Below are 262,881 nucleotides of genomic sequence, written 5' to 3' on the forward strand. Positions count from 1 at the left end.
ACTCAACCATTGGCTATTTATTCCTAAACACCCCACTTTTAGCTTTAGACTAGAGAGCTTTGCATCACATTGTCATGTATTTGGATATATATATATATATATATAGATGTGAAGTTGGGTCCACATTTTGGGTGCTTGTAAAGTGGTCTAGTGGTGGAACCTGAAAAAAGTACTATCTATCCTACCTACAATGGATGATGAGTACTACAAGGAAAAAAAACAAAAAATGAATGATTATATATATATATATATAATTAATTAAAAAAACTTAAACATGAAATTAACAATATATATATATATATTCTTCATCAACCAAGAATGAAATGGGCACAATCATAGAGTGACAGTAACTATGTAAAAGGTGCCAGCACACTTTGGAGATGATTACCCGGGACAAGTTATCTGCTGTTAAGTAGCATTGGAGTAGGTAAGTGATTAGACACTTTGGTTTTGAGTGTTGTTTAGGTTCACCAGAGTCAGTGATAATATAGAAATTGAGGCCATGTTTGATTAAATTTTATTTAATCAGTAATTAAAAAAAAAATAAACCATTAATTTATTAAAGAAGAAAAAGACAAGAACCAGACAAACAACCGGAAAAAAAAAAAAGACTAAAACAAAAATAAGACTAAACCAAAATAAACTCAATCATATGATGTGATATATTTCACAACAACAATCACAAAAAAAAAGAAGAAAAAAAAACAACAACGAGAGAATATATAGTTGTGGCGGCGGTGCAATCGTCTGATCTCAGACTCAAGAAATCAAAGAAGAGTATTTTTGTTAAGATTTTTTTATAAATCATTAGTGTATCATTATTCCACATTTCAAGAGTGCAAAGAAACTTGAGAGAAGTCTAAGTCATATTTCCAAATAAAAAAAAAAATTAGTTCAAAAGGTAATTGAAGTACCAAAAAAAAGCACACAATTCATGCTTTCAAAGCAAGCACTGGTCATCCCTTCAAACATTAGCATCTTATTCTTAAAGACATACTTGAAGTCTGGTGACCTTCAAAGTGCACGTCAACTGCTTGATAAAATTCCCCAACCAGACCTCCGTTCACTTTCTCTCTTGATTTCAGCTTACACTGATCATGGACGTCCTAGAGAAGCCATCAGTATCTATTCCAAGTTGCATAGTGAGAAAAATCTCAAGCCAGATGGATTTGTGTTGCTCTCTCTTGCCAAAGCTTGTGCTGCTTCTGAGGACCTAGTTAAGGCAATGGAAATACACAGGGATGTCATTAGATATGGGTTTTCATTGGACCTGCCATTGGCTAACTGTTTGATTGACATGTATGGTAAATGTGGATGTGTCGAAGGATCGTGGAAAGTGTTCGATGAAATGCCTGATAAGGATGTTGTGTCTTGGACTACAGTGATTTCATCTTATTTGAATTGTGGGATGACAAGTAGTGCACTTGGACTGTTTAATGATATGGTGTTTGTGGGAGCGAAGCCGAATTCAGTGACTTTGTCGAAGGTACTTCCCGCTTGTTCAGAACTTAGAGCTCTTAATCCTGGCAGGGAAATACATTGTTTTGCTATGAGAAAAGGATTAGATGACAATGTGTTTGTGAGTAGTGGTCTTGTGGATATGTATGCTAAATGCTCGAGTGTCAGCAAAGCGAGGATTATATTCAATAGGATCCCGGAAAAGGATGTGGTTTCATGGAATGTGATTTTGGCTGCTTATTTTCTCAATGGAGAACATCAAGAAGGCATGAATCTATTCAAGCAAATGAAAGATGAAGGTGCGAGAGTGAACTCATCCTCATGGAATTGCATGATTAGTGGCTGTGTAAACACGGGGAATTTTAAGCTTGCATTTGATATCTTATCTCAAATGCAACATTTTGGTCTCAAATGCAACAAAGTAACATTAGCATCAATATTACCGGCATTCACTGGTCCGGAGAGTTTGATGTTTGGTAGAGAATCACATGGCTACATTATTAGACACGACTTTGAGAAAGACGTAATGCTAATGACTGCAATTCTACTTATGTATGCGAAATGCGGGGATTTGGAGAAGTCTAGGAAGGTATTTGACGCAATGACTACAAAAGATACGGTGACTTGGAACACTATGATATTTGCAAATTCGATGCATGGTTGCGGTGATGAAGTATTATCGCTTTTCAAGAGAATGATACAACTTGATGTGAGACCAACCCCTGTTACATTCATGGCTGTTTTATCAGGTTGCAGTCACTCACATCTTGTTGATGAAAGCCGGGAAATCTTCAATTCAATGAGCAGAGATTACGGGATTGAGCCCGATACCAATCATTATGCTTGCATTGTCGATGTCTTGAGCCGTTCCGGTTACCTGAAAGAAGCATATGAGTTCATCCAAAGCATGCCAATGCAGCCTACAGTTGGTGTGTGGGGAGCTTTGCTTAGTGGCTGTAGAGAGTATAAGAATGTCGAGTTCGGTAAGATTGCTGCTGAGAAATTGTTTGAAATTGAACCGGAGAATTCAGGTAATTATATATTACTGTTGAACATATTCATTTCGATGAGAATGTGGGAGAATGCATCAAAAATTTGTATGTTGATGAAGGAGAAAAGAATGCCTAAAGTAGCAGGATGTAGTTGGATTCAGATATGAAGCACAATATTGATTTGGTTCTGTAGCATTTTGAAGGTGGTAGTTTGGTATATTGGGTTTTTATTTAACATCACTTAGTTTGAATCTAATCCATAAGAAACTATCAGTAATTTTGAATGTGTGTGTATATATATATATATGACAATATATTTTCTGGGGACGTCCCCAAAAAACGAATTTAGGATCATCCCCACAGTAGCCGTTGGATCACTCATCTAACAGTTATTATTTCATCACTAACCTCAGAGATGAGGTTAATGATGCTAATCTCACCTCCGGAGTTATATTTATATAATAAAACAACAATCATTAGATAATGATCTACCGGTACTTTCAAATTCAAATCTAGAGACATCCCTAGATTACTGTCCTCTATATATATATATATATTGAAAGTTTTGGACTTTCTTTCTTTTATATATATTGAAAGTTTTGGACTTTCTTTTTTGAGGTTTGAAAGTCATTAACAAGTTTTGCTGGTGAAGAGTCTAGCTATTGCATTTGTAGTAGCTGCCTTTTAGAGTTAAGTATTTTATTTGTTTGTTGTTCTAATTTATGATGTAAATCTCTTGCTATCAAATTTTTATTAAAAAATGAGGCCTTACACAGTTACTTATACATCTTGAAATCTTTTATGGAAAAATTTATGCCTGAATACAAATGAACAAAATTGGATGAAATGATAACAAGCTACATGTTTCTTTTCTATTTTTTTTTTTTTTAATGGTAATTTATATAATTATGTATATAAATTTCAATTTTGGTATTCAAGGTAACACATAGGACGCTATAAAATGTCTTTGATCTCAAGAAGCTTAATAGAAAAAGGTTCTGAAGGTGAAAATCATCACTTCATAAAAATGTATTTATGATTATAGGATACAATTATGAAGTTTTCTTCTTTGAATTTTGAAGCTTGCATTGGAAATTTAAGTTAAAATATATACATAGATTCAATACTCAATACTGATTTGAACTAGTTGGAATTTCTCAAAATATCAGTACAAATTCATATTAGTATTAACATATTCCAATATATAGTTTGTGAATTTCTAAAATGTAAATATAAGAACACTGCAAATGCAACAGATAAAATTAAGTTTCTAATCCAAATAACCTCCAAAATAACCAACAATAATGAACTACTTGTCCCATTTTGAAACTTTTTTTTATTTATTTTTTTTTTTTTTTAAAGGCGACAAACACACCAGAGAGATATACACATGTGAGAAGCAAGACTCAAGTCATCATCTACGTAAGACATAAGGTTCGATCTCGGATCCTCTTCGAAGCCAACACAAGACAGAGAGCGGGTCTTCTTCGAAGCGTGCCCTCAGACATGAAGGTCAATCTCGGGTTCTCCAAGACACCCAATAACAATTAACCCAAAAATCATTAGTTCTTTTAATCTTTTTAGTTATCCATTTAAATATTTTCCAAAACAATATATATTATTTTTTCAAATTTACCCCTTATATTTAATATATTTCTATAATTTCTAATAAACATATTCAGGTATACATTTTATTAAGTCATATTTTAAATAAAAATATTTTTTAAAAATTAATATATTTTTTTATAAATTTTAAATTTCCAAAATTAACAAGAGTCGTTTTGAAGGGATGGGGGGTAATCATCACTTAATAATCACATTTTCCAAAAGTTATCATCCTGGTTGTTCATCACAATGTCATCCAATTTCTCCATCCAAACACCATTTCCACCCATGCTCTATGATTATCAACAATTTGTGATCAAATATCTATTTTTTTTTTAATTAAAAAAAGGGAAACTTTCAAACACCTTAAAATCAATAGTAGCATTTGATACTTAAAAAAATAATAATAATAATAATAAATTCATTATATAAAAATAGTGATTTAAAAACAATAAAAAACCCAGTTTGACGATCTCAAAAGGATCTAATTAGAGATTACTCGTTCAAATGAACCAAACCCACAAAAAAAAAAAGAGAAGAATGAAATTAGAGAGGAGAAAGTTGGCATTCAGAATGAGTAGGAGGATTTGAATCTCTCAGAGACACAGAGATCTCAGAAAAAAATTTAATTCATCATCATCATGCCACCATCTTCAAATTTTCATCTAAGAAAAGCAATAAAAAACAAACTTTTCACTTAAAAACCTAGAAAAAAAAACTTTTTTTTAAAAATATAAAACAAGGTAATTAGGGATGGAATCCTCTCAGACAAATGCCTCGATTGTCCTCACGATGAATGGAATGGATATTATAGGACTCGTCATCTATTTCCATTATCTCATCATCGAGGAAACCCTAAACCCCCAAATCCAATATATATATATATATATATATATATATATATATATATATATATATTAAAAATTAACAAAAAAGAAAACAATAAGAACGATCAGAAGAGATGAACAAGATAAACAAACCCAGATGAATGAAAAATCAAAAAAAAAAAAAGAGAAAGGAATCGATGAAGGATCGAAGAGGAACGCAGTACGCCGCCATGGCTTCAAGCTCGGTGATGGAGATTTGGAGCTCTAGGCTTGGTTTTATAGAGAGTAGAGAAGGACGGGTTTAGGGTTTAGAGACTTTAATGGGCCTCGGCCCAATTATTTAGAGATTTAATAATCCGGCCCACGGTCAGAAGGCACATTTAGTTTGTTTTATTTTTTTAAAAGTATAATATTCGAATTAGTCCCTTTTACTTTTTATGTCATGCGCTCACTATTCACACTACTTTTGAAAATTACCCAATTTAATCCCTCTATTATTAATCTCTTCTCATCTAGTCCCTCTACTCTTAAAAATACAACCAAATAATTAACCTATTTAAGAGTAGAAGAGATTAAATAGAATTATTTTAAAGAGTAGAGAAACTATTATAGAGCATTTCTGAGTAGAGAGACAAAAAAAAAGAGAGAAAAATAGAAGACCAATTCGGATATTATACTTTTTTTTAAAAAATAAAAATAAAATTTACGAAGATAACTTGAAGTTTTGGCTCTCAGATAACAAGATTAAATTAACTTTTAAATTTTTGGTAAAAATTAATTAGATAAATAGATGGATGTAAATATTAATTTCATGTACGAAAACATGATAAAATGCATCATTTTGCATCTAAATATTTCAAAAATTACATAAATAAAAGAAAGAAAAAAAAGGAACAAACAAGCAAACTTCTCACACTGATATTCAAGAACACAAAGTTTATACATCAAAGAATAAACAAACCCAGTCCAAAATTATATATATATAAAAGGAACAAACAAACAAATTTCTCACACTGGCATTCAACAACACAAAGTTTAGACATCAAAGAATAAACAAACTAGTCTCACAAACAAATAGCTGGACAAGAAGACTAATTATTATTTTCAACATATTTTTTCAAAGGATCATATGGTATAATTATAGCTACAGAAAATGCAGAACCAGTGCCCAGACTGGGTAGACGAAGAGAAGAATTATTCCGATCGAGTTTGACACACCATGGCTTTTTGTGAAAGAGTTCCTGAAGCCACCCGATGCTCGGATGTGCTCTTGTAGAAGGTAACAGCCTATAAGCAAGCAAATGATAGTACCAGCAATGCTATCCCTGATGGTGTCCGCAAAGAAGCTTGGTGCAACAACCAGAAGAAGGATCAGTGCTCCAGGCAACTCCAACCAGTCTGCATCCAACAAAATAGCAATCAATATAAACAACTTTATTGTATGGAAACAGAGAAAATCCGTAATTGATTCCTTTCCTCATGAAGCATAAAAACATGTTTATCATTAAGGAGAACATATATAATAGTTGACAGAAGCATGATTACAAATTTTTAACATTCCCTCAACAAGATAGAAGGCATATGTGCATGATGCTAAAAATTGGCTTGTGCAGGAGGTGGTGTGTTTCCATTGTGAAAACACTCAAGATGATTAAGAAAGCACTAAGAAAAATTCCTGAGAATAAGAAGGGTAGATTGTCTGGATTACTCATGCGTCATGAGGGCAAATTGGTGTGTCCAAAGATATCAATTAAGAATTGGACAGTCAAACTTCATAATAAAGCTTGCACAAATCATGCATTATAGATGTATACATTCTTGTCATTGACACATAATGACTACTGGAACTGCATGACAGAGTCTGGCCTAGGGCAAGTTCAATCAATCAATCAATTTTATCTAGGATACTTTTGTTGGCAAGTTTGTAACTCACAGCAAGTCCAAAAGCCACTGAAAAGTAAGCAACTAATCTAATCAAGATCCAGCTACTACACAGACTTATACATCATACAACCACTAACATCACTGATGCACATGTATGAATCACAAGTTAAAGGATGTTCCATCAGGTTATATGCATTGCATTCTTTGATTGGAGAAACAAATGCTCTGGATAAGTTTGGCAACAATGAAAGAAGAATTTATGTGCAAACATGGTTAATTAGAGGATAGATTGGACCTGGGAAGCGTCGAGGAAAGAAGAGTCGCAGCACAACAGCGATAAATGCAATCCATTTGCCAAACTCACCTCTGCAGCTCATAAGAACAATACAGTCATGGTCACAAAAGAAAACCAACAAAATTAAAAAAAAATTTAAAAAATAGAAAGAAAAAAAAGACTTCTCACATCAATGTGCAAGATTTAGTATTGTCATGCAGTGATAGTTCATTAATGCAAAGAAGAAAAGTCATAATAATAACTACATAAACATTAATAATAAAGAGGGGAAAAAAGAAGACACAATATTGTAGGAAACCTTTGGCTGAAGTCAATTTTAGCCTTAGTTGGCCAAACAAAAACCAGTTCTCTTTCCAAGGTCACCCCTGACAATTTACACAAGTTACCCATTGTTGTTAAACTAAACTACCTTTTTCTGCAAATTACGTGCAAAATATCAAAAAGAGCAAGTGAGCGAGCCAGATATACACACACACACACACACACACACACACACACAGAGGGGAAAAGTTCTTTACTTCAACTCCTTGATCATTCACTTCAACTAATGAAAATTTCAGTCTATAGGTGATTTGTGTAGTTGACTCTTACTGAAGTTTAAACAGACCTCTTATGGGTCAACATCAATTGTTTATCATGAACTTCGAGCAGAGGAATTGCATACCATGAATAACACTCACCTTAACAAAGAGAATAATACAGAAGGAAGACTCAAGAAAATGTAAGGAATTAAGAGGGATGTCAGGATGTTGGTCTTCCAGTTTGTGCGATCCAGTATCAACAGGTATCTGCAGGAGGAAACAACAGTAAAGAAACAAATGAATTAAATTAAACCTTTTTCCAAGAAAGATACAAGCAATAACCACCTACTCTTTTTGTTACTAGTAAATAATTCATTGTCTAATTGAACAACAAATGCCCTAAATAATCATATAAAACATGAAGAAGCCAAAAATAACAAAGGTGTCCATTTCATACAAAGTCAAATGGCCACCTTCTGACACAAGTTTCTGAACAATATCTACATTTTTCTTTTGTGATGAGCAATTAGATAATTATAATAATAACACACACAAAAACACATCAAGATAATTAGAAGAAGAAATTGAAATTTCTTCCTACATGTTTCGTATATCTAGATTCTTACATGAATTTCTTCTAATATTATTTGTTCATTATACACCAGTTATTGGCTTAACCAAATAATACTGTATAATGCAAAATCCAAAATACATTTAGGAATGTATTAAAACAAAAACATTTGCAGCGGAGGATCAAATAAATCATTAATACGCATGAATTGCAACAATTAAATATACAAATGAACCACATGCTGGATACCAATTCCATCAAATCCACAAACAAGTAGTTCACAACCAAGCAGAAGAGCAAAAAAACAAAAAAGGGCCCACCAACTGTTAAGCAACAAAGTCGGAACAAAAAGGCGCATCACGAAAAAAAAAAAAAAATTTAACTTTAAAAAAAGCTCTTTTTTCTTTATCTATTGTTCCGTTTTCCCTTATTACTCAAAACACAACGTGATATACTTTTCCAAAGGCGATATTCAATACATGAGAAGTCTTAATGTCGAATTTTATACAAATCTTTGAATCCGATGCCTTTTACAACATTTCATCATATAAAAAACACTCATTTTCATGAAAAGAAATAAGAACAAAGAAAAATTCACAGCTAACAAACAAGATAATCAAATTAAACACAAAAAATAAAAATAAAAAACAAAAAGATAAAGTGAATAGAGAGCTCACATAGCAGCAAAGGAAGCGAGGAACTTGAAGAAAGTAGTACCAAACCCAAGCCCACTCCCCAGCATAAACGCATGGTTAGCTAGCTTCTTCGCAGCAACACCGAGCTCCTTAAGATCCGATTCAATGAGATCACTACTCAACCGATCTGTCTTCATCGCCAAATACCCAAATTTCCCCATTTCCAACCTCGATCTATCAAACAAGAACCCTAATTCTCAAGATCCAGCTCCAAATCGATCCAAATCAAGAGAGAAAGAAAGAGAGTGAGAGTGAGAGGTCTTTGATTTGGGGAAGATAGAGATCTTTTGGGGGTCTGGATGCTTCGACGATGAGAGGACACGTGGCAAGCTTGGAGACGTCCGATTTCATCATGTCGATGAATTCAACGCGTGTGTTATAACGCGGTTGAGCCATTAAACGGTAACTCGCTGCCACGTGTGAGTGTGTCATCCATCATATGGAATTTTTAATTTAATAAAAAATTAATTTCATTTTTAAAATGTTTTTATATTTAACACGTATCCGGTAATTAGTCAAAGAGATTTTTATTTTTATTTTTTGGTATTTAATATTTATATTTTATATGTGTACTGTGAAATTTTTATTCAAATATTTTTTGGCTTTTTCTTACATGTTATAAATATTTAAAATAAATTTGTTGTCTAATTGAAATGGAAATCCAATTAAATCATGCCACAAGTATTGTAAAGTATTTGCACATTGAATTTGTTGTTTTAAAATATTATTTATTTATTGTATACTAAATTTTAGTGTAAATTTCATATAAAAAGAGGCATATTTTTTCTTCTAAAATTATATAGTAAATTTTTTTTATTATAAAATTATAATCCTTAATATATGATTTTGTGTATACATAACAAGTTTTAATTGTCAGGTATATTAATTTGCTCTACAATAAATTTTAAAAATTATTAAATCACAATAAATAGTGCATTTTTGTACCATTTTTGTATTTTTGTGAAGCTTGTGGCCTTTGGTCAAAGAAAAAAAAAACAAATCACATCAAATGTTTCATTTTGAAAACAACCACATATATATACACAAATATATCTTTATCAAATGATGGATTTAGGCTTCATTTGAATTTAAACTAATGAGAACTCCAAATCAACAAACAAAACTCACCCAAATCATACTATACAGTGAAATGCATAAACAATATAAGTTTAAATATATTAATTATTTAATAATCATCAAACAACTATAATTACAAACTAAACTAAAAAAAAAAGTCTATGAATACATTTATTTTTATCATGTAAAGCACTTAGCAATCACATCATATTTGCAAAGTCATCTCGTTTGATTCCAAAACCAGATTTATTTTGTGTGTCTCTCAATTACAACATAAAAAAAAATAACATTATACGTGTCCAGATCTGATAGACGAGAATCATGGAATACCTTGTTTCTGGAACCAAACAAGATTAACACTATATTTGCGAACTAGATTTTTTTTTTTTTTCAATTAAATGAGATTAATATCTAACAATCCCACCCTTTAAAAATAAAACTACTTGGTTTTTCTTTTTCTTTTTTTAAATTAAAAAAAAAACTAATTCTAATTCAACCTAAAATACAACAACACACCAAAACCCGACCAAAAACCAGACCCCGGGCCCACAAACAAAATCTACGGCGTACGAGGCGTCCCAGGTTTCCTCTCAGACGCCACAACCGTCAGATCACGCGAATCACAAGCCTGAGCCCCAAACCGACACCCAAACCTCTTCGTGATCAAACCCAACCCTTTCACTCGAGCTCCCCGGCCCATCCTCTCGAGCGCGCGCTTCATCCGCGCGCACTCACGCTCGAGCTCACGCACTCGCGCGCGCATGCTATCCATGTCCAACTTCAACACTTGGTTCTCTCTCACCGTCTCGCGCCACGCCACTCCGCCCTCTCGAGCAACAGCGCTGTCTTCGGGCTGCGCGCTCGATGATGCGCCGGCGCGCTCGGGTGTGCGGAGCACGATCGTGTCCGAGGCGAGCACTGTGCCGGCCACTGCGCGGCGGAGTTGGAGTTGTTCGAAGAAAAGCACTTGGACTACTGCGCGCAGTGGAAGCCTTTCGTTTTGTGCCGCGTGCGTGCACGCTTCGAGTGTGAGCTTGTGGTAGTCTAACACCGCGCATACCTTTTCCCTCTCGGCCTCTGTTAGCATTGGGTGCGCCTACAGCCAAAATGATTTTTTTTTTTAATTTAAATATTAATTATAAAAATAATTATATATGATTTTTTTAACAAATATAAACATGTTACAATCAGGAGGCGTGCACAAATGTGAAATTATTACCTTCAATACATCTCTATACACTCACTTGTGTGAACTGAGGTTTAAACTAGTTTTTTTAACAGAATATGAATATTTTATATAAAAAACTAAGTGTCGATAGACTGAGTTTGTTTGTCAATTACGTCAATGACCTCTACAATGTCAGAGAATTTTCATTCGAACTGCACTGTGCATATAAGTGGTACAATAAAAAAAATTAGGATGTGCAGAATTTTGATCAAACTATCAATTTCTAATCATACCAGCTAATCACTTAACTTCTTGTTTTTTTTAGCAAGTACAAAAATTCGACATTGTTGTTATCACTGTTTATGAGTTTATCAACTCATTTATGGATGTCTCCTTCGATCACTTGCTTTTCTCGTATTCGCAATAAATATTATTATAAAAATTAAGTGGACTACTAAGTTTAATCTGTTTAGTCCTTTGAAAGTTTGTAAAATCATCACTTAGCATAGTACATGAATCATTAGTGAAAGGACATAAATATAAATAAGAAATCCACCGTACGTGTCGGCACGTACCAATTATTAAATTATTTTTCTAAAATATAAATTTTTTAAATAGTGCTAGTGATGTAATAAATAAAGGTGTTCACATATTTAGTCCTTGCACCAAATGATTGGAAAGGTACACCCTCCATTCTCGAAATCATAACTAAAAAAATAATTCAAACATTAATTTAATAAATATTTAAACAAATTTCAGATGAAATTAGCGAAAAACTAATCTATTTATGGTATTTCATGAAAAATTATATACAAAAATAAGAGATTAAATCAGAGCCGTTGATGTGTGTACCTTCAGATAGAGATCAACGGCGCGATAAAGGCCATCATCGTAAACTCTAGCGTTGTCCGGCAGCACCAACGCCAGATCACAGAACTTCTCAACTTTAAGATTCGCGTCGGATGCGATCTCGGCGAGATAACCGTCCACGAGTCTCCCCACCGTCATGACCGCGGTATCATTACCGGCCGGTGACTCAATTCCGGCACGATCATCCTCGACCGTCGATCTTTCCACGTGGCGCTCGACGAAGTGCCTCACGATCCTCTCCACGCACTCCACGTCATACAGCGTGTCAACCAGGTAAGAATAACTCGGTATCAAAAGATCATCCAGCGTTGCCTTCTCGAGCTGTGAACCGATCATCATCTCGATCGCTGATCTCGAGGCGTCCGAAGCGCGAAGGATGTTCACCGTCCTCAGAAGCCCGAACAAAAACCTTGGAGTGACCCGACCCGATACCAGGCCCGAGCCCTTATCCAGGGGCAAATTCGTAATTACGGTCTCTAGAAGCTCACGCTGCTCCGTCTCCGATGTCAATGGCGCCGACGAGGGTTTCCGGTTGGAGCGCGAGAGACCGGGAATGGAGCTCTTCGCGTAGGAGATCAATGAGCTTTCGATGGCGCTAGGGTTTGGATCTCGAGATTTCATGGCGGCGATCACGCGCTTGTAGATCGGGAGGCTGAGGATGGTGAGGTCTTCGAACCAGGAGTCGGCCGCTGCGGCGGCGGCGGAGCGGCTGCTGATCTTGCGGCGGGCGCCTGTGTCGATCCCGTTCCAGAGGACACTGGCGGTTTCTGGGTCTTTGGGATCGGAGCCGTTGGAAATCGGCCAGCCGAAGAGAGAGGTGGGATCGGAGGAGCAGGCGCGGGCGGCGATGGCATCCACACAGCGCTGGGGGATCCCGAGATCCTCAGCGAGCGGCATGAGATCCTCGCAGGACTTCAGCGCCCTGATCGATTCCTTGATGTTCCGGAGCACGGATTGGGTGAGATATCGCTCCGTCCGGGAGATGAGGTTCTCCTCCATCATTTCCTCTGTCATCTCGAGGTACTCCGCCGCACAGCGCAGCGGCGCGACGGTCCAAGCGTTGAGCTCCACCTTGACGCCGTAGCAGAACTTGGCGGCCACCTCGAAGGTCTCGGCGCTGCCGGGGAAGTCCGGCAAGGTAATTCGGTGAAGCTCCTCCTCCCTAATCTCCTCCTCGTTCTCTTCTCCTCCATTTTCTTGCTTCTGCTCTCTTTGCGCTATCAGTAGGTGAAGCTTCTTGCTTTTCGACATCAATGGAAACTAATGAAATCAAAATCAAGAAAAATTGTCAGACAATTAGCACTGAGTAGGATTGATAATTGTGATCAATGTGGATTACCTTGTGGAGATGAAAGCTCATCTCGTCAACTTCGATAACGACATCGCTGGCCAGTCCAGTTGTGCAGAACCATGCCTGGCCTCCTCTGGCACTAAGCTTCTCGGTCGCCATTTTTCCTCTTGCTACCTTCCAAACTTTTAGTTCATTCTCTCAACAGCTCTAATTCCCTAGATCCCACTACAAAGGATTCTGAAAGGGAGAGAAGGGACAAACAGAACGTGAACAAGATAGTTCAACCTAAAAAGCACTCACAGTCACAGAGCCACAACTTTTCTCATTATCCATTACTTTATTTTCTCATTAGTTTAACTGTTTGATTGCAGGCTTATGGCTTTATTTAATTACCAGAGAATCTCACTCAGGGAGCTGCTGTGCTGCTGGCTGGTTGGGAGTAGAGAGGAAAATGGTGCATCTTTTTGTTTATGCTAACACTCTCTTCTCATGATTGTCCCATTCCTACCTGCCTACTGGCTTATTGCTTTTTTTTTTCTTTTTCTCTCTTTTTTTTTTCTCCTATTCTTTTGGCTTGTTTATTTTTCTTTTCCTGTATTGGATTCCACTCTCTGTTTTGGGGCTTTACTGTTTCAGGAATTAAAGTCATGAGACTTTTGCAGGGCATTCAGAGCTCTTCAATTTTCCATCCACCATGATGTGGTGCATTGAAAGGTGACGGAAGGGTTGGGCAGGGGAATAAGGGTGGGTCACTGCAGCCTTTGCTCAGAAACTAGTATTTTCTAGCATGTTTTGGTTGTAACTGTTGCTCTTGTTTCTAGTCCAATTCATGGCTGGTTTGTGAATCTCTACATTCTATGGTTTTTTATTGCATTCTTGAAAAGACTGTTGCTAGTAGACTATATCCTGATTAGTGTCAATATATCATAGGCGGCCACAGAAATAAACATTTGCAAAACAGATTATTTAATTATATCAAAGTTAAAAATTATGCCTTCCATGTAGGGTACAATGCAGTTCCATCGATGCCACTCATTATTTTACTAGAGCTAGGTTGTCCTGATTATATTAACTATAATCCAAAAACTTGGCCAAATCTATTTGATGTTTTGATATTAGTTTGCTTTGATTATTGATCTAAGCCAGAAAGATGGGCTTATAGCAGTAAAATCCTGGAAGTTACATATACATATACTTGTAGTACACACAAGATTTCTGTTATTTGTTCATGCTGACATTTAATTATCTTGTACAAAATTGGGTGTATTTGGATTATGTAAGTAGAGGAAGATTAAATGAAAAACAAGAAAGAAATCTTTTTCCTGTGTTTGGTTGCATGAACAAAATGAGATGGAAAAGCAAATGCAATGAAATTTAGTGAGTAGACTTTCTTTATATTTCCTTTCATCATTACATTCTTTATTTTCTTTTTCTGTCTTATTCTTCCCTCAACCCAAAAGCACACCAACCGAAGCATGTCTCTTCCTTTGTGACATAGTTTACAGCATTTCTATAATGGCAAAGTCAGTTAAGAGTGTATCATCTATTGTTTTTGGAGAAAAAGAAAAGGCTGCACTATCTAATGCTGCTGAGTGGAGCATCTTGTTAGGTGTTACTCTTCTTTCGGATGGGGTTAAACAACATCCCATGAATGAAAGTAAAGCCATATAATAAAAGCAGCCATGAAATTTTCTTAGCTTGCGTAAACTATGAACCATGCTGGTTTGGCCCACATTCAAAACAATAAGAGAAAGCAGGTAGCAGGACCAAATCAAGTTTGGACCCTTATCACTACTTCTGGAATTGTTGGCGCTTTGAACAGGTTTGAACTACTACCACTTACTGTTCTCCTCTTGTTTCATTCCTAGTTTGTTTCCTTCTAAATCAACTGGCAGCACTCCAGTGTGCAGAGGTTGGAGACTCTGGGGTCCAGCTTTTTGTTCATAAGTACCCTGCCCTAATTGTTGTTTTACAATGATAACAAGGCATACAACACGAGAAGCATGTTCTATTGGCCATACCTCTTTGTCTCTCTGAACTAACACTCTTGCTTTGGTGATTCCCAATAATTCCGTGTGTATTTTAGTCTACATGCCATTATGGTCTGTGATGTTCTCCAGGCTTATCACTTGGATTATATTCCATCATGGACCTTGTTCATGATATTAGCATTGGCAATGATGCTTGATGGCCCACTTCATGGAACATGTATGGTCATGTGGACTTGTGTGATTTGGGTATGCTTATTAGTGGTCTTAATCCCACACTTTACAGGAGTGAGCTGTGCGGTTATGGTCTTAAATACTCTATTGGGTTTTTTTAGTTAATTAACAGGTAACAAAATACACTTATTGCCTTGTCCTTAAGCAGCGGTGTGTATATAATATTAGAATTATTAGTTATCATGAAATCTTGATGTCAGCACTAAGGTTGCTGGAAGATGAAGCAATGTCATCTCTTATATACTATTAATTCGGTAGGTTAGTGGGGGTTAGTGTGATATACTACCTGTTCACTCAAATAAAGTGAGGTTTGGCAATTATTTTAGTTTAATTTACACTTCATTATATATGTGGCAAGCACAATTGTCTTGTTTAGGGCATGATCATCTGTGTTTTTTTATTCATCCTCTGGAATTTTAAAAATTTTGGAGTTTAAGTGTGGTTGATTTGCAGATGGCAAAAGTTATTTTTTAGCGATCACTTTGAATCTATAACTAGAATATAAAAGGTAAGTGTACAATTTGAGAATATCTTAGAGAGACAAATGTAGGAGACATTAGAAACATATATTGGCACTTTAAACATGTCATAGTTTAGACAACACAAAAGAGTATTTATTCATTAATCCTTAAATATTGGCTCAAACATTAACGAAGACATTAGGTCAGACCAAGGCCAACAAGGATTGGCCTGTTATAAACATCTAGTTATCACATATTCAAGGGACACATGTACTTTATTGCGGACACAGTGGATGCTTCAGATGAAGTAGCATCATAAGGTTTGTTTCTCAGCATAATTTCCTTGAAACTTGTCTCAATTCCTCATTGAGATCAATACCTGTGATTTTTTTTTTATCTGCAAGTTTTCATAGAAGAGAAATCAGTGCTACGCCAAATAAAAAAAAAAATCATTATTATTCTATCACTGGTCGATTGGGTTAACAGTCAAATAATGTATTTCAGGATACTCAAGTCCACCTTGAAAGTTCACTTCTTGAGCATATGGTCAAGTCAAGACAGGTATTAAGACTGTGGCAGTGTTCAACTTTCGAGGAAAAAGATAAAAGAAAGAAATCATGACATTGTTGTCAAATCATTGACTATGTGCCAAGTTTTTTAACTGTAAGCACTCACTACTTTGTTTAACAGCATTTAGTATCATTTACAGCTACACTGTTACCGGGAAACTAGTGATTGGTCGGGAGGTTAAACATGGAATTGAAGTGTAGCCAATCACATATTGAAAGTTTAGTCAAAATGAAATTTCTTAGCTATCAATGATACATGAAAAGATGGAACTTTTATTACTCAGAATTTTAGCACCAATGAAGTCTCATACCTGGCGCTGGAGCTGGAGCTGGTGGAGTTCTTGGAGGATGCGGTGTCGGAAGGCAAGGAGACCCCAGGCCAAGAGCGACACATGCAGTGTTTCCCTTTCTCAACACCATTGTAAACAGATAGGACGTGCTTTCCACATCCTCCCCAGGTAACCTTCCCACACTGCTTACAATCCACCTTGTAACACATCCTTGCTTTTGTGTCTCTTTGTATCTTTGTCTTCTGCTGTTTGTGATGAGATTTATAGCTCAGGGCCATTAGTTTCATCGCTTTGTTCTTATCCTATTGGTTTTGAAAGCTTTTAATTAATGTTGTTGTTGTTGGGCGTTGTTATTGGTGTTATTAACTAGGCTGGGTCCAAAGGTTTGTGGCGAGGAAACCGCCTCTGTTGTCCTTTTCTGTCACTTTGTTGACAAAAAAGTTGTTACCTTGCTTAAGCGAGAGATATTTCCTTGTTGATACAGCCATGATTTGGGTCAGAGGGGAAAATTCTGTCTGAATCCTGTGCAATGGTTTGGGTCTAGTTGGATTGGGTCTAGTCCAACACTAAATTACAATTTTTCTATATGCAGTTTGGGTCTAGTCCAGCACTATATGTGTGCATCTTCTGAAATAAAAATTTAGCTTCATGGTGATTTACCTTAGATAGTTGAAAATTAGTTCCGGATGTGTCAGTTAGAAATATTTTTTGGATGTGCACATAGAAAGACTTTAATCATCTCATATGACGTCTGATCAAGTTAATAAATTTCTGTGGGTCGTTAAGCCATTGTAAATGACTATACTTGCCTGTTCCTTGACAGGCAGCGCTTGCTTTGTCAAAAAAAAAAAAAACATTAAAAACTACAAATATTAATTTTTTAACTTACTGGTTTTAACTGTAAATGTTTGAAATGGGCGGTTTAATCCTAAAATAGTTTCTCAAATTAGGTTATAATAATAATACTGAAGAGTACTGTGTTTTATGGAGAAATTTCATTGGTAGGCGTATAATGTATTGTATCCAGTTTTATGCATATGTATTCCCTTCAATGTACATTTTTCACAAGCTACAAAGCATGTTATATCTCTGGTTCTACATGTGATTTGGGATATTACTTTGATTTAAATAATAGATTTGAGGGATAGAGTTGTTTTTTTTTATAATTATTATTAAAACAAGGTAGGGTTATTGTTGCTTTTGTTTTTTTCTTAATAAAATAGATACGGTTATTGTTGTCTTTTAAATAAAAGGAGTAGCCGGATAGGGTTGCTCTATACATTAAAAAACTAGTAAAAAATTAGCACATGCGACACACTTATTAATGTTTGGGATTGATCCTTCGTTGGAATGTTGGATATTGAGTAGATAGAAAAAGGGTAAAAATATAGAAAGGGAAAAATATTATATGATCATAACCATCATTATAATTATATATATTAATATAATTAAATATTATATTTGATGTTATTTTTATTATCTGTGCTAGTATTATGATTGGTATCCTTATTATCATCGTTATTATTGTTTTAATTCTAAATATTATTATTAATTGTTGTTGTTATTATTATTATTATTCTAACTTTTAAATTATTATTAAAATATATATCATCAGACACACACACGTCTACCTATATGCTTGGCACATCTACTAGACTACTACACACTTTCTATGCATTATACATGTATTTCATATCATGTATATATGTAAATACATACATATGCATACATATGCATACATATACAAATATATATATAGATATACGCATATATATATATATATATATATATATATCTAAGATATAATTGTAACTTTTAATCTATGTTTTAATCCGGAATTAGTTACTCTTGGGATGTGTGAGAGTGGCTTCTTTCTGACTAAGATCTTTTATTCCTTGTAGGAAGGATTAGAGGGGGTGTTTTGGGTTGTTTGGTAAAAATTTGAGGAATATTGCCTAATGTAATGCATATCACCTACAACTCTTTTATGCAAAACTTGACTATAAAGTTAAGACATTTGTTTTGTTAAATTAATTGAAAACAAAGGTAGATTGATAAGTTGCTTAATGTAATGCATATCACCTACAACTCTTTTATGCAAAACTTGATTATAAAGGTTCGACATTTGTTTTATTAAATTAATTGAAAACAAAGGTTGATTATTATCATTTAACATTTTATAATGGTTTGCTAAGAAACACATAAACACAACTTTCATTAGTGTATGGATTATGGTTTTCATCTTAAAGTTTTTGAGTTACAATTACAGAATTGCGGCCAAGTGAAGAGAACACTTCATCAGATATCAGTCTTCTTTATCCTTCTTCTCCAGTGAGCACTGAGGGGCTTATACTTGAGGTAAATTTGCCTTGTCACTCCACTCTCCACAGCTTGTAGTTATTGTTTTTAGCGGGGTACAACACACAGAACAGTTGAAAATAAAATAAATATGAGACACCTAGTGTTGCTCCAGTGGATGATTGCAGTGGTGATGGGCATAATGTGGGACTCATGGTTGGGAATACAACTAGGAAGCGCAAAAGATAGCTATAGGATGGAATGAATCAATAAGCTGGGGTGTTTTTTTTTTTGAACATTTATACTGAAGAAAAGTAGATAGATGTAAAAAAGATTTTGTATGTTATCACCGCCGCAATAATCGAGCGGGAAGACACTTAAGTCTTATGCTGGAGGTTAAGGGTTTGACTCTTTCCTGTGATTGAAATCTAATAATAAAAGGGTGTGTATATGCAAAATGTTAAAATTGGTGGTGGAGGATAGAAATGCATGATTGCTTGGGAGAAAATAATCAGTAATACTTAAAGAAAGTTTCTAGTGGAGTTAAAGGTTATATATAACTTTCCTGCTTATGAGTGGGATTGGAAATGAGTTGCAACTCATAAGTTTTACTGTGTTTACTTGCCTAAACAAAGGTAGTTTATGGTGCTTTTATGCTTATTATTTAATCTTATCATAGTAAGTAAAAGTGGATGAATGAAAAGATAATTTGATATGTATGTATGTATATATATATATATATATATATATTATAAAAACTAGGTGGAAGAATATAAAAGATGGGTTTTAATAGTAGCTTTGGGTTTACCATTTTTATCTTACTTTTTTTTTAGAACTTTTTGGAATTAAGATGAAAAATATAGTTATAAGTAGTGGGTACACAATTGCATGACTGAATTGGAGAATCATTTTAGTCTTTATTGCCTGCCGGCTTATGGTTTAACTAATTTTGGGTAGAATTGGAATGTGATTACAGGTCACTCTTTTCTATTTTGTTAACTTGGACTAGTAAAGGAAATGTGTGAGCTGTTCAATGAGCTCTAATTAGTAATTAGTGTGGAGATGCATGCATTGCAACCACATAGGTGATGACCCCTCAATCACTTCAAAAATATAAATCAATTGAAAGTGCTACTTCAAAAGATATAGTATAACCATCCTTTCTTGGTCCCTAGAATTTATCCATGTCAGTCAATTAGTGGCATTTATACTTGGCATGATTTATAATATTCTTAATTAAAAGAGTTTTAATATTCTTGAACTTGTTTTTCACACTCACACCCTGCACTCGCATGCACGCACGTTTTTGTAATTTTGTTTTCATTTGCATTTTTATGAAAAGTCAAGATGCTTGTGTGGGTTAAGATTTTTTTTTTTTTACCCTATAAATAAAGTAGTCATAATTGAGTAGATAGTGGATATTAGTACTCATAAATTTAGAGAACTTTAGCTTTGAATGTGGAGAGCTGTTTTTATTTTACTCAAAGGATTTGAATTAGCCTCTCCTGATTGCATTTCTTCGGAAATGAAAGAAAAGATGAGAAATCTGTCTTTTTAAAATTATTATTTTAATAAAAAAATATTTTTGTGATAGATCCCGTTCCGGGTCAAAAATATAGTGAAATCGTTTTCCTATTTAAATTTAAATTTTAAAATTGATATTAATTTTTGTAATTTTTGTTCACATATAATTTTGTCAAGTTAGGATGCTTATTATTATTATTATTATTATTATGAAAATTGAGATGCTTATGTGCTTGCATGATGTATGTGTATATCCTAAAGTTCAAGATAACTATGGGAATAAATTGAAGTTAATGTTGTTAATGCTAGAGTTTTAGTAGGGTATAATTAATAGATAGAATAGTTGTAAATAAATTAATTAGAGGAGACCTAGTGTTGTTCTAGTGGATGATTGCACTGGATGGTTGGGAATAAAAATGACAAGGATGAAAAGACAAATTTACATTTGCAAAAATGTTATACTTGGTAGTGGAGAATAGAAATACATGACTTCGTAGGAGAATATAATTAGTAATACATAAAAGAAAGTTTCTAGTGAATGTAAAGGTTATATATAACTTTTTTTTTTTGCTTGTGATCATGATCTAATTAATTTCAGGTGTATTTAGAATTGGTATTGAATCACAGCTAATTAGTGTGTTTACTCACTAAAACCATTTGGTTCAAATGATTAATAGTATTATTTTAGGTCTTTTGAGAGGGAAAAAATTGCGAGAATTCAAATTCTATATAGAAGAATTAATTCTCCAAGAGTTTAGACTCTTCATATGAATCTCAATAAACCAAAATGAGGGCATATGTGGCACACATCATTTATAGCATATTCGTTTATCATTTTTAAAAAAAATAAATAGTAATGGATGAATGAAAAGTAAATTTAATATTTTTATTTTTAATAAATGTGATGATTAATGTGGTTGATATACTTACACGACTGAGTGGAAGAATATAATTAGTATAATATTTTTTATAAACCAGGTTCTAGTGGAGGTTTATGTGGGTGAAGCCTTTGCATGATATATATATATATATATATATATAAGCTCTGGTTTAAACTAATGGTGGATAGAGCAAGAATTGGATCACAGCTCATTAGTTTGATTTTATTCACTTGGATAAATAAAAGGGGGTTTTAATACTAGCTTTGCATTTACCATTTTGACTCAAATTATTTAAAATTAAGCTGAAAATAGTTATAAGTAGTGGATGACACAATTGCATGACTAATAAGTGGGAGATTGCCTGTCAGCTTATGGTTTAATTAATTTAGAACAGAATTGGAATGGGATTACAGGTCACTAATTTCTATTTTGTTAACTTGAACTAATAAAGGAGCTATGTGAGGTGTTCAATAAGCTCTAATTAACTTTGAGATGCATGCATTGCATTGTAGCCACACAAGTGATGACCCTTCAATCACTTGAATAAATATAAAGTGATTGAAAGTTTTTGATGAAGAGTTGGACCCCATGCTATGATGAGTCACTGTTACAATTTTAATTGGTCCCTTGAATTTATGCTTGTTAGTAAATTTGTGGCATTTATACTTGGCATGAGTCATATTATTGTTAATTAGAGTTATAATATTCTTACACTTCCACTTTTTAAGCTTTTGTGGGTTTAAGATTTTTTTTTATATTTTTTTATTTATTTTTTTGTTTTTTATAAATTCCAACAGCCAAAAGAGTTATATTGAAATGGAGTGGATACTGGATATTATATTACTACTCATAAATTGCATATGTATACTTAAATTTTAAAATTAAATATTTATTTTTCTATTTTTTTCAGATGTATTATTGTAAAGTTGAGATGCTAAAGAAAAAAAGAAAAATTGAGATGCTTATGTGCGTGTATATCTCCAATGAATCCAATCACATATCATCACTTTGAGACTTGATTCTTTTATATATTCCTTTTTATTTTTTTATTTTTCATTTATCTATATATATATATATATATATATATATATATATATATATATATATATATCTTGTGAGATTATCATTTGTAAATTTTACATCTTTACACATGCTCAAAGTGGTAAAATTCAATAACTATTGTCAATATATATTTTTCCGTCAATATTTCTTGCATGCCCTGCCAAAGTGTGTAACAAAAATTAACACTATATATATATATTGCTTTAAATTACAATCAAAATTAACTTTCATTAAGAGTCCGGACCTTGAAAATCATGTGAAAAACTTTTGACCAATACCTTGCAAATATTTTATCCAAACTTTTCCCTCTGCAAGCAGTATATATATATATATATATTATTTAATGACATATATGTAAATGTATACATTGCACTAAGCCACAACAGTACCTTTTACAATAACCCCAAGACCAAATAGATAGATGATAACTATAAGTCACCATAAGGTAATTATTTTCCAAAGCCCAAAAAAACAAAGAGATCAAGGGGAAGAGAAGACATCATGAGCAAGCCAAGAATGGACATGATGATCATCAGTAAAAGTAGCATCCTTGTTATTTTCCGGCAAGACACGGATGAAGGATTGGAAGACGTTTTTCAACCGGTTGATACGTTTGCGGTGGCGCAGACGGCGGAGAACCACATCTTTGTCCAGTGATCTCTGTGACTGATCAGCAGACCTAAGAAACAGTTGTGTGGTCACTGCTCTTCTTGTACTTATTAGCCTCTCTGCATCATCCTCTTCTTCTTCCTTAACTTCCTTGTGCTCATGAGACTCATGAATTATTGGAATATTAGTATTATTATTAGTAATAGAAGAAGAAGAAGAAGAAGAAGAAGAAGAAGAAGAAGAAGAGGTTGTGTTTTCAGGGATGAAGAAAGACATGGAAGGGTGAAAATGACTAAATGAGGTGAGACTGTGAGAGGGAGAAGGAGGTGAAGGAGAGGAGGGGTCCGGGGTTTTATATATATATATAGTATAGGGTTTTAAGAGTCTAAAACAAGGTTCTAAGAGGACGTGGTTTCTGCTTTTTCTGGGGTTGTGTTTATGTTATTATATTTATATTTATTATATTTTATCTTTTGTTTATTTTTATTATTATTAATGGATGTTTAGGCCGGTGTTTGTTTGAACTTTGAAGTGGGAGAATGGAGAAGATTTGTCTTGGTGTGACCGTGTGATGAGTGAATTTGATTTTGATCACATATAAAAAAACAAATATTGTGACGTGAGGAATCAACACGAATACTAAGAAAATCACACGAATATTAAGATCTAAGGTTGTTAATCTCGGAGTTGGTGAGTATTTGTATTGGATTATGAATAGCATTTCACCAAATCAATCGTTACTGAAACAATGGAATGTTGTTTGTTTTTCTGATTATAATACCAAAAAAATTGACAAAATTAATGTTATGGCCACAAGGATGGGATGTACATCTCAAAAAAAAAAAACAGCTTTGATATAAGATTGATGAGGGCCCAACTCTGGGCTTGACTCTGGAGCCTGACTTTGGGACCCACATGGGTTAGCCAGCTCGGCGCCTCCATTCAACACACTTGCTCGGCATCAAATGTTGACCCTAGCCCGATCAAATCACACACCGACCACTCTCAACGAAAGCATCATTGTTATATACAATGAGGTAGGATCCACATCCTCAAGAGATTGGTTTAAAGGTGAGAGTTAACCTCACTCTTATATGCATATGGTACTCTCTCAATTAGTCAATGTGGGACTAAAAGGTTTATTACAATTACACTCTTCCCAATAATAGTGTATTTCTCAATAAATAAATAAATAAATAAATAAAACATACTCTAAAGTTTTGATGTTTTTATCAATTTTACATTTTATAATAATAAATTTTACGTTGCAATAAAATTTTAACTGGAGAATTTTGTTGTAAAATAAAGTAATATATTTAGGTATTTATTTTGAACATAAAGAAAAACATGGAGAGGTTTTCTAAAATAAAAATAGATGTCAACCATTGCTTGTTCTATTAGCAATAAATCTTATGTATAAGGTATTTATATTTTTGTTAAAGACGCAGAAGACAGATTTAAATCTCCGTAGATAGATAGAAAGTGAGAGTACAATTGAATTGAGGTGTCAGTTTTCTCAGTAAAAACACAAATGAATTAAAATATTAATTTTAACAAAAATAAAAAAAATAAAAAAACAAAAGTATCAAATTTCCTTTTTCTTATTCCCCTCCTTTCAGATGAGAGATTTTTTTTAAAAAAATTTGTGGTTTATTTATTTTTATAAAAAAAAATGTCAATTTTTATGCATGTTGGTCACGAGAGATGCTACTGAACTTCTTTTCAGGAATTTCTTTCTTCCTTTATTTTTTTTTTATTTGTTTTCATAACCTTTAAAGAAAGAGACAAAGGTAAATAAATAAGAGAAAGAATCAATGTAAAGAAAGAGACAAAAGGTAAATAAATAAGAGAAAGAATCAATGCTGGTGATGTGAAACCATTAACCATTATCCACCAACCATATGATTCGCTCAAATCTAAGGACATCGAATAAACTCAACCAAAAGTTGTTCAATATGATTCGAATCATCAAAAATACATGGCCCCTCCTTCAACAAATTTCTCAATTCCAAGTATAGTTTCACACAAACACACTCACACTTTAAATTAGTTGTGAACCCTTCAATCATGCTTAGTGATTTAGACATATTACTATATATATTTCCTGTGAAAGTACCTGCAGTTAAACTAGTAGAATTTGAAGCCATTTAAAGATGTTTATCAGGAAATGGTTTCCAAATGCAGCATAGCCAAGACATGCATACCTACCTTAAGAATGTAGAATGTAGTGGTTGTCAACACACTGATAAAGCTTTTTTTATTATTATTATTATTATTATTATTATTATTATTATTATTATCATGACTTTTGTTCTCTGTTGGAGGGGACTTCAAAGTGTCACAGATAAAATCTTGTCTACATCCAGTGAAGAAGTAGAACATAGACCAAAATGGAAGAAATTATATTGAAGTTTTGCCATAGTTGCCACCAAGAATTTGGAAAATTAATCAATGTGTTTGCTCTTTCTTCTATGTTTTTAGTTATGTTAAGTTCTTTAATTATTAGTTGCTGTTTTTTTGGGAAGATCATGGAAATATGCTCCATTTAGTTGCTTATTTCTTGGTTTTGTTAGTTGGAATTTTCTGTATTTAAACACATTCACTAATCAATGAAATTCAAGAGATATCTATATCAAACTCCTATTTATATTTCAATTGGTTTGGCCACTCGTTCAAGAAGTAAGCAATTCAAGAAGATTTTAAATGATTGATTAGAAAAGTTTAGACTCAAGTTAATCTATGAACGCTCACTCATTGAAAGTGATGACAGTGTGTCACAATTGAAAAATCTATCATTCAAATTCAAATTTGTAATAATTGAATCTTCAAGCATGCAACATAAAAAGTACAAATCAAAATTAATAATTACTTACCATTTTGGCTTTATTAGAGAATCAAATTTAGCTAATCAATCGTTAACACACATCAAGACAAATTCCAGACTCTATAGCATGCATATATACCTTCCTAAGCAACATCATAACCAGAAGTGAGTTTTGCAAACTTATGTACTACTATTCTTGTCAAGGAAACTCAACAAAAAACCACTGGCAATCCTCCTCAAAATAAGACTGGGTAAATGACGGCACAACCAACCATTCACATAAGCGAACATGCTCGACAAAACAAACTTACCAAGAGCCCGTGTCCAAGCATGCCTTTTCCGGCCTTCTTTGGAAGGCTCGTCTTTGTCTCCATCCTTCTTGGTTTTTGATCTGATGTCAACCAAGAATTTATTTGCTTCTTCATGCAATTTGTGGATTGTGTAATGAACAAACAGGTGTTCACACAGAGTCCGCACCGTTGGCCAAACTCTCCATTCCTGCAATTCAATCGGCAAAAAAAGCTCAAAAACAATTTTAGCTATGTTCTGAAGCCCGCATATATGGTACATATTCAGATTACAATTATAGTGATGAAAGAAATTTGCATTCTCAGTTCGTACATGACGGAAAGGATGAGAAGCAGTAGAACTATTTCCTTCTAACAAATTTTTGCTCACAAGAACGGATTTCACATTTTCCATGATTTCGTTAATGATAGAAGTGTTAGCGGGTAGGTTCTCGAGACAAACCTGTTAGGTATAAATGGGAATTATCAATGCACTTTTCCCCGGCAATCAATTCTAACGAGGCTTCTTAACATTTAGCTGATACAAATCAATGTTGGCAGTTGGCACAAGATCAATGCTTACTCAAATCCTTACCTGGTCCTCTGCCACACTCACACGAAGGCGTGCTATTTGGTACCTAGTATCCAGCATGGCCTGCAGGTACCCTTCGATATATCGTCGTTGCTACATTAATATTTAAACGGCACAGATTAAGATTTTCTCAACCGGCTTTTCAGCATATAATAGATCAGCTATTTCTTAAACATTGTGAGCTTTTCTTCTAGTTGTGGATGAATGTCATTCATATTTGAACAAGTTAATTATGTAGCCATAAGTTTACCTCATCATCTCTTGGACCACAAACAAGTTCAATTTTTCTATCTGAACCTCCTTCCATAAGAGCAGCACCCAATAATAAGGTTGGCTCCATGGCTAATCTAAGTATACCCTGGTGGAAACCAGTCACCTGAAAAACAATGGGAAATCCATCACAAGCATTAGAAATGATGATTAATCCTATATTTAAGGTTAAATGTCTCAAATATATTTGCTTTCAAAACACTATGATAACCCAACAAGCAACAAGTATTTATTTCTTAAACTAACTTCACCATTACCATGCCATTCAAACCATTTGTCTCTGCCCCACTTAAAACATTATCTGAAATCTCCGTGAGAGCAGCAAACAGAGCATTTGAACCTGCTGTTCTAACCTGCCACGAGCACAAAGAACTGCATTTGAAAAGGACACATGATATGTATGTAATATCCCCAAAGTTCTCATATATTGAAGCATACAGTTTTCCCAAAATCCCGTTTTGCCCCTGAAAGGCTTTTAGCTTTGGCATACATGCCGATAAATTTGAACATACCTGTCCAGAAATTCAGGTCATAAATAATTAGTCCTATCAGGTACATTAGAAAATGGGAACACATAGTAATAAATTGTTCTGATTCCTTACGGCTACCCAAGCCGAATACTCAACTGACAATCAGATGATAGATGTATGTAGCACTGATGCCAATGTGTCACTCCTATATAACAAATTCATAATAAATACATCAGCAAAATATTCAAGGAGAAATGTGCTTGATGTATAAAACTGAAGAGTCAAGGTTGAGTGAGGAAGCTGTCTTGGTAAGTGTCAACTACCCCAATTTTCTAGGAATAAATTTAATCATGCAACAAATTATTCAAACACCATACAAGTATGCAAGTGAAAATATTCACTTTGAATCTTTTCTTTGGACCTCAACAAATTATGCAGAGGCTGAAACTGTGCCAATATTCTTGGTGATTGAGAAGATTAAAATCACTGAAGTTAGTTTAAATAAACTGTTGATCTAAACATGACTAAAACTTGAAGTCAAGAATTACGCCTGCCATTTTTCTCAAACTAGTTTGAAACACTGTATGTAGTGGAAAGGAACTTTTAACATGCATTTATGTATGGGAAGGTCAATTGACTTTTCCAAGGCATTATACAAGACATCATAACCGGCCAAACAATAATTTTAAAAACATTAAAAGGAATAAAAAAAAAAACCAACAAAAACTATTGAAAGAATTTTACCTAGAGTAATTCCAAGAAGAAGGATCGAGCCATATGAAGGATCAATGAGAACATATAGAGAAGACAAGGCCGTGTCATCTAAAATTGAAGCGAAGGCTGGAAGAAGCAGTTGACTTCTTTTGAAAATATATACCTCTTACTACATACCTTGGATGACATGTTTAACAATTTCTTCTTAAGAAAAGGAAAAAAAGGACTCACTGCCAAAATCGACAATAAATATAATATATTTATTGAGCAAGTATACAGATTAAATTTCACGAAGCCTGCCAAGAATAATGCTTTGCACACTACACAAGCAACTTGCTGGGGATTACTAAAGCATGGGTTAGGAGGACATTATTCAGCTCCACAACTGCATGCTTTATAGTTGGGACCTACAAAAAAGAAAGGACTCCATTATCATGTTAATGTGCAGCATGTGGAAAACATAAAGCTAATGGCAAGTTTTGCAGGCAAATCAAAGGGTTTTATACAGTGAAAAAATGACCTTAAGGCTTAACGTCTCTTGGGTGGAGATATAACTTAAATCTGGATTCCCTGGTAGAAATCTTGCCTTGATCTTGAACAGATCATAAGCACAAGCCAAACAGGAAAATATGAAGAATGAAAGAAAACATTGAGCATGCAAAACGATACCCTTGCATTTGATAAAATCAATAGAGAAGTAAACCAAACCTTAATAGGTGGGTCTCAAAGTGATTAAAATAGAATAGCTGAGTCTGTGCCATAGGACCATTAAGTGATGTTCTCCAGAATGGAACACGCCTCATCAAAGTCTCCTCATCAGCATTTAAATCAATTGGCTGAAACAATGTAACATCTCAGATAACAACCAAAGCACGTACTTGAAAATGCATGGTCTCAAATAGTTTTGACAATGGGAAGCAACAATTTGTGAAATAACAATAATATGGATCGTACACTATGTAATGCAAGAGTTCAAAACAACATTGTGATTTATGGGAGGTACCCTAAAAGCTTCAATAGCAACTTGGTATGTACCTGTATAACAATAGAGGAGCATTTAACTTGTTTAACTTTACAATTAATTGAATGCAGAACAAAGACTACACAAAGAAAATCCTCACTCAATAAAACAGCAACAAGCAGTAAGATCATCAAAATAGATGTAGAAGTGACTGCTTTCAGTATGTAGAAATTTCATGAAACCCAGATGGCCGAATAATAGTATAGCTACATTTTATGAAAGTAATTAGAATTATCAAGAATGAAAACATGCTATTTTATAAGTTCATTAACAGCAAACTACAACAAAACAGTGAACATATAGCTACTTTTTTTTCAATGCAAGGGTCAAGAATAACCATGCAACAGTAACATACTACATTTCCCATCTGGAATAGTATATCTTGTTGTAATTCCTCTCACAAGGGAATGTAGCAACAAAAGTTACAATTATAGCCCCTACTTTAGACTTTCTTTAATTAGTTCAAATATTCTTTTTTACTATTACAACCCTAGTATAGTGTTCATACCAAAATAACAAAAATGGAGATGTTTGGTTATTATACCAATAAGCAAGGGTAGTTCGCTCATTCCGCTATATAGAGATATGGAGATGTATAATAAAGTTATTTAAGTAATTCATAATTTAATATTATCATATTCCTAATCTCTACACATTTCACCACTCCATAGGAAATTCCCTCTGCCTCTACCATATTCTGACTTGGTAGTTTCCACTGCCTAGCCAAGGTTGAGCTATGAGATTTGACGGCGGAGTTGAAAAGCCACCCATTGGCGCTTTATGCCTAATCATTCCAGATAATACTTACATCCTATCTCACCACGGGTGCTTGCACAGAGTCAACTGATGCTTATTCCTCAAATACCATCATTGCTTCTTCTCCGGAAACAGAAGAAGTTCACAACCAGTGGGCTTCTACCTCCATACGGCATTGCCCCGTCAAACTTCTGTTCATTGCTAAAAATTCCTCAATGCTGCCTCTCGTAGGAGTTTAAGCCATGTCTCACTACTAACAAGCCAAACAAATCAATATAGCAATGTGAACCAAACAAATTAAGATAGCATACCTATCAAAGTGATCCCCATCGTTTACCTTCCCAGGCATCTAAATTTATGATAAAATATCACATTCTATGAATCAAACAACCCAGAGTAACCCATCAAAAAGAAGTTGATTTCAGACAGCTGCAGCCCTTTGGTAAGAAACCAGATGATAACTATGTGCAAATTTTACAGCAAACATGGACAGTCACACAAGACTCATTATAGAAATTTCTGGTAATATTTTGATGTGATTTTTCAGGGAAGTTCAACAAGTCGAAATTTGAATAATAAACTAATTTTGCGCCTGCTTCTAAGATAGTCAAAATGTTGTGCTAAGATGTACTGCTTAAATGAATATTTCTAGCAAACTGTTAAACAACATATGCATAAAATCTGCATCACAAAGCATGATTATATATATAGCAATTTAACTAGGCTAATACAAGCTAATAAAACAACAATATTTTGTCCACTAATTTTTAACAGCGTACGTTTCCAGGTGATGAGGTCTGCTGCAGAAAACAAATTGAAATTTAACAAATGCTGCTTAATAAATTGATACTTCCACTTGAAGCTCTGCAAAAATTACAGCTGAGCTTTGCACATCAGTTTTCAAAATCAAGAAAGATGAGCAAATTGTTATTAATCAACGGGTTTTCTTGGGAAGGTTAAATTTTAAATTTAAGATTAAATATAGAAAGCAAAATCATGATTAAATTTCTTTCACAAAATTAACAAAAAATAATTAGAAGATTCTGGGGTTGATTGATTCAAAAAGTGATTGATTTTTTATTTCAAGTCTAAATATAGGAAGTAATTATGATTAAATTTGATTTTCCAAATTTAAAAATGAAATTAGAAGATTCAGAAGTTTATTGATTTAAGAGAGAGTATAATCATAACGAGTTCCTATTGTTTATATATATATATATATATATATTCTTGGGGTGCTATTATTGATACAGATGCTACCATTTTTCTACATACATGACTGTAACTTTCCACTTGCTTGGCTAGGAAATCATATTCAATTTAGTCTGATAAGTTCACACACGATGCCGAATTTCACATGCAGAAAGTGAAATCAGATGAAAGAAAAAGTTGCAATCACAGTGATATAAAAATCACAATCTGAAGTTTGTGCACATCAACCACGATTAATCATTGCTCAGAAATTTCACAGTTGATGTCAGAGATACAAAATGACTTGACTTGCCAAGACTAGCATGTCCAATTAGCAAAAGCTTGAACAGGTAAATGACTGGGGGCGAGAGGAAATTATAAAATAAATTTCTTGAGTCAGTGTAAACGAAACATGTAAAACAAAATTACGAGGAACATAATTTTTTTTTCAACATTCAATTTCTTCAAAGTAAATAGTACATCAGGCAATGAGGACTATGATTCTGATAAATCATGTAAATAATAATGTTATGCTTCATTATATTCAGATGCACATGATCAACAAAATCCTGACATGTTTAACAAGACACCAATATTATTGACATACACCTACAGAACAATAAAACAGAACAAGGTCAGTTAATTGCTCTGTTTACTGCATCACTTGTCAGGAAAAAGAATTAGAGGAGATATTGATCAGCATATAAAACAGGTGGAAACCTCCATAAATTTCGAAAAGAAAAAGAGCAAAGACATGATCCAATCAAATAACTCTTTCTATACATTTCACTTTCTGCATGTGTTATCACCAAATGTGGCAATACCTGGACGGAGAATGGCCATTGCTTGTTGCTCTCAAGCACAGCCTCACCTACCAATCAAATGATTCACAAAATGAGAAACATGTGTGAATAATAGAAAATGAGGTGATAGCACGATAGTTGCCTGATATCCAATCTGTGCATGTAATCATTTGTAGTTACCAGTTTTGTATCCTTAGTTACAGATCAATATGTTGATAAAAGAATTGAAGTTATGCCGCAAATTATTGAAATACAAAATTAAATACATTTTAATGAATGATTCCTTAGCTGTCCTCATCAACTACCTTATGTTAAGGAACAAATTACTGTGTAGACCAATCTCATATAACACAGTAGAGGTCCAAGAGGAGATGGTATGCTCGACTATAAGGATCTTTGATTACATAACTAAAAGTCTAAAACCATAGCACTTATATCCATCCAAATGCATCTAATGCAGTAATTCTTATTGTGAACGGTGCACGTGCACAATTGTGCGTGTTGTTGTCAGTCTTGTGACTTTCATATTACACATAATTGTGAAAGAAAATGTATGAAGTAATGCTTATGAAACTAAAATTCTTGGTAGTTCTGAAATTTGGCATATTGCATAACCAAAATGAAGAAAAAATAATGATCCATAACCAAAGAAGAGCAGTTCCACGACCACTGTAAATTACATATTAACATTGGAGACACTATATTTATTGCTGCGAAGGTCACAATAATCAATAATAAGATGAATATGTTTAGGCAATATATGCTACAAATACAACATGTAGTTCCCTAAGGAACACACTTATGTTGTTGAAACCTATTCTGCTTGTAAGAAATGACAATCCTGTGGCACAGAGAGGCTTCTCAACAGCAATTTGGCAAATATAACACTTTTTCTAGTAAGATGAATCGAACAAATATCACATTGACACAATGTAATTAAAACCTCTTGTAAGCAGTTTAGTTTGGTGTAACCAGCAACAAACATGCACCAACTTTTGTGCTTCTGGCAAATGAGATTATTTGGAAAAAAAAATTTCAACAAATAACAAGAAGCAGAATCAGATCAAGCCATTAACTTCAAACTCTAGTTACAGCAATGTGAGATAAAAGCTAACTGAATTGAGTAATTTTTGAACTTTTACCAGCCTAGCAAACATCAAGTATAGCATTACAAATCATTTTTAGTATATTCACCTCTACATCAGCTATTATTAGGAATAGATTTCAATAAGTAACAATAAGCAAGCCAAGCCATTAATTTCAAAAATCTAGTTACAGCAATGTGAGATTACAGCTAATTGCATTAAGTCTTTAACTTTCATCACAAGTATACCAGTACAAATCATTTTTAGCATGCTTACCACCCCACATCAATAACAGTATCCTTCCCATTGATAAACCAGAAGTTTTCAGAAATAATTTTTCTCGTGAGGATGCTTTAGCAAATTATCAAATACATGGCAATTTTGTATGTATATACATATATATATACTTTATATAATTAAATTTAGTTATCATAAATTTTTGCATATAACACCATAATTTTTTTTAAAGTAATATGTATTGCTTATGAGGGTGTTTTCATTAAAAAAATCATATGTATTTAAAAAAATTGCAAAACATACAATAATTTTAAAAAAGGGAAACCCTTTCATATGATTTAAAAAAGGTACATGATATTTTGCAAGGAAAACCCTAGAAACAGACATCATGGAGCAGAAGAACCATTTTATTACATTCAACCCTTTCATCCAAGAATTTTCTGAGAGCAAAACGTGGAGTTTGCTTTCCCAACAGAAAAGAAAGAAACGCAAGAAAAGAAATTCTAATCCCATAAAAGATTCAAGCATATACACAAGCATCATCAACTATTAGAATTATGAATAACATAAAACTTTCTCATTACCGATTATTAAATAAAACCATACAACCATTAAAGTAAGACGTTTGGCAACAAAGTGCGAATATCTATACAAAAAGTAAATGCATCTGGAATTTTTGGAAGCTAATTGTAATGCAAACCCTATTCACTCTGAGAATCTAGGAAAACAGATTCAAGAACTTCTTTCGAACGGAACAACCACCTAAACACGGATACACATTGACAAATAATAAACCTAAAACCTAACATAAAACACTCAGGTCCAAAAACTGACATCCATAGTTTCAAGAAACTTTCTTTAAATTTGATCAAACACTGGAAAATATTAATCAAACCCAAGGCATTAGCAGCAAAATCATGGATATCCATTAGAGAAAAAAAAAAATGAGACTAGGGAGTGGGGATGACAATCTGAGGAATCACATGCAAAGAGACCATTGAAATTTTGAAACAAACCCTCATAATAATATGAGAGAATATACAGAAACTCATTCCTCATGCACTCAACTGTGTGGAAATCTGAAGCAATTCTAAAACACAAAAGACAGAAGGACATACCTAAAGTTCTAAACCCTAGCACCAATCATAAAAAAATAATAATAATAATAATAAAAATAAAAAATAAAAAAAAATAAAAAAATATTCTCTCCACTTGATCAAACACTGCTAAACATCCATGAAGCTAATAAAATTATCACTAAATCTTGAGTTTAGAATGATAAACCGCTGGAAATCTCCTAACGTAAAGAGAGTAGATCAGAATTTCTAGTTGCAAACTTGAAATTCTCAATACTAAGAAGTCTAGTAGAGTTTGCTCATGCAAGAAATTCTTCAGGATAGGACAAACCCATGAAAATCTTGAATCATTTAAGCAAGGAAAAAGACCAAAACCCTAAACCTCAACTCTGTAGATTCAAGAAAAATATCTCTCGACTTTTATTAAACACTACTAAATATCGATGGAACTAAGAAACTTATAAACAAATATAGTGTTTGGAAATGGTAAACAGTAGAATCATTACGAGTAAGTATTAGAATTTTGAAGCAATTACTAAAGCATAAAACTAGAGTTGTTCCAAGACATACCTAAATATAATACAAAAGGTGTGTGTGTGTGTGTAGAGAGAGAGAGAGAGAGCAATAGTATTATAGATTACTAATACATCAACTCATCATCAATAATAAGAAAGGGTTCACATCAAAACCTGACTAAACTTCATGGAGATGATCTGATTAAATTGCGCTTACACAAAATGAGGCCCAAATAGACAATGTAGTCAGTAAGTTTTACTGCTAAGCTTCTTGGTGCACCTCAAATTTAACACACTTCTTGAATGTGATGCTGATATAAACTATAATCCATTTTCTAGTATACATACCTCACTAAGAGATAACATAAGCGGAAGTGAGTTTTGCAAACTCATTTACTGCTTTTCTGATCAAGGAAGCTCAACAAAAATCCACTAACAATCCTTCTTGCAATAGGATTGGGTATATGACGGCACAACCTCCCATCCATATAAGCAACTATACCTGATAAAACAAACTTAACAACAGCTTGTTTCCGAGTATGTTTTTCTGGGCCTGCTTCTGGAGACTCGCCTTCATCTCCATCTTTTTTGGTTTTCGATCTGATGCCAACAAGGAATTTACTTGCTTCTTGATGCAATATGTGGATTGCGTAATGGACAAACAGGTGTTCACACAGAGTCAGCACTGCTGGCCCAAGTCTCCAATCCTACAATTCAACCCAAAGGTCAAAGGTACAATACGATGCAAACCTTAGTTTTTGAGTTTATGATGGGATATAGACGAGACAATTATACTTCTTGTTAGTGACTCTTGATGCAAATACACAACATTGAGGAAAGATGCACCAAGTAAACAAAGAAAACCAAGAGCTTATAGTTATCCAACATTAAACAATTAACATTTTTAGCTATGGAGCACGAACTCGGTCTACCTCACATTTCAAGCTTACACACTTTAGGCATGAAGTCAGTCTACCTTACTTTTCAAGCTTACGCATTTCAAAGAAAACTCTAGGCTAGAAATTCCAATTACAATCACAGTGAAAGAAACTTACATGTTCAGCGCGCAAATGACGGAAAGGATGAGAAGTGGTAGAACCATCTCCTTCTAACAAATTCTTGCTCACAAGAAAGCTTTTCACATTTTCCACAATTTCATTAATGACAGAAGTGTTTGGAGGTAGGTTCTTGAGATAAACCTGTTAGGTAAATGGTAAATATCAATGCAATTTTCTGGCAATCAATGCTATTGAGCTTCCCTAACATTTAGCTAATCTCATATCCAATTGCTGCTAAACAACCAACATCCAATGCGAAAGAGGGAAGAAAGAAATCAACATCTGCACAAGATGAAAATGCTTTCTCAAATCCTTACCAGGTCATCTACCACCCTCACACGAAGGAATTCTAGCTGGTACCTAGTATCCAGCATAGCCTGCAGGTACCCTTCGATATATTGCTGCATCATTATTTATAAAGGACACAGATTATAATTTCTTCAAATTTGAGTTTCTTCTAGTTGCGGGTGGAGGTCATCCACATATGAACAAGTTAATTATATAGCCATAAGTTAAACTTGGGTCATAATTTAAAGTTTTAAACTATACTTGGAGCAAAATTACCTCATCAACCCCTGGACTACGAACAAGTTCAATTTTTCTGTCTGGACCTCCTTCCATTATAGCAGCACCCAATAAAGTTGGCTCCATAGCCAATCTAAGTATACCTTGGTGGAAACCAGTCACCTGAAAAAATTTGTGACATCAATTAAAAGAGTAAGAAATGACGATTAATCCTATACTATACTTAAGGTTAAATATCCCAAATACATTTGTTTTCAGAACAGTACAAGGATTCAACAAGCTATAATTATTTATTTCATAAACTAACTTGACCATTACCATGCCATTGAAACCATTTGTTTCTGCCCCACTTAAAACATTGTCTGAAATTTCCGTGAGAGCAGCAAATAGAGCATTTGAACCTGCCATTTTCATCTGTGGGGAACACAAAATAAGATAGTGACTGCATTTGATAGGACACATAATATGTATATATAATCTCTAAAGATTTCAGATGATGAAGTGTACAGTTTTCCCCAAATCACCAAAGTACCGCTTTGTCCCTGAAAGGCCCTTTGCTTTGGCATACATGCTGATAAATTTGAACATACCTATCCAGCAATTCAGACCATAGATGGTTAGTTCTACCTGATACAATAGATAATGGGAGTGCATGGTAATAAATTGTTCTGATTCCTTACATCTACCCAAGATGAACGCTCAACTAACAATCAAATGATAGATGTGTGTAGCAAAGAAGCAAATTTGCCACTCCTATTTAACTTGTTCACAATGATTAGTCCTACAATGCACAATATACAGAAAATATACAACAGGAAAAAGTGCTAAGATTCATGTGCATGTGGCTTCAGTCTTCAGGTGTCTGATGTTGTAAAGTTGAAGAATCAAGGTTGAGTGAGGAAGCTATCTTATTAAGTGTCACCTATTCAGACTATCTGGCAATAAATTTAAGTATTCAACCAATTATTCAAGCACCATGCAAATATTCACTTTGAAACTTTTCTTTGGCCCTGGGCAGGTCATGTAGAGGCTGAAGCTGTGGCAATATTCTAGGTGATTAAGGAGATTCAAATCACTCAAGATAGTTCAACTAAACTAATGACCTAAACCTATCTTAAAATTTAAGACAAAAGTTATACTTTTCCAAAACTAGTTTGAAACACGGTATGCAGATAGTGGGTAGAAATGAACTGTTAACATGCATTTACATGTAGGAAGGTCAATTGACTTTCTAAAGGCACAAGTCGATACAAAACATCATAACAGGCCAAATGACAATTAAAACATTAAAAGGGAAAAAGAATTTGAAAATCCAACTAAAAGGATTGAAAGAATTTTACCTAAAGTAATTCCAGGAAGATTGATTGAGCCATCAGAAGGATCAAAGAAAACATCTAGAGAAGATGAGGCTGTGTCATCAAAAATTGAAGCAAAGGCTGGTGGAAGCAGTTGACTTCCTTTGGCCATATATACACCTCTTATCACATACCTTTGATGGCAAGTATGACAATTTTTTTTCCAAAATAATAGAAAAAAGAAAAAAAAATGACTCAATGGAAAAATCAAAAAGAGAAATGTAATGTATTTGCTGACCAAGTATACAAATCAAATTTCATGAAGCCTACCAAGAGTAATGCTTTGCACACTTTATAAGCAACTCACGAGAGGTCACTAAAGCATGCGTCAGGAGGATGCCATTCAGCTGCACAACTGTATTCTTTATTGTTGGCACCTAAAGGAGAGAAAGAAGAGACAAAGACCCTCCTCTATCAGGTTAACATGCAGCGTGTGTAAAACATAAAGCTAAATGGCAGGTTTTGCAAACAAATCAAAAGGCTTCAGACGATACCTTAACCACACTGTGCAAAAATGACCTTAGTGTTTCTTGGGTGGAGCTATAATTCAAATCTGGATTCCCCGGTAGAAAACTTGCTTTGATCTTGAAAAGTCAATAAGCACAATGTGAACAAAAAAAAATGGAAGATAAAAGAAAATATTGAGCATCCAATATGATATCCTTGCAATTGATAAAATCAACAGAGAACTAAACCAAACCATAATAGGGTGGATCTCAAAATGCTTAAAATAGAACTGCTGACTCCGTGTTGTAGGATCACTGACAGAAGTTCTCCAGAATGGAACAAGCCTCATCAAAGTCTCCTCATCAACATTTAGATCAATTGGCTGAAATGATATAATGTCTTAGCCAACCACTAAAGTACATACTTGAAAATGCATGGTCTCAGATAGTTTTGACAATTGGAAGTAAGAATTTGTGAAATAACAGTTATATGGATCATACACATGGAACTACGAAATGCAAGAGTACAAAACAACTTGAATAGCAGCTTTATATGTACCTGTAGAACAATAGAGGAGTATTTAACTTGTTTAACTTTAGAATTGGTCGACTGCAGGACAAAGACCACACGAAGAATATCCTCATTCAAGCCAGGATCACTGTGACTTCCTCGAATCATTGATGCAAATGGCGCTCCTTCCCATTTTTCATCCACACTAATTACCTAAAGTGACAAGAAATGAAGCACCAATGAACTTCACAATAGTAATTATTGCCTTTCATAACAGTCACCAACATGCCAAAACATAAGGATGTTTTTCCTAGATTTAAAAGTGTCAAGCATTACCTGAACTCTTAAATGGTTGTATTTATAGTCATCTGCAATCAAGGAATCCAAAGCTATGTTTTCAAATCTTAAAAGTATAAGAGTGGACCGATCTGGCAGCTCAGTTCCACGAGCATCCTTCAGCAAGTATAATCAACAATTATGTCAGGGTGAAGAGTGATATAACATCTTGCAGAGAAAAACAGTATACAATCCAATGATTATAGTGAAGCCACATATGAATTTCTAGACATTATACTTTCAACTAATGCACCAAGTTTCACTTGTACATGGTTCCCAAACTGAAAAACTCATTTGAGATATTCCCACACTATCTTTTCACCCATAGGATAAGATTAGCTTATCAACGCAACAGACCCAAAATTATAAAATTGGAAAGAATTAGTCGTAGTTATAATTTTCAATTTCCATTATCTCCATCTTGCCCTCATCACCCAGCTAACTTGGTTTACCAACTAAAAGTTCAAATAAATATTGTGATTTAAATTCCATGATTATACATGAGATCAAACCCAAGGCACAGTCTAGAACCATGACATCAAACAAAAATAGCATTCCTTTATAAACTGAGTGAAGTAGGACCAGGATTTACTCAGCAAACTAGTGAATCAAAATAAGTTATTAAATGATATACAAACATTGCAATTAATAAAAATCTCCAAAGGCAAAACTTGGCATATCCATCTCAAATGTAGTCTATACAGATGCATAGCGAGCATCATAAGAAATTCAAATAGGTTGTTACTACTTTTATTTAGTTTCTCCTAAATTCTTGAACTTCTAGATCAGTAATTTCCATGAAATCTAGAAAATCCATTTAGATTTTTCAGTAATTAATTTACCAAATAAAAATCATACAAAACATAATAATTTTGAATCATAAACAAGGCCGCTCAATATAGAAGCTGGTATAAAAGGTACCAAGGGCATCTAGATGAAATAGAATGACTAGAGAAGAGTCTGACCTGCCTGCCATTCTCAAGCAAGTGAATTGCAAAATACGAAACTCTAAATTGCATATTTGAGCTGGGCAGAAGCAACTTCTCCTTTTTATAACCATCAGGACGCTCACAAATTCTTAATACTCTGGTAAACCCATCTGTAAACACTTCATAACCCACCATGAAAAGTTCTAATCCACGAGTGCCATCAATGGTTCTTTTTCCAACTTCTGATCTCTTCTCAGATACCAAAGGTATAACTGGACCTTTATTTTGCATGATCTTGAAAAATGGCTTCCATGTGCACACCTTGTCAATATTAATTTCTCGTGATACATTCATATCTACAACAGAAAAGCAGCAGCTCAGCATAAGTTCACAAATCTTCATAAAGCCTATTACAGATGTTATTCAAACCAGGATGAATTCTGCCTCATTACAAATGAAAGGAAAAACAGTTTAAACATAAAACATACAGACAATGTTGGTTTAACTGGAAATTAAGCAAAATTGGAGAAAGAAGATTTTAGGATGCTTTTTTAGTCATGAGAACACAAACATACATTTGAGCACCATAGCAACTAACTGGCTATGGTTTTGGTTTCAAAAATACTCTTCGCTAATTAACCTGCATCATTTCTTCCATTATTATAAACTGCTGTGAAATCCTTCACAATATCATAAGTTTATGTTATAATCTGCAATAAAGTTCTTGAACTCACCATTTCAGGATACAGGGGATAATCATGAAGGACAAATCAGCTCTTAAATCAAGGCAAAAGTGATGATTAAAGCATAAATACAATATACACACTGAAATAATTGTTCATCATGAGTTTGAAATAATTTATAAATAAATAAATAAATCAAACATACCAACAATTTGAACCACTAGCTTATGTGGCAAGTTCAAGTCATCCCAAGCATACTCAACTGAATCTCCAGAAAGTAACAAGTCTGATTCCATAAAATCCTGAAAACGCCAGATAATGAAAACATGTTCAACAGCTGTAAGATTAAATTCTCTTATTCAAGAGGATCAATTATTTTGTGTTTTCCTCTGAGGGCGCAATTATTACTACCTTTTGATGATACATGATAGATGTACCAGACATGCAATTTTCAATTCGGTAAGGTAATGGAAAATTTGGAGGTCTATAGAAGTGTAAATATAAACTGGAGCTTTCTTCCACAATATGGACAGCAGCAAACTGCACTTTCTGATTGTCCTTCCAAGCAGATGAATCTGACTGAGTACCAAGACCAGCTGACGTTCTTCTGAATTTCAAGAAAAACCTACCAAGTGAGGAAACACAAATTGGACCAGACCAGCCATATTCTATTTCTTTTAAGGAAAACTGGACAAAGATCAGCGAATCTCCATCCTTGCTTTTGTGCTTTTCAAGAATTGATTGAAAGAAATTAATTTTTCTCCTTTCCGAGTAAATTTTCTTCATCCAAAATGTAGCTTTGTGTTTGGACTGAACAAGGACGACCCCACTCAACTCATCCTTAAGATATGAACAATCATGGAAGACGGTCAGAATTATAAAATAGCATTTTAAAAAAACAAAGAAAGGAAGAAAGAAAGAAAAAATCATATGTATCCTCCATAAAAAAAATTATGCAAAAAAAAGATCCTGACCTCTAGATGGCATTGACGAACCATCACTGGTTCCTTTGATTCATTAGATATCAGATATCTAGGGGCAATGCATACTAACTGAGATGGCAAACCTGCTTTGTCAACTTTAGGGTGTAATGAAACACCGAGCTTCAATATGTGATTGTTATTCCCAGCATCCAAACCTTCCAAGGAAAGCTCAGTAAAGCCAGATAATATATCCAGGTTCAATAATGCTTCTGATGTCTTCTTCTCTCCCAAACATTTGATATTCACTTTGTTTGATCTGATTACAAAATACATATCATGCTACAAATTGAAGAGATGCCTATATCACTTAGAGAAAATCAAAGACATTTGATTAAAAACAAAGCGTGAATATCAAACGTCAACAAATGATGAGCATTAGAGTAACTAACAGTCCCATATCAGTTAATCTAGTACATTTGGACTTGAATATATAAATTGGGATTTTTCATCCCATTAGCTTAAGCTTTGAGATGGAATTGAACCCAAATAATACATTCAGTTTAGTAACATAGTAGTAGAGTTAAGTTCATTAGTTTGTTTTACAACATAACTAACAAAAAGGACAACATGTGTGAAAGGGACATGTAAATGGAGGGATAAAACTAATCGCTTAAATGGAGGGATTTGGTTAGAAAGTTTTCAGGTTTAGGAGTGATTTACTTTTCTATTTTTCCTATTATAAATTACTATATAATACAGTGGAGTGTCAATTCATAGGAGATGAAGAATTCAGAAGTCTTTTTCCTTCTCATATTTTTGCTTCATTTTACTTCACGGTTTACAAACATGGTAGTAGAGCTTAGTTAATCAGTTTGTTTACAACATGACTAACAAAAAAGGTAACACATATGGAAAGGGGCATATTACAGTAACTAATAATCCCACATCAATTAATATAGAAAATTTGGACTTGCATATGCCAGTTTGGACCTCTCATATGTTAGCTTAAGCTTTTTGGTTGAAGTGAACTACCTCTAACAGTGAGAACCTAAAATACGCATGCAATTAAACATATATATATCTCATACTTACTTCAGGAACCATGATCCACAAGACATAGGTTGTAAAAGACAACCTAGATGAGGAGGAAAGTTGGAGCTATCCTTTTTAGCTTCAATCTCAGTCCTGCATAAATTTAAAGTTGTAAAACAAGACAACAAAATCACATGAACATCATTGGCAAACATTACCAAGGGAGAAACTTCTGACTGGAAGCATAGCAGAACAAAGGGAGATCAGTGTTGTTCTGCAGAACATAACAACTAAAAATGGTTGCCTGGAAACAAAACAAGGAAGTCAATGACCAAGACAGTAGGTTTTGGGGAAAAAATTCATATTTATGTGTACTCTTTGCCCATCACGCTCTACTTATATATTTAGGTGATGTTGATAAAGACTACAATTTAAGGAAAGAAAATGAAGTAGGATCTCGCATTGGGATTTCACATTACCTCTAAGATCCCTCTCTCTCCACAAGACAATCTTAGAGAAGCAAAGTACTTCCCCCCACCAAAATCCAACTCTATGTCAATAAACTGGGCCTCATTTTTTTGTTTATGCAATTTTTTAACACAGTCACCACTGTTTACTGGCCTGCACTTGGAACAATGTTCAATCAAAGTTACTGTGAAGTAGACAGCATCAGGATTTGCGTAAAAGTAAGCATTTGAACCACATGGAATGATTGCTTGCTTTCCAAAGTTGCTAAAAGCACTAGCCATGTCAATATCTGCAAAACTCGGACACAGTTTCAACTTGAAATTTTCTGAATAATGTTAGTCAAGAATAAAGATGTATAGTTTTACCTGGTTGATTTTCAGTCATAAGAACCTGAATATCTGATTGCAAGAAATTATAGACCTGAATTGTGGGGTATATAAAAATTTCCTTCTGCATTTGCAATGCAACTGGTGAAACGATAGTCTCTGATTTGTTCACGCTGTTTTCAGGTTGTATCACAGGCACCTCTCTTCTAAGTGTCTCAATAAGAAAATGTACATTGGAGACATGCTGACCTTCAACTTTAAGGGGACAACTAACAATGCTGAAGAATGATTTTGTTGCCTCAATACCAAAAGTTTTTCTCAGCTTGTAGTTTAATTTATCCAAAATTCCGGATACACGAACAGATTTTTCACCCGTCAATTCTTCAGACCAACTTGTTGAAACTGATGTCATGTCTTCCTTGAGATATTCTGTGACATCAGGTCTAATGGATAGTAGAAAATTTCCTGCGTTTACAAACCAAACATTTCCACAAGTCATCAGAAGCAATATTAATGTTAATGCAATCCAAGCAAGCAAACTATTGAAAAAGGAAACATCAAATTCATTGATAGATCTCATAACCAAAAGGATAGTTTTTCTCTCTGGTTTGCAATTGAGGCACAGCTCTCATTAAATAAAAGAAGGATTAGTTCCAAAATTACAAAAAGACGTTATTACCCTTAAACTCTCTAAATGTATAATACCACTCTAACAATTACGACAATATGTAAATGGGCAAAAATTTGTGCAAAAAAGACAACCACAATTTTATACCAGGGTAATTCCAGCTTGAAAGAGTAGATAACCTAATACTGCCTATGTAACAAACAAAATCACAAACGCATCCACATTTACAGCAAACTAAAAAAAAAATCAACTTAATATTTGATCAAAAACTACATGGTAAAGAAGATAGTGTCTTATCTAAATTAGCTTGGCAGACCTTGTAAGGCACAACATACATAAACATAAATATATATATATATATATATATACCTAACAAAGGCAGACTTTGAGAGCTAGCTTAGATAGATGCAGTCTTATTTGGCAAGTCAGCCACCGGATAAGGAAATGGAATTGTCTTTGCCTCTCTGGAGATAAAATATCACCTGCCCTAATAAGTAGTCTTCATAGAAACCAAACCTCACTATGCACAGATAAAGCTACCCTTAACTCCACCATTAGAATGGTTCCTAATAGAGTCCCACCAAATATGAGGTTAATGCAAAAGATTTACAGATTATAATTGAGAACTCAATTGTGTTATATCACTAAATACCCACAAGAGATGGCATATTTGATATAGAGTACCACATAAAGTACTGCTTGTGTCTCAAAATTCAGAAACTAGCGATTAGAAGAGACACAAAGAAACTACTTATGTCCTGCAAAGGCCCACTATCTTTAATTGAAATAAAGTTTGTGAAAGCTCTATGCCACATGTCAATTGTTAGATCAAAAGGCATAAAGCTTCTCGTGAAATTTATATAAATTTTGATGATTCAGTCATTTTAGCAGCCTTCTTGCGTAGAATTTGACCTTGAAGCAATGGCGGACAACAATGCTAGACTAAAAGACCATTTTGGATGCACTTAACCATCCTCTACCTCGAGAATGGAATAAATACTTATGTTTCTTTATGATACTTAGCAGTCAGTACCATGAAAGCTATTAAAACATGAAAAGCAGGCAAGAATGAAAGAATATGGTAATTGCAGCGGGTGAAGCAAATTAGAGATACTAGTTTTGAGGATTACTTATGTTCGCATATGCTCTGGAAAGTGACCATAATACCACATTTACTTTATGTTATTCTTATCACTATTATTAGAATCGTACGATTCGTGATCCGAATCATGCTATTCAAGCCCATTCTTACATATAACGATATGAATCTTATATATGAATCGGAAATATCATCGAATCGTTACCAGATCAAACGGATCATTAGTGAATCGTAGGAATCGAAGTGAATTTAACAACTATAATTCAATGATATATATTGTCTATGGATGTTATAACAACCTGCTTCATTGAAAGCTAACAACAAAAGTTAGAGCTCAAAGGAAACAATGTTACAGTCTTAATAATCTCCTACTGTTTGAAGATTAGAGTGTTATACTCACCAAAGGATAAATTTACATCTTACCCAAGAACAGGCTACAATCTAAAGGTTTAGATAGGTTTCTCAAAATTTTCAAGCCTAAACATTTAGACCAATGGAGTGTGTGTGCGCGTGCACGCGCATACATGAAAGCTTGATAATGAAAAATGAAAACAACGAAGAGAATCCTACTATATATACAAATAAGAAGAACATTACAAAAGGATAATAGAAGGCAATTATTAGTTCTTTAATATATTCTTGTAACAACAATGCTTTTTACAAACATGTCAACTAGATATCATGATTACAATGAATTATTCACAGTCAGCAAAAATTTCAGCCATTTTTGTACTTACTTGATAATGCTAATAATTTCCAATTAAGAACACACAGAAGGATGCAAAACTTAAAAATGTGTGCTCACTTAGTGTATATATATATGACCCTCTAGACAAATCAAATGAAAGAAACCAACAAGGTCTGGTTTAAGTTACCAAGAGTTAAAGACATCAAAGCCCTTTTCGAGCCCCCTGACAACTTTAAAGCATCAAATGATGCCATACAGTCATCAATTGTATCCCCAGTTCTCAGCATAACAGACGCAGCTTCAGCCTCATCCTCTTGAGGCCTCCGGAAGCGTAATTCGGTAGGAAATCCACTTTCATTGTGAATCCTTAACAAAGGAGTAACAACTAGTGATAGACCTTCCTGAAAATTACGCCAAAAAAAAAATGAATGAAAAAAAAAGTACTATATAACTAGTAGAAGCCTATCAAAACTACAGGCACAGTGACAGAGACCTCAGTATTTTTGGAAACCTCAAGCACAATAAATGGCCCAGGGAATTTTCCTGCATCTGTTCAACAAATATCAGAACTATGAGGAGAAGAAGAAAGCTAAAAATATAAAAATAAATAAATAAATAAAATATTTTTGTAAAGAGCAAAATCACCAAAACTAGATACCATCATATGTGCTTCAAATAAAAGTAACAAAGTTACCCCTTTGGTTGTGTTTCTCCAAAAATAATCTGGAGAATAAAGACATAACTAAATAAAATAGTTTGATTCAAAATTGGATCAGTTACCATGATGAGATAAAATTCTTGTCCGCCATGCCAAAAAGGCAGGTTTGGAAAGTGACAGAGTAATAGGACTAGTAGTAAAAGCATTGTCTCCAACAAGAGAAACTGACACCAAGTTTTGACTTTCAGAAAGCTGACCACTCGACGCTATGTAACTTGGGGACATGCAAAAGCAAAGAGTAAACATTTTCAATATTAACAGAAATCAGTAAAATAAAAAATTGTAGCAACAATGCATCTACAGAAGAGTAATTCCTCTTATAAGTAAGATGATTATGCATATGAAGGAAGAAGCTTTCATAGTATGAAACACATCCAAATCTGGTACTCCACTTCTTACCATAATTTAAAAAAAAAAAAAACACAGATTGTAGAAAAGCTTCAAGATAAAAGAATCCATCCACATCCTTCTAAGAACTATTAGCATTGATGTAGCATAAGTTTGTATCCAAAACTGCTCTCAGGGCTTAAGTATTTCACATGATGATCGAATTCCTAACAAAGTAGGAGTGAACAGAGTTTAAATCTTTAGTGAACATGATTGATGAGTGACTCAAATTCTCAGAACATCAACTCTCAAAACTCTCCACAATATGTTAAGTAAGATGGCATTATATATGCAAATGCACCAACTCTCTCTCTCTCTCTCAATCACTAATATGCAAGTGAATCATCCGGTATGAACTTCAATCTCTCTCTTTCTCTCTCTAACAACCACTAATATGCAATTGAATCATCCGGTATGAACTTCAATCACAACTGATGAAATTAGTTTTACCACAAATTACACAATACTAAAAGAACAGAAAAACTTATGAAAATTGAACACCTTGGATTCCAGCCATTTATTCTTTACCCATGTCATCTTGAGATGTATCTTTCATTGTATTTATCAGGAAGTTACTAATAACTCTAATATAATAATATGACACAAGGAAGCATGGGATCATTCCAAAGCTTATAAGAGAAATATTTGATATAATCACTACCTTAACAATACCGAACTTGATTGTTTTCCAGGGATTATCGCTTCTTGATTATCAGCAAAATGGCAAATGAGTCTCAAAACTGACTGATTTTCTAGCTGCAACAGTTAACAATATGTCCATTGAATAACCAGAATAAATCAGCGTCATATCAAAAACATGTATGATCTGAATTATCTCCGGGTAGAAATAGTTAGCAACATTCACCTAAAACAACAAAAATTCCATTTGCAAGGATGGTCATTAATTCAAAGAAACTCAGGATCAACAGCTTCAGCTGATTGAGAATTTACTGCTTTATTTATAATTGAGTATTTCAAACCTGCTAGTGAATGATAAAAGTCTACAGTATATTCATAATTAGGAAAGACTGAAGACTCTGAACTAAAGGTAGATCATGCTTTATAAAAATTTAAAAAAAATTAAAAAAAAATAAATTTTTTGTTTTTTTTAAAAAAAAAAGACATCATTCAGGGGTGTTTTCCTGGATTGTAGTAAAATTGGGCAAACATGCAAATATATTCATGTTAGCAAAATCAACAACCTTACAGCAATTGCCAAAGATGATTGAGCTTCTTATTGCATATGGACCAGCTAGATTCAACTTCCCCGCAATATAAAGAAGTATATCAAGGGAAAGTGTTGTCAGATGTATCGCTACCTGCCAAAACAATAACAAGGTTGCAATTAAGAAATTCATGATCTTAACAGGGCTGGCACCAACTATCATTGAATTAAATGTAAATTAAGGACCACGCCTTCTGACCTGCTTCATCCTAAAATAGAAATGAACAGGAACTTTTTGATGCAGAGACCTTTCAGGTGTAAATCTAGAATGGTATAGCAAACACATATGAATGGGAGAAATGAGTTCCCTCCTGCATGCTCAATTTATATTATGAGAAGTTAGATCCTATTCAACAACTCAACAAATTTAAGGAAGCTAGATCTTATTTGACAACTTAACAAATTCCGTAAGAGTAATTTGAAAGAAATAGAAAAAACTAAATAAAGATAGTGTGTGCTCTGCAGTCTAGACACTGACCATAGATCTTTTTGTGCATCAAAATATTGGGTTGCAAAATTTAATAAGCTGATAATTCTGAACTTTGATGGCAACACCTGACCAATTACATTCATATCATTGATGCAGCTCTGAAGAAGTGGCATTTTGTGATTTTTGTCTGAAACTTCATGAAGAATGGTCAAACTAATACTGTCAATGGTAATATTTATATGTGGGGGATTGTTTTCCAGCACTGACTCCTCCCCACTTCCAGAAAATGACCCTCCCTGAACATTGGTTTCAGAAGTTCTAGAAGAGAATTTGTTAGAAACATCCTGTTTCTCAATATCAATTGTTTGAGAAGTTCTCTTGATCACCTTTGCCTTTAGTGGGTTCCCAGGTTTCTTAACAAATTCTGGACGGCCATCAACAAAAGCGACGGCAGAATTATTCTTCTTGTTCACAAGGTACAAAGCATTCTTAACAGATATGCCATATGATTTCACAACATTATCATCCTCATAATTATCTGACATGTATGGATAGAATTGCCACTGGGCCCAGCTCTTATCGTCACTGCTAGAGATTTCAACAAAGTCAGATCCTGGGCAGAAGTTCAGACGCAATGGTTCACCTTCATCATTCTTTGCATACAATGATAACAAAGAAAATGATGAAGCCCTTGACCCCCATCTCTTATAGTAACTCACCTAGAAAAGAGACCAGTTCAATGTAGAAGATATGATTACAAATACTCCACAATGACATAATATGAGATTGGAACATTAAATCAACATAAACAAGGAAAGGGCTTAAAAATTACAACAGAACTTCAGTGAGAAGTTAATCAAGACCACAAATTTACTTGGAAGTTTCAGCATGGAAAAATGAAAATCAGTTCATGGATTTGACAAGTACAGGAATACTGTCCAAAAAAAGAAAGATACTGTTCTTAAATTCCCAATCCAAAGTAAGGATGGTACTGCTATAGATTTCAAACATCATAGGAAAAAATTTTCTAGAAGTAAAATCTTAGTAAATAATGATTGCATTTAAATCCCTAGTGATGTTTTGACTCCCCAACTAAGTTGGTGTTTTAGATAGCATCCGACCTTCCTCATGTGATATTTGATGCATTGCTAACCATTTCCAATAGAAAAAAGCATTTTTATGTCAGATAGAAGGATATTTGGAAATAAATAGACAGACCACACACATGCACTCCAGCGCATGCTACGCACCATAACAACAACAAAAAAACCTAGCATTGCCCAATGCTATGGTATGCCCAAATATCCATGCTCGGTTTGGGAAATATATCAAACAGGTTAAAATACTAGGCACAATTATCTTAGAGAATACAAAATATCTAGTTAAGACAAAGACAACATAGTTTGAGAACTTAAAATGACAGTAAATGAATTGAAGCATAAAAATTAAGGCCTTTTTCCTTGAAGATAAGGGAGAAATAAGATGGGAACTAGATACTAGCATACCCTGAAGAGAGCCCGCTCTCCAACAAGAGAATAATGAAGTGTTCCAACCAAACGATACTTTCTACCGACAGCTTCAACGGCAAAATACAAGTGTTGGTGAAGATCCTTGATCGTCACAATTGCTCCTAATAAACAATGTTGCCCAACTCAGCCCAATATTTTTTTGAGAATATTAATGTGTTTGATGTGATAAAGGAGATCTTTAAGCATTGATACCATCAGGAACCACATAATCTGGGTTATTGATCTGGCCTTGATTCCTAAAAGCAATGTTCTGTTTCTGTTTCTCATTTGCCATTCCACTGGATACCCCAGACAACAACACAGCCAGATCCAAAAGCATCTGAGGAAAATACATACTGAGTTAACCAACAGAAAAGGCTAACAAGATACCATTAAAATTACCAACAAGGGCATCATACTAATTGGATATGGATACTAAAATGAAAAACAAATAAAAACTATCAAGCTTGTGGATGGCAAGCAATTGATTCATGTCTACACTTGCAAACAAACAAAAAAATAAACAAACAACAACTACAACAAAAATCTACGATATGAGCAGCAATTTGGTTTCAGCTTGACCGCGTAAAAGGAGCTGGCAACAGTTTACACTAAGCATTTTACTCAGCTTTTTACTAGAATAGATGGCACAGGTTTTCTTTGGATCATAGCAGTGGAATGTTTTCTAATGCAAAGTAAATCTAGGCCTCATTTTTGAAGATGAAAAATACAATTAAATGAAAGGAACACTGCAAAAGGACTGCCTAGGGGTAGGAAAAAGTCCGATTTCTAGCTCCTTATGAAAACAAATATGCAAAAGTATTACTGTCCAGCAAGAAATGAAACTGACTACATAACCATCTTTATATCACGAACCAACATAGGCATGCATCTTTCACCTTCATCGAATGGGAAGACTACAAAAAATTTTGCGGTAAGCAGATTACAATCATGGTATGGTGGTTTGCCTATATTGATTGGCCATGCCTGAAGGTTACTGATCAACATATTTACTTGGAAACACAATAGAGACCAACTATCCATGCCAAGATATCTTTATGCAGATCAGGTCCCTTAGTGGATGATCTCATAACCAAATTAATTCATTTGGAGCGGTTATTAATCATAATACTTTGCCATATAAACCATTATGGCAGCTGCAGACAAATCCAAATTTATAATTAAGGAAATCCAAATTAAAGAAGTGATGATCAGCGAGAACCGATCCAGAACTTCTCCAAGTGGATCACATCATTGACAACTAGATTAGCATGATAAACAGCCCCCCCAAAAAAAAAAAGACAGACCAGATGGCAACAAGCTGATAAATCACAAAAAATATGAAGGTTAAAATATTACAATAGTCATTAATCAAGACCAGGCCTGTAAGAAGTGCAAAAAAAAAAGAGAACCAATTTTAGTTTGATCTATAATTATAGATGCAATAACTAAACTAACATGGCTTAAAGTGGACAAAATATTCAAGAAGAACTAAAGTTATAACCATTGCCAATGGCAGAAATGCCGCCAAGTTTCTCAGGGAGAAGTGAGAATATAACTTAAATTTCCAGTCTGACTATCAGGCAGCAACCCATTAGCAGTTCCACCAGTCATGCATGATTTCTATTTGTTATCTCAGCCACAGATTAGATACTCGCGGCATTATTTCATCTCTCATCATGTGAATATTGTTATTTTTAATTTCTCAAACATAAAACCAAATGTGGAAGCATGGACAATAAAGAAAACCATATGCAAAAAGACAAAAAAATAAATACCAATTCCATATTATACAACTCAGATAAAAATAAGACTCCGAATGTTGGAAACAAGATAAGTTGCCATTATGCAAAGCACATAATATAGATTGGCAAATGCTTCCAAAGTTCAGAACCACCAGCCATATTACTCGTCAGAACACAAATTTGGTTTTCTTGAATTAACTGGTAATGTTGTAATCAAAGAAATAAGTAAATTTAAATGTTGAATTAAAATAGAACATCATTGACCTGAATCTCAGATAATGTGATTGTCATGTCAAACCCAGACACAGAACCTTTGCCTGCCCAATAGCTCGTTGCTGGAAGAAAGTCTTGTCTATCCCCAGAGTCCAGATTCTCAATTAAAGCAGAAGCAGCCAAATGTTTTAAGATATAACTATGATTACCAGAATGAGAAGACTCAAAAACATCATCTTCTGTCAAAATTTCTCCCAGAGAAGTTGTAGCATGTTCGGAGTGAATTCCTCCAAGAGCAGGAGGCTCATCTCTGACAATTTGAGAAGGAAGAGTACAATTAACTGTAATTTGCAATAGAAAACCAACCAAAGAATGGGCATCGATTAATACCTTGCTCCATGTAACATATCACTATAAAGATACCCAGTGAAAATCGTCAAGCGATATAAGTCAAATAAGACTTTTCTCCCAAAGTTCATAAGGTTAAAAGTGGCGCCAACCTCTACAGAAGAAGTTTGAAACCCACCTACAACAGAAAATACAAATGACGATTAACATAACACATCATCAAGCAGGATGATAATTGCAACATAATAATTAGAGATCATCATCACCAGATCCATCTTGAACTGCAAGAATAAAAGAAAATTGTGATATATCTACAGCAAGGTCCTCTAAGAAGTTCAATTTGGACTGAAGGAACCCTTTTTGTGATGTTGAATACAAAGGTGTTGTAGCATGCACCAAATCACAGTGGTCAGTAGGGCCACCAAGACTTTCTTGAAAGACAGGTTTTTCAGCTTGTCTAGATGATTTTTGAGGCACATTAAATATCCACTGTGAAAAAGTACTGATCAGCAGAGAGTAAGCTTCCAAGCACTCAACAAATGTAGTCAATGCCAATGTTTCAAGAAATATATAGCCACCCTGTCCAACACAATTATTATACCTCAGAAAACAAGCATTTGAATACTTCTGTTTCATTAACAGATAAAGGAAGATTCATAAAGACCAGTACTACAGATTTCATCATCAGATTTTTAGAAAAGATACAGGCATAAAATAGCTACAATCAGCACCTGGATTTTGCAATTGACTGTAGTATGTTCTTCACTGACACGGACAGAGAACTTTAGCTTCATGGCTCGATCCAATTTTGTTTGAAGGATTTTCATGGAGTATTCGACCATCAGCATGTCTCCAAGCCTGATGTCAACTAAAACTCCACAACCTGAATATAGCATAAGATTGTTTGCAGCAAGCAATTCAATTGTTTCCAGTTTGAGATTAGGGCGATGAAATATGTGACTGGGTCCTTCATCCAAACGAGGCTCCTCCACTGTATACAATGTCCTAGGGCTGCAGAGGTCAGAACCATCTACTGAACTACAGGCATCTGAAGAAGGCATAACACTGCCTTGGGAGCCAGCATATAATGAAAATATAAAATGAGAAAGAGAAAATTCATAAAAATGGTTAAGGGATTGATAGATTGATCCTTTAATGTGTGGTACATTAGTGTGGAATTCCTTCAGAATTTGATGCCTGAAAATGACTGACTGAACCCCAGACAAATCCATCACCATTCTCAAAAACTTTTCTTCCCAAGAAATTTTAATACAAGGTTTCTGAATAAAAACTCCAAGACCATAATCAGGAAGATCAAACATGTCTGTAATAGGCATGCTATGATTAATCATGCCACTGCTAGAAGCTGCATCAGACGTCAGTTGAGTCCCAGTAACATGTCTTTGTGAGTCAATGAAAATGACATCTATTGACTCAAACTCAATAATGGTATCAACCTGAACCTGTGCAGTATTCTTACTGATCATTGTTTTCTCAAGACCCCTGGATTGAATTATTTTCTTTTTTTTTACTTTCTTGGAATAGCTAATTAACTTGCCAAGAAAATCTTCAGCATACAAAATACCAAAATCATTGGAATCAATATGGAGACGCGATGCCAATGAAAGAAAGTTTTCAGCAACCTGAAATAAGAAAGTTTGAAAATATAGGATTGATAAGCAATGAAATGAATAAATGAAGGAAAAATGTTATGCGCACTGCCCACTCAGCCCATTTTATATGTACGAAGGAATACCAAAAACAGGACATCAGTATAACCCCAGCCTGGAGGTTGAAGCGACCTAGACAGTGTGTCCAGACAACTTTACCAGGAGATGTGTAAAAATACTTGTATAGATAGCAAGGGTCAAGAGTTTTACTGAAAAATAATATTTAGAATGTTAAGAACAGTAGTCATGAACCTCTTGTATCTGTAATCACCACCATAGCTCTGTTGATTTTCACATTCATATAAAGATCATCAATGTGGGATAACCTTTGATTTGGATCTACTGTTGTTAGGAATGCAAGCCATAGGCTCAATGTTTTTATACGAATGTTGCTTCACTTTTGTTTTGGTAAGAATTAGCCTATGCTACAAACGGAATCTGATTCCACCTTTTAGATAACTATATCTCTCTATTAATAAATAAAAACTCAGAAGCCCAAATTTTCATTGTTAAGGTTCTGTAAGAAAGCATCAGGCCCTTATTCCAAGATTTTCTGCATAGTTGTGTTCTACTTTCTTCTTGATAATGTCACATATTGAAGATAAGCAGATTTCATAGGGCAGATTTTAATCCTCTTTGAATAGAACAGGAAACATCACCATAGGCTCTCCAGCTTACACATACATGCCTATGTAATAAACAGCAAACCTTGCCCTCAAAAAGTGCATCAACACATAATTAACTCCAAGCAACAATTTAATCAGCACTCCATAACTTGTGTAGATAAATTCTAAGATCAGAGCATCTGCAGCCTATAAACACAGGTAAACTAATGGCTATACAACACTAGCACAATAAATGGAAACAAAATTTTAGCATTATTCAGCAACATGAAAAAAAGGCATGTTGATTGATGTGTTACAATATTAAATTATTTGGAAAAACATGATAAAGTTTCCTAGCAGATAATTCAAGAATGTCTTTGATTAACATCCATGTTCAACTGTAGAAATAGGAAAAGTATGGCCCAATTGACTGAAAAGTCAAGTACTTTACCTTAATGAATTCCCATAAATAATTTGTGCATATTAAAGCAGCAGCTCCAGTGGTTAGTCCACTGACAACCAATGATAGGACATTTTCTGTTGTGAATAATGAACAAATATAATCTCTGCAAAAAAATATGATTTATCAGTCAGCCACTTAAAGAAGAAACTTGGAGTCTTGGCATCATAAAATATGCATGCAAGAACATCCATACTTCTCAATACTAAAAGGAGAACCATGCAAGTTTCTGCACAGTAATGTCAAAATATCAAGTGAACCAATACAAGCACGTAACACTAACATTAACAAATGAAAAACGTTAAAAAGGTTCTCCTAGTGCATATCTTTTAGAATTAAATAGCAACAGTACTGGCATTGTAACCAAGACAGAAATGATCTGGTTGGCATGATGCACATAAACCATATTCTGATATCCTATACTTAAGTTAGTGGAATGGCACATTTTGGTGCCCAAAAATTCCATGTTTAAGAAAAGAAAGCTTAATTAAATATAATAGGTGGTAACAACTTGCACCAAATTTAATACACATGACCAGGTTGCTATCTATTCATTCCATCTAACCTTGTATTTGTCCTTTGACATCTTCAAAAGCTTAAAAGCCTTAAATAATTCCAACATTAAAAAAATAAAAATCTAAATTGACAGAAAGCCATTTATAAAATTTTGAATTTATTCTAAGCTATATTTGACAAGTTTTGAATTCCCAACATACACCTTAACAAGGTCTTGGCTATTCAGTAGTACACCACAAAAAAGTTTGGATTCCAGAAATGTGCTTCTAAACTAACAAAATTTTATCAATTCAATTTTTAAATTCATGATTTCTTACAATACAACATACAAAGAGGTTAGGATTCAAATAATGAAAAACATGAATTCCTACCCAGTATGTTTGTTCCCTTTTTCCATATATTGCATCCAAAAAAGTTACGAAGTTAAACAAGGCTACCATGAGATCTACGTTTCCCAAAGGGGGAAAGCGATATAAGGACCACATTTTCTGATCTTAAACCAAACCTTAATTGAATACTAAGAGTGCAATTTTCGTAACATACACTGAAGAGTAATGCAATCAGTTGCCTAGCAGACTACCTTAAGCTCTGATGATAGCATTTCTTATGGTAGAAGACTACTGATTAGCACAAGGAGGCTTTCCAGGTATAGCATGCTTCAAGCAAGCAAGAAAGGACAATGTGAAATGAATTCACTAATTGAGTCCCTGATGTCGCGAATCCCAATATAAAGATTCTTCCATGTACAATATGTTCTTAGAGCATATATGCAAGTAATCATATTCAAAGTAAAAGGACTTCACAAAATAATAAAAGATGGCACACAAGGTGCAATGAATTCAAAGAATATTCAAGTGAAGTAAAAATATGATCCGAAGTAAGAAGAGTTATTATACAACAGAACCTGCGCATTGATGAATGGGAAGTAATTGACATGGGTCCAACAGAGAGAGATTGTTGGTCTTGTTTTAAATCAGAAACAAAGGCAGTAATTTCATATAACTTTAGGCAGACATTAAGTGCAATACAGCCATGAGATACAAAACTTTCATCTCCATGTGCCTTTGGGGTTTCTACCAACTGAAGTTCTCTTAACCAAATAAAATCAGCCCCTGCTTCAGCCACACCTGATTTCCCCATCAACTTTGATAAAATGACTTTAGAAGTTGGCCATATAACAAAGTCAATATCCCCCACATCAACTCCTACACAATAGCCACCATTCCCCTTATCAATGTTAACAACATGATCTACGGTAATAGGAAAATTTTCTCTTTGAGATGACATTCTAATACAAGTCCCTGCTATATGTGCCCCAACTTGAATGTTCTTATTAGGAATTATACCAAATATGGCCACTTTCATTCTGTTAGTGTAGAATTCTAATGAATCCTCCAATCTGATTTCTGTCGTCATATCAGCATAGCTTGAAGAGGGTGAAAGGCTCCATATCCCAATCACATCAGTCCGATGAACAAAGTGCTGCACCTGCCTAAACAGCAGAGTAGCATCGAAAACAAACCCATGATCCAATTCTAAATTCAATTTTCCAAGTACCAAACTACATTTCAAAAGTCCAATATCCCCCATGCTACAACTTGAATCAACAAGAAAGCTTTTAATCTCACATAAAAAAAAGGGCTGCCTGACGTGCATAATACCACTCTCTTCATACTCCCCATGAATTTTCATCCAATTTGACCACAGGGACCTTAGGTTATTTTTCAAAATATAGATGCCATCGCTGGTATAATTAGAAGAATTCATAATATCTGATCTTCCAGGATGATGCATTGGAGCAGGATCACTCCACAATATGACCTTTTTTGTACTTTTAGCATTGGGAAGCTTTTTAGGAGATTGATTTCTCTGGTGCATCAGATCACTCCCTGTATGAGAAACAATTAATGAAGAGGAATGGCTAACTTTGAGTTCTTCAAAAGCTATGAACACTGATTTTCCAGCAGATCCAGATACACCAACTATGCACAAAAGGTTCACCAGAACACAAAATGAAGGAAAGATTTTATCGTCAGGCTTATAGCCAGTACCTGCTTTGTCATTTAGAATAGATTGGCCAGAAAATGCAGGACATAGAGTGATATTAAGTTTCCCAAGATTTAGACTGAAGGGGAGCTCCTCATCAACATCACCTGAAATACGAGGATGAAAAGGTGAGGATGCTCTGCTGGTTTTACACCACTTTCTTGAAAAACTCAGCATGTCGACAAAGCGACCAACAAACTGCATGACGGCTATGATAGCTTTCCAACAAAGTACAGCCAGAAGAAGAACTTTATGTGAGAAAGTAGTAGTGGCCCTGGCATGTGATTCCATGTTCTTAGCGTGCAATTGCAACAAAGTCCTCTTACGTGCTATTCGACGTGCTCGTCCAACAGCATCAGCAGGCAGTCTCTTCTCTAGTTCACAAACTGCTCTCCACTGATGGTCAACAAGGTTCAATTTTTTTCTATCACTGAATGCACCAGCTAAATTTGACTTAAACATCTTTCCAGCAGAGTAGCCAACCAATAATAGCAATGACTCATAAGCATGAACATAGCGAAGCTGGAGGATAACCGTTTCAACTGCCTTCTGCAAAGAAAACCTACCCAGAGTCAAACAGCCAGCTTTATGCAGTGCTATTCTCCACAGATCCTGGCCATTCCTAGTATCCTCTCTTTCATCTGGAGTTATTAGATTCAAGACTATCTGAATAATAAGAATGTCTATTAGAGAAAATTTGGAGTCTAAATGTTCAGCTTGAACAACATAGCCAGCAGGTTGAAGTTTATACAACTTGATATTTGTAGTTAAACCCCCCAACGACGCCATACAAGTTGGATGGGCATTCTCCTTCAATCCTAGCTCCAAAGTATGACAATTAATCTCCATAGTGTTTTCCCTTTTGGCAAACGGTAGCAAGTGCATAAATCCTCTTAAAAGAGAGGCTTTCTCAGAAAAATGGGGTTCAACAGTAAATTTGTCAACCTTCAAAAAGCCCGCATGGGGATCAAAAAGCAGTAACTGCAAGTGTATATCTTCGAGAAGTACCTGACAGCTCCTTAGGAAAACCATGGACAACATTGTCATAAGCCCGTTTTCAGAAGACATCCCAAGTATCAACTTTTCGATCATTTCATGAAGAGATGCACCCTGAATTTCATGTGAAAACACAATTAAACCCTGACTAGTTGTCATGCACGTATTACATGATAAAAAGATACTTCATGCTTGCTATAACATCATCAGTAATTCACTTCTATACTTTGAAATTAGTTTATGAATCCAGATGAAATTAACTTACTTTAATTTGAATTTTCTGTAAAACAAGGAACCTTCAGTCAACACAATGGAGCTCAAGAATTTACATGGAACTTCCATTGGAATGATAATTATTAATAATTTCCGTGATATTTCTAAACTTAGTATACATTCTAGATTAAAAAATTAGAAGACAAAGTTCATGTTAGTACCTCAGGATCAATGGAAGCAATCACCTCCTTCCTTTCTCTATGCCTTCTCTCCCTGAATGCCAAATCTTTCCTGATCAACCGTTCCTCCTCTGCCGTCTCCCTTCAAAAAAACACTAAAATCTTTCATTCACCTCCAGAATAATAATAAAAACAAGAATTAGCATCAAACAAACCTCAGAGCAAGCGTTACATCAACGCCCCGAACTTCAACAACAATCGAAGGGCTCGACCAAGGACAAACCCGAACAGAGAACTCCCTGACTCTAACCCGCCTGAAAACCAACCGAGCAGAATCACCAAGAAAAGAATCCAGAGCCGAAGCTTTAAATACAATGTTCTTGGCGATTCCATGGGATTTGAGAAACCCTAGCTGTAGGTCAATCTCCGGCTCGTCTTCCACCCACGGCCGAAGCCACGAGACGAGCTTCGATCGAAGAGACGCCGCCAAGAACGACGCCATGGATGAGGGATCAAAGGAATTCTATGGATCTATGGGATTGCGCCATTGAATGATCGCCATGAAAACCAGGGTTTCAAGAACTCTGGATGAAATCCATGGCGGGGGTTCAGACTGGTATATATAATGGAGCTCTGGAGTTCTAACTTTTGGGTTTGAAGACGAAAATGCCCCTGCTATTTGGTGAAAATTACATGAACTTTTTGCAGCTACACCCTTGTGAAATCATAAAATTAAGTATTAATAAATATTTTAATGATTTTAATGTTTGATTTGAAGATTATGTAGAGATACTTTATTGTTTCTAATGATTATATATATATATATATATTTATATATTTGGAAATAATTTGAGTTTTTTAATTGATATTTGTAATGAATTTCCTTTTATTTTCCTTGATTGACTAGTTTAATAGAGTTATTTATGTATCTTAAATTTAAATTACAGATATTAATTATTTCAAATATTAATTTCAAGATTGTGGCATCATTGGGTATATATATTTTATATGTTTGATTATTTTTATATCTAGACCTGTTTGGCTGCAAAATAAAAAAATATGGCATAATTTTATTATGTAGGAAGTGTAAGTGATTATTACAGAAATTATAACATATTTTATTCCTACAGAATGAGTGTTTGGTTACCGAAATAAAAAAAATACGGAAATCGATCGGTATGCAACTAGACCACCGGTGGATCGCCGGTGTGTCCTGGAGGCCAGTCGGCCGGACCACTAGTGGATCGTCGGTGTATCATCAGAGGCCGGTGGACTGGCGGTTGGACCGGTGACCAGTCGCCGGAAGCCTGCCGGATCACCGGTGGATCGCCGACGTGTCACCGGAGCCCGATGGACCGGTGATCGGACTGTCGGTAGACCGATGACCAGTCGCCGGAGGCCGGTTGGACCGCCGGTCGGACTGGTGGCCGGTCGCCGGAGGCTGGCCGAGCCACCGGTGGACTGGTGACCGGTTGCTAGATCAAAAAAGAAAGAGAGACTTTTTACAATAAAAAAATATTCTACTAAGAGTGGAATATTTTTTTATGCCATAATGCGTATATTATACTATAATTTTATAGTTTAAAATAAGTACCCAAACAGGCAATATGGCATAATTCTCAGAAAATATTAAATTATGGCATATTGTACAGATTATGCCATAATTTTGGCCTATCCAAACAGGCTTTTTGTTTGCATATTTGGAAATATGTTGTCTATTTTATTTGAATTTCAAAATATTAATTTTATTATTGGTAATATATTTCCTTTTATTTTTCCTTTCCAAATAAATGATTATTTTTTTAAGTCAAAGTTTTGCAAATATGCGCACGTGAAATATGTGAAGTTTTGCATGAGATGGAAATCTTATTATTCAAATTAAGAAAAATAAAATATTAACTTTATTATAATTCAGAAAAAATAACTATAAATAAAACTTCTTTTATTCTTTCAAAAAAAAAAATTATCAAATTTGATTTCAAATTTAGCATCGTTGCTAGTGATATTTTATATTTTTGTAATGATTTGATATTTAAATTTTTGTTTGTATACATTGGAAATATCTTGAGTTTCCTGTTTGACTTTTCAAAATAGTACTGTTATTATTTATATTATATATATATATATATATATATCACACCAAATTGTGTACCTATCCAAAATATACCCAATAATAATTATTATATATTCAAATATTGATAAATATTAATATTTTTGTATGACCTCATTTTAAAACTAATGACTTTTTTTTTTCTAATGACATCGAATCACTCCATTGCATATTCGTGTCATTATCAAAAAGAAGGTATATTCAAATCTCATATTACCAAATGAGAGCACAAATAAGTTGTCCCTTTTAAAAAAAAATAATATATATATAAAAATTTAAGTTTATAGCACTAAAAAAATATTATATTATTATTTATAATATATTATTAAAATAACATTAATGAAGTAAAAACATACTCTAATATCAAAGTGTTTATAGCTCAATAATATTAAGAAGTCTCACGTGTTATCGAATGAGACCATGTTATCAATAATATTAGAAACAATAGCTGTAATAAATCATCCGATTGTAAATACAAACTTGCTACCTAAATCACGTGTTATCGAATGAGACCATACGGATTAAATGATCAATGGGTATATAACGCTTTCTAAAAATAAATCTAAATAACTCATTTGAATTAGTTAATTTAATTAATTAATTAATTAATTAATTAAAGGATCTCATCCATTCTCTCCCTATCAAATTCATCACCCAAAGCACAACCACACAAACCCAATTATGTAAAATCAAACAAAACTTCAACCAAATCCATCTTCTTCCACTCTTAATTCAAAACCAAATCAACAAAACTCAACACATTAAACCCTCCAAACAAAAGAAATATATAATACAAAAAAAAAACCACAACCTATAAACAATATAAACATCACCAAACCAAGCTTAGTTAACATGGAGCAAAACGATCAAGAAGAAGAACCAAAGTAGTTTCAGAGATCTCTTCCCTTTTCTCCTTCTTTCCTTCTCCTTTTCCGGCCATCACAAACAAATCCATCTTCTCTTTCTCTTCTTCAACCTAAACAATTTAATTACACAACATTACCATAATATTCACATACAATAAGATTATATATATATATATATATATATATATATATATTCTCATAAGTTATATATAAATAATAAATAATAAAAACACTTACATGTAATGAAGTATCATTCTTCTTCTTCTCCTTCTTCCCCAACTTCATCATCTCCTCTAAAAACACATTCACTAAACCAGGCATCCTTCTCTTATTTATCTTTTCTATATATATATCAATATGAAGATATATATATATAATGATATGAAAACTCACTCTCCAAAGATAAAGGAAAAGAGAAAAGGGAAAAGGTATGTGAATATAACAAGAAAGGATATGGGGATGAATATAAATAGAGGAGAAGATAAGCAAAGAAATAAACTTTTTTAAGTTATAAGTAATCTTGGATTAGTGTTTGTTTAAGTACTTAATTAAATCTTGTGCCGCGGTTATCTGAAACTGTGGATTGTATTGCCAATACGTGTTCAAGTTGAATAGTGTTTCATAATGGACCGGGTTATGGGGATGGGCAAGCCCGGCCCGTTTTAATATATGAGATATATATATGAAAATTATCTAAGATATTAGAGGAAATTACTTACCCGTATATGTTTTTAAAAAGAAAAAACCAATTCTTTCAATTTCACAATTTTTTCTTTAAATTTATGAAACCCTCGAAATATCCACAAGTTACAGAATTTTTTACTCTTTTAAATATAAATTAAATTAAAATTATAAAATTATCTTTACTTTATAATCTAGTTGACACTTTTGTGCTAGTGTAAAGATGTGAGAAAGCTAGTTTGCTCCCTTTGCATCTACATTGTCACACTCTTTACAAACATTAATATAAATACAAAGAATCATGGTTCATTTGACAAAAAATTTAAAATAATAAAGATTAAAAACTAAATAAAAAATTTTAAAAATATACAATCGTAATAAAAATACACAAGCTATTTTTTTTAATATTCCCTAAAAAATTGAGTCCTCACCACCTCGAGCTTAATTTTCCCATTAATTTAAATATTAACATTTTTTTATTATTCTAAAATCTACAAAGTGATTTAGAGAAGTTAAATTAATTTAAAATATATTTAAAAAAAATCTCTTCATTACTATTGATAGCCATCCTAGCTAATTTGAAGACTTTTTTATAATTTACATGAAATAAATAATAATAATAATAATAATAATAATAAGCTTTGTAAATTATGCCATGTTTTTTAAGTGAATTTATTTCCAATTTCGCCGGCACGACCCGGCCCGGAAAGGCCCGGTTTGAAAATGTCAAGGTGGATGATTTGAAGCACATATTTGAATAGGAATATAAAGGATATACTTGTGATGTCTTGAATTATTCATAAAATGATAATGACAAGGCATGCATGTATATCCTCTTGAATTAATTTGTTTTTATTTGTTTATTTATTTATTTATTTCTATTTGTATTGATATTTTTAGCAGCTTTGGTAGGATCTCAGGATCTTTATCTTTTTTTCCCATGGGATGATATTTAATTTGACATATTTAATTTATAAATTTTTATTCTATTCACTCAATTCCAATTCCAAGTTTATATCTCTCTTTTTTTTCTAGATATTTATGACTCATTCAATGCATGGAATATTTTGGATATTTACTTGTGTGCGCACACAGATTACAAACATTAATAAAAAGCAAATATCATAATTATTAGTTAATTATCACACAAAAATACTGGTCCAGGATATGGCAAACTAAATATGCTATTGAACAAAATATTTTTATTTATTTTTGTCGGGTGATAAATTAATTTTAGACTTGGTTTAAAAATTATTCACTGCAATGGTTAAAAATAAATTAAACATAGTGATACTCTAGGTCCTTTGCTATGAGTGCGGTTTGCAGCTTAATCTCTTTGTTAGGTGGGCGAGGGCATCTCAATGGATCATCATTATCTTTTGTATACACACGCTAATTGTATATGTGTTTGGTGCATTTTGAAGAAATTTTTTTTTCACTCTTTGGAAGATGGATCATTTGTTGATATTTTGTTATATATATATATATATAGAGAGAGAGAGAGAGAGAGAGAGAGAGAGAGAGAAATTTACATATTATATGATATTTATTTATATACCCATCTTAAGATTTTAATTACATACATATCCCTCAAACTACATATGCTTATAGGGGCGAGCGACGGGGAGGCGGGGGGCAGCCCGCCTGCCTGCAGGGTCCTGCTGACCCACGCTTGCTTCTTCCCTCCCTTTCGCCCTATCTCGCCCAGTCGCCCCCTTCTTCCCCTCGCCTCTCCCCTTCCCCTTCGGGGTGTAATCGATCGAGTTTGAGCCGAGCAGTAGCGAGCTCGAGCTCGAGCTCAGCTGAAAATTCGGTACTCGATACTCGGCTTGAGCTCGATCGAGTATTTATTTTATAGCTCGAGCTCGACTCGGTACACAAATTGAGCTACTCGAGCTCGCTTGATTAAGCTCGAAAAAGCTGAAAATAACCATAAACATTATACTCGAGCTCGATTTTTCCCCTTGATTTTTATCAAATAAATCTAATGTTATATATATACATACATGCTCGATTAAGCTCACAAGCACTCGAGCCAAGTATCACAATACTTGAACTCAACTCGATCGACTACTTGAGCTACTCCAACTCGAGCTCGGCTCGACTGTGACCGAGTCGAGTTCGAGTTTTCACCGAGTCTAGCTCAAGTAACTTGCAAGTAGAGGTGTATCATTTACACCCCTACTTCCCCTCCATCCTCCCCTTTCTGCCCGCTTTTATTTATTTATTTATTTTTATTTTTTAAGTATATATATATTATAATTTTAAATTTTTTATCTTTATATATTTTATATTTTCATTATTTTCTATTTTTTTATTTTTCATTTGAATAATTTGATTTATTTATTGTTTTTCTTTCTCATTCTTTTGTTGAGTTTGCTTATTTTAAACATTTTGAGAAATTTGTCAAAATATGTATGATTGATTAATGTGCATTGATTTAGGGATTTGAGAAATATTAAACCTTTGATTTAGTAATAAATAATTTTATTTTAAATTATGGTTAATTTATATAGAAGTTTAAATGAAAGTTATTATTTTTAAAAAATATTTAAACATCTGTTTATTTTGTATTTACTAAGATCTTAAATGTAAATAATTTAAAAAATTATTCAAATGAATTTAGATAAATTATTAAAATACATGTCTTGTAAATGACATTTTTTTTTAATTTAAAATATTATCTATATTTTTACAATTATAAATCAGAACAATATCAACGGCGAATGAAGGAATTAGTTTAGATCATTTTTTTTAAATCCTCAACTTTAGAAATAATTTAAATAAAATCAAAATTTGAAAGATTACCAATAATTATCATAATACAAAAAAAAATTTTAATTTAATATTTAATCAATGTAATTTAATATTATTTATTTTTTAGATTTTAAAATAATATATTAAGATATTAAATATTTTATTTTAATGCTTAATCAGTCATATCTTCTATAACTAACTTTTTAAAATTCTATTGTGATCCTATATACAGGCTTTTCATGCATTTATTTCTCCAAAATTAATATAATATTTATTTCTTTTAATTATAAATAAGGCCTTTTATAGTTTTTATATTTTTACAACTTTCTTGTTAGATTTTTATTTTGTTGAGTTTTATTCACAAATTTTAAATATATCATTTTATCATGAGTATAAATTTTAGGGTTTATTCTAAATTTTGATAAAAATATATATTTTTTGATACATTAATTAATTTTAATTATTTCTCTTTAATTTAACTTGTTAAAAAAAATGTATTTTTATAATTTTAAATTTTAATTTAAAAGTTTTATTAATTAATAATTTTAAAATTTATAGTTCCCCCTTCCCCCTCCTTATATGATTTCTGGCTCCGCCCTTGATATATGCATGCAAAATACTGTTGTTCATGATTTTTTCGTGGACAAATACACCGTATATATATACACGTGAGTCCTGTCGGTATTTGACTCTTATTTTTTAGGTTGTTTGTTACCATTGTTAAATAATAATAATAATAATAAAATAAAAACATTCTATAACTTAATAATTTGAAAAACATGAATATGATTAAAATTTGGGTGTTATTCAATTGATTTAAAAAAAATGATTTATTTCACCTATTAAAAAAATTCATTTATTCTAACATTAACTATATATTATTAATTTTTGGCATAAAAAAAATAATAAAAACCCAACCAAAAATAAAAAATAAAAAAAATCAGCCCCATGAATTCATTTTTTTTTTAAAAAAAAAATTCAGCCCCATGAATCTCAAATTTTCAATAGTGAACATTTAAAAGAGCATCCTCACCGTGCACATGCCTCGAGATTCGTGTCCAAGATCAACTATATAATTCAAAACCCTAAACCCCCAAATCGAGATCCTCTCTCTCTCTCGCTCCCATTTCCTCCTCGCATCTCCTTCAATGGCGTGGCGCGGTTCCTTCTCGAGGTCACTGCTTGCGGCCGCGCGATCCTCTTCGGGTGTCCCTCGCCTCCGTCCCATCGCTGGCCCTCGTCTCCTCCGCCGCCGCCTTTTGGCCTCCCCTCCCAGGCAAAAACCCTAACTTTGTGAAGCCTTCTCTTTGACCTCTTTGGCATTGCTAATTTTTTTCTTGTTGGGTTGTTCTGCAGGACGTTTGGGGAGCTCGGGTGCGTGCAGTCGCTGTTGCCGTTGCACAGTGCGGTGGCCGGGGCGAGGCTGACGTCCCACCTTTCTATCAGCGCGAGAGCCTGCTGCGAGCTCTCTCAGGGTACCTTCTGCCGCACTTGTCAGGATCGCTAAGTTGGCTCCTTTGTGAGTCTTATTAATTGTTATAACTAGCTTTGATATCGTAGGATTTGAAGCTAATGGGTGCTTTCAATTGATGATGGTTATGAGGGGTTTGGGTTTTCTTGGTTTTTAGAGGCTGGAAATGTGTTTTATATACTCTCTTTGTTTGAAAGTCGGCTTTTTGGTTGATTATGATATGAGAAAATTGGGACTGGGATTTGATAGGGAGGAGTGGAAAGGATGGTTGATGCAAAGAAGAATGCGCGAGGATGAAGGGTGCTGTTTCCTAGGCCCTGTAGGTTTCCTCTTTTTCTTAAACTGTTGTTAGGAGAGTTTACATTCAGATAAACGGGAACATTGGAACACTGAAAGAAATCTTTTTAGTAGCTTATTTAGTCGCAAATGTTTTATATTTAATTGTTTTCATTTTTAATACATTTGATGTGTATTCACTTTCTTTGGTGTTTCTTGGCATTGCCTAAATCTTTATTTTGTCAGCCTGTGTATTTATAGGGACTGCAGTTAATTTAATTACCAGGTAAAAAGTACACAAAAATATGTATTTACAGTTACAGAACATGCCTCAGTTGCTTGGTGTTCTAATTGCATGGTTTTAATTCCTGATATAGTTAGGTGTCTTGGAAATTATTACTCCTTGGTTAATACAAAGAATTTGGGATTGAGTTTTGATAGGAAGGAATGGAAAAGATGGGTGATTCAAGAGAAGACAACATTTTGGTGGGAAGGAGGTTCTGCATCTTTAAGGTTGTGGGTTTCCTATATATTCCTTCCTTAAATATTTAATCAAAACTGCTTAGAGGAATACTGTTAAAAAATATATTTCAAAGCTAGCAAAATGGGCATTGATTGCGAGTATTGTTAGTGGATCTTGTATATACTATTTTACTCCTATTATTAAATGCTTACTAGGACATAGATCGAGTCAAGTCCTCTTGTAGAGTGAGTATTTCTTTTAAATGGTTATGTTGATTTATATGTTTTCTTGTCTTTTACATTTTATAGGTTTATAGAGCTTGATATGCATTCTCAACTTCTCTTATGGCTTCTCATGTATCATAACCAACTAGCATATAAGTATGTCGGTTTCCATCCTTCCGGTGGGAGTTTGAGAAAGTCCTTTTTATTTAGTGTAAGCACTGGCCGAATTAATTGTACCAATATACAAAATTATTAGCCCCATGGAGTTCAACTCATTATGAAGGTAGTAAACAGATACAAGTCGAAATCATGTTTTGAATACTGGATCAAGAACAATCATGGTTTATTCTCCTTTTGTTGATTTAGTTCCAGCTAAGATTAGTGGGTGCACTTGACATAGTGCGACTAGAGCATCAAAGACACCATGTTTGAGAATAGTTGTGTATTACCTTGACAAAAAAGAAAGGGATAGTTGTATTGCATTCAAACCTTATTAGCTTGAGCAGAACTTGTGGGAAAAAGATGTGTTTGGAGTTCTTAATAAGTTGACCTTACATTTGATAATGCAACTTGACTAAAGTTATTTTGAAATTCCATGCAACATCTATTAATTTGGGAATTCAATATATCTTGTTTGATTGTGTTTTAAGTTTTGAAAAAGTGTGTAATTGGCTAACAATTCTTTTCACAGATTGTGGCTGCCATTTCTACCTACAATTAACTTTAGCTATAAATAAAGTCTTTCGGATGATTAGATTCATAGATCACATCATGCATTGTTTGGTCTAGTTTAGTATTAAATGTTCCTTCTCATAAATTTTGTGGTTTGTGGTTAGCAATGTGAAGTCTTTCCAAGAGTTCAGGATTTAATGGAAATGTGTGATGGTTAACCATAAGTTGCTGGAGAAGTTTGCTGAACTATGGAAGAAAGGTTCCTTTTGATTTAATGTTGAGAGAGAAATAGGGAAGCTAACAAGGCCTTTGCTATTCAGTCTTCTTTGTTGTTAATGTGAAAGTCTATCAAGTTTTCCATCTGCTTTGCTGATACATCCATGTGCAAGTGTAGCACAAACAAATATTAGTTAATATGATGATGATGAGGAGGAGGATTGAATAGAGGAACTCCCGAGCATTTGTTGATCTGAGATGTGTCCATATCAATAGAACGTGTGACTCATTATTTCGATAAATCATTTCTTCAGACAGAAGAAGAAGGATGATGATGATGATATATTTTGTGCTATTTGAGTGAAAGGATGTAGAAATCATCAATTGCGTATATTATGTAACCTAGTCCAGGTCCACGCCTGTACTATAGAATTATAGACTCATCGGGATATTCATTATTTATTTAATGCCTATCTGGCACAACACTAGCAGTGGGTTTCAATTTTGCTGCATCTTTTACCATACTTTTGTTCTATCATTATGCGCCTTAGTAAAAATAATGGGAACCCTCTAAAATTCTCTAACTGTACTGTCCATTCTTTTATTATGTCACATACAACTGTTACATGGCTGCAGAACTTTTGGTCCGTTTATTTGTTGCTATTTACATTGACCGTGTTTATATCATAATGAGGCTGATCATGATCATATAATTTCGCTTATGCCTAAAGTCGTGTTCATTTGATATGATTATTAGATCATACAAATACTGTTCTGATACATTTTCTTTGCCATTTATGTGCAGGTACTTGAGCACATTCAGATTAATGAAGCTCTTGGAAGTCATCTTAGGTTTTTGTGGGACCCTATTATCGGTTAATCTAGCTGGACGATAGGATTATCCCACTAGTCCTTCAGTTATTTGAAAGAGTTAGGGTGTTCTTCTTGGATAAAAATAAATCAGACCTTGTATAGGAAAAAAGTATAATCATTTCCTAAATGGATTTAGTTGGTATTTTTGAGCTAATTGGATTGTGCAATGCAAATTCATGTTCCTTTTGTGCTTCCTACTTTTTTACATGAGCTTCTTATTGACATCAGAAACTCAATTCTGAGTACAATTTGCATTTCTGTCAATGTTGAAAATTTTCCTTCTATGTGCCCAAATTCATTATAATGATGTTTTTTAAACAAAGTTTATGGTTTTCTCTTGCCTGATAATGCAATGAGAGGAGTGAGAAATTTTATATATTTCTTGTATGTCCTGCACTTCCAACCATGAAATATCCTATGAAGGTGTGGGTCTGCCTATGTTTTTATTAATTTAGTTTTATCGTTGTCATGAAAAAGATTGATTAAAATGCAGCCTTAAAGTGCATATTTACGCCTAATGGTCTTTTGGTCTATTTGGCATTAGAGTTTTTAACTTAGGTTATTTGTATTTGGTATAGGAAGGGCTTGCACCCCAAAGTTCATGTAAAAAAGATTGTATATGTGTAAAAATTGTATATTATGTCAAAACTCTATACTTACGTGGAGGGCTCGTGTTAGTGTAGATTTTTTTATTTATGTGAAAAATGGGATGTACAGTATTTTAATTTAATCGTTTCATCAAATATGTATAATAATTGAATTAATTATAATAGTTGAATTTTATTTATGCTACACTTATAATTAGGTTAAAAAAATAAAAATATATTTTATTATTTTGTATTTTGGATATGTTCATGAGTAAAAAATTTTTTGCATCTTTTGAATAATAAGAATAGGATTCCTTGTAAAAAAGATATTTATAATGGTGTTAAAAAAAAAAAAATGTGAACTTGTAAGGGTATACATGCAAATTTCCCTGAAACTCTTCTCTTTACTCAAAAGCTTAAGCCCAAACCCTAAACCCTATTCCGTCTTCGATGCTCTGTTCCCGAGCTCCAGTTCCATCGAAGCGCATTTTCTCGGCGGTGCTTCGCCGCCTTTACCGGCGATCGGCGCCACGCCCTCCTCCTCCTCCTCCACCGCCTCCAACGCCGCCGAAAGCTCCACGAAAGCCAGTGTCTTTCACCGTCCATGGTGTCACCTGGGAGGACTCCTACAGTTGGATGGCGAACCTCTCTGATGCGACTGCAATGCGGCACATGGATATGTGCATGGAGCAAGAGGAGAAGTATGCCGAAGCGGCTATGGCTGCCGCTGGCGCTGACCGTCTCCAACGCAAGCTTCAGCTTGAGATGGCCTCCCGCATGGCCTCTGACCCTTGTTCTCCGCCTGTAAAATGGGGCCCCTGGCTCTATTACCGCCGCATTGAGGAAGGGAAACAATACCCGGTTCTTTGCCGGCGATCGGTGAAGCTTCATGAGGAGTTTGTTTCGTTTAGTGAGCCATCCGCTGGGTTTGATTTTATGGCTGGTAGGAGGATCGAGCAGAAGATTTTGGATTATAATCAAGAGGCCGAGCGGTTTGGAGGTACCAAAAGGATCAAACTTTCCTCTTCTACACTCTGTTTCTTGCGTTTGATGAGATATTAACAAAAGTTTGATTTTTAAACTTCTTCTTATGGTATGAGGCTGATTTTTCTGTCAGGGGGTTTGATTTTGGGAAATGAAGTTCTTTTGCAGATAATAAGGATTGATGTCTCATTGCTTTTCTTCGTTATTCCTGGCTTTTGCCATTGTTATCAATTGATTGAAAGAAATCAAGCTGACTGCCCCTTTCTAAAGAATCTGAATTGAAGATTTGTGTGTGTTTGTGTGGTTAAATGCAAATAATTCTTGTGAAATATTTGTTCATGTCAAATGAATGATGATTGTTTTGTTTTATTTGCTGTTGATTTCTAGGATATGCTTATGAAGAACTGTCAGAAATTTCTCCAGACCAACGATATCTTGCATATACTATGTATGACAAAGATAAAGACTCTTTTACTCTATCTGTGAGGGATTTAGCTACAGGCTCACTATGTAGCAAACCTCAAGTTGATAGGGTTGCGAATTTGTCCTGGGCGATGAATGGGCAAGCGTTGCTTTATACTGTTACAAACAAAGACAAGAGACCACACAAGTGAGTAGATTTGCAGCTTGGCTTTCCTGTTAGTTTAGCTTTTTTTTACTGCTCCAAAATTAAGCATCTCTTCTGTATAGGATATTTTGTAACATGCTTGGGTCAAGTAAGGATGATGTTTTGATTCTGGAAGAGTTCGATGATTCTGTATTTGTTAACATTAGAAATACCAAGGATTTTCGGTTTGTTTCTGTAAATACATTTTCAAACACTTCTTCAAAGGTAGTCTCATGTCAAGAACCTTTTTTTTTTCTTTTGGTTCTTCAATTTATTGAGTTCAACCAAAATTTGGTTTTGCAGGTTTACTTGATAAATGCAGCAGACCCTTTGTCTGGCCTGACTTTGATATGGGAGTGTGAACCTCATGCTCATTGCATTGTTGAACACCATCGAGGTTTTTTCTATTTATTTACAAATGCTGCAAGAAGTGGTACACCGGTAGATTCACATTACCTGCTCTGTTGTGCTGCTGGTGATATTAAGTCACGAAATTGGGAGGTTGGTGAGATTTGTGCATCACTTTAATCCTCCATAGAAATTATTATAGCTGTGTGGAATCTATCACTTTTGCGTCAAGGAACTGATCTTTGTGATGTAAACATTTGTAATTTTTAAATCATATTAAGTTAAAACTAATAAAACTAAGATCATGTAAACTGACATGTTGGAATGTAGAAAACTCTGCAGATATTACATAACCTTGATAGGTCAGGTTTCATTCCTGTCAATGAGAGTAACTTAACTTAAAAAGGTGCTATATCATGAAAAACCATGTGCACATAAATAGGTACATGCTTGCAGACATCCATAATGAACATTATGTAATGTATGGATGTTGGATGCATTCATGAGTGATACATGCATGCAGGCATACAATCATACATGCGAATTTAAATGCATGTGCACGCCCACCTTTCATACATGGATGCATGTGTGCATGCATGATAAGTCCAATTTTCTTAGGCATGAATGCTATAAGCATATCTGTCTTGAATGATGAAATGATATGAATACCCTATAGAAAAGTCATTTGCTTTATTCTTGTTTAACATTCTCGATTATATTTTTATTTTGTCTTACTCAGGTTGATGAATAATGGGATTTCTTGTTTACTTGTTAATTGATTATATCTGCTTTCTTCTGTGATTTTCCTGTGAATGAACAACTTTCGTTTCTGTTTTCTCTTTCAGAGTTTACTTGTTGAGGAGCCTGGTGTAAGCATTGAGGATATTGATTTTTGTGATACTCATATGGTGCTTATCATAAAAGAAGGGATGAAGTACCGCCTTTGCTCTATTCCTCTGCCTTTGAATGGAAATGTAAGTTATGAGTTGCTTTTGGTATCATATATTTCTAAGGTTGCAAGTCAAACACTTTGAAGCCTTAGAAGCACCGAACTTCATGTTTTCTTTTTCTATATAGTTATATTGATTGGCATAGCTAGGCAGTTTTTGGTGTATTATTGCTTGGTAATTTGATATTCAATTATCTTTGAATAAACATAGACAATTGGCAATGATATGTTTTGTGATATGATGACATAACGAAAGGGTTGATGGTTATTTTTATTGCTTGGTGTATTTTGCCTCTTATACGTGGTAATTTTTTTTTCAACTGTCTTTAGGGAGTACAATATTCATTGCTCACAGCTTATTGACTCTGTATGTGAAAAATTCATAAATGATGTATTTGGGATGTATCTGACCTCACCTTGTACATCTTCATCTTCTCTTTTCTGTAAGATATGTCATCTGCTTTCATGCTTATTTTGGGGCATGTGTTTAAATTCCTTGCTTGCTTGTGTTTGTGGTATCAAATTATTTCAAATTTTGATAATATTATTGTGTACATCTCAATTATGTACTCTTTGGCATTTTACCTGGCAGGGACTTACGCATCTAGCAGCTCTTCATCCGTGCTTCTTACCTCTTCCAAGCCATGTTTGTCAGATTTCACCAGGTCCTAATTATGACTACTACTCTTCAACGATGCGGTTCACAATTTCTTCTCCTGTGGTATAGTGAGCTTTGAAGTTAGATGCTTCTTTACGCTCCCAAAGAAATGTTGTTATTTCTTCCTGACAATCTTTTGAATACTCCTGTATTTGGGTACATATCAAAGGTTCACTTCCACCTGGGCACACATGACAGATGGTTCTTACTCATTCTGTCGTGTATGCTTTTTCACTTGGTTGGCATAATAATAATGTGGAAAATTTTATGCGTGCATACAAACTAGCACATTTGAGCTGTAATGATACCCATGATTTGATGCTATATTTAATTATTTACATGACTGGCTTCTCAAAGCTTCGTTATCTCACCTAATTATGACAATAAGACACATATTTTGTAGCTCGCCAACTTTTTTCCTCTTCATGATATAGATGACCTTGGAGACTAGCTTGATAAGAATTAGTTGCTAAACATATTGCTCACTTTACTTCTCAGCTTTCGTAAGTCACAGCTCAGACCTTACCACTTCACTAAAAGGGCCTTTTATCTGTCAAATTATGCAAATGTCTTTCTTCCCCACTGGTTGGATGAACATTCTTTCACCTATTCTTACTCAAATCCTGAAGAAGTTTATCCTCTGATTTGACTGCACATGCTATTCCTTAATTTATACCTGAGTCCAACTTTTCTTTGGATAATATTTCGCAGTCTCACCATTTGATTATTTCTCAACTTAGTAGAAGTATAGCATTTCTGTGAGTTAATTTTGAAGTACCAATGCAGATATATTGTTCTTGATAATTAAACGAGCAATGTTTACAGATGCCGGATGCTGTGGTTGATTATGACTTATCAAATGCTAAATGGATCATAGTGCAACAACAAAATGTGTTGAGTGATCGTACAAGGACTTTGTATGGGTCTTCTGCTGTTAATGATATTAAAAAGTTGTCTAGTTTGAAGAAACATGATCAAATGCATGATTTCAATGATTCTGATGGGGTTTGGAATGAGCTCACTGAGTTTTATGCTTGTGAGTATCATGATGTTCCTTCAAATGATGAAGTTCTTGTCCCCCTGACTATTGTTTACTCACGAAAACAAAAGCAAGAGGGAAGTCCTGGTCCTGGATTACTTCATGGGCATGGTGCTTACGGTGAGTTACTGGACAAGCGATGGCGAAGTGAACTGAAAAGTCTTCTTGATCGGGGCTGGGTTGTTGCCTATGCTGATGTCAGGTATTCTATTATGCGTATATCGCATGCTTCACATTTTTCCTTTCTTCATCTCCTTTGACATGAGTTATTGTGCTGTCATAACCTTCTCAATCTCATCATGAATATTATATCAGCATAACAATGAAGTTGGCCCAATCAACTGAAGTTTATTCACATTATAATTGATGAAATCTTTTTTGTTTTTAGAGGTGGTGGGGGGTTTGGTAGGAAGTGGCACTATGATGGCCGACGCACCAAAAAGCAAAATTCTATCATCGACTATATTTCCTGCGCTGAATTTCTGATAGCCGAAGGGTTCGTGATGGAAAATAAGCTTGCTGGTTGGGGATATAGTGCCGGTGGGCTTCTGGTTGCCTCGGCTATCAATAAACATCCAGATTTATTTCGAGCTGCTGTTTTGAAGGTAGGAATCATGCCATATATCACCTCTCGCCTTTTCTTCCCCTCTGCATTATGTGTGGATGTGATTTTATTCCCAGTCCTCATTTTTGTTTTCCGTATCGTTGTAGGTTCCCTTCTTAGATACCTGCAATACTCTTCTTTATCCCGTTCTGCCTCTTGACGCTGCCGATTACGAAGAATTTGGATATCCAGTGGAAGTAGAAGATTTTCTTGCCATGAAGAAATGCTCACCATATGATAACATCCCAAAGAATGTCAAGTTTCCATCTGTTATGGTTACATCATCTTTCAATACAAGGTACACAATCATATAATTTACAGTTTCTACAATCAAATTGGTCCACTCATTGCCAAGTATTTACTAAAAAGAACTTAATGATACAGTATTAATAATCGTTAACCTTGTTATGAATTCTAGGCCAACTCTGCAATGCCGAAATTTTCTTTACGGCTTCTGTATTGTCGTTATGTAGGTTTGGTGTGTGGGAAGCGGCTAAATGGGTCGCGAGAGTCCGTGAGAACACAATCTATGATCCAAAGCATCCCGTCGTACTGAATCTAACGACGGACCTTGTTGAAGATAACAAGTACTTACAAATCAAGGAATTGGCATTAGAGACTGCGTTCCTCATCAAAATGGTCTCAGATTCTTAGACATTTCTTGCAGCAAAAACTTACAGTTAGTCCGTAACATCAACCGTATCAACCGTATCGACATTTGGAATCAAAGCCGGCGTATGATCTCACTCAAGATGAGCTTACAAATGCTTCAAGCTACCGATAACTTTTCCGCGTTCTGGTGAGCAATCGATGAAACTTGTCTTGCATTGCATCTGTGAAATGTCACTACTGATAATTACAGCAAACAAAATTTAGATGTGTAGTAGGTTACAGAACAAGACCTGTGCAATTATAAAAGAATAAAACAATTGTAGGTCCCTCTTTTAACAAAATTGTTGACAAAGTTCATGGTCCATGTTTTTAATTAATATTCATTATATCATGCTTGATGATCATGACTAATAAACTCACAAATTTGAATGATTTTTTAGTGTTTTGAATTATATATATTTTTTTAAATATAATAAAGTTTCTTTCTCTAGACGTGCTGTTATAATCATATACATGAGAATATATATTAACTTAATATATTTTTTGAGTGCATTTGTGGGTGGTGGCATGAAAAGCATAATTAAACCAATGCCATAAGTTTAAGGTCTTAAGGTATGTGTTATAACTATAATGCCATTTAACAAATTTTCTTAGAAATTTACGTATCTACCCTTATAAAAATGTTAATTTTTTCTTCATATATATACTGTAGTCAAAAGTATACTTTTATAATAAAGTGTTTTATGAAAGTACATGTGTGAATATGATTTTTATGGGGTGTAATGCATAATTATAGACCTTTGTAGGTGGTATATATAAAATTTTTTCCAAATTCTTTTCTTAAAAATCAGGAATAAGAACTGCTTTGGCTTTTTGGACAAAATTGCCCTTCCTCCACTTTGCCTAAGAATACCACTAATTGATGTTCATAAAGAAGCCAATACTCTTTTATAGCTTTATTAAGGCTAAATAATAAATGCTATTATCATCATGCAAAAGTAGAGGAAATATATACATATATATATATATATTATTGTAATTATTTTATTAACGGTTATATCCTTTTCTTTTCATATATATATATATATATATATATAAACTTTTCTAAAGCTTGTAATTGCATGGAAGACCTTGAAAAAACTGATTAAAATGCATATAATTTCTTCTTCAAGGATGAGAATGACCGAAGAATTAAATTATTTGAAATATCAAAGAGTGAGGAATGATTAAAAGTCATATATTCCAAAGAAGAAAAATCTCACCATTAATTTTTAAAATTCAATAAGACCTTTCTCAGTTAATATATATATGTAGAAAGTCAATGTGTATCCAAATCAAAGTATAAAAAAATTTAAAAAATAAAAGGAATGAAGTATTAAAAATTCACAAAAATGTGGGTCACACGCCACTTCACCCAAAATATAAAAAAAGAAAAAAAAAAGTTTGATTTATTTATTAATTATTATATCATAAAAGCTCCTCCCACCAAACTATTAATGGACATACATGGCAAAAGATGAAAGCTAGATAAGCTTTTTTTCATGCCCTAATAAAATAAACTCTATATATGAAGACCTTTTTAAAGAAGACAACAAGTTTTTTTATTTTTTTGACAAGAGGAACAGACAGCCCGAAGGCCATGCTAAATCGTAAGGGGCATGCACAAGTCTCGGTGGAGCAAGTGGGGGTGAGGCCGTGTATACATGGGTGCTGGGATCACCCGCACACAACCACCGCTCACATCTCCTAAAAATATACCCTCAGCCGAGAATTGAACTCTCACCATCCGGTGAAAAGCTCTATCGGCAACCCGTATATCAATAGACTATTTGATCATTGGCAAAGAAGACAAGAAGTTGAACACCCAATAAGACTTATTGATTGAGATTTTGAAGAGTATACAGTATACTATGATTTTTGTCTTGGTCAAAGTTTCTTAACTTTAACCCTAAGCCATCTTTTTCTTTGAATATGTTTTGAGTTTGAAACTTGAGAAGAAAACTATATATTTATGTTTAGAGAGTCAATTGAGTGCTCCATAGAATAGTTTATAAGAAAACAAAGTCTTGAGTTGTAAGTGATAATAATATTATTATATTCTTAGACTTAGCTAGAAATGCACAACTCACTATGTATGTGGCAATTGAAGATAAGAATTGTGACTAGTTTTGTTCCATGACTTCTATTTTTCTATAAAATTAAAATTGGTTTATTGACTTAGAGGTTCTTATGAACATTCAAAACTACCTACAAATCCATGGGAATTTCCCTCTGTCAAATAATTTCTTATTTTTAAATTTGTACCTTAAATTTTTTTCTTTTAAGTAAAAGATTATTATGATTTTATTTTTTCTATTTTTTCGTAATTTTTATCTATTAAATTTTTAGTGGCTGACCAAAGTCATTTTGTCTTTGTAAACTCTTCAAAATTTATCCGGCCATAAATAAGTCTTCAGTGATCAAAATAGTTATTTTATTAGAATAAAAACATTAGAGTCATATTTAAATAAATTATAATATTTAAAAATCAAGAGCATAAAGTAAATCCAAATTATCTAAGACAAGTAATTTAAATATTTTTTATTTATATGGAAATGAATAAAGTAATTATCTTTGTTTTCATTCATAGAAAGAGTAAGCTTAAAGGATAGTCTAAACTTAAGAAAGTTATCAACATCAATGAAAGTTCTAGGGTTGCACTAACAACAAACAAGGTGAATAGAATAATTAATGTCTCATTCACAAACACACACAATATATATATATATATATATATATTTCTTAACAGACTTTGATGTTAGTTTTCTGTTATATAAGACATTAGAAGCTATATACATCTTATCAAAGGAAGTCAACAATTAACTATCAAGATTGACTTTTGTTTAACCACATTCCCTTTATCAATGTAAGTGCTTTTTCTTATTTTTTATATTTTTTAATAAAAAAATAAAATTATATTTTAAAATATTTTCTTATCATGCTTTTCCTCTATTCTAAAATAAATAAAAACATGCCAACAAAATTAACTTTCATGGTAAAGACTCAAGTTATTTAAATAAATGATTTTAAATTTAAATTCTTAATGTAAAAAAACACACAAAAAGATTTATCAACCTTATAGTAGCTCATCCTCTTGGAATATTAAGTCAAAAATTAAAAACCTAAAAGTAAAAAATGAATAAATAATAATAATAAAAATATTTTTAGTTCCTCATAATTTTCAACTTTACTGTTTAGTTCCTCTCACAATTATTTAAAAAGATATGTAATAATGATTATTACATTACTTATTTTATTTTGATTACAATTCTTTTTTTAATCAAGATTTAAATTAATAATAATAATAATAATAATAATAATAATAATAAATATATCAAACACAAAAATAGAAGATATTAAGCAAATCTATGTATATATATAGAAATTCAGTTTGGGAGATGTATATCCTGTATAGAGTTTGTAGTACTTTGTTCAAATTGGTTTAAATTAATATAGACTTTGTAACTATTATGAAACTGGTGGATGAGAGAAAAAAAATCATATAAAGTATACTAAATATAATTAATTAATTAATTAATTATTATTATTATTATTATTTTGTGATTGTGGGTGTGTTATACTAACCTAGAAATTTATTAGAATAGATTATTTTAATTAAATTTGGACAAAATACAATTTAGTGAATGGGTCCGTTTGGATTGCGGAATAGAAATGAGAAGAGGGGTAATGAGAAGAAAGGAGGAGTGTGAATGAGAATAGGGGGAAAGGGGAGGATAATGATAAAGGTGTTTGGTTGGAGGATTGAGAGTTAGGAATAAAAAAAAGTAGGAGAGAGAAATATAGTATAATTACACCTATGCCCTTTTATACAAATGAGATGATATTTTACAAAACAATGTTTATATTTAATAGTAAATAATTATTATAATTATCATTAAATATTTTTTTAATATATTTAACTATTTTTAATTTATTGTTATTAAATATTTCATCTAATTAATATAACTTAAAAATAAATTGTTATTTTTAAATAATAAATAATTAGCATGATTTATAATTATTAAGTATTTATAATATATTTAATTATTTATTTTAATTAATTAAAATGAAATATTATAAGTAATTAATATAATGTAACAAATGTTTGTTATATTAATTAATAAATAAATAACATGTTTTATTGTTATTTAATATTTTTAATATGTTATTTATTTGTTTAATTGTAATTAACTATTTCAACTAATTAATATAATTTAACAATTATTTATTTATTAAATAAATAAATAACTAATATAAATTTATTATTATATATGAGGGGTATAAAAGTTATTTCATTACCAAGGAGTCCAAATCCCCCCAATTTTGGGAGGATTGGAAATGCCCCACATGCATGCTTCTTATTCCCATGCCAACCCACTATTCACTCCTTTCCTTGTTGCCAAACATGGGTTTAAATATCATGAGTGTATGTCATTCCCACTCTCAAGGCATGAATCCATGAACCAAACGCCCCCTTAATTCTTTAGAGGTGATGTGCGTAGTTATTTTTAGTTGTGATTATAATTAAATTTGGATCATGATTTAATAGTTAGTATTTGTAGGGGATGATGTGTAGAATTATTTTTATTTGTTATGCTTTAGCATTGTTAAATTATGTTAGCTATTGTTTAATATTGTATATAAATTGATAGTGGGGGTTAGATTTAGGAAATCTGTGAATGATATGATATATATATATATATATATATATATATATATATATATATATATATATCAGGATGCATCCTCTGTCAACGTTCACAGATTACGAATCTGTGAACGTTGATATGGGCCGTTGGATTTCAATCCAACGGCTGCACACCGTTTTATGAACGGTAATACTATGCACTATTTATAAGCACAGTAAAAAGTGAGATGCACAGTGTTTTAATCTGAACCATCCAATCAATCTCAGCACAGTAACTAAATCAATCACGGTTGTCCAATTCTATTAAAGTTACTGTACATCATCTGCGGACGCTCTACGAACGTCCGCAGATGATGTTTAGCCTATATATATATCAGTATTTGTGGGGGTGATGTGCAGAGTTATTTTTAATTGTTATATTTTGATATTGTTAAAAACTGTTAGGTGCTATTTGATATTGTATATAAATGAATAGTAGTCATCAGATTTAGGACATTTGTGAATGATGTGATGTAATATATATATATCATCAATGATGATACATATTTTAGGAAAAAAAATTATATCTATAAACTAAGTATATATCCTTAAACCCAAACTAATGTTATCAAAATTGAAAAGATTGAGTACTTAATGCATGTACAGTGTGGCTTATATTCTTGATTGAAATATATTGGCATAAATTTTCTTTATAAATTAAAAAATATACATATATTCTTAAACATTAATTTTGGTTTGGACTCGGGTCAAATGACATTAACTTAGGTTCAGAAAATTTAGGTCATGTTTTGGTACAATAATTTAATGATTAAAAGTACAATTTTTACTGTATAAAAGTACACATTTGTGAAATAAATGATATTCCTGCAAATTAAATTTATCAAATCAATATTCTACACAATTATTATTTTTTAAAATAATATTTATAAAAAGAAATTTCCATTAATTAATAATTAAAATTACACTCCATATATGAGTCAATCCTGGTATAACCACCATCCTTGCAGCATAAGTAGTCATATTGCATTCCTTTTTCAATGCAAACAGTGAAGGGTTTGGTCTAGCATTTTATTTATTTATTTATTTTAGGACAGAAACAATAATTATATATAAATAAAAATATACGTCTATCAAAAAAACATGACTCGGTGAATCCTCATCTGATTAACACAAAATTACTCATAACCAGAGATATGTTATTATCACTATATTCAGTATATTTTGAACCGAAATAATTAAATTTTTACACAATATTTTTCATAATAAAAGTCAATATCATTAGAGCAAAAGCACTTTTAACTTGGTCCAGCATTATTCAAACAAATTCTGTTCATTTTATATTTTATTTTAATTTATTCATTAATAAAATAAGCTTGATCTAAGTTGAACCTCATATGCTAAGATTAAGATATATATATATATATATATATATATAACATTGACCTAAAAAGAGCAACATGAGGGCAAGGGCCCCACAGATACAACCAAATCCACAAGAAGCCACAACCATCCCTCCAAAGCAAAGCATTCATTTGTTCATTCACAAACTTGTACGTGCTTCAAGACATTCATCTCTCTCTCTCTCTCTCTCTCAATATAAATATATATGGAGTAAATATTTAAGTTTGATTTTTTTTACAATCTTACCCTTCCAAAACAAGTCTTTTTATATATTAGTTTTTACACGTAACGATAAACGTCACTGGCCTCCCCATCGGGAAAAGTCGACGACGACGCCGGGAAGATCACTCTACAAGATCCCTCACCCGAAAGACAAAAGTCGTGGAGCAAGGCTCGAACGCACGACCTCCATAAAATTCTTGGGGACTCAGTACCACTAGGCTATTAGGCCGGTGGTTAGTTTTTGAATTTCAATCTAATGATTGCTCAATAAACATTCTTAGATTTATTATTTACGGACATTTATAAATTGTGAATCTCCATGTGTGTATATATCTAAAGGCTTTAAATTAAAGCTTTTGTAAACTCCATCGTTTCTAAATTAGTCCAAATAAAATAGTCAAAATCATGTAAAAAAAATATTTTCCATACACAAAAATTTAAACTTAAAACATATTCAAACTTGTACTGTTTGTAGTTGTATCAACTTAGTTGGTTCATTATATTGCTTGTTTTGAAACCATGAAATTGTTAAAGAAATATTTTTAAATTCATTTTTTAATTTATTTTATACCTTTGCAAAATCAATAAAATTTATTATACTATTACAAATATATAATTATTTTTTGAAAATATAAAAACATATTTTAGATGTAGTATAGTCATACTAGAACTCTACAATAAGAAACAATTATATATTTTTCTGTTAAAAACTAAACTAAAATTTACAGCAGAGATACTGTGTAATTTCAAAGATATATTTGTTTTTTCAAATTTTAATTTTTTAAAATAAATTTTTACTTTTAAAGTGAAGCAAGCAAAAAAAAAGTAAAAAAGTGGTTTGACTTCTCTTTTTAGAAATTTTAACTTTAATAAATAAATATCCTTTAAAACAATGAAGGTCATAAATGTAAATAAGAACATACAAGGGTATAAATGTAAAATGCAAACAACCACTAATTAAAAATAAAAAAAACATAATTTTCCTAAAGTCAATGGCCATGTTGCTTTCTTTTTAATAGTATTTAAAAAAAAACCATTTTAAATTAATCCCTATCCTATTAATAATTAATTAATTGTTTATTTAATTAATTATTGTTAGTTAATTATTATTAGTAATATTTATCAATTATAAAAATCAGAAGAAAAAAAAAAAAAATATTTGTTGAGAGAGAGAGAGAGTGGGTGGAGGTGGAGCTCTCCTGGGAACAATCAATGCATGCATGCTCTGATTGTCCAGTGGAGTAATGGAGGTGCCCTCAATCCTCTCTTGCTTTTAATCCCTTCATCTCTTGGTTGTTGATGCTTTCTCTCGCTCTCGTTCTCTATATATCTCAAATTTTTTTTGGGGGTCCAAGATCTGAGCTTTTAGATCTATCGATTGATGTATGTATGTATGTATTTGGTGTTCTTTTAATTCGTCTTTTTTTCTTTCATGTTTTTTGTTTTGATTTCTTTGGAGTTTGAGATTTTTATTATGGTTTTGTGTGTTTGTGTTTGAATCCAGGAAAGTGAGGGAGTTGTGGAGTGTTTGTGAATTGCGATATGGGAATGGTTGTGATTCTTTAGGGTTTTTTCTTTTTTTTCTCTTTTTTGGGGGTTTTGATCCGTGTTGTAAAGCAAAAGGTTGGGTTTTGAGGTTGGTTTAGAGATTCTAGGGCTTTTCTTGCTGGCATTTCTTTTGGGAATTTTGATAAACAGAGAGGAGGGAAGGCCATTTGTTAGGGTTAGGGTTTGAAGAGGAGAAGAGAGCGCCATAAGAGTTCAAAAGAGTGTTTTGCTAACTTCTAGGGTTTTGATTTCATTCTGGTCTCCTTGTTTTCCTTTGGAATTTTTGCAGGCAAATTGGCCATTGGTGTCAGTGTTTCTTGGGTTAGGGTTAGGGTTTGACTAATTTTTCTCGGAGAATAGAAGAGAAGAGAGCGCCATAAGGGTTCAAAAATTGTTTGTGAATATCTAGGGTTTTGATTTCATTTCTGGTTCTCTTCTCTCTCTTTGGAATTTTTGCAAACAGAGTGTTGGCGGTGTTTCTGGTGTTGTTGTTAGGGTTAGGGTTTCATTCATGCATCTATCGCTATGGAAGCCGATATCCCACTGCGCCGCCATGATCCTGGATAAGAAGCACCGTAAATCGGGGCTCAGTGAGGACGGGAAGAAGAAGCCCTCGGTTCTCCGGCAGCTTCAGGAGCACAAGCTCCGAGAAGCCCTAGAAGAGGCCTCCGAGGATGGCTCCCTCTTCAAGTCCCAAGAAGCTGATCCTGACTCCGACCCCGGCGCCAACGCCGACGGCGGTTCCATCGGCCGGTCCCGGTCCTTGGCCCGCCTCCATGCCCAGCGTGAGTTCCTCCGTGCCACTGCCCTTGCCGCTGACCGCACCTTCTCCTCCGCAGAGTCCATTCCTGAGCTTGCGGAGTCCTTCTCCAAGTTTCTCACCATGTACCCTAGGTACCAATCGTCAGAGCAGATTGACGCTTTGCGTTCCAATGAGTATGCTCACCTCTCTGAGTCCGGGGCCAAGGTATGCCTTGACTACTGTGGTTTTGGCCTCTTTTCATATCTTCAGAGCTTCCATTGTTGGGAGTCTTCGGCTTTTAGCCTTTCAGAGATCACTGCTAACCTTAGCAACCATGCTCTTTATGGCGGCCCTGAGAGAGGCACTGGTGAACATGATATCAAGCACAGGATAATGGACTACTTGAATATCCCTGAGAATGAATATGGTTTGGTGTTTACTGTTAGTAGAGGTTCTGCTTTTAAATTGCTTGCTGACTCGTATCCTTTCCATACAAACAAGAAGCTGTTGACAATGTTTGATCATGAGAGCCAGTCGGTGAATTGGATGGCTCAGAGCGCAAAGGAGAAGGGGGCAAAGATTCAGAGTGCTTGGTTTAAGTGGCCGACTTTGAGAATTTGCTCCACTGAGCTGAGGAAGCAGATATCTTCAAACAAGAAGAGGCGGAAGAAGGATTCGGCTGTTGGGCTTTTTGTGTTCCCGGTGCAGTCTAGAGTCAGCGGAGCCAAGTATTCATATCAGTGGATGGCATTGGCACAGCAGAATAACTGGCATGTCTTGCTGGATGCAGGGTCTCTGGGACCGAAGGACATGGATTCGCTCGGGCTGTCACTCTTCAGGCCTGATTTCATTATAACATCGTTCTACCGTGTGTTTGGTTCTGATCCTACTGGTTTTGGATGCCTTCTCATCAAGAAATCAGTTATGGCAAGCTTGCAAAACCAAAATGGGGGCACCGGATCAGGGATGGTGAGGATTGTGCCAGTTTTTCCCCAATACTTGAGTGATTCTGTGGATGGTCTGGATGGATTAATTGGAATTGAAGATGAGGAAATTATTGAAACTGAAGATTCATTGATGCCTGATACGCATAGAGGGTCTCAGCTGCCTGCTTTCTCAGGCGCTTTTACATCAGCACAGGTCAGGGATGTTTTTGATACTGAGATGGATCAGGATAACAGCTCTGACAGGGATGGTGCGAGCACCATTTTTGAGGAGACAGAGAGTATTTCTGTTGGAGAGGTGATGAAGAGCCCGGTTTTCAGTGAGGATGAGTCATCGGACAATTCATTCTGGATTGACTTGGGTCAGAGTCCCATTGGATCTGACAATTCAGGGCAGTTGAAGAGGGGGAAGTTAGGCTCTCCGATACCACCATCATGGTTTTCTGGAAAAAAGAATCAGAAAAAACTGTCACCTAAAGTTTCATCCAAGATTGCAACGAGCCCAATATATGATGATCACACTATTTCTTTTGATGCAGCACTAAAATCTGTCTCCCAAGATCTAGAGAGGGTCAAGGGAATACCTGAAGAAGAAACAGCTGAATGTAGTGGGGATGTGGATCTTCATCAGAATAGGGAAATTGAAGAAGAGCCTGAATTTCAAGTCACAAATGCATGCAATGTGAAGTTTTCTGCTGCCAATGGAACAAGAACTGGAAGTTCTGTTTATATGCCACAGCGTAGGCGAGAGAACGGGTCAACATCTGAGATATGTGAAGAAGGCTTCCAGGAGATGAAAGAAAGTGCAATAAGAAGGGAGACTGAAGGTGACTTTAGGCTTTTGGGAAGGAGAGAAGGAAATAACAATAGGTATGCTGGGTCCAGATTCTTTGGTGTGGAAGAAAATGAGCGTGTTGTAAGCATGGGTCGTCGGGTCTCCTTCAGCATGGAGGACAACAAACATGGTGAAAGGCAGTGTCAAAATTCAGATGCCGGTGAGCCGTCTGCACAGACTCTTGGTGATGATGATAGTGATGGTGATGATGATGAGGATGCTCAAGAGTGGAGCAGGAGAGAGCCTGAAATAGTTTGCAGGCATCTTGATCATGTGAACATGCTGGGCCTCAACAAAACCACCTTGAGGCAACGTTATCTGATAAATTGGCTTGTGACCTCTTTATTGCAATTGCGCCTACCAGATTCGGATGGAGGAGTTGGATCTCATCTCGTCCACATTTATGGTCCAAAGATCAAATACGAGAGGGGTGCAGCTGTGGCTTTCAATGTGAAGTCTAGTTCTGGGGCATTTTTGAAACCTGATGTTGTTCTGAAGCTTGCTGAGAAAAATGGAATTTCTTTGGGTATTGGTTTCCTAAGTCACATAAAAGTCCTTGAAAGCCAAAAACATCTCCATGGGGCGGTGGATTTGGGTGATGCTTCATTGTGTAAGCCTGTATCAAATGGGCGCCATGACAGTAAGAACACCATGATCAGAGTGGAAGTTGTTACTGCCTCTCTTGGCTTCCTTACAAATTTTGAAGATGTTTATAGGATGTGGGCTTTTGTGGCAAAGTTTCTAGATCCAACATTTGCTGAAGATGATAGGCCATCCATTGTTGTGGAGGCTTCAGAAACATGACAGCTTGGATCAAATTTTCAAATCCTGTTCATCTTTAAGTGACCTGCTGCCCTCGGTGCCTCTGAAACACACACAATTGCAATCAGTGGTGCCATAGACCAGTGTGTTGATGTGATTGAGCTGAAGAGAAGTTTCATCTGTATATTTCTCTGCGTTTCATATCTCAAGAGTTCTTCGTCATTAAAGGGCGCAGCACTTTGTTGGCTTCTCATGTGATTATTTTATTGGCCTTGCTAGGTATGCGTCATTTTGTTTCTTGTAGATTTTGCTTGGAAAATTTCTATTTTCTGACCACCGGTGCTGCTCTTTTTCGATCAAATGTGGTTTGTAAAGAAGTTGAATGGGCATGATGTCGCTTCTGCCATACTGTAAGATTATCCATTCTATGATAGGAAGAGTGAAGCTGGCATTTCCCTGCTATTTTATTCTCTTTGGTTGGTTATCTGTTATAAATGCAATTTTTACTTTATTGACTATATGCAACTGATGGTGAACACCCATATCTTTCAAGGTTAATGTGATTCTTTTCTCAGTTTGGTGATGCTGTCTTTAACACAAACCATATAGACTCGTGAGCAAATAGAACATCTGATTTAATCCATTAGTTTCCTGGAAGTGGGATGTACTTTGTCAAGATAATAGGTGCTTCCTTTTTCTCATATGGAGTTAGAATATATATATATATATATATATATTTATGTATATTGTGTTTTGACAAGAAAGCTTACAATCATGATGAATTAACTTCATCCATGCAGATTGAGGAATCTTGCTTATTTCTTGAATAATTTATTTCAGTGTGTATTTATTTTTTATGTCCAGAGACCTTTTGACACGAAATCTTATGCTGATGGGTTTGAAGGATATGTTTGTTGATACTTCTTGATAAATTAGCAGCTTGATCAATTATCTCATAGTTAGGCATCATTATATTAGTTTGATCAATCATCTCTGCAATAGCTTGAGGGAGCATTTCTAAATTGTCTATGGCTGCATAAGCAAAGTACTTTTTAGTCATGGACTGCTTTGTGTACATACATCTGGTAAACAGATTGTCAATTTTACAGTATCTCTACAATTTACTATCTACTCCCAGGGATATCACTGTTGATTTTATTCTGGAAGGGATTTGTAATCGGGAACTTTTATGTTTTAATAAGCTTGTCCAGTCAGGGAGGGGGCTGTCTTGGTTTTTGATTTTTTCACTGCATTGCTTTCTTTGATTTTATCCAAAGACAGTAGATGTCGTTCTCTTTTTGATGTCATCAGCGATATATATTTGACATTAATCTGCATAAGGCTTCTTCTCTAGGAACTTGAAAAGAAGAACTTGAATTATATTCTTATAGAATCTTGTTGCTTTAATCTCCAATTTATGAATTAATGGATTTTTTTTTGTATGTATTACTGTTCCATAGCATATACTGTCTATTGTTTGCACAAAAATTGCACCTGGTTGAATGTGGTCTTTTGTCTTCTTATTCATGCGTTTTATATTTTCTCTAGCTTAGACATGAGTTTATTATCAGACATTTGAACTCATCTATTTGATACAATGTTTTCATTGTGTCATCACAACCAACATGGTACTTGATCACCAATGCTATTGTTTTATCGCAAACAACATTATACATATTTGTCACTGCTGTCCTGCTATTTTGTTATTGTGTCACCAGAAACAGTATAGTACGTGATCGGTGCCGGTCCGTTATTCTCGTATTGTTTTATCAGGAACAACATGATACATGATGTTGGCCTGTTATTCTTCTAATGTGTTATCAGGAACAAAATGATACATGATTAATGCTGTTGCCCAGTTGCTTTGCTATTATTGTGTTATGACTTCTGAGGAACTGTATGATACCTGGTCTGTGTTTTCATCCTGTTACTCTGCCATTGTTTTATCGGCATCAGCATGATACATGATCAGAGCTGTTGTCTTGTTATTCGGGGTTTTTTTTTCGTCGTCGGGAAAAACATGATACATGATCATCGTTGTTATTGTTTTATCATCTACATGATGAATACACATGAATTTATTACCATTCATTTGAATACCTTGATTTGATACAGCAGTAAATACTGATCTTTTCCTTTTTGTGCTATTAATTATATGTAATGCTTTTCATATTGAATTTTTGGGCTCTATCTTGCAATTTTCATCTATTATCATCATCTTTGAAACTGAAATCTGTGTCATCATTAAATGTTTTCACTTCATTATGTACTTTGGAATTCTGCTTTGAGAGTTCAGGTATGGTAACTTGCTTGTTTGGTGAAATTTTCCGGTGAGTATTTAACTTCGGTTTTATTTCAGTTTGAACATTAAGTTTTAATTTCATTTCTTTGAGCAGGATAATTGAGGATTTTCAATAGATTTTTGATTACGTCAAGGTTTTCGGCGTCCACATCACTAAAAATCCACCGGAAATCCTCAATTATCTCGTCAGAGGAAAAAAAAAATAAAATTTAATGTTCATTTTGATACAAGATTCTCACTCAAAAAATTTACTTTATTTTATACTTTTATTCCTTATGCATCATGCTCCTATATATATTAGTTTTTTTTTAAAATTTTTTTTTTTTTATCTGGCCCTTTATCCTACGTGAGCAATCCCTTGGGAATTTTGCACATATTCATGATGAATCCCTCAATCTTCTGAAATGCTGAAAATTTTTAAAATTTTGTAGGGTTGACTAAGTGGTTCTTGAACAGCCGAAACTCAAGAAAAATAATAATGATAAAATTATTTTTATACCCCTAAAAACATAGCCAAATATAGAGTGAAAAGAGAAAAATCTAGGGTAACTATATATTTATTTAGTCATTAGGTTTATATGTTTAATTTACATTAATTATGTGGGTGTTGGTGTGTCATGCCCTGATTTCATGGAAATTATAACTAGATAATTAGTGAGATACCTTATTGATTTTTTAATAATTATTGTTTTTAGATAAAAATAATGAGAAAGATTACCCCCTGATTAGTTGGTTCTTTTTGGTTCCAAATTCTCAACGTAAAAACATCAAATGTCATACAATGTATGATATAAAATATTTGAGAACATTGGATAATCAAGCAAGCATCATATTAAATTGGTTGATTAGGTTTAGTTTTGTTCTTGTAAATCTAGTGGAAATAGGATCGAATGGTCGTGATTGATTATAATACTATGCAAATATGATTGAACGACTTAGTTTTGTACTGTGCAAATAGGATTCAATGGTTGTAATTGGTTAGAATACTGTACAAATATGATTGAATGATTCAAATCTAAAATATTGTGTATCTCACTTTTCACTATATTACTATTTATAAGCACAATAATACTGTTCATGACATAATGTAAAACCGTTTGATTGAAATCTAACCATTTAGATGATGTTTGTAGATAATTATTGCCCATATACAAAAACGTTTATGCTATATATATATATATATAAATTGAAAAAAAAAAATATTACAAGATATGCATCAATCAGTAAAATGAATGATTTTGTTTAGTTACAAATGAACAATTATTGCAAAATCAGTTAACTGCAAAAATCAAATTTGATTGGTAGATCAGAAAGTTTGATTCATTCGTATAAACAAATTTTATTATGTTCATTAAAAAAATATTAATGTAGTTGAAAGACTAATATTAAAGTAGTTATTTGTTCCTGGTTTTCTAATAAATTCGTGATTTATCCATTTTATTAAAAAAATTAATAATAAATTCTGATAAAAAAATAATATTAATTTATCTTTTGAAATATGTGACTGCATAAAGATAAATTCTCCACTGAACTTCCTTTTAACAAATTCAGTAACTTGTTGTAATGAATCACTTTCAAATAATTCAATAACTGTGAAATCAATTAGCTGAAACAAACTATACATTTATACTCATTTTATTTCTTAAACCCCTAACCACCAATAAATAAATAAATAAATAAAATAAAATAAAATATTATGTTGAAAATGAAATGAAGAATTTAAGAATAATTTATTTTGGTTCTTATTCTTGAATGAAAATTGAAAAAAAAAATGTAGCTTCAGAAGGTAAATTTTTTTTTTCAAAAAGAAAAAAAAAAATGATTTTGGGTGCAAGAAGAAGGGGGTGATTTGTATTTTATAATCTTGACTTTTTTTTTTTAATCTTTACAATAAAATGAGCGTAAAAATGTGTGTAATTTTTCAACCTTTATCTATTTCTTTATTTTTTGGTCTTGATAATACTAACCATTTTTTATAATTAAGCACTGTTTTTTATTTATGTTGACTGAACTTTAGAGAAAAGAAAAGCTCATAACTTATTCTTAATTTTGGATGGGGTTTTTTAGTTGATTCAGACAAAACTAATCTAAATCTTAAATTAGTATTGCTAATATATTATAAGTATAAGATTAGAAATTAAGAAAAAATGCATTATTTTTATTTTTGTTTATTTTGTGAACAATAACAAATATATTAGAGATATATTAGAGATGTATAATTTTCCGACCTCATGTTAGAGGAAAGTTCACTCATTGTTGTAACGGCTACTTTAAAAATGGACCAATCTACTTAACGGTGATTTTTTTATTTTTTTGATAAATATGACAGGCATGGTCAGAGGTGTGCTCATAGGGTGGGAATTGATCATCTATTTATGCCCTCTCATCTTGTGACATAGGATTTGGATTATAAGACTGCACTCACAATTAAAGATTTTTTACCACCACTTTATCGATTTGAACTTCTAATATAAATGCCTTTTACAATAAGACCAGTGCTAGTGGGCGATGAACTCTTTCGCTATTTAACTATGTTTGGAACCCAACTCATGTATTGCTTTAAGAGGAATTAGTTTAGGTTCCAAAAATTTGTGTTTTTTTGGGCTTAAATTAAATGAGAAGACAATTTCACTGTTATTAGAAAAAAGGTGCTAAGTAGGAATATTTGTAGACAGAAAAAAGATAATAAATTAAGGCTTACAATAATTTAGTCTAGTTTTATTTTAACATCCCAAAGGTCAAGATTTTGTCTAAACTGGATTAAAATGGGCTAGAGATAATCTATCCTATATTAGAGGAGGGATGAAATAGAAATTTACTATTTCAATATACACAATTAAAGTATGAATATTTAATATGTGAACATGTGCATTAGTATATATTGTAACCTCAAGATTTTTGTTCTTGCTTTTTTTTAACATAACATGATTTTGTTAGGAATTAAATTGAGTAAAAAAGAAACAATATCTCATGTACCAAAATGGATATATTAATCAATTAAGTGCCATTCGTAGGATTTATGAGAGTCAAAGGTTCATTTCAGGTTCAGCCAAGGAGTTCATCACTTATACCAAATTATTTTTTTTTAATGAATATCAACAAGTTAAATCAAAAACATGCATTGACAAAAGAGTTAATATTTGAACTTATTTGTGCCTCCCGACTGAGCTAAGATAATTAGAATCCACTTATTTAGTAAGGACATGAATACTGGTTTCCTAAGATTTAAAATTTTGGGGAGACTTGGATTAAATAGATAAGAAATAAGATACTTAAAAGCGACAAAAGGAATATATATATATAGGGCTGTTCAAAAAAACCGGTTAAACCGTAAACCGGACCGGACCGGTTTTTTTTTAACCGCCGGTCCGGTTCCAACCGGTTTCATTATTAACCGGTCCGGTCCGGTTTTGAAACCGGTTCTAGACCGGTCCGGTCCGGTTCCAGGTTTTGGAACCGCGGTCCAAACTGGACCGGACCGGTTTACCCTGTTTAGTTATTTTTACCTTAAACTCTCTCTCTCTATATATATATATATGTAAATTTTCTATTGCTAATGAAGCTGATTGTTTGTTTTTAACTCTATATATTAAATGACCATTCTATTAATTTAATTTTAATTCATAAAAACCGGGATCGAACCGGATTGGACCAAATTGGTCCAAAACGGTCCAAACCGGACCGGACCGGTCCAAAACGGTTTGGACCGGTCCGGTTTTCTCTGTTATTTGGTCCGGTCCGGTTCCAATAATAAAAAAACCGTTTAACCGGTCCGGTCCGGTTTTGGACCGTGCACAGCCATATATATATATATATATATATATAAGAAAATATTACATATACTACATAACAAATATTTATATGAAGGAGGGCTCATGGCCTACCGTTATTTAATCTTATTATGGAAAACGAGAGTAAAATATTTAAAAAGTCTCGAGTTTAAGACTCATTGAACACAATAATAATAACGGGTGGCCGGTTATGGTTGCGGGTTAACAATCCAAACTCTTCCTTCCCATTTCAGGGTGCGAAGATTAGATGGTTAATTCTCAATCCGTGCACATGCCCCTAATGTATATAGGAATTGTGACTTCAGTTAAAATATTTATATATATATATATATATATTAACAATAAAGTAGTTTTTTATAAATATATTTTGTCATCTATTATTAGTAGGTGAAGAATTAGGCCTTGTGCTGAAATTTTGTTGTAGTTAATTTTTATAATTCACTTAAAAAGTATATAATTTACATTATTTCTTAATAATCATGTGAATTCAGTCGCCACATTTATGAATTTCACATGCATTTATTGCTACTAATAAAACTTTAAATCGAATGTAAATCTTAAATTCAATCCAAATTAAGCAAGAAATTATAGCATAGAAGAACCAAAAACAAATATAATAAAATATAGGGACTGAAGTGAAAATGTGCTATGAGGTTTCTATATATATATATAACGCTCAAAGGTGGCGTCTCTGGACATTCCTCGTTGAAATCTCAGTGCTTTTCCGGAGCCGGAGAATGGAGCATGAGCCACCGCGACCGTTCCTTGGTCTCTTCCGGTCCGACGGCTCGCCGGCGACGCAGGAGACCAGGCTCTGAGAGCTGGACACGGCGTCGAGGATTTTCCTGAGGTCTTTGCCGACGTTCCAGTGAGTTTTTCGCTTCAGTCTTTGATGGATCGCAATGTTCTCGCTTCTCGTTTGATTTCTCGATTTTTAGGGTTTCCTTCTTGTTCGATCTAAGTCTGTCTGGTTTTCCTAGTGTTTTGTTGTTCGCTTTCTGATTTCCAGCTGGGGGTTCGTGATTATTGTTTAGATCGAAGGATCTGAAAGGGAGAGGTTTTTCCCCATTTGTTTTCCCGATTATTCTCTTGAAAACCCTAGGAATCGATTTTCATCCTTGCTGAAGAATAATCTCGAAATAACGAAAAAATCTAATTTTTTTCTTTAATATCATTGTTTCTTTCTCAGGATCTCCTCCGATTTAGAAATTTCATTTCTGAAGTTGTTGACATGAAAACATTGCAATACAGGAGGTTTCATGGTTTCTTTTTCGTGTGCCAAGTGGCTGCAATGCTTGGGCGCTTTGTGTCAGATACTTGCACTTACTTCCAGGTTTGTCCCAAATTTAGAGTTTTGTAACCTTTCCTTTGATTCCTAAGACTAGAATTTGCAACTCTGTTTTAATGTTAACCTAATTGAAATACTTATTATGTTCTTCACTTTCCAGCAATACGGAGGACTCCTCAATGCCCTGCATTTCTCAGCAGAGCCAAGAAATACTGTGGAGCGTTTGTGGGACATTTTGCTTTGGGCAATCCAGTGGGAGGTTTGGCATCTATTGCACATCACACCCAGAACCAATCCTAATGAAGGCCGTGATAATCCTATTCCTCCTCGGCCAGTTTTAGCCACTCACACCACAATTATGATTTTACAAGAACACTTGAACCAGGCTTGGAGATGGATTGAAGAGCTTGAACGTCTTGTGGTCTCGCACAGTCACGGGGTATTAGATGAATTAATTGCTCTATTATGTGAATGCACACATATGATGCTATGCAGTGTTTTCTTTGATTTCTTCCACTCTCTGTTCAATTCATGTGCTCTTCTTATTGTTTGAAGCTCGAGTTCTTTAATGTTCATATGGAGAATATGAGGATCTCTTATCTTGGTGCTGCTTATGGCCATGTTCCTAATGTGCCTACTGCAATCCCTCTGTTTGGTCCTCCATTGTGCCCTGAAAATTCTCACTCAGACCTCGAGCCTCCCTCAGGTGAGCCATAATTTTTTAACTTAATTGATAAGGTTTTTTATGTATACATAATAGTTTTTATTATGTCACACTCATTGGCATTGGTACTTACTCAAAAAGGAAAACTTTATATTTGTTCTTTATAGTTACATTTATTACTTGATCTTTTGAAACACTGATACACTTTGTTTGTGTTCTTTAGCTGATTATGGTGATGAAGCAGCTTCGGACTTCTTCATTGCTGGTAATGTCTTCTTGAATAACTTTTGCTTCTTAATTTTGTTTTTTTTTTTTATGGATGAAAAGTTGCTTTCTTGCTTATTGTTCTTGCTGTTGCATAGATTTATAGTTTCTCACTTGTATAAATATTTGCACAAGTCGAAATGGTTGTGTCAACGATAAATGCAGAAATATCTTGTCAATTATGTGAAACCACATGGAGAGCTTATGTCCATGCACAAGGAACGTATACATTCCTCTACTGCTATGTGTCGAAAAGCTCTTTGTGATATAAGTTATACATTTAGTATTACTGAAAGACACTATTCTAATTCATATGTTTAGCTTTTGTCAATAAGTTTCGAAAAGCTCTTTCTAATATAAGTTATATATTTAGTTTTACTGAATGATGCTATTCTAATTCATTTGTTTAGCTTTTGCTTTCTGGAAATCCTATTCAAACACGTCTTTATGCAAGTAAATATAGTTTTCATCGTCGGAAAATTAAGTTTTTCTAGTGATTTGAAAAAGCAATGAATTTGCAAGCTATTATATTCATACTTCTAAATCTCAAATATGTAAACATTCTGCAATTTTTAGCTTAGTTATATCTCAAAGATCAATAAACATTACATTCATCTTGTTTTCTTTGTATGTCAAATCTTCATTTGAGAATTTTGAATTGAAATCTCATGAATACTTTATGTTAACCTTTAACTTTCTAAATATATGCAGATGTTTGATCAAATATCAATGTTCAGGGAGAGTAATATTTAGGTGTTGTAGTATCCTGCATGTGACTGCAGAAATTATATATATATATATATATATATATATATATATATATGCAATGAAAAACTGTGAAACAAAGTGCAAAGTGGATATCATGTTGAAATATGTTTATTTTTCCAATGAGCAATATCCATTATCTTATAAGTTAAGTTTAACAGTAGATTGGCTTGTGGATTCAATTGAATTCTATTATCAACAGTTCAAAATTAAAGAAATCATTCACAATCTGATCAGAGAAAATGATTCAAGTACTGAAGTCATGAATAGTAAAGATGCAACACTTGAACTTAAGCCCTAAACAGTCAAGATATATTCTCTGCTTTTTTCACAGTAAGCATATTGATCTTTGAAATTTTTAATTTTCATATGGACTATCACTTATGTCTTTTGAGGAATACTTGTTTATTGTTGTATGAATGGCACATGTTATTAGGTATTTACCTTTTTAGTTTTAATTTGTGTTGTTCTGTTTTTCCTTTTTTTTTTTAATTTTATATATTTTCACTTCAGGTTGCTTTGTTGTTTTGTTTTCTATTAGTTTTTCTGGTTTTTTTATTAAATTAATGATTTATCTATTTTATTAAAAAAATTGTAAAATATATGTCGTTCTTCTTAATGCATGAGCTACTACTAATTATAAACATTAGGTTACATCATTAACATCCATTTATTGTCTGTCAAAAATCAAGTTAAATGGAAACATTTGAAAGTCGGAACAGAACTCTCCAAATAATAATAATAATAATAATAATAATAATAATAATAATAATAATAATGACAAATGTTTATATAAAGCCTCAAAAAATTATTTTATTTGTTGATAGTATATGATACTCTAGATGATCCACTCTAAATATTGTAGTTAAAATATTAAAAAAAGATACAATAAATCTAAAAAAAAAGAGAAACTAAATAATAGGAGAGAAAACTAAATTTATTTATTTTTTATCATATCTTAAATGTTTCTATCTTGATTCAAAAAATTTAATTTTTTTTTTTATAAAAATTAAGATAAAATTAAGATTAGATAAAATAAGCTATTTATTAACTTTAAAAATATATTATTTTAAAAATAATTTTATTATATATTGAAAAAATATTATCCATAATTTTATATAAAGGATTCGAATAATTTTTAATATATATCGGGAATTAAAAATCTCACGTATTATTTTAGGGAACATCCCAACATCATTAAATTAAGGATGGCTTATTTATTATAATCAATTAAAATAAATACTTTAAAATTTTAATTTACAACATTATTTAACAATTAGTTAAAAAGCTCATAATTAAAGTTTTTACTCGCTGAATTTGGTCAGCTACAGGTTTTTAATTTCTCACTCAAAGATTATGGATTTGGTTCAATTCTGTATCAAATGGTCCAAATACATCAATTCTTTGAAAAAACCAATTTAGATCATTCATTATATAAAATTCATAGTTCTCATCTCATGGGATTAAAATTATTTATTATGGTTGATTTTAAAATACTAAGTAAAGTTTTACATGATGGTAGAATTATAAATATTTATAAAATCATAATCTATATGTTTAGATACATGTCTATAAATTCATATATTCTTTTATATATTTAAAAAAGATTATTTATAATCTTTATGGATTAAAAGTTTTTTATAATTTTTTTAAAATAATTATGAATAAAATATAAATTTAAAAAAGGAATTGAATTTGTTACTAAATTTAAAAATAGATTTCAATTTCATTTCTAAAATTAAAAAATAATTATTTCCGTTTCTAATTACATTCTTTTGAAACCACAGTAAGTTAAATAATTTTATATAATTTTAACATTATAAATGTTTATGAAATCATATTTTATATATTAGACTTGTAATTATGCATAAAGCTACTTTCACTGTTTCCTAAACTTTTATATTAAATATCTATAAATTTTTTAAAAAAATTGTAAACTTTTAAAATAACTTTAAATTAAAATAAATTTCCTTAAAATATAACACAATGCAATTTCTAATTATTAAATATGAAAATAGTTAAAAGAGAACTAGTATAATTTTAAATATTTGTAAAATATTATATAATGATAATATTTAATATTAATTTATTGATAGTATTATAAAAGTAGAATACCCTATTTAGTCCCTTTAATATAGTCAATCTATCTATTTGATTCCTCTAATATGATCTGTCCTTAAAAGATCCATGTATTTTAATTTTTAGAAAATATAAGTCCTCTAATATGATTTGTCCTTACATGATCCATGTATTTTAATTTTTAGAAAATATAAATTCATTTATTTAATATAATTTGTCCTAAAAAGTTCTATGTGGACTTATATTTTTTAAAAATTAAAATACAGGGACCTCTTAAGAACAAATTATATTAGAGAACCAAAAAGACAAATTGACTATATATTAGAGAGACTAAATAGTGTATTCTATTAATTATTAACATTATCTTCCATTAATAGGCAACAATTAATATTGGACGAGGTTTAGAGAAGCCAAAGTTTCTAATGAAAAGCAATAACAAATGGGAACTAGAGGAAACTAAGAAAAATATATATAATAATTGAAGAAGAAGATCAACAAGAAGATGAATTTGAAGATGATGATGATGACGATGAAGAAGAAGAAGAAGGGAAAATGGAAGCCAGTTTCGCTGAAGTAAGATATGGACAAAAGCATATATATGATAGCCAACTTGATATTAGAAGGTTATGCTAAAGATATAAGATAAGAAAGAATTTTAAAAACTTGGTATTCACACGGATATATGAAGCAGATGAACCGTTGAAAATTGAGATGAAGGGTAGGTCTAGCTACATGATCAGTATGTGTGTATATATATATATATATATATGAGTTAATTAAATTAAATTGGATTATGAAACTTTAGTGTTTTTTTTTGTCAACTTTATTTATTTATTTTTGTTTAGTGATTCTTAATTATAATAAAATTTTTGGCCATATGTACTTTGGATTGTGTTTGGGAAAATAACATTGATAATTTAATCTACAAGTTTTAAGTGGTTTTTAATTTAAATATTTTTCACAATAAATTAATTATTTTAATAATAATAATAATAATTATTATTATTATTATTATCTTACCAATTTATGCATATACAATTTATTTATATACCATAGTCACTTGGTTCAAGTGGTTAGTGGCATCAAAATAAGCCTTTCATGTGGCGTGCGGAGTGACGAGAGTCATGTGGCGTACGAAGTGGTGAGGGTTTGAATTTTTCTTGAAAAAAATTAATTCACAGGGGCGCTTGTCGTTTTTTTCAAAAGAAAAAAAAAATCAATTTATTTTATTGAAAGAACAAATTTTTTAAATATATATACAACATATCTATAAATACACACAAACAATATAAAATGTATATTTATAAACATCATATATACTAATATACCCTTCTAACTAACATATATAATTAAAATATATGATTACATGCTAAATGACTTAGAAAAAAGTAGTATGATATAATTTGCATATATACTACAAAAACTTTATTTAATTGGTTTTACTCATTGTTTCATCTAAATAAAAATTAATATTCATATGGACATATTATAAATTTCTATTTATTTTTAGTATTATAAAAAATGAATTTATATAACTTATAATGTATTTGAATGATGTATATAGAGTAGACGGCCAAACATATAAATGCAAATGAATTACATTTCAATAGTTACATTTAACATGTGATTTTATTAAGGAACATTGTGCACATGCAATGTGGTGAATTTTCAAAGGTATACTAAGGGAAAAAAAAAAATTTATTTATTACAGTAACAAAGTTTAAGAACCAACTATTTCAAAGTCACAAATTATATATATAAAAAAAATAATTGGCATTATAATTAAGCATGTTGTTGGTTATTGAACACCTACTCATGGGAAAGTTTGCCAAGGATCCCTACACTCTTGTATTTTTTAACCTGATTTATTTAAAAGGGTAAATTAAGCAAAGAATATACATAAAAAATATGAAGTCTCTCTATTTATAATTATGTATTCAGTCCAATTTCAACAACAACTAATATGCAATATAATACAACACATTAATAAGTTCTACTTATTCCAAATTATTTGTCGACTGAACTAATGTAAAGACTAAATTTTCAAATTTAATTTTACCCTCTTATTTAAATGTACTATTTTTCACTAGTCACTTTACAAACATAAAGAAAATGAGCTAAATTTTATAAAATTTTTAACTCTAACTACTCTATTTGTTTCATTTCAATTATCACATATATAATCTGTACATAAATATTAAAATTATTATAAAAGTTTTTAAAATTAAAAAATATTTTATGATGAGACACTTTTATCTGGAGTAAAATTATTTATTCCCAATAATTCACATTTTTTTTTAAATAAGAAATTGGATAAAAGTAAAAATTATTTTTTATAAAAATTGTTTATATCATCCCTTTAACTTTATCACTTGATCAAAAAATCCTTAAATTATTTCGTATCCTCAAAAAACCTTTTTTTTTTCCGATACCCTCTGATAACTTACTTTTCAATAGTTTTATCAAAAATACCCTTCAGCGATTTTAAACAGAAACACAAAATACTAAACAACAAACTAAGATATTAAATATCAAAAACAAATATTAAACAGAAACATTACATATTTAATGAAAATTTATGATATTTTTCAAACAAGGTAAAATTAGATTTTTAAATAAAATAAACTGATGCAAAGATCGAGAAATAAGTAAATTGAAAAAGAAAGGACAATAAGAAAAATTGAAATGTCAGAGGGATTACAATAAAAATTTGAAAAATTACAAAGATTAATAAATAATTTTCCCTTATGTTTTTTCCACATGTGATAGTTAATATAAACCGGAGGGAGTATCTTGTAATAACTGTAAATGGTATTGAATTTAGAAATTAAAATAAAATATGATAAAATTATAGGGACTAAAGTGAAAAAAAGAGTTTTCATTCCCATAAATAGCACCTCAAAGTGAGAGTGTTCGGGCATTCCTCGTGGAAATCTCGAGACTTTGGTGTCGCCGGAGATGGAGACGGAGCAACGGGGAACGGCGTATTTAGGGCTTTTTAGTGCCGATGGATCGCCGGCGACGCCTGATACAAAGCTCGAGGACCTCCATCATTCGTCGAAGACTATGCTGAGTAATCTTCCCGAGTATAGGTTCGGTTTTTCTCTTGATCAGTACTCTTTGATGGTTGACGATGTTCTAGTTTTCCTTTCTGGTTTTTATTGTTTGATTTCTTGATTTTAGGGTTTTTTTGTTGCTCTAGCTTGCTTGTTTTGGTTTTGTCCAATTCTATGTTAATTAAAAATGTCTTTTTTTTTTCTTGATAATTTCTCTTGGTCTGTTCGATTTCATAGCGCTTGTAAACCCTAGAAATCGATTTTCATCTTTGATGAAGAATAATGAATATTGAATACTAGAGAATGAACTATCAAAAGATTTTGTTTTTCTTTTCTTTCTGAATAAATGAGCTCAATTTTGTGGATGTTTAAATGTTGCACATTGGATTTTACTAACATGAAATTGTTATACAATTCAGGGCATTGTATATCTCCTTTGAATTATGCAGAAGAATTGAGATTCTTGAGCAGTTTGTGCGCAAGGCTTGTGATTATTTCAAGGTTTCTCAAAAAAAGTTTGGATTTTTATCCTTTTCTTTAGTTGAAAATAGAGTTTAGAACTCTGTTTGAATGTTAATATGAGGCATTATTACTTGTTCTACTCTTTTCAGAGATATGGCGGACTTCTTAGTGCTCTGCAAATTTCTGAAGATCCAAATGATGCTGTGCAGAAGCTGTGGGAAAATCTCCTTTGGGCCATCCACACTGAAGTTGGGTATTTGATGAGGATTAAAACCAGGGCAGGCATTTGTGATAACAATTATTCTATCCCAAACAGACCAGTTATAGGACCTCAACCAACACCATCAATGATGAAAGAACATTTGAAGGAAGTTTGCAAATGGATTAAAGATGTAGAACAGCTTGTTATGTCCAACACTATTTGGGTAATTATAACTTGCTCATCACCAATTTCTTTGATTTAATTTGTTGTCCTCTGTTAATTTCTAAAGTTCAATTTTGTTTTTGTTCTTACTCTTTTCTTTCCTTGAAGATCATGTATTTTAGTAGTCGTATGGAGTCTCTGAGGACTGCTTATTATGGTGCTTCCCATGGTTCTTCAAGTCATAACTCTCCTGCTCTCTATGACCCTGCAATGTGCTCAGGGAGCATCTCCATCCCTGAGCCTCCCTCATGTGAGCAACAACTCTAATCTTTATTTATAATATTTTTCCTTTTCTGTGTAGTTGGTTTTACAGTTTCATTTGCTTGTTAATCATTAATTTTAAGATGGGAACTCTTAACTCTTTGTTTGTGTTATTGTTATTCTCAGTTACAGAACTAGAAGATGACTGAGGCAATCTGAGACAGCTTTCTTCTCTCTGGTAATGTTTTCTTGAATAACTTTTGCTTTCTTTCTAATTACAGTTAAAAAGTTGGGAAAATAATGATTAAGTTCTGATTGTCTTGCATGTATATTTGCATACGTTGGCGTGGTTTGTGTTCATAATGCATGCAGAAATATCCAAATCTTTGTAGCATGCACGTCGCCATTTTGTTCTTGTAACCCATGCATGAGTGACACGTATTCAATTAACGCTATCTTTGACTTTTGTAAACGCTCTTTCTGAAAGTCGTTTTGTAAAATTATTCCAGGACTTTTGGTCAAGACCTTATAGCAAAAGCTATATTTGATTTTACCTAACGTTCTTATTCATTTTTTTTACTTTTAATCCGTTAACACATCTTTGTGTAATCAAATATATAGCTTTTGGTGTTGGAAAATTCTTTTCCACTGATTTTGACAAAACAGTGAAACTGCATGCTTCATATTCCCTGTCTGAGTGACATATATTCAAAACTTGGTTGAGGACAATATTTATTCCTTTACTGTGAGCATTCACTGGGTTAATTGATGCTTGAGTCCACACAAGACTATTTCACAGTAGATGAGAGATCTTATTTTATCGTAGATGAGGGATCGATTCCGTAAAGTGAAGGCGTATGTCTGAGAGCTATGAACATGAACTATGAATAATTCTTTTGCTTACATGTGTGTTGGTCCTACAAGCCGCAGTCGAGGCATGTGCACACTCCTGTCTTTTTAGCGGCTAGCTGCTCATCTTGACCATATATATATATATATATATATTCTTTTGCTCCGTTGTATGAATATGTATAAGATGTAAATTAACTTTCTGCATCTTTACTCACGTCTCAGTCTCAAAGATTTACTGTGTATTGAGATTATTTACTTTGGATAACTAATCTTGACTGGACTGAGATCTCATTAATATGTTGAATTTTTCATTCAAAATACATGCAGATATATATATGTGTAAGCGAGATGGTCCAGGATACAAGTTCAGTTGTCAGAGAAGAAGAAGAAGAAGAAGAAGGAAAGCATTTCCAAGTGAAATTTGCTGGGCATTCTCTTTACCCTTTTTTTTCATGTTGTTGTCGCTCTTTTATGTTTCCTGATCGAACTGTAACAGTAGTAATTTGCAGGTTGTACCTTTTTTTGTATAAACTGTTTGATTTTCACCCTTATGGGTAATGTAACTGTTTTTGTTTTAATGTAAAAAAACTCTCTTAGATTTAATTATAAAAATATTTTTATAATCTCATTTTAAAAAATACGTTTTAATTCATAAAATAAAAATAAATATTAAATATTTTAAAATTTAATAAATAATTTATTAAATTAATTATTTTTTATCTAAATTAATTTTATAAAAAATATTAAGTAATTAATACTAATAATAGATAATTTAAGTAATCTCACTATTCACTATTCCACTTACATAGTGATTAAATCTCTCAACTTACATAAAAACAATTATTAAATAATAATATTAAATATAACATTTTTAATTATAACAAATTAAACAATAATAATGCAATTTAAAATGCAATATTTATTATATTTGGTGGTAACCAAACAGCCCCTAGATTTGACATGGCTTCAACCAAATCTTATTCAATTCAGAAACCAGTAAATCTGAAAATTTCCAAAGCTTCTGAAAAATAAAATTGACAAATTTCCATACAAATTTATCTGTGATCTCAGTCAAATGTTTTACTACAGAGTGTATGCTTAGTCAAATGTTTTACTGCTGAGTGATTTCTCTAAGATACAAATCAATGAATTTTTATTATCACTGGGCTTCAAAAAAGTTCTAGTGATGGATTACATGTATATTTACATAGACCAATTCAAGTGTTTTCAGATGTAGTTGTCAGTATATGAGTCCAAGAACTAGAGTAAAACACACACACACACACACACACACACACACACACACACACTACTACAGCTTAGAGTGTATGATTATACCCAAGTATTTGCAGCTTTTCCAAAAAATGTGAAGTTAGTTAAGAGTTCTTGAAGCAGCTTGTCAGTAATCATCCATGGTGAACTGGTTCATTTTCATCGCCTCAAGACGGCACCAGTAGCACGGTAGTCATTCATTTCATTCAAATGCTGATGAAGTTTCTCCACCTAAAATCAATCAGCCAGATGTGTATCATTCCACAAAACATAAGCATACAATTTGTAATATATCGGTACAAAATATTCTTTATAATAGTAATAGGTATAGTATTATAACAACAACAAAATTGCAGTGCAAAATCAAGGAAAACTTATCACTAATACAATGGAGATATCTGCAGTTTGTGTGTGGTTGTGTAAATTACCTTGGCAGCAACATGGATGAAGAAATCATGCACATTTGACATAATGCGTGGTATTGATTGTAACGATGACACGCTTGAGCTTGAAAATTCACTGGTTGGCTGAACAAGTTGTTCCAGTTCTACAATCTGCTGACTAATTTTAGTGAGATATTGATCAAACCTGGCCAGTGTTTTCAGCATGAATGAAGACGGTCTCGCAATCATGAAGGGGAAACCAGAAGCTGCGGGGAAAGGCATGGATGGCTGATCGGCAGCACTATAAATTCCGGCCAACCCAGCCATCTGGGTTGAAGTATGTACACTTGAAGCTCTGATGGAACTGGGCAAATGGAATTTATTTCTAAGCTCTGTATACGAACGGACAGCATCATCTGTGGCCCGCAGAATTTTCATAGAAACATCCCTGAGTTCTTCCGCAAGAATATGTTCCTTTTGGTGAGCAATACACAGCCCTCTGATTTGCTGACAAACAGAAACAAAACTTGATCACATTGTAAACCATAAAGATGCAACAGTAATCATCTGAGTTCCTGGCAAACAAACAGGACATCTATTTAACATTTGAAACCACTAAAATGCAATATATATTGCAACATTTATTGGAGGTTCAGATGCATGTAATAGGAGGAAATTTTCTATACCAAAGACCATTTTAAATTTATTTTTGATGCAAATATAAATGGGGATGTATTCTAAAACAGAAAGGAAAAAAAAGAGTGTTGTTAGAATGATAGAACAGGAATAGGGCTGAAATATTGTGGCCTAAAAAGATGACATTCATGCACATATACCATGAGAAACTCGTGGTTCAGAAAAAATTCCCAAACAAAACATGCATTCATATACAAATATAAAGCACTCAACTTTAAGAATGTGCAAGATAAAACATTGGTAACAATATCAAGAGAACCTCATGCACTCAAAGCATTCCGAACAATTAAAAACCAAAAGAATTCAATGATAAGGTAAGGTTATTCTTATGCCAAACCTGGTTGAAGTAACGAGCATCATCCTCAAAGCAACGGCCTGAACCCAATGAATCATAAAGACAGCTGAATTCATCTAAGCTTCGACTTTCATCCTTGTATTCCCTAATTCGTTTCCTGAGTTGCATTTTCAATCAGTGTTCATCTGAACATATATGATATTCACTGAAAATAAATGTCAGCACTTTCATACAACTTTCTAATATTCACATATTTATTGAATGAATACCCACAACACAAGACACTAAAAAGAAAAGAAAAGTAAAAAGGAGATAGATAGTTTCATAGAATAATCTTAAAAAGAGAACCCCATGAATTTTTCTCCATAAAAAGAACACATTTTTAATGCAACAAATCAATGCATGCCCAATTTTAGGCTAACAATACCATGAATTTGAGTTCGCAAAACAGAAGAACAAGAAGGCATTCAAAAATCTCATTTTTTTTTTCTTTTCAATTCATCTGCTTTCCTTCAATTCAACACAAACCCTAGCAAGAAAGATTTCAAGAACCAAAAGAAACATTTATAGAACCAAATTCTCAGCAAACCCTAGCCAAAAAGAAAATGATTCAAAAATAAAAAAGAAACAATCAATAAGGAAAAGCAAACCCTACTGGATCTCAAGCACCAGCTGCTGCGATATCGGATGGAGCTTCTCGAACTTTGTTTGATATTCCGCCGGAGATCCGTCCAACTTATAGAGATATTTCGGCTCGATCACCACCTGCCGCTGCGGCCGCTGCTTATTCTCCTTCTGCTGCTTCTTATCTGAGGTCCTAGAGCTCTCCTCCATTGGCACTGAGGTCCCAGAGCTCTCCTCCATTGGCACATCGCCTCCATGAGCCCCCCGATTCTCCGGCGGCGCAGCGCCGGAGCCATGGCCCGACGTCGTCGGAGAAGAAGCAAAAGTAACCCTGCGTTTTCTACGAGCTTGTTGCATTTTTGCAATAGAACCCTCAATTTAGTTCGAAATTCTTGGAAGAGTTAATTGACTTTAATACCCTTCGGTAATGGAAATTGACGATAGAGTCCCTTGTTTCTTGGTTGGGGGTTTTGGTCTTTTCATGGGGGTTTTATTTATTTTAAGGAAGTGTTTTTTTTTTGTCCTTGGTTGAAATACCATCTCATAAGCTAGGTTTAATTGCTGTGATGTCAGTATAATTGTGTACTTTCTGTCTTTTTAGTCCTTCTAATATTTTGAGATACAATTAAATTTTTATATTTAGTTGAGTGGGTCGTTCTAGTCTACGGTAATATTTTTAGATACAATCAAGTCCTTGCAATTTACACTTGCCCATTTACACTGCAGACTAGAATGATCCAATTCAACTAAATATGAGGATTTAAGTATACCTAAAAATATTGTAAGGACTAAAAAGACAGAAAATATATAATTACAGGGACATGTACAACAATTAAATCCATAAGCTACTTTAATTTTGTTTTACTTACTAATAATTTTAGATTTTTAATTTGGGTTGAGTTATGTAATAACTTTTTTATCATATTTTTAATGTATTATTAAATATTTTTACTATCTTTTGTTTTTAATTATAGATAGTTTCGATTTTCTATACATTTCTTGTGGCACTGAGGCATGCCCAAGGTTGTCAGACCCGGCCTGGACAATGACCCGGCTAAGCCTAGGGGTCAGGGGTCAATGTGTTACTTTTTATCTCCTATGCAACAATTTAAGAAAGAAGTTCTATACAATTAGGACTGTAAACGAGCCAAGCTGAGCCGAGCTTTGCCTTGTTCAAGCTTGGCTCGTTACTATTTAATCGAGCTTGAACTCGAGCCGAGCTTTCTTCGAGCTTCATTTTTTATGTTCAAACTTGGCTCGTTACTATTTTAACCGAGCTCGAGCTCTAATCGAGCTTCTTTCGAGCTTCATGCTCGAGCTCAACTTTTTAAGAAAATTCGAAGCTTAGACTTAGCTAGCTAACTTGATTAAGGCTTGACTATTTTTTTTATATTTTATTTTTTTATTTAGTAAACTTATTTAATGAATCATTATCAAGTGTGACTCAACTCTATTTGAGTTTGATTATATTAATGATTGTTACAAATAAAATTGTAAATGATACTATAAACGAGCTTTTAATTATACAATAAACGAGTTCTTCACAAGATTTAATGAGCCGAGTTTGGTGGTGTTCAAGCTTGACTCGTTTATCTTATGAGCTCATTTAACTTAATGAACTAGTTGACCTGAGCTTTTAATGAGCTTAGCCTTCGAATAGTAGTTTATAGCCCTATATGTGTAACTCAAATTGACAACAATGACATAGTCACATATACACCTTAATATTCATATACATATACATATATATAATGTAATATATATATATATATATATATAAAACGAGCTCACAATCGAGTTTATAAACGAGTTTGTTCATGAGTTTGGTCACGAGCTGTGTTAGCGAGCCAAAACGAGCCGAGCTTTTGGCTGCTCAAGCTTGGCTCGTTTATTAATCGAGCTTGAAAATGATGTTCAAGCTTGGCTCGTTTACAATATGAGCTAAACACGAACGAGCTTTTATCGAGCCGAACACCGAGCTACTCACGAACGACTCTGCTCAAATACACCCCTATATACAACACATAATCTATCACAAAAATCTTTTGAATTATTACATAACATATTTGGACTATAGCATACATATTTTAAACAGCTACATATAAAATTTGTACTATTTTATAGTAAATGTGGACTATTATATAAAAGATTTAACCTACTGCTTATAAACCTTAAGTTGCTATGTATAACTCTTGGATGATTGATTAGGACTTTGAAAATGTTAGTCTGGTTGCAAATTTTTTAATACATAAATAATATGATTTTCACAAGCATTAATTTTTAGAAAAGTTTTTTCTTTTTTTTATTGCATAAAAGAAGTAAATTAACAAAAATATAGAAATCTATCTTTCTCTTTAAATGAATCACACTTTCTCTTTAAATTAACAAAAATACATAAATCACATGTTTTTATTTGACACAAATAAAAAAGGAAAAAGAAAAATGACAAACACAATATTTCATGTGAAAACCAAAAAGCCTTGGAACAAATCAATTAAATGTTTCACAATCTCAATATCAAAAACAATCAATTTTCATGTATTCCATGCTATCGTTGGACACTTCCGCTTGGATACTATATTATGAACAAATAAAATTTTTTTCTCTTCAAATGAATTAAGATAAAAAAAATTATATAGAAATCAAAGTATTATATAGAGAATAACATTAATATGTTTTTCATTGATACACATTGCAAGAACATCAAGTATTCAAATTCTGTAATAATAATAATAATAATAATAATAATAAAGAGATAAAAAGATGATTGTCCCCGGTTAATATCACACTAAAGAGATAAAAAGAGATAAAATAATAATAATAATAATAATAATAATAATAATAATAATAATAATAATAATAAATGACATAATTATGAATAAAACTTTATCTTTTTAGTTTTTTCTAATAGTGTTATCTAATAATAATAATATAATAGTTTTATTGATAATTATCTAATTATGTCATTTATTTTACATTTTTTAAATATTTATAAATTTAATATATTAATATATAATTATCGAACTTCGGGTCATTTATTTATTTATTTATTTGTTTATTAGTTGATTTTGTTAAAATAGATAAAAAATTTAATTCCCTAATTCTTTTATCTCAATTGAGTTTTTATTTTGTTTTATATTTTCTTATATTTTTTATTTAATTAGAATACTTTATTTTTATATTTTTTATAATAAAATTACACTCATTTATTGTTTTATTTTTTTAATAAATTAAATTTTTAGAAAGCATTTACATAACACATTTATAGATTTTATTTTTAAATGTTAATTTTGGTTGATATGTTTATGATATATATATATATATATTGTAATTCTATTTATTGATTATAAATTATAAATTAATATTAATAAATATACACGATTTTTGTGGTTTCTAATGAAAAAATAATAATAAATTATTAAATATTGTAAAAAAAATTTAAACATTATAATCCGATTGACCTGGCCGGGTCAACCGGTTCCCGATTGAATCGCCCGGGTCACCGGATTTTTTAATACTTGGTTCAATGGGGTATACTCGGGCCGGCCACATGGCCAGCTCCTGATTTTTACAGTTGAACCGGTTGGGCCGATCCGGGTCTGATAATCTTGGGCAGGCCCATGTATTTACAGAGTTGTCCAATATATTTCAAAATCAAGTTTAATAGTGTGATAATAAAAAAATGATTCTAAATAATTCTTATTATTTGAAAGCTCTGTTTATCTTTTTTGTGTAGCTCTCGTACTTTGTACAAACTTTACTCCTGTTACATCCTAATTTTATTATCAATATTTAATCACAATTTTTTGTCTATAACCATCTTTATATCTGTTCTTATTTATTTAATTTAATATATTTTAGATGACTAGTTCATTTTTCTTTAACAAAAATAAAGATATATTTAAAAATAAAAAATTTCTCACAATGAAAAATTAAGCTTTACGAACGATATTTTTAAAACAAAAATAAATTAATTAATAAATACTAGAGTTCTATTGCATAATGTCAATTATCCAAACAAATTTTCAAATAGAATAAAATCAAATCAAATAAACTATGAGGCGGAACGAGATTACCATTGTGACTTGTAAGTGGTAATTTGATATAATCATATTGTTTGGTTGTAAACTCTTATTACCGGTAATAATTCATTACTGTATTTGGTTCATGGTAATCAATTTAATAAAATATAAAAAAGTTATGAGATTACCACGGTAATTCAAGATAGATACTAAATTTGGTGATAATAAAATTACTAATTTTTTTTAGTAATATTTTTATGTCGGTAATGTGATATTACCATCAGATTACCATAATGCAATGTCAAATATGGTAATATTTTCAGATTACCGCACCTAACAAATAGTAATTTTTCTACATTACAAAAGTTCACGGAGAACATATTGCTTGTGAATTCTAAGTTTTCAGGGGTTTTTAATGAAAAAACAAAGATCACGAGGTTATATTGTAAAAACCTCACTGTCGTCCCTGCAGAGCAAATCCATGGCTGCGAATTGCTCTCATTCGCACCTTTGCCTTCTCTTTGATTCCTCTCTCCTTCCCTTCATCGTTAGCTCTCTCTCTCTCTCTCTCTCTCTCTCTCTCTCTCTCTCTCTCTCTCTCTCTCTCTCTCTCTCTGATGATGATGATGATGATGATCTCTATTTCATTGTCTTGCCCTTCTTTTTCTTGTTTGCAGGGATCCAAGAAGTCATATGGAAGCATCACAAAGGAAGCAGAGAAGGAGTTGCTATTGTCTCTCTCCAAGGTCTTTCAACCACTAAAACTTTTATCTTTGATTCCTTTCTCACCTCTTTGTGAATTGTGTCTCTTGGTGTTGCATCATTGTGGTTTGATTTTTGTTTCATTGATAATAGGTTTTCAGGGAAATTCAGAAATTGGAAGAGGAATCTGACTCTGATTCTGATCAAGTATGTCTCTTTGAACTTCTTGTTTGATTACTTCTTTGTTAAGCATTGAAATTAAGCAGAATGTTTAATTGATAGGATTGTGGAGGCTTTTTTGTTGTTTGTAGGTTGCTAATCATGTGAATGTTAAGTAGAAGATTTATTGCATGAAAACTTTATAAAGTTTTCATTTTTAATTTGTGCACATTACATATTAGTGCCATGGTTGTTCCATGTTTTGTTTAGGAGAAATTAATCAACAAAACAGAAGGTTTTTTTCTCTCTCTTCTCTTGCCTTTTGTTATGCTTCTTCAATTTTGAAGGTCTTATGTTGCATTGCTAATAAATTTGTTTGGATTAGACAAACATTAGTGGTAACAAATGTGGTTGGATTCCTCAGCCATGGGGATTTTTACACCTTGTATCATCTTCTTTTAATACAATCGTTAAATTAAGGTTTTGTTATTATGCAAATTATGTTTAGTTTTGGATCACTCCAATTCAAATCCAATGGCCGAAGAGTTAAATGAAAAACATGTTCATCAATTGTGTGCACTTTATTGTTATAGCTATTTCCTTTTTATCTGTCAAAAACCCATATTTTTTTTATCTGTCATTTTTAAACATCAGGAAACATTTATTATTTTTTTTTCCAAAATTACCCTAACACTCTATTCAATTCTTTTCTTGAAATTTAATATGAGAGAGAAATTTGAAGATATAAATTAGGGGTAATTTTGGGAAGATAACTAATTTTTTATTAAATTATGTGAAATAATCAACTTTCTTGGTATGTGAGATTCGGTTATTCATGACTGATAAAAAGAAACGGAAGGAGTATTTCGCCGGTTTATTCAATCCTTTATGAACCATTATTTTCCTTGTTGGAATATGCAGGACAGTGTGGTGAGTCCAATTTTCAGTCACAGGACCTCTCTTACCTCAGAAAAACCTTCAGAAAACAGCCACGATTGCTTGGCTAATGTGGTTTCTTTGTCAGTAAGTTTTTTTAAAACTAGAGTTTCACAACTATATTGTGAAAAAAATTGTGCTTGTGTGATTTGTTTTGAATGTACCACATGGTGGTCCGTCAGAAGTCTAGCATACTTGTTATTTTTCTACATATTAATTTTATTTGTTCTTGTTGTTTTGATACACAGTGAAAATGATTGAAATGTTAGAAACTTTTTTGGTAGAAGAGCAGGATACATCTTCTTTCATATGCCATACCAGCTAAGGCAATTATTTGATTATTTTTTTTTATTGACAACAGAGTACTTCAACTGTTAAAGAATGTAGCATTGTGATCCATCTTGAAATGGACCAGATCATGATTTTCTTTTGGCTTTCTCGTATTGATCGCAAATGCTCATCTTAATGACTTTGTAACCATTCCGACACATACTAGCACATGTGGCTCAAAAAAATCTCCTCTTTACATTGATTGTTGACATAATATTTTCTTACTATGGGTGTCTTTAAGGGTTCCAGGCTGGATTTTGTATCTCCTATATCTGGATCTCATGCAAACACTGCTTTTATACAGTTTTGTGATACATTTACACAACACAGCAAGCATGTAACATATAAACTAGATTTTAATTTTTGCAGGTGGCTTTCTTAACTTTTGACAATCAATTTGTTCAACATGTGGCCGGAAACATACTTGTAGTCATCTCCACGTATCTTTCTCAATTTGTATGTACCTAGGAAAACCAATATTTTTTCATGTGTTTCGGTTCTTCTTTACATCTGTTTGACATGGGAGTTATTCTACGCTAGGAATCTAAATCTAAATGGCTGCAGTATCTTTGTATGTTATGGCTTAGTGTTCAAGCGGCCATGCCAAGCATCTTTTTGCACACATCAATTTCAGAAGTTGGATCTGTTGCTCTTACTGATGATTTTATCCAGACCTATTTTCTAGCAACCGATGAATTGCCTGCTACACTAGATTTAGATCTTGATATCAGAAGTTTCATTACTCTTTCACAGTCAAGATTACTAGGTGCTACTTGGGTTACAGTTGGAAGTCTTTTTCAAGTCTTACAGAAGATCCTGAAAAGTTTGAAACAAGACCATGATGATCTACATGAACTGTATGTGCATATTGCTGTCTCTGCTCTTTTAAAAATGCCCTGGGACTTGTTGGGTGGGATTCATGCAAGAGACCCAGTCACAAAAGAAGTGTGCTCTTGCAAAGATAATGTACTCAATATAAAGAATAGTTGTGCATATTCAAAAGATATTGTTTTAGGATCTCTATTTCAACTCATGTGCTCTCTGGTTGGGCAAAATAATTCAGATGAAATTGAGGATGGCTTATTAAAAGATATCACTATATACTCCAAAGTCACCAACCTGGTTCCTAAGCTCCTTTCATTTTGTTTCTCAGAGCATCTAAGGTGTGCCAACAATTGTTTGTCTCAGTACTTGCGACACAAAGCTTTGGTGAGTGTTAATTTCACTTCTTGGATTTGTTTTATGAAAGATAGTGTCACATTAAATCTTTATATTATGATTTCAATGTGCCCATCATCAAGCACACACAAATTGAAGATGCAAGCATGCATGGTAAACATGAATAGTCATTCTATCAAATGAAAATAGGGATATTCCTATTTTCCTTTCCTTCCCAAAATTATGGGTGAACTTATATCCAACTTAGCAGTCAAGCTTTTGTTGTTTCTGCAGATGCTAATGATCAGGCTTAGTTTTCATATCCACTGGCAAAGGAATCATGCTCTTTTATGGATTGAACTTCTCAAAAAATATTTTGAAAATCTCACTTACAAGTCCATCTTAGAATACGATATTGGTCGTGAAAATTGTCTGGAAGGATCCCCATTCTTGCCTGGTATCACTGATGGAGAAAATTTCGATAATTTATGCACCAGACATTTGCAGAGGCAGGCTATTTTTCTTCTTTTCAAATGTTTCTTCACTGTAGCCTGCATCAATGAAGAAAGTGCTGAGAAATGTTCGTGTTCAATCAAAGCTCTTTCCATCACTTGCAAGCTGCAAGTCTGTTGTGACCAGTGCTGCCTTCTGGGTTTATCAGAGCTTTCTGAGTGGCTTCAAAAGTGTGTGTTCTTGGGAAAATTCAAGGACCATGATAATTACTCAACATCATGCTGCACCTTTGCATTATCCTTTTTACAACTGTTTATTGAGGAAGTATGGTCTTTTCCGCATTTGTGCTAAAACATTATTTCTTTACCTATCAACTATATATTTAACTTTTTGTTGTTAAGATTATGTCTCATTTTTATTCTTCTCTGAAACAATTCATGCAATCTTTTATCTGCCATTACTGAACCTGTTTGCTTATGGACTTGTAATTAGGTTTTGATGGCTACTTGTTTGATATGTTTTATTAGTTTTAGGCTTTCATTTTCTTCATTCCTGCTGGATGATATGAGGGTGGTAGTAGCTTTTTCAATATTTATTTAATGTAGATATATTAATTGCTTTGCTCCCTATAATTTTTTTTATGTTTTGCTTTCAGCAGTTAAGATTCTTTTCTTAAAGTTTCTGCTTAATTTCAAATTTGTAGAGATGTACATATGACTGTTGAGATTGACTGTTCTTAGAAAGATTTATGCCTGATCCCTCGTTAGCTTGTCAAGAAACAAGATTGATCAGAAATTTAGAGTTCACAACAAGAATTATTGTTTCACTTAGGAGATAATTACTGTTTTGATCTCTGACAGTGATCAATTTATTTAAAATGGTCACAATGTTCAAATTGTTGCAGGCTCAAAACTATTCTTATCTACATAGTCATTGTAACTCTTTTGTTCTACTTCAAATGTTTTGCCATCTTCAGTCTTTGGATTGTCATAAGAGTTCCATGAAAGATTTCCATTATATCTTCATATTATCGCTGATGTTCTATTTTATCGATCGCTTTGAAATGACAGGATGATATGCTATTTGAAATGCTACTGCAGCTATCGGATGCTAAGTTCATTTCCTTGCAAAAGTGAGATACCAGTTTTTATAACCTCAATTTTAATTTTACTACAACTTAGGTCTTATGGTTTTTTTTCGAAAAGCTGGCAGTCAGAACAATGTAGAACATAGATCATTTGAGGAGAAGAATGGAAACATCATCTTCCACATTTCCAGGATCTTCGACCCCATTGGCATTTTTCATATATTTCTTCAATTGGTTAGTAAGCTTATTTCTTTTATTTTAATTATTATAGACAATGTCTCTGGCATTTTAGATGATGGATGCATATTTTGGTCATCGTATTATGTATTTATGTTGGTAATAACCACTCGAGAAGAGTTGAGCCGAATCTGTTTAGCTACTGGTCTATTCATGCACTTCCCCTTTTCCTTAGATTGGTAGTAGTTAGTAAATTTTGCCGATTTAACTTATCTATTCAGTGCTTTTTACATACTGTTCTTTTTGTTTCTGCAGTTACACTATGACCACTTGATCATCATCGATTATCTTATTTCAAAAGATATAGGGGTCCATTGCTTGCAATATCTACTAAGGTATTACTCCGACTTAAGAAAGAATACTTTATTAGTTAGCATATCAATGAGTTTATCATTGTAACAATGAACTGCACATGGAATGAATTGTTAATTACTAGCACAAGCTGCTCTTTAGAATCTCATTCAGAAATAACTGTTATAACATGCTTGATAATGAAACGATGAAACAACCGACACTTTATTATGTAACAACCTATGTGAACTCTATGACAATTGAATCTATTGTCATTGCTTTGACATCTTAAATAAGTTTTACTTCAGTTCTGTAAATCTGACACATATTTCATTGTTGTTAAATTTTTTGAATCTGGTGTCCTAATTAAGGTATTTTTCAGGAGCTTGCACAAGATTTGCAAATCATGGCATCACTTTGCGAAATACTCGATATGTGAAAGCGAGATCGATCAGCAATACAAAAAGAGGAAAATATTCATGGACAATTCATCTAATATGATCGACGGACAAAATGCAAGAAAGCAAGAAAACAGAGGTTCACATGAGAAAAATAGATCACATACTTTTAAAAATGCCAAAGAATGTTTGCTTTCTGTGAAAAGATCAGTGGAGGAACTTCATCAGAAAAACTTGTTCCCTTACAACCCAATGCCTCTTATCAAAAGGTAACAACATAATCCAATACTCAAATTTGGTTCTTATGAAATTATTTCATCAATGTCTCAAGTGCCCTAAGTTATATATGTGAAAATTGCTTTCTATGCAGTTTCACAATATTTCAGAAGCTATGTGAAGAGGAACAATAAATAAGCTGCAGATAACCAACCTGCAATATCTGAGTTCATTTGAAGAATGTTTCCATGATTCCATTGTTCACAAGCCAAATTACTGATAGACAATGTACTCATATTCAATGATGAATAAAACTTCACAATTTTCACAAGGATTAACAAGATCCAGAAACCAACATTATTCCTGAAATCAATTTCAAGTGCAAATGCTGAGAAAAAGCAAGGTTTTATTTACAGTACAACTCATCAGTGGTGTTCGATATTTACACCGGCAAGAGATTGATCCTTTTTTTTTCTTGCATATTATACAATCTATATTCATATTATAAACTTGATAAATGAATGATAAAACACTGCTACCACTTCACATCTAATGTCAAGGCCTCTGAAGGTACAACAAAGGAAAACAACTCTGCGAATGAAATATTGGACATCAGATTACTCCAGGACATGGAATCGTATGCGACTAGAGGTCTCTTAAGTTTTCTAACAGTCACAGGTTTTAGCCGTTTTCCTTCAACTCTAGCCACTACCTCAAACCGCCGCCGTTCCACTGTAGGCTTTGTTCTCCACTTCTCTACCTTCTGCCATTTCTCGTCGTTCTCAGTAATGTCTCTTTCCAGTTCGAACTGGAACTTAACTAGAGTAGATGTCATGACCTTGATTTTCAAGATTTTCATAGATCTACTCTGAAATATTCGACTTCCTAGAAAGCTTCTCAAGGTTTTCTCCGCATGCGCTAACCTTGAACTAAGACCTGGAATATAGAATGATGCCACCTGTTTGAAATTCTCATGGTTGTAACACTTATCAGATAACAATTCAACAATGTCATGAGATTGGAAAGCGGCTTTAACAGAAACTTTGTGGTTATGGGTCCTGAATGCATGCAAGGAAGTTGATCCCATAACCTGAATTGAAAGTAATGGGGCGCATGAGGTATAACCAAGAGGCCAAAAATGATGCTTGGTTTCACTCTGTGTCACTAAGCTTCCATTTAGTGATAAAAAAATACCACTGGGGTGAACAAGGGAGATTTCTTGAGCACCTTCAAGCCTTATTGTAATGCCATCACCAACAAGCACCCGGTTTAAAGCTTTGTATGTGACATTCTGCTACAAAGCAAAGCATGTTCTTCAACTAGTGTTCATGGCAGCAAAAGTTTGTTGTAACTAGTTTAGCGCAAGATAGAGTAAGCACTGGGCAAAGAATCAATTAAGGGGAAAAAAAAACACAGGAATCACCAAAACTGTCTGAATTGACTTTGATTTCCATTTAGAACTGTTACGAATGTCGATTATGCACCAAGCTATGATGTTTTAAGTTTGGAATGGCCTAAACTTGCGGAAAGTAGTTCTTACAAAACCAAAGAGAATAAAGTATGTTTTCAAAAAATCATTATGGTCAATAGATCGGGTAAAAAAAAAATTCCTAAGTCTATAAAACCTAAAATTTAGTTTCTCAGAAGATTTCTTTGAACGTGGCTATTACAATGGAGAAAAGTAATAAATGTGCCCAACTGCTCATGAATAGTCATTATCAAGAGAACTAATTTACATAGCAGAGAACTTCCTCCAAGGGCTTTATATCATCAGAGGTTACATATGTCTTAGAAACTTCAACACTAAGAATGTTCCAATCTACAAATAGGGGAAAAACTTAAGGGATTTTTATATGTATACCCTGAGGAAAAACAGTTTTCTTGTGTGCTCTTATGAAAATTTAATTCTTTTCCATATGTACCTATGGCCACATTCACTCATTAAAATATAATATTAAAATGTGAAATGATCAAAAAGACGTAGGTCCTAAACTCCTAGGATTATATCAAATAAATAAAACACTAGCAAAACGGGTATATTTTTTCGCAAAGATAAAAATTCATTTCTTAGTATGAACCAATATCAACACTAAATATGAATATAAGTTATTGAAAACCTATGATTTCTCTGGTCAATTCACATTTTAAAACAATATTGGCATACAGGAAAGAATCCATGAGTTTTTTTTAGAGGCTATAAGGAAAACAAAGCAATTTTTTGTAGGTTAAAACCCTTTTTCTAATTATAACAAGAGAATAACAAAAAGGAGATCAATTTTCTTCAAAAGTTCAAAGCTTCTACTTTCTGGAAAAACATACCAATGCATCAACCAAATCTCACATTCTAATGTCTAATTCCAATCAGTATCTAAACACATCTAAAGTTTGAACAAACACTCAAACAAGTGAAACAGTAAAAGATCCACTACTCAACCAAAGACAAATTTTTTGAGTTGATTAAAACCCTTTTTTTTCCTGGTTAAAACAAGAGAATAATAAAAACGAGATTAATTTTTTTCAAAACTACAAAGCTTTTACTTCACAGAAAACATACCAATGCATCAACCAAATCTCACATTCTAATGTCTAATTGCAATCAATATCTAGACACATCAAAAGCTTGAACAAACACTCAAACAAGTGAAACAGTAAAAGGTCCACTACTCTACCAAAGACAACTTTTTTGAGTGAATTAAAACCCTTTTTCCAATTAAAACAAGAGAATAATAAAAAGGACATCAAGTTTCTTCAAAAGTACAAAGCTTCTACTTCACAGAAGAACATACCAATGCATCAACCAAATCTCACACTCTAATGTCTAATTGCAATCAATATCTAAACACATCTAAAGTTTGAATAAACACTCAAACAAGTGAAACACTAAAAGATCCACAACTCAACTAAAACCATGCCGGAGATGAGGATTTACTCATTTAACCATCAAATTTATACTAAGAAAAACTCACATTGGGTAAGAGAAGCACAATTCCATCATCCCCACCATTCCCAGCACGCAATTCAACCGGCCCTTCGAGCTCCAAATCTCCAACACTCGCCCTCCGACCATCCTCACCATTCATCAAATCCACCCCGAACTCCCCTTCCCATCTCCTCCACTTCACATCCTCCAACTCGTCCCCAAACTTCAGCGCGAACACCGACTGCATCCGAACCTCATACCTCCGAGAATCCCCAATCCTAGTACTCGCACGATCAAGCTCCGAAACCCTAACATCCGCATCAGGATCCCACTTCTCCTTCGCCGCAATCGCCTTCACAACGTCCTAAAATCAAGAAATCACAGAGTTTGAATAGGAGCTGGATTAGGGTTCCAACAAGAGCAAATGATGATGAAGCGTACCTGCAGGAAACCCAGGGCAGAGGAAGAGAAGCGAGAGGGCTGGCGAGTAAGCTCAGAGAGGTTGAATTGGAGCAAGGATTGGGATGCGGAGACGAAGAGGACGCCATTGAAGGGCGAGAAGAAGAAGAAGAAGAAGAGAACGAGAACGAAGCTCATCTCGGAACTCTGTCTGATGCTCTGGATTTCGGTTTTCGTTCTAGAGTTCTGGTTTTTACTATTTAACCCTTCTACATTTCATAATTTCTTATTACCCCTCCCTCGTTTAGGGAAATTACCTTCCAATCCCATATATATATTTATATATACAGTAAATGGGTCTGTAAATGAGCCGAGCTTGATCGGGCTGTGCCCAGCTCGAAATTGGCTAGAAATAGGCTAGCTCGAGCTCGAGCTCGAAAATAGCTTAAAAGTGTTGGCTCGAGCTCGGCTCGATTTTATTTTTTAAAGCTCGAGTTCAGCTCGATTTTATTTCCGAAAGCTCGAGCTTTGCTTAACTCGATTAGGTCAAAATTAAAATTTTATTTATAAATTATAATTTATAACACATGACAAGGAAAAGGAGACGGATGTTGATTTTATATATTGTAATAAATTATTATTATTATATATATATAATTTTGAGCTATCGAGCCGAGCCGATCGAGCTCGACTCGGCTCGAAATTAATTTCGAGCTCAAAACTCAAACTCAAGCTCGGCTCGAAAACTTGAAATTCCGAGCTGAATTCGAGCTTTTACCGAGTCGAGCTCGATGCTCACGAACAACTTGATCGTTTCACAACTCTATATACATATATATGAGTCCTACTTAGATAAGATATCTAAGGGTGTAAATAAGCCATTAAATTCAAATCTAACCGTTGTATAATATTGGCATGTGTTTTATATAATACTCATATGATAAATAATGTCACCACAGTGATACTTTTTACAATCATTTGATTGATATTTAAATATTACATAATCAATACATTGAATTAATCTTTTTGCATGAAAAAAACATTATTCCAGCAAAAGTACAATGGGACGAGCACTGATTATGTGATAAGCATGTGTATTCGATGTGATGAACAATATCGGCGTAATAATACATTTATGACCATTAACTCAACATTCAAACTGTAACTACTCAATCGCCACCATTTGAATCTCATTTGCATCCCTGACCCCCTTTCTTTCTTCTACTTTTCTCTTGGGATGTTCATCACTGTGCCAACATTGTTCATCACATAATATTGTACAAATTATGTAGATATCTTATCTAAAAACTATTTAAAGACGTGCCTCGATGATTATATATATATATATGAGCATGTGTCATCTACGAAAGTTCGTAAAATCAAAACATACCCAAATAACATCTTTGTGTTTGTCTCCCTCTACTAGTTTCACTGTATTCAGCTACTAACATTTGCAATTGAGGTTTGCTCTTTCTATATATGTATACATATAATATTTTACGTAATTATATCCTCGTAATTTCAAAATATTCCGTATGATTACTTATTTTAAAATAAAAAATTAAATATTTCAAATTTAGGAGTAATTAAAACAATTAATAATGTTTAGTTATTTATTTTATTGACAGTTTGATAAAATATTATAAATAAAACATATTTTAAAATATAAAATAAAATGTTTACATCATACCATAAATAACCAGGAATTTTTTTGTAGGCTCTTTACATGTTACCCCTTTGAAAATGGCTAAATTATCTGGCATAGTCTCTTACATACATAAAGTCTTGGCATTGAATGTTTAACATATCTACAGAGAAGCTGATGATTCAATTCATTAGAAATTCAAAAAATATATATTTTTTAATTTTAAAAAAAAATGTGAATGTTTTTTTTTCCTACAAAGTTTCTGATCAAGAAATGCTCAGTTGAGCAAATTAGGATGACCTGTTTGCAGCATTCTCTTAAACACATCAGCACTCCATCCAAACGAAAAATCCGACAAACTGATGAAGCACAAAAAGAAACACATTCAGTTGGCAATTAACATAATTAACATATCAATACAGATGAAAGAACCATTAACCAAAAGACGATCAAACCTTGGAATTGTGATGTCGAATGGAAACGATACACTGTCATGACTCGATGGTACTGAAGGTACATGATTGCTCTTTTCGTTTGCAAATCTTACGATCTGAAACATCACTTCACGAAGTGCAGATTCTAATGCAGCATGTTTTGAGCTTGCCTCTGTTGATGAGACAATTTAAGAGCGGTTATAATTTAGAGTTTCATTTACTATACACTTTTACTTGGAAAAATAGCCATTTGGTTCTACCTTCGAGTTTTGTAGTTTGTTCAATTAAATGAAATGTTGTAATGGTTCTTGACTTCACTAATTGCAAATTAATGTACCAGTGCTCCCAATACACACGGTCAGTTTTGTTGAACCACTTTGTCTGTTTGTTCTTGATCTCGAAGAAAGACAAGCATACCTGTCAATCATTGTAATATCATTTTTGTTAGAGCAACAAAAGCAAATGCCTATAAAATCAACCAAGAATGAGTAAACATCACTAATGAAAAATTAAAAAATTATTTAAGTTTTTGCTGCAAAACATCATTTCTGAAAGATACACAATGCTTTGGCTTAGATGACACTTGGTTTTTCTGATACACAGATAGAGAGAAAGTTTATGGATGGGAAATCATTGAAAATTGAGCAAATCTTGCATCTATAAGATGTTAATATCTAGAAATAATGACTTGTAGAATGTTGGAATCGCAAATTATCATTTCTGCCATATTCCTCATTTGTTGAACATTCAAAAGGTGCAAATAATATCCGGTACAGTAAAGGAACACGCAAATATAAAAACTTCAAAAGTAAGGAAAAAAATGGAGTTGTTGAAGAGGCTAATGGTAGTTACTACCGAGATTTTTTTGTTCGGGTGTTTTTCAATCCAAACAATAAGTTGGTCGATCTTTTCCTCTATCTTCCTCTCTAACTCTTCATCACCACATTTTACCTGTAAAATTTTAAAGAAAGAAGGTCTTAGGCGTTAAAAATGAAGAAACAGATTTCCAACACTTCTTCAATCAAAATATACATAACCATATAATCATGAGATCCTTGTAAAATCAATTAATAGTACACTTTTACGCATAAACCCAGAACCATATAATCACGAGATCAACTTGAATCTATCATCAAGAAGCCAAGGCATGCGAATACTTCAGTGCAAAGCTTGGGCCAAAAGTTTACAAATATCTACTTTAGTAATAAGTTGGAGTAAATCAGGTTGAATTAGAAATCACATTCAAGAACATCAAAGTCTTCTGCTTAAAAGGATTATAATTCTAACAAAACCATGCACAACTTCAAAAGCAGAGATTAATATCACAAAATGCAGCAGCTTCTATCATTAAACAAGTTCAAGATAACAATAATACAACAATTGTTAAATGGAAATTCAGGTTGAGAGTTTCTTACATATGTTATTTCAAAAAGCTCAGAATCCGTATCTTTTGGTCGAACAAGCCCTAAAACTCTGTGAAACATGATTGTATGGACTATGCCTGCAAGTGTAGTCAGACATTTAGTAAGAAGAAAGATTAAGAGAAGATCAACAAGACATTGGATACAAATTCTCTGACCAGAAAATTCAGATTTTAGAAAATGCACAAGCGTTATTAAGTTGAATGTACACCATTGGGTTCATTATTTTTTTTTTAATGACTTCGAAAATAGATGAGATACTCTTGTAACTTCGTTTGAGAACAAATATTGATTATATATCAAATGTATATAAAAACATATATATATATACATATATATCTCAGAGAATACTCACATCGCAACACCTCCCGAATCTCAAGAGGTTCCACCTCCTACATTCACAAATCACATAATGAGCAAATGAAAATTTTCAAGATAAATTTTCTCTCTAATCAAACACAGATTCACAATGTGCTTAAAATGAAGACAAAAAACAAACACATCTAAAATGTATCGATACATCAAAATATAAAACTGAAAAAAGGGGGAGGAAAATCAACCCAATCCCATGGAATGCACAAACTGTAGGTTTTCTCTTTTATCTACACAAACAAATAAGCAAAAAGTTCATGATCACAGAAGCACTAGAATCACAAGTTTCACACAAGCACTAGGCTCACAAGTTGCTTAATTGAATGAATTACTTCAACAGAAAACATCATCAAAACACATGATTTAACAGCTGCTTATCTATCTTATATTCCTCATCAAACCAAACTCCAAAATATCACCTTTTCCTTTTTTTCCCCTCAATCTCGACATAAACAGAAAATAGAAGACATAAATCAGGAAACGGTAATGAGAGATTCAACACAATGCAGCAAATAAAGGGTCTCTCTTTTTTCCCCCTTTTAATCTCCATTAAACAAACAATACAAAGGCATCAGTTCCTTAATCCCCACAAGTTTTTTGGGCCAAGAGAACACTATCCAAGTGAATGAACTCCTCCAACAACAAAACTCCATCAAAAATTTTTTCTTTAACAATTTGTTCATCAATCCCAATACTTTTCATCAAACCAAACTCCAAGAAATTAATCACCTTTCCCTTTTGTCACACACATAACACAACCCTAAACAAAAGCAGAAATAATACATGAAAAATCAAGAAAAATCACATCTTTTCAATTGCATTAAAGAAAGTAGAGATTTTTAAATCTCCATCAAAAGATTCAATACAAAAGCAAAAATAGGAGTTCATTGTCCATCGAATCAACAAACTCACCAGTTCATCAAGCTGCCAAGTCTGACAACTCATCGAATCCTGCTCTGATTTCTAATCGAAGGGAAAAAAAAGAGAAAAAATTATGAAAATGAATCTTCTCCGAAGAATTATCAGCACTTTTGATCTCTGAAGAGACGAAGGCAAGCAAGAAATTGGCCGGAAATTGGAAGTCCACTTTCTGATTAATAGGGTCAAAAAATATATATATATATATATATATATATATATATATATATATATATATATATATATATATATATCTGTATTTTAAAATTAGTTTTTATATAATCTTGAAATTTATAAAATAAAATTTAAAATATATATTAATATAATAAAATTATTAACAAATTGTGAGTTCTTATTTCTAACTTGAACTAGTTGGAGTTCAATTACAAATTTTTTTTAAAAAAATCTACTTTAAGTATTTATAATTACTTTTGAATTTTTAGAAATTCTAATTAATTTTAAATATTTCAAAATAAAATAATTTTTTTTTTACTAAATTACTATGTAATTTGTCCACTTTATCTGTATATCAATTCTGTATTTATAGTTTGAGTTATATAACACTTTGATATCGTATAATCTAAAACATTTAAGTATCAAAATATTTAACTCTATTAATTTAAACTTATTTTTTTTATTCACATTATTAAATATGTACTAATTATGAACTATTAAAATCCATTCAGGAGTAGTTTTTAAATGCTATTAGATATGAATGGTTTTTATTTATACATATTTTAGTAATGTAAATAAGGAAAATAAATAAATAAATTTAGATTGATTTTTTTACAACAGCCGTAAAAATTAACGAAATTAAGTATTTTGGTATATTTTTTTTCAAATAGTTTATACTATGTGATATTAAAATGTTACAACCCAAATAATTGGAATTAATAAATTTTAAAAAAATAGTTTAGCAAAATTTTTCTAAAAAAATATTATATAAATAATTTTTAAAAACATTTATTTAAGTCAGAAAAAGTGCAGAAAATAAAAATTCGCTCGAATCGCAATGTACACGTGGACGGTTGGATATGTTCACCAAAAAGGGCGGGTTGGCGCGGCTTTGTTCTTGGACTAGGGTTTCCGCCATTAATGGCAGCTCAAAGCTTGCAATTGCTGAGTTAAAACCAGAAAGGAAGCGATTTTCTGGGAATTTAGTTGCAATTTTAAAGTCAAGGGTCTCTATTTTGGATTATAGCCCTAGAAATTTGGTATTTTTTTTTCTTTATTTTGTTTTGCGAATTGGGGGAAATGAGTTGCCTGGAATTGCAAGCGTTCTCTGTGGACTTTGGATGCTTTCCAAAGGTTAGAATGAGTTCTAATTCGCTTTAATGATGGAAAGTTGATTTTTTTAATTCATTTTTACTGATAGTTTTGAGTTCTCGTGTAGTTTCGAGTGAAGAAAGGAAGTGGGATGAGATTCTTTGTGAAAGGGTCTGCTGTTTCGTCCCCACAAAGCGTGCAAGATGCGAGTTTAAGGATGCAAAGATCAAAGAAAACAGTGAGAGTTGGGGTTTTGGGAGCCAGTGGCTACACTGGTTCTGAGGTGCTTTATTCTATCTGTTTCTTTTGTGCATATTGTTGAAGGTATTTTGATTTTAGAGTTTTTTGTGTTTTGTGAGGAAATTTTTGTTGTTGTAGCTTTGGTGCAAACCTTTGTTCATTTGAGGAATCATTAGCACTCTGAGTATCTAGGGAAGTTTAATTGGTTGGACTACAAGTAATGAATTGTTTTTCTGACAGATTGTTCGGTTACTAGCAAACCATCCACACTTTGGAATTACCTTGATGACTGCTGATAGGAAAGCTGGGCAATCAATTGGATCAGTGTTTCCTCATTTGATCACACAAGTATGTGTTTATGGTTTGGAGATGCATGGTTATTGTATGTATATTCAAGCTTTTATTTTTAATTGCATATCTAACAGAGCAATATGAAAAATGAGTGCATTTACTAGAGGAACTGCTGAAGTGCCTTATATTTGACTGTAAATTTCATGGTCAGAAATATTAGACTTCGTTGCATGTCTACACTAAAATAAAAATCTCTTTGAGGCTTGAGGTTCACTGAAATGATTATGAGTCTATTACGTATATCTAGAAGTTGTTACCGTCATTATGCTTATCTGAAAGAAAGAATCACGTATATGAGTTAATTATAAACCAAACATTGCATTTGACTGTATAGTTGCCCACTGGTGATCAAAAAATTAGCTGGACTCGTGTTATTTAGTGCTTTTCAGTTGGAATGTTTCTTATTTTGTATTTAAACTTTGTGTTAATTGTATGTCTAGTCACAAATATCAAGCAAATTGTCAAGCTCATTACTTTTAAAGGATTACTTAGTGGAACACAATTCATATGTGCTGAGTCATTTGTTACAAATAAATTGACCCAGGATGTTTTCTTTTTCTAATGCTTACATTTGGATGAAAATGATCAAAAGGTTGAGGAATGATATGAATAACTATGCAGGACTTGCCTGACATGGTTGCTATCAAAGATGCAGATTTCTCTGATGTGGATGCTGTGTTTTGTTGCCTGCCACATGGAACAACACAGGTTTTCTTACTTCATATTATATATGCCTTCAATACCACCCTTACGAGGAATACTGAAAGATGATTTTGATGTCACGTGTTGATACTGTTATTTGTTTCTTTATGTCTGATTTTGTTTCTTTTTCCTCTCTTCTTGCAGGAGGTTATTAAGGGCCTCCCCAAGGGACCAAAAATCGTTGACCTCTCTGCAGTACTGTTTCCCTTTGATTCTTTTAAAGTTTACACATTGTGAGTTTTTGCCTTTGGAAGTTGGCTTCAATAAGTGCTGAGACATTTTTGCAGGATTTTCGGCTGCGTAATGTGGATGAGTATGAAAAATGGTATGGACAGCCACATAGAGCAGCAGAATTGCAGGTATCATATGAGTGCTCTTTGTGCCCTTGCTTTACCTCAATTTCCCTTTCCCCCTCTCTTTGTTTCTATCTCTCTATCGCATGCCCCGCTAGAACAAGATTACTCAGCATATTCCTTCCTTGACTCTTAGCTCAGTGTTCTGGCCGTCATTAGCTGCTTATTTCATGTTTCATTTATGCCACTTTTCCTTAAGGTGATAATATGACAGGGATAGTGTTCTGCAGAGCAATTATTTAGTGGTTCTAGTTACTCAGCTAGTGTTGCGCTTTGGTTGACTCAAGAATTGACTTAAGAATTATGATCTTTACTATTTTTTATCAAGGGAAGAAACTAAACTTTGATAGATTTGACTGAAAATCGTCTGTTCTTCAATGTTTCTTAGAGTCCATCGCTCTGCATGACATTGATTTGCTTCATTAGCATTATTGATATTTTTTTGAATTTAATTTTTTAGGTGAAAAATTTCTTCAAGTTTAGGGTGGCAATTAATTTATTTAACTGCTTTCTGTTGTCCAAATTTTAATCTTATTTACTTTTTTCATATACTTGAAATTTGTATAAGGCTCATGAAATTTCAGTAGTCCTTTATATAAACTGTTTTTGATAATTTTTCTTGTTTCCGTTGATTCCAGAAAGAAGCTATCTATGGTCTGACAGAAGTCTCGAGGGATGAAATCAAGAATGCATGGCTAGTAGCAAATCCTGGCTGCTACCCAACATCTATCCAGCTCCCTCTCGTCCCTTTAATAAAGGTTTGATGTCTTTTAATCGGAGTAATACATACTCTAATGTTTGCCAAAAGTTAGTAAACTTAGCGAATTAGTTTCATGTGCAGGAACGTTTAATAAGTTTAGAAAATATCATTATCGATGCAAAGTCTGGTGTCAGCGGAGCAGGTACATTCAGCACATTATCACTTATTTTACAAATAATAGTTACATTTAATGTTATTCAAGTAGCCTTTTGACATTGCACGCAGGACGTGGAGCCAAGGAGGCAAATCTTTACACTGAAGTATCTGAAGGCATACATGCTTATGGGATCACTAATCATCGCCATGGTAATCAGAGCAATATCGATTCTTTTCATTCTTCGATTGCATGAGAATTTATCAAGTTGTTGTTTAGAAGGTCATTTCTTTTCTGTGATTGATTGTTTACATATACTTTTTCTTTTTGCTTACTGATTCTCATATTATTTCAGTTCCCGAAATAGAACAAGGACTTTCTGATACTTCACAATGCAAAGTAACTGTCAGTTTCACACCTCATCTAATGCCAATGGTAATAATAGTGCAACTCAAATCAACCTTCTCATCAGTCTTGATTCGAAAATATTATAAAAATGGTCACTAACTCACTCTTCGCATTTCTGAATCTTGATTAGAGCCGGGGAATGCAATCCACCATATACGTTGAAATGGCTCAAGGCGTGACTATCGATGATTTGTATAAACAGTTAGCCTCCGCTTATGAGGTACATTTACTCCCATTTACTTTCTACGAGCTGAATCTTGATTGATTATATCTTTCGTCTTTCGTTTTCCAGGGTGAAGAGTTTGTCAAAGTGTTAGAGAAAGGAGCTGTACCGCACACAAGAAATGTCCGGGGATCAAATTACTGCTTTATGAATGTCTTTCCCGATCGAATTCCTGGAAGAGCCATAATAATCTCTGTTGTCAGTACAATTACCAATCCCGCTTCGACGTATACATATTTGCTTAGAAAATAACTCAAAATTGTAACTCTTGTGCAGATCGATAACTTGGTGAAAGGCGCCTCCGGCCAAGCTTTACAGAACCTGAACTTGATGATGGGATTTCCCGAGAACGCCGGACTTCAATACCAGCCTTTATTCCCTTAAATCATAAAGTGAGATTCGCCTTAACTTTTTCCGGCTGACGAACAAATTATGTGGTGAAATGTGAGGAAATGCACCGGATATTTTTCGAATAAGACTTCCGAGGACCTCAAAGCTTGTAAGATACATGTTGTAGCATGCCGAAATAATCTTCTTGTCGTTGTCGGTTGTTAAATTAAATGTGTAATTCGTTGCAGTGATTTTGTCTTAGACTTGTTTGTAAAATTAGGGTTTTGCCTGAGTTTCTACCTTCAGCTGTCTGAAAATAATGAAAAGTAATAATTAATTGTTGGATACTGTAAAGATTTGTGTGCTTTTTGTATTTACGAGTTTATGAAATTTTGTTACAAGTTAAAAAGGAGGCTTTTAAAGAAGTGAAATTGATTTTATTGACCAATAAACATTGTGAAAATCATGTATATTTTTTTTAAAAAAATAATTGTTATGGTACAAGAAGGAACAGATAAGAATATATATGTAAAAGGGTTATTTTGTGATGTTGTGGGCCTTGATTAGACTCAGTGGGCTGGGCCCACAATGGCACTTCAATCTTGCTTCAAAGTGGGCCCCAAGCCCATTTGTTTTATTGCTTTTTTGAAAGTTCATTATTTTGCCTAAATTATATCTAAAAGTTTATTTTTATCTTCCAATTAATATATATATATATATGACATATAAATTATTTAAAAATATTTATTTTAGTCATTTTAGTATGGAAGTTTATAAAATGAATTATTTTAATTTTAAGTTATATCTAGGGTGTCAATAATCACATCACATCACATCAATATTTTATGCACATAAGAAATCTTGATCAGATGGTTTGCTTTGCGTCATATGATTTAATTACTTGCCAATTTTTTTAATACATGAAAACTTAAAATATTCAATAAAAATATATAATATTAGTGGATTTTTTTTTATTTTTTTGAAAAATACAGTGATACAATATTATCAATATGTTACAAATTCCAAAGAAACACAACATAACACAATTTGGAAAAATGAGGTAGAAATGAAAGGAAAAAATATATCTCTTGGAATAATTTTTTTATTTTTTTATTGTTTTTCATAAAAAGGTGAATTTTGCAAGGGAACTAGCACCCATAAATTATATCAAAAGAGACATTTTCTCTCTCTCTTATTTCCTTTTTTAAACAATATTAATTCCAAATAAATTATAAAATCCAAAACTCAATCTAAATTTCTTATTTTATCACTAAAACAAATATATATATATATATATAATTAAAAATTAGGAATAATTCCACATAGAAACTTTGCAGGGAGATGGCACGCAGTTGATCTTTCATATGTCACTCTCTGGCCTCTCTGAACTTACACAAAGTTTTAAGTATTGATTGGTTCATGAACATGAAAAACAAAATAAATATAAAGAAGAATAATAATACTAACAAAACAAATAAATAAAGATTATTTGGATTGGAGATTGAGAAGACATTGAGAGACAAAGAGACAGCCAGTGGGAAACCCTAAAAATGAAGAAAAATTAAAGCATATATGTATATATATACTGACTAAATGTCATCTAGTGAGGAAACAAGAGTGAAGAAAGGGACCCACTAAAGTGAAACTAATGCATGCATGCATGAGTTACTTATGTTCCAGAATGCCATGTCTTGTCATATCATATATATATGTCATTGGAATGCAGTCTTGTCAGATGTTGTCTTCTCATTGTTATATTTCACTGACATCCATACACATGCATGCATGGCCACCTTCATGCTAAAACTCTACTGCAATGTCATACAAATACACATGTATGCATGCATGCACACATGCCCATGTGTGGCCACCTTCATGTTAATCTCCACTGCAATGTTATACTGACACAGTGACACCAATACACATGAATGCATGGCCACCTTCGTACTAAACTCCACTGCAATGTTATACTGACACCAATACGTACGTACCCAATGCTTGCATGGCCACCTTCATGCTAAACCCTACTGCAATGGTTTAGTAATGACACCCATTACCCATACACATGCATGCATGGACGTGCATGGCCATGCACCTTCATGCCAAACTCTATACTAGCTGCAATGTTGTATACACAGGCATGGATGCATGCATGACTATGCATTGTCACCTTCGCGCTAAACGTAGTTGCAATGTAATATACCAGAAGTCATCTCGTCTGATTTCAGAACTAAGTTATTCTTTGGATTTCTACTATCACAATTTAACATGTGTCTCCCAACCATAACATAGAAAAATAACAATATATGTGTCAGAATGTGATTGAAGATCGAAGATCAAAGATACTCTGTTTCTGGAATCAAGCAAGATGAACACGTATACTGACACCCATAACATTGCATGGGCATGAATGGACCTCATGCAAACTATAAACAAGAACCATGAGCAGATATATATATATATATATATATATATATATATATATATATATATATATATATATATATATATATATATATATATAAATCAAGGCACCATAAATATTATTGATCATTTGATATTTGATAATTTATTCTTTAAATTATTTTTGTATCAGGTGACTCCCTTCCTTTTTTTCCCAGAAGGGAGTCGCCTAAAAATTAATACACGTATATTGATGATATAAGTTATTTATTATATATGACAATTTATCGTAGAATAGGGGTAGGTCTTTTTAAAAAAAAAATCAGAATTTTTATTAGTAGTTGTTAGATTTCAAATTTAGAAACATTAGGAAGTAACTACACTCATTATATATAATTAAAACATCATAATAAATTCTATATTTTACATTAATATAATTAAATGTCATAATAAATTCTATCTTTTACATTAAAAAATATAATAATTTGGATAGGCGTAAAAACTTGATTTACAATTAAAAATATAAAGCTTTCATAATATAGTTGGATGTGTGATTCTTTTTAATTATGAAAATAAACAGATAATTATATGAGAGTTTTGCGAGGCTGTTAAAGTCTTATATTGTAAATATTTCCATAAATTTAATAATAAAAATTATTTTTAAAAACATTTGGTAGAGAAAACAAAATAGTGAAATCTTTTGACTCTCAATGAACATATTACATGTAACTAAGATAAGGAATGAGGTTATATGTGACAAAAAAAAAAAAGCCTGGCTAACTTTATAAAATGCCATAATAATAAATAAATAAATAAATAATGCAGTGGGGGCAGAGTGGGGAAAAGGCACCTGAAAAAGGAACCTGTGATTGGGACCAGAGAGAAGAGCCCGGTTCTCGAGGAGAACATCTCTGTGGGCCTCCAGTAAACACTTTTTTGACTAAGATCCAGTACACTAAAATGGGCCTGGCCCGTGGGCCCTTCCTCCTCTTCTCTCAGTCCCAATGCAATGGTACTTCACCATCATGCCCAAAAAGAACATAAAAAATACTTCAAATTTATAGATAAAGAAATAAATATATAATATAGGAATATATATATATAGTTTAGAAAAAAATAATAGTAAAAATAATTCATTTTAAAATTCAAAATTTAATTTCAATATATAAAACACTATATACATCAATGCTCTGTGTACAGACTAAAAATTAATCATTCAACTTACGCACTCTTAAAACAGAGACGAGGTATTTGAGTTATGAGCCACATCTATAATCACTGATTCATTATTATTATTGTTTCCAATGAGTCTTAAATTCAATATCTTTCGAATGTCTCACACTTATTTTTCATAATAAAATTAAATAGCGTCTAATTTTGTGAGCTTCTTTCCCAAAAAAAACATATGGAAATTATTTTAATTTGTAGAAAATCAAATTATTATATATATATATATATAATAATATCTAGATTGATGCATGGATGTGCATGGATTGGACATCGTTATCAAAAATGGGGCCCACGAGATGGCGTGAGTTGCGGTTGTCCTGTCGGCCTGAAATTTTTGCTGACGTGGCATCCTTCCGGACGGCACGCGCGCTCAGAGACAGGGATCTAGCTCTTCCTCGAGTTCAGTGCAAATTAGAGTAACTCGACACGTGTCAATCTCCCATTCACATTATCAGTCCATGACTCTATCATCAATCTTTTCAATTTTTCAAATTTTAAAATTTTTAAAAATATATGATTAATATTTTATATTTTTTTTGCCTTTTATCCCAATATTTATATATTTATCAAACTAATTAAAAATTTAAGTAGATAACCCTCTTTAAAAAATATATATATAATAGCTTAGCGCATTATTCTTCATCATTTATAAAAAAAAACATTATATTTTTATTAAATTATATTAATATATATATATATATATATATATATATATATTCGAGATGTGGATAAACAGCATGTACAATTATCTCTAATATATCTATATCCTTATCATGCTAAGATTTGAATTCCGCATCTTCAACAAAATACACTTTATGTGCAAGACATAGTGCTAATAGATCAAGACACTAAACAAGATGTTGTTAGTGTTATATATATATATATATATATATATATTTCATGTTATTATTATATATAACTTCATATATTAACATATTATCAAGTATATATATATATATACAATGTACAAAACATAGTATTAACATATCATTTCACTAAACAAAACGTTGTTACTGTTATATATATATATATATATATAATATCATATATTACCATAAAATTTAAAAAAAAAATCATATATTTTATTTATTTTTCTTTCTTTTCATCCCTATATTAAGACATGCACTCTTCTCTCATGTCCACCTTCATACATTTCCTCACCATCTTCTCTTCAAAAAAACCATACCACCTTCAAAATGATACATGGCAACGAAGCTCTAGAGTCCAACATGACCAACAACAATAACAACAACAAGCTCTCATCTCCGGCGACTACTCCGGCGACCAATGATCACCGGGAAAACCTCCGGTGTCCTCGGTGTGATTCATCAAACACAAAGTTCTGCTACTACAACAACTACAACCTAACTCAACCTCGCCATTTCTGCAAGACTTGCCGGAGATATTGGACCAAAGGTGGCGCTCTCCGTAACGTCCCCATCGGCGGTGGCTGCCGGAAAACCAAACCATCCATGTCCACCACCAAGTCCATCTCCACTAAGTCCAAACCACTCCATTCTGAATCCATGATCAACTTCTCTAGCTCTTCACTGTTTCATCCCACTCACAGTTCACAACTCTTCACTTTACTTGCACCTTCACCCTTCCAAAACCCTAACCCTAACCCAAACCCTAATTATTGTAATATTATTGGCTCATATGGTGGTCAGAGTTTTGGGTTGGATCAGTTTAACCCACTTGTTGTTGATCATTTTCCAAGCATTCAAGAACTGTACCAGAAACTCAGGTCATCATCAAGCAGCTTTCATTACATCAATGGTGATGAACTTCAAGGAATTATAAGCAATCAATCATTTCCGACCGGCGATGAGTTTAGCTACTGGAATGGTTCATTGTTCTAAGCTTTTTCATGTTCAAATTATATTATATCCATGGAATGTGATTCCCTGTCATTAATGTTGTTTTCTTGTTCTTGTTCAACTAGCATTATATATATATATAAAGCTGCTCCTCCCTTGTCATCTTGAAACTTTACTTTTTTTCTTTTTAAAGAATTTTTTTAAAAAAAAGAAAACTATGTCCTTATCCAAAAATTCTCAACAAACATTCAAAAATGAAGATCATAATCACAACCAAATCGTTATAAAATTATCCCTTCATACTTCCTATAAATATGTAAAACTCTAACCTTAATCTATAACCCTTAAGTAATTACCAAGATGGCAAACTACAATCTCTTCATCCTGTTCCTCTCTCTGACCTTTTTCATCACCACCACAACTTCATCAAGATTACTAACTCCATCACCTTCATCTCAAATCCAAAGGCTGCCATACACCCCAGGACCTATTCATACAAATGGACAGAACTTCACAAAGGTGTGTGATCCTGCAAGGTTCACCATTATTGGACTTAGAATGGAGGACTTTGCATACTGCAATGGATCTCTGCCTTACAGTGTCCGTGTTAAGGACTTGATTGGCAGGATGACAATTAGTGAGAAATTTAAGAACCTTAATGATCTTGCTCCTGGTGCACCAAGGATTGGCTTGCCACACTATAACTGGTGGTCAGAAGCTTTGCATGGAGTTGCAAGCAGTCAGAATGGGACTTTTTTTGGTGATATTGTTAAGGGAGCCACTGTTTTTCCTACACCTATTCTCACTGCTGCTTCCTTTAATGCACCTTTATGGAATACCATTGGCAAGGTACACATATGCATCATCATATCTCTGATCTTCTCCTTCTTTTAATTTTCTTTCTCTCTGATATTTATAAGTTTTGTGTACTGTGGCATCATCATCAATTAATGAACTTCTGATCATCATCATCTACTTATATATATGTGTGAATATCATGCATTAATGCGTAGTGTGTACTTTCTATATCTTTTTTGTTTTTTTAATAAGATATATAAGATGGTACACATTGGCTATCAGAAATTAAAGAAATTAACTAGTGCATGTTATTCATCACTGTGTAGTGTGTACTATGTTATTATCTATGATATGAATTAATTTCTCTCTTGCTTATGATTTATATTAGGACTTGTTGTCTATATATATAAATATTATTTCACAATGTGGATATATATATATATATATATAAGCTCTCTCAATATATATATATATATATATATCAATCTTGCATTGTTTTCTCTCTTATATCAAGTGCAATGTTGCTGAACTTGTGTAGTAGTATCATCCAAACCCTAAACATCTCTCCCTTGAACTTATATATGTAGCATCATCTAAACCCTAAACCCTAAACTTCAATCTATATATATTGAACTTGTTAAAGTATATATCATCTATACCTTAATATGTAAATATATATAGAGATTAATTTTTTTGTATTTAAATAGTTATTATATTAACTAGTAGTAATGTCTGCAGGTTGTATCCACAGAAGCCAGGGCAATGTACAACCTAGGTCATGCAGGACTAACATTCTGGAGCCCTAACATCAATGTAGCTCGTGATCCAAGATGGGGAAGAACCCTAGAAACTCCTGGAGAAGATCCATATGTTACAGGCCTCTATGCTGTTAACTATGTCAGAGGTTTGCAAGATGTAGAGGGTTCAGTAACTGTACAAGATCCTAACACAAGATCTCTTAAGGTTGCAGCTTGTTGCAAGCACTACACTGCTTATGATCTTGATAGTTGGATGAAGGGCATGATCGTTCGCCAAGAATACGACGCAAGAGTACGTATAAATAATACTGATCTCGATCGATGAATTAGCATGTACTTACATATATACAACTCTATAAGGTTAATAATGTTTTTTTTTTGTGTTAATTTGTGAATATATATATGAAGGTGACTGAACAAGACATGGTGGAAACTTTCAATAGACCATTTGAGACTTGTGTTAGAGAAGGTGACTCAAGCAGCATTATGTGCTCTTTCAACAAAGTTAATGGCGTCCCTGTTTGTGCTGATGCCAGATTAATGTCTCAAACTTTCAGAAAAGAATGGAATCTCCATGGGTGAGAATAAATATTTACATTATATAGCATGATAGAGTTAAAAAGAAGTGAAATTTAAGTCAGACATAGTTCAAGATTAATCAAGACAACTGAGTTAATTATCTACAAGTGTAGCATAATTATAGAGATAAAAACAAATGAAATTTAATTTTGTGCATATATGTACATATATTAGCATAGCATGTTAGAGTTAAAGTAAGTGAAATTTAATAATTTAGACATTTTTTAAGGTGCATTTATAAGTAAAGATTGTGTTATATCATCTATGCTTCATCACTGTTGCATTATATATAATTATTGTTATCACTCAAATGATGTTTTCAGGTATATAGTTGCTGATTGTGATTCAGTTGAGGTTATAGCTGAGAGGCAGAGATGGCTCCATGATAGTCCTGAGGCAGCTATTGCTGAGACACTCAAAGCTGGTGAATTCTCACTGAATAAAATTTACAAAAACTTCATCTTCTTTTTGTTTATTTTAATTATGAAAAATAAATTATAAACACTTTATTCAGGTTTGGATTTGGATTGTGGATGGGGGCCATTTCACTTCTACCAGGACTATGGAGAATCAGCAATTAGACAAGGGAGGATTAGAGAAACAGATGTGGACAATGCTTTGACCAACTTGTACACAGTTCTGATGAGACTTGGTTTCTTTGATGGCAATGAAAAGTTTCAAAACCTTGGACTCCCTGACATTTGTTCCAAAAAACACACTGATTTATCTGCAGAAGCTGCAAGACAAGGCACTGTTCTTCTCAAGAACATCAACAACAAAATTCTCCCTTTTGACTCTAACAAGTTCAAAAACATTGCCTTGATTGGTCCTCATGCTAATGCCACTGAAGCCATGAGAGGAAACTATGCAGGAGATCCATGCAACTATATTACACCACTTGAAGCTTTTCAGGCTGAAGTACAAGTGGATGTTCAGAAAGGGTGCTCAACAGTTGCATGCACTGATGTTGATCTGAATCCAGTGATTGATGCAGTGAAGAATGCTGATGCTTCTGTGCTTTTCTTTGGATTGGACTTATCAGAGGAGAGAGAAGAGTTTGATAAGAATGGACTTCAACTACCTGCAGGACAAGTTGAGATTATAAAAAAAGCTGCAGAGGCTTCTAAGGGTCCTGTTGTTCTTGTTATCATGTCTGGAACTTGTGTTGATCTTTCTTTTGCAGAGAAGAATCCTAAGATTGGAGCAATACTCTGGGTTGGTTATCCTGGTGAGCAAGGTGGTCGTGCCATCGCCGATGTTGTTTTCGGTCGTTATAATCCAGGTATAGCTTTTAATTCTGAGCTTCCTATATACTATTATCATTCATATAAAACATAAACCAATTAAAGTTTTAGTTTAAGTATTAGCATTCTATATATATATATATATATATATTTGAAAGCATGCATTTCAAACTTGTGTACACCTTCAAGTTTTGTTTCATATGGATATAGGACAATTCTAGTAGTATATATATATATATATATATATGAATATAATTAATACAATGGATTTAGGGTTCTACATATATATATATATATATATATATACAAATATTGAAACAAGCTCTAGTGCTTTATGTATGTGAATGTTTAATGAATTGATTATATATATCTGTTGATATGCATATGAAATCATTCATTTTTAAGCTTTACAGCTTCAAACCAATTAAGTTCTACATAAAACTATATATTCAGAGTTCTATATAAGAATATATATATACATACATTAATATATATTCATGCTTTAGGTGCTCATGCCACATAGAAAAAATTAATATTTATATATATATACTAATTAATTACATTTTGCATGCAGCTGGGAGGTTACCATTAACTTGGTACAACTCAGACTACGTGGACCAACTCCCCATGACATCCATGCAATTACGTCCAAATGACCAACTTGGCTACCCTGGAAGAACCTACAAGTTCTACAATGGTCCTCTTCAATACCCATTTGGTCATGGCCTCAGCTACACCACCTTCAACTACACTCTCAAATCCTCCACCACCTCCATCTCCACCACCCTTTCCCCACTCCAAAGTTGCAAACAACTCACCTTGAAGCCGAAAGTCACACCGCCGCCTTGCCCGGCCATCAACATCGACGAAAGCCTTTGTACCGATAATATAAACTTCACCGTCATCGTCACAAACACCGGAAAACTTGATGGTGATCATGTTCTTCTTGTTTACTCTAAACCTCCATTAATGGTTGATGATGCTCCTATCAAACAACTTGTTGGCTTTCAAAGGGTGTTTGTCAAGGCAGGACAAAGTTTGGAAGTTAAGTTCTCTTTGAATGCTTGCAAGGCTTTGGGTTTAGTTGAGAAGACTGCTTACAAAGTTTTGCCTTCTGGTGAGCATACCATTGTGGTTGGAGATGGTCATTCAGCTGCTTCATTTCCTGTCACTGTTAATTTCAAGCATTAGATGGGCTTTTTCGCAAACTTTATTTCTAATTTTCTTTTTCTTTCTTTTTTTTTCTTTTTTATTTTTTCTCAACTAGTTCATTCAACGCATAGATGAATGCTCTATAGCCTCTATTTTATTTCAAACATTATTTGTCTTTTAATTAGAAATATTATTTTTATGAAATTGCTCTTTTTGAGTTTATTTCATGCTTGTTTGAATAATATTTTTATTTAGGGAATAAGAATTATTTATTTATTAATTTTATGATGGTGTTTTTGCGATATTCTCTCCAATAAAGTGGAATGTTTTTAAAACTGGACCGGATAGTGAACTGGTGTCATATTTGGGTCACGGGTCAGTCGATTCAACGGATGACCCATTCCGGTCGGACCGGACGTCATAAATAAATAAATAAATAAATATATAAAATAACAAACTTTGTCATATTTTTTATTATAATTATCTTAAATATTTATTTTAGTATCATCATGATTTTATCAAAATCATTAAAGATTCAAATAATTAATCTAGGAGAAGCAACAAATATAACCACATAAGTTAAACCATCAATTAAAATAAAAATATAGAATAAAATAATTCCTAAATGATCTATACCTCTTAAACAATCTACAAGTTTCTTCTTCATTCTCATTTTCTTGCCAAACTTCAAAGTTCCAAGAATCCAAACAACAATTTTAACAAATCAAAACTCAAAGAATATCATAAAACCAAGACAAAAGGAGCCAATTCCCTAAGTCCATTCTTAAAAAATAAAAATAAAAAATAAAAAAAAATTGAAAATCAGGTTCTATCCAGTTTTGGTCCGACCAACCGGTTCGCCGGGTTTGGCCCGGTTTGACCGGTTTACATATTGGCCAACAATTATACTAAACTGGACTGAGCTATGGGCCAGTTCCCGGTTTTTCCTGTCCGACCGGTCAGTCCGGTTTTAAAAACTAAAGTGTGGAATAAAGCAAAATCCTTTTTTAAAGTGAATTAAATTAACTATCAGTCCCTTGTAGAAGATTTTCCCAGATATTCCTCCATCTAAAGAGAATAACAAGTATAATAAAGGGCTTGCATGTACTTCTGAGTTTTAAAAATGAATTATAAAATTGTTTAAGGACTCAAAGTGCCTAACTAAAAATATTTTCCACCCTTAAAACCCTTTATGATTGTTTTTGCGGTATTCTCTCGAATAAAGTGAAAAAAGTGAGAAATAAAGCAATTTTTTTTTTAAATGGATTAAATTAACTATCAATCCTTCACAAAAGATTTTTTTCAGCTATTTTTACTGTGAAAGAGAATAACAAGTATAATAAAAAGGTATTCGAAAGAAAAAAAAAAGTGGAATAAAGCAAAATTTCTTTTTAAGTGGATTAAATTAACTATCAGTCTCTCGTAGAAGATTTTCTCAAATATTCCTCCAGTGAAAGAGAATAACAAGTATTATAAAGGGCTTGCATGTAATTAATGAGGATTAAAAATAAATTATAAAATTGTTCAGGGACTCAAGTATTAACTAAAATCCCTTTTCCACTCTTAAAACCCAAGGGTAGTGTTTGATAGAATAAGGATGAGAATAAGAATGAAAAGTGAAAAGCTTCAGGAATGTGATAAGAATAAAAACTTTATTTAGTTGTAGGAGAAATTCATTGAGATTGGGAAAAAAAAAATAATGAAAAGATATGTGATAAAATTACTTTATATTTATTTATTTATTTATAAAATATTTTAAATATCAACATTCATTTTAATAAGTAAAATAAATTATTTTCATTTAATTTAATATGTAAACATGTTATTTCACTTAAATTATCATTATCAAATATCTAATTTAATTTATATTAACAATTAATTAATATAATTTAATATTCATGATATTTGATTCAAAATAAATATTTATTTAATATATAATTATTATTTTTATATAATTATTATACTTGATATTAATATCTTTATTTATAATACTAATATATATTAAACCAATGGCCTTGAATCAATTGGTATCGAGTCACTTGTGTACGGCATTCGTTTTCGGAGAGAACTCTGAATCGAACCTCATGTTCTATGCAAGATGGCTTTGGGTTTAGTTGAGAAGACTGCTTACAAAGTTTTGCCTTCTGGTGAGCATACCATTGTGGTTGGAGATGGTCATTTAGCTGCTTCATTCCCTGTCACTGCTAATTTCAAGCATTAGATGGACTTTATTGCAAATTTTATTTTTATTTTTATTTTTATTTTTTTGATCTAGTTCATTCAACGTGTTGTTGAATGCTCTATTTTATTTTATTTCAAACATTATTTTTCTATTGATTTGAAATATTATTTTTATGATATTGTTCTTTTTAGTTTATTTCATGCTTGTTTGAATATATTTTTTTATTTACTTTAAGGAATAAAGATTGTTAATTAATTTATTTAATTTATGAGGGTGTTTTTGCAATATTCTCTCGAATAAAACGAAAAAAAGTGAGGAATGAAGCAATTTTTTTTTAAAGTGGATTAAATTAACAATCAGTCCCTCGTAGAAGATTATCTCATATATTTCTCCACTGAAAGAGAATAACTGAATAACAAGCATAGTAAAGGACTTGCATATAATTTATGAGGATTAAAAATGAATTATAAAATTGTTCAGGGACTAAAGTGGCTAACTAAAACCCCTTTTCCACCCTTTAAACCCTTCACTTTCGATCAAACTTCCCCAAAAAAAGGGAATCGAAAACCCTAACAATGGACCTTCGAAAATCGATCGCGAAGCAGACCGGGTTCGCGCTCCGGCTGGCAAACCACGTTGGCACGGCCATCGCCGGGGGCTCCAACCTCGCCTTCTCGCCGCTCTCTCTCCATGTCGTCCTCGGCCTCATCGCCGCTGGATCAAATGGTCCTACTCGTGACCAGATCCTCTCGCTCGTCGGCTCGGCCAGCTCCGATGAACTCAGTTCCCTTGCGTCCCAGATCGTTTCCGTTGTTCTCTCCGATGCCTCGGCCAGTGGCGGTCCCCGGGTCGTCTTCTCCAACGGTGTCTGGGTCGATGGTTCGGTTTCTTTAAAGCCTTCTTTCAAACAGATCGTGTCTGGGACGTATAAGGCCGAGGCCAAGGCCGTTGATTTTCAGTCAAAGGTGAGAATTTTTCTATAAATTTTCGCCCTTTCCCCATTCTTTTAGTGTATTGATACTAAAGATGTTTTTGCCTGAAGTTATTGTTGCATCCGTAGTTTGAACCTTTAATTGTATCAAATTTAGCATGTCTGTATCATATAATCCTTCTGTTAAATTGAACCTTGCCTTATTGTTGTTTTCATGGTATCATTGTAGTGATAGTCCATGCTGTCATATATATGCACTGTTCAGTGTTTTTGGTATAAAGACAACCAAATCTATTGATTCATTAGAGTGTTTCAACTTTTACCTATCAATTACCATGAGCTTATACCATAACAATTTTCTTTGAACTGCTCTTTAGCTCAAGGACTTCTATTGCTTGTTACATACTTTTATGGGTACTCCTGGACTGATGGCCAGATTTATTGGATAGATTTATTCAGTGAAAATGGTTTCTTCTGCGAGCTGATAATTGTGGTACTTTCTTCTTGGTATATCATTTAGTGATAGATTGCTGGTGTGGTGTTGACACATATTTTTCCTTGTTTTCATCTGGAGTTTAGAGAAGATACAAACATATATTGAGAGATGTGGACCAAGAGGTGGGAACATCTGTTTCCTTGGGAAAAATATTCTCTAAGAACCAAAGTGGAAATCTTTGAAAATAATGTGCCTTTTATGCTTAGAAATGATGAAGGACTTCAGCACATAACATAGATTACATTGTATTTAGACTCAGAGTGTTGATAATTTTGAAAATTCCCTGCCTTTGCTGTTTTGCATGGTTGTGTATTGCAAGAAAATGTTACCAGGTATGTAAAAAAATAAATTAAAAAAAAGTGTTTGATTTGTGATCAGAACTATATAGTTTTATTTATTCTCAAGAGGGTTGCCTGTAGTTTGTTCATCTTTCAAAATATTTCTTGATGGTGATCTTTAAAATGAAGTTGGGTTCATATTGTTTCTGTAGGCTGATCAAGTTGCAAAAGAAGTTAACGCTTGGGTTGAGAATGTGACATCTGGACTCATCAAAGAGCTTCTTCCTTCTGGGTCTGTTGATCACAGTACAAGATTGGTCTTTGGAAATGCACTTTATTTTAAAGGGTTGTGGGATAAGAAATTTGATGCAACTGAAACCACCGACTCTGAATTCCATCTGCTTGATGGTAGCTCTGTACAAGTACCTTTTATGACCTCTGAAGATAAACAACTTCTCTCTGCCCACAATGGTTTTAAAGTCCTCGGGCTTCCTTACAAAAAAGGTGTTGATGGGAGGCAATTTTCTATGTATTTATTTCTTCCTGATGCACAAGATGGTTTATGGAGTTTATTAGAGAAATTAAAAGATCTCGGGTCATTGGATCGTTATCTTCCAGCTCGAAAGGTTGCTGTAGGTGAATTTAAGATTCCAAAATTCAAGGTCTCCTTTGGATTTGAAGCATCTGAAGTTTTAAAAGCTTTGGGCCTGGAGTTGCTTTTCTCAGAAAACTGTGATCTGAGTGAGATGGTGGATTCACCCACTGGCCGAAAACTATATGTTTCATCAGTTTTCCACAAATCTTTTATTGAAGTGAATGAGGAAGGAACTGAGGCAGCTGCAGCATCGGCTGCTGTAGCTCTGAGGTATTTGTCCTTGCCTCTGCTGGATTTTGTAGCTGATCACCCCTTCACGTTTTTAATAAGAGAAGACATGACAGGAGTTGTCATTTTCGTTGGGCATGTTATAAATCCTCAATTGGTCTGATAAATATATCCCATGAACAATTTTACGACTGTGGAGCTATGTTTCTGGGGAATGTAGTAGTAATACTGTAAACATGTTTACGACTGCACCAGTGTGATGAGTAAATAAATGGTTGTTTGTATAAATGGTTGGTTTGTCATAAGTGCATACCGTGACATGCTTTTTCTAACCCACTGTCAGGATTATCTCATCTTGATCACCTTCCAGAACAGTAAGAGAGACTTTAGAAGTGTCAATGTCGGCATTTTTCCTCGTCGGAATAAATGAAATCAAGTGTGAAAGCTGTCACGTCTCTGATGCAAGTTTCACTCATTCATGGTTGTCAATCTCATTGCTTTCCTTCCAGTGTGAAGAACGAATGGTTGGTTTGCTGTAATTGTATTTCATGCTGTGCTTTTTCTAACCCATGGTAAGCAGGATTTTCTCATCTTGGTTGCCTTCCAGCAGAGGGAGATGGCAGAAATAAAGATGACACATTTCTTCTTCAGAATTAATGAAATGAAGTGTGAAAGTCTGAAAGCTTGTTATGTCTCTCATGTAAGTTTCACTTATACGTGGTTCTCAATGTCAATGCTTTTGCTGTTGAATTGCCATTCTTTTGTATTGTCTACCTTGATAAAACCTATCATTTTCATTGCTTAGGGTCATCTTATATCTTGGTTTAAGGGACACCTTTTGTCATTAAATGGAGCCTGTTATTTAGTGAGAGGAATAAGACATTTAGTTCGGAAAAATATTTGACTTTTGTTTTTGCATATTGGGACCAGTAATTCTGAAAGGTTTTCAGCATCATTAATCATGCATGAAATTTGTCCATTGGTGTATAGTGACAAGTCCCAATAGTCTGAACACAATTTCCTGAATGATTTTATTTTTTTTACCTTTTTAGCAACTTCAATTGAATATATAGCAACTTTAAATATATTTACCTGAAGATTTTCAGTTTTGTCAATCACACTTGAAATTCGTTACAGTAAATTCGAAGACAAGCTTAATATGAAATAAAAAACTAGGGATAGTGTGAAGAATTTGTCAATTGACCAACAGTGACAGGTCCTAGCACATTGATCATGTCTTTGCAAGTCTGAGTAATGTGAATGCTTGAATTTCTTCTGCTCTTGAATAGGAAACACAATGTTTTAGCTTGTTATTGACTGAAATTCAATCTGTTTACTTGAAAGTTTCTAGTTTCATCAATCTCAAATTTTATTGCAGTAAAAATTTGAAGGGAGAAATTTATTTATTGATTAACAGTGGCAAGTCCTTGTATGTTGTGGGGATGCTTAATCTTTGTTCTTGAATATTAAATACTCTGTTTTAGCTTGTTAACAACTGTAACTCATTCTATTGACCTGAAGGCTTTCAGTTTTGTTAATTCACACTTCAAATTCATTGCAGTAAATCTAAATATGATTGCTGTATGTGGAATCAGAATTAGAGATATTGACAGTGATTTATTCAATTACCAACACTCTGAAGTATTAGCATATTGATTAGTGTCTTTGTGAGTATATGAATGCTTTACTTCTTCAGTTCTTGAAGATGGAACTCTGGGCAATTTGAGTTATTCTCTTATTAATCATATTTCAAATTTATTACATTAAACGGAAAGCAGTGCGCTCTTTGCCATTCCTTAAAATAAGGATTATATATGTTCATTTATTAAAAAAACAAAAGGTTATTCAGATTCTAAAAACGGCAGCTAGAGACCATAAAAGGTCACTCATGCTCATTTTGGAGTTTTTTTTTTTACTTGTCAATTTAGAAAATATATGAAATATGAAATATTATTTTTTAAAATTTAGGACTCGTTTGGTGGACATGATAGGATATGAGAACTATGTTTATAAGCCATTAGATAGGATTTTGTTATTTATCTTACGTTTAAAGTGGACTAGATATGAATGATATATAAATAAACAACATTATCTTTCATAATATAGTTATATATTTATTTTTAAAAAAAGACTTTTTTTTAAATCTTCAATGATTTACGTATCGTAGATTTAATATATTATATTATATTTTTAAAAAATAAATAACCTATAGATAATGTCCATAAATATATTGATTTCAATATCACATATTTCAAAAATTACAAATCATGGAAAGTAAAAGATCATAAGAAAAGAAAAGATACAATCAAACCCTAAATGACGGAGAAAAATCTAATTATAAGGTAAAAAAATAAATTTAATATTTTTTATCAAATCATGCCTGTTTTTACCATTATTATTAATTATCATGTGGTCAGTAGGATAAAGATATAATGCCATGTTTATCATGTTTATTAAATGGCCTTTAATGTATTTCTATAATTTTTTATAAATATATACAACTACACATTTTATTAAATTATATTTTAAATAAAGATAATTTTAGAAAGTATATAAACTTTAGATTTTTAATTAATTTAATTAATTTTTAAATTTATATGAATTTGTTAAAATGGATAAATAAAAAAGAAATAGTATTTTTTAATAATTTTTTTCCAGCGAGAAAAACGTGAGGAATAAAATAAAGCAAATTTCTTTTTAAAGCCGAGTAAATTAACCATCAGCCCCTCTTGGAAGATTTCATCTGATGTTCTTCCACTGAAAGAGGACGAATCTGTAAAACAAACATAATAAAGGGCTTGCATGTAATTTAAAAGTATTAAAAATAAATAACTAAAAACTCTTTTATTTTTCCTTAAACCCATAACTTCGATCAAACTCCCCAAAAAAAACCACAACCGAATCGAAAACCCTAACAATGTTCCTTCGAAAATCGATCGCGAAGCAGACGGGGTTCGCGCTCCGGCTGGCAAACCACGTTGGTGCGGCCGCGGCCATCGACGGGCGGAACCTCGTCTTCTCGCCGCTCTCTCTCCACTCCATGCTCAGCCTCATTGCCGCTGGCTCGAAGGGTCCTACCCGTGACGAGATCCTCCCGGTCCTCGGCTCTGCGAACCTCGGTGAACTCAGCTCCCTCGCGTCCCGGATCGTTTCCGTTGTTCTCTCCGACGCCTCGGCCAGTGGCGGGCCCCGGATCGTCTTCTCCAATGGTGTCTGGGTCGATCGTTCGGTTTCTTTGAAGCCTTCTTTCAAACAGATCGCGTCTGAGACGTATAAGGCCGAGGCCAAGACCGTCGATTTTCAATCAAATGTGAGAATTTAATTTTTCGATCTTTCTTCATTCGTTAGTATTGTGATACCAAAGATGGTGGTTCTTTTTTTTTTATTTTTTATTTTTATTTTAAATTAAGTTGTTGTTGTATCTAGAGTTTGAACTTTTAATTTTAGCAATTTCAGCATGTTATACCCTAATATTCCTTGTCATAATGAAGTTGTTGTTGTATCTAGAGTTTGAACTTTTAATTCTAGCAATGTCAGCATATTATACCCTAATTTTCCTAGTCATAATGAAGTTGTTGTATCTAGAGTTTGAACCTTTAATTCTAGCAATTTCAGCATGGTATACCCTACTTTTCCTAGTCATAATGAAGTTGTTGTTGTATCTAGAGTTTGAACTTTTAACTCTAGCAATTTCAGCATGTTATACCCTAATTTTCCTAGTCATGGATCTGGACATGTTGTGAGGACCTATCATTAATGTGTGAATTTAGCTAGGCAGCCCATTGAAATTCTTGAATTTGAATTTGAGTTATATGAGTGATGGAAGATATTCTGAAAGAACCAAAGTGGAAATCTTTGAAAATAATGTGCTTTTTGTGCTTAGAAATGATTAAGTGTTTCAGCGCATAACATATTAACATCTATTACATTATATTGTATATTCGGAATGTTGATGATTGTGAAAATTTCCTGCTTTTGCTGTTTTACTTGGTTGTGCATTTCAAGAAAATGATACCTGGCATGTGAAAAAGTAAAAAAAGAAAAGAAAAGAAGTTTTGCTTGTGATCAGAAATATTTAGTTCTATTTATTCCCAAGAGGGTTGCCTGTAGTTTGTTAATCTTCCTAAATGTTTCTTGATAGTGGTCTTTAAAATGAAGTTGGGTTCATATTGTTTCTCTAGGCTGATCAAGTTGCAAAAGAAGTTAACGCTTGGGTTGAGAATTTGACATCTGGACTCATCAAAGGCCTTCTTCCTTCTGGGTCTGTTGATCACGAGACAAGATTGGTCTTTGGCAATGCCCTTTATTTTAAAGGGTTGTGGGATAAGAAATTTGATGCAACGGGAACCACCAACTCTGAATTCCATCTGCTCGATGGTAGTTCTGTACAGGTACCTTTTATGACCTCTGAAGATAAACAACTTCTCTCTGCCCATGATGGTTTTAAAGTCCTCGGGCTTCCTTACAAAAAAGGTGTTGATGGGAGGCAATTTTCTATGTATTTATTTCTTCCTGATGCACAAGATGGTTTATGGAGTTTATTAGAGAAATTAAAAGATCTCGGGTCATTGGATCGTTATCTTCCAGCTCGAAAGGTTGCTGTAGGTGAATTTAAGATTCCAAAATTCAAGGTCTCCTTTGGATTTGAAGCATCTGAAGTTTTAAAAGCTTTGGGCCTGGAGTTGCTTTTCTCAGAAAACTGTGATCTGTCTGAGATGGTGGACTCACCCACTGGCCAAAATCTATATGTTCCATCAGTTATCCACAAATCCTTTATTGAAGTAAATGAGGAAGGAACTGAAGCAGCTGCTGCATCTGTTGTTGTAGTGTTAGGGTCAGCGCGCGTGTATCAACCTCCGCTGGATTTCGTTGCTGATCACTCCTTCCTGTTTTTAATCAGAGAAGACAGGACAGGAGTTATCCTGTTCGTTGGGCATGTTATAAATCCTCTGTTGGTTTGATAAATGTCTCCGGTAAACAATTTAGGTATTACCTTTTTAGCATTTTTAATTGAATATATTTACCTGAAGATTTTCAGCTTTGTCAATCATGCTTGAAATTCGTTGCAGTAAATCTGAAGGCAAGCTTTATATGAAATCAAAAATAGAGATAGTGAGATAATTTAGTAATTGACCAATAGTGACAGGTCCTATCACATTGATTATGTCTGCGCAAGTCTGAGTAATCAGAAATGTGAATGTTTGGACATCTTATGCTCTTGAATAGGAAACACAATGTTTTAGCTTATTATTGACTGCAATTCACTCTGTTACTTGAAGGTTTTAGTTTCATCATTCTTCAAATTCATTGCATGAAAAATTCAGAGGGAGAAATTTATCCATTGATTAACAGTGACAAGTCCTTGTTTATTGTGGGGGATGCTTAACCTTTGTTCTTGAATATCAGATACTCAGCTTGTTAGCAACTGTAACTCATTTTATTGACCTGAAGGCTTTCAGTTTTGTTATTCATTCATTGCAGTAAATCTAAATATGATTGCTGTATGTGGAATCAGAGATAGAGATATACACACAGATTTATTCAATTAGTGACACTGTTAAGTCCTAGCATATTGATTAAGTGTTTTTCTTCTTCAGTTCTTGAGTATTGAACTCTCGGCAATTTGAGTTTTTTTTCTTTATTAATCACACTTCAAATGTATTACATCAAATGCAAAGCAGAGCATTCTTGGCCATTTGAGTATTCTGATTGCTTAACCTTCATAGTCATGAATATCAAACAGTGTTTTTAGCTTGTTTGCAGCTGTAATTCAATCCTATTTACCTTAAGTTCTTCAGTTTTCATGATGTATTTTATTTTATTTTATTTATTTAAAATATTATTTTTATGATATTATTCTTTTTGGAGCTCATTTCATGTTTGTTTGAATGGTGTTTTTATTTTATTTTGAGGAATAAGGATTTAGTAGTCAAGGTGTACACACATGGGTAATGAAAACCGCACAAATTAAATTTCACACACAATGGGATTAGGACCATTTTGCCAAAAGCTTTTCATAATTAAAATTATTTTCTCTGGTTTTTTTACTTGTCTATTTTATCTAAATCGTACGAATTAAAAAAATTAGTTAAAATTTGTTGTAATCTAAAATTTATAAAAATTATATTAATGTTTCAGATTACTTTTATTTTAAATATGTTTTAAGAAGTAGAAAAAAATTGGCAAAAAAATCATTAAATATTTTATAAATTTTTTAAATGGACAAGTAAAAATTACCAAAGAAAACCTTTAAAATGTGACAAGTAAAAAAAAAAAAAATCCTGAAATAGTTTTTTTTTAATTCAATGATGGATGTTTTTTAGATTGAAAAAAAAAAGAGAGGAAATAAAGCAAATTTCTTTTTAAAGTGGATTAAATTAACCATCATCCCTTTTTAGATTTTATAGGATCTATAACATCTATTGTAAGATCGGATCATAAAATAATAAGATTTTATTAACTACTAAAAATTGATATTAATATATACAAAAGTATTTATGAACTAATTAATATTATTTACTAATATAACAATTTCAAGATTATGATTGCATTAAGTGAGAAGAAGATCGAGATAAGATAAGATGTGAGATGATATCGTGAGTCTTGATCCATGGTGAGAAATTGAGAAAGATCAGATAAAATGAGAAAGATTAGATAAAAATTAAGATTAGATAAAAATATAAAAATATAAAATCTTCCCTTCATATGATTTTGATGATCATAACTATCCAAATGCCTCAAATTAATATATTTTATTTAATAAAGCTATATATATATTTTTTAAAAAATAGTTATTTTAATAGTTTTAAAAATAGGTCAAATTGATCTGATTTTACAGATTTTACCCGGTTAACACCCTGATTTTAGTTATTTGTGATTTTTATATAATTTTAGATGATTTTATGTTTTAAAATCATAGAATCATACGATTTTATGGTTAAAATCGTTGAATTGTTAACACGCCTGATTTTTAGTTATTTTATACAATTTTACCTTATTTTATTTTATAATTTAAAATCATAAAATCGGATAATTTTTATAGTTAAAATCGTTGAATAATTATCACGCCTGATTTTAGTTATTTACTATTTTAGTTATTTATTATTTTTATACAATTTTATCTTATTTTATTTTATAATTTAAAATCATAAAATCGGATAATTTTTATAGTTAAAATCGTTGAATAATTATCACGCCTGATTTTAGTTATTTACTATTTTAGTTATTTATTATTTTTACACAATTTTATCTTATTTTATTTTATAATTTAAACTCATAAAATCGGATAATTTTTATAGTTAAAATTATTGAATAATTATCATGCCTGATTTTTACAATTTTATCTGATTTTATTTTATGATTAAAATCAAGATTTTAACAACTTTGCCAATCTGTAAAAGTAAAACAGATAAAGGACTTGCATGTAATTTACTACTATAAAAAATGAATAACTAAAAACTCTTTTATTTTTTTCTTAAACCCTTAACTTCGATCAAACCCCCCAAAAAAATCACAATCGAATCGAAAACCCTAATAATCTTCTTTCGAGAATCATTCATGATCGCGAACCAGACTAGGTTTGCGCTCCGGCTGGCAAACCACGTTGGCGCGGCAGCGGCCTTCGACGGGAGGAACCTCGTCTTCTCGCCGCTCTCTCTCCACGTCATGCTCAGCCTCATTGTCGCTGGATTGAAGGGTCCTACTTGTGACCAGATTCTCCCGGTCCTCGGCTCGGCGAGCCACGGTGAACTTAGCTCCCTCGCGTCCCAGATCGTTTCCGTTGTTCTCTCCGACGCCTCGGCCAGTGGCGGTCCCCGGATCGTCTTCTCCAATGGTGTCTGGGTCGATCGTTCGGTTTCTTTGAAGCCTTCTTTCAAACAGATCGCGTCTGAGACGTATAAGGCCGAGGTCAAGTCCGTCGATTTTCAATCAAATGTGAGATAAATTTTCGCTCTTTCCTCATTCGTTAGTATTGTGATAGCAAAGATGGTGGTTCTTTTTTTATAAATAAAATGAAGTTGTTGTTGTATCTAGAGTTTGAAGTTTAAATTCTAGCAATTTCAGCATGTTATACCCTAATTTTCCTAGTCATAATGAAGTTGTTGTTGTATCTAGGGTTTGAACTTTTAATTCTAGCAATTTCAACATGTTATACCCTAATTTTCCTAGTCATAATGAGGTTGTTGTTGTTGTATCTAGAGTTTGAACTTTTAATTCTAGCAATTTCAGCATTTTATACCCTAATTTTTGTTAAACAAAGTGAACATGCTTGTGAATATCCTCCCTGAAGACTCGTTCTACTGTCATGTTCTTTCAGTTAACAAGTTAGTGGCTAAAATTAAGGATATGTAAAACCTCCATGAAGAGTTCTCACTTGTAACCGTCAATATTAGACTTATATAAAGAACTATAGGACTGTATGGCTGAATGTGTGGAAAACATTAATTTTTTCATGGTATCAAGAGCCTTTATCTCTTAATTCTTCATCATGGCATCCTCCACGAACACAGTAGTTTCCGCATCCACACAAAATTCCACTGTTGGCCTTCTTCCAACACCATCTTTTAGTCATGCCATCAGTGTTAAGTTAAACCGAGAGAATTATCTTATGTGGAAGGCACAGATGATGCCTTATCTCAAAGGGCAATCCCTACTTCAGTTTGTTGATGGTTCATATCCGTGTCCAAAGGATACCATTATTTCCTTGAGTGAAGAAGGGGCATCACAAGAGCCTAATCCAGAGTATCATGCATGGTGCCAGCGTGATCAACAGGTGCTGAGTGCCATTCTATCCTCTCTGTCTGAAGAAAATCTGGCACATGTACTTTTTCTTTCGACTTCAGCCGAAGTATGGAACGCATTGGACAAGATGTTTTCTTCAAGATCAAGAGCAAGAATCATGCAGATTCGTCTCAAACTAACTAATCTGCAGAAGAAGGAAACAACAGCGTCTGATTATTTTCGCCGGGTCAAGAATCTGGTGGACACTCTCTCAGCTATCAGACAACCTCTCCAGGATGAAGAGGTAATTTCATATATGTTGGCAGGTCTAGGATCTGAATTTGATCCTCTGGTTACTTCGATCTCTACCAGAAGTGAGCCAATTACTTTAAATGACCTGTATGCTCATCTGCTAAGCTTTGAAATGAGACTTGAGCATCATAGCTCAGTTCTTCAGATGAATTCCTCTGCAAATATTGTCTCTAGAAATCAAGGTGGAAATTCAAGAGGGAGAGGCCGTGGTAGAGGTGGCAGAGGACCACCTCAAAGTGGCAACAACAATTTCTACAACTCCTCTAGCAACCGTGGAGGAAGAGGCAATTATCAAGGGTCAAGACCCAAATGCCAAGTTTTTGGCAAAGATGGACACTCAGCTCTCAAGTTATCATCGTTTTGACCATTCTTATCAAGATGAGGACACAAATTTTGCTGGTGTAGCTACTACAACATCATACCAAGTTGATCCAAACTGGTACATGGACTCAGGAGCAACAGATCATATCACAAGTGATCTTGATCGACTCACAATCAAGGACAAATATGGAGGAGGAGACCAGGTTCAAGTCGGCAATGGTTTAGGTTTGCATATTTCTCATGTTGGTCATTCTAGTATTCACACTCCTAAAACTACTCTTTTGTTAAACAATGTGCTTCATGTTCCTAAGATTTCCAAACATCTTGTGTCTATCCATAAATTTACTAAAGATAACAATGTTTTCTTGGAACTTCACCCTTACCATTTTGTTGTGAAGGAACAAGCAACGAGGAGAAAACTTTATCAAGGCAAATGTGAAATGTGAAGGAGGGTTGTATCCACTCAAGTTTAGTTACAATGCCCAAAAGACTGCCTTCTTAGGAAATAGAAACTCTCAAGATCTTTGTTAATGCATGCTTCAGTTACTGTAAGACTTTAGCTTTACCAATAAGTCAATGTTCTTCCTTGTTTCCAGTTGTTTTCTGTTCAGTTTTTTTGAGAGTTGTGTAGTGGCTTGTTTTGTGGCTGGTTTTTAGGATATAGTTGTGTCAAATCATGTCCATGTATTTCTTTCTATCAGTCAGTGGTTTTTGTTGTATTTAAGCTGAAGTTAGATTAATGAATTACCATCTTTTCCCAGCAAACTATCCTTGTTCTGTTTTTCTCCTTTAATCCTCCAAGTCTTAAGCTCAAACTTCCAACAAATTGGTACCAGAGCTGTCTTCTTGAGGGACCTGTGAGTAAGAGAAACCCATCTAAACACCTTTCTTTTTCCATGGATTCTGAAACACCCTTCTCATCATTGGCACCACCTGTCTTTAATGGTGAAAATTACCATGTTTGGGCTGCTAGAATGGAAGCTTATTTGGAAGCAAATGATCTCTGGGAAGCTGTTGAGGAGGAGTATGATGTTCCTGAATTGCCAGCAAACCCAACACTGGCACAGATCAAGAATCATAAGGAGAAGAAGGCAAGGAAGTCGAAGGCTAGAGCTATACTGTTTTCTGCTGTGTCACCAGAAATCTTTGTCAGGATCATGACCAAGAAATCTGCATTCAAAGTCTGGAATTTCCTCAAAAGTGAATATGAAGGAGATGAAAGAATCAAAGGGATGCAAGTTCTCAATCTGATCAGGGAATTTGAATTGGTGAAGATGAAGGATTCAGAGACTATCAAAGAGTATTCCAACAGATTACTCAGCATTGCCAACAAAGTAAGATTACTTGGCACTGAATTTCGATTCTAGATTGGTTCGGGAAGGTTCTTGTAACTATTCCCCGAAAGATTTGAAGCCACAATCTCCTCTTTAGAGAATACTAAAGACTTGTCGAAAGTCGATCGGCAGAGTTGTTGATTGCCTTTACGTGCGCAGGAATATAGAAGACTCATGAGGAATGAAGGATCAATAGAAGGGGCATTACTGCAGAAGAGTCCAATCAAGCCAAGTTGGAAAAGGAAAGAAGATCCGAAAAGCAAGAAAGAATGTGCAAGTTCGATTCTCCAAACACTAATGGAGAATCAGAATATGATTTTCCTCCTTGTAGGCATTGTGGAAAGAAGGGTCATGCACCCTTCGAGATCTCGGAGAAGGCCGACGCGTGCAAAGTGTGAAAAAAATGTCAAAAGATGGGGCACCACCGTAAGATTTGTAAGAGCAATATGCAGCAGAGAAATGTGACTCAAGTCAACCTTCAACAGAGAAATGTGGCTCAAGTTGCGGATCGGGAAGAGGAAGAGCAACTTTTTTGTGGCAACTTGTTTTTGCAAACAAATAGTTCTAATGAAAGTGGGAAATGGCTTGTGGATAGTGGTCGCACTCAACCACATGACCTTTGATAGAGATCTCTTCAGGAGTTTGGACACATCATATATCTCCAAGGTGAAAAATTGGCAATGGAGAGTACCTTCTCGTCAAAGGAAAAAGGAATTGTGGCGAGTTGAGAGTTTCTTAGGTACAAAATTAATCAAAGATGTGTTATTTGTACCTGATATCAATCAGAATTTACTGAGTGTTGGTCAACTACTTGAAAGAGGTTTCAAAGTGATCTTTGAGGGCAAGCAGTGCTTAATCAAAGATTCAGATGGTAACGATGTATTCAAAGTAAATATGAAAGGGAAGAGCTTTGAGTTAGATCCTTTGGAGGAGGAGCAAGCAGCATTTTTTACAAAAAAGATGCAGGCTGAAATCTGGCACAAACGGCTTGGCCATTTCCATCATGTTGCAGTGCTGAATATGCAAAAGAAGAAATTGGTTCAAGGGCTACCTCACTTAGAAGCTGAGTTACCAGACTGCAAGGCTTGTCAGTTTGGGAAGCAAGCAAGACTTCCTTTCAAGCAAGCAACCTGGAGAGCTACTGAAAGGTTGAGATTAATCCACACAGACTTGGCTGGACCTCACAGAACTCCTTCACTCAATGGGAGTAAGTATTATATAGTCTTCATTGACGACTATACTCGAATGTGTTGGATTTATTTTTCTCGGGGTTCAAATCGAGTTGCCGGTGTATTCGGAGGTTCAGCAGTGGATAGAAACTCAAAGTGGATGCAAAAATTCGGGCCTTAAGGTCGGGATAATGGCAAGGAGTACAACTCGATAAGTTCAACTGCTTTTTGTGAGAAAAGCGGGAATTGAACATCAATTCACAGCTCCATATACTCCTCAACAAAATGGAGTTAGTGAGAGAAAGAATCGAACAATTATGGAGATGGCCGATGCATGCTTCAGTGAGAAAGACTTGCCAAAGGAATATTGAGGTGAGGTCTGCAAACATCTGCTTTTTGCTCAATAGGCTACCAACCAAGGCAGTGGAAGAAAAGACACCCTTTGAGGCTTGGTATGGTTACAAACCTTCTTTAAAAAACCTCAAAGTATTTGGGTGTTTGTGTTTTGCTTATGTGCCACAGATTAAGAGAGATAAGCTTGATAAGAAGGCGGAAGCTGCAATCTTTGTGGGATATAGCACAGTCACTAAGGCTTACAAAATTTTCCAGCCTCATACTAGGAAAATTCTGATAAGTAGAGATGTGCATTTCATGGAGAATGACAAATGGAATTGGGCAAAAGCAGAACCAACTACATCTCCTCAGTTGAACGAAGAAGAGTTGGTGGATGATGAACCTGTAAGAGGCACAAGATTGCTCTCTGACATTTATCAGAGTTGCAATGTTGCAATCCTTGAACCTGCAGATTTATGGGAAGCTAAAAAGGATCCAAAATGGAGAGCTGCAATGAAGGAGGAGCTTACCATGATTGAAAGAAATCGAGACACGGAAGCTTGTGAAGAGGCCAAAGGAAAAGAAAAAGTAATAGGAATGAAGTGGGTGTTCGTAACTAAAACCGAATGCGGATGGCTCCATTAACAAGCACAAAGCAAGGCTTGTTGTCAAAGGGTATGCTCGGATCTTTGGTGTCGATTTTTGATACATTTGCTCCCGTAGCTAGATTGGATACCATAAGATTGCTACTTGCTATCTACGCACAAAAGGGTGGAAAGTGTACCAACTAGATGTCAAATCTGCATTTTGAATGGTATTCTCGGGGAGGAGATTTATGTCGAGCGACTGAAGGATTTGTTGTTAAAGGGCATGAAAATGAAGTCTATTTACTCAAGAAGGCCTTATATGGCTGAAGCAAGCTCCAAGGGCCCCAGTGCAGACAAAAATTGATGAGCATTTGATGGAGTTGGGTTTCAAAAAGTCTAAGTGAAACAACTCTTTATATCAAAGGTGATGAAATTAATTTTGTTGTGATATCTCTATATGTTGATGATCTCGCGATTACGAGGAAGCAATGTTGAGCTTGTTGAGGAATTTAAAACGGATGTGCAAAGTTCCTTTGAGATGACAAATTTGGGTGAAATGACTTATTTCCTTGGATTGGAGATCAAGCAAAAAAAGAATGAGATCTTCATATGTCAAAAGAAGTACGCATGAAAGGAGATCTTAAAGAAGTTCGGAATGGAGGAATGCAAGAGCATGGCTACTCCTATGTGTCGGAAGGAAAAAGTCGAGCAAGCTTGATGAAAAGTGAAAAGAATTGATGCGAGTCCTCTACAAAAAGCTTGGTTGGTTGTCTCATGTACTTGCGAGCAACTAGGCCCGGATATTTTTGCATCTCTGTAAGTCTATTGTCTAGATTTACAAATTGTGCAACCGAAAACGCATCTTAGAGTCGCAAAAAGGATCATGAGATATGTTAAGGGAACACTAAATTTTTGGCATAAAGTATAATGCAAGCCCGGAGTGTTATTTGCATGGGTATTCGATCGGTGATTGAGCTGGATCTGCGATGATATGAAGAGCACTTGATTACTTGTTTTAATCTTGGATCGGTGTGTTTTTCTCGGTGTTGTAAAAAGCAAGAAATAGTTGCACAATCCAGCAGAGTTGAGTTTATTGCAGCTACATAAATGCGCAAATCAAGCTTTATGGCTAAGGAAAGTCGTGATTGATCTGAATTTGAAGCAAGAAGGATGCATCGAGGTGTTTGTGGACAATCGGGGCTGCAATTTCTATCTCCAACAATCCCTGCTTTTTCATGGGAAAAACCAAGCATTTTAACATCAAGATGTTCTTTTCTTAGAGAAGTGCAAAAAGAAGGGTCTGCATTAGTCTAAAGTATTGCGAGCGATCTTCGCTAGCGATTTGTTCACCAAACCTCTACCAAGAAGCAAGTTTGAGTTCTTAAGGGATAAGCTTGGCATTTGCAGCAACTAAAGCAAGGAGGAGTGTTAATGTATGCTTCAGTTACTGTAAGACTTTAGCTTTACCAATAAGTCAATGTTCTTCCTTGTTTCCAGCTTGTTTTTCTGCTCAGCTTTTTGAGAGTTGTGTAGTGGCTTGTTTTTGTGGCTGGTTTTTTAGGATATAGTTGTGTCAAATCATGTCCATGTATTTCTTTTCTATCAGTCAGTGGTTTTTGTTGTATTTAAGCTGAAGTTAGATTAATGAATTACCATCTTTTCCCAGCAAACTATCCTTGTTCTGTTTTTCTCCTTTAATCCTCCAAGTCTTAAGCTCAAACTTCCAACAATCTTTGGCACCAAAGACTTGGTCATCCCTCAAAATCAGTTGTTCAGCTTGTTCTTCAGCAAAACAATCTTCCTTTTCTTAAGAATGATGATGAAAATGTTTGTAATGCTTGTCAATTAGCTAAAAGTCATCAACCTCCCTACTCCAAGTCTACACATGTTTCTGAAATTCCTCTCCAACTCATCTTTTCAGATGTTTGGGGACCAGCTTTTCAATCCTCTAGTGTTTCAAAGTACTATGTAAGCTTCATTGATGATTATAGCAAATTCACCTGGATCTATCTCTTAAACAACAAATCTGATGTTTAAACCACATTTTTTCAATTCAAAAATCATGTTGAAAGACTTCTAGGCAAGGAAATTAAAAGTGTTCAAATTGACTGGGTGGGGGAGGGGGGGCCAATATCAGAAACTTCATAAGTTCTTTAATCAAATTGGCATTCAACATAAAATCTCTTGTCCTCACACACATCCACAAAATGGTTCAGCGGAAAGAAAACATAGACACATTGTAGAAGTTGGATTAGCACTTTTAGCTCAAGCTTCTCTACCAATTAAATTCTGGGGTGAAGCCTTCCTGACATCTTGCTATCTTATAAATAGAATACCCAGTCGTGTGATCAATAACAAAACTCCTCTAGAACAACTGCTTAGTAAGAAACCTAATTACTCTCTACTTAAAGTTTTTGGTTGTGCTTGTTGGCCAAATCTGAGACCCTACAATGCCCACAAACTTTCATTTAGATCAAAACAATGTGTCTTTATTGGTTACAGTTCTCATCATAAAGGATACAAATGCCTTCACATTGAAAGTGGTAGAGTTTATATTTCCAGAGATGTAATTTTTGATGAAAATGTGTTTCCCTTCACTTCAAAACAACCCACTACTAAACAACAATCTGATTCCTCAACTCTTTTACCCTCTTTTATTAATACTAGCACTATTTCAGAAACTCAACTGCACCCAAACACTGTTCCTTATAATCTCTCTAACTCATCTATTAGCAGTGACCAACTAGAGAATTATGAACAAAACCTTGTCCAGTCTGACTTTTCTCCTGCAGATACTTTAGAATTTTCAACTCCTGGTATATAGCTTCTGAGACAGATTTGGAGCAACAAACAAAATTTCAAACTGAACAAGCACCAAGACACTTAATGAAAACCAGACTAAAAGATAACATTAGAAAACCCAAGATTTTCAGTGATGGCACTGTTTATTCCAGGCACGCACTCATGGCATCTTCTGAACCTTCCACTCATACTAAAGCTCTTCAAGTACCTTGCTGGAGACAAGCCATGGACATTGAGTTTGAAGCTCTTACACAGAATCAAACATGGGATCTGGTTCCCCAGAAGAAGGGTCTTAATCTTATTGATTGCGAGATGGATTTTTCAAACTCAAAAAAAGAGCGTGATGGTTCTATTGATAGATATAAAAGCTAGATTAGTGGCAAAAGGGTTCAAACAAAGGCATGGAGTGGATTATGATGACACATTTAGTCCTGTTGTCAAGTTTTCAACAGCCGGACTAATTCTGTCTCTAGCGATGATCAAGGAACCCGGATAATGAAAATGCATTGATATCCAAAAATGCCTTTTTACATGGGTTTCTGGAAGAAGAAGTATATATGAGGTAGCCTCCAGGGTTTGAAAGTAAAACACAGCCTCATCATGTGTGTAAACTGAAGAAAGCTCTCTACGGACTCAAACAAGCACCCAGAGCTTGGTTTTCACGGTTGAGGACTAAACTGCAAGAATTAGGCTTCGCTCCCTCAAAAACAGACACTTCTCTCTTCATATACAATTAGAATGAAATCATTGTGTATATACTGGTGTATGTAGATGACATCATTATAGTCAGCTCATCAGATGATATGATCAAAACCTTGATTGACAAGTTAAAATTATCATTTCTTGTCAACGATCTTGGTGAACTAAGCTATTTTCTGGGCATCAGTGTCAACAAAACACAAAGGGGAATAGTTTTAAATCAAAGAAAATATATTTCTGAACTACTTCATAAGGCACATATGTCTAATTGCAAGCCCTGTCTTACACCCATGTCGGTTTCTGAGAAGATATCTAGAACCACTGGTACTCCTTTACCAGATGCAGAGATTACTAAAGTGCTGAAGCATTGTTGGTGCCCTTCGATTATCAACCTTAACTAGAACCCAGACATCTCTTTTTTCGTGAACAAAAGTATGTCGAGTACATGCACACGTCCTACGAGAGACTCACTCGGTGTGCGATAAAAAGGATTTTTAAGATATTTTGCATACACTCTCAACTATGGGATAGCAATCAACAAATCTTCCTCAACTTTGATCAGTGCTTTTACTAATTCTGATTGGGCCGGATGTGCAGATGACAGAAGATCTACAGGAGGCTATGCAGTTTTCTTCGGAGAAAATCTTGTATCTTGGAGCTCTAAGAAACAACCCTCACTGATATCAGGTCAAGCACTGAAGCTGAATACAAGGCTCTGGCAAATGCAGCTGCTGAAATAATCTTGTTCCAGTCATTGTTAAAGGAATTGAATATATTTCAGTCAAGATCCCCTGTCCTTTGGTGTGATAATATTGGAGCAACATATCTTTCTGCCAAACCCGTTTTTCATGCCAGAACAAAACACATTGAAGTAGATTTTCATTTTGTAAGAGAAAGAGTTGCTCGAAAACTTCTGGATGTTCGATTCATATCCTCTCAAGATCAACTGGCAGACATTCTGACCAAGCCTCTTTCAGTCCAAGTTTTTCATTCACTTTGCAACAATCTCAATCTGGTATCTACACCATTGAGATTGAAGGGGACTGTTAAACAAAGTGAACATGCTTGTGAATATCCTCCCTGAAGACTCGTTCTACTGTCATGGTCTTTCAGTTAACAAGTTAGTGGCTAAAATTAAGGATATGTAAAACCTCCATGAAGAGTTCTCACTTGTAACCGTCAATATTAGACTTATATAAAGAACTATAGGCCTATATGGCTGAATGTGTGGAAAACATTAATTTTTTCAATTTTCCTAGTCATAATGAAGTTGTTGTTGTATCTAGAGTTTGAAGTTTAAATTCTAGCAATTTCAGCATTTTATACCCTAATTTTCCTAGTCATGGATCTGGACATGTTGTGAGGAACTATGATTAATGTGTGAATTTAGCTAGGCAGCCAATTGAAATTCTTGAATTTGAGTTATATGAGTGATATAAGATATTCTCTAAGAACCAAAGTGGAAATCTTTGAAAATAATGTGCTTTTTGTGCTTAGAAATGATTAAGGGTTTCAGCGCATAACATTTATTACATTATATTGTATACTCAGAATGTTGATGATTGTGAAAATTTCCTGTGTTTGCTGTTTTACATGGCTGTTAATCTTCCAAAATGTTTCTTGATAGTGGTCTTAAAATGAAGTTGGGTTCATATTGTTTCTGTAGGCTGATCAAGTTGCAAAAGAAGTTAACTCTTGGGTTAAGAATTTGACATCTGGACTCATCAAAGAGCTTCTTCCTTCTGGGTCTGTTGATCACAATACAAGATTGATCTTTGGCAATGCACTTTATTTTAAAGGGTTGTGGGATAAGAAATTTGATGCAACTGAAACCACCGACTCTGAATTCCATCTGCTCGATGGTAGCTCTGTACAAGTACCTTTTATGACCTCTGAAGGTAAACAACTTCTCTCCGCCCACGTTGGTTTTAAAGTCCTCGGGCTTCCTTACAAAGAAGGTGTTGATGGGAGGCAATTTTCTATGTATTTATTTCTTCCTGATGCACAAGATGGTTTATGGAGTTTATTAGAGAAATTAAAAGATCTTGGGTCATTGGATCATTATCTTCCAGCTCGAAAGGTTGCTGTAGGTGATTTTAAGATTCCAAGGTTCAAGGTCTCATTTGGATTTGAAGCATCCAAAGTTTTAAAAGCTTTGGGCCTGGAGTTGCTTTTCTCAAAAAACTGTGATCTGTCTGAGATGGTGGACTCACCCACTGGCCAAAATCTATATGTTCCATCAGTTATCCACAAATCCTTTATTGAAGTAAATGAGGAAGGAACTGAAGCTGCTGCTGCAACTGCTTTAATGTGTGGGTCATCATCGCCCATGTATCTGCGTCCGCTGGATTTTGTTGCTGATCATCCCTTCCTATTTTTAATCAGAGAAGACATGACAGGAGTTGTCCTGTTCGTTGGGCATGTTATAAATCCTCTATTGGTTTGATAAATGTCTCTGGTGAACAATTTTGCAGTTGTAGAGCTATGGTTTAGGGGAATGTTATCTTAATACTGTAAACATGTTTGCAAGTTGCAACTACTCATTGTGACAAGTAAATGTTTGGTTAGTTTATATTGGCCCATGCTTTTTCTAACTGATGGACAGGTTTATTTCATCTTGATCACCTTCCCGAACGGTATGACAGACTTTAGAAACGTCCATATCTTCATTTTCCTTATCAGAATGAATGAAATGAAGTGTAAACGCTTGTCTTGTGTCAGATGTAAGTTTCACTCATTCATGGTTCTCAATCTTGTTGCTTTCCTTCCAGCGTGAAGAATAAATGGTTGGTTTGCTGTAATTGTATACCATGCTGTGTGCTTTTTCAGTTTTTCTAACCCATGGACAGGATTAAGGGAGATGTCAACATTTCTCTCAGAGCAAATGAAATGAAGTGTGAAAGCTTGTCATGTCTCACATGTAAGTTTTCGCTCCTACATTATTCTCAATATCAATGTTGTTGCTCTTGAATTGCCGTTCTTATGTATCAACTACTCAATATAGCCTATCATTTTCATTGTTTAATTAGGCCCATCTTATCACTTGGTTTATGTGACACCTTTGGTCATGAAATGGAGTCTATTATTAAATGAGATTTTAAGACATGTAGTACGTAAAACCATACACCTTTTATTTTTGCATATTGGGAATAGTAATTCTGGAAGGTTTTCAGTGTCATCAATCATGTGTGAAATTTATCCATTGACCTACAGTGACAAGTCCTAACAGATTGAACACAATTTCCTCAAGGAATTTGGGTTTCACCTTTTTAGCAACTTTAAATTGAATATATATAGCAACTTTAATTGAATATATTTTCTTGAAGATTTTCAGCTTTGTCAATCACCCTTGAAATTCGTTGCAGTAAATCTGAAGACAAGCTTTATACGAAATAAAAAAATAGAGATAGTGTGAGAGAGTAATTAATTGACCAACAGTGACAGGTCCTATTACATTAATATTGCCTTTGCAAGTCATGAGTAATGTGAATGCTTGGACTTTTTATGCTTTTGAATAGGAAACACAATGTTTTAGCTTGTTATTGACTGCAATTCAATCTGTTTACTTGATATTTTCTAGTTTCATCACTTTTCAAATTCATTGCATGAAAAATTCACACAGAGAAATTTATCCATTGATTAACAGTGACAAGTCCTTGTATATTGTGCTGATGCTTAACATTTATTCTTGAATATCAAATACTCTGGTTTAGCTTGTTAGCAATTGTAACTCAATCTATTGACCTGAAAGTTTTCAGTTTTGTTAATTTACACTTCAAATTCATTGCAGTAAGTCCAAATATGATCACTACATATGGAATTAGAGGTAGACATACACACAGAAATTTCTTCAATGACCAACACTGATAAGTCCTAGCATATTAAGAAGTGTCTTTGCTTGTTGACTAATATGAATGATTTACTTCTTCAGTCTTGAATATCAGACACCCTTCCATTTGAGTTATTCTCTTATGAGACATACTTCAAACTCATTACAGCAAATGCAAAGCTGAGCACTCTTTGTTATTATCTCTTTAGCAGCAGTTATTCAATCTATTTATCTGAAGTTCTTCAGTTTCATGAATCAAACTTCAAATTCATTAGTTAAACATAAAGAGTAGCAGTAAATAGTGATCTGTGAATTCATGAGTATCAAACACTGTATTATTATCTTGTTACTGTCAGTAATTTTATCTACTGTTTCATGAATCAAACTTCAACGTCTTCCAGATGAACTTGGACTTTGACTGTTGAAGAAGATGGGCCAAGGCTGCTGTTAGTGTGACCACAAAATGCAAAAATCAATTCTAAGATAAATTGTGAGATGATTTATATGATTGTGATGTGTACCCAACCAAGAAGACTTTTAGGTAATGTTTCTCTTTCATTGTTATGAATCATATGGTTTCTTGTTTGTCATGTGGTCCTGGTTTTCAAATGGAATATGCTTCTTGTTAGCATTTGTAAAAATCATATGATCTTTATCAATCTTATCATTTTTGTAAGTGTGTTATCTTTTTCTTTGCTATTAAATTTTATGCTTGATTCAATGTTACATAGGGTTGCAACATTCTTGTTGTTCATAATGACTTCTTTTTGTTTGTTTGTTTCTTTCTTTTTTTTTTGGTCAAAATTATTTTCATGCTTTGGTTGAAAGTGTTGACCTGCTCACTTAAATTTGGGGCAATTTTTTCTTGTTGTTATTGTTATTTAAATTAATTAATTTAGTTTTTGGTGAATATTTATTTGGGTTGATCTGTAAAATTCTATAGTGAGAATTCACTAAATATAGATAATTAATTAAACCATAAAAAAAAATTTAAAAAAAGATTTTTTTAAGATATTAAACTTTAAAAAAAAAAAAAACTAGTAATGTTTTTATTACCAAAAGGCCACTGATAAAACCACACTTTCACTGTTTATTTTATGTATAACAATAAAGCATTATTTTTCCTTATTATTTTTTTTTTAACTTTAATCTGTTATTTTCTTGGACATTGTTAGGGTGATTTTATGATATTAGTGTATTAATTTACTAATAAATTTTGATTCTACTTTTATATATCTTTGTGATAATTTCATAATTTAAAAGCAATTCCAGGTATACACATCTAAAAATTTATTAAAAAAAAATCATAAAAATACTTGTGCATTTATAAAGAAAATATTTCCATATATACACATCCAAATACGTATAAAAAATCATTTATGTATTTATAAATTATCCATCCAAATACCAAACCACTTAAAAAATTATTAATTATTTATTTATTTATTTATTTATTTATCAAAAAGGGAATAATATTATGACAATTGATCATGTGTGAATAGTGAATATATTCTCTCCGTTCTTTTTTATTTGTCACAAATTTATGTTTTTTTTATCAGTCATTTTTTAACATAAAAAAATATTTATTATTATTATTATTCAAAATTATCTAAATATGAAAAAAAAAATGTGAAGATATAAATTAGGGATAATTTTGAAAAGATAACTAATTTTTATAAAATTTTATGAAATAATAAAAAATTTTGTATGAGATTCGATTAATCACGATAAATAAAAAGAAGCAGAGGAGTATCACCGAAACCACCCAATTCAAGTAGTTAAAAGTTCAAATTTAGTGCGTGAGAGAGAGTTTGAACTCATGTAAAAATATTAACTCTGGATTCTTAGATTGGCCTAATAACTCAAGGCAGTGATACCTGAAACATTGACTCAAAACCAGTGAAACATTAACTCAAAACACGCCCATTAAATTACAAAAGGATTTATTCCCTTTTGTAAAAGTAAAAGAATAAAAATAAATAAGTCTTTGTCTCCTTCATGCAGGGCATAGATAGGCCCTTGTCAACAAACTTAATGGTGAATCAAATGTACATCCATGATCTATACCTTCCAAAACAATTGAGACTTGCTTGCAATTCCCTTTTTTGACTTCTTATTTAGACGTGGTAGACTTGAATACGCCTATAATAATAATAATAATAATAATGCCATTTCCTTTTTTTTTCTCTCTCTCTTATTTTATTCATTTTTTTTTATCTTCAATTCATCATTTTTTAGTAGTGAGGTGACGGAGGATTTTGATTTATTTTCTATATACAAAAATTTGAACTCGAAAAAGCATTTATTTAAGTGACTCAAACATCTCTTAGTTAAATTAATTATATTTATTTAATAAAATAAGGTTTTGAAAAAATGAAAAAAATTATTTATATTCGCCTGACAAATATAATATTTATTTATATATCTAATAAATTATTTGTATTTGTTTATATATATTTTTTACTAAAAAAAATTAACTTAAAAAATTATATTAAAGAAAGTGAACTCTTATTTATCATTTTTTTTAATACTCAAAAAAATGAAAAAAAAATCAAACAATGACCCTATAATAAAATACTTGGTATTGCATTTGTCCTTATATTTAAAAAGTCAAGAGTTTGAATTCTACTCGTGGTTTGTACACATTTTTTTATTAAAAATAAAATAAAAAATAAATAGATCAAACAAGGATTAATCTATATTTTTCTGATTTTATAAATTAATATTTAATTATAAAAAATATATAAGGAAATAAATTGTCCTTATGGGAATATCCAATTTTATAGAGGTATGCAAGCAATTTTCTTCATCTACTTATAATAATAATAATAATAATAATAATAATTGTCTTTATCATTCATTATTCATATATATTCTATAATATTAATGGCATCACCACCTCTTTATTCCTCTTTCAATTTTAAACATGTGAAAGTAATTCTGTAATATATATATATATATATATATATATATATATATATATATATATATATATATATATATATATATATATATATATATATATGTTTGATGACTTTATAAAATTGTATGAAAATAAATTAAAACATTGAATTAAACCCAATAAATAAGTACCGCATGCGTGCCCCAAAACAATCAAATTTATTTATACTAGTATGCATGCCATCACTAATGTTGCGGGCTTTAAAAAAATTTTGTATTTTATATTTATTTTAATAAAAAAAAGTCTAGATATATGTATGAGTACGGATCATAAATTTAAAATTTATAAACATTCGTATGATCAGCTATTGGATTAATTTAGTACCGTTTAACTAAAAATAAAATCCAGTAGAACATATCAACCCGTGGGAGATGGTACCATTCTCCTGGTATCATTTATTCAATTGTTCATCCAATCTTTCTTCCTATCGCTCTCATTCTCACTCTCTCACTAGCTTTTAAAAATATAAGAAGTCTCCATCACTATATATATATAGCAATAATTTTATTGCATATTAATCAGTTGGTTTTTTTTTTATTACAACTCATTTATTACAATATATACATTATGTAGTATACTATAATATTATATTATACTAATATAGCATACATATAGTTATTACTCTTATGTAATTTATTAATTATCTATAAATACTATTAAAGTAGATGTATAATCTACTCCAAGAGCGTTTTAAAGAATAATTTTAATTTTTTTTTAATAATATTTAAATTTTTATTTATATTACTTATAATATTAATAATTGAAAAACATTATTGAAATCCAAAGTATAAAATAGTTTCTATAGTAGGAGTTGTTTAATTATATTATTTAATATATGATATTGCTTCAAAACTCCTCACAAAATTTTAAAATCTCCGATGCGAAGTAGGGGAAAATGCCTAGTATATTTAATTGTAAGTGTATGTCTAATATACTAAATTTATGGTATATATATATTAGTATTACTATGTAGTATATATTAGTTTAATTAACTATTTATTCTATTAATATTTATATGTGTTTAATAAACCAATTTTAAAAGAAATTGATGTACCAATGTATGTAAATAATCAGATTTGCTAGGGGTATATATGTTAAAAAAATTTAAAGAAAAAAAAAACTCAACAATTGGCGAACCAATAGGAGATGGGCAATTGTCCATCTGAGAAAAGAGTTTAGAAATTGAGATTTTTAGGGGGATAAGATTAACATATAGAGTATATATATATATATATATATACATGCATATTATTTACAATATAAAAAACTCTATTTGTTACTTAATGGTCCAAAATCAATGGATTTTCTCAAAAAGATGTTGTTTTACATCAACTACTTTTATATTTAATTAAATAATAAAAATTATAAAAATAAATAATAATAATAATAATAATTTTAAATTCATATTTTACATTAAAATATTTAAATTTATTTTTTTTTATAAACCATAAAACACTCTATGCAAAAGACCTAATATTAGTATACTAACCCGCCATTAGTACTTTCATAATGCTATTTTTTAATATTATATTTTTAAATAAAAAAAATAAAATCAATATTTTTATATAATATATATAATTAAAAAAATTCAATTAATTTTCAACCACCTTCACAAGGATAATATATATAGGGTGAGCCTAGATAAGAAATCTAAGGACGATTGTAGAACAACTATTGTATTCAAATCCAACAGCTACACATTACTCACACACACCTATCATATACAATATATCATCTATATATCATCTACACTATCCTATGTGATTAACAATATACAACCCACCTAACCCATTAACCACAAATACAAGGGGTATTGTTTATTTTTATTTTTATTTTGTCTATCTCTTTCTTCTTTATTTTCTTTATTTTTTTTTTCTTTTTTCAAATGTTCTACAAAACTCCTAAGTTAATATTTTATATATAATTATATATATATATATATATATATATAAGAAAAGGTATTCTGCAGACTCCGTAGTTGGTAACAAATTTTTTTTTTAATTTCTGTTAAATATTAGTAGAAATAGAGTTCAACAATTATGATTTATTTAGTTACTATACAACTAATAGATTATTTAATGGCTTAAATAAAAATACTGTATATTATTTATAAATACAATATTTTAAACATTGTTCATCTCACTTTTAACTGTACAGTAATACAATAAGTCTAAATCAACGCACATAGATTCATTCACACAGGATTGATCCTGTATATATTTATATATATATACAATTATGTATTTCCTGAGGCTATTTAAAAAAAATCAAAAAAAAAAAAAAACGTTTCCTTAATTGGAAACGGGTTCCCTTAAGTATTTTGAAAAGACTAAAATACCCTTCAAGGCTCTCTATTTCATCTCCATTCGCGCGTCGATGAAGATGACGACGAAGAAGCACAAAGAACGCAGCAATGGACAACTTCTTCGCCGGCGAGATCGCGACGGAGCTCGTCAAGGAGCTCATCAAGGTCATCCGGCATGCTTATCTCTGCCGTCCCTCTGCCGAGCAGCTCAAGCGCTCCGTCGATGCCCTCCTTCCCATCGTCAACGAGATACGATACTCCGGCGTGGAGCTCCCCCAAGCACGCCAGAACCAGCTTTCAGACCTCGCTGAGAAACTCCGCCTTGGCCTGGAGCTTGCACGCAAGGCCGCCGACTCACCGCGCTGGAACGTCTACCGCTCTATCCAGCTCTCTCGCCGCATGGAGCGTGTTGATCGGTGGATCTCGAAGTGGGTTGATCGGCAGATGCCGGCTCATGTGCTTGCTGATGTGCATCATCTTCGTGTGGACTCGTTGGCGAGGTTGGATCGGATTGAGAGGAAGATTGATGAAGGGAGTGCGATGGGGAGGAGGATGGTGGTGGAGATGATGGAGGGATTGGAGTTGGGTGGAGGGGAGGAGGTGGTGGGCGTGGGGATTAAGGTTGGGAGGGAGAGAGTGAAGGAGATGCTGATCAATGGCGACGATGCGCGCGTGGTTGTTGGGATTTGCGGGATGGCGGGCAGTGGAAAGACTACTTTGGCGAAGGAGCTCTGCAAGGATCCTCAGATTCGAAGTAAGCTCTGATTCCTTTCAGATTTTTTAGGATTTGGGTTTAAATTAATCATCTTTTTTCGGAAAATTTCTCATAAAAAGAGCTCTTTTTTTTTTATAGAGCTTTTGCAAATTGATTGGGGGTTTGTATCCATGCCCTCAAATTTCTTGATGAAATTTTTCAGGGAACACATGAACAATTCTTCAGATGGATTTTTGTTGAGAATTATATATCTTATTTGATTTGATTATTTGAAATCAAAGCCTTCAGTTGTTGTTGAATACTTGACTTTATTGTCCAGTTATTTTCCACTTTCGCTGTCAAAATACTTTAGCAAGCAATTATTGTTTGAGTTCTGTTTGTTTCTTTTCTTTAAATTCTTTATTGATGTTTGCAGCATTTGAATTCTTAGTATCACAATATAGAATTCACAAATGGAAATGTTTGACCAATCAGTATTCATGGATTACCTCTGCAATGTGTTACATATGTTTGAAAAGTCTTTTTTTTTTTCTTCTTCTGATCTTTTAATATTTATTTTTTTAGATCACTTTAGTGGTGGAATTTTGTTCGAGACGGTATCTCAATCTCCGAATTTAGAGAACTTGAAATTCAAGCTGTGGGAAAAGATCACTGGGAATATTGTTCGTGGGGCTTATGATGAGATTCCTCAATGGCAGATAGTGTTGCAGCCAAGACTGAAAGCTCCGGTTCTCGTTGTATTGGACGATGTATGGACTCCATCTGAGCTTGAAGAGCTTATTTTTAAAGTGCCTGGATGCAAGACACTTGTTGTATCAAGGTTCAAATTCCCTACAATATTCACTGACACTTATGAAATGGAATTGCTAGGAGAAGAAGAGGCCTTATCCCTTTTCTGTTCTTCAGCTTTCGACCAGCAGTCAATTCCGCCAACTGCTGATAAAAAGTTGGTGAAACAGGTATTGTCACTTGATCTACATTGATAAATGGTTTCATTTAGTCTCTTGCTAGAGCTTGAACAGATGAAGATTATATAATTCACAATAAGGGAAGTTATGGAAAAATATTCCTGATGTATTTGCAGTTTCGAAGCTCATTTCATATGATTTATTTAGTCATGAAGGCCACTTCATACACTAGTCTACTTTGGCAACTTTCTTGATTCTGCTCAGTTTGGTAAATAACAACAACATTGGATCTTTATTTAAATAATTAAACTTTCATAGTTTTCAAGGTTCGGGTCATTTTTTTATTTTAATATTCGTGTCCATTGCATCAGATAAAGTCCTTGTTTGAATTCTGATCTTTATTTATACAACAGGTTGTTGAAGAATGTAAAGGCCTTCCTCTAGCTTTAAAAGTGATTGGAGCTTCACTCCGTGGGCAGCCCCCAAAGATTTGGGCAAGTGCAAAGAATAGACTATCTCGAGGAGAAGCCATATCCGACTCCCACGAGAATAAATTACTTGAAAGGATGGAGTTAAGCATTCAGTGTCTTTCACACAAGGTCAAGGAGTGTTTTCTTGATCTGGGTTCCTTTCCAGAAGACAAGAAGATTCCTCTTGATGTACTAATTAACATATGGATGGAGATCCATGATCTTGAAGAAGTAGATGCCTATGCTATCTTAGTCGAACTCTCCAATAAAAACCTACTTACCCTGGTGAAAGATGCACAGTATGTTGTCTGAATCAGTCTGATGAACAACCTTGCTAATAAAAGTTCAATGTTCATCACAACACAAAGTAATTCTTTGTTTTTATCTTTTGTGATCTATTCAGGAGCAGAGCTGGAGACATCTATAGCAGTTACAATGAGCTTTCTGTCACTCAGCATGATGTTTTGAGGGACCTGGTTCTTCACATTAGCAGTCGGGAGTCTTTGAACAGTCGAAAAAGATTGAACATGCCAAGGAAAGAAGACAGACTTCCAAAGGATTGGGAAAGGAACAATGATCAACAGTTTGATGCACAGATTGTTTCAATTCATACAGGTATGCTTATCCCGTGCTATTATGTCTCATATACATTTCTGTTTAACATTCGTTTCCAATACTTCTTATGTGGTTTTAGTTAGTTTTTTACTCCTTTATGTATCACTCTCTGCTAATTGAAAGTCATTGATGAAGCTTGAAAGTTGACAATTTCTGATTTATAGACAAATTACCATTGGTTCTAATAACATCCATTGCTCCCCTTTGATGCTGTCAGATGTGTGTAGCAAATATATGGCAACTTTAGACTGAGCTTGTTTTTATTTCAGGTGAAATGAAAGAATGTGATTGGTTCAACATGCACTTTCCAAAGGCTGAAGTTCTTATTCTAAACTTCTCCTCATCCGAATATTTCCTGCCTCCGTTTATCAAGACAATGCCAAAGCTGAAAGTTCTAGTGTTGATCAACTATGGACTCTCGAGCACAAAGCTTCACAATCTTACCGTATTTGAATCCATAAATAACTTGACAAGCGTTTGGTTCGAGAAGATAACCATCCCTCCTCTGCCAAGAACCACAATTCCCTTGCAAAACTTAATGAAAGTCTCTCTAGTCCTATGTGAGCTCAAGAACAGCCTCCAAGGTTCGACTGTCCTTCTGCCACTGACATTTCCGTGCATCTCCAACCTCACAATCGATCACTGCATTGATTTAACCGATCTTCCATCCAGCATTTGCGAACTCAATTCTCTTAAGAGCCTCAGCATATCAAACTGCCATGATTTAGAAGAGTTGCCTCATGAGCTCGGAAAACTAAATTCACTTCATATTCTTCGTATATACGCATGCCCGGGTTTGAAGAAGCTCCCGCAATCACTCTGCAAGCTGAAAAGCTTGCAGTATCTTGATATCTCTCAGTGTTTTAACCTCGAAGGCCTCCCCGAAGAATTCGGTTACTTGACAAACTTGGAAAAGATTGATATGAGGGAATGCCCACAAGTGAGCAGTGTACCGAAATCATCGATGTTGTTGAAGTCTCTGGGGAATGTAATATGTGATGAAGAGATATCATTGTTATGGAAAGAAGCAGAGAGGGAGATTCCAGAGCTGCGTGTTCAAGTTGTAGAAGAATGTTTCAATTTAGATTGGCTTGTAGAGTGAAGTGAAATAAGAGATTTCTCATTGAAATGCTTGTTCACTTGTATGTTTGGAATAACTACTGTGAATATGTTTTTAATGCTAGTTCTAATGGGCCAAATTAGAACTTTAGGTTTTCACACCTTCCTTTCCTTTTCTTTATTTATTTATTTAATTAATTTTCTTTTGGGTTAAAGGCCTGTTTTTTATTTTGTTTTAAGTTAACTTTACCCAGAAAAAAAAATCATTGGTGATTGAAAATGATTAAACAGAAAGAGAGAAAAAAAAATAGTTTGGGGGTTTTTTTTTTTTAAGCATTTTCGGAGACACTTCTCTAACGTTAAACAATTTAACACTTGAGAACCTCTGGCGGTCCAGTGATTTTTCATTAAAATAGTGAATGAACAGTCAAATAATCGAAACTCTTTGAACTTAATAATATGCAAACAGTGTATAATACTATAAAAATATTGTATAATATTGTTCATTTATTGTTTATTAGATTTTTTGTAGAAGGAATCATATTTTTCACCCATTAAAAGTTAAATGGTCAAGAGATTTATCATGATAAAGTTACGGTCCGTGATATATTATTTTGGGCATCTGTAATAGGCCATTATTAACTCACATGATAAATTCTTTGGAAATCATTAAACAATCATAACTAATGCACATTAAACTATCATAACTAATGCACCTTTTTTACAGGGAAAAAAAAAGTAACACATTGAGATGAGTGTTTTTTAAACCAAAATGCTCTAAAAAATTGTATAATCTCTTCTGTTTCTTTGCATCCTTTTTCACTGTAATAATAGAATTTATCATAATTTTATATGAATAAAATGTGGGATCTAGATTTTTTTTAAATCGAAGCCCATATACTATAATTTTATATAAGAAATTTGGAAATAAAATAAATACAACTAATAGCATAATTTAATAAAATTAGAAAAACCAAAATTCAACTAAACATTCAATTGTTTATTTTATTAATAAAAGTGTTTGGGATAGAAATACTTCTAATAGAATGTAAGCATTTAATTTAAAAGTGAATCCAAACAACCCTTGCTTTGGCAAGCCAAATTCTCAATTAAACAGTGTATGGATGAATAAATAATTAAATATTTCTACATAATTAAGATTAGGTCATTCAAAACCCTAATTTTCCTCAAACCTGAACAGAGCCAGAAATTTAAAAATAATAATAATAATAATAATAAACAGAAGGAAAGAAAGACTACATTATAACAGATAATTAACAACAACAACAACAGCAGCAGCAGCAAGAACAACAACAAACCAAGATAGTACAATCACCAGTTTCAAGATACAGAGGCATGCCAATGCAAACAAGTTGTGTGCCTACATACATTACACAGACAATCAACAGAAGGATGTAAACTTAGGGTTTGATTCTTCCAGTTGATGCTCGGAGTATACCTTAGCGTCCAAACAGCTGAATCTTCAATCTTCGCAATTTATCTTAAGTTTGGAATAGCGTCCATTGACAACCACCTTTCCCGATTGTTTTTGATACACCAGCGGAAAACCACAATAGTTACATTGCATATACTATTTCTCCACTGCTATCCACGTCAAGATCAGGGTCAGAATCCAGATCCTCCATGTCGTCATCAAGGTCAAGGTTATCGGTCAAATATGGGTTCAGTGCACGAGTACCAGCTGCAGGTATGGTGGCCTCTGCAATGATCTGCATTATCTCATCGATGCTTTGCATCGGTTGATCAGGCTCCTCATACTGGTTACTCATCATGTTCTCATCCATCAAACCTGCTGGTAGATTCTTCAAAAACCATTCGTGGTTGCGTATGTCAGGAATTGTTATCCTCTGGAAGTTCATGACACATTAAAATGATGTACAAACAAATGTTAGAAGCTAAACAAAGGCATTCGCAAACCTATTTGGTTGATTTCACAAAAATCACACAGAATTAACACGACTTCCAGGACTTTGCATGCTATCTTCCACAGAATCTATTGTTAGTGAGCTGAAGAATTCACAGGATATTATACTCATTAAAATTACCAAAAGAACAAGTGATGATAATTCTTTTCCTAGGATTGAGGGTATGTACGAAAACAAGTGTTAGGACCTTCTGTTTTCTTGTTTTTCTTCTGGAGGGAAACTATTGTCTAGCTTGAATCAAAATAATAAAATAAAAGATGCATGAGAACACAAGTTCTTACCATTAAAGGATTGGCAACAAAAATCTTTGAGATTAGCTGTTGGCACTCAGGAGATATGTGTACATAGTCTGGAATTGAATATTGAACACCCAGGATTCTCTGTTGGAGATGTGCAAGTGGTTAGTTACTTAATATTCCGGGTGCTGTGACGGTAAAAGAAGGGAATGACTTCACCTGTATAGTCTTCCGGAAATTTTTGGGCTCTTCCGGATCCTCGAAAGGGTATGCACCAACTAGCATGACATATAAGGTCACTCCACATGACCATACATCAGCAATCTGCATGCAGTGTAAAAGGTTGACAATATAAGAGAAAAACAATTTACCAAGTAAAAGCCAGGTTGTTAATGCAAGTGAGACGAGCATTTCTCATCTTTATATAAGACAAACCAGTTTTGCAAAACAGAAAAATTACAATGCAATAAACTTAATTTAATGGATAACAATATACTGGCCTTAAGAATGTCAGTTTTTGTAACTCAGATATTACACCAAAGCTCATCTTATAGACTGTTCTTGGTTTTAACATCAATCCCTTTACAAGTAAAAGGTGCTGTTCTTATATCTACAACATGTTTGTGAACGCATGTCCTTCCATCAAATACACAAAGATCATACCAAAATGCTAATGATCCTTGACACTATTCTCAACTTTAAAGTCAAACAAATTAAAAAAAAAAAAAGGAAAACAAAAAAGAGAAGCAACAAACCTGAAATATGCAATTATTAATAACAGCTAACTGCCTTTAAGCAGAAATGTGATATTAATCAATGAACAAAGCTCCAGTGCATAATAAATAAATCAAATATCACATACAAAGAGACATACAAAGAGCAAATAAGATCAAAGAAGACACAGGATTAAATGTACGTTGTAAATTAGCTACCTTGCCATCATATTCCTTCTTGAGTAACACTTCAGGCGCAATGTATGCAGGAGTTCCAACAGTTGACTTTGGTTGAGAATGCAGAACAGATGACTGAAAAATACAAGTCAGGTGTCACAACATAAAAAGAAATAGCTACAGACAAACAAACAAGAAGGTGAACTGAAGTTAATTTATCGAGCATTTAAAATATTTCAGAAGAAAAACATCAAATGATAACAGTACATAATTACTTAAGGTGCCACAAAAATCAGCATAACTTATGCACATAATGAATTTGCCGCTATGTTCATAGGCCACATCAAGCCCAAACCCTGATTGCGTAAAGGTCAAAATGCCTTTCCAGGGATTCTACCAAATTCACCCATTTCAAATTGTGGAGAACTGCGAGTTCAATCACTCACATGGTGGAACCAGTGTGTTTTCTGACTTCACTCAGCAAAACGAAACATAAATTCATGTCTGAATTGTAGAGATACTATGCAAGTTCAATCACTCACATGGCGGAACTAATGTGTTTTTTTGGCTTCAGTCATAATAAAAGAGACAAAAATTCGTGTCTGAATTGTAGAGATACTATTAACAGAAGCGCCAATTGTTACCTTAGAATAGCCAAAATCACATATCTTCAGACGAGGCGCCGCGCTTCCATCCAGTAAAGTGTTCTCCAGCTTTAAGTCACGATGGCATACTTGCTGGACAACAAAAACAACACCAGCCAATTCAACCATTGAAACCTAAAAGTAACAACTGCAAAAGGGTCTCAATCACCCACCATTGAATGACAGTAGCTGACACCCGATATAAGTTGTTGAAAAAAGAAACGTGCCTGCAGGAAAAAACAAGTGGAAATGACTCCAACAACAAGTAATATTTTAGAGATAAGCAACAAAAATTTGATCAAAGGATCAAGTAAGTGACCTCATCCTCACTGAAGCGGCCAGCATTGCAAATGCGCTCAAAAAGTTCACCCCCAGAAGCATACTCCATAACAATTGCCAGATGGGTAGGAGTTAATATAACCTATAAATATAATTAGAGCACATTATTTATTAGACACCAGAAGTATCATACTTTATCAGATTAGAATCATTGAAGCTCACCTCTTTGAACCTAATAATATTAGGGTGCCTCAACGATCTGTGGTTGATAATTTCTCGTTGGACGTTTTCATCAATCTGTCATCCACATGACAGATATTATTTTTCAGTAATCAAACACAAATAACAGCAGAATCTACTATGAACACAAAATATTCTAGCAATCTTTTCCTAAAGTTTCCAGTGACCCACCACACTATTCAGTTCATTCTAATTTCATCAGAAATCCAATGTCAAACCTATTCCAAGCATTAAGCATCCATCACCATGCACTGCCATATCAGCCGGAACAGTTTGTAGATAGTGTACTCCAATACAATATCAAAACCAAGAAGAAAAATACACACGTACATCGTCCATGGCACTACAACTTACAAATAGAATCAATTCCTTTTTTTTCCATAAAAGTGTAAAAATTTCTACTAGGCCAACTAAGAAAAATTTCAAATTGAATCAACTTCCAAAAAAAAAATTGCATTTTTAAAAAATCATAGAAATGAAAGACACACTTCATGAAAGAAAGAAAGAAAGAAGCTTCCTTTCTCCATCCAAAGCAAGTCAAAAGTCATCTCTTTCTAATGATATCCAAGAATTCAATACTAAAACTTCATCAAAAATAGATAACAAACCTTCTCGCCCCTCTCAATATACTTCACAGCAACGAGATCACCCGACTGCTTGTCCCGCATCAACCTGGCGATCCCGAAGTTCCCAGACCCAATATCCTTCACCAGCTCATACCGATCACTGTCGTGCATTATCGGCATATCCATTCCCGGCCCAACAGTCAGCGCCGACCGATCCATGCTCCCCAATGGTTCGCTTCTTTACATCAAACCCCTAAAACCAAGACCAAATACTCAGCTCCGGCCGTGGCCGCGACGTGGCGCGACGCTGCCCGTGAAGTTTTGGATCGGCGGGAAGCCCGTGAGGAGAGGGATCTCAGCGATGGAGGTTGGATTGAGGTCGAGATCTGTCCATTCGTGAGCTTTATCTAGGGTTAGGGTTTTGGGGATTCGAGGATGAGGAGTTGAAGAAGATGGGGACGAGCTCTTGCTCGTGACCTGCTTCTTTTTTTTCTCTTGCTTTTTTTTTTTAAATTAAAAAATTAAAAAAACGTTATTTATGAAGAAAAGGAACCTGTTTTTTTTTGCATATAAACCCCTGCAGTCTTTATAATTTCATAAAAACTCTTATATTTATAAAAAAAATAATATTTCATTTTTTTAAAGCAAAAAAAATCGTTATTATATATTTATATGAAGAAAAAAAAGAAGGGACCTCTCGTGTATAAACCTTTGTAGTTTTTATGATTTTAGGTACACACGTCAATATTATAAGAGATATTTTCATATTAATATTTAAATGTATAAAATATAATCAACTGTCTTTTTATTTATTGGCATTGAGTCATTTTACGTAAAGGGTTACTGGAGAAAGATATAAAATTTAGTCTCAAAACTAATGCAAAACACACGTATGCATGTCCCTAATTGTTTTTTTAATGAAAGTTCTCTTATATTTGTAAAAATATATATAATATAATTTTTTTAATGTTATTGTTTGACATGAGGAGGAAAGAAAAAATGGGTGTAATTAGTATGATGTAAAAAATGGAAATTAGGAAATTACAAATATAATTACATAGTTTATAGGGGGATATATGTAAATTGCCATTTAAGTTCTAGAAGGTATATAAATATTGAATATTATAGGGAGGTGTTTGCAAAATAAACAACAAAACAACCCAAAAGGAAAAATCCCGGGAAAAAAGCGGATAGATGAAGAATATCAATAAGTCATGACTTAAAAATATCTCGGATAAGATAATGAATTGTTGGTGTAAAATGACTAAATTGCCCCTGAATTTTAAGGGACTTTTCCGGGATTAATCTCATTGTTGGACGGTGGAGATGAATCCACTCACCGCCGTTAGGTCAAATAATACTTTTTTTTAATATTATTATTATATTATAAAGTGAACAAGGTTCAAGGATGAAATAATGAAAAATAAAAAAATAAGGGATTAAAAATTGTGATTTTTTTGTAATTTCTAATGGTTTAATTTTTATTTTTTTAATGACATTCATGAAATTTTATTCCCCTGAGAAAAAAAATTTTAAATCAAAACTTTTATTCTAAATCCTAAAGTTATTACTGTCAGTTTTCCCAAAAGATATGTCATGTACAAATATATAGAAAGTTAGTCATGAACTGTTAAAAATCAATCACAGATTTTTCGAAATAATGTGTCTTTATTTATATATACACATATATATAGAGAGCATCACTTATTTAAAGAAGTTCCTAAATTTGAAATCTATGGACATTCACAATACCTGTTGGATTCCAATCCAATGACTACAATCCATTCATAAACAATATCAAACAGTATTAAATAATATTATATAAATATTTCACATTATTATATACAGTAAAAAAAACATAATATTTTAATAAATAATAGCTATTGAATTATCATTATAAACATTTTAAGTGAACAGTCATGTGTTTACACACATTGAAGACTTAATGGGTATATATGTAGGAGTTGGTAAAGGAGTGAGGAAACGCTCTTAACGTCACCAGGGTGAGTGGAGATCTAGGTTGGCGGTTTTTGGCATTTAGCTTGGAGAAGGGTATAATGGTCATTGAAAAGGGCTATGGTGAGTGGAAACCTAGAAAAAGGGTTAATGACGGGATCTGTTAAGGCTTAGTGGGGACACACTAACTTTCTCAAATTTCCCATTTTACCCTCATCTCTTCTTTTAATTCCCATAATCGCCACTAAACAGATTCAACGGACCAAAAATTCATATTTAATTAATTAATTAATAATTATGAAATTCAAAATATATACACCCTTAGACATTACTGTATTTACACATATGCCACCAGAATTTCTTTTGGTTGTTAAAGTACAAAATTGGTCTTAAATTATATTGAAATATTTATTTTTATAAAAATATTAATTCTTTTATAAATAATATTTATTTATCAAATAAACATACTTATTATTTTTGATATATTACACTGGGTCTCTACGTAAGATATTCATATTATTACTAATTAGATGGTTTAACTCACATACGTGAAGATATATATGTATTAAAATATTAAACTATATTTGTCCCTAACATGTATTTTATCTATATTTTGACAAATATATATACACACGCATACAAATTTATTTTTTTTAAAGATAGGATATATGTAGATATGCAAATTTATCGAGGTCAAATGTGCAAAATTTCCCAAAATGGATAAATATGATTGAATTAAATTTTTATTTTTATGTTTTTAAAATAATAATAATTATTATTTAATTTTGGTGGTTAGTGTACAAAAGAGTTGGTGGATGGGGTGCACCAAGCCATGTGGTTGGGCTAACTAACCTCACCCCCTCACGTGACCTTCCTGAAGTTCACGTGATTTACACCTTAGACGACAACATCCTCACCAAAAAAGCACTCCATTTTCAACAATATTGCACTATAATATAAAAATTCTTTTTTTTTATTTCAGTAAAATATTATTTTAAAATTTATATTAGATTATATAATTGATAATTTTTTTATAAAATAAAAAAGAACAACTACCTCTTAATTTATTGAAACTGAACTCTTTACTTAAGTGTTTATAAATAGTTAAAAATACGAATTTCAAATCTCAGTTCATATAGGACGAGGGCACGGGTGTGTTGTGAGTATTAATTTCACAACTATACAAATTTTTAATCCATTGTTTATCCATATTTTATTAAAAAAAAATAATAATAAATAGGTATTTTTTTACATTAATATATAATTTTTTTATTGCTATTTGTGTGATGTATGTTTAGCCACGCAGTCATTATTTTTTTATTGTTTTAAATTATGCTTATTTTTTATTTATTTTTTAAAATTTGTCCATGTCCTGTTAAATTGATGTATTTACAAATTAAGTATGATATTAATTTTTAATTTAGTCGTTCATTATTGACATTGAACTCTTTACTTATGTGTTTATGTATAGTTAAAAATACGAATTCAAATCTTAGTTCATATAAAGATGAAAGCACAGAGTATTATCTTCACAACTGTACACATCTCTAACCCATGGCTTATTCATATTTTATTAAAATAAATAAATAAAAAAGTATTTTTTATATTAATATATAGTAATTTTTTATTGCTATTTGTGTGATGTAATAAATAAAGCCATATAATCATTGTTTTTTTTATATTTTTATATATTTTTTTTTGTTCATTTTTGTAAATTTTGTCAATGTCCTAAAAATTGATGTTTTTGTAAATTAAATATAATTTAAATTTCTATTGTAGTCCTTCATTATTATTATTATAATTATTTTTGTCGTGAAAAATAAAAAATAAAAATACTTGCATGGTTCATGAAAAATCCTCAACTATTGTTCTTACAAACAAACATGAGAAAAAAAAATTAAATTATATATTTAAAAAACTAATACATTATATGAAAACAAGAACAATCCAAAATAATTTTGAAAGAATAAAGGGTAGTATTTTGAAAAGAGAGCTCCATTTTTTTTTTTTTAATTCATAACAATGTCTCCCAAACAATAAACATTTATAGCTGGACTTTATTATAAAACTCAATAAATATGGTACGTATGAGATAATAATATATTATTATAAGTTTGCATTGATTTTGAGAGCTTATCAACAACTAATTTGTGTTTGATAAGGCGTGAACGTTATCCCAAAGAATAAATAAATAAATAAAATAAAATAATAAGTTTACAATCACACCCTCATCAATTTTCATGATTTCATATTTCCCACCTACAAATATGCTATTTTCTAAGGGTATGTATGAAAAAAAGTAAAAATGGATAATTACTAACATATCCTAATAAAAATCATATTTGCTTATTACTTTTATAGACTATTTTTATTTATAATTTATGTAAATATATTGTTTATTTTAGAAAATGAATAAAAAGAAGACGGTAAAAAATAATTTATATTTTTATAAAATTCAATCTCAAAGGGTATACAAGTAAATATAATTTTTATTTAGCCATGTAAGTAATTTTATTTTTTGAAGAAAAAAGAAGATAGAATTAGAGAGTGCACTTTGTCAAACAAGTTTACTCTTCTTCTTGTTTTGGGTTTGACTAAATCATCAAAAGTCAACATCATTCGGATTTATTTACAAAAATGTTAACATTATGTTCATATTAAAATATTAAAAATGTTAATATTTTCACCAACAAATTTTTCTATTTTTTAATCAATTAAATATCCATCCATTCATTTTCAATTTCTCTTGAATCAATAAAAATATTTTTTATTTTTTTAATAAATAAGCGACAAGTCTACTCCGAACACAAACCACGTGAGAATCGGTGAGTTATATCCTGTTCTCATAACCATGATATTATTATTATTTTTAAATAATAATAATAATAATAATAATAATAATGGTTGATGATAAGAATGGTACTTGCCATAAAAGGAAGGAGTTGAAAAGTCAACGAGGAAGCACCGGCCAAAGAACCGGTCATGACTCACGAGTGAGAAAACAAATGCATGGTGATGGGGGTGGTAGCTAAGGAGTTGGTTTTGGCTTCCTTTCAATAGTCAAAGCTTTGACCAACTTGACTTTTAATTTATTTGATTTTATTTTATGGCATGTTTAATTTATGTTCATCTAATTGATATTGATAATCAAAATTATCCTAACAAACTGATCTCTCCATGTATGGGCAGTAGGTTCTTTACAAATGTGTATTTATTTTTATTTTTTTTTGTCAAAATAAGCAGCAAGCCCGTTAAAAATATGTCTTCACCCAAAAATTTAAATTTTTACTATTTGTGAAAAATTTTACTGGAGATTCAGCTACCAATAGACCATTTAGTTGTTGGTATTTATAAATATATATTAATTATTAGTACAGTTTACATACATGATTAACATAATTTGATCACTCTATTAAAAAAATAAATAAAACTACATATGGTAGAGATGATCGGTTAAAGTGGCAGAAATATATAAATATTTATGTGTATTTTTCTATTTACAAATGTGTATTTTCTATTTTTCTACTTTTAAATTTAATTTATTTAATATTGTAATTCATCTAATTTACATTCACGGTCTAGCACAATGAGAATAAAAATCAATATTTAAATATTTATGTGGAATATTTCTGCTTTGGTTTATTTCAATGGTTAATTATTTTATTTATTTATTTTTAAATGAACAGGTCACCGTGAGCCAAATGTGCACCGGTGTGTTGAGTGCACCATTGATACTCACTTTATGTGCACAGGGATCCATTCGCACGCTACATTGGACTCTATTCAACATGCTTTATATAAAATTTTAACGCATGTTATCCGTATGGAAAAAAATGTGCCTTACCACAAAACTATACTATTGTTAGTGTTTTAATATTTTTTTTTAAACTCAACATATTTTATTTCATAATAATTATTTTCTTTAGATTACATTGATTAATTATTTCACCTCAACAAAACACCATGTGTGTGTATATACACACATATATGTATATATAATTCTTTATAATAGAGTTCATGCTTTAATTACCTAACCATTTTTTCTCTTTCAAATAATAATAATAATAAAAATAAAATATTGAATAACTTTTATTTCTCCATTTTATTTTTAAAAAATTATTTAAAAATGAAACAGTGCTTAACTTAAAGCCCAAGTGGAATTCAAGCCATAGGTCCATCCAAGCCCAAGCCCACTTATGAGGATTTTTCACATCTCACCCCTGAAAATCTAGTTATTTTATGTTGATCCTTAGAATTTCTCTTTACATACATACCTTTAAATAAAAATTAAATTAATAATTAAATAAACATTTTTGCACAATTTGTGTGCATAAGAAATGGCGAGCATCTTTCAACCGTACAAAAATTATCAAGTTTTTATTCAAATAAAAAATAACCAAAAAATGAGATCTTTGATTGAATTCAATCATCGTATATTCTTTATACATACAGATAAAAAAAGTATCATAATAAATTTGATTTCATTAAAGAAACCACTTCAATTTCTCTTTAAAAAAATATTTATTTTCAAAATTTTGTTTAAAAAATTAAAAAAGAAAAATCACTGAAAAGAAGAGGAGAGGATTGGAATATAAATACAAATCCTCTCAGGGACCTTTATGAAATTTACCAAAAAGTTATCAAGTGGGGCCCACCAAAAAGCACATGTGGCACGAGGCACACGTTGAAATCCACCTTATCTTAATCCAACGGTCACGATCAACTAGACCCGTTAACCCGAAACCCGCAACGGGTCGTCTATAAAGAGGTCTCCATTGTATCCAAACCCGAAACCCGAATCCGAGAAGAGAGCGCGGTGGAGATGGTATCGGATGCGGATCTCGTCGGCCGGCTGCGGGAGTTCCTGCGAACCTCCGACCTCTCGACGACGACGAATGCGATCGTCCGGCGACGCCTGGAGGAGGACTTCGGCATCGATCTCTCATCCAAGAAGGCCTTCATCCGTGAACAGGTGGATCTTTTTCTCCAGTCGGAGCTCAACCCTGATGCCAAGAACGAGGCTGAAGAGCCGGTGAAGGGGGAGGATGAAGGGGATGCTGATGGAGAAGTAGATGAAGAGGAGGAGGAGGAGGAGGAGGAGGAGGAAGAGGAGGAGAGCAGTCATGGGAGGAGTGGCCGGAAGAGAAAGTGCGTTTTCTTTCATTTCTTGTTTTGGTTTCTTGTTATTTGAATGATTCTGTTGGGTTTGGTGGTAGGGTTTTGATGATTAAGGTTGGTTGATGTGATTTGTTTGAGGGTTAATTAGGGTTCTTTATTATGATCATTTTTTTATTTTGCATTTTGTGAATTTGGTGAAAGAAACGGAAAAAAGAAAGATTCTTTGTCTTGCTTTTCCTCTTTTGGCTGGCCTTTTTTTTAATAAAAAGAAAAATTCTCACGGTTTTCGTCCTTTTACTTTGTTCTCTCTGGTTCTTTGTATCAATGATCCAATTTATTTTCAATTTGGGTTCTTTTTTCACTTAATTTCATAATGATTGGTGTTCATGTTATTGTATGTAATGGATTTTGTCGGTAATTATCAGCTAGAAGTTTTTGTTGGAAAAGCTATCACTTGGTACTTCTTGGAAACTTTTGTTGTTTTGGGTTTTGTCGTTCTTTGTCAAGGGTTTCGGCTTTTGCGTTTTGACCAGTATCTTTGAAGTTTTTGTAAGATCGAACTTGTATGAGAAATGTTATGTTGTTGCTGGGAAGTGTTCAATTATGAAGTTTCATGGTTTAACTCACAGAAAAGTAAGAAAATTTACATATTTTTTTTATTACTTGCAGGGCTTAGAAATAAATGTGCCACTAATGATAATTTCTTTAAAGCCCTTTGGTATTTCTAACTGTAACATGGCAGCATACATGAAATGGAATTCTATATATTGTTCTGTGATTCCCATGCTTTGGTTCTGATTTTCATTCATGTTGCCTGTGATTTGAATTATGATTTAGTAAAATCTGGCATTACTGAGATAACACTCAGTTGTTGCCTTAAGGATTCAATCAAAAATAATATTCCTCTGAGATATGCACTAACTTCATTTGTGAGTTAACCTTGCTTCATTTGTGAGTATCCTTAGAAAACAAGATGCCGCAAATAGAGAAAGGCCATTGTAAGGCCTGGGTCAAGTCTTCCAATGGTGTACTTCTTTCCCTGCCATTTTTTTGCCAGGATTTCTCAAAAATGAGTTCTCTTTCACTCTGTATGATACAATATATATTTTTTCATAAAGGGCAACTAGGACAGATGGTCAAAATAGAGTTTAGGTGTGGTTGCAATTTTTCTTACCTGTGCTCTGAAAGTGTATCTTCTTTCTGGTTAACTTTGAGGTGCAGTGAGGCCAGAAATTCTTCTTGTCTGTTGGCAGGAGTTGTCTTGAAATTCTTAATTTTCATTCTTGGTTAACCTATTCAGATAGAAGCCACATCAGGGAAGCAAGCCTTGAGAAAGAGTAAACTATTCAGCTTAATGGCAACCCACCTATATGTAGATGAGATTCTTCTTATAATGAAGGATGTTTCTCTTTTAATGGTGGTCTCTTTGAAGACCACATAAAAAATGGAAATTTGACTTTTTCTGTTTGAGTAATAATCTAACTTGCTTTATGCTTGGTTTTTAAATTATTTAATGTAGAGAGGTTTTCCAATTATGTGCATACTTATTTGGGAAGCTACTTAGTCCTATTGTTGTCTATTACTGCAATGTGTTTGCTTGTTGGGAAAGATTTCATATAGTAGTGCAGGCCTTCGAGGTGTTAGGGGATGGAGGGCTTACTTTGTTGAACCATTTTTTTTTATATCGCATTTTTATGATATGAGGTTATATGTATCTTGATTTGCCTCTATCATTTACCCACTTTTTAATCAACTCAACTAGATAGGCTTCTTCCTTTTGTTTCCTTGTGTAAGATCAAATGATTAACTGGATAAATGCGTGCGTGTGGGCACATGCATGTGTGTGCCTCAGTATTTTCCACAATCTTTTCTCCGAGGGATATTTTATGCTAGAATTCTCAAATTTGAGTGCTTGAACTGTTTCTGCTTGTGCTTTCCTATTCTTCAGAACTAATTTATTGGTTCAGCATAATGTGCCATTTCTAATGCATGATATCTGTGCCCATCATCATACTATGTAGATCTAACAAACTCGGTAAGGAAACTAAGAAGAGGGGCGGTGGTTTTACAAAAGTCTGTAGGCTCTCCCCACAACTTGAAATGTTTATTGGAGTCTCTGAATTAGCCAGAACAGAGGTAAAGACTTGAATATCTTGTGAGTTTGTTGTTTCTTTTAGACTTAGTTATTTCAAGGGAATATTTCCAAATCATCATCATCATCATCATTATCATCATCATCATCTTATTCTTCTTCTTTTTATTTCAATTTTCTGATTACAGGTTGTTAAGAGACTCTGGGCTTATATTCGGGAAAACAATTTGCAAGATCCATCCAACAGGAGAAGGATATTATGTGATGAGAAATTGCAAAACCTTTTCAATGTTAATGCAATTGACATGTTTCAAATGAACAAAGCATTAGCAAAGCATATTTGGCCCTTGGATTCAGAAGATGGTACAGTTTTTAAATTGTTCCTTATACTATTTATTTGATGATTCTAACATGAATGTTTGGGTTGAAAATTCACGTGGGCCGATTTTCATTAATCTGTGGGAAAATGCACATAGAAAATCATCTCATGGAGTATATCTTTGCTGATATCTAGATCATGAAATCTTCAAGTCACTTAGAGGGCACTTATTGTCTTTAGTTATCTTGCCTTCGGATGATTAAATAACTGTAGAAATATCTTGATTCATAAATTGAAATTTAGTTGTGTTCTGTTGTTGTTATGGTGAATTTTTGCAAATTTAATTTAAATTTAATGGTAGTGTTTCTCCTTTGTAAGGGTACATTGGCTTCAGCTCATTTTGAACAATATGTAAAGATCTGTCCATTTATGTTAAGCTCACCAATGCTCATGAATATACTTTTAATTGATAGCTTGCTGTTCTGATCTTCTTTACATTATAATGTTTGGCCCACTAAAAGGTTGTTAATTGTAGGAGAGCTTTTTCTTGCAACAAAATGAACTTCTCAAGGCATGGGAGTCTGGCATAATGGGGATGAATGGTTAGATTGGTTGAGTTTGTCTGTTATTGGTATTGAGTTCTGATTTGGTTCATTTTATTGATAAATTGCTGGATTATGATAGCAAGCTTTTTGGTGGTCGCATCTGTCCTGTAACATTCTTGTTTGGCAGGTCTTAGTTTTTGTTTGTGAATGTCATCTATGCCAATTATGTGGAAAGTGATAGCTGTATTGGACCGAGTATTACTTCATATAAATGAGCATATTCAGGAACAGCTTTCCATCCGAATTTCATTGACTTTGTTTACTATTTTCTTATGCAAACTGATATAGCCCATACAATCTATTGCCTGTTATATTGATAGATTTCTGATATAAGTTGTTTATGCCTCCCGTTCGATTACCAATTTGAGAACTTCTACTGGATCTATGAAAAATGATTTATTGTCAAGGATGTTCGTAGGATCTTTTCCTTTGTTATGTTTGTGATGTCTATATAGAGCTTTCTTATGAGTGAGAGATCAGTTTCCCTAATGATTTATGTTTTATTATTTTGCAGGTCCAGCCAATTCAACTCCTAAAGAAAAACAGCAAAAGAAACAGAAAGATGAAGGTTTGACATGCACAACACATTATAAATTAATTACATTTCTGAATGCATTTTGCATGTTTTGTCTTACTTTGCCATCAGATTCACGTGAATTACTGGAAAAGGCAATTTCCTGTTTAGGATTCTTGTATAAGACTAAAGATTTATTCCTTTCTTTTGGTTGTTTATGAATGAGAAATCAGTTTTGTAAGTGATTTATGTTTCAATGTTCAAAAAAAATATCTGATATCCAATCTGATATTTTTTTTAGCAGGTCCAGCTGAGTCATCTCAGAAGGAAAAGCATCATAAGAAGCAGAAAGAGGAAGGTTAGGAAATGCATTGTATGCTATTAATCAGTTTTCTTTCACCAATGTAATTTTGCAAATCACATCCTGCTTGGATATCAGATTCTGATGAATCACCACCAAAAGCAAAAGGTCGAAAAGGAGGTGGTTTCCTCGCTCCACTCCAACTTTCAGATGCTCTAATTAAGTTCATTGGTACTGGAGAAAGTGCTCTATCAAGGTCTGATGTTGTGAAGAGAGTATGGAACTACATAAAAGAAAACAAGTTGCAGGTATAATCGGTTTTAGTTTTGATCTGAGCTTTAGCTACTGCTTAATTATGGGCCTCATGGAGGAGTTTGATTTTATACTTGACGTTTGCATCTTGTCTGAAAGCACTACAATCATATAATTGATGGTTCAGTTGCCTTTAGTTGTGTGCATCATGGGTACTGGCTTTACACTTGATGTTTGCATCTTGTCTGAGAGCACTGCTCTGATATAATTGTTTGTTCAATTTTCCTCTAGTGGTCAACAAAGGCATGGGTTTTCTCTAATTAACAACCATTGTGGCCATCTTGCAATCCCTACTTCCATGTGCTACACAAACAGAAGAAAAGAAAACGCAAACATTCTCTTTTAATTTTTTAGGGGATGTATCAGAGGCATTCCATTGGATAGATACACACTTTGAGACATATCCTTTTGGATGTTCTAGGAAGTATAGAAATTACCTCAAGTAAATTTTCTTTGATTCTATATCCCCTCAATAGCTTAAGAGTCATACTATTAGCAATGAAATTTAGGATGTGGCCTTTTAGACTTTTAGAGAAGATCTTTACAATTCAAAATTAATAATCTGCTCTTGCCAGAAATTCTAATTTCCTGTTTCATTCTTTTTCTACGGAATTGTCGGGCCTTTGTTCAGGATTTGATGTTGGTGTCACTTTTTTCTCCTTTTCTTTTTATTTTATGTTATTTATTTATATTTTGAGAAATGTGTATAAGCCACTACGTCATATACAAGACACAAGCCCTCGACCTCCAATTGGGGATGAGATTGTTATACCAACTCGTCATTTTGGAGATGATATGTTGGCGTGACTAAGAACCCTTGAGTTTGAAGACATTGAATATTCTAATAATTCTTGGAGGGATAATCGACTAATGCAAGCTATATGCATTTAACTTGAATTGAGCATAAATCCCACTGTTTAGGAATTTGGACTTAATATGAAGGTCCAATTGAGTTAGTCTTGCAAATATTCTATGATTGACTTTGTTGAAGAGGCCTAATTTGAAAAACTAATCATTGAGCAACTTTGTCAAGAGTGCCCTGAGGCTAGCAAACTGTGCTACAGGACATTTATCTCTTTTGTCTTTTTCTATCAGCCCGACAGTGTGACGCATTGTACCTGAATTTTACCAAGTGTTTTTCAGTGACTTGTAACATTTAGGGAATCCACCCTGGCCATGTAGAATCCACACCTCATGTTGACCAGGGAAAGCCACAGGAAGGTGCAGAATCTGCTCTAAATGCTAAAGATCTAGATTCAATGTATGTGAATGTGGAAATCCTGCTAGATCACTGCCTAGCTGTACAAAGTTGGTGAAAATGGCAGTTTTATTCAAATCAAAACATGTAATCTTGCATCGATGGCATGTGTCTGGTAAACAGTTTCTGTTCCAATTATTTCTTTGTCCTGCAATCCTACCTTAGAAAAGGTTAACTAGTATCATCGAGAGCCTGCAGTTTAGTAGTCCCTTGCTAAATGTGGGGACTTCATGACTTAGATGGAAACAGCTATTTTACAATGAACTTTGATATGATTTGATTTATCTTCATGTTACTATTCCATTTGATTTTTAGCTTTTTCTAGGCCTGCTTTGACATTAATATAGTAAAATCTAACACTCATTGCATTACCTGCATGCATGCATTTTATCAGCAAGGATATTTCTGAATTTTAAGAAACAAAGATTATGAGGATTTTTTGTTGTTGAATTAAGGATTGATATTGCGTTTTTCTCTTGGAAGGATCCTGCTGACAGGAGGAACATCATATCTGACGAGAAGCTTAAAGAACTGTTTAACGTCGACTCGTTCCATGGTTTTACCGTTTCTAAGTTACTGACAGCACATTTTGTAAAAGCCGAAGACTGATGCAGAAAAACTGGTAAATTGGTAACACGCAAGGGCAGTTCCGGGCAATTTTGTTTTGAGAATGTGTTTTGCAAGCTTTCATAATTAACTGTTTTATTTAACTGTCTTGTCTTTCTAGCTCGATCGCCTTCGGAGAATATCAAGAAGATGAAAATGAAATTTTTTTGTTCATTTCTTTTATCTAATGCATTCGCGTAATATATTATTGCTTCTTCTTTTGTTTTTCTTTCGCTTATCATTTTCGTGAATGAGATAAGGGATGTTTTAATCAGAGCCATTACATCAGGGAAACAAGAGATCAGTAGAATATTTTCTTATGTTTGCCACTTTGCATTTGATTCTTTGTTATTGCTATCTTGATTTCTGATTGTCTCTACATTACAGTTAGAGATATTAAAAAAATTAAAAAGTCGAAGATGGCGATGGCTCCGGCGACGGTGGCCGCTCGTATGATAAAAGGTACAAAGAGCTGACTCTTGTTACTGCACTATTGAACTTTTTTTATACAAATCTTATCCGGAATCCATTTCTAGATCAGAATATATATTGTCTTGCAACTTAGAAATTCTGCATGTGAACTACTGAAACTGGTTCTGTTTGATCCTCTAGAGTTTTGATAGACAAAAAGTATACATGTCCCATGTGAAGTGGGGTCATGAGAAGATAGCACAGAACATGCCCCTTTTTTTTTTCTATTCAAATTTATAAATCTGAATTTACATTGATGTAGGGATTAATAAAAATTAATAAATGCTAAAAGATTCACAGCACAAAGAATTTGGCCCCGTTGTTAATTTGGTGGTGTTGGACTTTTAAATGTCCCGAGTTTAAGTCTGAATATAGTACTGTTAATTTGGTGGTGTTGGACTTTTAAATGTCCCGAGTTTAAGTCTGAATATAGTACTGGTAATGAGTTCGGTGTGAGTTTAGGTTTACTACCTGAGTCTTGTATAGCTAGGTGAGGGCGCGCATGTTAGATGATAAATTTTTGATTTATGTGCATGTCTCTGACCGCCAGTGTTTGTCGTATTTATTAAATAAAAATAAATAAAATAAATAATAAAATTATGTTTATTGCCAATGATCTGTTAGTCTATTAGCACTTGGTCATGTTCTTAATAAGGAGGATGAGTTTAAACTTTAGCTCATGTACGAACGGGTTGAGGTATTAATTTATTTGTGCGTGCCCTGAATTCGTAAAATAAAAAATAAAACTGTGTTTATTTTTGGTGTTTGTTTTGGGAAATTGGATTGTATTTGGATTGATTAATTTAACAATGGACCGAATATGAAAGACTGAAAATTTTGATCATCAGATCATCTGATAAACTATAAATAGAATTACAAAGATTTATATGCGCATTAAAGAATATATATAGAGAGAGGTTGCATAGTCATTTGTAGATTTAAAATCGATGACCATAAATAGTGATATTGTGCTTATTAATAATAATACAGTAAAATATTTTGATTTGAACCGTTAAATCATTTTCAGTACAGTAACTCAGTAAATTATAACCGTTTAACCTTATTTCTATTTGTAGTTATAGTATTAAATATAAAAATAAAAACACACCCAAGTATTAGGCTGTTATTAATTGTGAACATCCGAAAAAAAAAAATTCTGATGTAAATAATTTATATAAATAATTTATATATGATCAGTAAGCCTTTGTTAACCTAATCTAACCTAATTATACTTAGGGACACTATACTAATGTAATGCTATGAAGAAGGAAGTCAAAATAAACTTTTTTTAATCTTATCTTTATAATGTAATAATGTTGGGGTTAGTGTTTTGCATTGTTCTTTGAAAAGCTCAAACAGTATATGACTTTAATGTAAATAAATAAATAAAATAAAAATAGAAAGGACAAAGAGTACATTTCAAAAGTCAGAAAGCATGGGTGCAATTCAATGTTAACATTCATCCCCTTTAGACTTATAAGTCTTTTTGATCATGAGTTATAAAAATAATAAATAAATAAATAAATAAATATAAATAAAAAGGGTAAGCTCACCTTGTCCTTGTGTGGCCATGTTTATTTTTTTGACCTCTTTCTTCTTTGGATGGAATAATATAATTTTATTTGCATTATTACACTCATTGGTGGATATATATATAGGTAATTTCTAATGTATATTTTGAAACCCATATTTTATTTATCTAGCTTTACTAATTAAATTACCCCTTTTCCTTTTATCTTTGAAAAAAAAAATCAAAATTAAATATTTATTTATAATTTTATTCTAATTTTAACCATATATATGAGTGAAGTTGAATATATGGTGTGTGCAATGGCACTTTTGTTCTCATTGAAGTTATATATTGATGTAAAAAAATATATATTTAATAATAGTTAAGCATGATTTTATTATTATTATTATTATTATTAATAGGATTTATCCTTTAAGAATGTCTATATTAACTGTTGAATTATTATTGAACATTTTATTTATGAACAATATTAAACAGTATCAAATAGTATTACATAATAATGCATAATAATAAAAAAAATAATTTTACATAATATTTTTATAGACAATAGTTATTGGATAATAATTTAACGGCCGTAAATAAACATTCCTAAAGTAAGCAAATAATTTAAACCATATTATTATTATTATTAGGAAGAGGAGGTGGATAATTTTCTTGAGAATATGTAGAATGAAAAGGATGGGTATGATTGGCTTTTAGACAATATGTTATTTTTTATGAAAAAAAAAAAGAGAAGGGATGAGTCATGTAGATGAGGTTTGTTAGGTCATGGAAATGAACTGGCATGCAAAAGTTATTCTTGCTGACAAACTATCAAATAAATATTTTAATGATAAGAAAACCACTTCATTTATGACCATAATAACAAAAGCAAGTTTTTTTTATTTTCTTAAAATAAAAAAAAAACAAATTTATTTTTTTAAAGGGAAAAGACTCCAACCAAGCATCCTTTTTTGCGTCATTTTCATTTTATTGCCCCTCATGTAAAATAAATTAAATATGATATTTTCCTTCATCATCATTATTATTTCATATGAACCCTATAAATTCTTATATTTGTATTTTGTATACCCAATTAAGTTATTAATTATTACAAATATAACAAAGAGTTTTAATAAATGTAATTATAAGGGGTTTTCCAATTGTATATTTGCCATTTAATTAGTATGTCAATTTCCTACTAGAATTAGTCAATAAGCAAAATAATTAAAGTTTATTCTACCTTATATAGATATAATTTTTGATCCTATGAAGGAATACTTTTAGGGCATGATTTTAAAGCACATGGAATCTTAGGTCAAGTGATGGCTCAGAGTCTCTCTTACTTATTATTATTATTATTATTATTATTATTAAAAAGTACTTTAATTTGTCTGTTTGTTTAGAGAGAGAGGGAGATATTCCTTAATTCACATCACTAGGCTTGCAAGTGAGAACAAAACATCATACTAACTTTAGAATCCCTTGTTGTTTATTTAAAGTTCATTGGCTTCCAAATCCATTTGTTGATGTTTGCTTGGATTCCTTCCTTCTTTTTTTCTTACCATCCATCTCACTTCCCTTTCTTTTTTCTTCCATTTTGTTCTTATCTTCTATCCACAATTTATATTTATTATTTTATTATATATATATTATTAATAAATGTGGACAAACAATATAATAGATCTCTCAACAATCATAATCATTAATGTATAATCTTATTTATAGAAGAAAATAATAATAATAATAATAATAATAATAATAATAAATGTTTTGTATATTTTCTATTAATTGAATGGTTTGTGGTTTAATTAGTAGATTAAATTTAATTGTTGGAAATTTGAAGGCTTTTTTAATAATAATAATAATAATAATATAACTTTTTCAAAAAAGAAAAAAAAAAAGGTAGTATGACATGTTAATGAAATCTTAAAAAATCTTGTAATATTCTTTATATGAGGAGAGGAATAGAATGGAACCTTGTCTACATATGACCAACTATTTTCTTCATATTCTCTCTCTCTATTTATTTAGACTTGAAAACAGTTTTCCTTTTCATAATTATTATTATAAACAATATAAATTATACAAAAGAGCTTATAACCAAATGGTATTTGATATTTAAAAAAAAAACATAAGTGAGAAATTCAAAATATCTCGAATTCAAGATTCTTTGGACGCAATAAAAATAAGAGAAATTGTTCATATCATCCCTCCAACTTTCTCACTCGATAAAAAAATTCATGGACTATTTCATATCCCAAAAATCTTTTTTTTTTTTTTTTTTTTTTTCTGACACAATTTAAAAGTTTATTTTTCAGTACTTTTGTCAAAAATGCCCCTCAGCGATTTTAAATGGAAACATAAAATAATAAACAAGAAACTAAAATATTAAATATCAAAAACAAATATTAAACAAAAACGATATATTTTTAAATGAAAACCTATGTAGTTACGCATAAACACACAATGTTAAATAAAAGATATACTTAATAAACCGGAAATACATTTAGTAAGTGATACAAAATTGGATTTTTTAAATCAAATAAACTAATGCAGAAACTGAAAAATAAGTAAACTGAAAAAAAAAAAAAAAAGAAGGACGGTAGGAGAAATTAAAATATCATAGGGACTATAAGGGGTATTTGAAAAGTTACAATGATTAATAAATAATTTTTCCTAATAATAACATGTGCGAGTCATGCGGTAAGGAGCTAGATCTCTAACCCTCGTCCTCAACCCGAGGTGCTGCAGCTGGATGATTAATTCTCAAGCCAATATAGTACATGTCGCTTTCCAAAGAAAAAAAAAACCAATATATATATCTTCAAATTAGCCCGTGTGTTTTTAATATATATATATATATATATATAAACTTAGTTAGTGTGTATGATATATAAACAATTAATTTAATTTTCTCAAATAAACTACTTCAATAATAACTCATCAAAAATTTCTCATACTTCTCTACCATATATAATATACATACATACATAAATATATATATACACCATCTTATCCCTTTTTTAAATATTTTTTTATATATTTAATCATATTTATTTATTTATTTCTCATATAATATATATATATATATATATATATATTTATAGAGATAGAGATAGGGATGGAGAGATAGAGATGGAGAGAGAGAATCCAGGGAGAAGTGGGGCCCGGTCCAGAAGGTCCGGAAAGCGACAGATCGTGCGGCGAACCGAACCGGACCGATTCTCCTCGTCACACGTGGCCGACATGCCACGTATGTTACTGGGGCCCACACTGTTTTCCAAAGAATCTTTCTACTTCCAAAACCCCACTCTTTTTTTACCCCTGCCTCCCTCCTCTCCAATACCTTCGTTGTTTAGCATTTACATTAATAATTAAAAAAAAATTATAATACTACTCTCTCCATTTCTGTTTATCTGTCGTGATTAACCAAAATTTACATACAAAAAAATTAGGTATTTCATAAAATTTTATAAAAAATTAGTTATCATTCCAAAATTACTCATAATTTATATCTTCACGTTTCTCTCTCATATTTAATTCCAATAATAGAATTAAATAAATTGCTAAGGGTAATTTAAAAAAAAACAATAAATATTTTTTGATGTTAAAAATTGACATATAAAAAATAACATGGATTTGTGACAAATAAAAAAAACGGAGGGAGTATATATATATATATATATATAATTTTGTATTTACATAATTTTGTATATAAGTGAGATATTGTTTATTTATTTATTTATTTCTAAAGATTTGTATGGTGTTATTTTTCAAATATTAAAAAAAAGTTGAATAAATGCAAGCATATTTATAGCTTTTAATGAATAAAAACTCAAAGGGGCCGTTCACTTGTTGGTCTATCAGAGTAGTATTTGTGTTATTGGTAAAAAATATTAACTCTACTTATGTAAAAATGTGATTTATTTATTTTATAAAAAATAAATAAAATAAGTTTTTAAATTTAAAAATTAAATAATATAATGATCACTATAATAGTTGAATGGTAAGATATTTAACTGTTATGTGATTAAAAGAAGTGATTTGTCCGTATTTTAAAAAAAACTAATACATTAAAATAGATTTTTTATGGTAAAAAAAAATCAATTTACGAAGCCTTTAAAGGAAAGTTAAACAACTCTCCAACGTACACATTTTTTTTTAATTAGTTTTAAGAACTTCAATATGCACTTAGAAATTATAAATATATATGTGCCTTAATTTAATTTTTTTTTTTTTTGCTAAAACCCTATTTGTAAATCTTTTTCCTCAACTTATAATTTGTAAAAAATATTAATAATTGTAGAGGAATATATGCCCAAAAAGAAAATGTACTATTGGTATATTAGGAGAATGAAAGGGAAATAGGTATTTGAAACTATGCACTATCATATGTGGTTTAGATTCTCGAATAACATGAAGGATCCATATGAGAAGGACAGGAGAAAGATATATATGAATTGGACCACTAAATTAATTTTTTTATGGTTTAAATTTAGTGTTAAATGATAAGTCATTTCAGCTTAAAATTTTAACTAAATAGAATAATATGTATATATGATTTATATATTTAAATCAATATTTAAAATTATGTTATCGACTGTGTTTATGAACTCAAATTAAAAATTAGTACAATTGGGCTGATTGAAGTGGTATAAATTTCAGTCGTTTAAGCAAATATTTTTAAATTCGAATCTTCATATATATGGAAAACACTTACTACTGAAATATTGAGGGAAATTTATTTATTTTTTTTATAGAGCTTTAATATTTTGTCTCATAATAATTTAAAATATATTGGGTCAAAAAATGAAAAGTTAAACAGTGATATAGATTATGAATTATTAGGATTTGTCATTCAAACATGAGAATAAGTTTTTTAATTATTAAAATTTAATTAATTTTGGAAATAAATATGGGAAAAAAGAAAATAGGTTAGGTAAAGATATGAGAACATAATCTAGAAAATGATTCTTGAAATATGAAGCACTATATAATCCATTATCTTTGAATGGTGTTTGTTGGCCGTTCCTTTTTATCACATAACTTTTTATCGAAAGTTTGGGTGCTCATTAGAGTGGGAATATCATGGCCCATCTATTCAAGAAACTCAACTCCCCACTCTTTACATTTTCAAATGGTTGACCTAAATAGAAATAAAGGTAAACAAATAAATAAATAAACTAGGGTTTGAGTATGAACAATATGAAATCAAGTAAAAAAATTATAATCCGATAGTAATATATATATATATATGTGTGTGTGTGAAAGAAACATCAATTGCGGAAGTCCGTAGTTGGGCACTATAAGCACCACATACTTATTATGGGGTTGATTAGGTTTAGTTACGGTCGAGTATTTTACTTTTTATTGTGCTACTATTTATAAGTATGGTGAACTGTCAAATCCTATTTTTACTCGACCTATAGGAACTCAAATAAGCAAAACTAAAAAAAAATCCTTTAATGAATTTATAGTGTTTACCGTGCCCAACTGCGATCATAGTTGATGTTTCTTCTATATATATATATATATATTAATTATCGCGAACCAAATAATTTTTATTCATGATATTATAAAAAAATAAATAGTAAGTATTCACACACACATATATATATATATACATGATGTTTTGAGCTTCATCTAATATTTTTTATATATGAAATATGAACTATGATAAATATATCAAAGTATTATTTTATGCATGTGTTCTATACTAAACTATTTTTTTTAAAATTTATATAGTTGTATCATAATAATATTAAGAATATTATTTTCCTTGAAAATCAAGCTAGTTGGCATTTTTTTATTTTTTAATTGGAATGCTTTATGTAATTATCAATTTAATAATTAATGAACCATGTTTTATTTATTTTTTCTTAGCCTCATTTAGCTTTGTGTAGAATATATTATACAACTTTTGTCATGCTCTAATATTTTAATTATATATATATATATATATATAACATTTTTTTTGAAAAAATTTATAATAGCAAGACTTATATGCTGTAAATGACAAGCAACCCCTTCTCTTATTTATTTTTTTATTATTTTCTCCCACAATGTAAACACAACCCAACTTTGAATTTAATATTTATTATTATTAAATAAATGTGAGAAAGTAGAGAAAAGCATGGGAAATGTGTGGTTATGGAAAATGGTGAAGGTTTGGTATTGGAATCTTAAAAGAAAACCCTTGACATTTAGCACCTTCAAAAGCATCCTTCTTCATTGGCCTTCCAACTCCCTAAGATTCTCACAATAATATAAATTTAAATATTTATTAAAAGTTCTTATATATATATATATATATATATATATGTTTCTTAAGATCATATAAACAACGCTTGTACTTGCTACTCACATCTATGACACTTGTCCCTATAGTGAACCACCCAATGAATGAATTAATAAATAAGTTTAACTTATATCTCTTTATTATTATTATTATTATTATTATTATTATCTATACATACTATTAAAGTAGATATATAATCTACTCCGAGAGCATTTTAAGAAACAATTTTATTTTACTTTTATTTTTAAGTTTTTATTTATATTACTTATAATATTAATAATTAAAAAATATTAATTGCATCTAATTATTTATGTAATAAATGTCCATAAAACCTTTAAAATCCAAAATATACAATAGTTTTCATGGTATGAGTTATTTAATTATATTATTTTATATATGATATTGCCTCAAAACTTCTCACAAAATTTTAAAAATTTCGATGTGAAACCGGGAAGAATGCCTAGTTATTATTATTATTATTACTATCTGGCTTTAGTATAAGTTTATTAATTTTAAGGGCATGAATCATGCTATTAAAAGTATGCTAGAAATCAATTTTATTTTAATAAATTTTATAAATAAATTTTTATAATTGAAAAGGATTACTAAATCATGGAAAATTTACCTTTCAATTCTTGGCAGTTTACAATTTTTCTCAGATCTCGTATTTTTTTCATACATTTTAGTCCCTCATTTTTAATTTTTATATTTTTTAATGTTTATTATATTAGTTATTTTTTTGAATACTAAAAAATATTTTTAAATCACATGTATTAATCTTGCTCTTCACAAGCCTATTGGAGCTGAGCCAACCACTTGTAAGCATTTTATTGAGTACTACTAGTCAGAAATAAATCTGGATTTAAAAATAAATAATTAAAAAATAGACTTTTTTTTTAAAATATAAAAAATTTGAGAGATTTTTTATTATGAAATTGGAAAAAATAGAAAAATGTCTAGTTAATTTATATACTCCTATATATATATTTAATGCATATTTAAATAAGAAAAATATCAAGATAATTCCATATTAAAAAAAAAGAAATTTGTTTTTTTCTCTAATCGGGTTTCGGACTCTGGATTCCAACCCGACCCGTTAAGAAAAGCGACGCGGTTTCCCGACTCCGACCCAAATTATCCGGGTGAGATAAAAAGATTACGCGACGCCTCGACGATTCCCGGTTCAACTTAAACCGATTCGGTTCGAATCCGGTCTGAACCGGGTTCGGTTCATCAGTGTTTCTTTTGTATAAAAGAGACGCCTTTCTCTCTTGCTTCTCCTCGTTCCCTTCGTTGGAGGTGGAAGGCGAAGCGGAGAGTGGAGGATGGCCTCGATCGCGCCGGAGATGAGCCTCGATCTGAAGCTCTCGGCTACGAGGACCATCGGAGGATTCCTCCGGGAGGCATCGGCGATGGGCGACGGTGAAGCCCGGGTCGCTAAACTCGAAGAGTTTGTCAGAGTTTTAGAAGAAGAGAAGAGAAAGATCGAAGCGTTTAAGCGCGAGCTTCCGCTTTGCATGGTTCTCGTTACCGATGGTTGGTTTCCGATTGATTCTTGTTTTTTTTTTATATTTTTTTTTGGAAGAATTTTTGTGGATTTGTTTTGAAATTCTTTGTGGGTTTTCAGTGATTGGGGGATTGAAGGAGGAGCTGGAGCAATGCCGGGGAGATCGGTTTGATAGGGAGGTGGAGGAGTTTATGCCGATGAAGAGAAGTAAATTGGAGGAGGAGATGGAGGAGAGGGCGAAGTTGGAATTGGATTCTAGGGATAAGATGAACTGGATGAGCTCGGCTCAGCTTTGGAGTGACAATTACAGTGATAATGATAAGAAGAAAACCTCTGAAGAGGTGCAACATTGATCCATCAAACATGAAATTTTTCTCTGAAATAATCTGGCTCTTGTGGATAGTTTAATGGTTTTTAATGGAAAAAGATGAGTCTTTTATTCATGAAATGAGGTTGTTTTGGATTCACTGCTATCCTTTCTCGTTTCTTGTAATAGATTATATCATGTTTACATATCCATAGTTCACTGGTTTGCAGAGAAAAAGATGTTTTTTCTGTGATAATTTATTTGCTTCAAAATATGATGTGAAGTGGCAAGGTTGGGGATGTTTTGATTGTTTCTCTGGAATGGATTCTCTGAAAATGACTTCTTTTTTTTTTTTAAACAAGAGTTTGATTGGTTTCTGAGATTAATTTTTAATTTTTTTTTTAATCTTTTATGACAGAAAGGTGAGAAACAACCCGGACTTGATTTGGAACCAAGGAACAAGAACAGAGGAGCATTTATCCCATTCAATGGTGTGTTACCAGCAGAGAAGGATGAGAAACCGGCCGGGCCTTTGCCAGACCTCTCCTTGCTCTCTTCGGCGGTCAAGAGCTCTAGGCCAGTTGCAATGATGCAGGAGGATCATCTTTATGGCGGTTCTAATGGCGGTGGGAGAGCTCCAACCAGCACCGGCCTAAGTTTGCAGGCACAGCAGCAGCCTGCCAGGAAGGCAAGGAGATGCTGGTCACCGGAGCTTCACCGGAGGTTTGTCATCTCACTGCAGCAGCTTGGTGGTGCACAAGGTTAGCTGAAGTCTTTAAATGTTTATGTTTGTAGTGATTGGATTAAGATAATGGTGTTTGGATTCCAAAAGGAGGATTTTTTTTTTCCCTGCTGAGATTTTTATTGATTTTTGACGAATTGGATCTATTCATTATGGTTTTGTTTTTAGAAAGTTGCTAATTTGTGGGTTTGTGCTGAATGAATGGAAAAGCGTACTTTTGTTTAGTCTCAGTTACAGATAACTTTTTATGTATTTTCAAACTAAAAGTTGGATTCCATGGATGTGGATATGAACTTTAGTACTTTATTGATTTTGCTGTCAATGATCTAATGTAACCTCTTTTCCTTATCATGCAGTGGCTACTCCAAAGCAAATCAGGGAATTGATGAAGGTCGATGGACTTACAAATGATGAAGTGAAAAGTCATTTGCAGGTGAGGTTTTGTTCTTCATTTCCTCATTCGGTTCTCTTCTGCAACATCGATGGTACATGTTTAATGAATGAATGGTTTCGGGTAATGTTTCAGAAATATCGGTTGCATGCTCGGAGGGCACCTAACTCTTCTGTTCAAGCTAATCAACAAGTTCTTGTGATGGGAAGTCTATGGCCTTCTCAAGATCACTACACTGCCGTCTTGTCACAGCAGAGTGCTTCCCCATCTGGGTCTCCTCAGAGCCCTCTGCAATTGGCCGATGTTTCACGAGCAATCTCTGTTACTGCCGGAGATAGCTATGAGGAAGAGGATGGCAAATCAGAAAGTTATGGTTGGAAATGAAACTGATTGAACTTGCGGCTAATAATAAGATGCTTTTTATTGAAACTAATCGATCGAGTTTTCGAGTGATTGTGAATTGTTGGAGTTTGAGAATTTGAGAGTTTGCTGAGGGAGAGACTGACTGGTGGGTGGGTTAGTGTTGTATAGTAAAATCGGAAGTTTTGCTGATAGAAATGTTGTCCTTGAATTGCAATGTGAATGGACTGAAATAAAGTTTTATACAACATAAAGGCCATGTTTGCTGAGGAGTGCAGTCATGGAGTTCCTCAGATGAAATTTTGTGGAGAGGTTTTATTTTTTCTTTTTCTTCCTTTTTTTTTTCCCTTGTCGCGTCTCCTTTGCTATGTATGTTTGCTGAATATGCAACTGTAATTTCGACAGAAATTTTTGCTGGTTTTCAATATGAACAAGATCTTTGAATTACAATCTTTGTGGTTGCTTATTTCTGTTGCATCAGTGTATCTGATTCCAACTTTTGCACTGAATTGGTTGTATTAACATTCAAATGGATAACACTCTTGTGATTGATATCAATTATTCGTTCTTTTTCGAAGCACTAAAATTTGCTGTCTTTGTTGGCACCAATTGCAGAAGGTATCATCATCGTCGAAGGTTCAATGAATAAAGTCATCTTTGAAAACTTAGTAAGGGAATCTAGAACTTGAAATGGTCCTTCATTCTGACAAACAAGAGGTCTATAATGGTTTCAACAAATTGTTAGGTAGCAGGATTGCTGTCCATTATTTTCACATGCAGAAGCCAAGCCAACGATGTTTTTATTGTCTTCAAAGTTCAATTAAGATCAAGATTATTTCTGAATGAATGAAATGGAGCTAGTTTTACTGCAAGAAAGCTCAAGAGAAGCCATTAATAATGAAATTTAGCAATGTTGAAGCTTGAAAAACATCGGCATTGAATGTTTTACTGATTCTTTGGATGCCAAGATATGTATGATTTTGAAAGGGATGAATTTGTGGATGAAAACAAAGAGTCCTAGTCATTGACGGAGAATATAAAGATTGGATTCTTTCTTGGAAGATGTTGTGAGCCCACATTGAGAGATAAGTTCGGATATTTGATGTTTATCACATGAATCTCTAAAAATAGAAAAGGTGCTTCAATTTGTGACTTAAAAGTATTCTAGGCCGGAAAAACAAAATTTGGTTAGTCAAAATCAAGTCACTTTGTTAGATTCGAATGATCTGGGTTCGATTTAATCCAAAAACTTAAGTTGATATGATTTTAAAAAAAAAACATGTTTATATATTTAAATCTATATTTTTTAAATTAATTGGCGTAGGACTATTAATTGTTCTTCAAACAAAGTTGAGTTTGAGGGAAAAAATGATTAATCAAGACCGAATTCAAGAATAAATTATAAAACAGTCGATTAAAAATAAGAATTACATAGAAAAAAATTGGTCTTATTCATAAATGAATTTTAGAAAATATAAATAAATCATGTGCACATAAATATTTTTAATTTTTCATTTAACCTTTTTTATTTTTTCGAAAAGGTATTTGACCTTTTTATATCTCTACATTTTACCGACCTAATACAAAATTAATAATTTAATTATTTTGTATCTAAGCGTCATTTTTTGTGTTTATAGCGATGCAAAACTATTTTTTCTTAATATTAATTTAAAAATTACATTGTCAATCTCATGTTACCTTTTTATTTATATTTATTTGAAAATGATAATTATTCTAAATATCTAAATTATCTAAAAAATAATATAGTAAAAATATAAGATTAAAAAAAGCTTCACCAATAATCTCTGTCTATTGTTTTGTGGTGTTTGTTTTAATAAAAACCTAAGATTATTATCCCCAAAGCATGTGCCTTGTTAAGTTTACTCCACGTTTGTATATATACCCTTGTCATGAGTATTTAGTTAAAAAAAAAAAATATTAAAAAAACTCTAAAAAAAATAAATTATTATTACATAATAAAAAAAATCTAATTTTTAAATAAAAATAATGTGAATCGCTTGATTAGGATAAAAAATAAAAACCCCAAAGCCCGTGGCTTGTTGAGTTTACTCCACGTTTGTATACACACCCATGGCATGCATATTTAGTTAAAAAAATAAATAATAAAAAACTCTGAAAAAATATATTATTATCAAGGTTGTCAGACCCGACTCAGGCAATGACCCGGCTAAGCCCAGGAGTCAGGGGTCAATGGGTTCGACCGGATCGAACTGGGGTTAAACCGAGGTCAATAATAAAATATAAAAAAATATTATAATAATTAATAATTAGCAAATATAATATAAAAAACTACTCAAATTTGATATTTAAATTAATAAATGACCTTATATACAGTAGTGTTTTTTAATTATATCATTTATTTTTATATTTTTAAAATATTTACAAATTTAATATATTAATATATAATTATCGAACTTCTCTCGGCGTTATTTATTTATTTGTTTGTGTATTGGTTGATTTTGTTAAAATAAATAAGAAATTTAATTTACTAAATTCTTATATCTCAAATGAGTTTTTATTTTGTTTTAAATTTTCTTATATTTTTTATTTTATTACAATTTCTTAATAAATTTAAATTTTGGAAAGTATGTCCATAACATATTAATAGATTTTATTTTTAAATGTTAATTTTTGTTGGTATGTTTATGATATATATACATATATATTGTAATTCTATTTATTGATTATAAATTATAAATTAATATTAATAAATATACACGATTTTGTGGTTTTTAATTAAAAATAATAATAAATTATTAAATATTGTAAAAAAAACTTAAACATTGTGATCCGATTGACCCGACCGGGTCAACCTATTCCCGGTTAAACCGCTCGGGTCACCGAGTTAACACCGGGTTTTTTCATACTCGATTCAATGGGGTAAACCCGGGCCGGCCACATGGCCTGTTCCAGGTTTTTCCGGTTGAATTGGCCGGGCCGGGTCTGACAACCTTGATTATTATTACATAATAAAAAAATTAATTTTTAAATAAAATAATATAAATCGCTTGATTAAAATAAAAATATTAACCTTTTTAATTACAATTATACACAGTAAAACTCTCTGCAGGCACTCGTCGAATCCCACGCTAAACCCTAACCCTAACCCTAACCCTAACCCTAAATTTCTCAATCTCCGAGGTATTACCACTCAACTCCAATCACGATCGTCTCCTTCTTGCTCTCCATGAAATGGGAATGGCGGAGATGTAGGATATGAGGGTGGAGAGGCCGAAGAACTCAGTGACGAAGACGGTGGCGTGGCTCAGTTAGAATCCTTGTTCATCACTTGATTCACTGCTTGTTCTTGTTGGTTTGTTTCCCTCGAATGATGGCTTCTTGAATTTTTTTTTTTTGATTTATTTATAGCATTTAGATGCAAGTATATGGGTTCTGTATTGAATTTTTCATGATTAATTTGAGTATTTTTTCGGATTGGTTTTTTAGGTGGGGGAAATGAAGGAGATTGTAACGATCCAAGTTGGAGATTTTGCCAATTATATTTTCTCTCATTTTTGGAATTTTCAGGTGGAATTTTAATATTATTATTGTTTTGTTTGTTTACAAAGTTCAATTGGAGTAGTTTCTTTGTGTTGATGGTGTTGTTTTTGAAGGATGAATTGCTTGGATTGGCACAAGAACCAGATGGAGATCCCATCTACAAGAACATGCCTTTGGATATGGATGTGCTCTATAGGGCTGGTGAGACACAAGAGGTGGGGTTTTATTATTTGTTTTGTTGAAATTTCTTTCATTTTGCTTTCAATATTTAATCTGGAGTTCTGGTTTCTAACTATTAAGTTTGTGACAAATGAATTAGCGGTGCCATTTAGTTATATAGATGTTGTTTGTGATCTTCACTAGCTCATTGGTGTTTGTAGTTGTCTATTTGCTCATTGTTTGTGCTTTTTGGGACATTTTTGCTCAATTTTGGTTATTTTTGTTGTTGATTGGACTTCGTAAACTGTGGCATTTGCATTTGTTGGTTGGCAAAACAGGGCTGTTATTGTCTCAAGGTACTAGACTCTTGTTTTCATATAGAAATGTAATGCTTCTACTGACCAGTTGCGAACTAGAGCCATTTAGAATTGCGTTCTTCCTCATGCCCTCCTCTTGCTCCTTATGTTGTGGATCTTGTTCCTAATATCACAAAAGTCCCTGTATTTTATCCCTAAGCTCAGCACTCTTGAATATATATCTATGGATTGCCATTGCTTGTCTTAACAATGCCTTCATTACTGAATTTTTTCTGTTGATTATGATTTTTGGCGTTACCTTTGTCTCCTAATGGAGTTATGACGGATTGCATTCAATCAGCTAATATCAAGGAGGTTCCAATTTCAATATATGATCACCTTCGAAGGAGCCCTATGGTCTTAACAGAAGGGGCTTGTTAGTGGATGCTGAAAGAATACCTAATGTTTAATCAATATAGAGCCCAAGTCTTAGTTTATGATTATATTTCTGTTAGTTGTGGAAGATGATGATGCCAAACACCTTTATGGGTTCTTGGTAGTTGCAATCTGATGTTCTGTAACATGCTCTGCAAAAACAATTTCCACATTGAAAAAATTAATTGATTTTTGAATTATTTGCTATATCAAGCCTCCTCACGTCTTTATTATTGCACAGGGTATTGCAACCTATTGTCCACGTTTGATATCGGTTGGTCTTCAAGGTGATGGTCTTTTTCTTTTGTATCCTTTTTTTTTTTTTCCTGTTAAGCTTGTTCCTTTGTGAACCTTGGTTTTCAAACCTCAAATCTCTTTTTCTGAAGTAGTTCATGCACGAACCCCCGTGTCCTTCCAGTATGTTGAGATATCTTTGTTTAAGGTTTTTCTGCTTTTGTACTGTTCACAGGATCTCTTGGTACTCTTAGTACTCTGGATTCATTGTATAATAGCATTCCATCACCAGATACCTCTGAGATAATTACATGGTAAGTGCACTGATAGGCTGGCTGTGCTTGTAGCTTGTTGTATACATATGCTTTCTTTGAAGCCTATGATTTGCAGACTTGCAGTCTTTTCGACTATATGCATACTTTGTCCGCTTAAGTTTACAGCACGTTCAAGTTTACAATACACCTTTTCTTTTTCTTTTTTCTTTCTTTGTTTGGGTTTGTGCATGCGAAAATGTTAGTGTTTACTTAGAGATAGTTGGAGAATGGTTCCTTTTCTTGTTTCAAATTTTCTTTGTATATAGTGTCCTTGTCAGACATTCATTGAATTACTTCCATGATGATCTGCAGGTCTGGCGACGTATCCAAACATATTTCAGAACCCCGGAAAAAGAATTTATTTTTGCAAAGCTTGGATGAAGAGTGGCAGGGGAAATCTACCAGTATTGGAAATGATGCTGTAGAGGGGAGAGGCGATGCTCAGATACAAATTCAAGATAAGGATCGGGTCGAATGTCTAGAAAATGGTGTTCAGTATTGGACAGACTTTTCAAAAGTTCAATATCACCCTCGAAGTTTATTTGAACTGCACGGCTCTTGGACAGATATTCAGAAATTTGACAATTATGGGATTGGAAAGGATGTTCTTTCAGAGGGTTCTCAGGTTGAAGAAATGAGTGAGAGGCTGCGTTTCTTTGTCGAGGAATGTGACCGAATCCAGGTTTGTTTTCTTTTCTTAATAATTTTAATTACTTCCGCGTTGAATTGATTGGTTAGTGCTTCAGATCAGGGGTGCACTCTTCTTTATATTGGCTTTATTTTTATTTTAATATCTCAGTGATCTGTAAAATTTCTTGAATAATTTTTTTGCACCATTGGTATTATTATGCTTACATTCAATGCTTCTGCTCACACAATTGTTCCAGCTTTGCTTATGAAGTAGATTTTTGTTAAACTATATGTCTATTTACAGGGCATCCAATTTATTGTTGATGACTCTGGAGGTTTTTCAAGTGTAGCTGCAACCTATTTGGAGGATGTCGCTGATGAGTATCCAAATACACCAGTATTACTATATGCAGCACGGTCTCCGAGTTCTTATTCGAACATTGTTAGCAAAAAAGAGTCCATATCGAAATGCCTTCATGATGCTATATCATTTTCACGGCTATCATCTCTCTGTAAATTAATGGTTCCGATCGGCTTGCCTTCTCTTAGCAAAAGTAAACATCCTTGTTCATGATTTACAGTGTAATATAATTTGTATCATGTCTATCATAATCTTTGCTTTCTACTAACATGACTGTATCTCCGATTGAAGGTAAGTTCTCCTCTGTGTTGCATGTTGAGGATCAAAAACTTTTCCACTCCAGTGCTGTTTATGCTGCTTCAATACACTCCCTCAGTATTCCATTTCGCTTGGGAATGCTTGGACCGGCCGCAAGCTCATCAAATGCCATTGGTGCCATTAACGTTGGTGAGGCTGTACAAATGTTATCCAGTCATGCTTCACAAAACATGGTGTGCACTCTGAATGTAGCAATGCCAGCTCCATCTTCCATAGGTATTTCAAAACTAGTTAACTATTTTGTTTATATCTATGATCCAATTAAGATTCTCCCTTTCTTATAAAATAAAAATGCAGATGAACAACTGAAAGGATCTATTCTAAGAAGTCTGCACTCCTTGACCCCTGAAATCCAAGAGGATGCGGAAGACTTCCGTGCAGTGGAAACCATGATTGTTCATGGAACTCTTTATTCACGTACGTCTTTTTGTTTCTTTGTAGAACATGTTTTCAACATTTCTTCATTTTCCACTTAACCCGAACTTTGAGAAGTTGTTCAAATTTTATTTTACATGGCTTTCACTTTCTTTCTACTTTCTTTTTGGTGTAATATTGAAGAGAAGCACTCATCTTTAGACAATGAGCTTGCAAAGACTTTCAGAAGTCTTTTTATTTAGATTCTGCACCACCCTGTTAACAACTTTATATGTTCTTCAGTCCTTACATATACTTGATTAAGGATAATGGCAACGATAATGGGAACCTTAAGTTGACATGCTTTGATTGGCCAAGTTTTGTTCTCAAGTTTTAACTAAGAGTACTACTCTACTGACATATATAATTTATGCTTTGGATTGATGATTCAAATTCATGTTTATTATTGAACTGGTTGTTTTTTCAGGAGGTCATCGAGCTTCGGTTTCACAAGTCGAGGACTCAATCTGTGCTTCCTATGAACACGAACCGCAGAAGCCCCTGTTCTCACATCTCACAGTAGCCCTTTGCCCGCTTCCGATACCACTTCCATTCCCATCAATCTTCAAAAGCCATGTAGGCCGTGATGGCGAGTTGCTTCCCGGTTCAACTCAATCGGAGCAGCCGAAGGGATCTCTTGACATAAATTCAGTTCCAATGGCTGCGAGATTGCGGTCGAGCAATGCCATCATTCCCTACATCCAAAGAAGGTTGGCTAGCATTCAAAGGTCTGGACTACAGAGGGGAACTTCAAGTGCAGAGTTACTTCAGAAATGGGGATTTGGAAGAGAAGAAATAGAAGAAATGGGTGAAGACTTGTCTAGAAAAATCATGTCTTTCAATCCTCACTCAGAGATGTCAACAGATTCAGATTAGAATTTTCTTGTTGTTGTTGTTATATATTGTTGTATGATAACATTGACAAGTGAGTGAATTCATTTGAGTTTTACTTAATCTTTACATCATTGATATTTATATTATTTTAACAAAAGGTTTGAAAAGTCAAATTAAGAGATATTAATCTCATTAATCAACATCAAACTTGGTGAAATATTCAACAGGCTTCTCAAAACAACCAACTTGATAATATTTTATAAGAAACTTGCCAAATTTTCTAAGTAGCATGGATTTCATCAAAACCATTTTTTTAAGTATCCTTTTAAACTGAATTGAAAAAGATATGTCAATGCAACCAGTCTGGGAATTAGCACTTTCATTTCTAAGCTTTGATTTATTTTCCCTAAGAACCTTCTAGCCTGTCAGTGATCATATTTAGAGAAAGAAAGAGAGATAAGAGAGAGAGAGAGTAAAAAGAAAGAGAAAGAGAAAGATAGAAAATGGCCACTGATCTGCAGCTTTTGATTCTGACACTGTCTACACTTGATTGACTTTGTGGCCATTCTTTGAAGCTTTGCACTTTGTGAACCATAAAATGAAAACCATTATTGATTCATTGATTTCTTCCTTTCTTTGTGTTAATATATATATATATATATATATATATCTCCTATATCTATATTAGCATATTGCATCATCATCATCATCATCATATCATATATATATATATATCTAAAAAGAAAAAAAAATTACACAAAATGAAAGATAAGAAAACCACAAAAAGAATAAAATATAAATATAAGAATAAAATGTTGAGCTGTAGCTGAGAAAGATGAGAAGAAGAATGGGAGGGGGAGCAAAAAAGAAGTATGAAAAGGTTGTAGAACAGTAGCCATAAAGACTTGAGAGGCTTTTTTTCCTACAAAGAAAGAGAATATATGATCATATGTCTTCTGTCATCTTCTTCACAAACTCTTTCTATTTACTCAATTAACTTCTTCCTCTCTTTCTTTTTTTTTTTCTCTCTCTTCTTCACATGATCATATATACACATCAATAGTCCTTGAACTATCCAAAATATATCATTTTTTTTTTAAGATCAAAAAGAAAGAGAGATAAAAAACCTGGAAGAGAAGAAGAAGAAGAAGAAAACTTGTCCAAATGAAACACATATGATCAAAATCATTGTCCTGCTCCATTCCTTCCTTCTTCATTCTGCATTCCTTGTTGCTGCTGCTGCTGTTGTTGCTCTACAAACTGTTGTTGTTGTTGTTGTTGTTGTTGATTTGGTTGATGATGTTGATGATGTTGATGATGGAGATTGAGTTGATGATCTTCGGCAGGTAATAAAACAAGTTCTTGAGAAGAAGAAGCACTACCATCATATAAACCATTGAATCTCATCATCATGATCTCCTGTTCTCTCGCAGCCAACAAAGCTTGTTGTTGCTGCTGCTCAGCCAACTGCTGCTGCTGCAATGGTTGCTGCAGTAGTAGTTGATGTTGAGGTTGATGTTGTTGTTGAAGTTGTTGTTGTTGTATTGGTCCAAGACCAAACTGAGCAATGGAATTAGGAGGAAGAGTGAAACCGAGCTGAGGAGAAATAAAAGGTGCTAATGCCGAGGGGCCGATATAGGCGGCAAGCTCTTTCTTCGCATTATAAAGATCGAGTTGCACTTCTTTGAGTCTTGTTTGCAATAAGGATATATATCGAACGCAACCATAGACTGGATCGCGAAGACGAGCTTCGGCTTCATAAGCTAATGAATTCACGGCGTCTTCTCTTTGAGATGCCGGCAGCTCGTTGAGGAGTTTAGCGACGTTGCTTGCGCCGAAGACTCGATGAACATGAGCGAATTTGTGAGGCTGGTCTGGTGGGAAATACGGTGCGAATACACAGCCTTGAGTGCATTTTCGCCGGAGAAATTTGCATGCTGCGCATGGTGAGCTTGATGATGACATGGCTGTATTGAATTGAGAATGATGAAAAGGAAAAAATTAGGGTTAGGGTTAGGGTTTGTGAAGATGAGTATGGATTAATTGGATTATATATACCTGAAGAAGAGGAGATCTTTAGATCTATGTTGAAATAGACCTAAAGATCTCTTCTTTTTTGCTTAGAAACACTTTGGATTGGGATTCGTTGTTGTTGTTGATGATGATGATGAATCTTTTCGCTTTCTTTTCTCTTTTTTGGGTGATCAATCTGCGAGATTTGTGGATGTTTCAAACCAAAAAAAAAATTTAAAAAAAAATTGGAAAAAATGAAGAAGAAGAAGAAGAAGAGAAATTGAGATGAAATCAAAGAAAAAAGAAAAAAAGAAAAAAAAAAGGAAGAAATTTTGAAGGATGTGAAGAAGAGAAAATTGAAACCCTAACTCGCCTGATCATTCGCCGGAAAATTTGAGCTTCAGATCCCAACGGACCTTGAAAACAAGACGGAGAAAACCAACCAAATAAAACCATATATATATATATATATATATATATAATTTATATTTATATATTTATTTTATATAAATATGTGCACGTTCATGTATTTATATATTATTTGTGTTGATAAATGTTTTTTTTTTGGAAATATTTAATGTATATATATAATTTGGTGATTGAAGATTAAAATGATTTATTTTATGGGTAGAAATGATGAATTATTGTTTTATAAATAATTTGAGATTAATTGAGTAAAATGAATCAATTTATTTGAGACTGAGACTGAGACTGAGTTAACAAATTATTGAATAAATAAAATTATTATTATTATTATTATTATTATTTATTGTTATTTATGGGGAATAGTAAAAATGGAAATGAATGAGGGAAAAAAGAGTAACCCGTGATCCGATGCTGATCGCACGATTCGCTGGCAGTCGGATCGGACCGTCCACTTCATTCGATGCCTCGAAGCTAGGGAAGCTTACGTGGCGCGTTCTTATTGGGTCATGATATTTAGGAAATTTATATATATTTTTTTAATTTTGTTTAATATGTAAATTTTCTTATTAGAAAGAAAATTCAAATTATCAAAACAAACCCTACATTTCTGGTGCCAAATCGAAACAAACTTAATTCCTTTTTTTAAATTTAGTAAGTAATTAATTAATTGTGGTGATATTTCAAAGTAAATAAATAATTTTATATAGAGAAAATTTGGTTTTATTAAAAATAAATGAGTAAGTAAATAAAAAAATTACTAGCGCAATACAACACTATATATATATACCTTTGTAAGAATTTTTATAAAAGTTGGTAACTATTAATATACCTTCGCAAAAATTATATTTGCTAGCGCAATAAAACACTATATATATACATCTAAAAGATTTATTAACTTTATTTGCTCATAAAAACTAATCCTTAGCTCATGTGAAAAGATTTATATAAATAAGATAAAAATTAATTTTTATAAGTTCATACATAAGTGAGCCTTTTACATGCATATATAACCATTACTCTCTCTCACTCACACACATACACACACACACATATATATATATATATATATATATATATATATATATATATTGAGAAAGCGGAGAGTCAAGCTTCAGTAGAGTTATTTTCTGTATGTGAGATTAGAATTCTCATCATCTTTATCCTACCCCAAAAGACTTGGATTGGGCTGTCAATTATCTGAATTGGGCGACTTTGACTAAATATAAATATTATATAAATTATAAATAATCTTTTAACTAATTTATAATTTGTAAACTAATCATAAGTGATATATATAGATATACATATAGTTTTTAAGGAGCACAAAAAGAAGAAAGATGGCAGTAACTATAAAGTTCAATTTATTATCAAGAAGGATAGAATATGAATTGAAGAACAAGATCCAAAAAGAAAAACTCATGTCCCCATTAAATGCTTATGAGTAGGTTACCAATTTGTCCTTGCTATGAAAAATGAAATAAATGGGATTACTTGTTCATTCAGACATACAAACCGACTTTTAATGAAGTATGTCTACTTCTTCACTATATATATATATATATATATATATATTAGAAAAATAGATAAATCATCCTATGTGTATTAAAAAAAAAAGTGGTACAAGTATAAAAGCGTAGAACCAAAAGTTGAAAACATACAAAGAAAAATAGGAGTTAAAACCCTCATATGATTAGGTGACTTTACAATGATAGGCGAGTCTGGAAAAATAAGATTTTGGGCGAAGGGGGCCATGGCTTTAAATTTTTTTTACAAATTAACCTCTTTGCTCTCTATAAATTGATATATAATATAAAAAATTATATATTTTAGAAAATATTTTGTAAAAAGTATTATTTAGCCAATTAATTTTTTTCGAAATATATATGCATAGAATAAGTCATTATATTTTTAGAAAAATATTTAGAAATCTATTGTCTTGCTATGAATTTTTTAAATTTGTATATATGGTATGAAAAAATTTATATCATTGGAAAAATATTTGTAAAAATCTAAAAATTTATATCATTAGAAAAATATTTGTAAAAATCTATTGTCTAGCTGCTTATTTTATATAAATAGGTATTTATGGAGGTGTGTGTATATTTATATAGAAAAATATTTGTAAAAATTTATTGTTTACTCCTCTTTTGACTTTTTAATAATTTGAACATAAAAATATAAATAACTTAGTACTTTTTTATTTGGTGTGTAGAAAAATTCCTCACTTTGGCTCTCCAAAAGATGAGGTGAAAATGTGTGAAAAGGCTTCAACAATATAATTACCAAAAGGAATCATCTCTTCATGGTTATACTATCAATCTTGAGTCATAGAACGGCTCCCACCAACGCAATAAAAGAGATGTATAAAAAATCAAAGCTACTTTTGATAATCATCTTCAAATCCTCCCGCTTTATTTTATTCAAATCCTAGGTTTTTGAAAGATATGTTATTATTATTATTATTATTATTGAAATATGTACATAATACTAAATCAGAATAACATTTATTGGGAACAAGAAATGATACTATTTTGTGATAAAACTGTTGAATACAAGTTGAATGAGTTAGCTTAAATATGAGCTTCATTATGATACTTTATGACATGGATAGAAAATAGCCAAAATTCAAACTTTCCTATTTGTTAACTTTTTTTTTAAACTATTCTTATATATTTTTATATTTTGTTTAGCTTCCCCGCTAATCACATATTCACATTGATTAATGCTAATTTCTACACTACCACCGAAAAAAAAAATGTTATGTGAGCTTAGAAAAGTTCATTCTATTCTTATTGGTAGTACAAATAATATCATGAATAAACAAAATATAAAATTTTCCCATTCGCATGTATATGAATGAATAAAAATGAAAAAATATAATTTCTTTTTTGACAAATCACTACCAGCGATGCGTATGCGCAGAGGAACTCTTTCAAAGAGCTAAGCTTTACCAATAAGGAGCTCGCTTAACTGCCACACATCTTTACCATTCTCATTGTGAAAGAATCGAATTCATGTATCACCAGAAGTGAAAGTGATTATATATCACTAGGTTAAACTTCCTTTGGCAAATGAATGAATGATTGAGCCACTTAACATTAAACTATAGTTTAGAGACCAATAATGACTTTAAACCACAAGTGCCAAGAAATTACATTAGTTCTTATAGTGATCACATGGGATGTTGCCAAACCTTGGAAAATTTGTGTTGACAACTTGGTAGTATTTGGGGTCCATTCTACTTGCTTCATGTCCAACCCTATTTATAATGTCTTTCTCATTCAACATGAGCTTGTCTCCTCTAATCCACTCTCAACCTTCTTGTTTCTTATTACTACTTTTCTATAATTTTATATTTTATATATTCTTTGAAAATAACTCAAGATTTAATTGATTTTTTTAATTATTTTTGTCAACTTCTTATTCTAAATATAGATAATACAATCAAAAGTTAATATTTGATTAATATTTCAGTTTCATCATATTGGTTTATTAATATTTATATCATATAAACTCAACTTAATTTTAATTTCGAGAGCTCAGACCAAAACTTAAATATAATTAGAATTTGGATCAAATAACATTAATCATGAGACAACTTATATTTACTTAAAATACTATATTTTCCACATAATAGTTCTAGCTTTTTGTATAATTATTTCAATTCATCAACCTAATCTCTAAACTTGATTAAAATTAAAGAGAGAAAAAAATAAGTAAATAAATGAAAATAAGCACTCAATTTTTTTTTTTAATTTTTTTTTTATGTATTTTTGAAATTATGAAACTTATATTAATGTGATCTATTAGTAGAGAAGTTCATGTTAGGTTTGGAATTGACAGACATACATGACTTAGACTTGACATGCAAACATTCTGATCCTTGTCTCTAGCAAACAATGTGAGTGTTCATTGTTTCAATTAAGTTGTCATGCTCATGCATGTTGTTGTCTTTCAGCAAGGGACCCATCAAATTTAATTCCTTTGTTTGGACGCATCATATGTTTCAAATTAAATTTTAATTCATTTTAATAATCAAAATAATTTTTAATATAGCTATAAAAAAGGAATAAGATGTGAGATATTTTATTATTTTGAATGGATAATTGTATTTTCATAATTTTGTCAAATCTCAGGGGTGTATATGCTATTAAGAAATTCATATATAATTCCTATAGTAGAATTGTTGGCATATTTATAAAAAAATAATTAGCATACATTAGAGATCACAAAACAATAATATATATATATATATGAATGTGACAATTACAGTATAATCAAGGATGTATGTGGACGTCGGGAATTGATCTTTCAGTCAATGTACTCTCACCCAATAATATGGGATTTGGACTGTAAGCCCATACCTATAATCGGGTTGTATATATTTAATAGAATTTGAATTTGTCACACGAGAGCTGTTAGCAGTGGATCAATGCGGCAGATCTAGAAATAGAAGTTTCATAATAAATAAATCAAACTCAATTTTTTCTGCATATTTTTTTTTAAATGTTCAATACTATAGTCATTGGATTGAAAGCAGTTTGATTTACATAACTATTCAAATATAAAAAATTATTGTCATAGTTTTTTGGATTTATTGATCAATCTCTTAAGTGTTAGTGCAGTGATGAGTTGGCATGATGAATTAGTATTATTTGTCAAAAAAAATTATTTAAACAGAATTAATGTTGGTGAAGTGGTAAAGGCTGTTAATTGTGACAAGGGATTTATTTGGACAGAACTATATCATGACCGGTTTTATTTAGCTAGTGCTATATTTGGCTGTAAAATTTGAATGACAACTATACTTAACTTTGACTTGATTGAATACTATGTTTGGTTAATCAGTGATTAATTAAAGATTGATTGAAGCTTTTATTTTGGGATTGATTGAAGAACATTAAGTTATGGTGAGTAAATGAAGACCAAGATTGGGTTCCTACTAATGCGCTTGGTGAGCACAATTGGTTGATGATTTGGCTGAGATTGGAGGGTAATTTGGTCATGTTTGACTTAGACTCAACTAGGTACATTAATCGTGTTGCGAGGTCAAGTTGTAACTTGGAGTTGTGACTCATCCGGTTCAACATATTTTTAGGGCAAATCGTGGAGAATAAAGATGGAAAAGAAAAGTTTGAGAGATAGTCCATGTGGATGTCTAGATAAGTCTCATCTCAAAGATTTTTTTTTTTTGGGAAGAGGAGCGGGGCGAATCCACCAGGGACATGCACAAGTCTCAGTGGAATAAGTGGGGACTGGGCCGTGTTCACGTGGGCGCTAAAACCACCAGTACACAACTACTATTCACAACTCCCAGAAATGTGCACTCGGCCGAAAATCGAACTCTCAACTCTCGGTGAAAACTCTATCAATGGCCCGTGTATCAATAGACCCGAAGGTCGTTGGCCTCATCTCAAAGACTTAAGAAATGAGGGATAAGGCCTAAGGAAGACGGCGAGAGCATTGATCATTCTTATGAGAGTTAGAGCTTATTGATGAGGATGATTACGGTAACATCTTAGTAAAAGTGTTCCGCATCAACAATAGATTGAGATCAATTGGAGATTGGTGAAAGCAAAGCTTCAAGGATAACATCTTTGATTACTAATATTTTTTTAAAAAAATATATGTACTTGTTTTTGTTTGTAAGAATGTTGTATTCTCTTTTGTATTTTCTACTAGATTGATTTTTCTAAGCTTGACCTCTATAGATGAAAGCACATTGTACCCAAATTACGTTACTAATTTTTATGTTCCTTTACTCTTGTATTTATAGGTGTGTATGCTTGATAAAAAAATAATAATAATGAAAAATAAAAACAATAACAATAATAATAATAATAATAATAATAATAATAATAATAATAATAATAATAATAATAATCCACAACACAGTGATTACTCAACTCAAGTCTGACTTGAAAATGGTTGTGAGGTTGGCTCAGTCAAGCTTTAGCTTGATAGTTTGAGTCTTTGAGATACATAGCTATAATATACATATGTATATATATACATATATTTAAAATATTTATAACACATTATATTATTATATACCATTGTGTTATATTAAAAATATGATGTAATTTATATTATTTATTTTTTAAAACAAAATTCAAGCTTGTTTTAGTTAATAATTATTAAATTTGAAGTTTGAAATAAACCAATTTGATTTTAATTTTGAACTAAATAATTTGGGATTTTAAAATTAAAAATTGAATTGTGCTTGCACAATATTTTTTCCGACTAATTTCGAGCTTGAAATGGGCCCAGCCCGATTAAACTACGGCCCATTGAAATACATCAACTTATGTTGATGTGCAAATGGGCTTTCCCAATACATTGTAGCCCAACTTACAATTTCAACACGTGGGAATTAGACATATATTTTACAACATTTTAAAAATTTAAACTTTTGAATGATACCGTTTTGGTTGGAAACTTCATTACTTATTTTGGTCATGTTTTTTATATAAACCACATAATTTTAATGTCAAATATGGCGGCACACCTCGTTTCAAGTTGGAATATGCTTGTAGAGACTTGAAAAATGGCAAACTATACCTGGAAGAGTGAAAGCCGGAGGGAACTCTGGTGAAGGACCACAACGATATTGATGTGCAAGATGAATACAATGTATACAAGTAAGCTATTCCAAATTGAATACAATGTATTCTGATTTATTAAATCTAATAAAATTATTCATTAACTAAACAATTAAATTTAAGTGAAATAATAATAAAAAAATAAATTATTGATTAGTGAATATATTGAAACGGGAGGTGAATACTTAAAATAATGGGTTAGGGATTTTCTCACAGTCTCACTAATCAAAATATAATTATTTAAATAAATATGTTTATTAATTACAATTTATAATTATTAAAAAAATTAAAATTAATAAAACCTTTATTATTAATTAAAAAATAATAATTGTAGTCATTAACATTTATTTTAATTAGTGATTAAATAATTACTATTATTTATTTATTTATTTATTGATGGAAACAAGATATCAAATCCCAAGCACACAAGTGACAAAACAATTGCAATCCAGCTTGCCACGTGTCTATTATCCACGTGGCATCAATCCAAACCCCCAAGTGGGCCCCATGAACAGCTCCACACAAAGTGGTCCCCACCAAACCACGCGGCGCTTTGCGATCGAGCCATCCCAACAATTCGCCCTCGTGTTCAATTATCCCTTTTTTTCTCCTCCCCATTTCGATCCCTTCGTCAAACCCTAATTTCCTGGAATCGAGCCCCTCGAATTCTCCCAAATAGTGATCTCTTTGCTCAATCCCTTCTTTCCCAAGCTATTCAGCTCCTTGTGCTCTTCGATTTGATCTCCGATTTTGGTTTGTTTGATCAGGGGAAGTTCGGGTTTGGGGCTTTGAAGTGATTGTTCCGAGAAATTGCTTGATTCGTGCCTCTTTTGTTGTTTTGTTGAAGAGGTTTTGGTTTTTAGGGATGCTTGGATCTTGTTTGCGGAGTTAGTGGTATTTGGTGTGTTTGTTGTTGTAGCGGAATGGCGATTGGTGGTTCTTTGCGAGTGCCCCATGAGTTGGGGGTTTGCAGGATGAATTATGACCACACTGAACGATTCAAAGGTATGGGTCGACTGCATTGATGTTGTGATTCTACTAGCTCGTTTGTTGTTCTTATGATTTGGTTGGCTGTTGTTTTGGTTTTCTAGATTGCGAGGGCTAAGCGCGGGGCTCCTGTGCTTAATGTTTCCCTTTCTTCTTGCGCTTCGGTATGTGTATGTTTCTCTTTTTTTGTTTGCGTATCTGAGCATTACTGGGTTGTGCTCGGTTATATGATTTGTTACCCTTGCAAAATGATGCTTTTTATGCAGTAAGAGTACTTCTGCAGATTTGTTGTCTATGATATTTTATGCAAATCTATTGTTCTTCTAGATGTCATACAGAAAATTTGATTCAATTGTGTGCATGTAGTACTAGCCAAGGAGAATATGATGTATGGTTACAATCTAAGCCAAATGTTTTCTACATCGTCATGAATTTCTATGTTTTTGTAATGACTAGTACTTTCATTCTTTGATACTTGTTCAAGTGTAGCATCACACATTCTGCATGATGTTGTAGGTGTTTTGAATTTTATGGTGAGGAAGTGGTTTTGAGATTCAGACCTCAAATAATAACCAAAAGAAAAAAATATCAAGTTTGTTGAGATCTATGTGTATTTTTGTTAGATTTCTTCTTCTCTTTTGTTCATTGTTTGGGGGATTTTGACCCATTTGGTTGTATATGGATGGAACGCATGACTCATAAATATCTTGTTTTGCGGTGACAAGGTGTTCATTGTTTGGGATTTTGAGCTATTTGGTTGTATATGGACGGAGTGCATGACTTATAATTTTTTTTTGTTTTTGCAGCAGCAAGGTGTTTGGAATCTCCGAGTTTCAAAGAAGATTTATAAGTCAATGCACCACTTATCTCCCAAAAACAATGTTTTCATATGCAGGGCTGTTGTTGTACCAAGCTTTGGAAATGAAATTCCTATTGTCAAAAGTGCCACTGTTGCATTGACAAGGTATTTATATAAAATTGAGTAACGTCCATATAGGTTCTGTTTTGGTGTTTAGCCTCAAATGTTCCTTCATGTGGATGAGTTGATTCACTTCACCATTATCTTTTGATTTTCTTTTATCACTTATCAGTAAATATAATCCTGAGAAATTTAAATTGCGGTGCACAGCATATAAACCCAAATAAAATGAAGATAAAAGATAATAACTAACAGTAATACTGTATTCTGACTTGTAATTTTTGTTAGGTGGTGATAGATTTCTTAGTTATTCAGTATGCAGTTCATTTACTGTTACTTTCATGATTAGCTTAGAGTCAGTGACCAAGATGTTTGGTTCCCGGATCCTTCCTGAATTGCTTATGGTCTTGTCTTTTAATATTTTAAAATGAAGAAGACAGAATGAAAGATGTCTCTACACATTTGGGGCACCAACCAAATTAATGAAAAGTAATATAAAAAAGGAGTGTGGTAGATTTGTAGTGTGTGAGATGAATGTGGTTGGATTATTTCTGGAACCATTGCTGTAACACCTGTGAACTGTGATGACTCAAAGAGTAGGATGCCTTGGGTTGATTTGGGGATCACATGTGTGGGATATGTTCAAGTTCACAGATGTGATTTACATCGCTCTTCTTGTCATAATCATGCTACCTATGCCACAAAGTGGCGCATTTAATGGGGTGATCATAACTTGGCATATTTTACCAGGAGCTCTTGATTTCTTCTATTTTCTCTTTCTCAGGGTATGTGTTCTCATTTGTTTCATATTTATGTAAATTACCTGTCCCAAATTTATTTTGTAGGTCATATCATGCATTTCGTGCTAGTCCTCTTGCGCTTCAATTGATTCCAGCAGTTGGGGTCATCGCTTTTGCTGTTTGGGGTCTTGGACCTTTCTTACGTCACAGCAGGAACTTGTTTCTTCATGTATGCATAGCCATACATCTAACTTTATTTTATTGAGTTTTTGTATTTGTTAGTCATATCACTGATGTGGGCAATTCTGATATTTTCATTTTCTGTTTGTAGAAGAATGATAATAATTGGAAAAAGAGCACAACATACTATGTTTTTACCTCCTATCTGCAACCATTGTTGCTCTGGACTGGTGCAACTTTTATCTGCGGGTATATTCTTCAATTCCATTAAGAAATCCAATTTTATTATATTGTGTTTGTCTTGTACCATGTGATGGTGATGACTTTATTTCTTCAGTGTGCTGGATCCCTTAGTTTTGCCTTCAACAGCAAGTCAAGTTGTGAAGCATCGTCTTCTAAGCTTTGTAAGATCACTATCGACAGTATTGGCATTTGCATACTGTCTATCAAGGTAGGAGCTATGAATCCCTCATTTATTTTATTTAGTACCAAAAGGTTTTTGAATGCATTATTGTTGTCATCCTCTCACTTTCTCATTTGCCATTTTGTTTTGTTCCCTTAAAAATAGGTAAGGTTTGAGAAGGTTACATGCACTTATGTGTATTGGTTAAACTTTAAAGCTTGTGAGCAGCTTACTAGCAATTAATGTGATCTGACATTAGGAGTTGAACTTGCACTATCATATCATAGTTATATTAGAAAGAATGATCTTTGGTTGTATTACAAAGGGTACTTTTACTACATCGCCTCTATTTCTAATAATCTCCCTTGCACTTATTGTTAGTGATTGCTTATGCGGGAATTCTATTTTACACTAGTTTGAGTGATCACACTACTTCAAATTTTAATTGATGTTTACAACTGAGCCTTTTGTCAAAGTGATGAAGAAAAAAAATGCAAAGCATACTTTGAGCTGCTTGCCTAATTATGTCTCTGAGCTTTATGTGGTTATTGAAATCACATCTTTAACAATAAATAAGATGTAAGATAGTGCGGATTCCAAGGATTGAAGTAACCATGGTTGCAGGGCCACAAGGAAGTGCTCGATGATAAATGTAAACTTTAGAACATCCCACTTGGGGGAAGTTTAACTTGCAACTGTCTTTTAACTTTCATTCAGTCAAGGACATTGCAAACTATTATAAAACTGAAATGAATGAGACATTGCTGTCTTACAACACTTCTAGCTGGGATTTCAAGCAAATTTACGTTCTAGGACTTAATACTGGTTAAATAGTATAAATTTGAGGTTACTAAATATAAGGCAATGTTATCAACGTGCCAGATTTTGCTATATGGTTAAATACTAAACCAATATGTAGACATGTGGTTCTCATTTTCTTTTGATTTCATTTACAAGGTTTTCTTCTGCTGGGTTTTCTTTGATGGTTTGATTATTTTTTGTCACTGAACATCTCTTAGCAATTACCAGCTACTGTTTTGGATTTGGATGTTTACATCTAAATACCCCCATTTTTGAATTTATTCATGCAGTTTGATTCAACAAACACAGAAGTTCTTTATGGAGACAAACGACCAGAGTGATACAAGAAATGTGTGTGCTGTCTTCTTCAAGCTTATGATTATGATTTGATATGATTTTTCTGAATTGAGATTGTAGAGTTTCCTTTGATGGAAAATATAGTTTTTCCATGTTAAGTGTTCAATGTCATTTTGATGCCATGATTTTCATTGATGTGAAGTAAAAAGATTCAATTATTTTTGGTAAATGATGCCAATTTGTTAAATGCACAAGAGAAATCTTTGAAGAAGAAATAGTTCCAGCATGCTTGTGGGAGACATTTTGTTATTGTGCATAGTTTATAGATAATGATTGATTTGTTGACACTTAGATTATGTCTTCTGCTGCTATGATAAATCCTGATACTACAAAAGAGCTTATCCTAGGATGTAAACTCTATATGCTTCTTGCATAGATTTTAGGTTCTAATCTTTTCCATAGTCGCCTAGATGCCCATATTGTGAATCATAATTGCAACTCCACCCTTCTTACTTGGTTCTTTTCTCCAGATGGGTTTTCAATTTGCTGGAAAAGCTGTATATACTGCTGTCTGGGTTGCTGCAGTTTCATTGTTCATGGAGTTGCTTGGATTTTCAACCCAGAAATGGCTTACTGCTGGAGGTCTTGGAACTGTATTGCTGACCCTTGCTGGCCGTGAGGTGTTGTCTTTTATGTTAGAATACCTATTCAACTGATTTTCATTACATGGTGTAACACTATACTTTTAGCATGTTTACTTGATGAAAATTATGGATTGGTCTAATATGTTATTTTTGTTGCAGATTTTCACAAATTTTCTATCGAGTGTTATGATCCATGCGACCCGTCCATTTGTTGTGAATGAGTGGATTCAGACCTAAAATTGAAGGGTATGAGGTTTCTGGCAGTGTAGAGGTTGGTATTGTCATGGTTAGGCCTGGATTTTGCCTTTGGTTTCTAATCGATAGCCATGGCATATAGCTTATCATTTCAACTTAAAAATAAAATTATTGGTTCAGTTTTGAACATTGAGAAATCCTCTTAAATGTCTAATGCGCTCTTTTAACCTAGCCATATGATAGATGTCATGATGTTAAATTTTTGGTATGACTTAGGTTTCTTGGAACTTGAAAATGTTCAACACTATATGAAATTATCTGTTTTAAGCACCCAATCCTTTGTGTCAAGCTGTTGAACTTGACAAACTGTTTTATATGGCAAATTTCATGACAATACGAGGCTGTGCTATACTTGGAATATTTTGGGTTTGATGTAAATGTTTATGTCTTTATGATGACTGATCCAGATGCATTGCTAACTGAGCAACAATTCTGGTTTGCATCTTTTAAATATTTTCTCAATGTTCTATTAAAATCTTTTTCTTCCTTCTCCAGCATGTTGGTTGGTGGTCCCCAACCATTATCAGAGGGGAGGATCGTGAAGCAGTTCATATTCCTAACCACAAATTCACTGTTAATGTTGTGAGAAATCTCTCCCAGAAGAGCCATTGGCGAATCAAAACCCACCTTGCTATCAGCCACTTGGACGTTAACAAGATCAATGTGAGCCAATATGCATCATATGATTTTTTTTTTTCTGAGATCTGTCAATGGATTGTTAATTTTAAAAGTTGTGTTAAGTTTGTTTATGTGCAATACTTTTTGTTCAAGTTGCAACATCCTTACCCTCCTTTTGGCAGAACATTGTTGCTGATATGCGCAAAGTCTTGGCAAAAAATCCACAAGTTGAGCAGCAGAGACTGCACAGACGAGTATTCCTAGATAATATTGATCCAGAAAATCAGGCCCTTCGGGTGAGTAATTCATTTGTTATTAGAATTGCCCCTCTTCTTTGCATTGTGCATGTGCATCTATGATAAATCATTTACCATGGCTGGGTCAACTCAACCGAAGTACCAAATGAACTTTAGGCTACCTCGTCATGCAAGTATATGTTTTCAGCATATATTTTCTTAATATGTAATAATATGTAATAACTAAATTTTGTTAGGATGGCATTTGTACTGAAAGACCATATTAGAGATGTTTACCTACACTTCCACTTTTTGTTATTTGGATGGAAATAATGGATATAATGTAATCTAGTTGATCTGTGGCATGTGCTCTCACTGAGTAGCCCCCTGATTTCCAGTGGACGTTTAATTTTATGATCAGTCCTTAAGCTGGTCACTTAGAAGTCCTTGCCCTCTGTACATAGTGTAATGGGATGACTAATTGCTATATATATTTTTTTTCCTTTTTTAATGTAAACAACTAATGTTCTTTAATTGCTATATTTTTACTTTTTTTCTAATGCAAACTACTAATATTATTTGGCCTTCCATTTGAAATGACAGATTCTTGTGTCGTGTTTTGTGAAGACCTCTCATTTTGAAGAGTATCTATGTGTTAAGGTAATTGTCACAACTTAGATCGCACTGATTCATTTGATAATATGTTTTATGCTAATTTTTTTAAATTATATTGTGCAAGTCCCTGTTATTAATTGAAATAGAGTTGATTTGAAAACAGGAAGCAATCTTATTAGATCTCCTCAGAGTCATTAGCCATCACAGAGCCCGACTTGCCACTCCAATTCGCACAGTGCAGAAAATATATGGTGATGGAGATATCGAAAATGTTCCATTTGCAGAAACAATCCTCAACCGTTCTGGATCCGTCACTAATCGTCCACTGCTTTTGATAGAATCCCCAGCAAGAATCAATGGTGACGATAAAGTGAAACCTCGTACAACACCAAAGTCAAATTCCGATGAGCAAAGCACAAAGTCGTCGACCGGGGCATCAGATGCCAAGACCACATCTGTCCCTGAAGCCACATCCCCCGTGACCACAGAGAAGCAGCAGCAGCACCAACAGAAAAAGACAAATGCAGGAGAGGTTTCACCTAAAAGCAGTAAGGCCGAGACATCGGCTGCACCACCAGCTTCAAGTTCTACAACCAGATCACAACTCGAAGGATCAGAATCAGTGGGTTTAGGACCCAAATCAAGCAATGAGAAGCCGCCGCCACCACCACCCACCTCATCGGAAGTAGCCAATAGTGAGAAGCCGTCGCCACCTGCAGCAAGGCCAGTGTTAGAAGATAACATCGTTCTGGGTGTGGCTCTCGAGGGCTCAAAACGGACACTTCCTATTGAGGAAGGTATGGGTCCTGCTGATGCTAAGGAATTGGCTGCCTTACGCAATGGGAATGGTTCTTCCTCGTCCACAAAGGATAAAAAGGAAGGACCAGTGCCCCCGGTTCCTGGTGCGGTTGCCGGTGACCAGCGAGGTGATCATGATAGGTGATAATATCTTGGAATAAAGATACTCTTATTATTTTTTTTAATGTCCACATTTTTTTGGGGGCGTAGAATTTGTGGTTGTGAATGTACTCTGCTGCGAGGGGGAAGCTGTCTTTTTTCAGGCTTGATCAGATGCAAGCAGTATGTATATGGTTTTAATGAACACGTGTTTAACTGAAATTTAATATGCCCCAGATGTATTCTCATTGTAGCACGGGCTCATCTGTGCATGAGAATGCACTCTCTGATTCAAAATTCTTCACCAAATAGGCGCGGTGAAAGATAAATACAATTGATGTGTAAACATTTATGCCAAGTGGATAAATAAATGCAATTGTATTAAATCGTTGCCCGTGCTTGTCCTCAGTTGCGGACTCCCGTTTACAGTGTTTTTTCATGATCACTTCTCGTGGCTGTTGTGGCTGTTTGGTTTGTGGTAAGAAGGTATTTGCTAATTGTAAGTGGTGGTTTGATTTTGATGTAAAAACTTAATTTACCACTAAAACCTATATTATAGTTAATTATTAAAAGTATTTAAATACCAAATATTTTTAAATTTAATAAATAGTTTAATAGTTTGTGTTTAAATTAATCTTTATGGAGAATAATAGATACTTAGTGCTGACAATGAAGTAATATCACCCCCGCATTTGATCATGCTATCGAATTACATTAAACCAAATGAATAAATAAATACATATCAATTATAGCAAATCAATTTTGATGTAATTTAAAATATAAATTTTTTTTATTGACAAAAAAATATAATATTTTCATTTATAGTATGATTTCACTTATGGGTAACCAATCAGCCCCCTTATTGTTTTAGTGATTTGATTTGGGTCATCATAGTTGCATGTTCTTTGCCACATCCTATGGATGAACCTGTCTGCATCCTCCACTAAGTCATTAAAAGGAATGAGTAAAACAAATTACAACATTTAAATATGAACACGTTAAAAAAGCAGAAATAACATTCCAATTTTTTTTATTTTTTTATTTTTTTTTTTTTAAGAGAAAATCAGCAGCACTATACACTTATTTTTCAAGTTAACATAAATGCGAGAGAGAGAGAGGAGACCTGAAAAGAAGAAGATGAAGTCTGAGAACGCATCAACAATTATGCGAATAATTAAAGAGTCTATCAACCACACCGCCGCCTGCACATGCAGCAATCAGCATCATGGTTTGCCCACAGAACAAGTACCACAACAAATTAGTTGTAAGCATGCAATGCAATGCAGGCAGTCAAACACATGACACGCATAAAGTAACATTGCAACAGATGCCAATCCCCCAATCCCCAAGCAAAGCAGTACAATGATAAAGTTTTTCCATTATTGAATCATAAGCTTGTATCACCTGAAGAGACGAAACTCAGGATATACTTAATATATATATATATACTTTAAAAAAAATGAAATGAGCATACATACCTTCCACAATAATCCCCTCGCTAGTTAATGGGAAAAGTATTTTCCCTCCAGTAATATTGCAATTTGGTATACAAAGACTACTTAGACCTGCTTCCAGAAAACCAACTGGCAGTCACATATTGTGAGCAACATTTTTTAACCTTTCTCTCTCAGAACTTATCACTTGTGTAGAGGAATAGATCCAACAATTGCTTTTGCACTTTGTAGCTTCTGTTTTCCTTCTTCATTCACATCAGGGTCATCAACCTTCCCGTTCTATCCATAAAGCTAACTCTAGTAACCGAGCATTAAGTTCTTTACATGAAGGAGCTTCACCACCCAACAACTTCATGCAAGTAAAATGACATAATCCGAGAACCAAATCAAAATCACCCTTTTCAAATCCAAACTCCAAAGCTGTCAAGAAAATAAACACTATAGCCTCTCTAATTTTTGCATTTCCTTTCTGTAGTAGTAAAAGCATCATCTCCTTAATCGTTTTGAGGATTAATATCCCCATGTCAGGTTGGTCATCGTTCTGCTTAGCTTTGTTAACTTCATATAGTTCAGCCTTACTCAAGATAGTAAGCCATTCTGGCAAGTTTCGGTCACTGAAACTATCTAATTTCAGTCCCTCATTTGGCCCCATGAGTAGTTTGCTGAAGCCTAGTCCAAGAATGATAACCGGCAGCCATGGTTTAGTAACAGATAAAAGAACAGATGCATACCTAGATCCAAGATATGATTCAAGAGAAGCAATTAAGTCTAAAAGATCATTGGAGAGATGGAAGGCCTCTTCTGGTGGTGCTGATGTTTCAGTGGAGTTAATGAGTACTGACTGAAGTAACTTGGCCCCATAAGTGAAGGAACTTTTTAGGTATTCCAATATATACTTCAAATCTTCCTCTTGGTATGATGAGTCCCTAAAAGGAATTCTTCTGAAAAAAGAGATTATATGTCGCATACAAGCTGACACAAACCTCAGACATTGTGTTTGGTTGTTGGTGATGACTCCAATGGTGGTAGCATCAGCAATTAACTTGAAAACTGAAGTGACCAGCTTCACCACGTTTTGTATATTGGCCATTTTAGTAGAAGAGGCTCTGCTCTCAGGATCTGCAAAAGGATGGAAAAAGCAGTTTAACATTGAGATGCAAATTTATGGGTATCAATAATGCACAACCAAACAAATTGTTCAAAAGAATTTATCATAAGAAAAATGATGACCATTTCCTTGGAAAAACGAGATTCATATTTAAAATTTAATAACCTGATTATTCAAGCAATTTTAGCTGATAAAGTGATATCACATAAATACAGTTGTTAGTAAGACATAATAAAGGTGAATTTTGCTATTAAAAAATGTCAATGATTTTTTCAATCAATGACTTAGCATACCTTCATTCAGATTTGATGGGGTAGCCATGGCTCCAATCCTCTTGGACTGTCGGCGTTGTGAGACTCCTCTGACCTTGGAACATGAATTGCCATATTTGCTGAAAGGTTCCCTGAAGAGCTCCTCAAAACAATTGAGTAGATGATTCAATAACTGATCCAATGCTGTTCCCTGAAAAGAGCAATAAAGGAATGAACCAAGGAAACTTAACATAACCAAATTGTCCTAAATAATAAAACATAAAAGAAATTTAACAGCAAACCACAAAAAAATTTAACTTAACGGTATACACTATTGAATTGTTTAATGAACTGATACTGTTGGCCAATCAGATTTCTTTTGAGCTAGTTCCAACTACATATGGGAAGCCTATGCTCCAGTGAGAATTTCAGATACCAAGTAAAATTTTAGGAGATTCAATTTTACAAAAAAAAATCAACTTCAGTTTCAATTTGCAGCAGTATCACAATAGAAGAGAACATGGACATCTGAATTTGCAGTTAGTGTGAAAACGCCAAAAATGACAGCTCTTGCCAGAAATTCATAGTGAAAACACTTTAAACAATCAGGATATACAAATAATTAACTATCAAAAAATTGAAATCAGATGCTTTATTTAAAGCTAACTCTACTATGAGAAATTTTAAATACAAAGGATAATGGGCTCCATCATTAAGCATTCATTCCGCTACAAAACAACTATCTAGGATGTTTCTAAACAATGAACTCGGTAATTGCTAGAATGCACAGTTTCATAGACAAAGTCATATACATATTAAAAACACAATATCTCAAATGCATTTAGCAAGTCAAAAGAAGAGAATAAGCTAGAAAAGATGTTTGCTCTGCTTGAAAGATATTCATCTCACAAGGAAAAATATTGAGCTATAATCTTAAAAAGACAACCATCAAATTTAAGAGATAACAGACTTAGCATTCCCATCTATTATAATAAAAAATTGTGCACAAGTTATCATAGTCATGACTTACCTCAAGAAATGGACTTGAGCATTGTGAAGCATTGTTTGTATCACTACTGAGAGATTTCAGTACCAACTGACTTCACATTTTGGCAGGATATGTGTATTGCAAATGATGTGTAGGCCATAATTGGAGATGCATCCAAAGATTCCCATTGCATGCATTGTTCAATACCAACTTGAGAGATGATTCTTAAAGCAAAAAATGTGTTTTGCAGCGATTGAGATCTTAGTATAGCCATTTGAGTATCTACATTTTTAAGCAAAACTATCACCTGCCATGCTGCTGCTGCTGCTATGGCAAAATCTTCTTTGGCATTTGACATGTTTGATTGTGAAACTTTTGAACCTCTGACACTTGAATTGCTTGTTGTCAATGGACTTTTCATTGATAACTTAACCCTTTTCTTTTTCCCTGTCTGTACACCTTGCTGGGGAACTTCCAAGCCAAATTTAATTGCATAACCAGAAGCAATAGAATGAAGTATATTTGCTAAAGATTCAAACAGTTCCTCAAACCAACCAAAAGAAAGTATTAACTTGTGAGCTGTCTGAACTACTGATTGTAATTCTAAATTTTCAGATAGTCCAACACAATCTGTCACTAGAGTCATAAACTGGCCACGAAATTCCTCTAGAATATCTGGAGAAACAACTGAAGCTATTGCCAACACAGCATTCTTAGCGCTTGGAGAGCCTGCCGCAGCAAACAAACACTTTAACTTATTGCCTGAAAAAATCTCACATAGAGTTGCCTTGCCAGAAGGCTCAGTAAGTAAACTGCGACAAATATTGGCAGATGCCACGAAGAATCCATCAACCTGATCAGGGTCAAGATCCTTAGTGCAAACAGCTAAACCAGAAAACACTTTAAGAAGTTCAATAAGAGATTTTAAAGATGACCCCTCAGAAAACACAAATTCACAAAATCTTGCACCAGCTTTAGGAGACCTCTTGATAAGTGCTACACAACGGCCACAAGCCTCCTTATGGGAGACCCTTAAAGGGAAGTATGATGGAATAAGCAGCCTTGTGATCTTTTGAGCAACATTTGGGTGATCATTTTCAAGAGCAGACAACAAAGTATCTAAACTGACCACCTGAAACATTCCACATCAAGAACAACACTGGTCAAAAAATAACAATTGACTAATATAATGATAGATCCAACATGAAAACATTAATGCCATTTAGACAAAAGCAGAAGTACCTTATGAAATTGAATCGACCGAATATCTCTGACAGCTAAAAGTAGATCAGCAACAGCAACTCGAACAGAAACAGCATGATCAGTGAACATGCCACCCATTCTTGGAAGAAGAACTTTCATAATCTCATGGCTCTGAGGATTGTCAAGCAAATAGATAACACCTTTCACTGTAGATAACCTCACTTCAGTGCATGTATCATGTGATAGGTCATTAGTAATTTTCTTCAAGATATTTGTTATTGTTGAAGATGGAATAACTTCCCAAAAAAGATGAAGAACACGACAAGAGCCTTCAACAGCAACTGCTCTCACATCAGGACAGTCATCCAAAATTAGTTTATCTAATAAATAAAATTGCTTGTCAAGCAAGCTATCCTTAGCCTCCTTAGTGACATCTGGATCTTCAAGTGGGAACAGATCTAAAAGTAAGAGTAACGCATTTTGGCGAACATTGGAATTAGATACCTACAGAATCACATTTGCGCACATGCACACAAACACAGAAGAGAATTAGCTGTTGAATTACAAAACACAAATGAGTATTCTGGATAGGTAACTAGAACTAGAATTTGGCAAGTTTAAACTGCTGCCTCATTAAAAACCAAAGAATTACATTGAAACATAATTAACAGAGCACATCAATAGTAATTTTCAGAACCACAACTCAATTTTATATGAATAGATTCTAAATGACCAAGTTGCATCACATTGACTAAGTTGCTAAAAACATAAATCAACTGGAAAAATTGCATTGAATGGCGAAAAATTTTCCTCATACAAAACTCTAGTAAAGTTCTTTTTTACACAGTTAACTAATGCAACAGAAAGTTAGAAACCAGTCAAACAGAATGTAATAACTAGCCAAAATGCAATTACTCCAGGATTTTACTTGCAAGCAGCTGCTTCATTCAGGCAGGTTCAGAATTAGAGGCTGAGATCCTAGTGCTTAAATTGGTGTTATGTTTTTTGGAGAGCAAAAATTTAACTATCAAGAATATTTTTGCCTCAAATTGGGAGCTGAAGGAAGCTATTAGGAATGGAAATCGACAGGATAATTGGAGACTGCAGACTAGAATTAATGAAGTATTACAATCGATCAACAGTGCCGGACATCCAAATGTTCATCTCATTCCTAGAAAATGGGCCGGTGTGGCACATTGCCTTGCTATTCATGGGGCCAACCTTCATGAACTTTCTCTTTATCATCAGGGTCGGGATCTTCCAAAGTGGATCATGAAGAAATTGTTGGCGAACAATCTTAACTTCTAGTGTTTTCTTTTTGTTTTTCTTTCTCCCTGTCTTTTCTTCTCTTTTGTTTTTCCTAGTTTTTTCCTTATTTTATTGTACTCTTTCTTCTTGTCTTCCTGTTCTACTTTTTCAATAAAAAGCTTTTTAGCTCCTCTATCAAAAAGAGCTTATACTTGCATGTTTCTGCAGCCATTATTGTGTCAGTTTAGGTTCCTGACAGATTTCTTACTTTCAGATATTTACAATTCACTCCAACCAAATCCACAGTTTAAGGATAAATAAATTATCTTTAGCTTAACATCAAAGAAACATGGATATTGATTGTTATGAGAAATGAAACTAGCACACTTAGTCTTGTCTATTCCACTCTTCATTATTCTCATTTGATGAGAGCAAAGATAAGAGTTTTCTGATTCATTACTTCGAGTATGTGAATGCCTCCATGAAACACCATCCATCCCACTCTAATTACTCATTTCTAGCAAACAGTTCAAATTTCACTTTAGGAGCTGTTACCTTAAGAAGCCTTAATGCTTTCCTGTACCTACCTTTTCCCCAGAGTGGGTTTAAAGCTTTAAGCCAGAAAAGTGCTAATAAATCAACTCATACTAGATCAAGCTCAGTTCAGGTATAAAATTATATGGCCAAGTAATCTAGACATACATTTTATCATAATCAACATCATCTGGCTACAAATAGGCATGTGCAGATATACCTGAAGTGAGCGAAAGAGCAAAGGCTCTGCAAGCCGAAATAGGAGCTTCTCAACACCATCCACAGCCCTCTGCTGAATGAATACACCCAAAACCCTCCTAACAGAAGCAGCAAATGACCTTGAACTACCATGAATCGCACCTTCAATCAACCCTTGAAGAAAGCCATCTTCCATTTCTCCCTTTAAATCACCTTGCAACCCCTTCCACGACCTAAAAAGAATGTCTGCATAGGCCTCCAGCACTGACTTCCTCCCAAATGGAATCTGTGACCTAATCAGAGCCAAAGCCTCCTTCAAGAGTCGCCCATTCAATCCAAACACAAAAGAAATGAACTTTCTTCCTTCCTCTGTCTTCAAATACACTGGAGTGATCACACACCTGATCAACAAAAGCCTCATGTCCTCAATACTCTCATCCTCATAATCAAATAACACAAACGCATCCCGGAGAGCATAAACTCTCCGGATATCCACCTTCTTGCCTTGCGTCAGTGATTTCGAGATCAAGAAGGGAAGCGATTGCGAGATCAAACTCTCCTTCCCGGGAAGGCCCTCCTTCCACCAGTACTCACAAAGACCCGCAACAAGAGAAAGCAGCACAGAATCCAACTCGAAAAGCACGAGATTATCATGCAACAATCGAACAGCAGCGAAGAGATCTTCCGAAGCGAATCGCTTCTTGGGATGAAAACAGCATAAATGGGCGACATAAGCGTACGATCGAAGCTCTTTGAGTGGATCTAGGGTTTCATTGGAGGATACCTTCAAGGAGGAGAGAGATTGGGAGATGGCAAGGTGAAGAGAAGGAGGGAGAGTGGGGAGAAGGGGGGAAGAAGGGGTCAGGGACGAGATTAGGGTTTTGAGTTTGGATTTACCAGAGCTAGTGGCGTTGAGGTCGGCGGCCGAGGCTAGGAGCTCTTCGGCGGTGGCCGGAAGGAAGCTATCCCGGCTGCGGGGCCTCTTCTTCTCCATTGATGGAGCTCTCTCTCGCTCTCTAGGGTTTGGGGAGATGGAGATGGAGATTGGGGAAGAAGAGAGCGGGAAAGTTTTGAAAATTTGAAAAAAAGGATGGAGCGTTGAGATGCGTGTTCGATGTTTGGATGTGTGGATGGATTTGAAGAGAGTGGGAGAGGAGAGGGACAGTAGATCCACTGTACACGTGGATGTTGAGATTTGCGACTGTGTTTTTTTATGCACGGCTTTTAAAGTGATCTAATTATTGGATATTTTGGAGCTAAACAATGTAAACAAGGCATGTAAATTTACACCTAAATTAAATTTTTTCATAGTTTCATTTCAAATCCACAAGGACCACAACAATGTGCGTGTATATATATATATATATATATATATAAATGCAATAATTTATTGGGACAATGGCTGAGGGTTGTACTAGATTGAAAAATTGTATTTGGTGATTGAAGGGATCACTATTGAGATGGTGATCGTACAATTATGATACGAATTGTACATCCCACTTATACTGTTTATTACACAAAATATTATTTATAATATTGTTAATAAAATGTTGTTTAATTCACTGTTTGTACCATTAAATAATGTGTAGTCGTTTCATTCAAATTCAATCGTTAATATATAAACATCTATAGAATTTTTATTTATGAATCTCTATATAAATAAATATAAAGATAAAATAATATAATTATTTAGATTTACTGTTTATACCATTAAACAATATGTAGTCGTTTTATTCAAATTTAACTGTTAATATAGAGACATCTATAGAATTTTATTTATAGATATCTATATATATATATACACGGATAAAATAATACAAAGTATTTATTGAAGTTTATTGCAGTTTTTCTAAAGTAACTAGAAAATTATGTGAATTGACAGGGTTATATCTGCAAAAATAAATAAATAAATAGACTCCAAACATCAACAAGGACGGTTCCGATTGCACACGTCACGCAATCAGAGCAACTTTGACCGTCAGATGAAGCCTCCACCGGCTTCTTCATTTCCACTTCCATGAAATTAACATGGAATTTATTTAAATGATTACAAAGACAAATTCCCATATATTTGAATTTTTTAATATTAAAAAATTTTTGAAAATTTGACATTAATATTTTAAGAGTAATGCTACTCAGATCTTCGGAGTTGTATTTTTTTTTTTTTACAATCCCATCTCCGGAGTTGTATTCAGGAACATTATTTTAAAATACATTTTCAAAATGAATAACATTACTATATCCAAAATAATAAATCTAGAATCACGATTCTATGGTTATAAATTTATTTACTATATAATATTAGAAAGTCGAAAAATACAGCTCATCCTCTAAGAATACACTAAGATTTAATGTATATTATTTAGTCATTATAAATAATAAATAAATAATATTAAACAATATTACAGATAAAGTTTTGAATTTACCTTCATCAAACTCAATGTAAATTTCTCAAAATAAAAAAAATAAAATAAATTATATATATATATAGAGGATGCATCCTCTGCGAACGTTCACAAATTCATAATCGTGAGCGTTGATATGGCCGCTGGATCTCGATCCAGCGACGTTATCGAAACGATAACAGCTATCTGTACTATTTATAAAGACTGTAAAAATGGGATCACAGGTGTTTTAATCGAACCATCCGATCAATTTCATGCGATGGCCCAGAATCGATCAATCACGTGCCATCCAATCCTATTAAAGTTATCTGAGATCATCTCTGGACGCCTACTGAACGTCGCAGATGATGCTTTAACTCATATATATATATACTCTCTCCGTTCTTTTTTATCTGTCATAAACTCATATTCTTTTTTACCTGTTATTTTTTAATATCAAAAAACATTTTTTTTTTCCAAAGTTATTCTAATACTCTATTCAATTCTGTTCTTGAAATTTAATATCAGAAAGAAATGTGAAAATATAAATTAGGAGTAATTTTAAAAAAATAATTAATTTTTTATTAAATTATGTGAAATAACAAATTTTTTTGATAATTATTCAAGACACAGATAGAAAAGAACGGAAAGAGGTTATATATAACAAAAATTAAAATTTAAAATAAAAACTTAAAATTAAAAAGAAAAAAGTTGATATTGTATGGAGGGAAGCACACATTCCCACTAACACTATCAGTCCTGTGTCACAGCACACACTTTCCAACCATCCTCTCTTCTCTCTCTCTCTCTCTCATTCTCTCTTTCTATCCATCTCCTTTCTCCTTTTGCTGTTTCACCACCACATGTGAACCACTGCCTTCTCTGAGTTCTCTCCCTCTTCTCACTCTCTCACAGCAACAAGCAAGAAGAAGAAGAAGAAGATGATGATGAGAAGAACACTAGCACTAGCACTAGCACTCAGCTCATTGCTCTATCTCTTTTGTTCTTACTGGTTATCTACTTTCCTTCTACTCCTGTTCATTTACATTGTTTTTTTCAAACATTGTTTCACTTGGTTTAGGAGTTTATCTACTTGCTTTCTTGTTTTTCCTTAGTTTCAGCTCAAGAAGAGCATGAACTCTTTGTCAGTGAAGTAGACCTTCCAAAACTCTCTTCCACTGTGCTAGCATCCCAAACTTGGGTTAAAAACCCATGTTTTGAACCACTCCTTGTCAACCAAAATCACCACCATTGTTGTAGCAAAAGGTATTCTTTGCAACAAAGAAGATGAACACCAATGGAACTTAGTTTTGCCTTGCATGAGAAATCTCTACCATTCTCTGCTTAGATTGAGTTTGGCTAATGAAATCAAAGTCTCCATTGCCTTCTCACCTCAATGCTTGTCCTATGGAGCAAGTGCTAGTCCTTTGAAGAAGAGAAAGTTATCATCTTTGAGTGTGCCTTCATTGGGTGGACACCAGTTCTCACCAGTGCCAAGCTCTACCTTCTCTTTTGCACCGTTGGCATCACCACCTGAAGTCCCTGAGCTTCCAACACCACCACCTCCACCACCATTATCGCCCGAAGTCCCGGCAATGCCACCAGTTTCCTATATGGTTCCTCCGCCATCTCCGCCACCTTGTTCTGCATCTCCCGGGGCCGAGGAAGGGCCGAAGACTGCACTGTGGTGTGTCGCGAAGCCGGCTGTTCCTTCAGAGAAGTTGCAAGAGGCCATAGACTTTGCTTGTGGAGAAGGAGCTGATTGTGAGGAGATTCAGCCTAATGGGAGGTGTTATTTCCCTGATAATGTGGTTGCTCATGCTTCTTATGCTTTCAATAGTTATTGGCAAAAATGGAAGCACAATGGAGGGACTTGTGGCTTTGATGGCACTGCTTTGCTTATCGATTCCGATCCAAGTATGATCACCATTTCCTTCTGTTTTTATCTTTTCCTACTCTGTTCTTTCAATTTAACTTTAATGGTTGCAGTTTATTTCTTGTTTTAATTATACATCTTGAAGTAGTCGATTTGTTTGACATTGTTGTGCATACAATGAACTTGAGAAAATGAGCAATAATGAATTGTAAATTATGAGAAATTATGAAGAGTTTTAAGTACTTGTTTTGTGCCTTGAGACCTGTTTTTCAGAGTGAAGGTTGCATCAGATATATAGTAAAACATCAACTGAACTTTGGAAAGTTAGCACTCTATGATGTTGAATTAAGATTTAGATATGAGTTCTAGATTATCACAATACGATGATCTTCTCGTGTTATTGTTAAGTGATGTAGTCACATATACTCTAAACTTGAGCAAATTAGTGCTCTATAATGTTAAAACAAAGATGTCAGTCCCTTTATCGAGGTTTTTCTCAAGTACTTATTATTTTTTGTTTCTTGCCCTGGTTTTCCAACATGCCTTCTGCTTCATAGAATCATATTGTGATGATCTTTATCTTTTGTCGCAGGTTTTCTTGAATGCCATTTTGAACTTAGTTGAGGAGATAAAGATGCAGGAGCTCTGAATAGTACCTATCTTTTGCACAATTTTCTTCATCGTTCTTCTTTGAACTCTGATAGAGAGTGCGATAATGAGATATCTTTAGTTGTTTGTATCATGAGATTGAATCGTATGTATGTTTTTTTCCTTTTAAATCCTTCTGCTACCTTATTTTGAAATGAACTTTGAAGCCGTAGTAAATGTAGTCATGGTTTGTATTCCTTTGGTGCAAAACCAGTACATTTCTCTTGATTAACGATTCTCAAGTTTGAATGAAGACATTAGAGTAAAATTCGAAAATATTCATATTGTTTTTCTTCTATGAATTTGGAGTTCAATACAGTATACATCCTATACAAAGAGAACTGAGCTTTCTTTTTTAACTGAGTCTCGGCCTCGTCAGTCTGGACCGTCTGGTCGTCAAGTTTGCTTCCTCAGAATGGCTTATTGGAATTCCCATTACAAGATAGCAATGAATTCTTCACGGTAAAATGCAAAAGAATAAAATCAGGAAAACTTCGAAGATGCAGATGTCATTGTTTCTGTGGAAGGAGATTCAGATCAAGACCGATGTCCATTCCATTGTAAGCGATCGGAGCATACATCCACATGTCATCGGAGCTCAAAAGCTACACAAACAAAGATGCGAAATCGAAATCAGATCAAAGCTCTTTCACTCTTTTCCTGCAACACAGTCAAAATTCAGAAGCAGTTTACCTTGATTTGGAGCTGCAGAAACTTCACATACTGAACGGCTTCTTCGAGCATTGTGCTAATATCAACCTGTGGAATGAAAACATTGTGAGTATCATTATTGATTACTGTTTATATATAAATTCACTGGAAATTTGGCATTGAATTTCAGTAAAACTTACTTTGGTTCCATTAGGAACAAGGTTCTGGAGAATCCTCAACCTTTCATTGATCCTTTCTCTTCTTTTCTGCAGTAATAAGTAGAAATTGGATTAGAAACTATCTTGAAACCGATGAATCACTTGTGATTTGATCCGAGCCGTCTAATTACTTACTCTTGCATAGAGGCTTTGTGGATCAGTTGCCGATCCTCTACTGGCTCTAGTTTTACCACTCAGATTCAGAGCTTCAGAATCTTTTGTACTTGAGCTCATGCCACCTCTGCCGTTTAGCTCATCATCGGAGCTGGAGCAACTAGAGCTATGCCCATTCGGAGAAGCATTGTTGTCATCCTCATCCTTAGTTTGAGAATTCTTCCGTGCTTTCTTCGTACTCCTTTTCACCTGAATTCGAACCACATTCGTCAGAATTACCATTTATTTATGTCTTTGTATATATATATATTTATACTGGTTGATTGAATTTTTTGAATGCTTACTGTTGTTACTCTTGGTTTTTTCTTAGAACTAGCATTGGAGACATCATCATCCTTTTCAGTTACTGCAGCATCGAACTTTCGCTTCAAGCCAGAGTCTCGAAGATCATCTCCGAGCAAAGGTTGACTAGGAACAACATGTACGGGCGGCGCAGTAGCCATCATTGTTTGCTCATCTTCAACAAAGAAACACTCCATTGTTGTGTCAACTGAATTAACCGGAACCGATAAGCCATCAAATGCGCAATCAGGAACAGAATAAGCAACATCGAACACACCATTACTAGTTTGAGGCCAGAAATTGTCAGAAAACTCGTTCGACCAAAACATGGACGGCATTGCCAAGTTGAAGTCATGAGTGTTGCCGAGAAGTTGAGCCATGATGTCAGACTCCTCAAAAGACATTGTCATTGGCTCCATTGGCTTCGATTTCAGCTCCGGAACTCCGCTTTCTTGATCTTGTTCTTAATGTTCTTGTTCTTGTTTCGAGAGTGTACCGAGTTAAGGTACTATTTATATGATCAAAAGAAGAGAAACAATTGACTTCGCGTGACATAATTAATTGATGATAGTTAGCAACAGAATCTCGTGCCACGGAGGACGACGACAACTCATCGAGGTGCTGAATTTCGAGCAATGATATGAATAAAGAAATTTGTGATCCTTTTTAGAATCATTGAAATGTGATTACGCGGAGATTAACGAGGTGATTAAGAAGAGTAAAATGTGATTGAATGGGATGAACTATTAAGACGAAGAACGTGAAGAAAGATATATATAATAATAAAATGCGAAGACGAGTAAGAGAATTTCAATTTATTTAATTTATAATTATTTTATGTTAAAAAGAAGGACGGCAAGCAAGATCGTGGAGAGGGGTTATGGAAATTGTTTAAGGAGGGGACAAAGAATTATACAACTATTGAGGTTTGTCTGGTGTTTTTATTTGAAATGGAGTGTTTGGGGGGAATGAACATCTAACAAACTAATTTTGTGTGTGTGTCAGATGTGAAAAACAGTTATATAACTGATAAGTGATAACTTTTTTTTTTTTGGGTTAACAGGTATATTGGTTGGAAGGAAAAGAAATAGTTTTAAAGTGCAAGTGGGTAATTAAGTTGTGGAAATATTATTGTGTTATTAGTTGAGGGACTTGTACAAAATACAAGAAGAGTAGTACTTGACTCCATGTCACTTTTAGGATTATGTTTTGTTGGGTCTTGGAGTTTTTATAGAAGATCATATGTCATGATTTTCATTTTGTAAATTGATTGGGATTGAGTATATTGAAAGAAAATGTATCACTAATTCTTTGATTGCGAACAAAATAAATAAAATATAAAAAAAGTCAAGATGAGCGGTTAGTAGTTAAAAAGATCAAAAGACGTGCATAAGTCTTAGCGGAGTAAATGAGAATGGGGGCACGAGAACAAAGTTGTGCACATATGGGCGCTGGAATCACCCACACATAACTATGATTAAAAAAAAATTACTTTGATTGTGAAAAAAATCCCTATGTAATTTCATTTAGGAAGATTTATTAATGAGTTTGGATATTTTGTTTAAAATTTCTCAAATACTATACTAATATAATATTTTTATTCAACATAAATATGATCTTTCTGTATTTTTTTCCCCCAAATATAGTTTATAGTTTTTATTGTATGGTGCTCTCCAAAGAGTAACTCTTTTCAAAAGGTGATGAGATGAAGTTCTATTTTAAGAATTTTTGTGGTTCCAGAGAATTTCAATAAGAAGAAAAATTAACAGAGAGTTCTTTTTTCTCTTCTTAATTTTTTGGTCGTAAGAATATTAATTTTAAGAATGAATGATTATCAATCGAATGTCTCACTCTTGGATAGCGATAGCTTTTTTTTAACTCAAGAAAAGATTAACATTTTTATTTCATCAATTTTTAAGGCTATTGTTTTATCACTTATTTATGAAGTTTTATTAGTGATTTCTTTATATTTTTTTAAAAAAAGATAATAATAGAACGATTTATGTGAACCTACCCAACATAAATATCACCCCATCTGAAAATAATTTACAACTTTCATTATATTATTCTCTTTAATGAGCAATTCTGCTCAGAAGATTTTGAGTTAAAATTTTATTCTAAAAATTCTTCTAGTTCTCGAATAGGAATGGAAATCCCTTCCCATTTTTCTGCTTGACTCTTTGGTCTTAAAAATACTGGTTTTAAGAAACTAGTGATTGCCTTTCTCCAACTTTTACTATCCAACTTGCGGGTATTTATTTATTTACTTATAAGAATATACAGACATGAATGAAGAAAAAATTATTTATTCCTTCATTCATTTATTCCCTTGGCAAACATGACAGATAAAGAGGTTAAAAAATGATCATAAAGTTTGTCCAAACCATGAACCTGACACAAATATGTATAAGGTTGGACAAATTAAGCATCTTAATCACTCATAATATATATATATATATATATTCAATCAAGAGATATGTCACACAAATTTCATTAATCATGTTCATGGTCATGGTTTCCTCTACATAAACATATTAAGTAAATAAGAGATATAACCAAATCCAATGAATCTAATCACAACAACAACAACACTAAAGAGAATATATATATATATGTATATATATGATTAATTGAATGACAATATTAATGTTCATGAATAGATGAGGGAATGAGAAACATTAGCATGTTCTTTAAAAAAATGGATTAAGATTTGCAGGGTTGTGCTCTTAGATATTAACTTAAACTTTCTCTTTTTCTTTTTATGTTTTTTCATATAATTGAATTGTAGAACAAGTGACTGAGTTTTAATTTATCACTTTGTTAATTTATTAATTTAATCAATTTTTCAACTATTAACCTTGAGGTTATGAGTTTTTTTATTAAAGGTTAATCTGTAAGGAATACACCGCCTAAAATAACAAACAACAAACAAATTATCACGGTTCATTACAAAATTTAAATATTAAAAAATCGACGTTTGCAATAGTTTTCGTGAGTCATTTTGGAAGATCAAAACCTTGATGGAACAGAGATAATGTATAAGAATTCTTACCACGAACTGTTAATTTGTCCAAATAGCTTGATATTACTACTACATTAAATTTAAATGTTAATACATGGTTTTTGGTTTTGTACAATGTCAGGAGTTATTAGTACAATAACATTATACTGATCAACCATTAACTTATATAATTTAAACTACTAAAACATTAAATACATCAATTCAAACATCAAAATATCTAGTTTTGAAATTTGATAAATTAATAACAATTAACTACCAAGCATGTTACCAATTATATCACAGCTTTAATTTAGACTATGAATCCAAATTCATTCCAAATGTAAATTAATTAAATTTTATTATGAATTAAAAGTAAAAATAAAAATGTTAAACAGGTATATCTAAATTCTAAAGTAAGTATTGAAGATCAATAAAATTAATTAAAAGTAGTAAGTGAGACTGAGATTCTTTGGAATTTCTTTTTTCAATTTTATTTTAATTTTAATAATTAAAAAAAGAGGCATGAAATTTGAGGTAGATAATGAGCAAGAGTCCAGACAGCAGGCTTGCACGATTGTGGGAGAAAAAGAAGCACAGTTTCAAAGAGCAATGAGCTGGCTTCACAAAATAATATTAACTCCTTTTTTTTATTTTATTAGTTTTCTTTATATATATATATATATATATATATTATATTATAACAAACTCTGATTAATTAATAATTAAGTTCATCCATTCTATGTACGATTTGATGGATTATTATACGCAATGATAGTTTAATTGGAAGTTAGAGTTTTAATTATATTTCATTCTTCTAACATGTAGGACTTAACCTTCTACATAACCAAAAGCTTTTTCAAGGATTAATTATTTTTTTATTTAAAAAAAATTGGGCAAGCTATCTAAATCTTATTTATTTGATTAGAGATGGAAATAAAATATTAATTTTTATAGTATAAATCATCTGGAGACGTTCATAAAACGTCGGTAGATTTTAAAAAGATCAAAAAGACGGGATAGATGAGACAAACAAAGAGAACAACCAAAAATTGTACTGATTAAGAAAAAGATAGTTGGGTATGTTGGTTTTTTCATATTTTCTCTGTTGGAGTGTTAGTAGAAATCAGGTTGGCATGTTCAACTTAACATTATTCATATAAACAGTATAAATGAATGAGAATTGGCTATGCACTATTGAGGTTATGGTAATGACTGTTGAATTGAAATCTAATGATTCAGGACTGACATTCGTAGATTTTAAATCTACAAACGTCTTTAGATTCCTTAGAAGACACAGGCATATAGATACTATATATATAATTTTATTATTAATAATATTTGTTTAATTACAGAGTTTTTGTTTAACATGTGAATAATAAAAAGGACTGAAAATTATAAAACCCAAAAAACATGCAACTAATATTAGAAATGTAGATATTAACTAAATGGAATATCTCACATTCTCACTCCTGCCCTACTATTAGTCATTTAATATCAAAAAATAAAATAAATATCATTTAAAAATCAAAAACATTAAAAATCAAAATCTAAATGCTCCCACCAAACGAGTTTACAAAACCTGTTATAAAAATTACTTACAAACTGAAATACAAAATGAAATAACTATATAAATAATAAATGATTTATAAAATAAAATTAAAATAAAAATTCAATTATTATGACCAGAGGCACGTTCCTATTTATTTTTCATATATAGACTTTGTACAAGTATCCCAGTGACCGCGTATACTATACAGTACACTAGTGGTCCATCTTATTATTTTAATACAATGAATTGAAATTTCTAAAACAAACATTGATAATATTATTATTATAATATGCAAATATATTCCTAACGTACATAAGAATATATTAACATTAAGAGTTGAACACTGTTTATTTTCATACTATTTAAATGAATTAAATTCTAATGCTTATGTGAGCATTTTCAACTTGACAGCATACTACTCTTGATTATATTAACACCCTGTCATTCTTTTAATAGAAAAAGACTAATTTGCCTCTTCAATAACACCAAATTAGTGTTTAATCATCTGTTAAACACTTCCATTTAGTTGGGAACAATACTACTTTTTTTTTTCATTGACCTAACCAATCTATACTATATATATGTTAGATGAAACTTGTACTTTTGATTGCCATTAACGGTGTTAACTATAAGATCATCATTCATTTAAAATTAAATTATATAACATGAAAACATATATTTATGTTTAAAATTTATTAATCTCTTCTAAAACTCTACTTAAAAAATTTAAATTTTAAAAATCAAACAAAATCATGCTGAAAAATTATTTTTTTTAATAACATGTGATTTTTTTACATAAATAGATAATTTTGCCCCTATAAAAAATAAAAACATAACATCATAAAATTAGGAAAAAAATTTGTCTTCATTTTACAAATCTCGAAACTACGAAAGTTTTTTTTAATATATATTTTTCCCTATATATAAACAGCCATACATATGCAAAAATCACTGTATTCTAAAACTAGTATAAGAGACATATGGGGTTGCATACACATGAAAATAATAATAATAAATAAATAAATGTTAGCATTCTCAATAAGAGACATGATAAAGGATTAAAAAAAAAAATTAGGGACAACCAGTGGAAAGATGACAAAAGGAGTCCACAGCAAAATAAAAAAAAGTAAAGAGAGTCCACAGCAAGCAAAACCACATAAACACTGACATCTCAACTAATCTAATCATTCAATTAAATAATAATCATACCTTGAAACTGAACAATAATAAATTTGTGGTCCATGTACACTAAAACAGTGTGATGCATTTATAAATCATGTACCTAGAAAATTAAACTGCCTCTAAATTGAATTTCCAACTCATCATGATTCACACCAAATAAGTAGGCATTATTCAGCATCAAATACAACTTCAGTAAAGAGAATACTTCAGTAAAAATCAGAGATGAAAAGAAAAAGAACAGAGAAACTGTATTTTCCAACTAGTTAATTGAAATCATTAAGAAATAAAAAAATATAAGGAAGGGAGATTCAAAAGATGAACAGTAATGAAAGGGTGGACTTGAAACTTCTGACTTAGAGAAATATCTCAATAAGGTAATAAGGTTGGCTTCATGCATTTGGTTTTTCAAAACAGATAAACAAATGGGAGTTGACCAAAATTCCCAATCACCACCGAAAACTAAGTTGAACAATGTTAAGTCAAACAGTTTTAAATTAGGAGCTCCTATTCTCCACATCCAAAATCCAAAGTCAACTCCAACAGTGCTAAGCACATGGCCTGCTAGACAAGGTTTATCCAAAAATTAAGTCTATATGTATAGTTTATACCAGCAGAAAGGTATTAAGTCAATGAGAACAAGTATTACGCCTAACAAATGGTTTTCAATATATATGTCACATAATCAACTTAATAGAGTCAATTAAACTACCAAACTACCGAAATCCCAGTTTCTTTTCTCCCACAAATAGTCATACATTTGATGAGCAAAATCATAACAGATAATTCACCGAAAGCCTTATATCAGATATTCATGGTTTTTTTCTCAGGCTTTAGACTCATACTTCACAATGATCATACATTTATTTGGAGATATAGTGAAAGGCTGAAAACAAAATTTAAAGGACTGATTCGAAAGGGCGAACAAGGCGGAAGACACAATAGCTTCTAAACTTCAATGTAGAATCATGCATGGTATGAGGGGGAAAAACAACCCGAGAAATGCAGAGCTAATGTTTCAGAAAAATCTTAGCCCTTTTAACAGATGAAGCCAGTATTTTTGAATTCTCCACGGCAGAATAAAAGTTACTATTATCGACATTGACCTTGAGATCCACTGGTATGGAAATAGGCAGTAGTAGTATATAAAACAACTGAGCAGGGATGAACTCACTGAGGTTCCTCTTCGCCTTCAGGATGACTTTCACCAAGACTGCTTTGTGCCAGCCGGTAATACAAGATGCCCATTGTTGTCATACATGCTCTGCACAAAAAGATGAGATTTTCATAATTGAGCTCATTTACTTGAATTTCTGCAAGAAATCATGTTATTAGCAAACTGCCGGGACTTAGAACTCTCGATACCCAGCGAGGAAATGTACATGAAGAGCAAAGATAACTCCTGATGTGAAAAAAAATGAAACCACCAACCATATATCTAGAGTTAAGAGGGAATTGTGGCCATGGTGTATAAGTAATGCAAAAAAAAACTTACATAATTGCCATCATCAGCAAGATTTTTCGCGGGTCCATCCTGGATGATTTCTGATGGCGTGACTTCCCTTCACCATCAACTTTGTTAGACCCTTCTTTTCTTGGAGGTGCAGTAACTGGTAGAGTTGGCAGGGCACTTGACCAAAAAGGTAGTAGCATCCTAAGGAACTTATGACGGAAAGGACCTGAGATGGTGAATTGACAGGAAATTCAAATTAAGCCTCATGTTGAGAAAATTTTTGCTTACCTAGATCACTAGAAATGCACACAGGTTACTTGCATGAGATTGTGCTGCAATTTAATACTTCAGGCTTTTCCATGGTTAATTAATGGCCTAATGCTAACACTTTATCTTTGTTATCAGCACCTGATGATCAATGGCTCATGCTGCATGTGTGCCTCCATAATTCAGCATACCACTTTCAAGCCAAACTACTACTATATTGACCTAAAGCACATCTACACCATCACAAGAAACAGCAAAGTTCTGGATACAACACCAGTCCTTTCCACTTCAAATGGTACAGCATGCTCCTTTTTCCCAACCCCAACTGGAATTTTACCATGGGCCTCGAGAGATAGCATAGTGAATAAATAAATTACTACATTCAGGTTACAATATCTTTACATGAAAATATTAAAAAAAAATAAAATAAAATGCAACCATTGAATAATTTAAGACATGCTTTCACAATTGTAGACCTATGATGATTTTCCTACAGACAATAACTTGAATATAATGCATCTCCAAAATATAAGCAATAGTACAAATTATAAGCAATAGTTTGTTTGGTCAAAATATAAGCAAGCATGTAATTTACATAAGCAAGTGATTTATATGCAAATATGGTTCACTTGTTAGCAATAATTCATATAGTTGACGGAATTGGTCAGATACAGAAGAATATTGGTCAGCTATGTTTAGCTTAGATTGAGGTGATCAGAACCACTCAAATAAACTCACTATTATCTAATTGTTTACAATTGCCTAGACAGAAAATTGCTGAAATCTAGTCAATCGTGTGTAGGTGTGTGTACCTTAAATCACATGGAAATTGCTAGCATCTAGCCTTAGTTATGCCATTTCACACCACTTCAACAGACTAAAACAAGTCATACTAATTAATAGGGCACATAGATCCTTTTATGGCCTAGATTATTAATTTCACCATAGTGAATTCAAAATACCAGGGGTGCAACTACACCTTTTGAAGTCATATCTTTCATGTTCTTTGCCAGGTATGTTCATTTCTGATGGAAAGGTATGGTACAGTTTTAAGGCAGATTTTTATGTTTAGTTGTCACCAGCTAGCACACTTATTTCCATCAGAAAATCAAATTGTTTGAATAGAGATATATGTGAAGATAGAAGAAGTTCAAGAATATATACATCCAAAATTCCAAGTCCAAGAATATTTTGAGTGTATACCCACAGTACAAAAACCAAAAGAAATTGTTGATGTGGAGAACATAAAATTAAAAAGTAATGATTACAATATAAAAGAAGTTTGGAACATACACTTAAATTTTGTTTTAGACTCAGCAAAGAAAATGTGGCCTTAACCTAAGTTTACCAACACTGACCACTTTAAGCTTTATATATGATAGTTTTTCACAAACATATAACTGATGGTTATATATGAAACCTTAAATGTTTAGGAATGTACATATACACGGTATAAGAGACATTACACTTATTTTCCAACATTATTAGTTAATAATAGATAGTCGAATGGACTCAAGGATACATATATATATATATAAAGGAATTTCAATTTTTCAGGGTACATATATATATATAAGGACAAACTTTTGAGGGTACACGCGTAATATAACCCTATATATTATTAACCAACCAATCAAACACCGAGCAACTTGCTTCACCTTTATGGGCATATTGGACAAAATCTGATCAGTTTTGGCCAACTTTAAATCATATATGGCCACTAGCAAATGTCAATTGAATCATCAAATAACATTTGGCTAGAACTGAGTTTCAATGATTCACAGATCAAGTTCGGGCAACTACTTTAGACCACATTTAACCCTAGCAGCTCCAACCACATCAGACCATGGGTATTGTCAATAGATCGAGTTCTAGCAGGCCAACATTTACCGTTCCACCTAACTCAAACCATATTTCAACAATTAATTTCATTATGTGCAACCATATCAAACTATAGTTGGTTTGTGTGAGACGAATCCTAACATTCATAATTTTTATCCTTTGCTTCAAAAGGTGCGATTTTCAGTAGTGGCCATGGAGATTATGCACTCAAACTATAGTTGTTAATTCAATTAACCGGAAAACAAATTACCAAATACCCAATTTTTCCCCCTAGAATCTGAAAACCAGAATTTCTATAAATTGAACTAACCAAAAACCAAAATTTTTTAAAAACCCCAAAAACTGAACAGAATAACCAAAAAAAAATATATATATTCATTTTTTATATATTTTTATGATTTTCATCTATATATAATATTATATAGAATTCTGTTAAATGAAAACAGAATTTTTTATAATTAACTGAAAACCAAAACAAAATAATATAACCAAAAACCCGAGATGTTTATGATTAACCTTGAACTGAAAGTTAAAAAAAAAAATGGTTCAGTTAATTAAGTAACCGAACCATTTGCACACCCTCTAAACCAGACATCTGCAAGAATGACTTTCCAAACAATTGCAACATTGATAGGAGAATGTTAGGAAGGCAAAATAGACCTATCCAAATTGATAAAATATCAGTTAATCTGAGGCAACCTGCGAGAAGTCTATCCAAAAACAAGACTGCCTAAGAAAACGCCAATGGTTGATAGAATAATAGTGCAACTGAAGTTATTCAGTCCAAAGATAGAGATTTAATTAGTTACCTCTCCTAGAATACTTCTTGTGGCTGCCATCTTCATCATCAGCATAGTAAGAAATTTCAGAGTTTTGCCGATCAACTGGATAAGAACCCTTTCTTGTTGTGGCACCAGGCTACATAACACAAAAGCACATATAGCAATTCATTGGCATATGCATACATTGGAAGTACAAGGTTAGCCAAGGCATCCGACTACAAAAAAAAAGCCCCACAATTTACTCAAGCATTACTTACACCTACAGGACTTGAACTTTTCATGATACTGGGATCATGATCTGACATGAGCTGGTTTCCCACAGAACCGGAGCCATCTATTTCAATAATATCTTGTTCTGGAATTTTCAAAGCAGATGTTCCAGCAGTTGAAATGTACATATCATTTGGGAACTTCTCATCCCTGGGAAAAGAAGATGATAAGCTCGTATTGCTGACAGAACTATATGGATTTGAGTTATTCTTTGATCTGTCATCAGCCACACTGACAAGGGGGTCTGATGCAAAAGGAGGAGGAGGAGGACGATTCTCCACATCAGGCAAAGGAACCAGGTGACTGCCAAATATGTTTTTCTCTAAGCCACTCTGAAATGGAAGAACTTCCATTAGAATAACATATGGTTCAGAAGCATAGCTAGAGGACAATAGCACTAAATTGTGGTATAGCCATGCAGAAGAAAGACTAAAAATCATCAGGACAAAGGATGGTAGTTATAATGGTACAAGTAAATGATGACTCCTACCAGAATTATTGCCTCCTTCAACTTTGAGTGAAGGCGAGAACCTGTATCTTTGATGCTTTTCGGCGGCCATATCTGCAAAATAGAAATAACATTCTACTTATGACAAACAAACCCAACCACTAGTGCTTTTATTAGAAGTAACAGAAGTAATGTGGGCATGTGTGGTGACTTGGGGACGGAGGTCCAAGTGTGGATAGGCTGGCAAATCAGTGGCTTCTGTGAGCAGATAATGCAGGTAAGACCTAGTTACAAAATGGAGAATGTTCTGTAAGTCATGCCTCTTGGAAATGGTTGGTTCATCAGTTCATGGGATCTTTATACATTCCCATGTTTGGGGAGAATGTTTGGCTGAGTAGTATTGTGTTAGAAAGAACTTTATGCAATATTGGTGTTACAATATATATATATATACATATATAAATTAAATTACAATAAAAGAATGCTACTTCTTGTTGAAATGTAGTTATAATGATTATTTCACAAATTCCTCCATAGATGAAAATTTGACTGATATCCAAATTGCATTTCATGACTGAGAGCACCATAAGCACTGAAGATCATCTTCCCTAACCAACACCAGAGACGCAGACATGTTAGATACACTAGCAACAGATCAGGACAACAAGAGGTGGTTTTTCTTGAGAGGTTTCCTTGAGATAATCAGTTCCTTCTGCAGAAGGATAGCCTTTTCCCAAATCCTCATTACCCATCTTCTAACTTATTCTAACTCATTTATATCTAGCCAGAATCTCTCATTAATCTATAATGGAAAGGGAACTGGAAGAAAATGGGGTAACCATACAAAAGTAGCTGTACAACAGAATGCAGTTCGCCTTTGTTTTTTCTTTTATTTTTATTTAGTAGTACGACATGACAGTAGAAACAAACTGATCAAGGCTTGCAGTGGACCATTTGGCCATGGTTCAATTGAGAAGAAAAATGATTTGAAAGCATATTAAAACCACAGCAAACACACCTTAGGAACAACAGAGGATTAATATTAAGAACATAAATCTTGATAAGTAATCTTACAGGAGATGAACATGCCGGACAGACATATCCTGCTGGTGCAGTTTGAGGGGGAAAATTTCGAATATGTGACACTAAACATTCTGTGTGCATGAGATCTGTATGAGCCAAAAAAAACTATTAACACAGTTGGGTCACGGGTGAAATTTTCTTGTTAAGGAAAATATATATAAACATAAGAGCAAACTATAATAGTATAATAAGGTTAACATACGCAAGCAACCCAATCGAGTAGTTTGAGAATTGCTTTCAGCTTCAAGGCCAGCATTACAAAGAGAACATGTGGGTGGCCAATCATATTCTCCATCAACAACCCAATCAGAGTACTTTTTTACCTGCAATATTAATAAAAAAATACATATTTAAATATCCTTATGAGAAGATTACAAGTTATGTGAAATCACTCGAATTTGGGTCCCATTAGAATCAAGGGCTGGTTTAGTAGTATGTCCATAGGGATCTTAAGTTACATTGGACTAATGATATGTTTCACAGAAAGGAAAAGGCAATAAAATGATAACCATGCTACAGCTATTAGCACATAACTTATCACTGGTCATTAATGCTAATTAGAGAAGCAAGCATAACCATCACTCAATATTCCTCTCTTAAAATTGAAAGATAGCACAACAACATCACAATCCTGGACGCTAAAAAAAATGAAAAATGAAAATCCTCATCCAAATATTAAAGGAACAATAAACATTAAAACAACTGCTTCATCTACCTTACATTTCGAGGCTATTCCACAGACCCTACTAAAAACTATCAAATAACATACTAAACCATTGATCCAAACTGTTCATGGCATCGGTTGAGTTATTCAGGTCCTAGGGAGTTGACAAGGTGAGCTACTAGTTTTCTGATACGAGAGATCCATGCTAGTCCCTCTATACATATTTAAATGCAATCTTGGTTCATTAGCAAAAGTTAACATCTTTATACTTGATTATCATTTCCAAAATATAATAAATCTAAATAATGCAACAGAATGTATTACCATCAAGACGGGATAAGATCCATCAACAGAAAAATTCAATATACAGCAAAGTATAAAATGCTTACCACACAAATTTGGTGTTCTGGAAAGCATACACATTCACCACAAACAGGAACCTTGTGCACAAAGCAATAAAGTCTGGTCGCCTGGAATCATGAAACTCTCATTGCATCAGAATCATCAAATACCTTAAAAAAATGTTTATAATTCTGAGCTGTACCCTATCAAATATCAAATGAAGACAAACAGATACTCAAAATCACAGTCAAGAATGCAAATAAACTCGTGAACAAAATCCTACCCTAATTCTCCCACAACCTCATCTCCAGCAATCACAGCTAAAATAATTCAAAACGCACACAGACCGGAGGCTGAGAAATTTCCTAAGCCTCAAAATCGTCAATCTCAACACCAAAAAACCTAATTGAAATCCAAATCGAATTCAACAGAACAAATGAATCCACCGAAGAAATTAAACTAAATTCATACAGTGATATTTACAGATCTAAGCACTTGATATCATCGTTGTTTTCCTTCAAATTTTCTCAGAAACAAATCAAAGACTGAAATCAAAGCAAGAAACAAACGATAACCAATTCAACATCGCATTTTCAAACTAGAATCAAGTGAGAATACCTTGCGGCATTTGCAGACAACCATGGCATCAACCCTAGACCTTCGAATCACATGATCGAAAGCTCCAACGCGACAGAGAGAGAGAGAGAGAGAGAGAGATCTGGAGAGTGAGAAGAATGAAACGCGCAAGCAATCTAAAGAACAGAGAAATCCAATAAATCAGAGCCGTCGGTTTGAGATCTAATCAAGAAGAGAGCACGGTTCGGTTCGGTTCTTTTAAACCGAACTGAACCGAAACCACAATGAGCTTGTTTGGTTTAATTTGATTTATTTTATTTAATTATATAAAAAAAATGGAGCATATCAATCTAAAACACCTGCATTATTAGTTTATCAATAATATTTATTATTTGGTCATGATATTTTGATTATTATTTTTAAAATAACAAATTTCTCTTGCTTACTAGACATGAGAATTTTATTTTATATAATAATGTTTAAATAGGAAAGAAGTTTTATTAATTAATAAAAATAATAAATCAATGTGATTTGGTTCAAAGTAATTGGGACCCAATTCTATTTAAGGCAGGTAGATCTTTAGGTGGGGTTGCATTTGAGACACTGAATCTATTTCAGACTGAATAGTATTACTCATAAACGGAAGGAATTAGTTATATATTTAAATAAAGCATCCAAGAGAACCACCCAACCTTTAGAAACATTGAAAGGGGCCTCAAAGACTATGAATTGGATGCTTGTAAAAGACATGCATTATAATTATAAGCTGTTCTAGCATTGCATTATTTGGTACTTTGATCATTCATTCCATCATGTTTGGCCACACTTTAGCATGACCACCAAACTCTATAATGAGATCTATGAGCTCTATCTCATTGTAAACAAATTAAATTAAGATAACCAGAATGTATGATGTTTCCATAATGAAACCATACATAATACAAGCCAAAAATTCAGCTGATAAGTTAGTATAGAGAAGATAGAGCATTAAACAACAGGCATATACCACCCTTAAATGTGTACGTCGTGTCCCGGGCACACGTATAAAATTGCAAGGAATAATACAGCATATTACCAAGCTTTCTCAGGTTTCGTCATCTTATTAATAAGTTGATCTAAGTTTACACCGAATAAGCAATACGATACTCTTTTATAATTTGTCGAGGGAATCAAGCCGCTTTCACAAGAACAAAGAGTGGTTTGTCTCCTAATCTCTTCCGACCCTGTGGGATTCAAGTTCTTGTTAGTCTACAGAATAAAATTAAACAAATAAACCCAAAAAAAAAACTTCAAATTTTACTAATTAATGTGCATAAAAACAATGATATAATTTTGCACAACAGGCCATGGCAAGGAGTTGGCAATTGAAAGAAAATTTGTTTATTAATCAATGATTGGGTGCATTTCTTTGTGTTTCTAATTGTCATCCACTAACTCAGCATTTGCATTTTAACAAGCATCAAGATCTTTCAGTAAATTTTATGACAAGGAAAAAGTGAGAGAAGAAATTGCAGCTTTAGTGGAATAATAGTTCAAGTTTGACTTTCAAATCAATTGCGTGAAGATTGGTGCATTTGTCTAGTTTCTAATTGTCATCTGCTAATTCAGCATTTAAATGTTAATGAGTATCTAGATCTTTCAGTAAATTTGATAATAAGAAAGTGAAAGAGAAGCAATTGTGAATTTAGACATAAGAATGGAATAATAGATCAAGTTTCAGAGTGATTTTCAAATCAATTGTGTGAAGATGCAACTTTAACATTACTTTGGAAATCATATTAAATTACAAGTTTTCTTACTTGAATTGCCTTATGCAAGTCACATTGTCTCTTCAATTTTCTTTTAATTTTCTTTTGTCAAATATGAATCCAATGACATACAATCAAGCAATTTGTGAGGGTTGAGGACATATTACCTTCATGTTCTTAGACATTTATGTACAATAATCAGATGGGAATCATAAATAAAACAGTACAAAGAATGAGATAGAACAGAAGAGCCAATGTGGAGACAATGATTCATAACAGCGTTGTGTTCAGCTTTAACATTAACTAAACATTTAAAATTCCATAGTGCAAGGAACTATTTTGTGCAAATCAACAATTACATGTTGAAGGAAATAATGAGGTCAAATTTAAGCCAATTGTATCTGACCTTTAAAAAATGAACGAAACTAGAATTTTATTTCATTGTTTTTCTTTTTCTTTTTTATCTGATTGGTTTTTTGATGGGATCATAAAAATTCAATTTGGATACTGATATAAGTTATTTAAATTTGTGCATGTTAAAGAAGTTTAATGCAGATTTTACGGATGGAAAAAGGTACTCACATTAAGCTCAGGCAGTTCAATGACGCAGGCACATTCAACCACCGCAGCCCCAACTTTTTCTGCAAAACAAATATGAAAAACATATAACAGTAATTTTGTGTGAAGGGCCAGAGGTTGAAAGATAAAATCCTGAATTAGAAGTCATTTGAAAACCAAAAAAGGTAATGAGGACAAAGTTACTGTCTTTCTGACATTAACAACAGCTCAGTGAATCATTCTTACTAAACCCAAACCGTATAAGTAGTTGATTTATCGTACTCAAAAATAAAGGAAACTATACATATGTAAGATCCAAGGGATACTAGATGCATGGTCAATTTTTATTCAGAAGAAAGTCAAAGAATCTATAGGTCAATCAAAAATTACCCAGTAAATTCATCGCAGCACAAAGAGTCCCCCCAGTAGCAATGAGATCATCAATAACAAGTGCTTTTTCTCCTGGCTCAACAGCTCCTACATGCATTTCCATCCTGTCTGTGCCATATTCTAAAGAATATTCTTCTGAAATGACTTTACCTAAAGCACCCAAGCATGTCAGAACTAACAAGTCAAGATTGAAAAAAGGGTACATAAACGAGTTACCACTTTTATTGAGAACTAATTAGCAAACAATAACTATATGACAACTGAGAGCCACACCTACTTAAGAACGAATAGCCAAGCGCAATAAGTCAGTATCATGAACAAATATATCCAATGTATACCATTCCACACAACCTTTATTCCCTATAGTTGCATAAGAAAATGATTCATGACCAAAAAGAGAAAATCTACAAAGCCAGCATAAGGTTCCAAGTACTTGACTTTTTCAAAGCCTTTCAAAATTTGGAAAATGATTCAACATTCTTAACATGTGCTGTGATTAAAGGCAATATACCAGAAGTCCTCACAAGAAAATTCAACAAAAGAAACAGGAAGTTCAGTAAAGTCTCATTTAAGAGCCCGTTTAATATGCAAGATTTCAAGGGGCAACACATGACAACTTCTATGATTATGTGTTTGATTTACAAATAGAGTGGGAGTACTCGTACAAACCACCAAATGAGTACAACACAACTTTCTTATTTTTTTTTACCACCAAAATCACAGTACAAAAATTCTATCGAAATATAGGACAACTTAAAATACAAAATTATCCCTATACTTCGCTAGAATTTTCGTGTTGACAACATCTATTATTATGTATTTGATTTTCTAATTTATTACTATAGTTGTTGACCCTCATTTTTGTGTGGAATTTCATTAGATTTTCATAAAAATATTGTTATGATTTTTTTTTATTACAAAACAAATATAGAATATTAAAAAGGTATTTTTTATAATTTTATTATTTTTTGTTCGATACTTATGCAAATCAAATACTAAACAACAAAAAAACTTTGTATTGTTCAATGGACATCAAACATAGAAACAACACAAACACTAACACTTTATGCTATACTTTAACAGTTTGTATTGTACTGTACTGCTTGGGCTATTCTCATAAATGAATCAAACGGACCCTAAGTGTATGCCCAGGAAGGAGAAAGGTGATAACTTAAGTTAATGCAAAACTACAATGAGGAAGCCTAACATATCAACAAATTCATAGTAAACCCATCATATTTGGCCCTCCTTCCCTTGGCCAAATTTCAGAAGAACAGGATCACAATGAGTGCAATTTATAAACGGTATAAGATGCTCGTATCATAGAAAATGCACCTGGCAACTTATTTGGCTTTCTCATGGGAACAAACTTTGCTCCGATGGCTAGAGCAATGGGAGGGCCAAATATGAACCCTCTTGCTTCAACTCCTGCACCAGCCATGAAGTGATAAAATTATCAATCAAAGTTCCATGTAAACATGTCAGTATAAAAATAAATGCAATACCATGTTTTTTCCAAAAAGATGATAGTATATATATATTCTCAAAAACAACCAAAAGCATCAAATTTTAAACTAATTTCTATTCAATTCCAATAATCAGTACCTTGCAAGAGTAGTTTTACTCCCTAAATGAAAAAAATAAAAATAAAAATATTATGTAGGTGGCAAAAGTTGGGAGAAAACCTTTATTTCCATGGAAATCCCATTCTCCCAAACTACCATGACCATCATGATAAATAAATATTAAAAAAAAAGGACACTTATTTTCCATTCAATAAGCAGTGTGATGATGGCAAAACACCAAACAAATGAATCCCTAGACTCCCTACATCACTACATGATAGTGATGACACTTGTTGATTCAATGGTAATCAAAACTATGGACAGTTGTCTACATTGCATGCATGGCGATCAGAACAACAAAGTGCATGTTTTTCTCTTACATAATCACAGATACGCCAACCTTCATAAACAAATGTCTTTTAGTAGCATAAATGCACCATCCTTATTGAATCACAGCATTTGTAACCAAATCCCAATTTTGTCATCACATGAAACAACAAACAACAATGAAACACTCCAGAAACCAAGAAAGTAGATACAATGATATGAATTAGGGTTTACCAGCAACAACCGAGATCCCTTTGTCCTTGTACCTCGCCACAAACAAGTCAATGGTGTCCCTGAAAACCTTGGGCTGAAGAAGCAGCGTAGTGATGTCCTGAAACTTGATACCTGCACGGAAATCTAGGGTTTAAACTAGAATCCAAAAAATCAACACAAAATTAGTAGAAAAAACCGAGTAAATGGGGATCACCGGGCTTGGGGAAGTCAGGGATGACGCGAATGGAGGACGCGATCCTCGTGAGGCGTAGATCGGCATCGTCCTGGGTCGCCATGGATCTCGGCCGGATCGAAGACGAGAGAGAAGTGAAGCGAGGTTTGGAGAAGAAGAAGCGACGAGAGATCTGAGAAGAAGTCGAGGAGGAGATGATCGGAGCTCGAAAAGGAAACGAGAAAAGGGACATGATAAGATCACGACCGTTGATGTCCCCTCTCCGTTTTGATCAACGGTTGAGATGGTGAGAAGGACAGATCGCCGATCTGGACCGTTGAAATGGGTGGCGGCTCTTATCGTACGGCCATACGGTTCGGAGGCGTTCGAGATAAAGACTTAACCGGAAGTGGGCTTGATTTCCGCTGATTGTTCCGTAAGTGGGTGATTTAAACCCTATTATGGAAAAGTAATAATATATATAGAGGATGCATTCTCTGTCAACGTTCACAGATTCGTAATCTGTGAACGTTGATATGGACCGATTGGATTTCAATCCAACGATCGCACACTCGCTCTATAAACGATGAATACAGTCGATTATTCATAAAGCAGCGATAAAAAGTGAAGCTACGATGTTTTAATCGACATCCATCAATTTTTAAAGACAAGCATTCAAATCAATCGCTTATCAACTATCATTGCAGATATCTCAGACGTCTACGTCGAAGATGATCAGTACATATATATATATATATATATATATATAACTAATTTTGTTTTTTTTTAAAAAAAAATAATTTTGTTGAATAATTTGAGTAGATGCATGCACTTAAACCCAATAATATGATAAAAGTGAATTAAAAGATATGTTTTTTTTAAATTTAAAAAATAGTATTTCAGTATGAAAGGAAACTATTATAACAAGACAAAAGAAATAATAATAAAATAAGATAATATGGGACCAAATGAGTTATGCATAATGTTGATGAAATATTACGGACTAATTATTTTTAAAAACAAAATTAGTTATATATATATATATATAACTAATTTTGTTTTTTTAAAAAAAAAATAATTTTGTTGAATAATTTGAGTAGATGCATGCACTTAAACCCAATAATATGATAAAAGTGAATTAAAAGATATGTTTTTTTTAAAATTTAAAAAAATAGTATTTTTGTATGAAAGGAAACTATTATAACAAGACAAAAGAAATAATAATAAAATAAGATAATATGGGACCAAATGAGTTATGCATAATGTTGATGAAATATTACGGAAAAAAAACATTGACAATGTCAGTAAAGGAGTTTTTGGCTATGAATTATATTTATATTATGATTTATCACTATAACATATATTCAATTGAGATTTGAATTTAAGACATTTGAATATCTCTGCACTGTATTTGTGGCAATGTAGATGAAAAAAATTTTTATTTTAATAAAATAAAATAAAATAAAAAATAGTATATATTTATTAAATTTGTTAAATAATTCGAGGATGTACACCACATGAATCTAGGAAGACAGCAAAAGTAAATTGAACTTACATGATTTTTTTTTTAATTTGAACAAAATAGTATATATGTACTAATGTACATGGAGTTACAATATATCAAAAACACTCTAATAAAAGACAAAAGTGGAATAAAATACCAATAAAAAAATAAATAATGAGAAGACAAAAGTGAGTCAAATAAAATGTTATGGAGATTATTTTCTCTAATAAAACAAAACTCTGATCGAAGATAGATAGACGATGTTAGTAAAACAAAATAAATTAAATTAATTAATGCTTTAAATTGGAAATAACGCTATGTTTTTGAAATATCCAAACTAATATATCAGTTTTCAAAAACAAAATTAAATATCTAGTGTTCTATTTATTTAAATTAATTATTCAAATTACTATGAAGTGGAGGTATGCATTGTTACTAGGCCTGTCCATGGGCCGGGTCGGACCGGGTTAAGGCTGGACTTTATCCATAATTATTAAAATTTAAGTTTATCCAAGCCGGCCCGATCCAAAAATCTGGGCCTTAACCCTTACTAGAACCCATCCAAATTTAATGACATCTACCTAAGGCACGCCACGCCCAAGCCTGCCCAAATAGATTTTTTATCAAATAATATATAAGTTATAAAAAAATTAATAATTATATTAATATATGAAGACCAAATATTATTTAACAAACACTTAAAAATTAAAATACAAAATGTAAATATTTATATAATTACAACAACTAAAATTCAAACATTTATAATCAATGATAATCAACAATAAATATATATTATATAAGTATATATAAAACTAATTAATAAATAATCAATAGAAATTCAAACCATTATATATAAGTACCTACAAAACTAATTAATAAATATATTTTATAATTCAGGCAGGACTGGACCACCCTAGGCTTTTAACAATGAAAACCAAACTCCGCCAATTTTTAAAATAGGTTTTTTTGTCCAAGCCCGGACATCGGACCTTATATATTTGTTCAAGCACTTCTATTTTTTTCGAACAGGCCTTCGGGGCTTAGATGAGTAGCCCGATCCCTTGGACAGGTCTAATTGTTACTCCTGCTTATTAATCAAGCAATATGAATTGATATTAGACTTGGTTAATTTGGTCAACAAAATAAACACATTTTTTAGGTTATTTACATAATACTTTTGCATTATTTGCTCCTCTAAAGAGTCTAAACCATATAATTATTGGTTTTTTTTTTAAATATCAATAAGCTGCCGAACAAAGAGAACCAAAGTGCAAAACGGCAAAAGTTACGCGAGTACACGTGGCATCAATACGATGCTTCGCACCAAAAACTCCCGTCCAACGTCGTCTTTATAGTTTATACAAACTCGCACAACCAATCAAAGAGCATCTCCCCTTGTGCTCCTCTGTTCCGCCAGATCAATTTACCTGCAGGGTCCTTCCGGGTCGGGTCATACAAAGCCAATCCAGATCCGAAACCCGGTACTCGAATCCGTTTCAACACTCATTTTATTTATTTATTAAATCCCGATCCTTTCTTATTACTGTATTAGAGACACTCTAACCTCACTCAAATTTAGTTAAGTTTATTATTAATTTTTATTTTTATTTTCACTCAATTCTTCAATCCAGTATCGGATCCGGGTCTTGCAACAGGGTTAACGGATCTCACTCTCACTCATGATTCACACTAGTGCAATGCCGGCTAAAGAGCACTTGTCCTTCTACACAACCAACCCCTTAACCTACTCCACCACCCTGCCAACTACCCTATATTAACTCTTCTCTCTGAACTCCACCACTCACGTCTCTTCTTCCAACCATGTCAGTTGCACCGCCGGGGCAACTTACCAGCGACTCAGAGAGCTGGGCGAAGCAGCGTAAGCGATCTAAACGCCACCACCGGTATCTCGACCACCCACCCAACGAAGAGGAATACTTAGCTCTATGCTTAGTCATGCTTGCTCGTGGTGGTTCTGGTCACCCCCCGGTGAGCCATGCACGTTCACCACTTCATCAAACTAAAACGTTATACAAGTGTTCCGTTTGTGATAAGACCTTTGGATCATACCAAGCTCTTGGAGGACATAAAGCGAGTCACCGTAAGCTTTCTCCGGCGGCGGCGGAGGACGGCACGTCGAGCTTGGTGGCTGCTAATGGAGGAAGAGTTCATAGGTGTTTGATTTGTAACAAGGTGTTTGGTTCTGGGCAGGCTTTGGGTGGGCATAAGAGGTGTCATTTTGATGGCACACCGGCGAGCGGCGGCGGCTGTGGCGGCGGAGGCGGTGGTGGTGGTGCGGTGGTGGAAGAGAGGAGAGGGTTTGACTTGAACTTGCCGGTGATGGAGGTCATGAGCACTTTGGCTTTGTAGAAGCCACAAGGTTGCTGCATGCTTCTTTAGAAGTTAGAACTTTGTTTGTTTATTATTTCATTTTTATTTATTTATACTTTTTTTAAGATTTAATTTGATTAATTTATTCTTTTATTGGTTGCTCAACTATGTTGTCTATAGGGTGAAATCTAATTAATTAATTATTTATTTATTTATTTTATTATAAATGTTAATTATTTATATGAGCATATTTAATAATTAAATTAAAAAATATATACATTAAAGA

At 33.0% G+C, this 262,881-nt stretch overlaps 32 protein-coding genes, 3 long non-coding RNA genes and 3 other non-coding genes across 67 annotated transcripts; 22 read left to right on the top strand and 16 right to left on the bottom strand.

Annotated features, from left to right (window-relative positions):
• The first annotated feature begins 641 nt into the window (after positions 1–641).
• On the top strand, positions 642–3,883 carry LOC120252890 (pentatricopeptide repeat-containing protein At3g12770-like). The gene is made up of 2 exons (XM_039261089.1): positions 642–2,489; positions 3,813–3,883. Exons 1-2 carry the CDS (start codon positions 935–937, stop codon positions 3,881–3,883), a joined length of 1,626 nt encoding a protein of 541 aa, XP_039117023.1. The 5' UTR covers positions 642–934.
• Positions 3,884–4,623: 740 nt separating this feature from the next.
• On the bottom strand, positions 4,624–4,703 carry LOC120252902. Its single transcript, XR_005534172.1, has one exon. It is a non-coding gene; the product is annotated as a small nucleolar RNA Z105 (small nucleolar RNA).
• Positions 4,704–4,814: 111 nt separating this feature from the next.
• On the bottom strand, positions 4,815–4,905 carry LOC120252903. The gene has a single exon (XR_005534173.1). It is a non-coding gene; the product is annotated as a small nucleolar RNA SNOR75 (small nucleolar RNA).
• A 929-nt stretch (positions 4,906–5,834) lies between these two features.
• LOC120252865 (cold-regulated 413 plasma membrane protein 2) lies at positions 5,835–9,120 on the bottom strand. Its single transcript, XM_039261065.1, has 4 exons — positions 8,831–9,120; positions 7,742–7,849; positions 7,062–7,132; positions 5,835–6,280 (listed from the first exon to the last, which is right to left on the bottom strand). The coding sequence occupies exons 1-4, from the start codon at positions 9,007–9,009 to the stop codon at positions 6,027–6,029; spliced, it is 612 nt and encodes a 203-aa protein (XP_039116999.1). The 5' UTR covers positions 9,010–9,120; the 3' UTR covers positions 5,835–6,026.
• A 1,045-nt stretch (positions 9,121–10,165) lies between these two features.
• Positions 10,166–13,753, bottom strand: LOC120252820 (BTB/POZ domain-containing protein At5g66560-like). Of its 2 annotated transcripts, XM_039260989.1 has the most exons (4): positions 13,648–13,753; positions 13,303–13,491; positions 11,946–13,223; positions 10,166–11,021 (listed from the first exon to the last, which is right to left on the bottom strand). In XM_039260989.1, exons 2-4 carry the CDS (start codon positions 13,411–13,413, stop codon positions 10,485–10,487), a joined length of 1,926 nt encoding a protein of 641 aa, XP_039116923.1. In that variant the 5' UTR covers positions 13,414–13,491; positions 13,648–13,753; the 3' UTR covers positions 10,166–10,484. The 2 variants fall into 2 exon arrangements, with proteins under 2 accessions (XP_039116923.1, XP_039116922.1); XM_039260988.1 differs by lacking the exon at positions 13,648–13,753 and having other exon boundaries at positions 13,303–13,619.
• Positions 13,754–16,340: 2,587 nt separating this feature from the next.
• LOC120252821 lies at positions 16,341–16,904 on the top strand. The gene is made up of 2 exons (XR_005534145.1): positions 16,341–16,600; positions 16,791–16,904. It is a non-coding gene; the product is annotated as an uncharacterized LOC120252821 (long non-coding RNA).
• A 9,124-nt stretch (positions 16,905–26,028) lies between these two features.
• LOC120252778 lies at positions 26,029–31,150 on the bottom strand. Of its 9 annotated transcripts, none has more exons than XM_039260932.1 (8): positions 28,848–31,150; positions 28,358–28,734; positions 27,770–27,818; positions 27,582–27,655; positions 27,401–27,491; positions 27,124–27,249; positions 26,877–26,966; positions 26,029–26,744 (listed from the first exon to the last, which is right to left on the bottom strand). In XM_039260932.1, the coding sequence occupies exons 4-8, from the start codon at positions 27,629–27,631 to the stop codon at positions 26,175–26,177; spliced, it is 927 nt and encodes a 308-aa protein (XP_039116866.1). In that variant the 5' UTR covers positions 27,632–27,655; positions 27,770–27,818; positions 28,358–28,734; positions 28,848–31,150; the 3' UTR covers positions 26,029–26,174. The 9 variants fall into 9 exon arrangements, with proteins under 9 accessions (XP_039116866.1, XP_039116865.1, XP_039116861.1 ...); XM_039260931.1 differs by having other exon boundaries at positions 27,746–27,818; XM_039260927.1 differs by having other exon boundaries at positions 27,401–27,496; positions 27,582–27,818; positions 28,848–28,919; positions 29,036–31,149.
• A 4,009-nt stretch (positions 31,151–35,159) lies between these two features.
• On the bottom strand, positions 35,160–59,851 carry LOC120252825. 3 transcript variants are annotated; one of them, XM_039260993.1, is made up of 37 exons: positions 59,493–59,851; positions 59,320–59,419; positions 56,748–58,999; positions 55,319–55,433; positions 53,324–54,235; positions 52,859–53,171; positions 52,635–52,770; positions 52,296–52,554; positions 50,500–50,626; positions 50,284–50,408; positions 48,827–49,497; positions 48,548–48,659; positions 48,326–48,442; positions 47,785–47,879; positions 46,799–46,950; positions 46,512–46,567; positions 46,206–46,419; positions 43,643–44,068; positions 43,289–43,566; positions 43,028–43,113; positions 42,870–42,962; positions 41,829–42,093; positions 41,266–41,694; positions 41,060–41,156; positions 40,208–40,527; positions 39,243–39,359; positions 38,955–39,119; positions 38,650–38,778; positions 38,444–38,533; positions 38,220–38,326; positions 37,935–38,083; positions 37,102–37,184; positions 36,913–37,008; positions 36,634–36,756; positions 36,387–36,470; positions 36,067–36,210; positions 35,160–35,718 (listed from the first exon to the last, which is right to left on the bottom strand). In XM_039260993.1, exons 1-37 carry the CDS (start codon positions 59,777–59,779, stop codon positions 35,401–35,403), a joined length of 9,642 nt encoding a protein of 3,213 aa, XP_039116927.1. In that variant the 5' UTR covers positions 59,780–59,851; the 3' UTR covers positions 35,160–35,400. The 3 variants fall into 3 exon arrangements, with proteins under 3 accessions (XP_039116927.1, XP_039116928.1, XP_039116930.1); XM_039260994.1 differs by having other exon boundaries at positions 59,320–59,415; positions 59,493–59,600; XM_039260996.1 differs by lacking the exons at positions 35,160–35,718; positions 36,067–36,210; positions 36,387–36,470; positions 36,634–36,756 and having other exon boundaries at positions 36,918–37,008; positions 37,127–37,184.
• Positions 59,852–62,087: 2,236 nt separating this feature from the next.
• Positions 62,088–62,704, bottom strand: LOC120252881. The gene is made up of 2 exons (XR_005534167.1): positions 62,491–62,704; positions 62,088–62,363 (listed from the first exon to the last, which is right to left on the bottom strand). It is a non-coding gene; the product is annotated as an uncharacterized LOC120252881 (long non-coding RNA).
• Positions 62,705–66,797: 4,093 nt separating this feature from the next.
• Positions 66,798–70,091, top strand: LOC120252882 (protein NONRESPONDING TO OXYLIPINS 2, mitochondrial-like). Of its 8 annotated transcripts, XR_005534171.1 has the most exons (5): positions 66,798–66,967; positions 67,048–67,166; positions 67,412–67,481; positions 67,880–67,951; positions 69,819–70,091. XR_005534171.1 is itself a non-coding variant. In XM_039261081.1 (4 exons), the coding sequence occupies exons 1-3, from the start codon at positions 66,840–66,842 to the stop codon at positions 67,432–67,434; spliced, it is 270 nt and encodes an 89-aa protein (XP_039117015.1). In that variant the 5' UTR covers positions 66,798–66,839; the 3' UTR covers positions 67,435–67,481; positions 69,819–70,091. The 8 variants fall into 8 exon arrangements, 4 of the variants coding, with proteins under 4 accessions (XP_039117015.1, XP_039117014.1, XP_039117013.1 ...); XR_005534169.1 differs by lacking the exon at positions 67,880–67,951 and having other exon boundaries at positions 67,048–67,210; XR_005534170.1 differs by lacking the exon at positions 67,412–67,481 and having other exon boundaries at positions 67,048–67,210.
• An 809-nt stretch (positions 70,092–70,900) lies between these two features.
• Positions 70,901–76,667, top strand: LOC120252886 (protease 2). Its single transcript, XM_039261087.1, has 10 exons — positions 70,901–71,473; positions 71,845–72,067; positions 72,148–72,289; positions 72,368–72,565; positions 73,258–73,386; positions 73,954–74,082; positions 74,845–75,260; positions 75,447–75,663; positions 75,770–75,960; positions 76,136–76,667. The coding sequence occupies exons 1-10, from the start codon at positions 70,924–70,926 to the stop codon at positions 76,314–76,316; spliced, it is 2,376 nt and encodes a 791-aa protein (XP_039117021.1). The 5' UTR covers positions 70,901–70,923; the 3' UTR covers positions 76,317–76,667.
• A 7,089-nt stretch (positions 76,668–83,756) lies between these two features.
• On the top strand, positions 83,757–87,989 carry LOC120252811. 3 transcript variants are annotated; one of them, XM_039260976.1, is made up of 2 exons: positions 83,757–83,975; positions 84,089–87,989. In XM_039260976.1, exon 2 carries the CDS (start codon positions 84,644–84,646, stop codon positions 87,455–87,457), a length of 2,814 nt encoding a protein of 937 aa, XP_039116910.1. In that variant the 5' UTR covers positions 83,757–83,975; positions 84,089–84,643; the 3' UTR covers positions 87,458–87,989. The 3 variants fall into 3 exon arrangements, with proteins under 3 accessions (XP_039116910.1, XP_039116911.1, XP_039116909.1); XM_039260977.1 differs by having other exon boundaries at positions 83,757–83,971; XM_039260975.1 differs by having other exon boundaries at positions 83,757–83,967.
• Positions 87,990–94,355: 6,366 nt separating this feature from the next.
• LOC120252901 lies at positions 94,356–96,501 on the top strand. The gene is made up of 6 exons (XM_039261103.1): positions 94,356–94,376; positions 94,698–94,841; positions 94,957–95,235; positions 95,352–95,502; positions 95,684–95,725; positions 96,436–96,501. The coding sequence occupies exons 2-6, from the start codon at positions 94,740–94,742 to the stop codon at positions 96,441–96,443; spliced, it is 582 nt and encodes a 193-aa protein (XP_039117037.1). The 5' UTR covers positions 94,356–94,376; positions 94,698–94,739; the 3' UTR covers positions 96,444–96,501.
• Positions 96,502–104,660: 8,159 nt separating this feature from the next.
• On the bottom strand, positions 104,661–107,190 carry LOC120252891 (nuclear pore complex protein NUP58-like). The gene is made up of 4 exons (XM_039261090.1): positions 106,865–107,190; positions 106,252–106,366; positions 105,264–105,725; positions 104,661–105,066 (listed from the first exon to the last, which is right to left on the bottom strand). The coding sequence occupies exons 1-4, from the start codon at positions 107,188–107,190 to the stop codon at positions 104,995–104,997; spliced, it is 975 nt and encodes a 324-aa protein (XP_039117024.1). The 3' UTR covers positions 104,661–104,994.
• A 4,118-nt stretch (positions 107,191–111,308) lies between these two features.
• LOC120252816 lies at positions 111,309–117,295 on the top strand. 3 transcript variants are annotated; one of them, XM_039260981.1, is made up of 12 exons: positions 111,309–111,402; positions 111,533–111,601; positions 111,711–111,764; positions 112,638–112,739; positions 113,352–113,438; positions 113,523–114,191; positions 114,435–114,917; positions 115,664–115,725; positions 115,806–115,914; positions 116,173–116,252; positions 116,591–116,875; positions 116,977–117,295. In XM_039260981.1, the coding sequence occupies exons 1-12, from the start codon at positions 111,337–111,339 to the stop codon at positions 117,014–117,016; spliced, it is 2,106 nt and encodes a 701-aa protein (XP_039116915.1). In that variant the 5' UTR covers positions 111,309–111,336; the 3' UTR covers positions 117,017–117,295. The 3 variants fall into 3 exon arrangements, with proteins under 3 accessions (XP_039116915.1, XP_039116916.1, XP_039116917.1); XM_039260982.1 differs by lacking the exons at positions 111,309–111,402; positions 111,533–111,601; positions 111,711–111,764 and having other exon boundaries at positions 112,653–112,739; positions 113,336–113,438; XM_039260983.1 differs by lacking the exons at positions 111,309–111,402; positions 111,533–111,601; positions 111,711–111,764 and having other exon boundaries at positions 112,653–112,739; positions 113,336–114,191.
• On the bottom strand, positions 117,212–120,406 carry LOC120252818. 2 transcript variants are annotated; one of them, XM_039260984.1, is made up of 3 exons: positions 120,184–120,406; positions 119,789–120,106; positions 117,212–118,116 (listed from the first exon to the last, which is right to left on the bottom strand). In XM_039260984.1, the coding sequence occupies exons 1-3, from the start codon at positions 120,337–120,339 to the stop codon at positions 117,358–117,360; spliced, it is 1,233 nt and encodes a 410-aa protein (XP_039116918.1). In that variant the 5' UTR covers positions 120,340–120,406; the 3' UTR covers positions 117,212–117,357. The 2 variants fall into 2 exon arrangements, with proteins under 2 accessions (XP_039116918.1, XP_039116919.1); XM_039260985.1 differs by having other exon boundaries at positions 117,212–118,113; positions 120,184–120,405.
• A 1,406-nt stretch (positions 120,407–121,812) lies between these two features.
• Positions 121,813–125,100, bottom strand: LOC120252850 (autophagy-related protein 101-like). Its single transcript, XM_039261041.1, has 7 exons — positions 124,926–125,100; positions 123,997–124,033; positions 123,636–123,721; positions 123,076–123,171; positions 122,481–122,637; positions 122,242–122,392; positions 121,813–122,145 (listed from the first exon to the last, which is right to left on the bottom strand). The coding sequence occupies exons 1-7, from the start codon at positions 124,956–124,958 to the stop codon at positions 122,064–122,066; spliced, it is 642 nt and encodes a 213-aa protein (XP_039116975.1). The 5' UTR covers positions 124,959–125,100; the 3' UTR covers positions 121,813–122,063.
• Positions 125,101–125,995: 895 nt separating this feature from the next.
• Positions 125,996–130,012, top strand: LOC120252772 (probable N-acetyl-gamma-glutamyl-phosphate reductase, chloroplastic). Its single transcript, XM_039260921.1, has 13 exons — positions 125,996–126,239; positions 126,325–126,480; positions 126,678–126,785; positions 127,410–127,496; positions 127,635–127,685; positions 127,778–127,849; positions 128,482–128,601; positions 128,685–128,745; positions 128,829–128,909; positions 129,053–129,132; positions 129,236–129,325; positions 129,398–129,526; positions 129,605–130,012. The coding sequence occupies exons 1-13, from the start codon at positions 126,186–126,188 to the stop codon at positions 129,710–129,712; spliced, it is 1,197 nt and encodes a 398-aa protein (XP_039116855.1). The 5' UTR covers positions 125,996–126,185; the 3' UTR covers positions 129,713–130,012.
• Positions 130,013–134,449: 4,437 nt separating this feature from the next.
• LOC120252868 (dof zinc finger protein DOF5.7-like) lies at positions 134,450–135,219 on the top strand. Its single transcript, XM_039261068.1, has one exon. It carries the CDS (start codon positions 134,488–134,490, stop codon positions 135,151–135,153), a length of 666 nt encoding a protein of 221 aa, XP_039117002.1. The 5' UTR covers positions 134,450–134,487; the 3' UTR covers positions 135,154–135,219.
• A 252-nt stretch (positions 135,220–135,471) lies between these two features.
• Positions 135,472–139,785, top strand: LOC120252862 (probable beta-D-xylosidase 2). Its single transcript, XM_039261059.1, has 6 exons — positions 135,472–135,960; positions 136,648–136,959; positions 137,076–137,245; positions 137,570–137,670; positions 137,761–138,528; positions 139,065–139,785. The coding sequence occupies exons 1-6, from the start codon at positions 135,472–135,474 to the stop codon at positions 139,679–139,681; spliced, it is 2,457 nt and encodes an 818-aa protein (XP_039116993.1). The 3' UTR covers positions 139,682–139,785.
• A 2,570-nt stretch (positions 139,786–142,355) lies between these two features.
• Positions 142,356–145,102, top strand: LOC120252848 (serpin-ZXA-like). 4 transcript variants are annotated; one of them, XR_005534162.1, is made up of 4 exons: positions 142,356–142,789; positions 143,742–144,394; positions 144,696–144,876; positions 144,960–145,102. XR_005534162.1 is itself a non-coding variant. In XM_039261039.1 (3 exons), the coding sequence occupies exons 1-3, from the start codon at positions 142,400–142,402 to the stop codon at positions 144,709–144,711; spliced, it is 1,059 nt and encodes a 352-aa protein (XP_039116973.1). In that variant the 5' UTR covers positions 142,356–142,399; the 3' UTR covers positions 144,712–145,102. The 4 variants fall into 4 exon arrangements, 2 of the variants coding, with proteins under 2 accessions (XP_039116973.1, XP_039116972.1); XR_005534163.1 differs by having other exon boundaries at positions 144,963–145,102; XM_039261039.1 differs by having other exon boundaries at positions 144,696–145,102.
• A 2,122-nt stretch (positions 145,103–147,224) lies between these two features.
• Positions 147,225–149,385, top strand: LOC120252822 (serpin-ZXA-like). Its single transcript, XM_039260990.1, has 2 exons — positions 147,225–147,662; positions 148,534–149,385. Exons 1-2 carry the CDS (start codon positions 147,270–147,272, stop codon positions 149,311–149,313), a joined length of 1,173 nt encoding a protein of 390 aa, XP_039116924.1. The 5' UTR covers positions 147,225–147,269; the 3' UTR covers positions 149,314–149,385.
• Positions 149,386–151,843: 2,458 nt separating this feature from the next.
• LOC120252892 (serpin-ZXA-like) lies at positions 151,844–163,202 on the top strand (the record flags this gene model as incomplete). Its single annotated transcript, XM_039261092.1, has 2 exons — positions 151,844–152,287; positions 162,297–163,202. Coding segments are annotated over 2 exons (1,224 nt in total), but the record flags the coding sequence as incomplete, so codon positions are not given.
• LOC120252904 lies at positions 153,360–153,498 on the top strand. Its single transcript, XR_005534174.1, has one exon. It is a non-coding gene; the product is annotated as a small nucleolar RNA Z247 (small nucleolar RNA).
• A 215-nt stretch (positions 163,203–163,417) lies between the features above and the next one.
• On the top strand, positions 163,418–164,923 carry LOC120252814. Its single transcript, XR_005534144.1, has 2 exons — positions 163,418–163,550; positions 164,861–164,923. It is a non-coding gene; the product is annotated as an uncharacterized LOC120252814 (long non-coding RNA).
• Positions 164,924–169,810: 4,887 nt separating this feature from the next.
• Positions 169,811–173,652, top strand: LOC120252874 (putative disease resistance protein At5g47280). Its single transcript, XM_039261073.1, has 5 exons — positions 169,811–170,480; positions 171,006–171,400; positions 171,763–172,118; positions 172,223–172,434; positions 172,704–173,652. The coding sequence occupies exons 1-5, from the start codon at positions 169,835–169,837 to the stop codon at positions 173,534–173,536; spliced, it is 2,442 nt and encodes an 813-aa protein (XP_039117007.1). The 5' UTR covers positions 169,811–169,834; the 3' UTR covers positions 173,537–173,652.
• A 1,074-nt stretch (positions 173,653–174,726) lies between these two features.
• LOC120252875 (serine/threonine-protein kinase SAPK10) lies at positions 174,727–178,807 on the bottom strand. Its single transcript, XM_039261074.1, has 9 exons — positions 178,337–178,807; positions 177,711–177,785; positions 177,529–177,630; positions 177,383–177,436; positions 177,210–177,302; positions 176,608–176,700; positions 175,895–175,999; positions 175,721–175,819; positions 174,727–175,361 (listed from the first exon to the last, which is right to left on the bottom strand). The coding sequence occupies exons 1-9, from the start codon at positions 178,511–178,513 to the stop codon at positions 175,071–175,073; spliced, it is 1,089 nt and encodes a 362-aa protein (XP_039117008.1). The 5' UTR covers positions 178,514–178,807; the 3' UTR covers positions 174,727–175,070.
• Positions 178,808–185,047: 6,240 nt separating this feature from the next.
• On the top strand, positions 185,048–191,578 carry LOC120252859 (upstream activation factor subunit spp27-like). 2 transcript variants are annotated; one of them, XM_039261055.1, is made up of 7 exons: positions 185,048–185,398; positions 187,390–187,504; positions 187,649–187,823; positions 188,899–188,952; positions 189,200–189,256; positions 189,338–189,507; positions 191,253–191,578. In XM_039261055.1, the coding sequence occupies exons 1-7, from the start codon at positions 185,073–185,075 to the stop codon at positions 191,376–191,378; spliced, it is 1,023 nt and encodes a 340-aa protein (XP_039116989.1). In that variant the 5' UTR covers positions 185,048–185,072; the 3' UTR covers positions 191,379–191,578. The 2 variants fall into 2 exon arrangements, with proteins under 2 accessions (XP_039116989.1, XP_039116990.1); XM_039261056.1 differs by having other exon boundaries at positions 189,203–189,256.
• A 9,376-nt stretch (positions 191,579–200,954) lies between these two features.
• On the top strand, positions 200,955–203,622 carry LOC120252783 (transcription factor NIGTH1-like). Of its 2 annotated transcripts, XR_005534134.1 has the most exons (6): positions 200,955–201,193; positions 201,285–201,505; positions 201,890–202,232; positions 202,570–202,646; positions 202,740–203,276; positions 203,580–203,622. XR_005534134.1 is itself a non-coding variant. In XM_039260939.1 (5 exons), the coding sequence occupies exons 1-5, from the start codon at positions 200,983–200,985 to the stop codon at positions 202,986–202,988; spliced, it is 1,101 nt and encodes a 366-aa protein (XP_039116873.1). In that variant the 5' UTR covers positions 200,955–200,982; the 3' UTR covers positions 202,989–203,405. The 2 variants fall into 2 exon arrangements, 1 of the variants encoding a protein (XP_039116873.1); XM_039260939.1 differs by lacking the exon at positions 203,580–203,622 and having other exon boundaries at positions 202,740–203,405.
• A 2,412-nt stretch (positions 203,623–206,034) lies between these two features.
• Positions 206,035–210,607, top strand: LOC120252872 (protein misato homolog 1). 2 transcript variants are annotated; one of them, XM_039261070.1, is made up of 10 exons: positions 206,035–206,298; positions 206,433–206,513; positions 206,600–206,701; positions 207,618–207,663; positions 207,846–207,924; positions 208,237–208,606; positions 208,859–209,108; positions 209,207–209,449; positions 209,531–209,650; positions 210,075–210,607. In XM_039261070.1, the coding sequence occupies exons 2-10, from the start codon at positions 206,442–206,444 to the stop codon at positions 210,521–210,523; spliced, it is 1,731 nt and encodes a 576-aa protein (XP_039117004.1). In that variant the 5' UTR covers positions 206,035–206,298; positions 206,433–206,441; the 3' UTR covers positions 210,524–210,607. The 2 variants fall into 2 exon arrangements, with proteins under 2 accessions (XP_039117004.1, XP_039117005.1); XM_039261071.1 differs by having other exon boundaries at positions 206,035–206,294.
• Positions 210,608–211,304: 697 nt separating this feature from the next.
• LOC120252858 (LOB domain-containing protein 36-like) lies at positions 211,305–212,721 on the bottom strand. The gene is made up of 2 exons (XM_039261054.1): positions 212,540–212,721; positions 211,305–212,448 (listed from the first exon to the last, which is right to left on the bottom strand). The coding sequence occupies exon 2, from the start codon at positions 212,444–212,446 to the stop codon at positions 211,667–211,669; it is 780 nt and encodes a 259-aa protein (XP_039116988.1). The 5' UTR covers positions 212,447–212,448; positions 212,540–212,721; the 3' UTR covers positions 211,305–211,666.
• Positions 212,722–220,102: 7,381 nt separating this feature from the next.
• Positions 220,103–227,500, top strand: LOC120252815 (mechanosensitive ion channel protein 2, chloroplastic-like). The gene is given in 14 exon segments (XM_039260980.1): positions 220,103–220,527; positions 220,614–220,673; positions 221,316–221,473; positions 222,274–222,397; positions 222,500–222,597; positions 222,686–222,799; positions 223,843–223,903; positions 224,380–224,529; positions 224,653–224,727; positions 224,729–224,764; positions 225,244–225,411; positions 225,549–225,662; positions 226,206–226,262; positions 226,381–227,500. Coding segments are annotated over 14 exon segments (2,019 nt in total). The 5' UTR covers positions 220,103–220,503; the 3' UTR covers positions 227,161–227,500.
• A 667-nt stretch (positions 227,501–228,167) lies between these two features.
• Positions 228,168–235,125, bottom strand: LOC120252893. The gene is made up of 7 exons (XM_039261093.1): positions 234,121–235,125; positions 232,158–232,622; positions 231,005–232,047; positions 230,448–230,496; positions 229,970–230,138; positions 228,593–229,687; positions 228,168–228,316 (listed from the first exon to the last, which is right to left on the bottom strand). Exons 1-6 carry the CDS (start codon positions 235,090–235,092, stop codon positions 228,834–228,836), a joined length of 3,552 nt encoding a protein of 1,183 aa, XP_039117027.1. The 5' UTR covers positions 235,093–235,125; the 3' UTR covers positions 228,168–228,316; positions 228,593–228,833.
• Positions 235,126–237,250: 2,125 nt separating this feature from the next.
• On the top strand, positions 237,251–239,304 carry LOC120252829 (major pollen allergen Ole e 10-like). The gene is made up of 3 exons (XM_039261000.1): positions 237,251–237,494; positions 237,598–238,399; positions 238,951–239,304. Exons 2-3 carry the CDS (start codon positions 237,802–237,804, stop codon positions 238,980–238,982), a joined length of 630 nt encoding a protein of 209 aa, XP_039116934.1. The 5' UTR covers positions 237,251–237,494; positions 237,598–237,801; the 3' UTR covers positions 238,983–239,304.
• A 129-nt stretch (positions 239,305–239,433) lies between these two features.
• Positions 239,434–240,750, bottom strand: LOC120252894 (transcription factor bHLH84-like). Its single transcript, XM_039261094.1, has 5 exons — positions 240,334–240,750; positions 240,011–240,238; positions 239,858–239,923; positions 239,700–239,765; positions 239,434–239,611 (listed from the first exon to the last, which is right to left on the bottom strand). The coding sequence occupies exons 1-5, from the start codon at positions 240,748–240,750 to the stop codon at positions 239,516–239,518; spliced, it is 873 nt and encodes a 290-aa protein (XP_039117028.1). The 3' UTR covers positions 239,434–239,515.
• Positions 240,751–246,777: 6,027 nt separating this feature from the next.
• On the bottom strand, positions 246,778–253,959 carry LOC120252828. The gene is made up of 9 exons (XM_039260999.1): positions 253,830–253,959; positions 253,259–253,339; positions 252,408–252,528; positions 252,197–252,291; positions 251,165–251,236; positions 250,662–251,006; positions 250,432–250,540; positions 247,556–247,739; positions 246,778–247,324 (listed from the first exon to the last, which is right to left on the bottom strand). Exons 1-9 carry the CDS (start codon positions 253,851–253,853, stop codon positions 247,231–247,233), a joined length of 1,125 nt encoding a protein of 374 aa, XP_039116933.1. The 5' UTR covers positions 253,854–253,959; the 3' UTR covers positions 246,778–247,230.
• A 700-nt stretch (positions 253,960–254,659) lies between these two features.
• On the bottom strand, positions 254,660–258,951 carry LOC120252869 (adenine phosphoribosyltransferase 1, chloroplastic-like). Its single transcript, XM_039261069.1, has 6 exons — positions 258,803–258,951; positions 258,610–258,720; positions 257,819–257,911; positions 256,484–256,633; positions 256,118–256,176; positions 254,660–255,010 (listed from the first exon to the last, which is right to left on the bottom strand). The coding sequence occupies exons 1-6, from the start codon at positions 258,882–258,884 to the stop codon at positions 254,957–254,959; spliced, it is 549 nt and encodes a 182-aa protein (XP_039117003.1). The 5' UTR covers positions 258,885–258,951; the 3' UTR covers positions 254,660–254,956.
• Positions 258,952–262,085: 3,134 nt separating this feature from the next.
• Positions 262,086–262,634, top strand: LOC120252895 (zinc finger protein ZAT10-like). The gene has a single exon (XM_039261095.1). The coding sequence runs from the start codon at positions 262,086–262,088 to the stop codon at positions 262,632–262,634; it is 549 nt and encodes a 182-aa protein (XP_039117029.1).
• Positions 262,635–262,881: the final 247 nt, after the last annotated feature.

The sequence above is a fragment of the Dioscorea cayenensis genome, chromosome 24 (assembly GCF_009730915.1).
Source record: "Dioscorea cayenensis subsp. rotundata cultivar TDr96_F1 chromosome 24, TDr96_F1_v2_PseudoChromosome.rev07_lg8_w22 25.fasta, whole genome shotgun sequence".
NCBI lineage: Eukaryota > Viridiplantae > Streptophyta > Magnoliopsida > Dioscoreales > Dioscoreaceae > Dioscorea > Dioscorea cayenensis.

What these genes read in the sequence shown, in the direction of transcription:
- LOC120252890 (XM_039261089.1), top strand. Translation starts at nt 935, where the DNA reads ATGCTTTCAAAGCAAGCACTGGTCATCCCTTCAAACATTAGCATCTTA. An exon ending in AATTGAACCGGAGAATTCAG is followed by an intron (nt 2,490 to 3,812) that starts GTAATTATATAT and finishes TTTTTTTTAAAG; the next exon opens with GCGACAAACACACCAGAGAG.
- LOC120252865 (XM_039261065.1), bottom strand. Translation starts at nt 9,009, where the DNA reads ATGGGGAAATTTGGGTATTTGGCGATGAAGACAGATCGGTTGAGTAGT. An exon ending in GTATTATTCTCTTTGTTAAG is followed by an intron (nt 7,133 to 7,741) that starts GTGAGTGTTATT and finishes TATGAGCTGCAG; the next exon opens with AGGTGAGTTTGGCAAATGGA. An exon ending in CTTTCCTCGACGCTTCCCAG is followed by an intron (nt 6,281 to 7,061) that starts GTCCAATCTATC and finishes TGTTGGATGCAG; the next exon opens with ACTGGTTGGAGTTGCCTGGA.
- LOC120252820 (XM_039260989.1), bottom strand. Translation starts at nt 13,413, where the DNA reads ATGGCGACCGAGAAGCTTAGTGCCAGAGGAGGCCAGGCATGGTTCTGC. An exon ending in TGAGCTTTCATCTCCACAAG is followed by an intron (nt 13,224 to 13,302) that starts GTAATCCACATT and finishes TGATTTCATTAG; the next exon opens with TTTCCATTGATGTCGAAAAG. An exon ending in CCGTTGATCTCTATCTGAAG is followed by an intron (nt 11,022 to 11,945) that starts GTACACACATCA and finishes TTTTGGCTGTAG; the next exon opens with GCGCACCCAATGCTAACAGA.
- LOC120252778 (XM_039260927.1), bottom strand. Translation starts at nt 27,719, where the DNA reads ATGTGTTCCCATTTTCTAATGTACCTGATAGGACTAATTATTTATGAC. An exon ending in AACGGGATTTTGGGAAAACT is followed by an intron (nt 27,497 to 27,581) that starts GTATGCTTCAAT and finishes TGCTCGTGGCAG; the next exon opens with GTTAGAACAGCAGGTTCAAA. An exon ending in GTGGTCCAAGAGATGATGAG is followed by an intron (nt 26,967 to 27,123) that starts GTAAACTTATGG and finishes ATATTAATGTAG; the next exon opens with CAACGACGATATATCGAAGG.
- LOC120252825 (XM_039260993.1), bottom strand. Translation starts at nt 59,779, where the DNA reads ATGGCGTCGTTCTTGGCGGCGTCTCTTCGATCGAAGCTCGTCTCGTGG. An exon ending in TTGCTTCCATTGATCCTGAG is followed by an intron (nt 59,000 to 59,319) that starts GTACTAACATGA and finishes CATGAAATTCAG; the next exon opens with GGTGCATCTCTTCATGAAAT. An exon ending in ACAACCATTTAAGAGTTCAG is followed by an intron (nt 39,120 to 39,242) that starts GTAATGCTTGAC and finishes TTGTCACTTTAG; the next exon opens with GTAATTAGTGTGGATGAAAA.
- LOC120252882 (XM_039261079.1), top strand. Translation starts at nt 66,840, where the DNA reads ATGGCGTGGCGCGGTTCCTTCTCGAGGTCACTGCTTGCGGCCGCGCGA. An exon ending in CTTTTGGCCTCCCCTCCCAG is followed by an intron (nt 66,968 to 67,047) that starts GCAAAAACCCTA and finishes GTTGTTCTGCAG; the next exon opens with GACGTTTGGGGAGCTCGGGT.
- LOC120252886 (XM_039261087.1), top strand. Translation starts at nt 70,924, where the DNA reads ATGCTCTGTTCCCGAGCTCCAGTTCCATCGAAGCGCATTTTCTCGGCG. An exon ending in AAAGACAAGAGACCACACAA is followed by an intron (nt 72,068 to 72,147) that starts GTGAGTAGATTT and finishes TCTTCTGTATAG; the next exon opens with GATATTTTGTAACATGCTTG. An exon ending in TTTCAAACACTTCTTCAAAG is followed by an intron (nt 72,290 to 72,367) that starts GTAGTCTCATGT and finishes TTGGTTTTGCAG; the next exon opens with GTTTACTTGATAAATGCAGC.
- LOC120252811 (XM_039260976.1), top strand. Translation starts at nt 84,644, where the DNA reads ATGCATCTATCGCTATGGAAGCCGATATCCCACTGCGCCGCCATGATC.
- LOC120252901 (XM_039261103.1), top strand. Translation starts at nt 94,740, where the DNA reads ATGAAAACATTGCAATACAGGAGGTTTCATGGTTTCTTTTTCGTGTGC. An exon ending in ATACTTGCACTTACTTCCAG is followed by an intron (nt 94,842 to 94,956) that starts GTTTGTCCCAAA and finishes TTCACTTTCCAG; the next exon opens with CAATACGGAGGACTCCTCAA. An exon ending in AGACCTCGAGCCTCCCTCAG is followed by an intron (nt 95,503 to 95,683) that starts GTGAGCCATAAT and finishes TGTGTTCTTTAG; the next exon opens with CTGATTATGGTGATGAAGCA.
- LOC120252891 (XM_039261090.1), bottom strand. Translation starts at nt 107,190, where the DNA reads ATGCAACAAGCTCGTAGAAAACGCAGGGTTACTTTTGCTTCTTCTCCG. An exon ending in ATGCTCGTTACTTCAACCAG is followed by an intron (nt 105,726 to 106,251) that starts GTTTGGCATAAG and finishes TCTGTTTGTCAG; the next exon opens with CAAATCAGAGGGCTGTGTAT. An exon ending in TCATCCATGTTGCTGCCAAG is followed by an intron (nt 105,067 to 105,263) that starts GTAATTTACACA and finishes GATTGATTTTAG; the next exon opens with GTGGAGAAACTTCATCAGCA.
- LOC120252816 (XM_039260981.1), top strand. Translation starts at nt 111,337, where the DNA reads ATGGCTGCGAATTGCTCTCATTCGCACCTTTGCCTTCTCTTTGATTCC. An exon ending in CTGACTCTGATTCTGATCAA is followed by an intron (nt 111,765 to 112,637) that starts GTATGTCTCTTT and finishes TGGAATATGCAG; the next exon opens with GACAGTGTGGTGAGTCCAAT. An exon ending in CCAATGCCTCTTATCAAAAG is followed by an intron (nt 116,876 to 116,976) that starts GTAACAACATAA and finishes CTTTCTATGCAG; the next exon opens with TTTCACAATATTTCAGAAGC.
- LOC120252818 (XM_039260984.1), bottom strand. Translation starts at nt 120,339, where the DNA reads ATGAGCTTCGTTCTCGTTCTCTTCTTCTTCTTCTTCTTCTCGCCCTTC. An exon ending in CTGCCCTGGGTTTCCTGCAG is followed by an intron (nt 120,107 to 120,183) that starts GTACGCTTCATC and finishes TCTTGATTTTAG; the next exon opens with GACGTTGTGAAGGCGATTGC. An exon ending in TTGTGCTTCTCTTACCCAAT is followed by an intron (nt 118,117 to 119,788) that starts GTGAGTTTTTCT and finishes TTTGCTTTGTAG; the next exon opens with CAGAATGTCACATACAAAGC.
- LOC120252850 (XM_039261041.1), bottom strand. Translation starts at nt 124,958, where the DNA reads ATGAGTTGTCAGACTTGGCAGCTTGATGAACTG. An exon ending in CTTGGCAGCTTGATGAACTG is followed by an intron (nt 124,034 to 124,925) that starts GTGAGTTTGTTG and finishes TTGTGAATGTAG; the next exon opens with GAGGTGGAACCTCTTGAGAT. An exon ending in GATTCGGGAGGTGTTGCGAT is followed by an intron (nt 123,722 to 123,996) that starts GTGAGTATTCTC and finishes CTACACTTGCAG; the next exon opens with GCATAGTCCATACAATCATG.
- LOC120252772 (XM_039260921.1), top strand. Translation starts at nt 126,186, where the DNA reads ATGAGTTGCCTGGAATTGCAAGCGTTCTCTGTGGACTTTGGATGCTTT. An exon ending in ACTTTGGATGCTTTCCAAAG is followed by an intron (nt 126,240 to 126,324) that starts GTTAGAATGAGT and finishes GTTCTCGTGTAG; the next exon opens with TTTCGAGTGAAGAAAGGAAG. An exon ending in CACCTCATCTAATGCCAATG is followed by an intron (nt 129,133 to 129,235) that starts GTAATAATAGTG and finishes AATCTTGATTAG; the next exon opens with AGCCGGGGAATGCAATCCAC.
- LOC120252868 (XM_039261068.1), top strand. Translation starts at nt 134,488, where the DNA reads ATGATACATGGCAACGAAGCTCTAGAGTCCAACATGACCAACAACAAT.
- LOC120252862 (XM_039261059.1), top strand. Translation starts at nt 135,472, where the DNA reads ATGGCAAACTACAATCTCTTCATCCTGTTCCTCTCTCTGACCTTTTTC. An exon ending in GCCAAGAATACGACGCAAGA is followed by an intron (nt 136,960 to 137,075) that starts GTACGTATAAAT and finishes ATATATATGAAG; the next exon opens with GTGACTGAACAAGACATGGT. An exon ending in TGCTGAGACACTCAAAGCTG is followed by an intron (nt 137,671 to 137,760) that starts GTGAATTCTCAC and finishes CACTTTATTCAG; the next exon opens with GTTTGGATTTGGATTGTGGA.
- LOC120252848 (XM_039261038.1), top strand. Translation starts at nt 142,400, where the DNA reads ATGGACCTTCGAAAATCGATCGCGAAGCAGACCGGGTTCGCGCTCCGG. An exon ending in CCGTTGATTTTCAGTCAAAG is followed by an intron (nt 142,790 to 143,741) that starts GTGAGAATTTTT and finishes TTGTTTCTGTAG; the next exon opens with GCTGATCAAGTTGCAAAAGA.
- LOC120252822 (XM_039260990.1), top strand. Translation starts at nt 147,270, where the DNA reads ATGTTCCTTCGAAAATCGATCGCGAAGCAGACGGGGTTCGCGCTCCGG. An exon ending in CCGTCGATTTTCAATCAAAT is followed by an intron (nt 147,663 to 148,533) that starts GTGAGAATTTAA and finishes TTGTTTCTCTAG; the next exon opens with GCTGATCAAGTTGCAAAAGA.
- LOC120252874 (XM_039261073.1), top strand. Translation starts at nt 169,835, where the DNA reads ATGGACAACTTCTTCGCCGGCGAGATCGCGACGGAGCTCGTCAAGGAG. An exon ending in ATAAAAAGTTGGTGAAACAG is followed by an intron (nt 171,401 to 171,762) that starts GTATTGTCACTT and finishes TTTATACAACAG; the next exon opens with GTTGTTGAAGAATGTAAAGG. An exon ending in GATTGTTTCAATTCATACAG is followed by an intron (nt 172,435 to 172,703) that starts GTATGCTTATCC and finishes TTTTTATTTCAG; the next exon opens with GTGAAATGAAAGAATGTGAT.
- LOC120252875 (XM_039261074.1), bottom strand. Translation starts at nt 178,513, where the DNA reads ATGGATCGGTCGGCGCTGACTGTTGGGCCGGGAATGGATATGCCGATA. An exon ending in GTGATTTTGGCTATTCTAAG is followed by an intron (nt 176,701 to 177,209) that starts GTAACAATTGGC and finishes TGTATTTTTCAG; the next exon opens with TCATCTGTTCTGCATTCTCA. An exon ending in ATTTCCGGAAGACTATACAG is followed by an intron (nt 175,820 to 175,894) that starts GTGAAGTCATTC and finishes CATCTCCAACAG; the next exon opens with AGAATCCTGGGTGTTCAATA.
- LOC120252859 (XM_039261055.1), top strand. Translation starts at nt 185,073, where the DNA reads ATGGTATCGGATGCGGATCTCGTCGGCCGGCTGCGGGAGTTCCTGCGA. An exon ending in AGGAGTGGCCGGAAGAGAAA is followed by an intron (nt 185,399 to 187,389) that starts GTGCGTTTTCTT and finishes CATACTATGTAG; the next exon opens with ATCTAACAAACTCGGTAAGG. An exon ending in TAAGAAGCAGAAAGAGGAAG is followed by an intron (nt 189,257 to 189,337) that starts GTTAGGAAATGC and finishes CTTGGATATCAG; the next exon opens with ATTCTGATGAATCACCACCA.
- LOC120252783 (XM_039260939.1), top strand. Translation starts at nt 200,983, where the DNA reads ATGGCCTCGATCGCGCCGGAGATGAGCCTCGATCTGAAGCTCTCGGCT. An exon ending in CATGGTTCTCGTTACCGATG is followed by an intron (nt 201,194 to 201,284) that starts GTTGGTTTCCGA and finishes GTGGGTTTTCAG; the next exon opens with TGATTGGGGGATTGAAGGAG. An exon ending in AAGTGAAAAGTCATTTGCAG is followed by an intron (nt 202,647 to 202,739) that starts GTGAGGTTTTGT and finishes GTAATGTTTCAG; the next exon opens with AAATATCGGTTGCATGCTCG.
- LOC120252872 (XM_039261070.1), top strand. Translation starts at nt 206,442, where the DNA reads ATGAAGGAGATTGTAACGATCCAAGTTGGAGATTTTGCCAATTATATT. An exon ending in GATATCGGTTGGTCTTCAAG is followed by an intron (nt 207,664 to 207,845) that starts GTGATGGTCTTT and finishes TACTGTTCACAG; the next exon opens with GATCTCTTGGTACTCTTAGT. An exon ending in AGGAATGTGACCGAATCCAG is followed by an intron (nt 208,607 to 208,858) that starts GTTTGTTTTCTT and finishes GTCTATTTACAG; the next exon opens with GGCATCCAATTTATTGTTGA.
- LOC120252858 (XM_039261054.1), bottom strand. Translation starts at nt 212,446, where the DNA reads ATGTCATCATCAAGCTCACCATGCGCAGCATGCAAATTTCTCCGGCGA.
- LOC120252893 (XM_039261093.1), bottom strand. Translation starts at nt 235,092, where the DNA reads ATGGAGAAGAAGAGGCCCCGCAGCCGGGATAGCTTCCTTCCGGCCACC. An exon ending in TGCTCTTTCGCTCACTTCAG is followed by an intron (nt 232,623 to 234,120) that starts GTATATCTGCAC and finishes GTGATTCTGTAG; the next exon opens with GTATCTAATTCCAATGTTCG. An exon ending in CTGCAAATTCAGATGTCCAT is followed by an intron (nt 230,139 to 230,447) that starts GTTCTCTTCTAT and finishes TGCTCTTTTCAG; the next exon opens with GGAACAGCATTGGATCAGTT.
- LOC120252829 (XM_039261000.1), top strand. Translation starts at nt 237,802, where the DNA reads ATGAGAAATCTCTACCATTCTCTGCTTAGATTGAGTTTGGCTAATGAA. An exon ending in GCTTATCGATTCCGATCCAA is followed by an intron (nt 238,400 to 238,950) that starts GTATGATCACCA and finishes CTTTTGTCGCAG; the next exon opens with GTTTTCTTGAATGCCATTTT.
- LOC120252894 (XM_039261094.1), bottom strand. Translation starts at nt 240,750, where the DNA reads ATGGAGCCAATGACAATGTCTTTTGAGGAGTCTGACATCATGGCTCAA. An exon ending in AAAAACCAAGAGTAACAACA is followed by an intron (nt 240,239 to 240,333) that starts GTAAGCATTCAA and finishes GTTCGAATTCAG; the next exon opens with GTGAAAAGGAGTACGAAGAA. An exon ending in CACAAAGCCTCTATGCAAGA is followed by an intron (nt 239,924 to 240,010) that starts GTAAGTAATTAG and finishes TTATTACTGCAG; the next exon opens with AAAAGAAGAGAAAGGATCAA.
- LOC120252828 (XM_039260999.1), bottom strand. Translation starts at nt 253,853, where the DNA reads ATGGTTGTCTGCAAATGCCGCAAG. An exon ending in TTGTCTGCAAATGCCGCAAG is followed by an intron (nt 253,340 to 253,829) that starts GTATTCTCACTT and finishes TCATGATTCCAG; the next exon opens with GCGACCAGACTTTATTGCTT. An exon ending in TACTCGATTGGGTTGCTTGC is followed by an intron (nt 252,292 to 252,407) that starts GTATGTTAACCT and finishes TGGCTCATACAG; the next exon opens with ATCTCATGCACACAGAATGT.
- LOC120252869 (XM_039261069.1), bottom strand. Translation starts at nt 258,884, where the DNA reads ATGGCGACCCAGGACGATGCCGATCTACGCCTCACGAGGATCGCGTCC. An exon ending in AGGGATCTCGGTTGTTGCTG is followed by an intron (nt 257,912 to 258,609) that starts GTAAACCCTAAT and finishes TGGCTGGTGCAG; the next exon opens with GAGTTGAAGCAAGAGGGTTC. An exon ending in TTGAACTGCCTGAGCTTAAT is followed by an intron (nt 255,011 to 256,117) that starts GTGAGTACCTTT and finishes TGAATCCCACAG; the next exon opens with GGTCGGAAGAGATTAGGAGA.
- LOC120252895 (XM_039261095.1), top strand. Translation starts at nt 262,086, where the DNA reads ATGTCAGTTGCACCGCCGGGGCAACTTACCAGCGACTCAGAGAGCTGG.